General features: G+C 42.3%; 4 protein-coding genes and 1 long non-coding RNA gene across 8 annotated transcripts; 3 read left to right on the top strand and 2 right to left on the bottom strand.

Moving 5' to 3' along the window:
• Positions 1 to 27,347: 27,347 nt before the first annotated feature.
• Positions 27,348 to 37,099, bottom strand: LOC125692558 (uncharacterized). 2 transcript variants are annotated; one of them, XR_007376743.1, is made up of 3 exons: positions 37,046 to 37,099; positions 31,355 to 31,419; positions 27,348 to 29,861 (listed from the first exon to the last, which is right to left on the bottom strand). It is a non-coding gene; the product is annotated as an uncharacterized LOC125692558 (long non-coding RNA). The 2 variants fall into 2 exon arrangements; XR_007376744.1 differs by lacking the exon at positions 37,046 to 37,099 and adding an exon at positions 34,025 to 34,220.
• Positions 37,100 to 72,993: 35,894 nt separating this feature from the next.
• On the top strand, positions 72,994 to 78,231 carry DUSP4 (dual specificity phosphatase 4). Its single transcript, XM_048943229.1, has 4 exons — positions 72,994 to 73,510; positions 75,874 to 76,010; positions 76,119 to 76,338; positions 76,644 to 78,231. Exons 1-4 carry the CDS (start codon positions 73,126 to 73,128, stop codon positions 77,027 to 77,029), a joined length of 1,128 nt encoding a protein of 375 aa, XP_048799186.1. The 5' UTR covers positions 72,994 to 73,125; the 3' UTR covers positions 77,030 to 78,231.
• Positions 78,232 to 78,465: 234 nt separating this feature from the next.
• TNKS (tankyrase) lies at positions 78,466 to 183,954 on the bottom strand. Its single transcript, XM_048943227.1, has 27 exons — positions 183,465 to 183,954; positions 176,064 to 176,288; positions 159,680 to 159,775; positions 130,672 to 130,708; positions 129,711 to 129,786; positions 115,750 to 115,844; positions 113,453 to 113,519; positions 112,865 to 113,051; positions 110,741 to 110,862; positions 110,141 to 110,232; positions 109,985 to 110,063; positions 103,928 to 104,099; positions 102,111 to 102,190; positions 101,020 to 101,165; positions 99,735 to 99,900; positions 96,301 to 96,520; positions 95,668 to 95,777; positions 93,221 to 93,409; positions 91,872 to 92,109; positions 91,132 to 91,214; positions 88,634 to 88,754; positions 87,927 to 88,024; positions 86,573 to 86,647; positions 85,784 to 85,889; positions 84,742 to 84,928; positions 83,865 to 84,021; positions 78,466 to 82,993 (listed from the first exon to the last, which is right to left on the bottom strand). Exons 1-27 carry the CDS (start codon positions 183,952 to 183,954, stop codon positions 82,907 to 82,909), a joined length of 3,801 nt encoding a protein of 1,266 aa, XP_048799184.1. The 3' UTR covers positions 78,466 to 82,906.
• Positions 183,955 to 185,842: 1,888 nt separating this feature from the next.
• Positions 185,843 to 211,016, top strand: MFHAS1 (multifunctional ROCO family signaling regulator 1). The gene is made up of 4 exons (XM_048941797.1): positions 185,843 to 188,988; positions 205,462 to 205,588; positions 206,783 to 207,201; positions 207,963 to 211,016. Exons 1-3 carry the CDS (start codon positions 185,886 to 185,888, stop codon positions 206,784 to 206,786), a joined length of 3,234 nt encoding a protein of 1,077 aa, XP_048797754.1. The 5' UTR covers positions 185,843 to 185,885; the 3' UTR covers positions 206,787 to 207,201; positions 207,963 to 211,016.
• Positions 211,017 to 211,098: 82 nt separating this feature from the next.
• Positions 211,099 to 220,414, top strand: ERI1 (exoribonuclease 1). Of its 3 annotated transcripts, none has more exons than XM_048941799.1 (7): positions 211,099 to 211,231; positions 211,822 to 211,997; positions 213,592 to 213,802; positions 214,550 to 214,633; positions 215,278 to 215,387; positions 217,128 to 217,242; positions 219,013 to 220,414. In XM_048941799.1, the coding sequence occupies exons 1-7, from the start codon at positions 211,187 to 211,189 to the stop codon at positions 219,253 to 219,255; spliced, it is 984 nt and encodes a 327-aa protein (XP_048797756.1). In that variant the 5' UTR covers positions 211,099 to 211,186; the 3' UTR covers positions 219,256 to 220,414. The 3 variants fall into 3 exon arrangements, with proteins under 3 accessions (XP_048797756.1, XP_048797758.1, XP_048797757.1); XM_048941801.1 differs by lacking the exon at positions 211,099 to 211,231 and adding an exon at positions 211,328 to 211,599; XM_048941800.1 differs by lacking the exon at positions 211,099 to 211,231 and adding an exon at positions 211,636 to 211,738.
• Positions 220,415 to 221,421: the final 1,007 nt, after the last annotated feature.

Genomic DNA, 221,421 nt, shown 5'->3' on the forward strand with positions numbered 1-221,421 from the left:
ATTGCAGAAGGGAACACGGCTGTGTAATGATCACAGCTAGGAGTCATTTTTGGCTTGTTTGTTGGGAAGGCTCACAAACTGGAGTGGTACTGGGTGCAATTCTACTGTTCCTAGAGCTGGCCATTTGCTTGTGGTAATAATGAACTAAATCATCCTTGGCTGTCTGCTGTGAAGGCAAAAATGACTGCTGAGTCTTGGTACCCAGTTTCCAGAAATTGACTGGTCACCAGCTAGGGACCTCAGGAGTTGTCTTCACAACAGGAGTTGTCTTCAGCATGATGTAGACAAGAAATCCAGTTTTCAAAATACAGAAAACATAAGTTTTCCCTACAGACCAGGAAACCACACATTGGAACAAAAGCCAGTGAACACCTCCCTTATTGAAACATGACTTAAAGCTGCATGGTTAGATGCCCATTGCTAAGAGAATACAGCTCTTCTGAGAGCAGCTGAAATATTCCTTTCTCTTGAAAGAAACTCTCTAACATTCTTATTCTCCTCCTGCATTCTCCTGTGTTGTTTCTGTTTTGCATTTGTTTTAATTGAGTTATGGCTTTTTTTTTTTTTCCCTAGATATAGGAAACAGCCCTCATTAGAGGCTAATACAGTCAAGAATAAAGGATGCTCACAAACACCACTCTTGGCTGAAGACATTTCCTTCTGACACAACACACCCAAAGTTGGGCGGTATGTCTGCACAGACAGCTCTTTGCATTCCAGCAAAGTAGGAAGTGTGTCTTTTGGGTAAAAGCAGTGGGAGGTAGAGAACATTTTCAGGGCTTGCTGTTTCTGAACTCTTTTTGATGTTCCCAGTTCTGCGGCCTTAGCCAATCCTCAGCCTTTTCATTAAAGAGGAGCAGGCACTTAGTACTTGTGCAATGCATTAAGGAAAGAGGTAGTGGAAACAACCTTTTGAGTGATGAGCAATGAATTGGAAAGTAGACAAAGTAATCATGAATGTTGTTTACCAGAAGTCATTTTGATTTGGTGCAGAAAGTTCAGCATAGACCAAAGGATGGAGTCTAAGGAACTGGGAGTCAGAGGCTGAACATTTTGCTTTGGTCTCAAAATGAGCATACTCAAACTTGCTTCTAGTGTGAGCTCTTTGACTGTTATCCCACAGAACTCCTATCTTTCCTAGAGTAATTGTGATTAGAGAACACTCAGTAGTCCCTGTAGCACTGATCAAACTTTTATTCTGGTGAGCATGTGTATTCTGGATTCACTAGACCTTCAGAGAAGACTGTAAAAAGCAATGATTCACTATACATGTACATACATATACATAAATATAAATGACAGCAAGCTATATTAATATGGGTTTGGGGCTCTTAAATGCCTTTGTCAATTTGAGCTTTAGGTATTAGGAAGAATCACATGTTCATGGCCCATAGCTTGATGGAGTAGATCAAACCCATGTCTTCTTTATGGATTTTCCCAAAAGGAAAAAGGGAGCGAAGACGTGTCTATCAAGAATGTTACTAGGCATATTTCCTACCATTTCATGAAAGTAATTGAAGTGGAACAAAACAAGGATGAAAACTGAGGTCACAAGACTGAACTAAGAAATCATTACATTCAACAGTGTAATAGAGGAAAAAAATTGAACTGAATTATGAGTTTGGCATAAGAGAGAATTACTTTGTTTAGAAGAATACAGAGTAGACAAAGATCTGTTTAAACCAGAAAGTACAGCTTATTTCCTAATGGATTGGTTTTCTGGGGGGAACCTGACTGATACGGGCAGAAGTCTCTGAAGGATCCAGGCACCAGCTCTGTTCCTAGCCTTACACTAGATGGTGCTGCTTAGTTTAGCTTCTCTGCCCAATAAGCTTCACATAAGCAGGCAGCACGTTCAGAGCTCTTCCCTTTTAGCACGCTCTCCTTGAATATTTCTGTGCTTATATGTTATTATCTCAGTCCTTATTTCCCTCCTTCAGATCTGTACAAACGCAAAGAGCTTCTTTCACACTCTTCAAACAAAAGCAATCACCAAATCAAGCTAAATAGCAGTTTTAACTAATAGCCTTTGTAGTAGCCCCTATGTACTGACAAACTGAGAATTGCACACACTGAAGAGCAAGCCCTTTCATTAAAGCAAAGGTGAAGATAGACATACTTTGTCTCAGGGTTCCTTCTCTTGCGCTGTGATCAGATGGAGAAGTGCTCTCGTGTTCTCCTGTTGAGGACAGCTTCTTCAAATGTCACAAATCTTTCTCTGAGTAGCTTGCCTGGGGAAGGAAGAGAGGCAAATTCAGGTGTAGCCCATGCTTTACCTGTATCCCATTTACCCAGCAACATCCAAATTTAACCATAAAGGAATGGATAATGAAACTGCAACGTTTTCTTCCCACCTTTTCTCTATCACATGTAGAAGTCACCTTTATTGTCAATTCCTTCCACATTTAAAATTGGCAGAGTGAAGGTGGACAAAGGAGCAGAAGAAAGAAGAGACCACCAAAACCAGAGGAAATGAAAGCAAAAAGGAATGAAAAAGCAGAGGTAGCTATTTTTACTTTATGTGCTACCTGCTGGATAATAACATGCAAGGTCTCTCTTCTTGTGAAAGAAATTGGACTTCACGTAGAACCACTTATAAAGAGATGACTTTTGTGTTGCACACAAAGGCAGGCTCCAGAAAGCTTTCTCCAGCCTCCTCTCAGCAAGGCCTGCTCCTCTTTAATGAAAAATTTATTACACGACTTAGAAAAATCTCTCCACTTATATATCATAGAAATAAAGATGCTTTGTATTTCTTGAATTCAGCTGATTGTACTCTACAGTAGGCAAGGCAGAGGCATCACCTACAACTGTATACTCCATGCTGATAGAGTTTGTACTGAATTCTGCTATTTTCTCTTTATGGGCTCTTTAGAGAGTCCTCCAGCCCCAAGGGACACGACACTACCAGGCATGCATGAATCTGGCTTGACCAAGCAGAGTTGGTTTGAATCCTTCTACTGAAATCCTTTTCCCAGGCTTGGAGAATGCTTGCTTGGATGGCTCCAGCTCCATTTGGAGCATAGGAGCTTCTCATATGTACCTGCTTCTGAATTTCTCAGAAAGAACTACTGAGGGAGCTGACCCTTCCTTTCACAGCTGGTATTTTCTGCTATCAAGCAGCATTCATGTGTGCATATTTGTATATGTATTACCTTTTCTCCAAATAAAAATGTCAACACATAGTGAGAGACAAGCAGGGAGTGACCACGCTGCTGCTTCTTTATCCAACACTGCTCCCTTCATTGAGAGATCTTCAGGAATGACACTGCTGTAAGTTATTGTTCCAGAACACTTCAGATTATGCTCCAGCTGCTAATTTCATACTGAAATGATTGACAATTGAGTACTTCTATGAACTGGCAACTTTAAATGGGTCTGGGCTAAACAAGGGCATGGGACACAGTGCAGTGCTAACTCATGTGATGGCAAATAACTGCATGCCTTCTGATACATCAGCTAAACATAGTCCCATAAACAGCAAAAAATATTCAGCTTTCTGCTTTGATTAAGGAATTTGAGAATAAGTTTCAAGATTGCAAAAAAAAATTTTTTTTCATACACTTGTGGCTCCATTTTTAGTTGACATAAATACATCGCCTGCAAGTTTTCAAATGGAATGTATAGAGTTGCAATCAGATACTCAATTCTAAAAAACTGATAATGTCTCTTTGCCAGACTTTCATAAGTCCTCTTTTAGCAGAGAGAAATATCCCTTGCATCACAATTACACCTTATTCATGTCATTGCTTTTTGGCAATATATATGTTTGTGAGTAATTTTACATGATGAAGTACAGCAGGAGTAAAATTTCATTTAAAAAAATCTGTCAAACACTGAGAGCAGCCACTGCCATTGAACCAGCCTGTAGCATGAGTTTCACAAAATAAGGTCACATATCCCACTAATTTTATGCTTTGCTTCTTTTTTTTTTTTTAATGTATAAAAATAAATCTTTTATTAAAATAAGTTTTGTTCTTAATTATGTACATTAACTGTGTTATATATTTTATATGCAGCCCAAGACAATTCCTCTTTACTCACTGCAGCCCAGGCAAGACAACAGGTTGGACACCCCTGCCTTACTGCCATACCACCAACACCTGACATCATGGGCCAACATAACAAAACAGGGGGCATTACTTCTGGAGCGGCCCTCATATGGAACTCCTATAAAAAGCAGGCAGCAACATGTTGTTGAGGACAACTCTTGCCAATATGAAAGAGGTGAGAGGATGCAAAGCCTCTTCCCTTCTGGTGTTCAGAGCATTTTCCTGGATACGCAGCAGGTGCAGATGGGCAGCAGGAATCCAACAGTGTGGGTTCAGCAGTGCCTTTTCAAGGTTATGCTGCTACAGCAGAAAAGACAGTCATCAAAGAGAAACAAGGCACAAGAAATTAATGTGCTTTCACCCAACGTGTCCCCTGTTATCCACATAGAAAGGTTACAAAAAAAAAACCAATGCCTCACACGTGTGCTAGTGTGTGGCTCTTAATGGAGCCCTGGTCTCTTCCAGATAGAGGGAATTTAAAATAAACATGTTTACAAGGCAAGATCTGGGGAAAAACAAAGAGCAGCCTTGGCGTTTTTTGGACTGACTGTGTTGGAAAAGAAGCTTGCAGCACAATTGTCAGCCCTGTTAAATTACAGAGCTGCCCAGTGTTGATGCCATTGCTTCTAAAACCACTGCTCCGAAGCGGTCAGCAGTAGTGATTTATCAGGTTGCACAGAGAATTACTCTGATACTGCTAAATTCCATACCCAAACACACCTTCAGAGATACGTACTCATCAAGGGAAAAAAAGGAAAACTCTCTAAAATATTTGCAGATAATTATGTCTTACTCTTGGAAGATCTCAGACTTATTTGTAACTCTGAGAGACTGAAATGAACCACAACAACAAAAGAAGGCTACAAGATCTGGTGCTTTAAGAAAAAAGGGCACTGGGGTGAAATTGCAAGTGTCAGCAAAACTGTCAAGGAGCAGTGGAATCTGTAACGGGTATTGTGTTAAGTGGATGCTGATCTCAGCTCCAGCCCATAAATTGAAAGTAGCTCCTTTGATTTCAGCAGAGTTACAGAAGATTGCTCTAATTGCAATGAGATCATACACATGGAGAAGTAACAATATTTGTCATTTAGATGTATTACTAGAATGAGGGAGATTTCTGAAATAACATTGCCCAGAAGAAGAATACAAGGCATATGGTTTGGTGGTCATGAGTTGATCGCTGGACTAAATTATCTTAGTGATCTTTTCCAACCTTAATGATTCTGTGAATTTAAGAAACATCCAGACAATTTTAAGCTCAGGATTATACTTCCTCCGCAGGCAGATGTTCAAAAAAGTTTATAGGCAGTAAATGAACTACAAGAACATGCCACATTAATGCATCAAAACAGCACATCTACTCTTACGTCTAGGTTTTCATTAATCCATCAGCCAAACTCTATTCCTTAGTTCTATGTGCAGGCTGAGAGTCTTCCCTTTTAAAGAAAAGGCTGTCGGTCCCTCACCCATATAAATCACACTTCTCATAAAAAAAACAGGATAATGGTATCTATTTTACCAGTGGGGTTATAGGGACAGCTGGAGAAGTAAGGCAATTCAGGCACAGGTACACTATAATATGATGAAAAGTACTGCAATGATATCAAGGTAGCAAAGTCTTTAGCTACAGCGAAAGAGGACAAGTCCACACGCAACAGAAACAAAACAAAACAAAAAAATGCTTCTTATCTTTAGAAGGCCTCAAATAAGCAGGGATCTCCACCAAAATACCCTCACATCCACTGCCAACACTTAAATAAGGTCTGGGAAGGGGTGGATCCTGGCTGTACCCCTCCTGGTCATTGCACACACCTGAGCTCCCCTGGGTTGGCCCTGTCTTTCCATCAGGTGCTCAATCACTTCTTTAGGCTGTGATTCAGCATTTCCATTGCAGTGCTGTGTTAGGGAGCTAGTGGGTTTATTCTAGTGGTCTCCTCAATCAATAGGCTACAAAAAATGCTTGCATTTTTCTTGTCTGTTTGTCAAAATAGACTTGCTGTTAAGGGAGCCTAGGCACTACTTTGGGTATAAAATGAGACCAAGCCACTGCATTTAAGAGAAACATGGGAAAAATTGTTCAGCAGGCTCCACAATTTACAGTTGGTCTTAAAACCCTAATTCCAGCAGTCACACGATTATGCAAGGCTCTCTCCTTGTAATGAAGGGAAAAAAATGCACATTTGGGTTTTGAATTGTCTGAGGAAACACTAAGCACAGAAAAATGTAAGAAAACTTCTTTCAAGATATAAAAAAAACCAATTTGTATGTTGTTTGATCTTAGTAAAATTAAGAAGTAAGCAACAAAGAGCATAATCTCAGCAAGATTGCTAAGGAATTCCCAAATACACGTTACTTTACACAGCTTTATCTGTATTACTACAGTATCTGTAATATTTTCTGGAAATCGATGGAGATGAAAATGTTTAGAAGCTGATGTATCAGAGGTTCTGGATGAGTTCTGGAAGTAATGAGACCCCTAAAACTGTACGTTGACTGGGGAAATCAGAAAGTGAACACAATGCAAAGTCAGCTGGTGTGCAGAGTGCACTTAAGACTCAGCCATGTAGAACATTTGGGCAATTTTGATTTCTTTGAATGAACGTGATTATTCTGCCTGCTCATCATAAATAGTTAACCTTGCTGTGAGTCAAGAATGGTTGTTTCACTGTCTACCATCCTATTTCAATTTTGATCTCAATTCACTCAGCTCAGAAGGATAAGGCAGGAATATACAATTGATAGACCAGGCATTTGACAGATGGGGACCCATTTTAGTGCAATTCAGTGTTGTGAACTTTGTTTTATAGAGAAAGAAAATAAAGGGTTAAATTGTGAGAGAGCATGTTGCTTAACACCATGAGAAAGAGCACAGGAATGCGGATAGGAGTGATGTTCTTGAGAAAGTAATAGCTCAAGAGAAAAATATTGACGTGAAAAAGCTAGAGGAAGAGAAGCAGGGAGTTGAAAGATGACAACTCAGTAAGATGAATGCCTGCCCTAGGAGCAGGAGAGTCTATTGTCCGGGCAGCCAGCTCTGGGCTGGGGAGCATGTTAGCCCCCGCCATTTTGTGTGACAGTCAGCCATTTTGTGTGAGTGTATCAGCCAACGCGTAATTGCTGTGTACTCAAACTGGATACAGGCTGTCTTCAAGCTTCTGCTCATTTTTAAGAATACCCATCTAAAACAGGCCCTAAGAGCTGAGGGTTACAGAAAAAGTGGTGATTCTATTGGGCCATGTAGCGCTACTGCTAAACCTGTCTGCAGTTGGCTTGACAAAGGAAATTAAGAGCACTTACTCAGAGAAGAACTGTTATTTGCTTCTTACCAGATTTCACAGCTTGATGTGATTAGCTCTTCTCATTGCTTCACTTGCAGCACAAAACAGCAGGACATCACATCTCAGTAGCCAGCAGAGGAAGGCAGAACTTTGCTGCTAAGATTAGTCATGTCGCATATTCTCTTGTCCTGTCAGCACCGATTTACCCAAAATTCAGTGTCTGACCCTGTTTATGACCCTGCTGAAAAGGGTGGCCTTAAAGACCAATTCTTTGGAAAATGTTTGACAGTGTGAGAAAGTAGAACTGGTGCCCCTCAGCAGCTGGTGCAAGATATAGTCAGGTTTATGCAGCGGCATGGATGTGAATGAATTGTGGTGACCTGAATGGGAACTGCTTGTAGTGTGGAAAATGCATCTGCCTTGTTCTATCCAGCTGGCTTGGTGCTCGTCTGGACGAATGAGCATGTTTACCAGAATAAGTCCCTACAAGTACAGAGGTCCTCATGTTTCCATCCGATCTCACTGATTTGATACATGCTTTGTCCTTAGCAAGGAGACCTGGGTGCTTCTAGACTGAAATATTCCTTGGATAGATACCTGAAGCCACTAACAAGAAGTATTTTCTTCTGCCTGTGCTTGAGGGTGCTTTCAGCTCTGTGGGCTGAGATTTAGGTGAGTGGGATGCCTGTCCTTGTGATTTCTCTCAGTTGCCGTGAAAACATTTGGCAGTCTATTTGCTTTCTCTTTCTCATGGGACAAATGAGCTTGCAGACAAATAGTGCTAAAAATGAATATGTCCTGCAACAGATGGGTCGCTGCATTTCCATGATTCTGTTATCTAATATGAGCGTAAGACATCCTAGTGATGAGTGTGTATTGTATCTGCCTCCCTTGAGGAGCTAAAAGTAGGTAAGAGTGCAGACTAGTGGTGTGATGTGTTTTCAGCAGTATCATGGGGTATTTTCTTGCCTTACCAGAACAGTTAATCAAGTGACCTAATGCTCACCTCTAGTAGCATTTTTACTTTATTTATCTCATCTAGGGTATCTTTTATTTATCTTCCCTCTGTATGGAACAGCCCACATCTCCTTGGGGTGCCTTGCACATACCTGCCTCTCTGAGAACTCACTGTGCTTATCAGAATTTCTTTCACCCTGCAATGCCCATACAGCTGCTATGCTGCTGTCTGCTAGTGTGAAAGGAGAAATCCTCCAGTGTACCCCCTGCTTGGATGCTTATTTTCCATATCAGCTTCTGGAGGCTGAGGACACAGCAGGGAGGAAGACAACCAGCTCTGCCGCCTGCTAATGCATGCAGCCTGCGTTGGTGGCACGGGGCCAGCTGGGTTGCCCTTTGGTGGTGTGGGACTGTAGGATGGATGGGATGGTATGTGGTCGCCACGCTCGAGTGCCCAGGGTGCTGGCTCAGAGGCGATGGAGCACGCTCCAAGGCACGCGCTCTCCTCTCATTTATTCAGCAAGCTGCTCTCTCCCAACTGTCAGAGCTCTCAGGCTTCTTGAGGGCAGCCCCTGCCAAAGCAGGATGAATGAAACTCTGGTAATTACTACAACATGAATTCACTAGGACTCTGTTGGTAGGGTTCATCAGCAGCTCATTAATTAAATAGTTGCCATAGAGATGGTTGCCCTGGTAGCGTGAAATCCTTTCTCCTCCCCTTCCCCATCCTTCTCACCATTTCACAAGGTTTCTCATTCATAATCTTGTGCTTTACATGAATGAAGCCAGAGGGCTAGTGGAAAAGGTACCTGAGGAAATATAATGCCATTTTTCCCACTGTGACTATCCCATTGTGGGCCTGAATAATCACTCAGCTCTCATATTTTGCTTTCCAAATTAGAGAAAAATGGATTTGATGGATGGATCACTTGTTGGATAAGGAACTGGCTGGAAGTTTGCACTCAGAAAGTTGTGGTCAATGGCTCCGTGTGCAAATAGAGACTGGTCATGAGTGGTATTCCTCAGGAATCAGTGCTGGAACCAGTGTTATTTAACACTTATGTAGGTGACATGGACAGTGGGATCAGGTGCATACTCAGCAAGTTTGCAGATGGTACCAAGCTTAGTGATGCAGTTGACATGCTAGAATGAAGAGATGTGATACAGAGGCTTGAGAGGTGGGCCCGTGCAAATATCATGAAGTTCAACAAGGCCAAGTGCAAAGTCTTGCATTTGAGTGGGGCAATTGCAAGCACAGATACAGGTTGGGTGGAGAATGACTTGCAAGCAGCCCTGAAGAGAAGTATTTGGGAATTTCAGTTGATGAAAGATTCAACATGAGCCAACAATCTTGCAGCTCAGAAGGCCAACCACATCCTGGGTTGCATCAAGAGAAGTACTGACCTGCTAGTGGCCTTTCAATACCTAAAGGGGAGCCACAGGAAAGAAGGGGACAGACTCTTTGGCAGAGTCTGTGGTGATAGAACAAGGGAAATGGCTCAAAGAGAGTAAATTTAAGTTAGATATAGGGCAAAAATCTTTTACAGTGAGGGTGGTGAGGCACTGGAACAGGTTGCCTGGTGATGTGATTGATGCCCCATCCCTGGAGACTTTCAAGGTGAGGCTGGATAAGGCCCTGGGCAACCTAATCTACCTGTTGGTGTCCCTGTTCACTGCAGGGCATTTGGACTAGATGGCCTTCAGAGGTCCCTTCCAACTCTAAGGATTCTATGATTCTATAAGCATGAGCAGCAGGTCGAGGGAATCACTTCTGTCCCTCTGCTTTCATGAGACCCCACCTAGAGTACTGTGTTCAGATCTGGGGCCCCCAACAAAAGAAGGATGTGGAACTGTTGGAGTGGATCCAGAGGAGGGCCATAAAGATGATCAGAGGTCTGGAGGACCTCCCCTGTGAGGACAGGCTGAGAGAACTGGGTCTTTACAGCCTAGAGAAGAAAAGGATCTGGGAGGACCTTTCAGTACCTGAAGGGGGCCTACAGGAAAGTTGGGGAGGGGGTTTTTATAAGGGCAGATAGTGACAGGACAAGGGGAAATGATTTTTAACTAGAAAAAAAGTAGATTTAGACTAGATATTAGGAAAAAAATCTTTACTGTGAGAGTGGTGAGACACTGGAACAGGTTGCCCAGTGAGGCTGTGAATGCCTCCTCCCTGGAAGCATTCAAGGCTAGGCTGGATGGGGCTTTGAGCAACGTGGTCTAGAGGGTGGTGTCCCTCCCTATAGCAGGACTAGAACTAGATAATCTTAAAGATCTCTTACAACCCAAACCATTCTATGATTCTATGAAATCTGAAGTCTGTCTCATATACATCCTGTCTGTTTGCTTTGGTTGTTTACAGCTCGGATCCTGATTATCCTGAGCACCTGTATTAATTTGTTGTCTTGGAACTAGCTGCTATATTGCCAGTGGTGCAAGTAAGGGACTGTGTGCTCTGTCTGTAGGAGAGACTTAGCAGTTTTCAAAAGGTGAGCCTTTGCCCATATGGGTTTTCTCTGCTTGATTAAATCACAATATTTACTCTGAAGCCAGAAAGGACCATTAACATTCCCAGGCTGGCCACCTGCACAGCATGCAGCAGATTTCCCCACCCTCCTGCCACCCCATGCTTTCAGCTGTGTGCCTGAAAGCTTCTAGCTGAGCAGTGATTTCCTTGTCAGAAGATGCCTCATCTTTGTATTGATAATGAAGGAGAACACTGTGCCCATGGTGATCTGTTCAGGTGTTTAAGCACCCCTTGCTTCTAAGAATTCTTTAAGCACCCCTTGCTTCTAAGAATCAGCCTCTCCTGTCATGCATAGTGAGCCTTGTTTAACATCACTTCTCTCTTTTGGTAGTCTTTGCCTGTGGGTGCTTTCTCAGAACAGCCAGCAGCCCCCTCCTTCAGAGATGAGATCCATCAGATGGATGGTTGATGATTTACTCAAAGCCCACTGTTCTGGCTATGTGTGGTTGTAGACATTTGCAGAAGAAATGCCAGCATAGCAAGATGTGGCTGTATTCACTTTTTGTAAGGGTGTTTTTCTAGTTCAAATTATTTGAAGTAATGGAAGGACTGTGTTCCAGCATCCAAAAACAATGTTTTCATAGCACAAAATTGAGAGTGCATGGCTTGAAGGTGTGTGAGGAAGTACAGGATAGTGTCATAGAATCACAGAATTGCTCGATTGGACAAGACCTTAAAGACCATCGAGTCCAACCACAGCCTAACCATACTACCCTAACTCTAACAACCCTCTGCTAAATCATGTCCCTGAGCACCACATCCAAATGGATTTTAAACACATTGAGGGATGATGACTCAACCACCTCCCTGGGGAGCCTATTCCAGTGCTTAACAACTGTAAAAAAGTTTTTCCTGATATCCAACCTAAACTTACTCTGGTGCAACTTGAGGCCATTTTCCTTTGTCCTGTCACCAGTGAGAAGAGACCAACCCTGCTCTCACTGTAAGCACCTTTCAGATACTGGAAGAGAGCAATAAGGTCTCCCCTCAGCCTCCTCTTCCCCAGACTAAACAGCCCCAGATCCTTCAGTCTCTCCTTGTAGGGCATATTCTCCAAGCCCTTCACAAGCCTTGTTGCCCTTCTTTGGACCTGCTCCAGCACCTCAATGTCCTTTCTGTACTGAGGTGCCCAAAACTGAACACACTACTCAAGGTGAAGCCTCACCAATGCTGAGTACAGGGGCAGGATTACTTTCCTAGTCCTGCTCACCTCACCATTCCTGATACAAGCCAGGATGCCATTGGCCATCTTGGCTGCCTGGGCACACTGCTGGCATATGGATGTGGTCCATGAATCACACATGTGGTCAGTAAGTCAAACATGACCTTGCATTAAAATTGGGAATGAAATTCATCCCATGGGATGGATTATCCCTTGTCAATCTGCTAGCAGGTTTCCTCCAACTTTGTCCAGAGTGTCTGGCAGTGGCCCTCTGAGGGCATGCATGGGAGCACTGGTGTTGCTGTAAAGTATAATGAATGCAAGGAGAAGCAGAGAGAGACCAACTGCCCTTCACATTCTGTTGCCAAAATAATTTCAGCCCATATGAGGACAAAGGGAGAAGTGTGCCAGTTGCCTCATTGCCTCTGAATTACTACATAAATGACCAAGAAGTGCTTGGCTTTGTGTGGAAAAGCAGCCTATACTAGAAGTGGAAAACCCGGCATGGTTTTGGCATGACTCTTTGTGGGCTTCTTCTTGGCTTCTTGCTGTGGTTTTCTTTCCCCATGAGTTTTCTGCTCTAATTTTGTAATAATAGTTAGTACTGGGTTTCATAACAGAGGCATACAACATGCAATTAGAAATTGCTTTGTGCGAAATAAAATAGCTGTGAGTCATATCCAGACAAGTGAATTATCTGTGATTATTCAGCCAAGAAGGGAGACAGTGGTGAGCAGAGGAATGTGTGCATCGAGGGCTACGTATCATTACAATGATAGCGCTTTGTTACTGTTTGGTAGCATAATGAGGAAAGCAAAACTCTATACCATAGCAGTGATGGGCTCACTGGGGTGTCTGTATATAAACATCAATACAAAGGAGTTGTGGGGAAGGATGGGCAATGTCTCTCTGCTCCTAAGTCTTGTGCATCCAATGGATCAGAGCAGTAACCTGGCTGGGTCTTTCTGTTCCTATAAAGAAAGAAGGGGAGATACTTGGAAGGCACAATTATCTTTAGGAACCTGAAGTTATAGAATATGGTAGTAGGGAATCAGACAAAAGAGAACTAATGCTCCTTTGAGAGAAGATAGCAAAAAAAAAAACCCACAAAAACAGTTCTCAGTAAAACCTCAATTTTACTCCTTTTTGTCCTCGGGGAATTAAGAGACACTGTAGGAAGAGGCCTTGGGTTGCAGAAGCAGGTGGGAAGGCCGTGGAAGTGAGAAGCTGCCAGCTCAATGAAACGAGGTTGTTTCTAAAGCAGCCCCATGGTATATTTGTTATTTATTGCTCGACAGGCAACGTAGAGGCTGCAATTCTACAGTCAGGGAAGGAAGACATGCAAGCGATTTCCTGAGTGACTGTTAAGCAGTCAGGGAGAAACAATGGCAGGGCAGGGGTAATGTGCAGGGAGTGTGAAGAGCATCTTCACTGTCCCCACTGTGCAGCTTCAACTGCCCAGACAAGTTTGTTTTTCATCCAATGCAGGGAATCTGTTGACCCTTCCTTAGCCAGTCACAAACGTCTTCATCTGTAAAATGATGGTGAGAAATGCTTAATCTTCCAAGATGAATCTAACAGATGCTTCTCCCAGGAAATGAATGAAAGGTTGCAGCTTTGCTTGAGTGATTGTGAGTCAGGTATGAGTCATTTCTTCCCTTGAAGGGCATATGGATGTGCTTTGCTGATAAACACACAGAGAGCACAGTGTGGGGTTAAAGGTTATCACAGGAAGGAGAAACTTAATGACAACAACAAAAAAAAGCAACACAGAAAACAACACAAAAATTCCCTGGGATATATCAGTGTACCCTGAACCATATTATGCTGCCAGCACAATGCATTAGCTGGAAGTTTTAAAGACATTGTCTCTTTCATTGTAACTTAGAAAAGTGGGCAGGAGTTTTCTGTTCAAATGGTATTTGGGTATGTTTCTACCATATAGCTAGCTTCTGTTGCACCTGATCACTGCAATATGTCGTGAGGCCAGGAAATTGGTAGTTGAGGATGAAAGACAATGGCAATTGCACAGACTAATAAGCCACTGAGTGTGGCAGCACAGAGTATCCGAAACCTGAGTAATTGTTTAGTGTAAAGAAATAGCCATTTGCAGGGGATAACTTTGTGCTGGATGGCTTTCCAGCTAGCAGTGACTGTAAATGAGTGAAGCCAGTACAGAAAATGCTGGCCAAAATTACCTAGTCTTGTGCTATACCAATGAGAATAAGGGGTTGCAGTGATTGTACTGGGTGTAGAACTTATTCTTGGAGAACACCACAACTGTTTTTAGATGATCCTGTTTGCTCAGTAGTAATCCCTGCTCCTGTAGGATGTCAGAGAGGGAAAGCTGGCTGCAGCAATGAGTTAGAATCATATAATAGAACAGCTTGAGTTGTAAGGGACCTTAAAGCCCACTCAGTTTCAACCCCCTGCTGTGGCTGTTCCCCAACAACCAGCTCAGGGTGCCCAGAGCCCCATCCAGTCTGGCCTTGAGTGCCTCCAGAGATGGGGCATCCACAGCTTCTCTGGCAGCTTATGCCAGGGCCTCACTACCCTCTGAGTAAAATTATTTTTTCCTAATATCTAAGCTAAATCCCCACTCTTTTAAAACCCTTTTCCCTTGTCCTATCTCTATCAGACTGTGTAAAAAGCTCCTTTGAAGTACTGGAATGACACAAAGAAGTTTATCCACAGCCTTCTCTTCTCTAAGCTAAACAAGCCCAGCTCCCTTAACCTTTCTTCACAGTGGAGGTGCTCCAGCCCTCTGATCATCTTTGTGGCCCTTGTCTGGACCTTCTCCAACAGTTTCACATCCTTCTTGCACTGGGAGTTAGGGTTAGGATCCTCCAATTTAGAGATAGGGACGTGGTGTGGGACTGCGTCAAAGGCCTTGCACAAGTCCAGTTAAATGACATCAGTTTTCTTTCCTAGGTCCACGGATTCCATCACTCCATCACAGAAGACCACCAGATAAGTCAGGCATAATGTGCCATTGGTGGAGCCAATGCTGAGTGTCTTGAATCATCTGCTCGTGTCTCATGTGCCTTAACATGTTTTCTAGGAGGATCTGTTCCATGATTTTCCAGGCACAGACGTGAGGCTCACTGTCCTGTAGTTCCCTGGATCTTCTTTTTCTTGCTTTCTTAAAAATGGGAATGTTGTTCCCCTTTTTCCAGTCACCAGGGACTTCACCTGGCAGCCACAACCTCAAATATGATGCCGAGTGGCTCGGCAACCACTTCATCTAATTCCTTCAGAACCCTGGGATGCATGCCATTCAGCCCCATAGATTTGTACACATTCAGCCTTATGAGGTATTTTCAGATTTGCCCTGCTGTCAAAGGTCAAATTAGTGTTCATTGTGTCTCATCTGATGGAGCTAATCCTACCCGAGTGTGGCCAGCCACCAATTTTCACATACTGCCATTCTGACTGTTTTACTGCCAAGCAGTTTCTCAGTGACGTACATTCATTCATGGCAAAGGGCTTACAAAACACAACACAGCATTCTGCCTTAGGAGGCATTGCAATGAAGCCTGTAAAAAGAGTTCAAATGTTTCAGTAGCCTGACTGAAGAGATGGCACAGATTTGCTTGTTAGCACACAAGTCCATCCCCAGGTCAGGAACAATTACTCTGGGTTCAACTTAATTATGCTAATCAAGCAAGCAATTAGAAGAATAAGGGTGAGTGACTTGCAGAGATGAAGAAATAGCTATTGTTTTTGGTAGAAAAGATGACTTGTAATTAGTGTGAATGGAAAACTGAGAGCTTAGTTTGGTCTGAGAAAGGAAGAAGTGGAGGCAAAGATTAAAATAAAAACCTCCAACTGAGCCTATGGCCTTAGATATCTGAGGGGAGGTATGACTTTTAGATTTTGGACTCATAAAAAGCTTACACTTTGCCACGTGTAAGAGCCTTTTCTGGCTCAAACATCCCTTCCAGAAATGGTGACTGTGTTGAATGAGTCTTAAATTGGAGAGCTGAGGCATTTACTGTGTCTCTTGAAAGGCATTTTACTACGTCAATGACCTTGAGTAGAAAAACTGAAGGCAAGAGAGAGCACATCTTTCTTAGAGCAGTGGCTGTTCCTGGATAAAGGACATGTTTTTGGCCCTTCCTTTCCTTTCAGGACTGAAATAGAAACAACAGACTTTGAAGTAAGTCCTTTAAAGCAAAGTAAAAGCTGAGTTGAGAATAACTTCTCAATATTTAATTACATGAGTATCAGTGAGGTCGTCTTAGAAAAGAATCTGATACCTGTGAAATATAGGATGGAAGAAAGAGTGGAAGGAGATGTTTCTGATGGGAGCAGGGTTTCAGCATGTCCTTCCAATGAAGACTTGCTTTAGTGGCTGCAGCTTTCCCTGCCTTGAATGAAAAAGCATCAGTAGGCCATGCCTGAAGGCATCATCTGTTGTCCTGCTCTGTTTTCCCCTCCTAACTTTACTGTCATGAAATGGCTTTGACAAAGCAGCAGCAAGTCAGGCTGGAAAACTTCCTCAGAAATAGAAAAGTCAAGAAGTATTCTAGTCAAAAAGCAGCTTCCCAAGGCTGGTGAAGTATTTCAAGATGGTGAATAATCGATCTCAACAGCGGAAAGGGAAAAGAAACAACAAAACTATCTGCTCTTTCCTCTGGCAGGCTCCAGTGCCTTGGGAGATAGCTCCACTGACTCATTCAGAAAGCAGTTTTCAAAACACAACTCCTTCACTTGTATCCAGACAGCTCCTTTCCCTGGGAATTTCAGCCCACTTCTACTCAGTAAAGAAAGGGTAGGAAACCTGTCCTCTTCCTGGCAGCCAGCTCGGATCTCTTGGCAAAAGCACCACCAGATCCTTAGTCTCCAAATAATTCTGAGAATCTCAATTCCTATAAAAGCTGGGATCTGATGTTTGGAAGTCATTACAACGGAGCTTTCACCTACAGTAGTGAGCCACATAAAATAGTAAACAGATAACAAAATATCAGAAAAGTGAAACAGAAGAGCTTTCTGGTTGTTATTTTCTTCCCATGAAACATTTGGTTTCTCCCTTTGCATGCATCTTCTGCAGACAAACAAGGAAATGGGGAGCAAGCAGGAGCTGAGCCCTGTGCATCTGTCTGACAGGAGATTGGGTCAGATCTGCAGGGCTGGCACTGGCTCATCTGTGCTTCTGGCTGATGACAGCTGACAGCTGTAAAAGGCAGAGTGGGAGAGGAGGAGACAGGCTTACTGTGAAAAGAAAGGGAGCTGGGACTGCAAAAACACACTGATGATGGTTTTGCTAGTAGAATTCCAATTCCAAATCTACATGTGATGAATTAAAATCTGAAATGGTGTTTAGCAAACCCCACTTGAGAGGCCAAATTAGCAGCTTTGCTTGTTGCTGGTGGCAGCTCTTTAAAACGCTTAAAAAGGAGCTCTTTTTAAAAATGTGGCATCAATAGGATGTTTTCTCAACAGTAGCATTTTCTTGCTGGAGCACTGCAATAATTTTTGTACCCTTTGGTCTCCCACAGCTGGCATATCAGCAGAAAATGACAGCACAAAATGCAGCCAAGCTCCTTGGAAATGTAAATAGACCGGAACCACTGGTGTCCTCTTAACACAGCATCAATCACTGCTGGGTGCTGGAAGTGGCAGTGTGCTCATTATGGTCCATGCAACCAGCACAGGCAGCAGATGGAGCAGGTTTAAGACCTAATAGTGGAGTTTTGGCAGCATGCATGATTCTCTGTAGAAAATAGGGCACAGATGGGGTCTGCCTTGACCTCCTCACTCAGTAACTGCAAAATCCTTGTGTTTTCAGACCAGCTCTCTATTTACAATCAGTCTTTGTTACACAGTTTGGAGACCATACTAGTACTTAATACTTAGGTTGGTCACTGTTAGCTGAGCTTCCTGTGGATTTGCAGTGAAGTAGTAGACATGAAACCATTTCAACTACTGGTGGGCTCTCCTCAAGAAAAATTAACCCATTTACCTTTCCCAAGCAGACTGTTTCCAAAAACAGCTGTCTTTGGAGACTCTTCTGCAGGTTAACTGTTGCTTCTGGTGCTAACACCACATCCTTCAGCCACAAGAAAATAATCAGATCAGTCCATACTGGAAGATCCCTACATGCTACAGAGCCTTTTCCCAGAACAGGGAAACATCAGGAAATATGATGGGCAGAGCTGGGCTTTTTGTTTGAATGTAAGTGTTGTGAGACTCTTTGACCTGGTGATGAAGTGTAGGATGTATTTCAGCTGTTGTATATTTTGACCAATATGCTGCCTCTACCAACCAAAGAGACGAACTCTGCTGCTGATTGAGAAGCAAAGGCAGCGATTCTTTTAAAGAGAAAAACTGATAAATGGAAGGAGTTTAATGAACACCGTGGTGTACCTCTGGTTTCAGTCGAAGAGCCCTGCAGGACAGTCCTAATTAGGTAGTATGAGCAGCTGTAATTTCTTGGGTGTGACATCTCTTTCTGAGAAAAACAAGCAACAGTGGATGGATTTTCACATGACCTTTTCCAGAGGTCTGCCTCTCAGGGAGCTGTCACTTACCACCTCTTCTTCCCCACTGTCTATTGAGAGAGAACATGTCCAAGAAATGTCTGTTTTGCAAGTGTCTAAAGTGATGCAAGCTAAACCCCACCTATAGGGCCTTAATGGGACGCTGCCATGTATCCAAGCCTGGTGGACTTTGTGTGTCTTCAGCTATGACTATATGAGAATATTTCTCCCTTTACATCCAGAGGCTTCAGTGAAGGCTCTGGTGGATGTATACCTGGAAGACCTGCTCAATGGAAGCCATAAACCCAATAAACACAGTAATTCATACATCTGTAAATTTCAGTGGTTTTTTTTTTTCTTTTTCAGTAATTCATTACCAGTCTACATAGACACCGGACAGAACATCTTTCTTCAGTGTTCTTGTCCTTTGAATTCTGATTGTGATGTCCACATGGTCAGGCTCAGTAAGTACTTCTCAAGAGACACTGAGATCTGTAATTTTTTATTTCTCTTGGTCAGGTCTACATGGCACATGGCTGACTGCATTTCTGTGTTGATCAGTGAGTATGTAATCGTGATCCTAATGGACGCAGGAGGCCAGAAGTCTGTGTTGAAGGTTATGTTGTGGCTGTAGTTACATCAGCAACACTGCTTTTAGAGCTTGTTTTGCAGAGTAACTCAAGGGATGAAGTCTGAGCTGTGCTCAGAGGAATAAAACATTGCTATATTATTCTGATTGCTTGAAGTAAGAGCATGCCAATTCTTTGATGTCCTTGTGGGATGTTTGTTTCTCAGCCAATTTCTATTGCAAAGCTTGCTTTTTCCAAGTATGCCAGGTGGTTATGACAGTCACTGCTTTTCATGTTACTGCATCTTTCGTGCCAAGAAACAACAAGGGTTATGTGATATGGTTGCCCAGAGGAACTGCTGAAGAGTTAATGTCACTGAGAGCTAATACATGCTGGAATTGATTAATAGCTGTGCTGATGGTAATACAACAAGATTTCTTGCCAGTGTAGGAGGATATTAATGCCACCTTTGTCTTTTGAGATGCTTGTCACATGCTGCCTCCAGGAAGAGTAGTTGGTAGCCAAAACCTAGCCTGGGAGTTATGACACATCCTTTTCTTCTTCATTAACTGCAGGTGGAGCTGAGGGGCCACAAACATAGAGAACAGCATGACAGATTTCGCCACCAGAAGTGTTAAGACTTCCTTTTGCCCTGAGAATGCCCTTCTACTGCTCTTCATATTCCCTCAAGCACTGTTGTCTGGAAAAGTTATTCCACTTAAAATAAAGTTCTTTTTCCCCCACACTTTTTTTTTTCTTTTTTTCCTATCACTTCACTGATCCTGCTTATTGCATGATTTCACAAATAATCAGAGTAGAGGCAATGAAAGTGGTGGTCAGGATTAGGTCTCAGGGCAGTGGCCAAAAAAGCCAGGAGCTGAGCCAGGCCATAAATCCCTGAATGTTAAATGAGACAGGTTAGAGTTACCCTTACCCCAGAAATTAAGAAGGATGATAGTGAAAAAGAGAGGTATGGTTGCAGTGTTCAGTAACTAGTGGAAACTCTAAAGAATTGTAACATGGTGCTTAGCCAAGGGTAACAGTTGCTCTACATCAGTATGTGAGCCCTGCGAAGTTCTGGCACGTGTTCTGCAGATTCACAGCTACTTGCCATCAACAGCACCAGCACAATGGGTGGATGCAGTCTGTGCAAGAATAAAGAATAAATAAGCTCCAGCTTAAACAAGAAACAATCTTACTTGAAATTCAGAGGAGATTGAGGGCATTGCTCATTTTGTGCTCTGCAGGATGGTCTCCACAGAGACCAGCCATCAGTGTCCTTCAATATGGCTTCTGTGTGTGGGAATCCACCCCAATGGCAGGCAGAAGGCAGTACTGGGGAGGCTGTGTACTTCCATCTGACCTAGTTGCTATGTAAAATCCAGTGACAGTTTAGAAAAACAAGGTGTGTCCTTTATGACAGATAATTCAATTCCATGATCCCAGAGAAGAAAGCAGGTCGCAGCTGTGTTCAGGAGGACTCTGTCCCTGCAATTCAATTAGCACAAAGGGTAACACCATCACCACCACTGCCACCAAGGGACACACATGTGCATTTCATAATCTTAACCTCAAGTGAGGTTGAACGTTCTCTTGGCTCAGGGCACTATAGCCCAGCAGCTGGCAAGAGGCACTGGTTTCATAGAATCAGAATCATTAAGGTTGGAAAAGTCCATTAAGATCATCACGCCCAACCACCAACTCATCCTCACCATGCCCACTGACCATGTCTCTCAGTGCCACATCTCCATGATTCTTGAACATCTCCAGGGATGGTGATTCCAACCCCTCCCCTCCCCCCCGGCAGCCTGTGCCAGTGTGCAACCACTCTTTCTGAGAAGTTTTTCCTAATATCCAAGGAGCTGTAAGGTGGTGGTGACAACTGACTCAAACTGCCCCTTGCCCTCTAGCCCGTGGTGTGGAGCCCAAAGTCATTTCAGATTTCTGTATGTCAGGGACTAATACATTCTTCTGCATGAAGTGCAGAAAGTAGTAAAGCTGGGTAAGGTTACCCGACACTCTTCAGGGATTAACAACCCATGGAAGACACTGAGTTAGATCTGACTCAGATGCATCCTCTGCTGCAGTTTTCCTCAATATTTGTGTGTCAAGCTGCTTGCCTGTATGGCGGATGTCCTCCCAGTGCTCCTCTGTCATTGGGCAGAACAGCTCTCCCAGGTTTAGGATGGGAATACGGCAGAAAAGAGAACTTGGATACAATTTGTTGTAAAGGATGTAATCCAGCAGTACTGTGTACTTACTGCCCAGAGTAGAAAATACACTCTCTAACCTTCACCTTCCTATATACTGCTGCAGTTAGTCATTATTTTCCTCATTGTTGTTTTATGACAAAATTTTGCTGTTGTTTCTAATCTGCTAATTTTGGAGGTTTTGGATGCTACCTGTTTATTCTGTTTCAATTCAAATCATACCTTTTTTCTGGTATCATTCATACCACAGTAACAAGACCTCTCTTGAAAACAACAATGGTGAATTATGCATACTTTGGCTTCTCAGCTGATGTGAGATAAAATTATAAAGAGCGGAAGGTGAATCATCTGCACTGAAGCACTGAGGAACACACACGAGTCTTTCAAATCACAGCTCTGTGTAGTATGATGAGTGAGTGGAGAAATGAGAACAGTAAGAGATTCAGATAAATGCAGCAGAGCACAATGACCTTACGTGCTGGTAGAAGAGTGTCCTTTTCCATGCTTATGCTGGACTCTCTCTGGTAATACCAGAGCATTGTCACAGCAATTTCTCTATCCTCTCTACCAACTCGTTATTTCTCTCACTTCAAAGTTCAGGGAAATGTAGAATCACAGAATCATTAAGGTTGGAAAAGACCTCTAAGATCATTCAGTCCAACCACCGATCCACCCCTACCATGCCCACTAACCACATCCGTCAGTGCCACATCTTCATGTTGTTTGAACACCTCCAGGGTCAGTGATTCCAGCTCCTCTCTGGGCAGCCTGTGCCAACACATCACCAACTGTTTGCTTGGATATGTGACCCTGAAAAACTGAGAGGGTGGAAAGCTCTACAGCTCTTTATTTTCTTGGAGACACGTAAAAGACAAAAGAAGTGCTCTGAATGTTTGTTTTTCTGTTACTGTCCTTCAAGATGCCTCCTTCAAGTTTGTGAACAAGCATTTTTAAATTTAGGAAACAAATCTATGCTTTTCTGCATGCCAGATCTTATCTCTAAAGTGAGAATTCTGGATGATAGGAGAAACTTCTTTAGCAATAAATCAGTGACAGATTTGCCCAGTTGAGTGAGACGTCCAGAAACTGACCTAAATGTGGTTGTCTACATGTGTTGTCTGGCACATAAGGCACTGCATGCCAGAAGCTTCCTTCAGCTGACAGAGACATTCTCAATTAAAAAAAAAAATTAAAAAGAAGAAGAAGCTGAAAAGTAGCAGTGGGAAATTGCATTTGCATGCAATTTAGTAGCACAGGTAGTGAATTGTTGCCATGAGAAGAAATGAAAACATCCTTCTGATCTAAATCAGCTCATCTCAGCTTCCCAAAATTTTTACTACAGAGTATGAAGCAACTTGTTTTTAGGGAAAAAAAAAAGAGTGTCAATTGACATTGTGTGACATCAGATTTCACTGAATGGTGATGAACCACTTGCTGTGGAAGAAGTGTAACAGGTCTGCAACAAATGTGGAGACTAAGTTGTTTATAGGCACATAAATAAAGTGTTGTGAAGGAACTGGATGCATCAGAGCAAGTTCTTCTGACATTTGCATAGACAATGGACATAAATGACCTTCCTCCAGATGTAAAAGATACAGACAAAGGTGTAAAACTCTTCCTCTCTTCGTTGAAATGAAGTCCCAGAACAACTGATGCCACTTCCTTTGGAGCGGCTGTGATCTGCACATGTTGCACGTAGAGCTGTAATTCTGCTGAGTCACAGAGGCATACCGCACCCTGACTCTCCATAGTAATTTAATAACTCACATTTACTGCAGAACTGTTATTCATATCTCATTAGATTTTGTGGGCACTTCAACAGTAAGCAATGTACATTGTCATGGTTCACAAAGCTGTTGTGACACTTGCCAACCAAGAGGAAATTGCATTTTCCCCTGCTGTAAAACAGCTACAGGGATGGAAGTTATGAAATTAGTCAGCCTTAACATGCATTAATCAAGGAAGGAAACTTGAAAATGCCCTTGGAGAAAGACAGGCTTCCAGGCTGTGCCTAGAGGCTGTGCCTGCATTTTGCTGCTAGCACATGGTAGGGATGGCCTTGCCACATGGCAACAGGAGAGATTGGGATGGGCTAGGTGGCCACGCTGAAGAGACAATGCTGTCATGAAAGCAAATGAGACCAGGAGGCTGATGTGCATATCAGCACTGGGAGCAGGAGGAGGGGGAAATATGGAAATAGCAGATGTAACAGAAGTTCTCCTGAGCTTTGTGAGATTTCAGAGTATTTGGACTGTGCTTTGTGGGAGAAGTGGAATATAGAACCACAGAATCATTAAGGTTGGAAAAGATCTCTCAGATTATCTAGTCCAACCACTAGCCCACCCCCACCATGCCCACTGACCACATCCCTCAGTGCCACATCTGCATGTTTCCTGGACACCTCCAGGGATGGTGACTGCACCACCTCCCTGAGCAGCCTGTGCCACTGCATCACCACTCTTTCTGAGAAGAATTCTTCCTAATACCCATGCTGAGTCTCCCCTGGATCATAGTTTTGCTTCTTTTTCTCCTGTGTTTTAAGACTGTTTGAGTAAGATGCCTAGGTGGAGGATGCTTGTTTTTGGTGCTGAATACAGCCTTTTGGGGGTGATGCAAGACTGATTCTGTTTGTGAAACTTGAGGTGACTTCTTTGTTCTAGCAATATGAGATAGGAGTACAGCTCACCTTGCAGATGGTTGCCTAAAATATTAAACAGTGATTCACCATTACTCACTGTCTCATCAGCTCATAAATTTAAAATAACTGCCTTTTCCATCTTTTTACTTAAGGAAAAATAAAAGAAGTGAAGTTGTATTATACATAACTGCAAAACTGATCCTACAGAGAAGTCTGCTTAATAAACTCTTTACTGACTTCAGCCTATCGACATTAGTTGAGAAGTTTAGCAGAGGAGGGAAAGAAGTCTTACATTTATGTGCTTATAGGGGAAGCAGGAATATAACATCTCTGGTGAAACAAGGGAATGGAAATCTGAATAGAATTGTTCATCATGCTACTTAAGACGACGAAAATAACATCTAGACACTGTCATCATAGGCAACAGAAAATAGGAAGGTGTTGTGTTGTTTCTAGGGTACCTGTCAGCTACCATTAGCCATTGCTCAACTAACAAATTGTAACCACTAAAATCCTCTTTAAAAAAAAAAAATCCAAGCAGGTTCTTTTTTTGTTGTTTTTGTTTTTGTTTTTCCTACAGGAAGCCTCTTTCCACTACTCTTTCCACCCACTGCTTCTCTGGGCAACTGAGGAGCTCCGGCTCACAGGCACCAGCCCTACAGCTTTTCTTCCCCTTTTTTTTCCTTTGATCAGTTCTGCTTGCAAATCCCTGTTTCTGTAGTGAGGGAGTATGGGCTCCAAATGGGAAAGCAGAGGTGACTGACCCAGGATGCAGAATCTTGGACCAAGGGAATAGTGATGGGCTGGTTCCTTCTTTCTTCTTTTACTGATGTAACTAACTCTGAAGCCTTGTCGTCCTTAGGGAAATGGTAAATTTGATCAAAAGGCTCTTTAGAGACAAAGCCAAAAAGATTGTTCTTAGAGGCAGGATTTGACACACTGCAAAGTCTTGTTTGTGGAAGCCTGGGCCTTTCACGTAAATATATGACCATTTGAGAGGGAGAAAAACAGCACAGGACCAAAGCTCAGGCTTTCTTGGCGGTATCTCTCAATGGCAGAGGTGCTGGTCACATCACATGCAAGGTGCCCAGGAGTGTCACAATCATGCAGCCAGGGAGTTCAGGCAGCATTAAGTAGAAGAGGGCAGGTGGTGGTACCGCAAAGTTCCCTGCTTTTGACTTGCACAAGATTTTCTACCTATAAGATACTATAGATGCAAATTTGAGAACTATCATAGACATTGCCTGAAAGAAAACTTCATGGAGAACAGTGTATTTGTCACGTGAATGCTGAATATGATGAGAAAGACAATCTCACTTCTCCTTGCACTCTCCTCTACCCTTAGACACTGTGGCAACTCAGAAACAGTCTGGCTCTATTTTGATGTCTTGGCCTCTGTTGTCCTAATGAAAGCTGAGTCCTGTTAGATCTTGCTGTCCCTTCAGGGTTCCTGTAAAGATTTCCTGCTTATTCCTGTTAAGGGGGCCAAAAATCCTTAAGGAAATGGCTGTTTCCCAGGCAACTACAATCAACGATTTCATCAATTAGTCAGGGAGAAATGAAGGAAGAGAATGGGAAGCAGATGCTTGTTTCAGGACAGGACTATGAATGATTGATGCCATCTAAGAGACAGGAAGAATTTATGCCAGAGTGAGACCTCTGCCTCAGGCTGAAGTGATTTCCTGTGTGAGTGCTGGTTCCTGCAAAATGATGGCAGGGAGCCAGGAATGGCTTCCTAGGTGAGTGGCCAGTCCAGCATTTGGAAAACCACAAGGCATGCTGCAAAAGTAAAACAGGTTGACTTATGATGTCACTGTAAGAAGACTCAAGGAGAGGTGGAATAGGAGTTACATGCTGGTTTTCCCTACCACATGTGACAGTGCTCCTATGTAACCCAATAAAAATAGATTTCTGATGCTATCCAGCTGAAGTTAGGTGTAGATGTGGTTTCTTCTGGGCATCCTTGATGAAATTAAAGGCTATCTGGAACCTAACAGGATTTATAAGTGCTCCTATTCAAGCCTTGCTGAGAATCATAGAATCATTTAGTTTGGAAAAGACCTTGGAAAAGATCACTAAGTCCAACCATTAAACTGACCTTCTAAGCCCCACTACTAAACCATGTCCCTTAGTGCCATGTCCACATGTCTCTTAAATATTCCACCACTTCCCTGGGCAGCCTGTTCCAATGCTTAACCAACCTCTCTGTGAAGAAATTCTTCCTGATGTCCAATCTAGTTCTCCCTTGGTGAAATAGCAAGAGGAGGAAATCAGGCAGATTCTCCAGGTACTGATGTTCTCTTGCAATTCAGTCAGAATGAAAATGAAAATGTCTTGAAGAATCTTGTGAGAAAATGAAGTGAATTGCTTTGATAGAAGTTTGTTTCAGTAATTCTTAATTCATTCTTTTGATTTAAAACTTTTTTTAAAAATATATTTCATGGGGTTTTTCTTCATAAATTTTTATTCCTTCCATCTTCCTTCACACTTAGTAATCCATCTTTTATCTGCGGTGGGAGCAACTGGACCCAGTAATGAAGACTGCATTGTGAGAATTCCTTTTTCAATCTGCTTTTCTCTGTATGCACACATACGACAACGTATTTTTCCCTTGACACTTCTATTTAAGTCAGTGCTTGCAACAGAGCTTTTGTATAAATCAGCAAGAAAAAAACAAACCATTTCTTGCTGTAACAATTTGTTCCTTCTACCCTGATAATAAATCCTTGCTGGGAATGACTGGCTGATGTAATTTATCAGCTGCTCTTTGTAATGCACATTGTGGTAATGTATTTCACATGCCTGGAGAGCATCTTTTGATTAGAGCAGACCTCAGGCTTCTGTTTGCAAAAGTAAATCAAAAGATGCTCTCAATGGCAATGTTGAGATGAGTGTTAATTGCATAAGGAATCTGTAAGTAAAAGAGGAAGGTTCAAACAGTCAAAGTGTTCATAAGGAGAAAAGCTAATCAGAAATGTCAGGAATAGATTATGTCTGTCGTCTTTACTAGGATGAATTTGCTGGCTTCTTTTCTGATACATTCAATACCCATTGGATACACCTTCCAGCCTGCATTATGAGTACCTGAAATATATTTCAGCCTCAGATTTCTATTGGATAAGGCATCTCCTTTGGGAAAAGGGGGAAATGTTATTTTACACCAAACAAACTGGATTCAACAGCCTTTCCAAAGCAAGTAAGACACCAGTCCTGCCAGATGCATTTTTTAAACTTGAGTTTGCTCAGGAGATTTAATGTTTTTTTTCAGGCATTAAGGATAACCAGGGACATGCATCTTTCTCCTTCTATTAGGTCAGGATTGTTGTCCATAACAGCTGAACGATGCAGGTGTATTGGGTCCATAACAGAAAGAGAGAAAACTGTTGGGGCTGCCAGTGAACTGCAGCTCCAACCAATAAGATCCTGGGGTACCCTACCAGAACATGACGTGAGTTTACATGAAATATGTTCACCCCTGCCTGTAAATAGCTTCCAGAACGGTGACTGAAGCAGGATGGGCAGTGCTAATTATAAACTACCTCAGTGGGAGTGGAAGGAGGAGGAGGAGATGTGCTCTCTTTGGGACTGAAAGCCTTGTGGCTAGCTTAATTTGCACTTAGCAACAAAAATTTGAGACATCATTTCACACTGCAGAAGCTGAAGTTTCATTGTGCAGGGAGTCACATTAAGGGTCAGCTGGGATTAGCTTACAGATGGCAATAATAAAGGAAATGGTGTGCACATCTCAATGAGCTGCAGTCAGTTACACGTTCACGGTGATGGTTCTGCTGTCTCATGCTGGAAACTGGAGTGCCATGAGAAGGGGTGATGGAAGGGATGCTGCAGAAAATTAATGCGCTCTCTGCTGCTTACACAATGATTAGATTCTCAGAAGAAACTTCAGCCACCACAGCATAAGTTTAGAGCAATGGACTTGCTTGGATTAACCCTAGAGTAATTAAAGTCAGAAGTAGATCAGGGGATCCATGTACACACCTATCTTCTACTTGTGTGATCAGGAATACTGCCAGGAAGCTCTCAAACTGCTGAATTAAACACGCCTCAAGAATCTCTCTGATTTCCCAAGAAAAGTGATGTACCTTTATTTTTTCCTCTGTTACTCAGTGGACCTTATAAATACGCCTTCATTTGCTATGATCAGACATGAAATGGCTTTTTAAAATAAAGATCAGTGGCATTGTCCTTTTTTTTTTTTTTTTTTTTTAAATCATAGGTTCCTTGCCCTTGATGCATGCTAGATGGTATTTCCTTCTGAACAGTCGAACAGTCGGTAAGAGAAATTGCCTGAGAGAACAACAACAGAGGCTGTGCTTTGAGCGCACAGATGTGGATGCCATCTGGGGAAGCCTTTTGCTGTAGTTTTGCACGGTGCTAATGAGCTGGGTTGAAGTTTGTCTTCCTCATCCCTATTTCATACAGTATACTTCTAGATTCAGAGAGTCTGTATGATCCTATTGTCCGAACGGTATTGCCTAACAAAGAGTAAAATGTATAGAGCACGAGAAAAATAGAAAGAAAATGATTATTCTCAAGGGACAGAAAAGGGACATCCCTGTTCTCTCTTAGATTCTGTTAATTAGGATCCGCTATCTTCTTGCCCACTAGGCCACAAAGTGAGCCTTTGCCCATGTTATTCAGCTGCTGGGACTACCGTTGGGACCTACTGGAAATGTGATGCCTTTGAATCACACTGTGGAATCAGCACAGCATCACCTCCTCTGTCAAGAGAGCAGAAGCAACATTTGAGCATGCTGCAGATTCTGGGGAGGGATCTCTGGCAGCTGAGATGTGAAGAGCTGTGAGAGCTAGTGAGAAGAGTCCCATGTGCTATTCTCCAGAGGTCCACTTTGGTGTTTGAGTCAGTATGAATTTTCTCTCCCTTTCTGAGTCACTGCCACAGTCTATTTCTGGCTTGTGCTTTAGAAAGAGAGTGAGTTGACGGGCGTGTCTTAAAGAGGTCATAGCTGGCACTGAGGGGTACATACCAGGATGCTTCCTCTGAAGAAATTAGACCCACTGAGCTGGACACGATGACACTTTTGTATACACTGCTGGCAGTTGGGCTGAAGAAGTCCGCTTCCATTCACTGAGCCCAGAGGGTTGAGTTGGAGTTGAGTCTGCCACCACTGGTGCTCTGACAGTGGAGAGAAGTTGCCTGAGATAGTACCAGTGCCTAGCTATATAGTGGAGAAAGCCTGGGTGAACCCAATAAAGTTTTGTCCTCTAACCACTTGCCAGAAAACGACTGTGGAATGAGGTGACTGACTAATGTTAGGTCACTTCCTGAAGGGATGGAGTCTGCACATTAGGACAGGAATGAGAGGACACTTATTTCATCCAAATACATAATCTCCCGGACAGGTTCAATTCTTCCCTTCTAGATACCTGTTAGGGGGAAAGATTCCCTATCTGGAGTTTCCTGGCCCTGTTCAGAAACTTCATGATATGAAGCTTGAAGGAGATGTCAGAAATTACTTACATCCTGGAAAGCCAACGGCATCCTGGGCTCCACCAATAGAGGGGTGACGGCAGGGCAAGAGAGGTGATTGCCCCCCTCTGCCCTTCTGAGTCTCCATCTGGAGTACTGTGTCCAAACCTGGAGCCCCAGAAAAGGAAGCATGCAGAACTGTTGGAATGCATCCACAGAAGTCCACGTAGATGGACTGTTTCATGAAAGTAAGAAGATACAGCAAGTCAGGAAGGCGATGGCCACTGGCTGCGAGTGGCGTGATGAAGCCAAGGGTTCCTAGATCTCTCTAAATGTGGTAGAGACCAGCTGCAGTCAAGCACTGAAAGATCTTCGCCCAGCTGGAAAGATTTCTCCTGAGACAGATGTACCTTAACGCTGTGACTAATACAGCCTTCAATGTAGCAGTCATTGACTCTTCCACTCTGCTCCTCTAGGAGTTCAAAAGCATGAGCCATTGAAGTGATCCATCATTAAAAATGAAGTGATCTGTCTTCAGCTCTGAGGAAAGTAATATGTCATCAATAAAAAGAAGAAAAGAACCAGCCTTATGAGAGGCAAACCTCTGACTGAGATCTGCTAATATTCCCTAATACTGTGCTTAGTATCAGCTCTATGTTTCTGTATGTGTCCAGCTCTCCAGAAAAGTACTATAAGAAGCAGTATCAAAAGATCTGCTAAAACCAAAAATTGGCCCTTAGGAAGAAGGAAAAAAAAACATTTATGTTCATTGTCAAAGACATGCAATAGAAACTCAGCATTTCAAGGTAAAATCCCTGCCTCCAGAGCAAAATACTTATCTTTCTAATTAAATCTCCTGCAGCCTTTGACTTCCATACAGTCCCAACAGTTAGCTGCAGATGATGCACGAGATGAGCCATACCCAACCACCTACTCTACACATTCTCTGCTTGCTCAGTGCTGGTGGGCTGCTCAAAATAATAGCAAAGACAGATGTAGTGAGAAAAAAACAGAAGGAATTTGTTCCTCCACTGTTAAATTACTCACAAGATTATCTTTTGAGATCCACTCCCTCTCCTTTGCTTTGTGTTTCGTAAATATCAGAAAGATTTCTCATTCCACCCAGGACATTCCATGCTGGAAGATGGAGCCTCAGGGAAGACAATGTTTGTTTCACAATTGATTTCAAGGAAAAAAAAAAAAATCCAGCTCATGCTGAGGGTCAGGAAAGGGGGTCTGAGCCATCCACCTTCTTTATCAGAACTTATCAGTCTGATACCAAGGCTTTCACCTGCAAATTACCTTGCATTTTGGAGCACATTATGCATGCAAAGCCAGATAATCTGTCTTGAATTTAGGAAGCAACATTGCGTTTTACAAATCAACCATTTCATTTTAATGAGAAGCAATGGTTTGTTTGTTTGTTTTTGAGGAGGACATAGCATCCTGTATCCTGGAAAAGCCTGGAAACAGCTGAAGTCTCTTTTAATCAGTACTCAACCAAATAAATTCAATTTTTTTTTCTTCCCAGGGTGTTTGCTACAATTCATCCATGGTTTTGATTCTGTTTCCTCATTGTCTTCTGTAATTGTTTCTGCATTTTCTTCTGTCTCCTTCACGTGCTAGGAGCTTTTGCAATAAGCCCTGCAAAGCCCTCTATGCCATGCTCATCATGTTTTTGAAAGAGCTGACATGAGTATGAATTTTGGATGAAAGTTCCAGCCTATAGTTGATTTTGCAACATGTTTGTCTCTGATCCTTGTGTTCTTACTGGCACACAACTGACTCAAGTCCAGGAACATCTTCTAGCGTCAGACAATCTCATTCTATCCACAGTAATGATAATCAGATTCTTTTCATTATGCCCATTTGCTGTTATTTTAGGATCAAAGCTCCCGTAAACACCTGAAAACTTTGTTACTCTGAAATTCTGACTGTGCGTGCAGATGTATATTGTGGGGTGGTTTCACAAGACTAGGCTAAAGAGCTCACACTTGCAAAGTCTATTGATAAGTCCATGCAGATTTACTCACCTTCTCTACTCAGTTCCTAGTTGAAGATTCCTTCTTGCAGGATGTAAACTGCATACCAGTTGTTCCTGCAAATTTAAGGTGATTAATTGAGCCAATCACTCTGACTGCCCAAGTAATTTAACATAGTTCTTTGCTTTTGAAGGTGCCTGTTATTTTCTTGGACAAGCAAGTTTTTCTCTGTGGGAATGAAGGAAAAAAAATGCCACTCAGAGAAGGTTCTGGGGAAAGAAGATGAAAGAAATAAGCATTAGAAAGTTGCCCTAGTCTTCCCTTTTTGAGTTACTCAACTGCAACTTAACCCTGTCCATCTACAGTTCCCCATTTACACTAGCATTAAACTTCCATTTACTCATCTGCTTTTTGAGTGGCAGAAAGAATGTGGTGTAGCATACCTGCATCTTTTTGCTGCTAGGTACCCAGTTCCAAATCTTATGAGATTTGTTGCAATAAGACATCACTGTTTTCATAGTTGCTTATATCAAGCAGGTGCTGATTAACAACAAAGCACCATTTGTGAAAGTTATGGCACAGCTGTGAAGATCATAAAGACTGATACCTTACAGAGAATGAATCATCTCCCCATCTTATACATTCATCCTGAAAAGAGATTAATCCCATCTGCAAAGAGCTACACCAACTCACTGGGTTTGGATGCATATACGCCAGATGATCCATCAGACATGAGGTAAAGATTTTGTGAGTAAAACTAGTGTGACAGAATAATAGTTGTCACACTGGCACAGCAGCCTTGGCTTTGGTTTTCCTGCTTTCTTTTTGTTTTTGAGAACTCCACTGGCTGTAAATTTGAATTTCATTGGTGGGGGGAAAAATGAAGGGAGCTCATAGCCTAGGCAGAAATCAGTCTTCACTGGGAGACCTCCTCAAAGCACAAGTGACAGAGGAACATCACCTTTTCATGGAAGAAGGGGATTCTCTAGTGAGCTGAGAGCTGAAGAAGTATTAGAACCAAGACCTGATCTAGTTGGTGGTCCACAGTAGGAAGTTGGAACTTGAAGATCTTTACGGTCCCTTCCAGCCTAAGCCATTCTATGATTCTATCTTGAATATTTTTTAAAGCAGGTATTTTTTCTTATAAGAAAGCCATGCATTTGGTATACATATCCATAATGAAAATAATTCTCTTTACATCTTCAAGCAACAGATACAGACAGACAGTGACATCAAAGTCCTGCTTTGGCCTATGCTCACCTTGCATATTGCCAATAAAGATCCCCCAGCTCCTACCAGGCTGCAAGTAGTAAGAGTGCAACTCGCAGTGCCCAGCACAACTCTGATGGTGCTGACTTTTCCCCTGTGCCAAGGAGGCAAGATTTAATGAATCCATTTCCTGCACTTCTTGAACAACATATATGAAGTCTGCGACAAATTCTGAACAAGAATCCAACATAATACTAAATTGAGAACAGCCATGTGAGGGAGAACAATGCACCTGGTTGATTTTTCTGTTGATTCAGGCTTGTCTTGTACTGCAAGACAGTATGGTCCTGAGCAACTGGACCATATTTTTGAGTTAATAAACCAGTCGACTTGAAAATCAGTTGTGCTGAATTCCCATATTTATTGAAATGCAATATCTAATTAGATCTCCTTTATGTGTGTATGCACAAGTCTGGAGAGTGCATTATTTGAGAGGCATATGCTGACTGTTAAAAGCTACAAAGACTTGTGCAAAAAGAAGAGACTTGCAAAAAGACAGATGAATTTAGCTTTTCCCTTCATATAATTCTCAGAAGAAATAATCATAGCATCACACAGAGATTTAGGAGATCTCTCTCCAAAACCCATGCCAATCAGAGCTACCCTGGCAGCTATGTCAGGTTGCTCAGGGCAACTTGAGGTTAAGAACCTCATCTCTTCCATCCTCTGAAGACTTGTTCCCATTCTGACTTTTGAGATGGCTGTTCCAGTCAGCTGAAAAAGGAGCTGCGTTCAGCAACAGACCTGTTGTCAGTATACTTTGGGGTTATTTATTCCTCTGAAGAGCCAATTCTGTTACCAGGCCTTGTTACAATGCAGTTTAATACACAAGTCTGGTTCAATCTCATTTGTGATGGATATTCTCAGAAAATATTCTCCCCCCCCAACCCCCCCCCCTTTTTTTTTTTTTTTTGTTGTTGTTGATGTGATATGAGGGATGCAGCCTCATCCATATACCTGCCACATACCCTAGGAGGGCTCTGCAGCTTGCTCTGGACTCCACTTTGGTCTTTGGACTACACTTGTTTTGTTGCACCCACTTGAGATATGATTTCATCTCTGTTCATGCTGTGGTCTGTGCATTCTATAACCAGCCTTCTGAATCATAGAGTCCCCCTCATAGGTATAGAGTAATGGCAAAATCAGTGGTGAATAATCCAAGTTAATAATAATACTTGCCTAAGGTACTTGATGCACTTTGCTCCTGAATAACTGTTGAAGGAAAACACCCTATCTGCCAGGGACACGCAATAGCTCCACAGCAATGTGAGATTTAATTGCATCTGACAACAGCCAGCCCCCCCCCCCCAGCAAGCTGTGGGTTTCACCCAGCTATTGCTTAGCCCCATTTTTCTGTAAAAGTGCTGGAAGTCAGCTGAGTAATACCCTTTGAGCAAATGAATTCTCCCAGTGGCACGCAGACCAGAGTAGATCCATTCCCTGGGTACTCACCCAGGAAGTCATTAGCAGCTTGCAGGCAGAGGTCGATCCCATTACCAGGGTTTTGTAATGCTTTGTTAGAAAAAAAATAAACTGGTGTCACAGGGCTGGAGCTGACCTTGAATGGACAAGAAGGAAAAGGCATTGTGTCTGGAGCCTCTCTGTGGACTGAAATGTGCTTCTGTTTAGATGTTAATCAGGAGGACCATGATCTAGGGAAAGAAAGTAAGATAGAAGCAGTGCTTTGGAGCTGGGATGATTGTTTAACGACTGTATTAACTGCTCATAAGGAAGCTATTTCTGTGACTTCTTATATTCTCTGAAGTATGACTTAAAGACATCTGAAAAGGATCCAACTAAAGCCTTGTTCACTGGTACAGGTGTTCTGCCTATGAACACCAGTCTCAGCTGGTCAGCTTCCTTTTCACTGCTGGTAGATGAATCTCATTTTGGTGCCCTTCCGTGAGTGGAAAGGATCTTTCTGTCTACCAGTAGATGCAGTCTGGGTAGATTACAAAGTATGAAGCCAAAACTAATGGATCCTAATGTCGGTTAGATTGTCCAACTACACTAGTTGCATGCAAATCCACAGTCCTTCTCAGCCGCATGCTCCTGCTCTCTGCTGTTTCAGTTTTCAGAGTGCAAGTGCTGAGCAAGCAGGGAACTGGAGGTGATTATAGCAAAAGGGAAAGCTAGGACAGCCCATGTGCCCCTTTCTGTGGCTTGGGTGAATCAGATGGTGCTTCAGCCCATATAGCTACACGATATGCAAGAGGATTTGAAGGAAGACAAATGCTGTAGCTGATACTCACACAGCTTTAGAGGTGGCACTTAATGTCACTGGATGCCTTCTTATCCACATATGGACTTCCTATTTTCTACCCAGCAGTTTAGAGTCTGCGATGGCCTCTATTAGATGAGTCAAAGCATACCATTCACTTTGGTGCAATAAAGCAAGTATAAGCTACTTCCTGCTTAACGTGGGGTCTGTTTGCTTCAATTTATTATGAATTGATATTATCTTCTGTGCTGTGCTTGGTAGCACTAAGCATACAGCAGGTAGCTGCTAATTTGGTCAACAAAATTGCTTCGGGAGGAAAGTAAGAGTGAAAACAATGAATCACTGAAGAGAATAGCCAGCTCAGGCACTGCAATGTCATGACTGCAGTGTTGTCCATGCCCACTCATCCACTTGGCATGAAGTCCATTTGGACCTGCAGAGAGACGCTGTGGCTTGAAACTGACTTCCCTTTAAGCTTCCCAGCAGGCTCTGTGCTCAAGTGTTCTAGCAAATAGGTAGTGACCTCCAAACACTAGGAACCCACTTGCTTTTCTGGCCCTGTTTGATCCAGTTGACAGAGGCAGATATAACAGCTCAAATTGGATGCGAGACAAGTTAAGAAATGATAGGAGATACCTTGCTTTATTACCTGGAAAGGAAGTTAAATCCTGGAGTGGATTGTTCATTAGATTCTCTAAAGTCCATGAATCAAGAGCAGGTATCACTTTTGACATAATCCCATCAGAAATTTGTCTGAAGGAGCACTTTGTTATGGAAGGGGGGGAACAGTGGGATTTGAGCAATATAACAAAAATGGAAATAAAATAGAATAGTGTTATTTCATAGTTCTGGCTGATCAAGGGCTTCCGTAACAGGAAGGTAAATATGTTGCTATGGTAGAGTTCCTAGCATTTGACCTTAATGTGTTTTTGTATGACTACTGGTGAATATAGAGAGGACCCAGTAAACTGCTATATGAGGCATTCCAAATTTCATAGGAGCAACCTCACATTGCCATGGCCTCTGTGTAGAAGTTTCTAGAAAACAGAGAAGAATGCATTGCTCCAGGACAAACAAACCCTCCAGCTCAAACATGACCACTTAAAGATAACTGTACAACTTCACTCTTGTATACAAGAACTGGTAGTGCACCAAATCAAGCACAATGACTCCAAGTGCCTTTGCAAGATATTTTGGAATGCTGCAAAAGCGCAAAGTGATTGGACTTAATTTTAATTAAGCAACAGAAGAAGTCTCCCTTCAGTTTTCTTCCCCTTTCTCATCCACAAGAAAAAAGTTCCAGGAAGATAAAAAGAGCATCCTAAGGAGGAAGAGTTACCACATGCTGCTCGCAGTGTTAGGAAAACAGTATTGACTTACACAAATAATTTCAGATGATTCTAAACACACTGTGCTCTCTGCAGGCAGCCTTTCCAGATATGATCATGCCTGCTGCTCTTAATTCTGAGCACACAGTACATGTTGCAGTACATACTGTTTCTTCCCTCTATACAAATAAGTCAGAATTTATCTATGTCACTCACTTGAGACAAAAGGAGTTCACCAACTCAGTATCTGAACATTAATACACAGTCAGAGAATGCATTCTCTTGAGAAGGAGAATATGCAATTCCAAACAACAATAAAAACAAAGTACATTTATGATTTTCTATTGAAGTGCAACACTGAGGGAATTGTTTTGGCTTTGCTGGTGGGGGAGCTGCAGAGTCAAGAGTCAGGAAGCCAGGATGAGACTGGGAAATTTAGGAGAGATTTGAGAATTTCAAGACAAATCTATCATTCCCAACAGGGAAAAGACAGGAAACAAAATTCAGTTTTAGATCAAGTGATACATTTGTCCAACTCCCTGTTTTTATCAGATTAGAAGAGCTTAACTTTACCTTAGTTTTGTCTGTAGAAATTGGACAAATGAAAAATTTCCAGATTTTGTTTTCATTTGTTATTCTTCCCTCCTTCTCCATACATCATCTTTTTTTTTTAAAAAAAAACAAAAAACAAAAAAAAAACCAAACAAAAAAAAAACCTAAATAGAATCATAGATTTATAGGATAGCCTGAAGTGGAAGTGACCCACAAAGATCATTGAGTCCAACCCCTGGCTCCACATGGGACTTGTAATGCTGTAAGGTGATGGCAATTGCAACAAAGGTGACACAATCCTAGGCTGCAGCAAATGAGAATAAGCCCAAAGGCAGCAACCATAGATACAGTAACAAAGAAAAACTTGCTTACCTCAAATAGACAAGGATCTCCAGAGAATATTGTTACCTTCACTGCCAACCCTTAAATGATGTCTGGGAAGGGGTGGATGCTGGTTCCATCCTTTCTGGTCACTCAGGTTCATTGCACGCACCTGTGCTCCCTGGGTTGGCCCTGCCTTCCCTCCAGATGCTCAATCACTGCTTCAGGCCGTGACTCAGCATTTCTATGACACAACTACACAGAATTCAAACCATATGTCTGAGAGCACTGTCTAGCTGCTCCTTCAACTCCAGCAGCTCAGAGCCATGACCACTGCCCTGGGAGCCTGTTCCAGTGACAATAAATAGGAAGCACTCTTCAGAAAAGTAACTCAGGGGTTGTTCTTGTCATCAAATGTGGACTGATGAAATGGAAAGGAGAGCAGGTGAATACAGAAACACAGAAAGATCAAGAGGTCACCGAAGGAGACCGAAGTGTCTCTAAGATATCAAGAATAATTTACTATTGAAAGATGTTGAACTTACTCTAGAAATCCAAACTGCACTTACTAAATGAAACAGCATCCAAGCATCCTCAGGGGAATGACAGATGGTGGACAGACCCAATAGCTCCTGCAGGCAGGTGACACACTGTTGATGTCAAAGGCAATGATGAAAGAGCAGGTGATGAAGAAAGCAGTGCACCTGAAGGGAGAATGAGCTCCTTGAGTAGATGGCACACTGGATAGTGCGTGGCACCTGCTGGCAGAGATGCAAGATACACTTCCAGCAACTGTGCCCACAGTTTATACAAAGTAAACAGGAAAGTCCTAGTTGTGCGTGTACACAGGGAAGTGTTCAGTGCCAAACACCTTTTGTCTGCCATTGTGATGACTCATCCTTCCCACTGTCACAGGAACCATGACACCAGCATAGTGGGCTTTTAGGAAGCAGCATCAGTGACACTTTGAGTCATGGGGCTCATTCTGAATTCAGAAACCGCATGGACCCAGACCCTGCTCCCAGCTCTGTGGCCCTCTGTAGCCAAAGTCCAATTCTTCACTGTCTTTTTGGCTAGATCTCTGTGTAAAACTTGCTCATGAACACCTTTGGGCAGCACAAGCCCCTTGCTTTACAGCCTATGCTTGAGATCTCTTTATCCTTCCCAACTGCCCATGGAGGCAGAGATGTAGAGCTGTCACTTCAAGAAGAAGGGCAGTGATGCATGGTGGTTTGGAGGTGATCCCAGCTTGGCAATGAGGATGCAGTCGCAGAAAATTCCTGCCCTCCTCCCTGTTTTTTCCTGATTAGAGCTGTGGCAGCATGCAGAGGAAGAGAAGTATTAGTGGTAGATCAAAGTGTTACCTTGTGGGCTAGAATGCTGGCCAGTGGCTTGATCAGTCCTTGGCTTTGTTCTTGCAAACAGCTGGACATTTTTCATGAAAATTTCCAAAAATTTCTCCTAGACAGGTACCCAGTAAACAAAATGGCTATTCAAAGTCTAGCAAATCTATAAGCAAAAGAAGAGGAGGGCATTACAGCTTCTTTGTTCTTTGTGAGACTTGGGTATCAGATTCGATCAAGTTGAAATTACTTTTGTTTTAATTATCAGCATACAACAGCTTCATACAGCTCCCTTAATTTAGCAGAAAAAGGAAAAGACAAGTTCACAGAATAGAACTAAAAAGCATTTCCCTTCATTCTTTAGTTAATCCTGTGAAGATGGAAAGAACTTTTTAATTTCTGTTTTCTGAAAAGTGCTTTTTTGTGCAGTGAATGCATCTGTCTTAGCGTGGTTTTGTGCTTTATTAGGGCACTATCACTCACTAACAGATGGAAGGATGGGAATTATTTCCCTTTATAATGAGAAAAAAAAAAAGACACCTTGCCTTTGAAGGTTGCAGCAGGATGAAATACCCAAGCTTGCTTTATTTCAGGTGTATTTTTGTTGTGAGTTTTGATGTGAAATGTACAATTTTCTGTAGAGATATTCTCATTGGTGGCCTCTGAGATGGGGAACAAGAAGTGGATATCATATGGGTGACGAGTTGTTCTCTGCTTTCATCTTACCATATAATTTATGTATAAACTGAATGTGGCAAAAAACAAAAGCTATTCTTCCACCAAAATATTTTGTAAAAAAACAGCCTGATAAACAAGAGCCATCAACAGTGGATGTTGGATGAAACCAACAGTGACTGGAACATTTCAGTGCTGCAAATATTTAAATATTCAATTTATTTAACTGGTCTGGATTTATTCAAAAGGATATTAAGTCAATGTAACATTCTGCTGTGGCATGGCAACTGTCCTTGGGATGAGGGCAGAGTCATAAGTGTGATACACCTTGGCAGAAGATGTTTCAAGGTTGTTCCAGATGATAGTCTCAAAATCATAGTCAGGAATCATAGCACAGAATAGGCTCTTGTTAAAATGTCCTTTAAAAATTTTAAAAGAAAAAAAAAAATAGTTATCAGTGGTTTACTGTGAAACTGTCAAAATGTAAGGGCTGTACAGATGCATCTCCAAGGTGTTCATCCCAGGCCAATTGCAATTGGAAATTTCTAGTAATTGTTTGGACAAAGGACTCAAGGAGCTCGCAGTTTAGGAAACTAATATCTCCTATTTATTTGCATGGAAACTCAAAGAGCTACAAAGAGAACAATAACACTACTCGATAGAGCAAATTTTTTGCTACAAAACACTATTTTTCCAACACAGTCACTACCATAGCTGTGCATTTTCACTAGCAATGAACAAGAAACTGCATGCCTCCCACACAGGCACCACTTTAGAAGCAGTCTTCGTAATTTGCAGGGGCAGATTACAAGTGCTTTGACAGGAAGGATTAGAAGTTCAGCATGATTTGTCAATCTGGAGAGAAGGTTTGAAATCGACAAGGGTAAAATATGATAAAAGATAGGTGTAGCACTTTTCGTTAGAGAAGTCAAATTCCCCTTGCCAAGCTAGATGGATGGAATTAAAGATCTCGTGAGAATGAAGTCTATGATTTTTTTATGAATGGAAAATTATTGTCTGAGCAGTAGTGCAGAAAAGTATTGGGGGACTTGCAGAAGAACTCAGACCAAATGTGCGCTGTCAGTGTGATTTTATAAAAGTCATGGCAGGGCTTTGAAATGCACTGACAGCGTTGTTGTCTGTCTTATACCTTGCATTCCTGGAGAGGCAAAAGAAAAAGAAACTGTGATTCAAGAGGAAGAATGCAATATGCTGTGTGGATAATCTATCCTCTTGTCTCCATTAAATATTACATTTCTCCCCTCCCAAGATGAGATGCTGACAGAATTCCTATGGCTAACAGAGCCTGGACTAGGTAATGAAAGACTAAATAATGTAAGGATGTCATCAAATACCTCCAGTCCTGTGAAATAAAATCATATAAAATCCTATGAATTAGATTTACATTTTTATTAGTTAAATAAACCCAACTAATGTATATTGTATGATGTGATACATGAAATGGTTAATGTAAAGTAATATAGTGTAATATACAATATATATATATATATAATATATATATGTATATAATAAACAGCTAAGGCCTGTTTGCATCTGTTCTGTTTCAGTCCTTCAAGGTGGACCCAAGGGAACAGTATGAAGCTGTGTCAGGAGAGGGTCAGATTGAATATCAGGAAAATGTTTTTCACCAGAGGGTGGTAGGCATGGAACAGGACCTCCAGGGTCATGGTCCCAAGCTGCCACAGTTGAAGAAGCATTTGGACACTGCTCTCAGACATAGGGTCTGATTTTTGGATGATCCTGTGTGGAGCCAGGAGTTGGACTCCATAATCCTTATTGGTCCCTTCCAACTTGGGATGTTCTGTGATTCTATGAATAGAAACCGTTTTGAGTCTTGCATCAGGCAAACTGTGGCTTAAACACTTCTACTCTGGCTAAACAGACACATCTGCTGAGGTCAGCTCTGAGTTCAGACCTTGTTGTGCCATTGTAGCACGGCAAATCCCAGCCATGGCACCTCTCAGCATCCACTTCTCTTTTGGGAAGGCAAGAGCCTTCACATAGCTCTCCTTCATTGCCACCAGAGGGCTCTGGGAGAGCAAACCAACAGCCCTCAACAAGCAGAGTAGCCCTCAAATTTGGACCTTCAAGATAGAACTTTGAGTTACACAATCACCAAACCCTGCAGAACGGCAGCTGAAACTAGGTGAGCCCAGAGAATACATTGTTAAGGGTATGGAATAGCCCACCAGTTTTAAACCTGCTATGAATCTACCCAGATGTTGGTTTTCAAGACTGTAGGGGAATTTGAGTAGTTTGTGTGAGATATGGAGGTCAAAAGAGATGTTAGTGCCCGCAAGCAAGAGCTTTGCACAGAAAACCTAGCAGAGACAATCCAGAGTGAAGACACAGATGGCTACAAATGCAAGCCTAGAATGAGGTGTACTCACTGCTGATGTAGGCTGTAGGCGAGAAATTCTCCTCATAGTGGAAGTTCCTACAGACTCAAATTACTCTCAAAACTTGTTTACAGATGGACTTGGGGGAAAAATCAGTCAAATAGGGTGATGCGACCAAAGATGATTGGATGCAGAGCTGCATAAGAAAAGAATAGAACCATGGAGATGTGGTTCTTAGGGACATGATTTAGATGGCAATAGTGGTGGTAGGTGGACAGTCGGACAAGATGATCTTAGAGGCCTTTTCCAACATTAATGATTCTATGATTCTATATCATATCTTGAGTAAAGCCATGGGAAGGTGGCAGGAGGAAGAAGTCTATAGATCTGTCAAAGACATCAGAGGTTATTTGCAGAAGTAAAGGGACAGACTGTGTCTCAGCAGGGAGTGACATCTTAGCAAGATCAGCAACAGAATGAGGACTGTTTTAGTTGCTACGGAAGTTGATGGGAAACTTTCCATTGAGTAACTCTGCCTGTTTTTGTTGCCTATTGATTAAAACCTGCAAGGTGGAAGGGAACCAGACTCATGACTCAGAAAACTAACCCCAAAATCACCATCTGTCCTGGTACTGGGACCTTCCCCTTCAGAGAGGTGGCCTCCAGAATGCCTTGTTAAGGGGCAGGTTGGTGAGAAGGTTTAACTCTTCAGCGTTTTGGCATCCTGTGTCATTCTGAGAGCTGTGTTAAATTGCTCCCTTTTCACTCCTCAGAGGTTTTCCTGTGGCTAATTAATTATAGAGAACATTCAGAAGTCTGTGGGTAGTTTGTCAGCGTTGTTCTATGAGTCAAGAGGAGCGCACCTTAGCAAGGCCTGGAATTTGGGCTGGGCTCCATGAGGCATTGCCAAATTCAGCAGTTGAACAGGGTTTGTCTGGGACATTTTGCATGCTCTGTGTATGTCCAGTCCATCTTGCTTTCAAGGCAGTGCATGGCATGGAGTGCACAGCAAGAGAAGATAGTGATGACAGTCATAATGGAGCCCCAGGGACAATGAGTTGTTTCCATATTCACCAAATAGATGCAAGATTCTCAAGCCTTTCCTTTGGGCAGGGTGGGGTCAGGTGGATGTTAGGAAAAGGTTCCTCACCAGAAGGTAGTGGGCATGGAACAGGATGCCCAGGACAGTGGTCATGGTCTCAAGCTGCCGAAATTCAAGGAGCATTTGGACAGTGCTCTCAGATATAGAGTCTGATTTTTGGGTGGACCTGTGTGCAGCCAGGAGTTACACTGGATGGTCCTTGTGCCTCCCTTCCAACTCAGAATATTCTATGATTCTATACAATACCTTAGCCCCAGAAAAGGCTATGTGTTTTCAAATGAATTGAGCATTTTTTTGGCATGACCTGGAGTTCATCTTTTTATCGTCTGTTAGGCGTCCGCTTGTTTGGGAAGGATTTCTTCCTGCTTCTATTTATGATTCCAGTTCTGTTCAGTGTTTACTGTTGTGGAAATTCAAAACAGTCATTGTTTAGCTTGCAAAGGTTTGTTCATAACTTGTCAAATATCCTCTGGGTACAGGTTGCCTTGTTTAGAGAGCCTCAGGCCTGTGGGCAAGCACAGGTAGTTTCAACAGGAACTGGTCTTATTTGTGGTTTGTTATTATGGAGTGAGCTGGAAGAAATGATAGGTGACTTCAGTGACCAGTCATACAGCCTAAATAACAAATGCACTGACATTCAGATGAAGTTGGACATCCAGAGAAGCTGGAGAAAAAGGTTTGTCAGTGATTTGAAGGCAATAAATTGGTGAAATTATGCCAGAAAATTCAATTGTCTCCCTGACTACTTAAATGCTACAGTTTGTTACTTGTGATTCCCTTCTTCTGTGCTTTTACCACTGCATAAATCCAGCTATGTTAAAAAGTTTTATAAAAGAAAGGGAAAAGGTTCATAAGAAATCCAAATGAAACAATCCACCTGTGAATCAACGAAGCATTGTTGAGGACCAGAATTAAGATTTCTGGTGCAATTGTAATTTGGAGGCTTCTGTATTTTCAGTGTTCTGTGTTACAATTTTTACCATTTATAATCTGTGAGCCTTTTGGATATGTTCTTATATTACAGTTGTGAATCTTTGTTTTCAAAATCACAGCCAAGGAGAAGAGCTGAAAAGAGCTGATAATGGGAAGACCTTATAATCACAGGCTTAAAACAAGAAAGAAATTGAGCTTATTCACACCATCTGTCAGTTGCTATCAGTCACATAGATGCAGCTAAACCATGACTAGCTATTCTGAGTAGACTTCAGTTGACTCTCACACCTGATTTGAGCCAATTGCGGCTGTGCTGCTTGTACAATTGCTAGTACACAGCAGGGCTCCGATATAAAACCAGGTCTTTGTCCTCTTTGCCCTTTCTCTATGCCTGATCTTTCTCTTAGGAAGTTAGAACTTTTCTGTCTTTCCCAGACTTGACTCACGGTGTGATTCTGGAACCTGTAAGAAAGATTCCTGGGACTTTTAGCTCGAGAATGCAAACCTGACAGTCAGTGGAGGAACATGAGCACAAGACTTGGACTGCAACAGCAAGGGCTGCTGACACTGGTGCACTTGGGGTGGTGGCTGTTATTTGGCTGTACAACTAGAGAAGCTCATATCTGAACCTTGAACTTGCCACCAAATTTCCTTTCAAGGATTTTCAAAAGCCTTTGAATTAAATGGCATAGTCCCAGGAACATTTCAATGAGCAATGAGGCCCTGTATTTTAGATGTTTTTCCTAAGCTGCCAAGAATAATGAATTGGAACTTGAACCTGTAAACAACCCAGGTTGTGAACATGTGTTGTGCTTACTTTTCCTGGGGCATAATTATTACAGATACTTAAGTAGTAGAATGGTTGCACAATACCTTAATTACTATATTTAGATGAAGCCTGTTCATTGTAAGAGTCATATTCTGTGGCTCTACTTTCTCTTCAAGGTGTAATTTGAACAGTCATTGCAGAGATGCATGGGTGGTCAGCATGCACTCATGTTTCCTGCACGATCCTTTTCATTTATAAATGGAAACTCTTCATCCTCTCATTCAAGGAGCAGTTCTTTGTGAGCTTCTGGCTTGTTGAAACGGTCTGTTGTATAAAAAGTGCCAATTCTTTGATGTAGAAAAAAGGCAGACAAAGGTATTTGTGCAATGGAGAGGTGGTGATTCCTCTCACAGACATCTCTTGGTTGTTTCCTTTTTGGATCTGAAGCATACGCGCATCTGTACGCATTTGTACTACTAAAGCTGATTGACATCCAAATTGCTATGAGAGCAGAAGGAAATTTTCAGATGAATCAGATGAAGATTCTGGGATAGCGTACTAGAAATACATCTGGAAGCTGATGGTACACCTGAATCCCTGGTCCATTCATTCTATCTGGCTTCAGGAGGTCTGCGATCTAAGGCTGCATTTTGATGCCATCATAACTAATGGTAAGAAGGGGTCATTTTAGGAAGTGGTGTCTTCCCTCTGTCTGGAGGCATGCCTCACCCCAACAGCAGTTTGGAGATCTTTACAGACCTTGTCCTTTCTTATCACAGTCTTTGATAAAATTAAAGGTATAAACCAAAGTTCCTCACCCCTTTTTTCAATCTCCTAACTCAGAACTAAGTGTGAAGCCACATCTGAGGATTCTGGAAGAAGATATCTGAAAAAGGGAGATTGTCAGGTGGTTTCTCATTTAGCACTGTTGGAGAGAAACTGGCCAGAAGTAAGAAGAACTAAGGGAGGTAAGGAGATGAGAAATCTGGGGAAGGACACCAGCAGACAAAAGATAATTCAAATGGGTTGTGGCCAACACTTCTTAATATAAGTACCTATGGCTGAGATGCTTGTACTGTATATCAATGACTTAATGCAGTTTCCCTCAGTCATGTCAGTGCTGTCAGCCACAGACACCCTCAGCCATCTTTTAGCTCCTAGGCTCATTCAAAGTAGCTGAACATCTACAGGCTTTGTTGCTGTCTATGAGGCCTGTTTAGAGATCCCAAATGGGCCATTTCTTAGACCAGAGACGGGAATGCATCCTTTTTGTTCCCCCCTCACTAGGAACACATCTTCCGGATTCTACTGCATGGCATAGGCCTGAACCAAATGTTACTGTCTCACCTCCTCCTCTCATTCTATAAGCTTAGCTGGCTCTTCTCCAGATATTTTTTTCTGGCTCAATGAATAAACAAAGCCACCCAGTTTAAATGCCTGTGCTACAATTTTTATCTGAGCAAGAGAACATTTCCTAGTATGTATGGCCACGTGCATGAAGGTAGGACCTGTAGCAGTTAGCAAATGTAGGGAGAGAATATTGGGTCATGTTGAGGCAGGTTTTTCAGTAATTGTGCAGAGGTGACAATTAGAAGAGGCAGGAGACTCATTAGATACGCTAATCCTCTAGAGTAGGCAGTGATTGCAGAACAGCCATCCAGTCCAAGTGATTGCTCATAGCTCACAGTGTACCCAAAGTACAGGTAAAAACACCTCACCCTCTTTCTGAGTGATAGTTCTTATGGATGCACGTCAGTGATGGGGTGGGGGGGAGACAGTGTGGATTCTCTGCCTCCTGCAGTTATAACCCTCAACTTCTGCAAAGCAAAGAGATATTGATGCAAAGACTGCTGTCAGTGCTCTGCTGATTATTTAATTTGTTCCCCTTCCCTCTTTCCCCAGACCCCAGCTCTTTGCTTTCTGGTGGCATACACAACAGCAGAGCTGCCAGATCTCACAAGAATGACACACATAATCAGCTGAGATATGAGGAGAAGGACTTGGTGTACCAGGAGATTCTGTGGGAACTGGGTATGTCCAGCCTTGTGAAGAGAAAGGTGTGTGTATACAGGGGGGAATCTACAGGGGGGAAAGCCACTGTCTGTCTCTATCAAAAAGAATATTACGAGAAAGATAGAATCTAGCTGTTCTCCACAACGAATAAGCCTAGATCCTTCAGCATATCTCCTCACATGCCATGTGCTCCAGCCTTGATATTCTCTGGTGGGTTTGTTCCAGCTTACTGATAATTCTTTACATTGGTGATCTAAGAACTAAACACAGCCCTGCAAATGCAGCTCCAAATGCAGCCTCATCAGCGTGAAAAAGAGGGGAGTTGTCTTTTTTCTTATTCTGCTGGCTATGCTTGTCTGAATCCAAACCAGGATGTGGTTGGGTTTTATTGGCTTGAAGACATACTGCTGAGAACCATTTAAAGTTTTGTCTACCATGACCCTCAGGCTCTTTTCCTAGCCAGCCAGACTCCAGTCTGCCCTAGTGCATGGGACTGTTTCATCCCAGATACAAGGAGTCTGCACTTAACTTGGTTAAGCTTCTTAATACTCCTGCTGGCACAGCAGTCCAGCCCACTGCAATCCCTCCGAGGGACAGCCTTGCCCACCACTGTATCAGCTGCTTCCTCCAGTTTGGTGCAATCCATGACATTGATGAGGATGTGCTCTGTGTTATTGTCCAGCTGATGAAAAACATGGCTTATGTACTGCTAGCCCTCACAAAACCTAAAGAGGCAGTAAATGTCTTCAGAACAAAGCTGTCTTTGTCCACAAAGCAGAAGAGAAAATTCCATCTTCTGGATATATTTTAAATAAAATGCCATGATTTTCTCAGAACAGCAGTATTCTGGGACCTCAGTGTTTCAGAGATTACAACAAACACCATAAGATTTCACTGCATGTTAACACTTAGGCTTATGATTTAACTACATACGTTTTGGTGCTTGCTATCTCTGTAGTCACCTGCTCTTTGTGGGATCACTGCACACCTGTAATATATTGCAATGGGCTACTGTGATGTACAGTAGGGTCGTGGGGAGGTGAAAGTTGTTTCCTGTGACCTTGCCCTGCCCAAAACTGATTCCTGTAATTTCACAGGACAATCTGTAACACAGGACAGAGGAGCTCCCTGGGAAGAGTCAGTGCTGCTGTTTTTAAGCCTCAGTTTTCTGGAATCTTTGGTTTCTTTTTGTCCTGAATGGAGGCTGATACTCCAAAGGACTTGTTTGTATCTCTCTGCAAGAGCAAGAGGTTGGTTAATCATGAAGGGGTATAGTACAAAGGACAATCCAAAAGGAAGCATTTTTGCACGTCTTTATCAGTGTATGGAGCAGTGGCCATGATTAAGGGTGCCATTTGAAATAGATAAGCAGCACTAATGCTTGAAAGAAACATGCAAAGATCCTTGCTTGACACTCAGACTGACCACTGCTAAGTATTGAGGATGATGCTGCATCTATAGGTGCTTGAAAGCTTTCCAAGTGCTGGTGTGTCCTGTCCAGGAGTAGATCTGAAGCCAGGAAGAAATTTCAGGTTAAACTGGCTAGCAAAAGCAAGACTGGGGTAATTTCTGATTGACTTTCTGTAGTACGAGTGTGATCTATTTCTTAGGCACATATGGGAATTTCACTTACCAGAAGTAGGTATGCCACCAAGCTCCCTAACCAACTTTTCACAGGCTCTCTACACATCCTTGTTGCCACAGAAGAAGTGCAGATGCTTCTTTGAAAGGCAAGCAAGTATACAGCAGACTTCATTTTGTGTAATACCTAATAGAAAGTCTGAGCCACCTCCCAGAAGGTATGACACTCATGTCATAGCTCCCCACCTTTGATAAAACATTGTTGACAAATAGCAGGTTTGCCATAATTAGAAGCTTAATAGCTAGGAAGTGCAGCTCGGAACCAATTCAAGCATCTAACTCTCTCCAGCTGCTATTAAAGCTGATGTCTAAGCCAATCAGCTGCAAATGGGTATTATTTTCTAATTGAATCCACAGCTCCCTACATGTGAGATGTGAATGAATGAGGTAAACACACGTGCAGGCAGCAAAATTCACAGCTGGCTGTCATCCCTTCATTGCCTCTCCTAATATGGCTTTGATTCATTCTGGAAGCTGTAAGGACCTTGGTACAATTTTCCAGAGGCCTCAGGGTCCAACACAGTTAGCTAGAGAAATTGCATCTGCTTTGCTTCTGACGTTTTGATTAAGGGTCTACTTAATGCTGCTCAGATATTCTGCAGGCGCAGGGGACTTTCAAATATGCAGAGAGATTTACTGGGGAAATATCTGCAAGCTGTGTGAAAGAGCTGAGCTAGAAAATATGGAATAGTTATTCCAGCAAAATAAATTATTCTATATGCTTTATCTGGTCTTGTCAACAGCTGTGATTCTGATGGAGCCTGTCCAAACTTGCCAAAATGTGTGACAGTGTGAGAGTCCCAGTCCAGCTACTCTGGGGAAAGCAGAACTGGACCAACCGTTCATGGCTTAGGTGCCCTGAACATATCCCATGGAAAGTCTGGCAGTGTATTCTGTACATATGAATGGATGAAAGTGTTTCTCTTAGCTCCTGCTAGATTTGTGCTGCTTTTATTGAGGTTGGACTAAAGCCCACAAGTGCTTTCCCTTTTTGGTAGCTGCTCAGAACAAAGGTGCCACGTCTCTGGTACCCATCAGCATAATACAGGGATGTTTCACCAGAACATAAGAAAAGAATGGAGATTTCATTGTAAGCACATGGCAGGGGTGCTTCTAAGATTTCATATATTACGTCTTTCTTTTGACAATTGCTTGTTTGAGATGTTAAATGACGGAGGTCTCTCCATACTCTGTAGATACTTCACTACCTGTTTTAGAAAGTGTTCATGGCCTACCTTTTTTGTGTTTACCTATAAATTAGAAAACTCTACTGCCAGAAACCTTGCCTCTATATGGATGCTTGTAGAGGAACAAGGTCTCTTTCTAAATTAACCAAATGAGCCTCCTCCACCTCCCATTGGAAGACAGACTATCCAGAGTTCATCTTACTGTTCTTCCCATTTTTCACCAGAATGTTTTCTGTGAGTCAGCAAGCAAGCTGTATGACTCAGTGTAAGTACACATAGGGCTAAACAACCATGAACTAAAATCAGTTCTCGCTAAAGAATGTGTGGGTGTTATTCTGGAAATCAATAAACCTTCTAATGGTCTTTCATTAATGATCATGGCCAGAAAGGTGTAATATGCAGAAGGGTGTTGGAGGAGGGTCCGAAAGCAGTGCAGGATTTGGAAAGATGAGGTGACTCCATGGATGGTCAGCTTCACAAGATTGAGAGCAGAGGAACAAAAAGAGCTACAGAAGAGAACGGAAGGCTGTGGGTAACCCTAACTGGAGTGGCTGCATGCTGTGGGGGCTCCAAATAATACAGTAACATAACCCTCTGTGTTGCCCATTCCAGTTGAGGTATGAGGTGCTACCAACTCCCTGAAGCAGCCAGAGAAACTTAGAGGCAGGCCAGATCCCAAGGTAGGAGAAAGTTATGTGAAGTCAGAACACAAGGCACCCATGAGCCAGAAGAAGGGCTAGAGAAATCCAAAGGGAAACCCTCCTGATTTAAAGAGGAACAAGTCAGAGTAGAGAACTATATACTGAAATGGCTAGGATGGCGAGATACTGATGCAAAGGACCTGATGCAATCACCCCGGCACAGTTCCTGTTCCTTCTGGCTTGTGTGAGTGTTTCCTCAATGTATGAGACATCCACTCAGAGGGCGACACCACTCCTTTCTCTACCCTTCCCATGCCCAGGAGCACTTCTGACCGTGAGAAAGTTCTGACATGCAAAGAAGACTCCTGTAGCAACGCCTTGCTTGCTGTCAGTTGAAAGCAGGTGACACCCTTGCTAATGATTAGTTTCAGAAAGAAAGAAAGCAAATACACATGGATGTATTCACTTATCCCAGGTGATCACTGTTGTCTCCCACAGGTGGTATTCGTGGAGTTATTTGGCACATTCATTGGTAGCTCTATCACCAGGGTGATGACATCTCAAATATAGGGGGCTTAGGATCATTTATCCTGGCAGATGCTGTTCTGAACATTGTGCATCTGTGTACTGCTTGTGCAGCTAGGAGAGCAGGAGTACTTTGCAGAGACTTTCCAGTTCGCTGGTACTTCTCACATGCCTCTGGGTGCAAAGTCCCTCTGTGATCCACTGGGGACTGGAGCAAAAAGTAGCTCTAAACATTCCTTTCTCCATGGTTCTGTAAGTTAAACTAGAACCAATGCTCTTATTGAAGACCCTATTGACACCTTTTCTTCCTGTCTCCCCCTGTACCTGGCAAATCATATAATGTATTTAGTTGGAATGGGCCCACAAGGATTATGGAGTCCAACTCTTGGTTCCACACGGCCCCATCTAAAATTCAAACCCTACATCTGAGAGCAAACCAAGGGACATCAGCTGCACCTTCTACATTTTGCCTTCTGGACCCTTCAACACTTTCATTACCCTAGGGTTATGAATCCCATACATGGGAGACTCTGGTTTGCAGAAGGTAACAGGGAGCTGTGTTGATTACGTGAGGGTGGTTTGGAAGCCTGGCTGCAGCACTCAGAGGGAGTGTCTGCCTCCACTGGCAGTGTTTCCAAAGAAGGGAGCCAAAAGCCACCCACATGGGTCACGGAGACTAAGTCTTTCTGCCACACGTCCTCCCTTTTGCCCAGCCCCATCAGAGCCCTGTAGTTCCTCACGTGTTGTTCTGTGTGCCAAGGAGGCTGCCACGGCATACCAGGCTCTGTTGCCCAAAGTAACACCAGCCAATTCTTCTAAAGATTCACTTCTTGTCTCTTCAGGCCTCTTCCCTTGCCCAGCTCCCTGCCAGCAAGATCACCAGTCTCTGGATTTACCCAAACATGAACTATTTCCTTCCTTTTCTCTTAAACTGTACAGCTATAACTTGCTGATTATCATGTGCCTGCTGCCCTCTGTTTCTCCCTCCTCTGTTCTATGCATATGCAAGCACATGCATGCCCAGTGTGATTCATCTGGCTACCCTCCTTCCAATAACCCTTGCAAGAAACCCATTATGGCCATCTTGTGCACAGGATGCTGCAAACTCCCCGTGAACACAATGCAATTACAAATATCGTCCAAATAGATTCAGATGCCAACACATCTTTCCAATCTGGACATTACTGGGGAAGGATAGGGACTTGGACTTTGATATGGCTTGACAAGGAGAAGTAAAAATTGTAAGGTTAATTGGAAATCCATAAATCCCCATAATGAAATCAAGAGGCTATTTAAAAAAAAAAATACCAACAGCTTTGTAATTGATGGAGAGTGCAAGATAGAAGAGGGACTTCTGGTTCAATTCTTTGAAGTTTTTTCCCACCTCCACCTGCCCCCATTTGTTTCCCCATGACCAGAGCTTTGTGATTATGTGCAGAGGTAATGGCACTGTTATTACAGCATCCCCCCAAGATGTGTCAGCCTTTGCTCTAGCCTCAGGGATAAGTAGGTTCTGTAAGACACAGAGAGAACTCAGAGTGAATCCCAGGCAGACGGCTTCTGTTGTTTATTTTCTTTTTAAAACTTAAGGCTTTTAAAGAGATGTCTCTACAGCTCCGCTCAAGGCCAGTTGTTCTTCTGGAGGCCCCTCTGAGGCTTCCTCTTATTTTGGGTGTGAACCCCAAAGCCTTCTTTTAGGCAGGATGTGTGTGGTTTTGAAGCTAACCTAATAATTACCTGAAATGTTTAAAGTGCTTGTCTGCTCTCTGCAGAGGGGGTCACATGCATACAAAGGCAGTCAGGAGTACTGATAGTAACACAGACCATAAAACAGGCCAGGAAAAGCTACAGGGCTCTGCAGAGCAGATCTCTCCTTCAGAAATTTAGACCCCAATCCAGCTTTGTGCTGAAATGTGAGCTTAAATGTAAGCATCTGGATCAAGACAAGCCAGTGCCCTAATGAACTGTGAGATACAGCTCTTGGACTGGCATTTCACACTTTACAGAGAAAGAGGCATAGGACATGAGAAAACCTTCAGCATCACAACACAAAACTGAAAGATTTCAGCAGAAACATTTTTTTTGGCTTAAGTTTGTCGTATCAGTAAAGAGCGGAGGAGTGCTCAGACATGAGGTTCAGAGCCTTTGCCTGCTCAGTGTTTCTGATTCTTTGGAATAATAGTGCTTTCCCCATCTTCAGTACTTGTGCTATCATTGCAACTGGGAATAGTTCCTGAAGACTGGAACACAACAAGTGCCACTTCTGTCTTTGGGAATGAAAAAGGAAGACATGAGGAATGACAATGTGGGCAGCCTCACCTCAACTAGGAAATAATTTCCAGAAACATGAAGGACAGGAGGATGATCATTAGTAGTCACCATGGACTTTTGAAAGGGAAATCATGCTTAACTGACTCAATAGACTTCTACAAAGTGCAGCATAGCAAATTGTCACACCAGCCATGCTGTGCTGCTTGTTGGTGTGACTTGCTCATCCTTGTTCACTTCAGTGAACTAAAAATATTTCAGACTTCTCAGTGAATAGATGTTTTTCAAAGAAACCGAGCAGTCCTCTACGTATACCTGAAGTGTCATCAGCAAATGGAAACACACCCATGCACACAGACTATGCACTTGTATTCAGAATGTATTCATTAGACAGAGAGGATTTCAGATTCAGAGGCTTATTTGAACAATGTAAAACAAAATAAACAACTGTCAAGAGCAACTTCATATAGCCCTATTAACTCTGCAGGAAAGATTTGTCCTTTCTGACAAAAATTACACTTTAATTTTAGTGCTTAAACCAGTCTGTTAACACAATCATTTTGTTCCCACACTCATTTCCTTGATAATTTTAGGGCCTGAGATTTACTGCTTAGATTTCATTTTCTGGCCCACTCAAGTGGAAGCTTCTCCATCCTTTGGGGAAGATGTGGGCAGCTCACAGGTTTGCAAAATTACAGAAGGGTTCAGGTGGGAGGGGAGGTCTCAGAGTCTCTGTTCCTCCAACACTGTCCCACTCTTTATGGGCCGTCCTCACAGCCAGGTCAGGTTCACATCCAGGTGAAGGCTGGCATTCTCCAAGGACAGATATGCCTTTTGGGTTCTGATCTATTGGGTTCTGATCTAGGCTGCTCAACTCTCCTGAGGCAGCTTTGTTTCCCCTATGCCACCTGTGCATGCCTTACTTTCCATCCCTGCCCAGTTCTCAACAAGCCTGTTCCATCTTCGTCTAGATGGAGCAGATCTGGCTGGGCTTTCTCCTGTCTTTGGGAAGATGAGCTGTGGGATTATCTTAGCACAAAGTTAACTGCACTCAACTTTTGTCAGATAAAGGAGAAGTAAGCAACAGCAAAGAGATCACCATTGAAATCAGGTCATTGGTGGAAAGTTGAGCCCCAGATGCATTAAATCCTCTACTTGTATCCAGGCATGCTGCATTTTCCCATTTGGACAGTGCTGCATGTAGCCTGGTTTTTCTAATATGTGAATCATCTAGGTATGCTTGTTAAAAATGAGGTCATTTAATTGAAATGCTAAATACAGTCTCAGATTCCATTTCTATTTTTACCACAAATCACATTTCTCTCTCCTTTGCTGGTGAGCAGAAGCCTGCTCAGGGCAGGTGCTGTGTGGGGTTGTTTCTATCACTTAACAGAGTGAATGTTGATAGAAAACTCATCACTCCACATTTTTGCTAGCTCTCCATTACCACAATTTTTTTTTCCCCCTCAATACATCAAGACCAGATTTCACTTTCAGCTGTAAAAGAGACCAAATGGTATAAAAACAAGCAAGTAAACAAACAAACAAAAAAAAACAACGAGCAAACTGCATACAGTTCTGTACGTTCAAGTCTATCTGCTCCACTGGTCACAGCAGATCTGGCAGTTGCTCTAGAGGAAATGATGACTGAGAAGTCTGCAAAAACCATGTCAGGAAAGGAAGCTGAGTGAATGCTACCACTATTTTAGTATGACTACTTTCTTACTCACCCACTGAAAATACTGTGTCCTCTTTATGCAGAAAAGCTGCTTCACCATCGGAAATGGACGTGCACTGCTCACGTTGCACTTGGGACATGTCTGAAGGCGTCATGGTCCCCTGCACTGCTGCTCAGCCAAGCACAGAGCAGCGGTCAGATGGACTCAGCTCCCAGGGAGATTCCCTCGAGGGGTGAACAGTAGCCACACAAACGTCAGACATGCTTGTAGGCTGTGTGAAACAGGTGTCTGCAAAAAAAAAAAACAAACAGACCTGATGAAAAGAGTGGACAACTAACCCAAACATGAGATAAAAGGGGAGAGAAATTTCCTATTGAACATTTTAGCCCAGATCCTCAGCACTTCACTGAGACCTTTAGGCTCCTTGAGCAGGTAGAAAGACTAAAGTGTTGTAGATGTAAGCATAAAAGCAACGCATGGACACGCAGTTCTGTCACACCATACCTGAGGTCTTACACAGAGCCATAATAAGCCTACTTTATTATTATTATTATTATTATTATTATTATTTTTTAAAGAAGAGCCACCAAAACTTAGGATCCTGATGCACTGTTTTCCTTATCACCTGCTCTATGTATATTAGCCTCATATTTATATACCCTATATATAAATCCTGCTGCTGTGATCACAAGTGTCTGCCAACGTGCAGCTGCAGATGAGCATCAAACCCAGCCCTGCTGCAGGTAACAGGAATTTCCACCCCAGCAACAGCAGCTTGATTAATTCCCCAAATCACATTGGCTCAGGATTAATTACACCACCATGATAACATGTATGCCTCTATGAGATTGTTAGTGATTCATTTGCATTTTAGCCTCTGGGGAGAGAAAGAAAACAAAACAAAACAACAGGAGGGAGGAATGGTGCCTTCAGATGAAAGGGGCAGTTCTGGCAAAATGACATAGAGCTCTTCCCTTCCTCCTTGTGTTAGCAATAAATCTTACTGCTGAGGACTTCTCCACAGGGATCACAGGTATACCCTAAGATAAAAATAAAAGGTTCTTTTTGGAGGATGCGTAGCACTTGGGGGGTGTGAGGAGGGCATTTTTGTTTGCAGTATGACAACACTACTATTTGGAAAACTTCTTGATACCAAGAATGTCCTCTGTAGGTCTGTTGTTTCCAGGTCAACATCCCATGGCCACAGGCTGATGGGAGACCAACACTGCTCAGCCTATCCATGTTCTCTTTAGTAAGCACCAGAAGAAAAAAGCATAGGATGAAGTAAAAAGCATGAGGCTAGCATGTTCTGATACTATCAGAGACTACTGTTCTGGCCCCTAGGTGCGTGGCACTGAGAGAGTTACTGAAGCACAGATGCTGTCTTGGCAATTAATGGCTGCTGTTGACAGATTTTTCTGTCATGAATTTGACTAATTACTCTTTGAACATATTTGAGCTTTTAACATGCACAACATCCTGTGGTTCTGTATGTCCATGCTTTTACTATGCACTATGCAAAGATGTCCCTTTCTGAAAATTGTTACCTCACTTCATTTGCTGCTCTCAGTCCCTGTAGCATCCTGGAACATCAACATATGAGGCAAGGAGCCAGGTATGCTTATCTGTTATTCTCCTTCTACCTACTCTCCTTTAAGAAACTAGCCATAAGCACACACTTTGAGGCTCTTTTGGATCCAATCTTAACTTTACATGACAAGGAAGGCCAACATATTGCTAAGACTATTGATTAGTTTTGCCATTTTGGAGCTGAGCATTACTGCAGGTCCCATTCATCCAAGTACTACAAGTGTGCATAGCTCTGATTCTAAATTGTTTCCTTTTGTGATCCCACTGTCTAAGGCAGTTTCAGGAGCAGCAATCAGCTTGTAGAATGACCACATGTAGGACCAGATCACCAGAATACTTACAGATACGAGAGGAGACAGCCTTTGAGCCCCAAAGGCAATCAAATTGCAATGAAACATTTTATCAAGAACTATGCCTGAGTGCTGGACCCATACAGAGGGTCTTGTTAGGTCACTGCATTTGCAACCTCTCTAGCCATAACATCAGAGTCCTTACATACAATTCTTTGGTGAAAGTAGACTGAAAAGATGAATGGTAGGTGGACTGAAATCAGTGTCAAGGACTGTAGCTTAATCCTCAAGACAGGATTAAGGCTAAATCTCACTCCTTATCAGTGCCATCAGATACAAACTATCCCTGGACACAATGCATTGGGTAGTAGCACTAGACTAAGTATAAGGTTGAGCTGCTGCAATACTTGGTCCTACTCAGGTTAAGAGTAGTATCAAGCAAAGGACAAGACATACATTAGGAGGAGGTTTGTTAACAAGACTGTATTCCCATTCACAATAGAAAGGTGGCTTTCTAGTATAATTAAAATCAACCTGGAAGATCATTTTGTTTGCTTTTCTGATTATGATCACAGGTAGACTTCATTAAGTATATCGATGTCCTCCATGTCCCTTTCTGCCTCACCAGCTACCTTCCCCATCCTTTCAGTACCTCCTAAACTGTTGCACTGTTTTACAAAAATCAACCTCCAATCCCTTTACACAGCTTAGAAGAACTTTGTCACAGGAGTGAGAAGTGCTCTCACTCAGCACAGAGCAAATGATAATCCGTCTGCGAGAGCAACATTTGACCTCTGTGTTGCCTGAAGTCGGAGCCCTTGTTGAAGAGATGCATTCTGACTTACCTGAAACCAGTCAACAAACCAGACATCTGTTCTCAATCAAGCCAAGGCTTCTCATTTTAACCAACTGTGGTCATTTATATTGGTGACTGAGCCAAAGCAACACAGGTGGTAGCGATAACCCAGCTGTAACCAGTGAAGCCAGTTTAATTGAATTACTAGAGAAACTTCAAAGAAAACTTAAGTGGAAAGTAAAGCATTGGTTAAGTGAGTGTTTTCTATTTGTCTAAAGAATGCTAAATTAGCCATTTTTTCTTCTCCTGTCTTCGTTGGCAGGTCAATGTAGCTTGTCACTTGAGTAAGCTTTTCAGCCTGGGTCTTACTCACATAATTCTGACTGCATTGTAGTGGTGCTTAACTGCGAGGTGCTAAAGGCCACCTTCCAGCAAAGCTGCTCTGCTCCCAGAAATTGCTCCAGCCCAAGTCCTCTTTGAAACATCAAGTTGCAGTAGTTCCATGGATGCTTAGAAAATCTAGACCTGATATTGCTAAATGTCTCACATCAGATGAGTAATGCCAAAAATTCAGTGTCTCAAAGAAGGACAACTGAGCTCCTGCTGTGGCTGACGCAGAGGAGAAGATATCTCCATCAGATGGGATGATGATGATTCATCTGAACTGTCTTAGAAAGGAGGAATTGCTGTCTGGCAGTGATGACTTATTTCTGAGTACTGCCTTGAAGAGATCTCTGCCAGTGCTGAGTTTTCCATCTTAGGATATAGAAGGATAGCATGTGCCCAGGTTTGAAGTGGAAGCAGGATAAAATGAGAGATAAAGTGATCCCCACACTTCATGATTTGGAGTGGGTTCTCTGTCTTGCAGAAACTGCAAGAGCTTGAACATCTCTAGACAGTGCTGGCTGATTCTCCATCACATGCCAGTGACTTTTCTGGCCCTGTTGAGAAAAGAAGGAGTCCTGAGTGCTTGGAGTGAAGGATATACTTCTCAAAGTCCTCGTTATTTGTCAGCAGTGGGTACTGTCTAGCAACAGTTAGCATTTCATACTGAGGCTGAGCCACTGCCTGCTTAGGAAGAAAGGAGTTGAGATCCTGTGAGGTTATAGTGGTCCTTTCAATTTTATTTTCTTTAATTAAGTGGGCGACACATTTCCAATGCTTTTTTCCCAGATGTCTGAATTAATTATCTGCATGTGTGTAAAAAGTGTCCTGCTTGAGTTTGATGAGTGGCTGGATGCAAGGGATTATTGGAAGAAGTTCTATCTCAGGATCACATAATTGTATGGGCTGGAAGGGCCCTCCAGATATGATCAAATCCACCCTCCCAGCTAGAGAAGATCCCTGCAGCAGGTTGCACAGGAAGACATACAGACAGGTCTCAAATATCTCCAGAGAAGGAGACTCCACAACCTCTCTGGGCAGCCTGATATACTGTTCCAGTATTCTGTCATCCTCAAAGTAAAGTTCTTCAGCACGTTTTTTGGGAACTTCCTGTGTTTGTGGCCACTGTCCACTGTTCTGTTGCTGGTCACCACCAAAAAAGGGCCTGGCCCCATCCACTTGACAGCTGCCATTTAGATATTTATAAACATTAATGAGATTGCTTCTCACTCTTCATTTCTGCCAGCTGAAAAGTCCCAGGTCTCTCAGACTTTCCTCATGCAGGAGAAGCTCCAGGCCCCATTATCTTCGTGGTCTTCTTCTGGACCTTCTTCTCTCTAGGAAATCCCTATCCTTCTTGAACTAGGGAGCCCAAAACAAGACACAGTGTTCCAGATCTGGCCTCACAGGAACAGAATAGAGAAGGATTACCTCCCTCCATCTGCTGGCTGTGCTCTTTTTAATATACCCCAAGATGTCACTGCTCTTCTTGACTACAAGGGCACACTGCTGGCTCATGGCCAACCTGTCATCCACCAGGACACCCAGGTCCTTCTCTGCAGATCTCAATTCCGGCAGGTCATCCCCTAGCTTGTACTGTGGTTATTCATACCCAGGTGTGGAACTCTACACTTGCCCTCTGTTGAACCTCATCAGGTTCCTCTCTACCCAACTCTCAGCCTGTCCAGGTCTTGCTGAATGGTAGCACAGCCTTCCGGTATGTCAGCCACTCCTCCCACCTTTGTATCATCACCAAACTTGCTGAGGGTGCACTCTTTCCATTCATTCAGGCCACCAATGAAGATCAACAAGACTGGACTCATTGCCAGTCCCTGGAGAACACCACTAGCTACAGGCTTCCAACTAGATTCTGCACCACTAATCACACCTCTCTGAGCACTGCCAGTCAGCTCTTCACTCATCCAGCTTTGAGGCAACACCGTGCCAGGCTGTGAGTGGCCCTAGTCTGAATCAGCTCGTTTTGTTTTTCTTCATCACTTCTTTCTTTTCTCCTCTTTCATCTTCCTAGCATCACAGCTCCTCTGTGAAGGGCCATTCATTGTGTGGCTCTGTGCTACGTAAGGAGCTGGCAGATGCAATCCTGTTTAACTAGCCCTGCTATTTTATCATGGGATTCTTTTATGGTTTTTTGTCAGCTATTTTACAGAGAAGCAGCCCCATCATCTTGATTCCAACAACTGGCACATCAAATATATCTGTCACTACCATTCAATTATTTTCCATGGAGCAGGAAGAGATCTGGCAGCAAAGATCTCTGAAAGTTTTGTTTCCTCTCTGTGCACACATCTCTGTGCTTACAGGCACAACAGAACCTAGTTTTCTGCATGTAGGTCTGGTGCTGGCATGTTCAAGAGAGCTGTGAATACATCCCAGCAGGCATGAGTGCTGCAGTATCTCAGGATGCTGAAATCTTTGGTGCTTGTTGAAAGCCATGAGGACTCCAAGCCAAAGGAAAATTAAGCTTTGATATCATATAGAGGATCAGCAGTATAAGGAGAAGGAACACATGGAAAAAGTGAGTGTCATGTTGCACTTTGGACTGCAGTCCAGACTGCTGCTAGAAGAGAAAACAAGCTACATGCTATGGCACTCAGAAAGAAGTACTTATTTCACATCTTAAGTGATTTTTGAATAACAGTACCAGCAAATCAGTACAAAGAAAACTAGAAGCCACATCCAAGGACTGGCAGTGTGTTTGCATAATCTCTTGACGGTAAGTGTAGAATAGAGTGCTGCAACGTTTTGCAAACCCAGGTTACCTTCAACTGTCTCTCAATTCACCTTTGACTTGAGGTGGATCCTTTGGAAAAATAATCTAATTTGCATTGTTTTTCTGCATGCAAAAGACATATCTATCTCCTTGGGTCAGAATGGATACTTGCATATTGAGGGGTTAAGATTACAGAGACACCTTGTGCATCAAGATTTGAAAAGAGCAGGATGGCTCTGCCTGACATCAAAGAGGGGTTTACCTTTAAAGATGTTACATGGTACGGTTCCTTGGAAGAGTGCAGTGCACAAAGACACAGCATCATGCAGGAGTATGAGTGCCATTTAGGTCTTCTCAATTCTCCCCTCTTCCCTGAACCTTTAAGTTGTTTGCACATATCAGTTAAGTACACCTCACACACCCTATGAGACAACTAAGTGCTATTTTACTTATTTTATTATGGATGGGGAAACAAACGTGTAGAAAGACCTAATGACACGTGGCTTCAAAGCCTCTTGCAGAACACAGGGCTCATCTGTCTTTTATATGTTCCCTCAATCACATTCTGTCTCCAGGTGAGATAGGCTCACTGCAGGACCTGCCTGCTGCAGAACTGTCTATCTCTGGAGAATGCTCCAGGTCTTTATTACATGGCTTTGGCTGAGCTAAGAAAGAGCCCTGCAGGGGCCTCAGTCACCCCACACAGCCTGCTTTTCTCTCTCAAACTGCAAGTACTGGCTAAGCAGTCTGTTTGGAGTGCTGTAACTGACCACAGAGGGCTGGATGTACACCAGTGTTATAAGTAAGGGCAGAATCATCAGTTACACTGATTAATTTTGGGTCTAGTGGGGGTTACATATTAGCAATAAACAGAAAATGCCAATTAGGCTGTGTTCTAGCTTGGTTGATGTGGCATGATTTAATTAACCCAGGCTTACATTTCTGCATTGCCCATTAGCATCTAGTATTAAAAATTCTCTGAACTGTATGAGCCCTAGCAGCCACCTTAAGGAAGTCATTCAGTGTCTATTCAGGAGATTTAATTGTGCCATTATGTGCCTATGTACGGCACTGAGCGCCATTTAACAATTGGCCTTACTAACTGATTAATTATGAGGTCCCAGCGAATAAATCTTGGAGCTCACTGCCTTGCTCTCCACGGCTGAAGCAGAGCCAATCCCACATCCAACATGAAGGCAAACCTCGTTATGGCATGCAGCGGATAAGTTGGGATCTGCAGGCAAAACCTGTTTGTTTTACCAGAGAGGTAGAAAGCATTAGGAATTGGCATAAGACAGACAGGAGCAGCACATGAGGTAACCCAAGAAGCTTTCCAGCCCAAGGGCATTTTGCAGAAAGAGGCTGGCACTTAAAATAACTAACACTAATTTCAACACCAACAGACTATCCGCAAAGAGGGGGAACATTTCAAGCAATGTGTTTGAGACATCCATGAACCTAGACTGCCAGAATATTCTTCTCCCTTTGATCTTTAATGCTGGGCTCCTATCTGCCCAAAAGCTGGGTTTGTTCAGAGGGCAGTGCTCAGGCTGGAGATTCTCTCTGCAGGGGCACTGATGGACATCCATTTGGGAAGTCAGGCAGACACTCAGTGTGCACAAGCTTGGCAGAGGGGTCACCTGGCCTGCCAGCTGAAGCTGTTATTCCTGCAGGCAATCCTGCTCGCTGTATTTCACCGTGAGGTCATGCATCTGTAGGAGTCTTTTGAGGCGGTGGCCTCAGCAGTCTCCCAGCACTGCCAACTCATACCCAGGCTAGGCCCATTGACACCCAGCTGAGCGGGAGCAGACCCAGACCCTGCCCCAGGCACTCAGGGCAGCTCAGGCTGTGGGTGATGGAGGAGGCCATGGATGGCCATCAGTGCCTGGGGCTGCTGGAGGGGCTGGTGTGGTGACTGACAGCCTCCTTCTGGCAGCTTCAACCCAAGTTTTGTTCTGTCACTTTTGGGTCTCCTTTTGGCTTATCGCTCCATTCCTACTGCAGTCCAGAACATGCTGAGATGGGGGTTTCGGCCTGAGCTACTGATGTACAAAATGAGAAGTAGAGAAGCACGGAAATGGGCAAAGAGAAGAATTATGATCGTATTTTCAGATGAACCCTATTCTCTCCTGGCAGGTCCATATATCACTGAGTACCACTGACTTCCTCTCATTGCAGTTCCAGCAGCGATATTTAACAGTGAAGCTAAAAGTCATCTGCAAAAGGAGATTTAAGGGCTTGATGGGCTTCCTAAATTGAATACCAGGGAAAACCATACTCCTTGCTCACTTAATTGACTGTCAGTAGAAATTTTTGTTCCTCACCAGCAAAAATGATCACCTTTCTTTGACACCCAGTACATCTATTACATCTTGACTTCTTCTTCTTCTTCTTTTTTTTTTTTTTTAAATCAAAGCAAATTAATCAAACAGAAAAAAATTAATCAAAGAAAATTTTCTTCTCTTTTATTCTAGCGCAAATTCCAGCTCTATTACTGCTCTCAGACTTGGCTGAACAAAGCACCTTGTATGTCAGTGACTCTGGATGTGTCTAAACCCTCCTGCAAATACTTTGCTATGTACTTTCAGGGTCTGAAATGAGGAATGGGTTTTCTCTTTGCAAGTAGCCCAAAGAGCAGACTTGTTTTCCAGGTGTAAATATCAGCAATGGGGCACAGTTGGCCTGCAGCTGGCAGAGAGACCAATAGGATGAATGTGGCCAGAGTGCCCCAGATTGCTCTCAGGTCAGAGAAAAGGACCTGAAAAGACCCAACAATCTCTGTTTTACGAGGTTACTAGCAGCTGCAGTTTGTTAGAAGTATTATGGCTACAGATTCATATGAGCAAATTAAGGTATATATGAGAAAGACCAAGTTAGAAGCTATAGTTCCTATTAAAACAAAAATCAGAAAGTGAAAAAAAAAAAAAAGCTTTGCTAATTTGTCAGAGAATATCATGGGAAGAGTTGAGTAAACAAGCCCTCAATTTCTAAATGATTGTAGTGTCCCACTTTCTGTGGTGGAAATAATGGTTTTCATACCCAAAATCTTGATCTGGAGCAGGAGGGACCTAGAGAATGCCAAATATTGCAAGCATTTGTGGAGGAGTGCACCTTGTCCAGGGGATCCACCTCTTTGAATGGGAGCCAGGGTGCGGCTGACTCTGGCACAGTGGCAGCTGGGAGTGTTCATCCACAGCATGTGTCCATCCCAGGTAAAGCCCCTGCACCCTAACACATCCCAAATCCAGGAGATGGGGGCGGGCGTGATCCTTGTGGGGTAGGACTGCTCCGGTGAATGTCACACGTGGGACATGGGCACCTTGACATCCAGCCAGACCCTGCCAGCACTGGGCAGAGCAGCTGTGCCCAGCCTCACCCCCCATCTTGCTTGCAGAGCATGGATTAGTGCACAGGCTCCGGTAATTAGGGACATGTGCACTGAGAACATAAACAAGCCATTTCATCAGCACCCAGGCTGAGCCCTGCCATGATCAGATGCCCTGGGAGACGTTTGTTAAGACATGTGTCCTCCTTCTGCCATGTTTTGCAGATCGTGGGCAGGAACCACATTGCTCGTATGAGGGTGCAGACTGCTCTCAGTGTCTGCCTGAGTGCCTATAGAAAGCTGAAGGGCAGTGTGGCTGTCCTGCTGTGGGGGGCTGGGAGCACATTCGGGGCACATGGCCAGTTGTGTACATGGAGTTCTGCAGCTGCCAGCACCCAGCTAGGGAAGGTTTTTAAGGATAATATCAAATTGTTTCCATTCAGCAAAAGTGAAGCTGGAAGTTGGGCTTGGGATGACCAGAACATTGCCCTGTGTGGGACAGTCCTAAACTCCATTTAGGGCATGAACCTTTTGCAGCCAAATAAGCTGGGCTTACTGTTCCCAGAGAAAAATGCCCTGGCAGATGGCTGCAGAGCAAAGCTGGGGGCTGCCATAGCTGAGCCCAACCCAGAGTACAGCAGGTCCCTGGGCTTACCTTGTGCCGCAGACAGCCTGGGAAGGAGCTGAAGAGCAGACAACAAGTCCTGTGGGCCTGATGATAGCTGGAGACATAGGAACAGCCCCTATCTTACTGGCTAGCAAAGAGAGGTGATGGAAAGGTGAGATTTGGCGGCAAGACAAGTCCCTCGTGACATCTTCTGAGATGCAGTAGCTGGGAAAATAGGAAGTGCATGCCTTGAACATGGAAAATTGAATTTGGATGGGCAGTTAACCGCTGGGAATTTTCCTTAGGCAATGGAAAAAAACTCATGCCACCACCACGCAGAAGCAGAAAAAGCATGAGTCTATTTATACTGCTGCCCAGGGCTGTTCCTGTGCCTAGGATGCCATTTATTCTTTCTGCCACTAATCTATGCTCCCATTTTAAAACAGTTCAAAGCAGTGCTGCTCCTGGATTTGAAAAATGAGAGGCTCGCACCGGACATGGCATTGAGGAGGTGAACAGCCAGCTGGTGGGCACAGCCATCTGAGCATCTCTGAGCGATGTTTCTCCTCCGGGCTGCACGAATGCCCTGACTCGTGATGGTACCTTTCCAAAGACAGGAGCAGTGCAAATTAGGAGCAGCCTGCTGAAACCCATTAGCAGGAGTGCAGAATGAGTGGTCCCATCTGCTGTTTATTCCTTTCAATCTCCCCAGGGGGAAACCTAACTGTGGGGTAGCAGCTTTATAGCCCTGGACGCAGGGCTCATCTTGGGGCTGCCGACTGCAAACCTCATCTTCACAGCTGCACGGAGCTCAGGCAGCCCCTGGAACCTTCCCAATGCAGCCTGGGATGGTGTGGATGTGTCCTGGGGATGGATGGTCATTGCTTTCTGCCTTCAAGGGAAGCCCAGGGCTGAAAAGCTGCTCCTCTCTTTCTGGTTTATTTCACATAGGAGAAGCCCAAAGTGTAGTAGCTCCATGGCTGTGCGCTTGTGCATCCTAGAAACAAAAGCTCTGCAGTCAGCCCCGATGAACCAAAAGTGGGTCAGGTGGAAATGCAGGAGACCAGTGACTCATCGTTTGGTTGACTGGGCAATGTTGGGGGGAAGAATATTTTTCCGCCTATAGGAAATGTGTCCGCCTTTAGGAAACGGAGAACATTTCCAGCCCTTTCTTTCCTCTGACCCTTGTCCTAACATCTCATCCACCAACTAAATTATAATGCTAGAGACTCATCTTTAATGCTAAAGAGCTGCAGTAACCAGATGGAGCACTGAAGGTCCCAAATATACCAGCCAAGCTCAAAACATTGTTGGAGGATGGGTGGGTGGCTGCGCTCCAGCACATACACCTTTACATTGTCACTGTGCTGGAGATGCAACAGTGGTTTGGCCTGGAGGCTGTGGGACTGAGGAGAGGGCACTCCATCTGCCTTTGTGAATGGAAGGGGGGAGGGCACAGAGCCAGGAGATTGCAGCAGCTTGTTAATGATATTTTCTAATTGCATGGAGCAAGCAGCAGTATTCATGAAACTGGTCAGCCTTCCCTGCTGTGGCTTTGTTTCTTCCAGCCACAGTGACTGCCTCCTTTCCTCTGGCACCTGAGAACACAGCAGAAAGCTCCTGCTGAGCAATGGGTGATGCAAGCAAAAAAGGACAAGGAGAGGTTTGCCTGCCAGAGATATCAAACTGAGGCAGTGATGCTGTGGGAAGCAGCACTGCTGGACAGTGACAAAGCAGGAGGATGGATGCCTGAGGTTGTGAGATGAGGCTGAGCTGCATGCAGCGCTGACCCTGGGCGTTGGGATGGCAGGTTAAGGGCCGAGCCTGACGCGCTTCAAACGGATGCTGTGGTGAAGTGGCCTCCTCCTCTTCCCCCGCGTTGGCCCCAGGGCCCCTTCACTTATGGGGCAGCTTTCAGAGAAGGGGATGTGGCCACCACCCACTTCTTCCTTTCCAAGCGGGTAGGAAACAGCACGAATGCAAGACAAATTTCTCCTGAGTCGGAGAAGAGGAAATGGGCTAATACAAAGGCAAGCCGTGTGCCTTTGCTCACCATGCAGCAGCCACCAGTGGCACTGAGACGCGTGTGTGCCCAAAAATACTCTGAGCGTGAATCAGTGGGACTGTCTCAAAAATTGATGTATACCACAAGTTCATGTGTAGAACTATCAGCCACAGACCCTAATCCCACAAGACCCCGCCATGGGCACATGCACATCAGTGTTTGCTGTGTGTCCTGTTTGCAATTCCCTGGAGAGGAAGGATGCTCTGCCCTGACTGTTTCAGTGTTTCCAGACTCCTCACCGTCCCTCGTGATTTGTTTTATTCTAACAGGCTCACTCTAGGAAGTGCAGAAAAAAAGAGAGTGGTGCAAGTGGACTCTTCCCTTATTGTACATTTATGATGGATGGGACAGAATAGGATGAAGTAGGACATCTCTGTTCCTAATGGGCAGAATGGGATAGGAAGAGGTAGGATATTTCTGTGGTGCAGAGTGGAGTTCCCTCAGCCAACCATCAGCAAAGCAGGCTGGGGAGAACTTATGACACAGGGGGGGGAAAGGTGAGAAATGATCACAGCAGGTTTGACACGAATTGGAAAGCTCTGCTTCTTGCTGAGACCTTTGTGGATTTTCACAAGTACACAGAGGCAGGGAAGCCTGCACCCATGTAAGGAAGCAAAAGCCCATCCTTGTCAACTATTTGCTCTGCAAATATAGGGAGGGAAAGGCAGGCACATTTTCCCTCAGCCTCAGAAGTTCTTCAGGAATTAACAGTGTGACCCTCAAATTTTGCAAGGCCAAACAAACACAACAAACATCTCTGTTGGAAATTTCCTTTCCCTCTTCAGTCTTTAATCCCAGGAAAAATTTTGAGTGGAATTGAAACCAGTGTACCATGCAGGGACTGCTGTGGGTTGTAGTTCTCTCTCTGGCTTTGACGTCTGTGGGGATTGCAGGCACTTGTTCCAATTAATTAAGGGGCTCCCTTAGTGTGCTGGTAACTTAGCTGAGTCCCTTGCTGCTGGGTAAATCATCTCCAAGTTTCTCTTCTTTGAAAAAAAAACAAAACCCTGGGGACATCATGGTGCTGGTAGATGGACTTCTGTGACCCCTATTTCTGCTGGGATAGTCTCAAAGTCACCTCTGAGAAAGTGTTGGGCCATGGTTTTCAGGCACCATTCCAAAGCAGCGCGCTTGGGGGATGTGCACTTGCACACCTTGCCCAGAAGACCCCCAGCAGAGGGCTGGTTGTTCCTCATTTTTTCCTTCTACTTCCTCTTCCCTGCACTTCGTCACTGTTGCCCTGCCCTTTGGGGCCTCGCTGTCTGCATCCTTCCCCCTCCATTTTGCATTTTCCAATGTCATGGTGTTTCCTTGTACTCAGCATCACTGCTCACCACACCCTCCTTCAGCCACTGAGTAATGGTCACACCAAAGATGCTGAAAGGAGTAGAAGAAATCCTTCATTTTTCAAAGAGAAATGAGAACAAAATCCAACTGGGGAGAACAGCTCTAAGTAGTTTCTCCCTCCTAAGAGATGTGGGTGGAAGGGGATGTCTGGGGATTTTTCCCGCCCTACACCATGTTGCCTTGCACGGAAAGGTTTGGTGCAAGGCTGGGGGAGCCTGGTGCCATGCAGCATCTGACTGAGGCTGCATGTGAATTTCATCTAGTATGGTTCAAATCACCATTCTGGGCGAGTCTGGCAGTACACTGGGTCCAAAGCAGGCAGAGTCTTCATGCTGGCCTCTATCTGCCAGCTGTCGTGGCAAAACAGATGGCTGGAGCTGTGCACTGGGGACATATGGCAGTGATGCTGAAAATAGGTGAGAACCCCCTCCTGGACTGATATTTGCAGCGCATATGTGTCTGTGTGCGTACATAACTTGTCCCACACATATATATTGCCTTATATAGCTAGAAAGCTTGAAATTAGATGGAAATATTGCTAGAGTCTGTCTGTTCCTTCCTCTTTCCATCTGGAGGTGATCATTTTCCCTCTTCTCTCTTTACTACCAGCCACTGGTGGGCAAACAGCAGCCTATGAATGCTGAATACAAACCTGCATCCTTTGTATGATAAAACCAACAGGCTTCAAGAAAACACAGTATTTCCCTAGATCAGTTGGGCAGCATTAAACTTTGCTCTTATTACTTAGTCTAGATCAATATTGTCAGTGTCCCAAATAGAGCAGCAAGGTTTCTTTTCTTCCTAGGTTTCTCTCCTCTCCTCTCCTCTCCTCTCCTCTCCTCTCCTCTCCTCTCCTCTCCTCTCCTCTCCTCTCCTCTCCTCTCCTCTCCTCTCCTCTCCTCTCCAATTGCTGGAGGGACAGGAGTTTGAAGTGATTTGTCACTTCCAGGACAGAAACAAGGAGGAGCAGAAAGGCAAGGAAGTGGCAAGTTCAAAGTGAACCCAAGGAAGTGGCTCTTGCCCAACGAAGCATTGGAACTCCTTGCTGCAGGATGCTGGGGAAGCTGAACATTTGCATGAGTTTAAAAAGCAGCTGGGTCTATTCATGGAGGAAAAATCTCTTACAGGCTATTAGGGGTGAAGATCCTAGGATTGGCTCAGGAAGCCCTCAGGCACAAATGGCACAAGGCCATAAGATTCACCCATGGTGCCTGCTGCTGGCTGCACTCACAGGCAGGTAATCAGTTTGGGTGGGCTTTTTGCAGCCCTATAACATGGCTGGATTTCAAGTGCCCTTTAGGGCTCCCAGTGCTGTTCAACTGGCTAGGAGACCTACTACAGGCATAATTTAGCAGAACATCTTGCTGGAACAGTGAAGTGTGACAGACCAGAGCTGTGAATCCCCCCTGGATTTGTAGGAGCTGAGAGCACTCGTGATGTGGGGAAGGAGTGAGGCACAGAGGACCACCAGAACCCCAGGGCTTCTCCTTGCATCTTATTTAATAATTCTGTTAGCCTTGTGCCTGCCATCTTGGCCAAAGAACCAGGGCGGGTTCACCCCATGTATCTGTGTGACACTGCCAGACACCAAACCCACTGCCCCTCTGGACAGTACAGAGGGCAGTCCCAGTTCTCAATGGCACGGAATGACATGCATGGTCACTGCTGTTCCACAGCTCAGCTACAGACTGCTGTTATATTCATAGAAATTAGGGGAGGATTTGTCATTCATAGTCTGCCTGTGCGCCTGACACGATGTATAAATAGGTTATAGTCACACTTATATAACACTGTCTTATTCATAATCTTAAGCCCACGGGAAAAATGTCTCTTCCCTAACGCTTTCTTCTCAGCAAAAAGCATCATTCAAAGCCCAGCTTCAATCCTATCACAGAGGCACGATGCTTAACGAAACACCGAGAGGTTCCAGTAAGGCATTTCTCTTTCAGTTTACAAACAGCACTGTCCCCAAAGGAGGGATCTGCAGGGATCTGCATGCCTGTGAAGAAACACTGCACTGGGGCCAGGGAGCTTTCTGCAGCAGCCCCTGGGTTCTCCACCACGTGGGATGAATGTGTGCTAAAGGCAAAATACCACAGGTTGGGTTAAAGCACCACGTGCCTTCCTGACTTCCACCTGAATAACTCCCAAAGCTGATCCCTTGCACTGAGGAGGAGGGCATCAAACTGCTTCCAGCTAGCTCTGCTGTGCTGCCGAATTCAGCAGCCAAAAATACGAGTTTAATCCCCACAGCAAGCACTTGGAATTTTGGGATTAAGATCCCTTGCGCTTGTTCTCTCCACCACGCTTATACATCTGTTTTATAACCCATGCTAACCTCTCAGCGCTGCAGTTGGATCCCCCAGCACCTCTTCACCAAAGAAAAAGCACAGGGGCTTGTGGAGGCAGACCCTCTCCCACCCAGCTCTAATTAAGAGCCCGATCTAATCACCCAGAAGAAGCTATATCTTCTTCACACCCTGCTCACATTCACAGACCCTCCTGGCTTTCAGCTTGCATTTTCTCAATGCTTTGAGCTGCGTGGACTTTGGCAGGAAGGGAGGAGGCAGCAGCAAAAGGCAGCAAGGGAGAGAGGAAACCAAACCTGAAGCAGAAAATGGCCTGGGCCACTTTGCATCCAGCTCATTTGAGTGTGTCCTGCCCTGATCAGATTTGCATGGGCACAAACCAGCTGCAAACCCCACTGCTGTAGGAAGGGTTCCTTTGCTCTCAGCCATGAATGCTGCTTTGTCGATCTCCTCATCTATATCAGATCAGGAACACAGCAATTCATCTCCTCCCTGCTTGATTTACAGCTGATTTCTCTGTGAATATAAACCCTCCATCAGCTATTGCAGGGCAAACTTGAGGGTGCTTGTTCTTCCTGAGGTATTGTTTGTAGGGCAGTTTGCTGGAGTGGGGATTATAAACATCAGCATTGACAGAGAGCAGAGAAAGCAGACCTGATGTTTTCCAAGTGCTGTCAGAGGTTTTAGGGCTGTTACTTGGGGGCTGAGGCAACAAAGGTCATGGTACTTCAAGCAGCTCTTTGCAGCTCAGTGTGGAGGAGAAGGGATAGGAGGAGGGGGGATGATTTGTGACATCTGCAGATCTGCGTTTCAATAACAGCAGGGCCATGCAGCAGGCACAACCTGGGCTGGGCAGGTCCACCCAGTGCCAGCACAGAGGGGTGCAAGTGGGGCCGCATGGTGACCTGTGCTCAGGTGCTCCCTCAGACCCAGGTTATCCCGCTGGCAGCAAGGCTCAGGCAGCTTGGTTCTTTCGCAGCTGAGAGAGAGGAAAGCACTGGAACTGAGAATTATCCCCTCCTCCACCTCCTTGTCCAACCTTGCATCATTTTCCCTTTAGCCTCCCTAGACAGGTTCATTACAATTCCCCTCCATTAATATGCAAATATGCCCTAAAGAAAAAGAGTGCATGGATTTATGAACATGACTCCATTAACCCTTCCACTGCTGCACTGCCCTTTGCTGATGGGAGGAAGATTTCCCCACCTGGAAAAGTTGCAGGAAAGAGAGATGGCCTGAAATGAGCACAGCATAGTGCTGCATGAGGACCAAAGGGAGTTGAGACATGGGGCATGAAGTAGCAGGCTCCAGGACCCCACAGGCTCAGGAGCCTGGGGAGAGCCATGGAGCCTGGGGCCACCTGGGGAATCACATCTCTGCATCTCTCTGAGCAGGAAAAGCGCTGAGAAAGCCAAACAAATCGGTATCAATTGGCTGGCAAATTTACAGCCTGCCTCTAATTTGTTTTCTGCTGGCATGGTGAGACAAGGTGTAAATTCCTCATCCTTAATTCGAGGTACATATTGACATTTAATCATCCAAATATATGCCTCTTTGACAACTCATTTCCCTTGAGCCTCCTTCCACAATCCCTTCTGGCTGGGGCCCTGTAAAAGGTGATTCTTTGAATCTGCTGGGAAGGAAATGAAGGAATCCCTCCCCTTTTCCCTCTCTCCTCTCCCTTCTCTTTTCTCCCTCCTCCCTCCTCCTTTTCTCTCTCCCCTCTTTCCCCATCTCTCATTGTTTTCCAGCAGGGTATGTTTCAGTTTGCACCATATGGATGTCCTTTGCTAGGAATATGAGCTTTCACACTCCTCCAAGGTTGCAAAGTCAGGAAATGAAGCTGTGCGGACATTTCCCCTCCCTCCCTCCCCCTTTCCCCAAGCCCTCCCTTCCCCTTTCCTCAGGTAATTGCATTCCTTCTCTTTTACCGTGGTTTCTGCCTCGCAAGCTTTTCTGATGGTTCTTGCTCATCTCACTGCAGTGCCTCCACAGACAAAATTAATTAACTAGATTTCCTCTCAAGCTAATTGCGCCAAGGGAGATCCCTGCGACAGTGGATCTCCATCAGACACCCATGCACATGCACACATATCATTGCTCTGTTCTGAAACAGTACCTTCCATTGATGCTCACCTGAACATCCAGAGATGGACAGTCCCAATTCCCCCCTCCTGTACCAACGCTCCCTTTCTCTCTCAGAGTTGGGCTCAGCTGCATGGGATGTCAGGCTCTGGCTCCGAGGACATCTGCTCTGTACCCTTACTTAGGCAATGTTAGTATAAAGAAGAATGCCTGCTGAAGTGTCGGTAGGAAGAAGTTTCTTCTTTCCATGTGTCTGATGCAGGTTGGAACAGGAACAAACTGAGCTCCCATCCCTGCTCTATTAGATAGCAGGCTCCAATGGATTGGGGCAGCTTACTGGAGAAGGGCTGACACAGCACCTGAGAGCCATGGGAGGGCACACACAGAGGGGGAAACCTGGCAGAGGACACACTGTAAGTAAGAGGCAGCACCGGGCCATGGGGTTGGTACCAGTTTGAAGCTTCCAACACGTGCAGTTGGCTAGGTTCACCCCAGGTAGAGATGCACAGCACGGTGTCATCTGCCCTGCCCTAATAAACAGTCACTGGCACACTGAGGAGGAGCAGGCTGCCTCTGTCTGGGTGCTGCCCTCTATGGACCGGGGCAGATGGGCTTGGAGAAACTGCAGGCCCTTCATCTGGCTCACCCCATTTCTAAGGCTGTATATCAGTACACGGAGCAGACTCTGGAGCAGACTGCCGTGGCCTGGTAGTGTCTCCTTTCAGGAAGTGCCCCAACTACGGCTTGAAATTGGGTTTTGCAGCATTGCTTTGTGGGGTGAGCAGCCTCAAAGGGGTACTGAGAGCAAAATGGCTGCGCGGTGCTTGGGAGATCCCCTTAGGGTCACCTCAGCGCTGGAAATCTGCTTCTTTTTCCCTACAGTAGGGCTCCCCCATAAGGGAAATGGAACCTGAGAGTCCTCACAGCTGCGCTTCCTGGACGACTGCTCTTTCACCGGCACTTTCTGAAGGGGGTGGAGGGAAGCACGCTGGCGGCAGCGGTGTGCTCAGGGGGAGCCTTCAGCGGGAATCGTGCCTGAGAGCAACACGCGCCAACGGACAAAGGGAGAAGGCGCACGAGCGTGAGCGCGTGCCCTGAGGAGGTTGGTTGGTGCGTGTGTGTGCGCGCGCCACGTGAGAGTGACCCATCGAGGTGGGGGGACCCATGGGGTGACCCCCTTGCAAACCGGGGCCGCCTCCCGCTTCCAGCGCGGCTCCCCGCAACGCCCGCCCTCCCGCCGCCTTTCCCCATTCACAAAAACGCAGCGAAGATGGCGGGCCGGCGGCGAGCCCTTTTTTTTGTGAATGGAGGCGGTGACGTCGGTCGCACCCGCGCGCCGCCTTCCCTCCATTCATACCCGCGGCGCGAGCCGGAGGGGCGGGGCGGCGCGGCGGGGTAGTAAAGGTTGGGCGGCGCGGGGCTGCGAGCGGCGGCCGGAGCGCGGAGCGGGGAAAGGCGGCCCCGTCATGGTGGCCCCGGAGGGGCTGCGGGAGATGGAGGGCAGCGCGCTGCGGCGTCTGGTAGGACGGGAGGAGGCGAGCGGCGGACGCTGCCTGCTGCTGGACTGCCGGCCCTTCCTGGCGCACAGCGCCGGCCACATCCGCGGGGCTCTCAACGTGCGCTGCAACACCATCGTGAGGCGGCGGGCCAAGGGGGCGGTCAGCCTGGAGCAGATCCTGCCGGCCGAGGGCGAGGTGCGGGCTCGGCTGCGCGCCGGGCTCTACACCGCCGTGGTGCTGTACGACGAGCGCAGCCCACGCGCGGAGGCCCTGCGGGACGACAGCACCGTGGCCCTCGTGCTGCGCGCGCTCCGGCGCGACATGGCGCGCGCCGACATCCGGCTGCTGGCAGGTAAACGGGGAGGGGGGCGAACGAGGGGATCGGCGCGGAGGGGGAAGCCGCCCCCACCTCGTGCGGCTCTGTCCCCGGGACCAAACGGACGCTTTGCCGCGTCCCCTCGCCGTGGGGAAGGCCTCGGGAGGCCTGGTGCTTCTGCGGCGATAGTTGGTGCTGAGGGTCAGGGTGGGTGTTAGGAGAAATTCCTTCTTCCGAGGAGTGGTGACGCGTTGGCACTGGCTGCCCAGGGAGGTGGTGCGGTCACCGTCCCTGGAAGTGTTCAAGAAACGTGGAGATGTGGCACTGAGGAACGCGGTCAATGAGCATGGTGGGAATGGGCTGGGGGTTGGACTGGACGATCTTAGATATCTTTCTAACCTTAACGATTCTATTCTTCCGTGCTCTTTGCATGGGAGGCTGTGAGCAACCAGGGCTGCTGGGCTGGAGGATCCTTGTGAGGCTCTGTAGAAGAAAGGGTGCTCAGTGGTTTGGTTCTGACTCCCTAAGAGTGAGTCTGTTTCATGGTTTACTCACAGCAGCGGTGAGAACGCATGTGCGCAGAGCATCAAACCATTAGGAGGTTTTGATGGATGGAGCAGGAGCACAGTGAGGGCTCATTGAGAACCTGCTTTGGGTGTTCAGCCATGAGTTATCGCTTTGCTGGGAGCTGAAAGTGCTTGGGAGGGTCCTGGGCAGCCTGACCCAGAGAGTGGCAACCAACCCATGGCAGGGTGTTAGAACTGGATGGGCTCTGAGGTCCCTTGCAACCTAAGCCGTTCTGTGGTTCTATGATGCCCCTGTGGTTCTCAAGCAGGGTTGTTTGGGGTTAGTAATTCCTTATTTCTAAGAGTGAGATCTCAGTTATTTTGAGGTATGGGCCCTTAGAGTCTCAGCCCTAACCCTAGAAGCCTCCTGCTTGCTTACCACAGAAATGCTAAAAAGATCCTGCTTGCTCCAGTTTTCTAAGAGTTGCACAAATCTGGCACTGTGTGTGTCCAAAGGCAAATTTATTGGGTAGCACTTTGCTAAACGGCCCTTCAGTCTGATGAGGAGCACTGAAGAGAAATCTTCCCTGTTGGAAGGGTCCCTTTGCTTTTCCCAGGAGGAAGCTCATTTTTCTACATGACCCTGGGCAGCTTTTCCATCTTATAGAATCATAGAACAGCTTGGGTTGGAGGGGATCCTAGAGTTTCCAATCTGCTGCTGTAGGCTGGTTGCAGGACTGCAAAGGGCTTTCAGGTTCTGGAAATGCAGCCTCTGCAAACTGACCTTCTTATGTGAGAGAAGTGATGCACATTTACCGGTGTGTACATTTTCATGCAGAAGGGGCTGGAATCTTTCCCTGTGGAAGGGAAGAAAACCATAAAGGACATTGCTGAGGGACTCCTGAGGTGCTTTGTCAGATAAGCTTGCATCCACTTGAGAGCCAGAGTTCTCATTTCCATTGCTCTTGGGAACATCCAACATTGTTCTGTGTCAACCTAGAGCTACAGCTGGTATAAGGAATGTGTCCTGCAGCGTGTGCTCTGCCAGGTTCAGGTTGGTGAGCAGCAGTCCTGCACTTGGGATGAATCTTCAGCAGCTCTCCTGGGAGACAGGGCTCCATCTGGCTAGATTCATGGCAACATTGAAATCCCTGACTTCTGTTGGCTGTAAGGTTCTACATCAGCCAACAAGGATTTCAGCCTTGTTGATTTGATTTGCGTGAGGACAGGAAATTTGCCCAGAGGTGTTTATCTGCTGTCCTGGGAAGTCAACAGGTGGCAGCTCTGTTGGATCTTCCTCGTGGGGAGGCACAAGGTCACCTCCAATATCTCCTTGGCAGCTGCTCAAAGCAGTGAGCAGCTCTTCCACAGGCACTCACCTCTCTGTTCAGCCCACCCTGTGTCCTTGGGAGGCAGGGACAGCTCTCTACAGACTGGCTTTACTGTGGGTTAACTTCTACGGCCTCCTGCCTTTTGGGCTGTAGGTGCTGGGATTGAGGGAACCTCTCTGCATTTTGTATCTGAGAAAGTAGAGAATTGAAAAATATGTGGTGCAGGAGGGCAGTGGAGTTGCAGGTCTCTGGCAACATACCCTCTCTCCATTGTCTTGGACTACAACCTTGGCATCAACCCTTAGGTTTTGGCTGGCTGTGTCCTAGAGCGGAGGCTTCGGGCAGTTAGAAGCATTGGAGAGCTGAGGCCCATGGGAATGGCCCAGCCCAGGGGCTCCCTGCTTGCTGCCAGGAGCCTGGTTGCTCTCCTCAGGGCAGCAGGCTGCTCTCCATCCCTGTAGCATCATCTAGTGGCCAAGGGCACTCAGAATACATTGGCTCCTGCTGTCCCACAGCACTGTGAGCATGGCTGTAACGCTCCTCTGGGCCTCTCTTTTTACAGGGGGTTACGAGCGTTTTGCCTCAGAGTATCCTGAATTCTGTGCTAAAACCAAGACCCCGACCAGCGTTTCGCCCCCCAGCAGCACCGAGTCCCTGGATTTGGGCTTCAGTTCATGTGGGACCCCCCTTCATGACCAGGTACATCCACATTGCAACATGGCCTTCCTGCTGCCCCTCCTCAAGTCTTCCTTGGGCCTGTAAAGTTATCCAGTTCTGTGCTCATAATCTGTTTTTTCTCCATCACAGGGTGGCCCTGTGGAAATCCTTCCCTTCCTCTACCTTGGCAGCGCCTACCATGCGGCGCGACGGGACATGCTGGATGCACTGGGCATCACAGCCCTGCTGAACGTCTCATCTGACTGCCCCAACCACTTCGAGGGGCACTACCAGTATAAGTGCATCCCTGTGGAAGACAACCACAAAGCTGACATAAGCTCCTGGTTCATGGAGGCAATTGAGTACATCGGTAAGTGCCCATGTAGAAAAGCCAGGCTGTGGTTTGCATGCAGCCAGAGGACGCCACGAGGTAGGTGCCAAGGACTGGAGCTTTAGGCTCCATCCCTGGAGGTGCTCAAGGCCAGGTCAGATGAGCCCTGGGCTGCCTGATGTGGTGGGTGGCAACCAGCCCACGGCAGGGGGTTGGGCGCAGGCAGACTCTGAGGTCCCTTCCAAGTGTGGGTGTGATGTCAGCCATCATGTGGCGGGTTGGCCAGGGGCTGGGCCTCGTTGGAAGGGTGCAGGTCTCATGTGTCGCTCTCTGTTGCCCTCCAGACTCGGTGAAAGAGTGCTGTGGCCGAGTCCTTGTCCACTGCCAGGCCGGCATCTCCCGCTCAGCTACCATCTGCCTGGCCTACCTGATGATGAAGAAGCGCGTCAAGCTGGAAGAGGCCTTTGAGTTTGTCAAGCAGCGCCGGAGCATCATCTCTCCTAACTTCAGTTTCATGGGGCAGCTGCTGCAGTTCGAATCGCAGGTCTTGGCCACCTCATGCGCAGTGGAAGCTGCCAGCCCCTCAGGGACACTGCGGGAGCGGGGCAAGACCACTTCTACCCCTACCTCCCAGTTTGTCTTCAGCTTCCCCGTCTCCGTTGGTGTCCATGCCACCCCCAGCAGCCTCCCATACCTGCACAGCCCCATTACCACGTCACCCAGCTGTTAGCTTGGGGCTAAGGCCAGCCAGGCAGGTAGCACAGAGGGGCACAGAGCCCCGGGATGTTAAGCAATAGTGCCGGACACTGCCATTGACCCTGGACTCAATGTCTTTTTCGTAGAGCAATTTCTTACCTCATCTCGTACTCTTTTTTTTTTTTGCTTTTTATGTTGTGAAAACCACAAACCTTGATGTTGTCCAGGCTCTGTTTTGGGGGAGGAAAAAATAGTGTACCGGGTTTCCTGAAGTGCCTGGTCTGCATCTCTTCCCATCTCTACTTTATTACCTTGTTTTTCAGGAAGAAAAAAAAACAACAACAAAAAAAAAACCCTCCCTTTCCATCCTGTTTCTGCTCCCAGTTCATTTGGGTGTTGACTTGGGTTGTAAAGGGAGCATAAGCTATTTCTGTTGCACAGCACTTTCCCCCCCCTTTGTACAGAGGGACACTGGTGAGTGCGGTATGTGCTGCGTACCTGAGCCAGGCACAGTGACCAGCAATGCTGCAATAGGGCCTCAGGGTGATTGCAGGGAGCTTCAGGTCACCTGCTGTGCTGGCTTCTGGGGGACAGCAGCCTCTGGCTGGGAGGCAGCATGGATGGAGAGATGCAATCCTAAGTGACGCTTGTGTGTGTGTGTATATGTACCTGTGTCTTTAAGTCTCCCCAGTTCCCATAAAACTTGTGTCAAACCTGTAGTTTAAAGAAGAGAAAGAAGGGGTAAGGACAGCAATAGAGGCTGCTGATTACTCTTGACCTGTTCCCTCCCTACCATCCTATGGCTGCTCTTCCCAAAGAAGCAGTGTAGGACAGGGCTGGACTGTGATGTGGAGAGAAGCAGAGGGGGAAGAAGAGGTGCAGAGGTGTCCTCCATCTCACTTTCTGCACTCCAGGACCAGCATCTGCCACAGCCTGAGCTCTGCCAAGCATTCAGCAACCTGCACTGGGCTGCAAGGTCCCACACACCCAGAGGTACCTGCACTGCAGCCTTAGGCTCAAGCCCAGAAAATGCTTCATCCCCCAATCCCTATGTAGCTTTACCACTCTCCATCTTCCCAGCCCACACCAATACAAAATGCCTATGTGGCTGATGTACATATGTATGGTTTTGTTCCTTTTATTATTATTATTTTCTTTTTTAGAAATCAACTTTTTATTTATTGCCCAAGGGAGAAAAATTGTTTGGAGAAAATAATAATAAAACACTTTTCAACAGCTGTGGCTGAGATCAGGTTTGTCTGGGGGCTCAGAGAATCACAGGATGGCTTGGGTTGGAAGGAAACTGAAAGCCCACCTAATTTCAGCCCTCTCCTGTGGGCTGGTTGTCCCCCTGTCACATCAGGCTGCCCAGTGCCCCATCCAACCTAATCTTGAGCACCACCAGGGATGGGGTATCCACAGCCTTTCCTCCCAACAACAGGTGGAGCAAACACTCAGCTTTTACAGAGCAACTGTTAAAAATGTATTTATTGAGTTTTAAACTATTACAAGTATTGCAGATCAGACATTTAGCCAAGCACATTTATAGATCAAACTTGGTTGTTACAACAATGTTACCTAAAGTCCACCATGTAGACAGGCTGAGAACCTGCCCATCATCTTCTTTTACAGAGAGGGTAAAGGAAGAAATAAATAAATGCTATCCCAGCTCCAGGTGGTCAGCCACCAAGAGAGGAACAAAGGACTAGCTGTGAAGACAAAGTTATATAAAAGTCTAAAAACTCAACCCCAGATACATTGCTGTTTGGGGTGGCAGAGCAAGCGATCAGAAATGGAGGTGCACAAGCTCACGGGACTGTGGCACAGAAATCCCCACTTCGATTTCCAAAGCTGAAGCAAGTTCCACAGATGTTAAGAAGAAACAGTGCCAAAATTACCTTGTAATACAGTTACTCTAATCAAACTACATTAGTCATCAGCACAATGGAACCAACACTAAGAATTGCCACCAATAGGCTCGGTATGACAGAACTAGATAGATCAAAACCAGTCTGCTAATACAGCCTGATGGGCGCATGCGTTCATTTCACCGCAACGCATGGGCTCCTCTTGCTCCCTGCTGACTCACTCACTTTCCTTCAGCAGTGCTCACAAGCACTGCCCCAACCCCCACAGGTTGCAGGCAATGAGCTCTCCCCTGTTTCCAAAGCACCTCTGACCACCAGCAGGTTCCAGTCCATAGATTCCCACATCAGTTGGTACCCAGAGCTAAACTGAATCTGCATTCCCCCCTGTCCTACCCAAAAGTGTGTCAGCTTAGCTTGAAATGACTGAAACACACACCAGGCACACATCCTTTTTGATATCAGTTAGATTTTCTAGGGTCAGGAAGTATGGGAATGGTGAAATTCCTTTAAGAATAAATTCACACGCTCCCTGACTTTCTGCTTCTGAGAACAATCACAATATTCAAAACTCATCTGCCTACTTTGAGCTTGGAACCATTTCTTTTTCCCCATCTTTGGAAAAAAAATTGGTAGAAGAGTTTGCAGGTAAGGAAATTCCTGCTACACAACACGGTGGGATTTGATCATATCACTTGCAAACACTCAAAACAGAGGTTAGAAAAAACAATCCTGATTCCTTGACTACAGAACAGTAGTGGCTGGAAAACTACCAAACCAGTACAACAGTCTACAGCAGTTTTCACGGAGCTGGGATCAAAGATTGGTGGAGAGAAGTAAGGAAGAGAAAGAAAGATGTACCACGCTGAGATGCTGTACTCTGGTTTTAATTCTGACAAGTTTTGCTGACAGCGTTCAGACTGCAATGCCACCCTGTGTCATGGATACAACCTCAACCCTGGAGAGCCAGAACCTCCCGCTTCAGACTTGGTGAAGTGCCGCTGTCTGCCCACTGAGGCCCTATCACAGCTGTTTCAAAGCACTCCTCTAAGGGTAAAAGGCACCAGCTCAGGACAAGCACCATCCCCTCTGCAAGGCACCACATTAATCCCACAGGGAATGGCTCTGCCTGGAGCCACTGAGAGGTGCCAAGCTCCCAAACCTGGCTTAGCCCAGCACCTTCCTGCATCCTCGCTTCTATCATGCCTCTGTTGGTGATGTGGTGCTGCAAACAATCATCCCATCACCAGGGGACAGCCCTGCTCAGGACGAGGCACCCTGCCAAATCCTATTTCTGGAACTAGGAGCGATTACATCAACTCCCTCAGCTAAAGCAGCAGCAACCCTACTGCAAACCAAACAGTGTCAGCAGCAGCTCAACCACCGCCAGCTTTTCCATAGGTAACAGACACTGACGGGAAGATCCTCACCATGTTCTGAGCCACGAGACACACACACACACACACACGCACGCACAACTTTGGCCAGCAGAGGCACACGCTAGTCTGCACAGCCCACCAGACTGTGATGTCCCTCTGTGCTGGCTATGGATGGGCATGGGACCGTTATAAGACAAAAGCCACTGCAAAATCATTTCTTCACACAGCGCCTTTTACTCTGCACAGAACATCAGATACGTAACATGGGCAGTTTCCAGATACCGAACAGTGTATTTTTGTACTCCAGAACTTCACAGCTCTTGATGAAACCCAGATTTTGTTCAATTAGCACACAGGAAACAACAAGCAAGAACAAAATCTGGTGCGGGCCTGGTGGGGTTTTGTTTTTAGGTTTGTTCTTGTTTTTCAAAGATGTAAAGCTTTCACCTTCCACACGCACATTAACTATTTTGCTCATCTACGCAGCACAATTCATTTTTTTAATCACTATGTCTAATGGGGATGGCGAGCCACACTCACCCTCATCACTATCTTGAAACCCTAGTGTAGATAGGCACATCCCCTGCTCCATTCTTAACTAAATTAAAAACAAACCCCAAACTTAAATGATGAATACAAAGCTTCAAAGCCTAGTGGTGATCTCTGCAATTCTAACACTACTAAACAAGTAGCCAAAATACAACCACCCAACTGTATCAATGATGTCTGATTAAAAGGACAACTAGGCCAGAGCCTGGCTTGGACCGCGAAGCTGATTACTTCATCAGGTCACAAAATGAAGTGAAAACCATAGATCCAGTGCCAGCTCGAGAGAAATAAAACCCAAAGCTCAAGATCTGCTGCAGTATTGCTATTTCTAAGGTTTTCTTTATAGATATTACAGAGTGGATGTGCAGGCAGCCAGAATGCATCAGATGACTGATTTTACAGTGGGCGCAATTCCTCCAGGAGGATAACTTGCTTCAACACTACAGTTTTAATGCTAAAAATGAAAATTCTGTGTCTTAAAGCTGAAAGTGAAAACTCTGTTTTATCCAAACACCCCGAGCAAACCCCACTGGCAGGGAGTACACGTTTTTACAAACTGAAAGCATGGTATTCTGTCATTCCCTCACTTAAAGAGTGATGAAGCTGGAATGCATGAACTGGATCATCAGCTTTTCAGCAGTGCCGGTCGATAGGGAAATGGACAGCCTGTTCAAGGGAACATTTTACCTTCAGCCATGATGTGCTCGATGCTGGAAAACATCTCATATTGATGGTTTAAAAACAAAACCAAAACTACTAATAACGGCTTGACTTTCAACCTTCTCTGAAGTTGTAAAAACAACTCAAAAAAAAAAAACAAAAGAAATTGATTTATACTTTTGTTAAATCTGTATTGTTCATGAGGGAGACTTCCAAGTTGTCTGATGCTGTGCTATGCAACGCTGAAATATAACTTTCTCCTACCCAGCAAAATAAACCCAGGAACTTGCATGGAAGGGGGTTAGGGTGAGTACATCCCAGCTCTGTCCTCTGGTATACCTGCGAGCAAATTGACTTCCCAACTGATCTTTTTAAAAAAGTTTTCCAAATAAAGATGTAATACACGTATTTTAAAAAATTATTTTTGTAAACCACTTAAGCTGTTCAACAACCACAATGTCAAACAGATGTAACACGAAAACTGCTGTAACACATTCTCCCTTACCAGTCTGAGAACCATCCTCTGTGCCTCATATAGAGGGATGTGACCCAGATACATCCTTGCATGTGTGGTCTTCTGACTTGTCAACTATATCCCAACAAAACCCTATGCCACTGTAAGGGGAGAGTGTTTCACAAACTGCACACACTTGATAGCAGCCTATAAAATGTTCTTTTAGAGATATCAGCAGAGGACATTGACCTGCTGTATCAAGTCCTTTCAAGCACAAGAGTTGGTTTGACACTTCTGTTGGGTTTCCCCAGAAAATTCATGCAGACAACTCAGCAAACCAAAATGTGATTTGTCTCCACTCTAAAGTAACACTCACATATCAGTATCATTTGCTCAGAGGTGTGCAAAAAAACCCTTATCTTGAAGAACTGGACCTAGCCCCTTCTCAGATGAATTTGATATTGCATTGTTAATGGTTTTAGTCAACTTGACTTTGTGCAAAATACCTCTAAGTAGGTTCTGGCTCAACTCCAGAATACAAAAGGAAAATAAATAGCTGACTGAGACTTTCTGAAAACATAAAATGAATGCTGCATGCTGAAAGGAAAATTATGGACTTAATGCAGTTTATCTGCAAATAAAGTAAGTAGAACAGTAGTGTCTGAAATTTTAACATGTGAGATGGCCTTGATAAAGATTTCTGTTTGCACAATGTTCTCAAAGTCTAGATCAAAACAACATTATTTTGCACATGGTAATGGTAGAGACTAAGAGCCTGAGATGCATTATTAAAAGGCAGTCTCTTGTAAACCTTCCTCAAAAGGAACAATATAGCAGTTGAGTATGCAAGAGTTACTCTTATCATATTCATCAAGACAGCAATGCTTTATAAAAGACATACAGCTTATTTCCAGATTAAGAATTTTATATGATACTGATATCCTGAACACATATCCACCCAGTCCAAGATTGAAGTCGCATCCTTCTTCACTGTTCTGCAGCTACTAGGTCTTTTGCTCTGCTGCTGTTCCTGTCTGTGAAGGAGCTTCTGGTTTCACAATCTGGTATGTAATAAGATATTCTGGATATGCCTAAAAGTCAAGAAAAAAGACTGTTTTACAGAAGGGTACACTCAGTAACTTCCCATTTTGGATTTCAAATGATGACTAGGAAGGGCAATGCAAGAATCAGCTCTGTGTTAAAGAATGCAAAAGAAAATGAAGATTTCAGGCAGCTGAATGAAATTAACAAATCCAGGGAAGGTTCCTTAGGATACAAAGCACGTATTTTCTGCTCTGAGGATAATTAAGCAGAGGAACAAGCTACTCAGAGAAACTCTGAAGCATCATTCTCTTTCATGTCCTACCTGGTCAAAGCCTTCAGCAATCTGCTGTGCAAGAAAGGGTGAACAAGAGGTTGCTTTAGATGACTACCCAAGGTTTTTTCCAACTTGAATTTATTTTATAATCTTTGAATCATCCAAGGCAGTGAGCAAAACATTCTTCTAGGCTAAGAGCCTCTGCTGAGTTACTCAGAATAAAAATCAGCTCCTGAAGACCGCTGTGCTATTTCTGTTGCCATAAGGGGATACAGGGATATTGCCACAGCTGGGAATCCACAGGTAAAAACTCAGAATACTCACTATCTATAAAACCCCAGAAATGCAAATGTTCTTGTTACTGCAGTAATGTCACTTAAATGCAGTGGGAGAAACAGTATATACTCATGAAAACTACATCTCTTAATAGGCTCTGCTCAGTGCCACAGAGGAGGAATGAGGCCATTTTCCACAATGTGGATCAGAGAAGCTCAGTGGAAAGGAGCAGTACTTCCTGCCTCAATATAGTTTACTGTTTATTTTTACAATTAAGTGAAAAAATCCAAGAGAGCCCACCTGGAGTGGAAAATCATTTATAACCCTTCTGAAACTCCAAGCTCTGTTAGTCGTCACTAGCCACCTACCTGTTCTCCTCTATAGATAACGTATTCAGCGTATGCAAGTCCATTCACACTGGGCCTGCCAATAACTGAATGGTGTCCTGGAGGGGCGTGTGCCATCTTCATGGTACTGAACTGAAGAAAGGATTTTCCAAGGGTCACTCTGCAGAAAAGCATTTGTCTAAAACGAAAAGAGAAACACTGTGTTAACATTTCTGAGAGACGTAAGCTTCCAGAATGATTTCAGACTTCCATTTGCTACAGTTAATTTCTCAAAGGTTTTTGGAGAAGCAGTTTTAGAAACCAGTTCTAAAGCTGTGTCTAAAAATTCCTTCTTTTCTTGACATTCAGAAGGGAAAACACATGCTTTGTATAGCTTTTGCATGGAGGCCTGCTCTAGTTCATTTTCTATAAAGCTGTTGTACAAAACTGAAACTCTTCTAGTTCCAACCAGCAGGGTGAGTGCCAAAGCATGAAAAGCACACCGATCTACTTCAGTACAAAACAAAGCTGTGATTAAGTCCTGCTCACTACCTCCAAAATTATCTGATCTGTAGGACCAAACCATACTGCTGATCACCACTTAGCAGTGCAGTTTTGTTCTAAGATTGCCTGCAGTTTAATTGCTTTTTTTGTCTGACTCTTCATTTTCAAACTTGCTATTTCAAGTCTCATTCCTGAGTCACCACTCACTTTGATTTATACCCACTCTGACCTTTCTGTGGGACTCACATTTATGTCTGCTTCTGTTCAGCCCCAACCAATGGAAAAAGTGCATTTTCCCCACCATGACAGAACTCAACTGGCTATTCTTTCCCCACAATTCATCCTGTGCGAGGGTCATTAAAACCCTGGAGGACAGCTGGAGTTATACCTACAAGGAACTCTGCTGGAGACATACCTGTGGCAGATGTAACAGGACCTGTCTTTGTGTGTGGGACAGCCTGTTCCTCCTCCTATCCCATACACATATTGGTTGCTCTTTGAAGAGTTCTCTGCAAAATAAATTCCAGCTCCAAACATTCCTCCAATGTACGCGTGCCTTTCATCAAATCCTTTGTGAATGATAGCATTAATAAAAGGAGACCCTTAAAAAAAAAAACACAAAAAGAAGTGTTATCACACAGCTGTTAAGACCTGTAGTAATTCTGGGCTTTATGTCAAGAGGAGCTTTTTCTACCTCAGATAGATCATTAAATACCACAAAGTGTGCTCAGTCAGCTGGAAGGGGGCGATACCCAGCAGGATGCAGTGATGTGTGGGATTTATCATTCTAAACCAACAAAATCCCACGTGTGAGTCACATCTTACTCAGTTACAGATCTCATTAAGTGGCCTTCCCACTCCCTCCTCACATTTCAACACAATTTATCTTGTCAGTGCACACTTTCTTCAGCAGTCAGTACTGTCTAATAAAGGGCATATTTATCAGGACAATCACACCCTAAACCAATTTCCTACACAGAATCATAGAAGGTGCTATGGCAGGAGTCATTTGCACTAGACAGTTGTCATTTGTAGGCACTTCTGGATGCTCCTGGAGAACATCCTGCTTAAGCTCATGGTTAGTTTTGATTCCTTTCCCTCATGGTTACCTGAAGTGCCAGGGAAAAATGCTTTTTAGTATGTGCTGCTCCCCTTTTTCAGAAGATAACTTGCATTTCTCACAGCAGTGTACAGTCCCCCCAGTAGTTACCATCAGTTTTAATGGCAATGGCTGAGATACAGCATTTTATAAATGTATTTTGTACCTAGTGGAGCGTTATGGATTGCATAGAACACCTTCACCACCCCCACACCCATGCATTTTTAGCATAGAAAAACAACTATTGTACAGGATGGCAAAAACAGCCACACTAACAATGTCTATGGGTTCCTGTGTGCTTCTGGTTTCCTGTTTTTTTTTTAATACCAGTACACACAAACTGTTATCACTTCATTACCATGAAACAACATGCGCTCATTGTGATGGTTATGATTCTCTTCTGAGACCTCCTTCTGCCTGTGACAGAATCTCTCCCGCAACTTTTTATTCACAACCTTTTGAATCTGCAGTGGAACAACAAGCATTAAGCATGCAACTCAAAATAAGTGAAATATGGTTTCAAAAAAGTTTGCAGAAATTCTACAGAGAAGCACAGCAAGATGCACAAATGGTACAAAAAAACCCCACAAACCAAAGAAAACATGCTCCTTCTGAACATGCCCTTACAACCAAGTCAGGAACATACACTTAGATGTTCACATTTATTGTGAATTACAGCTTAAGTTCTCAGGTTCAAGGCAAGCTTTCAGGCTTCTCCCCTCAGACTAGGTAATACCATCACGAACTACAGACTGTCTGAAACTCGTTCCCTCCCTCCTTTGGCCTCTCTTGAACAGGCCTAGCTTTCTGAAGGTTTAGGTTTAATGTTCACTATCTGGTTGGTGGCAACCCTGCCCATGGCAGAGGATTGGAAGTGGATGGCCACTGAAGTCCCTCCCAACTCAAACCATTCCATGACTTCTTTAGACTTCTTTAAAAGCACAAGTGGATACTTCTTCCTCACTCCATATGCCAAGCACACAATCAGTATAAATTTAGTACTCAGTGCTTGCTTTAACTCTGTAATTGGTTATCATACCAACAAAGAGCTCTAAGCTTAAAAGGTTGATCTGTTAAATCAATTCTGTGTGATTGCATAAGTACCAACTTATTTTGCTACATTGAACTACAAGGCTTTGAAACTTACCCTGATGACATTGTACCTGTTGAAAATCCCACCAGCATTTCCACCATCCCTGTGCTCCCGGATTGTACTTTGCATCTACATTAATGAACACAACAGAATGCTCAGCACATAGAACTTGTTAGTAAGGAAAAGTAATCATGCAGCATCTGTCTTACTACATCACAGACAGCAACAGAATCTGGGTTGAAAATTAACTAAGAGGTGCCAAAAAAGTCAATTTTAAACAGAGATATACTTTTCTTCAGGCGCCCAACACACTATTCAAGCTTTATGGTACTGTTTGAGAAACTGAATGTCGCAATTATTCAATCTTATAGTAAAAACCTACATAGGGAAGAGGATTGGCACTTGCTATCAACATTACACTATTGGAAGACTTCAGATGAGAAAAAAATAACTCAAACAAAAAGATCATTTTGAAGTAATAACAAATGTATTTCTAATGACTATAGCTTGTATTTCTTAGTGATATGAACACTAAGTTTTCTCATGGCATTAGAAGGTTCTCAGAATTTCAACAATTTTACCATTTCTTTTTCCAGTGGTATTTATACCCACAGCACCAACGTTTAGTAACAACTCATCCCAATTTACTCTAGTAAACAAGTGACTTTCTGTCAGACATTGTACAAAAAATCCACACAAACTCCAGTTTGCAGAGTTACTGATAAAAAAATATTCCAGGGCACTGGAAGCAATCCTTCTGTGCTACAAAGTAACATCATTACACAAGCAGCTGAAAGAACAATGAAGTGTTTATTTCAAACATAACTCTTAAGAAAGTCTCTTTCCTCTTAAGCTTTTCCTTTCAAAATGGTAACTGCTTGTAGTTGACTCAAATAAAACAGCCTGTGTGTGGGAGGAAAAATTACAGTCATCTCTGCTTATCCAAGAGCAGCTTATCTAGGTTACAGATTAACTAAACCACTGAGACAAGAGAAAACAAGCTGGTTCACAAGCAGAAATGGCCTGAGCAAAAAGAATGCCTACAGACTTGCACGGCCTTAATCTCCCAGTCTCCACACACAGCCTTTGCCTTTCACAGGTGTGCCTTTCTCTGATAAGCTATGTAAGCCCGAGCTCTGAGACTACATCCAGAACAATGCCAGCAAGGCAAAATTAGGTTAGCAGGAAATGAGAAACAAAATCACATATTTAAAGAAAAAAACTGGCAGGAAACAGTAAAAGAAATCACCATCAGTATAAACTGAAACAAACTAAAGCTCTAAACTCCGCATCAGATCTGTGCAGTTCACCAAAGCACTTTTATCACTTTGAGCGTGTTGCAAGATTCAGCTCTAAGGATTAGGTGACGAAGGAAATGCACCACCACCAAAAAAGATAACTGCAATACCTCCTCTTCAACGGACTGATACTCCTTATCATCAGGTGCAAGGTCAAGGAGAATAGTGCCCTGACTCACGCAGTGGAAAGTTAAATACGGATTGGTACCTACAGAGGGAAGGAATTAGAGAAGTTAAAAAAAAAATAAAATCATCGGGGAAAATAAAGCCAGATTTATTCTTACAAAACATCGCAATTTTTCTGCTTATACAACCCCGGGAGGCAGGAAGCACAAAATAAACACAAGGACTAAAAATAACCTTAATAAATCACCTAAATAACCTTCAAAAGATGAAGTACTTTCATTGGCAGCAGGGTCTTCAGAGAGAGAAGGAAAATGCAGGTGTGACCATTACAGTTTGTGATTTGTGCTTTAAGAGAAGCACTCAAGTAGCACGGGGCAGCAAAGAGCTCCATCAAGTCTATGCATTAGGATACAGCTGGCCTATATGCAGGGCAAATCAACCCAAAAGCTCCCCTTCCTTGGTCAAACAGAACCCCTGCAAATGGGCACAGCTTCCACAGCTGCCTCAGGGTTGTCCATTCTCTGGAATGATGAGCAGCCACTCAGTCCTGTTTCAACCCAAATCAGCGAGCATGTTTTCCAAACAACCATGCTCTTTCAATTCCTGGTATCAATGTGTACATTTACAGCAGGGGACTTCTGGGAGCCTGTTCTGTGCTACTCAGACTAACCAGTAAAAACACTGTATTTACCTTGCTGGCCTCCTAGAAGCCTCTCCACACCTTTTATCAATTTGTGTCGGTGGCCATAGGCGTTAATCCCTATTTCTTTAAGCTCCTCATGTCCCATGTCTGCCAACACATCTAGGGTTATCTGGAAAGGTGGAAAATCACAAAAATCACCAGCCAAACCTGGCTTGACTCCCAAAGCCAAATATACATTAGTTCAGAAAATGGATTGTATTTGTGCTACAAACAAAAGAACACATTTTTACCATATCCTTAACTGCTGCCACCTTCTGGCACACCCCTCCCTCAAACAGGACCATGTCCAGCTGCTACAGCCCAAGCTGCACAAAACTTTAACTTCTCTTACAGCAATTGACAAGAGCTCATTCTCGCAGGAGGCTGTAAAAACCATTTCTTCTTATGTAGGAGGAGGATGCATGGAAAAGTTGGGACAAGTCAAAGCATGGAACATTTCTGAAGCATTCAAGGTCTCACCTTCTAGTTAATTCAGAATTTTCACTGAATTCTGAATTCAATTTCTGAATTTCTGAATCACAATTTTCAGAAAAACCAAAAAGGTATTTCACACTGGTATATTATGGTGTGTGCATACCCACACACGTGCCTGCACAGAGATGAAGCCAGCGAGTTGGCTAGGTTAAGTCAACTATCCCAACTATTCTTCACGCTCAATTTTGGGAAATAATTAGCATTGTGAGGACAGGCGTAACTAGTTATGTTATTGTAATATATAAATACATCCACAATCACCTGACATGATTTTAGACATCAAGCTCAAAGAGATAATTGGTGGAAATAGACAAATAATAAAACAAGCTGTCAAACTATTTTTGAAATTGAAAAAGAGAAGGATAGAGGTGCTGAAGGAAATTCATTGCTGTAAGGCAATTCTGTGCCAAGGTGTTTGTGTGAAACAAAGATTTAATGTAATGGAGGTAACTGTATAAAGCCTACTTCCAATTTTACATTAAATCAGAATTGGAAGCATAGCAAATAATAGGAACCCATACAACTTGCTTAAAAACCAGGTAGATCAATAGCACAACTGGACTTGCAGATATCAACACTGTCAACTACAGAGTACCACAAATCCAAGAGAAAGCAATTCCAGCAAGGAATTATAGAAAATTTGAACAACTGTGCAACTGAGCCCTAATGAGATTGCTGTGAAAAAGCCACTGAAGACATTCATCATGTGCACAGAAACGTTAAAAAAAAACAGAGAAAAGACAGATAACAGACAGCACCAGCACCGACCCAATATCATTATGAGATTAGAGCCGAGTAGAAAAAATGAACATGAAGGTAGGGGGATGATGAGCTTATTTTTAGACAAACCTACAAGAGCAGCTTAGTGATTTCAGAAATGATGAATCTGATTTAAATTGTTAAATCTTATTAGCAGGGAAAGACCTTAAAAACAGGTTAGAAGCTAAGGAAGCAAAAACTGGACAAAAGCAGCACAGCGAGTGGAAGGTGGGAAAACTAATAAAATAAGAACAAAAACTGAGTAGAATACAAACTCATTTGGGGTCAGTTTGCTTCTTACTAGAAGCAGTTCCAAGTTAAAGACTAGAGCCTATGCTTATGTGTAAGAAGGGAAAAAATATTATATAGCATGGCAACTTTGGGGAGGGAGATACCTCTGTAACGTTTCGTGGAAGAATTTGGAGGCTTTTCTGTAAGTAACAAATTACATTTAAAATATTTATTTCCTGATTCATCACAAAAGATTAACAGCAAAAATGTGAGGAAAGAACACCATCAAATCCATCCTCCTTGTACTTTTTACATCCACCACTGTCCACCTTATTCACACAAATAATTTTTTTTAACTGGTAAAATGTTAAATCTAAGAAAACAGTACATAAAAATAGGCCATAAATACCTTACAGAAATGTAAGCTTCTGGAATTGTATTGAGTTGTATTCTTTTCATACACTGCAAACTGTTGATAACTTTGCAGATTTCCCCATCTCTCAATTGTATTTAAAGCTTTTTAGCTCTGCAAATTCAATTAATGCTACAGTCCTAACCCACTAGGAAACCACACTTCTGCATTCTCTGGACTGATCACACTACTCAACTAGATTTCTAGTTCAGTTTAGGGGTCAAACTGGAGGAATTCCTACATCTAATTTAAGCTTCACATGTAGCACTATAGATGGTGAAAAGTTTCTTCAAATATCAAGATTGCTACAGGATAAGTGAAGGTGATGTTCCAACCTAAATTTTCTAATTGCCCCTTATGTTCAAAAGTTAATTAAAAGTTCATATGCAGTTCTCAGAATACAAACCAAATTAGCAATCACCATTTTTTAAGAAAGTGAAAACCACAGGCAGATATTTTTTGTCTCTACCTCACTGAAAAGCATTTGCCAATGCATTCATTACTGCACCTGTTTTTTTTTTCCTGCAGATGTGAAATCATCTTTTCGCTCTCTTTTAAAATCAGGGAATTGAAGTCTCTCTTCAAAACACAGAAAACACTTGACACTTACCTGTTCTGTCTCAAAGATGTCCCGAAGGTGCTCAAGACCAAGGCTTTTCAGGAACTGAGTAATGTTCATGTCAAGACCAGAAACTGTAAGAAGAAAAAAAATAATTTAATCTCACACACTCAATTCAAATAAGTAAATAAACCAACAAATACCACTTATCTTAAAATCCCAGTCACTTATTTTTCATACAAACAATTTGCCTTATAAGAAACAATCCACTTTCACTGTGTGAAACATCAGTGCAAATATCATCACTATTCCCCTCCTCAGTATCAAATAATGAAAAGCACAATCAGTCTGTGCCAGAGGCTCATATTGCAAGGGGAAGGAAATGAAGACTGGGTGTATTTTTGGTATGTAATCACCCAGATGCTGATATACAGCATGTATTCCAAATAAGAATCAAAAGATCTAAAAAGTCTTCGCTATCATAACATTGTCAAATTAATTCTCATTGGATCTTCTGGATAAAATCAACAACAAACATCTGGGCACATAATCAGATATGCTTTTGTAATCAGAACTAACTGTGAAAAGCAAAGATAAGTGAACAGCCAACAACATTCCTGCAGAGCACATCAGAACAGAGAAACATCAGACACTTCACAATGTGGACAACAGTTCAAACTGTGCAGTAATTTCTGCCTGGTCAGAAATGCTTTTCAGATAAAAACAAGAGCTGCTGTGAATCTAAACTACTGTACTTCTAGCAATGCAAACTCGTCCAGCAGCAAATGCACCTTCTCCCTCCTTCCTTTCAGTTCCCGCTGCTCCATCACCAGTATTTGATGCCCCTCCGACTGCTAGCTCTGCCAGCGGCCCGGTGAGGTTGTCTATACTGCTGGCAGCAGAAAGGCAGGATGGCGTAGATGCTGGCGAGATCAAGGAGGCACTAACAACAGTTGCTTGAGGCTTAAAGCATGTAGGTAAAGCTTCTGGAGGCATCGCATCTATCAGCAGAGCTCTGATATCATCAGCCTGAAAAACACAGAAACATTCAACATGAGGCTCATTTGTATCACAAGTCACTGATCTCTGTAAAGAGTTTTTTCTTGGAACCCTTTTTTTAATTAACCACCCTATTCTCCCAGTTAAAAGGAAAATCTCCTGTTTTTCTAACATGGGAATTTATGGCTGCTAGAGCATTCCAATACATTGCACAGAGACGTCACAGGTGTTTAAGGCAGGTACAGCAATATAAAAACATTATCCTCAGCAACTTAGGCCGCACAACACCATCTCAATTTGTGTCAGTTAATTCTGGTCAAGCATTTTGCACTGGATCAAAGTTTCAATGGAAAACTCTACCCTTCCCTTTGCCACAATAATCTCTTAGTATTTAAAACAAAAAACCAACAAGAACTTCAGGAAGACTATGAACTTAGCTAGCAACTGCACTGCAAAATGCCTTTATAGACTAAATTAAAAAGAACCCTCATCTTCAAGAATTTCCTCTTGACACGTCCTTCTGTGATTCTTGCACCAGAAATGGATATGGCATCCAATTTGAGTGTAGTTATCTATTTTAGCAAGAATGGTTAAGCTGACACATGCATGTTCACACAACCTTCTTAGGTTCCTTCACCATCTGCCACCATCACCACTAACAAGAAAGTGTGCAGTGCCAGTTTCAAAATAGATTAGACAGTCACTCACAAATTCTAGGATGTTGTTTTGGAGCTCGTCAAAAAAGAGCTGAGGTAATACGCAGGCACCAACCATAATCAACTACTAAGTGATTCCCTTCCAATAAAAGCTCATCTCATTTCTCTTCCAGGTTCAGTGAAATCATTACTGACAGCCCACACAGGCTGACTACCACTGGGGGCATTTTCAGATAGATTAGCTTCTGGCAATGAGAAGACTCATTCCAGGAGTGAATCCTTTAGCAGAGGGGATCCTTATATCACAAACCACGTTAAGATCTCAGCCAGAGGATATCCATGGGTAAAAGAAATTGCAAATGCACCCCAGAGACATTCATTTCCCTCTACTTTGACACAGAGAAAGCTGAAGGTGCAGAAAGTCATTTATATGCAGAGCAAACCTTCCAGAGCACTCAGTGGCTGGCACTCCAGCAAGAACTTACTGTTGCCAGGTCTAGTGGTGTCTGACCCTCTTGATTCTTCATGGTTGGATCTGCTCCATGAGCTAAGAGCAAAGCACACAGCTGCGTCCTTCCTTTTTGTGCCGCTTCATGCAATGGTGTGAATGCCCACTTATCTGTTGCATTTACACACGTATTGTATTTGATCAGCAACGCTGCAATGTCCACATGCTAGAAAACAAAAACATTTTAATGAACACAACACTGATAATAAAACATATTTCCCACTTTATGGTGAGGATTAATGATGCTTAGAGAACTTCATAATTTCTCTTTCCTTTTTTTTTTAACCTACTTATTTCCTCTTTATGCAGTAGTGCACTCATCAGGTGTGGCTCTACCCTGTAGCTCCACAGTCACTAAATCTGGATCAACCTCACCAGTCCATTTTTGATCAAGCACAGAATTACATTTCTGTCAAATCACTTGAACTACATGGTAAGTAGTCTGTGCTAGCTACAGGATCAGGCCTGATATATCTTCCAGCATAAAACACAAAGGCTTAGCTGTCAAAACATTTGCAGAACTGGAAACACAAATGTATGGTGCTGTGACATTTGTGACACGCGACTAGGAGATGTGAACTCCAATGCTACACTACTTAGACATCACTTAGATATCTGCATACAGAGCTTTGCCATGGAACCCAAGCCAACACAAATTTATTCTTCCTCCAATCATATTTTGAGACACGTAATTGATAAATCTCATTAAGAGTGTCATAAGAAGGCTACAAAAGTACTTAAACCTCCATGCTTCCATCAACTATGGAACTTCTATCTTGGAAGTCTTCCAGATTAAAATAACAGAAAATTGGTGAATGAAAACTCTCTTTGACCAATAAAATTACTTCTGGAATACAGCTTAGAAATAAAAAAAAAAGTAGGCAAGAGAATGAAATACAGAAAATAGTAAGCAGAAGAACAAAGACTTCTGCTAATGGATTTCATTTTTTTTCTTTCAACAGCAATTAAGTGACTCTTAACAGCTCTAGAAGCTTGCTCTGAATGGTTTGAAATTACTGCTGACCTTATTTTTCCTCTTCCAAACTTTTAAAGCAATTGCATTTCCTGCAGCTTCTCTGCCATGACACAAAACCCTACTGAGAGGCACACATAATGAAGCACTGGCTGAGAGAACTGAAAACGCTTCACGAGGAAAAGGTTGCATCTGTGGAACTTGCCAGCATCTGAACATCTGAAAGCAGTACTCATCTGCCTGCTCCCATTACAGAGATCTGACTGGGCTGATGACAGCTCAGAAGTACGGGCAATTACAGGAAAAGCACTGAAACACAGCCTCATTAACTTTTCCTAGAGAGAGCAAGATAACCAAATTAAACTGGCATTATGATTTTGAAGTGATTATCAGCTTGAACCAATCTCTTATGTTGCCATGTGACAATAAAGAATGCCTTATTGACATACAGAATGTGTGCTTTGGTTTGCTATGCTTTGAATGAGTGAGCACAACCTTTGTATCAGAATATATCTCTAGATCTAAGCAACGTGCCGAGCACTTAGTATTTATGATTGAAGCTGATGAATGGTATTGCTTGATATTAGGACCAGCAGTGAAAAACCACAGTGTTGCACTTCAATATCTTGAGCAGTATTCAGAGCTTCTTGCTCTCTAGGACATCAAATGCCCAGACTGACAGAGAACCAGTGCAAATGACGCAGGCTGTATTTCAGTGATACACTCACTAGAAAGAAGGTGAACACTGCACTTTTCCCCACGCCTTCCTCATTCAGATCTCAATAGAAAGCAAAACACGCGGATTCATTAAGAATGCCTCCCCTAGATTTTGCTCTTCTCATGCTATGGCCCTGCAGTAACAAAGCATTTAATTAGATTGTCAAATCCACCCGTTTTTGAGCTTATGTCCTCTGCCTAGCCTTAAGCATGCTGCTAGGATCTCCTCAAGCACCATCTCTGTACAACTGCTTGCAAAAGCTTTTTCTCAACTCATCTGCAATTAGCAGCTGCTTTTGAGGCATCTGTGCAAGTAGTATGCACAGAGACAGAGGAAAGAGGACCAGCCTCATCCAAAATAGTTTCAATCAACCATAGCAGCCCCACTGCAACAGACATGATCCCTTCTTACTTCCACACAAATCTTTCAGTACCAACCTGAGTTCCTTCCTCTTTCAGCAGTCACACACAATTTAAACATTGAAAGCTTTGCATCTGCTTGCTTGCAGAAAGGCAAAGTGATCTTTCCAAACTGCTACACCCAAATATGCCTCACCAAGCTACATCTGTGGGACTAGAAACAGGATGCACATCAGCAACTTGCTCAACAAATATTTCATGCCATCAGAGGCTAAGGTTGTTCACTGCGAGACAACTGCAAAATAACCAGCTTTGGATATGACTTCTAGGAGCTCCCTGTTGATGTGTCCACAAGCAAAAGAGCCTGTACCTACCCCATAAGATGCTGCATTATGTAGAGGTATTAATCCACCTTTGTCCTGGGCATTAACATCAGCACCATGCTCAAGAAGGTATTCAGCTACTTCCAAATTGTTGTAACCAGCTGTAGAAAATAAACAGGAAAAATAAATTGAGTATTAGGAGGGGTTCAGCAAACAGAAATTGTCAGGCAACGTAGCTAAAGCACTTTTTTCAACTGCAAAAGCTCTTTTTTTTTCCTAGTAACCATATTAACTCCTGAAATACAGGTGCCAGTTAACAATACTCTGTATGGTAAAGTTGTCCTTGAAGCTCTGCAACCCCTTCTTATTATATTATGGGAAGCAGACAAAACATACAGGCCCTTGACAGTGGTGTCCAGTGCCAATACAAGAAAGAATGGGCACAAATTGGGACACAAGGTTCCTGGTGAACATCAGGGAGCACTTAGCAAGTGATGAAGCAGTGGTACAGGTTGCCTAGAGAACCTATGGAGTCTCCCTCCTTGGAGATATTCAAAACTCACTTGGATGTGACTACAGACAACCAGGTCTAGGCTCCTTCTTGAGCTGAGGGGTTTACAGCAGATCACTTCCAAAGGTCCCTTTCAACTTCAATCATTCTGTGAAACACATTAAGTCGCTCACCTGCAAGATGTAGTGGTGTTGAATTTCTTCCCTGGGTGTCTCTGCAATTGATATTTTCTTGAGTACACAGCTTCTGCACTCGAGCCAGGCACCCTTTCTTGGCGGCATCTAGCAAAGCAGCATCTCCGCGCAGTAAGTCCTGGATATCTGTGTCTCCTTCTTTCACCAAATCTAGAGGAGTGTTCCCATCTCGATTCTTCTTTGTTGGATCAGCCCCATGCTGCAAAGACCAAAGTGCAATGCTGATGTCAAAACCATAAAGAGTGCACACAAATGTCACTATTTTGAAGCACAGGTGAAGCAAGGGATTTTGCCAGTGCAGCTGTATACAGTAAATAAATCCAGAAGGACAGTATGCCAATCTTGGCTAATGAAGCCAAGATCTCAGGTTCACTGAATATAGCCCTGCTGTTGAAAGACATTTCTTGGAGATATGATCTATAAAAATATTCATTTCTACACTTTCTATTATATAACAGCACAATCTTAAGTTGTTTACAAGTCCTGCCAAGCAGTAAGGAAAACATTCAGTGAGACAGCAGAAAAGTGGATTTAAAATGTTGCTGGAATATACCTGTGCTCATAAAACATGCAAATCAATCACAGAAAAGAACAAACTGCTGGAGTACAGGATAGACAGGGGAACAAACATCTACATCATAAAGCATGAGTTGTGTCCATAAACAATGTTGTGGGACAACAGCTCTTTCTCTGTACACTGCCAGCAGTCACGGAAAGATCAAACAGATAGGGCACAGGCAGCTGTAGGCATTTTAGTTCTTTGGTTGGCTCCTTCAGAACGATCAGCAATCTAATTCCTGCCAGCAAGTCTACCTTTGCATTTCTCACCAGTCACGCTGGCTACATGCTGTGCCAATGTGAGCCACAGAGAACGAAATGGGGATGGGAAGAGCAGAAGGAATGAACCATCTTGTACTCAGGAGCATTACAGAAACGTTCAAGGTGAAAAGAGTAAGCAGAAAGGGACAGAGCACTAATTACACAGAACCAGATCAGCATTTGTAGTACTCTCGAGAAAAGAGTTTTGGGTTTTTTTTTTGTTTGTTTTGGCAAAAAGCTTTTCAAAACCAGGAATGACTTTCCCAGATACAACCTTAGATTCCTTAAGTTTAAACTCACAAAAATCAAACTATTCAAAGCATTGTCAAGAATAAATATCTAAGTGAAGAGGTAGCTACTTCTCAGACTCCTTCAAAATCACAGAAACAAACAAAGGAGCCATTTTAAAGAAAGGCTTTGAAAGTTTCTCTAAAAGGTCTGTGTGTTTTTGTTTCATTCTTTACACAGAACAGGGTAGAAAGAGCACAAGTCAGGAGAAATGAATCTCAACATTTACAGCTCAGCAGAACTGACAGCACTGCCATTTGGCATGAGGCACACAGCAGGAGAAGCTCTGAGTAAACTGCAGTATGAGCATGTATCCATGGACACTCAAAATCTTTACAAAACCATGTCATCTTAAGGGTGCATTCAATTCTTGTGCAAGAATGAGTTCTAAAAGAAAGATTTCAACATTTCTGTATTTCCTGTGGCAAGACCCTTTGAAGTTGAACATGAAAGATGGCTATATTCCCACTTAAATGGTCAGAAAATTCCAGAGATCTCCAGTGCCTGTAAAGTAATGCTGTGCTTGAGCAATTACAAATGCTTTTAAAGCTTGAACTCCTGTATTCAGGTGGTACTAACATGGTCATCACTGTGTCTACTCCACAGCCATGTCTGCACACCTTGTGGTTTTTGCTGCTGCTGAGTTTTTAAAAGATGTGCTCTCTCTCTGAATCTGAATACTAATTTGGTAATCAAATGAAATAGTTGATGAGATAGGTGAGAAATATCACAGAACCACAGAATTGCATAGGTTGAAAGGGACCTCAGGAGATCATCAAGACCAACCCTCTGCTAAAGCAGGTTCCCTACAATAGGTTGCACATGTAGGCATCCAGATGGGCCTTAAAATATCTCCATGGAAGGAGACTCCAGAATCGATTTGGGCAACCTGTTCCTGTGCTCCGTCACCCTTATTGTAAAATTCTTCCACGTGCTTGTATGGAGCTTCCTATGTGCAAGTTTTAGGCCACTGATTCTTGTCCTGTCACTATGTACCACTGAGAAGAGCCTGGCCTCATCCATTTTCTTCCCAGCTCTCTTTAGATATGTATAAACATTATTCAGATCCCTCCTCAGTCTTCTTTGTCACAGGTTGAACAGAGCCACATTACTCAGCCTCTCCTCATACAGGATATGCTGCAGTACTTTTATCATCTTTGTGGCCCTCTGCCGGACACCTTCAAGGAGATCCCTGTGTTTTTTGAGCTGGGGAGCCCAGAAATGGACATAGTATTCTAAATGTGGCTTCATGTGGCAGAGAGCATGGCGTGCTGGCCATACTCCTTTTAATACACTCCAGGATACCAAAGATGATCTTGGCCACAAGGGCACACAGCTGGCTCATGGCCAACCTGCTGTGCACGAGAACACTCAGGTCCTTCTCTACAGATCCTCTCCAGCAGTCATCCCCTAACCTGTAGTGATTCATGTGCTTATTTCTCCCCATATGCAAGACTCTACACTTATTTTGTTATACTGGGCCTTTGCAGCTGCAAGAGCAAAAGAAGTGCGTGGGGAAGAACAATTTAATTTTAAGACAATCCACATTGTTACTTATTCATATTTTAAATACCGTGCTTCAAGAAATTTGAAGTCACAAGGCTATAATAGGAAATAGCATTGGTAAGAAATCCACTAGAACCCACTTCTAACATCCCTTAGAAGTGACCTTATGTTAAGAACTCCCAAACTCATGGAAACATGTTGGCATTACCTCACATCTTTTACAGCTTCTGCTGATAAGGAATATTTATTCCACAAGATACTAATACACATTCCCTCCAGGATCTTGATAGATTATACATTGATCTAACAATTTATTTTTTTTTACTTGTCAGACACACTAAATAAGTCCCCACCTACAGTTATTGAACTGTAACACACTCTTGCATGTATTTACAAAGATTTACTAAACCACATAAACTGTTCCAGAAGGGGATGAATAGGCAAGGACTTCTGGAGTTTTCTGTTCATTTGGTTGCTGTGGGCTTTTTTCTTTTTCCTCCTTTCCCAAACAAATTCTTTCTCCCCCCCTCCCACCCCCAAATAATTGAGAGTTTTGTCCTACTTGGTTAATAGCATTAACTGGTCATGCTGGACCAATCTAATAAACCTACTGGAAAAAACAACCATTTTAACAATTCTGTGTAAGTGAACAGACATTACACAATACGCTGACAACTGTAAGATGAAAATAGGTTGAATGGCACCATTAAGAATTCACAATGCAAATAAGTTTGAAAGCGATCTTACACAAAAACAAAGCATATATTCAAAAACACATTTAAAAATTCTAGATCACATACTTTTAATAGCAGTTTGCAGATTTCATATTTCCCTTTCGCTGCTGCTTCATGAAGAGGAGTGAATTTCCACAGGTCTGCTACATTGACAGAAGCACCATGCCTCACTAAGAGTTCAGCTACTTCGTAGTGTCCATAAGAACAGGCGTTGTGCAAGGGAACTAAGCCACTAATCAAAGATAAAGTTTTAACAGCTACAGAAAATGCAATCCAATATGCAATCACACAAAATTCCAACAGATAAAGCATTCACTGGACAGTAGTCCACATTTTTCAGACTTCTATGGCTTTATTTCCTTCCTATTATTAAATGAAACAAACATCATCCTTGTCCTTCAGATCTCATAGAGGAGGCTTCTAAATGCTTAACAAACATCAATGTTGCTTTTGCTAGAAGTGGCTTTAATGCTGTTAGCAGCAGCAAAAAACAGTTGCAAGAATCGCTACAATCTGACTATGCATAGTTGAATAAAAATTTCAGAAAAGGTATAAAACTAAGCAATGAATTTGAAGTACAGTTATTAACAACTGCACACCCACAGAAAGATGTCCAAATATTTCTTTCAAGGAGAAAATTGATAATTCAGAGCTGGAAACGAATTACCCCTCACCCTGAAGTCCAATATATTAGAATGAAAGATAAAAAAAAATCATACTACTCCAGTCAGTCACTTTGCAAGAAATCAGATAATAAGATTTGTAAAGGATTTATCTTATCTAACTGAATAAATAAGTTAATAATAAAATCTAACCAAACCAGAGAAATGGTTAGAGACAACCCTGGTATTTTACCTCATATAACTCCAAACTAATTTTAGATCACCTGAAATAACTGTGAGGCTGTTTTTAAACACTGTAAAATCTCTGAAATAGACAAAAGGGGAAAGAGAAGGATCATGTATTACATTGCCAGATGTGTGTCAGACTGTGGCTTTGCCAGAAAGTTATATTTAACTTAATCAATATTAAATATTAATAAACTTAATATTTAACACAACTTAATTATTGTCTCCACACAATTAATGACAAAAACAATGCAGAAGAATCATAGGATTATTTAAGATTGGGAAAGACCTCTAAGATCATCCAATCCAACCATTAACCATTACTGTCCACTGAACCATGTCCCTAAACACTAACCTCTACCTTCCTTCTAAGAAACAACATAAAATTTTAACAAGAAAAAAATATCACAATTGTGTTGAAATTCAAATCAAAACAAAGAGAGGAGGTTGAAATCTCACAGTAATAAAACTCAATACGAGTATATCACAGGATGAAAATATACCCTTTATCTTTGGCATGCACGTCTGCCCCATGGTGCAACAGATACTCCACCACTGACACGCGGTTATATCCTGCAGCAAAGTGCAGTGGTGTTGAATGGCGGCCTTCCAAATCTCTACAATTCACATTCTGAGGGCTGCAAAGTTGCTGTGAAAGGAAATCAAGACCTATTAAAAGACTGGAAAAAAACAAACCCACCCCAAGCAAGAAAATCCGCAAAGCAAACAAAAACCCTACCCCTCATCAATCATCACAATGCAAAATTTGGTTAATTTATTATTATATACCAATTTTTTGAAGTTAGATTTCAGGAAATTTTCCACAGAAGTAAAATCAAAAGTATAACTTATCTAAATTTATGTCTGAAAGCACTTTCTTAACAAACAGGACTTAAATGACAGAAGCAGTATGAAGATGATCCTAACACATCAAAAGGGCAAGCCTCTAAGTCATCGAGCACCAGGTTCAAGTTCATGTAAGTTTCTCCAGACAAGCTACCATTTCCAGCTCATGCTGTCTTCACAAATCTAGAAATATTGAGCTTAGCAGTCAAAGGAGTTGGTACACAAAACTGCTGCTGAGTGTTAATATATATTAATGTTAATATATTGAAGCTCAAGCTGTGACCATGCAGGATGGTCTACCTGCAGCCTATTTTACCTGAAATGTCATATGGTTGCATGAAAGCTAAGACCAAGCCTTCCTGCAATGCCAGCATTTCATGGCATAACTGTTCATTTCAGAAAAGGACAGCTTAAAATGCTACATCTCACCTTCTAACACTTGTCTGCTTGCCTTCTGATTGAATCATGCCTTGTTAAAGAATACGGCTGTATATGAAACAACACATCTGATTCCAACAAAGATATGGCTGTGTGAAGGACTCAGAGAATGAACAACCACAAACTCAGAGAAACACCGCAGCACATCCCAATGTCCAGCTTTCTAGAAAAAATATTAAGAAATTGTCCTTCACATTTTTTATGACTTACCATCCACCGGACACTACTTCCACAAACCTTAGGTGTAGTGGCTTCCATGAGGATTGCATAGCAATAAAGTGAAAAATTAATATGAAAAGCTCAAATTTACCTTCACAGTTTCCAAGTCTCCAGCTTTGGATGCTTCTAACAACCGGTAATCTACATCAGATGTACGCACAGGTGTACTTTCTACATACAGAAAAATATGTTTCAGGATTATTAATTACATTGTATCGTGCTCAACATTTTCCAAACTGGGAAGATACATCTGCTAGCATTTGTAAAAATGCCATGGAATTGTGATGTTCAAATACAAAGAGCCTAAACAGCTGAGTAAAGAATCAGTCAGACTGGGCTCTACAGCTGACATCACTCTGCCATTTCTGCCATTTCAAGGCTTTGCTAATTCTGCATATGGTAAGAATGACATTTCTATATTCAAGAAATCTGTGTGTTCTCTGAACTGGATTCTAACTCTCGCTGAAGTTCCAAAGCAAATTGAATGAGGCCCCAGTGTACACTTAAGAGTTAAATGTGCTCATTTCAGCATGAGTTACAACCTAAGGCTGTGTGAGGTTTCAGCTCACCTTCAAGTTTTTTTACTTTCCCCACAACAGCACTGCCACCTCAGCATCCTGAGGATGAGATGAGACTTAGTACTACACTGGATTCAAAGCTTCATTCCTCAGCTTTACTTTAATCTCCTTTCTGGACTCCTATCCTTGTCTTCACAAGACAGTCAAGATCAGAAACAATCTAATTACTAGAAGAAAGAGAAATTTGAATTCCACAAATGTACCAAAGGACTGCGTGAAGCAAAGAAACAAATCTCACTCATTAAAAGAAGCAGAACTAGCAGAATTTTCTAATAATTTTTTGGAAAAATAAAAAGATCTCTTGATGAGCTTTCTTACAGCTCTAACTCAATCTTACAAGAATGAATACATTGTAATTTTGTAAATAATTTCAGCATTTGCTTGTTAGCTTTGAATAACACAGAAAATGTCAACACTATGCTACTGACGCCAAAAACTTTTAATATGCTTTTTTAAGCTTTTGAATATTTCAGTCTTGAACAGCTTTACAGTTGTAAGAGAAAAGCTGCAGTCTTCCCAATGAAAAGATGTACAGTATAACACCTGAAGTGAGGTTTCATAGAGTAGACATTGTGAAAGTGAGTTTATAATTCAAACTGAAGTGAATATTTCCTGAATAATTCTAACCTTACAATTTAAAAATCTTCACAGGATGTGTTTACTTTTTAAAATTTATCTCTATCATTCTTCCCCTTCCGTACATATACACAGTCACGTGCACAATTTAATCAGGTAACACTATCCAAACAGCAAACTACGTCTCAAGAGTGGGTGGGTATACTTTAAAGTGCTGAAGGAAGTGAAGCTCCCAGGTACAGCAGGTTTTCTCATCAATCTGCCTTCTTAAGACTAAACGCAAATCCCACTGAAAGGTAATTGCTCTTTAGTAGCTACTGTTACAATTATTCTTCCTACTCTAACACATTAAAAAATGACATGGGTAAAATGATGCATATGCTCAAAACGTTGTTATCTAAGCAGTATCCAAAGCACTTTTACAGTAAAATCCTTCCCTGTTGGACAAGCAATAGATTGAAACGGTTATTAACTATCAATATTTTTCCGTTTGTGCACTCCAATCTCAGGTGAGTAACAGCAGTGCTTTTTTCAATTCTTGTTTTGCATGGAATCTCTGAATTGAGCAGCTATGGGTTTCTGTTTCCTAAAGAAATACCATACAGAACATACTGCAGATGTGTGCGCAGATGGCAGAAGGGAGGAATGAGCAAACTACACTAAGTCTCTTGCACTGAAAAAGAAATAAGATCCACAACGGTAAAAGATAGGGAGAAGCCAAAGTTCAAATACACAAGTTTTTATTTTTACCTACCACTTAGAATCTGTTGCACTGCTTCATTTCCTATCTGTGCAGCTGTGAATCCTTGTAAAGAGATGATGGAGGGATCAGAGCCATAATTCAGCAGGAGTCGGCAGGTTTGCAAGTGACCTGCTAAAGCAGCCCTATGTAATGCTGTTTGACCAAGTGTGTCCAGTGCGTTCATCTGAAAAATCAGCAGCAATGTAAAACAACATTTTTAGAATTAAAAGCCTGCACCTGTCCCTGCCCTTAATAGGAAGAGCAATATCAAGAAACTCCTGGCATACAAGTTTATCAATCCATCCTTCTATGAGGCAACTAAACAAAACCAAACGATAAAATATACATTCCAGTGTAAAAATCATTTACTACAGATGCTTTCTTGTCTTTAAAAAAAGGTAGATTACTTGCATGCATGGTTATCATAAAATACAGATCCCCAAAACCATACCTGAAATAACAATCAAGTTTTTGAAAATTTAACAAAGTGAATTTGCAAAAAGAAAAAACAACAACAACAAACAAAATTATCGTATAGAAAGAGGTAAATAATTAACAATTCAACTAAACTACCATACTCCATCTTCTGAAGAGGAATTAACATGACTCACAGTCAATAATTACAGTAAAGATGTCATATTAAGAACACTATGGGAGAAGGAGGAAGGGAAGAAGCCAGATACAAAGATACAAAATCCTCTTTTTTTGTAATTTTACAGAAATATTAACTTAAAGTAGATGTAAATCTATTCAACACAAGACTGCATAAGAAGGCAAAATCAAGCAAAATGATGAAAAGGTATTGCTTTCAAAGAGATATAATGGAAACCTATCTGTCTGTGAAGATCTAACAAAATCTGAACCACTGGAAGCATTGCCATGGGCTCACTATCAGAGAAAGGAAGAGAATAATAAAGAGCTCTAAAAAGAGGAGAAAAAAAACTATAGAAAATAAGCTTTCAAGAAGATACTTCGTACCTAGCAACCACTCATGACAAACTTTGAATGCAGATGTCCAACAGCTTTTTTTTTTAAATCACTATGAAATACATAACTACTAAGCGCTCTCTACAACTAACTCAGAATCTGCGATCTAATTCAAAGCCTATGGACAGTAGGCTGTGAACTGCATGTTACGGTAAAAACCAGCCTTTTTACATTACTAAAATCTTTGTGGTGGCAGCAAAGGTTTTACTAGGTTGTCTCACCAAAAACACAGCCTTCAAGCCCTACCACTTTTCTTTCCATGAAAACCAGTGAAAAATATTTTGGTTAAGACTAAAATTTGATTCGGAGTGAAGTAACTACATAGCAAGTATCTATCACCTGAGAGGGTTAAAAAATATACAAGTATCTGCAGTACATCAACATCAACACACCAGAAAGAACAACATAAGATAGACAGTTTTGACATTGTTTAAAAGCCTTTTACATCACTAACAATTCTACAGGCTGGTAAAGCAGGAATTTCTCACATCACAAACCTCTCTCCTAGGAAGATGTACAGAAGAACAGCTCTGCTTTCTTCTAACCACGCTCAGCTGATGACTCTCTCATGGGATTATCCTAAAAGTCTTGTTTTAAATAAAATCTTACTGCCTTCATAAATATTAACTAGATGCTGAATGTCCCAAATCCATAACTTTGTTCTGGTGATGACCCTCATCTGTTTCAGGACATCAGATACGTTTTACTACAGATAAGGACACAGACAGGAGCACAAGTCTCAAGCTACGTACAGTTAGTAGCAAAGACAGAACTAAGAGGCTTGTGGATTCCAGAAGTAGATGGTAATACTGTGCTAGCCAGGAAAGACAATCATAGTTAGCATTTTCTGTAACACTGGATTCCCATATTCAATACTCCTGTACGGAACAAACTGTGGAAGAACAGCAGCAAGGCATCCACACTGCACAAATTGATAGCAACTGTGACCTGGAAAAAATGCTAACATTCACTTGAAAGGAACACTGGCAAAGTCATCATATCCACCATATCACGTCTTATGCAGGTCTCCTTTCACCTCCAAATAACTATCTTTGTCAACAATCAACTCTTGTGGCAGAACTGCAGCCTCCTGAAGACACACATGCCCACTTCTGGGACAGAAAGGGCTGCAGCTGACCAAGAGGAATGCATACACCAAAGGAAACTATTCTTCCACAAATTGAGAATTATTTTACAGGGCAATTTTAAAGGGAATGTGTTCACTGTGAAACAGCTGCTCTCACCAATCACCCAGCATATGTCTAAAACAAACGCAAAAGAAACTCAAGAATGTATTCCACTAAGGTTGAAGGCAACAGAATTTATTTCAAAATGAAGAATCTGACAATCAAGAGATGCCACTGTAAATTTGTAATCCCTGAAATAAATACAAATAGAGGTTAATCTCTCAAAAATCAAACCTAGTAAAATACATATCTAGGTTAGCCACTCTTCAATATCAGGTCTAAAAACCTAACATATTCTGAGAAATTCAAAGCTGAAATTTAAGCTCTGTTCGACAAAATGTAAAATATTCAAGCTGTATTGTCTTATTTGTTTGCCAAGAAGATAAATAGTTCTAGTTGCCCTAAACAAATTAAAAGCATTCAACTGATCCTCCTTTTAAGTAATTTGGAATGAGTAGGTAGTAGTTCTTAATTACTATATCTCCTTGCAGATTTGTCAGTAAAAGTGACTGATTTGACAGCTTTTATTTCACATCATACTGTCTCTGAACCTGCCTTCTTCACCATTTAATATGCATATGGTCACTCCATCGCTCGAATTGCAACATGAAAGTGGAATGGTGTTATCAAATGAAAAGCAATTTCAAGTAAGACTTCTCATGGAAAGATACCACTGTGCACAGAATATCCCATATACAACTCCTTCTGTTATTTCATTTCTCATTCTACCTATATATTTGTTCAATAAATCAGTGTCTGATGATAGGAAACCATTTTCAAGAGACTTTTCCTCCCTGAACTATGGTGACTCAGAGCATCATCCAGAGAGCTACTCAATATTCCCTTTGCTGTCAAGCAGTTGTTGCAGCTCAGCAGTTCAGGAGCCTTTTCTGCAAGACATCATAAGTGTATCAGCTTTCCTTTGCTATCAAATGCCCTAAAACCTTTCATACTCCTTGACACTACAAGCAGCACAAAACATGACAGCTTCCAAGCTGCAGTTTTCTATGAGGTCTTTCTAAAAGATACAAATTCTAGGAATCTGGGATGGAACCCATGCTCAGACAGCACAGCACCCTTCCCTGCAATGGAAGAGATCTAACTGCTCTTCTTCTGCATTTAATTTGAAGACAATTTGTAATGTATTCCTTTTTATTTTTTCTCCCCTTTGTGTAGCATTATAAATTGGTGTGAATCTATGTCAAGGGGAGAAAAGGAAAAAGGTCCAGTTTCACACTGAAAGCTCATGAACAACCTAGACATCTGTTATACAGATGTCCATTTTGCATAAAAGCTTAATATTAGTGTTATTATGCTAGGTTACCTAATGAGTAAGAAAAGATGAACTACACAAAAGACCACACAGTTAGTTCTTTGTGTTGTTAGCTATCATGATCCAAAACGTACTCCATTTTTGAAAGCAAATTTATTTTTCCAGTGCTTACTATTCCCCGTAATAAGCACGTGTCTACCTAAAATCTGGAAAGCTAATCATGGAATTGTTTATGTTGGAAAAGACCCTCAAGATCAAGTGCACTTGAAGTAATACTACCAAGTCCATCACTAAACCACATCCCTAAGCATCACGTCCACAAATGTATTCTGCATCCAAGTTACTCAAAAGCATTTTGAGTTTGTCGTGTGCAACTTCTGCAAGCTCAACAAGCTAATGAAAGCATAGGCACTGAACTCGGAATGGACATTGTGTGGGGTATACCAGACTAATGTGCAAGTGATGTGAGAGACTTGTGTCCTCATTAAGGGCCAGCAAGGCACCAAAATAACATGATTTTGTGGGTATAAGTTGACTCCTGCAATAGTAGTGTTCTCAAATATTTCCACAAAATAAATCTAGATCAAGTGCATGTTATTCAAATGGTCCTTCACTTTTTATTGGTCTGACAAACTTCAAAAATCAAGTTAACATGATGAAAAAAAAAAATCAGGATAATTAAGTTCAGTTCTAGTTCATCAACATTTTCTTGTTCATTCCAAACAAAATCCCTAAAACAGTCTTTATTATGTTCTGTCTCACTTCCCAGAACAAAAGAGCATCTTCAAACACACGTATTTCACATTACCTCACTTCCGCTGTCTGACACAGCAACTCTTCAGCAAAACAACAGGATTTCCTCTACATTCCTGAAGCAACCTCAAATGATTCTCAAACCACAAAGCTTTACATGACTTTGCCTCCTAAGTCCACTGCTGGATGCTTTTCTGTGAATCAGTTCCATTTGCCTTTTGGTACCATATTTCAAGAGAAAAGTTCTGCTCTAATTATTCACCTTTTTCAAATTGTTAGTCTCTAAGTACTGTTTTCCAAAAGTATTTTTAAGGCAGCTCATCTAGTATCCTCCCTTTGACAGTATAAATGATTTCAAATTAAAGCAAATATGATAAGCCTCAACCATCTACAGTTCAGTGAGCACTTGTTACAGGATCAAACAAGAAAATCCTATGAAAATATGAAAAAATAAAAATTGGTTGAAGAACTGTAAGTACTGAAAGGGGAAAGCCTTTTCAGTGACTGGCTGCACAATAATTTTATTTAATATTTTCATTAATGACCTTGGCACAGAAGAACTGTGCTGCAGAGCATGAATACAAACACATAATAAAAAAAAAAAAAAATCAAGATTCTCTGTGTATTATAAGACCACAGGCAGGATCTGTGCACTGCTGTGTCAAATACATTAAAAAGGCAAACAATCCCAGTTTGTGCTGGGTATTTACACTGGAGATACGGAAGTGTCATCACACATGGTAGCAGGAAAGCAAATTCCATTTTTGCTGCCTGAGCTACAAGATTCACTCTGGTGCTAGTGATGAGAAGAGTTATAAGGATGATAATGACCATTCTCTTATGAAGGGAAGACCAAGAGTTGAGAGCATAACCCATCTGGGAACTTCACAGAGCTTCATAAACGTTAATGATCTATCTTCTGTTAAGAACCGTGACTGCATTTTACAGCTAAGCAACTTAGGACACAGAAAGAGAGACCGGATCCAGTGCAGTATGGAAGTATACATGTAACTTTAATTAGGAGTAGGCACCTGTCAAGTGTTTAAGTGCTCTGCTGATCACAAATGTGAATGGATTTACTGAGAATAACATAGGAAACACATAACACAATAGTAGGAAAGAATTAGTTTCAAAGCTAATAACTACACTTGTATTTGCATACTGTCAATTGAAAAAAAAAACAACACAGAAGAACAAAAAAACACAGGAAAATACCACTCAGAGCAATTCTTTAAATAACTGTAAATCCTTCATCAAGATCACTCAGTCCTCTACTGAATCAACTGAAACTCAAATAAAGATTAATTTTGAAATACTTCTGAAAGATGCAAGAAAACAAACTAAATAAAGAACTCTGTACTTTCCTCTACCTTTATCTAATAACTTGCTGCACATACTCTTCAACATAGGCTCACAAATTACATTGTTAAGCATCAGTCAAGGGCTAAATGGGATGCCAGAAGAATCAAGAAAGGCAGAAGGAAGCAAGTGCTAAACAATGACTGGCATTAGACTACCACATCCAGCATTAGCAAACTCCTGTATTTGATATTTTCGAGCTGTCAAGAGAAGGCAACAAAAGTCAACTACATGAGCACATTTATTACAACTGAACAATGAGATTCATTAAAAATGAGTTAGATGAACTCCTAAATCCTGTATTAAGTTATTTGGAGAAAAGACTTAGTTTCCATATGGGATTCCTGAACATGCTGTACTGACTTAAGATAAACATTGTTCAAGACTGGTATGAGAAGCACAAGACATACAGAATAAAAGGCAACAGCTATAATGCAAACTAACATTGTATTTAACTGATACAATCTCCCCTCTTGCCTTCTCCCATAAAATATATTTGGACATATTTACCTTTGCTCCATGCTTATGCAGAACTTCCATGACATCATTATGAGCTTTCTCGGCCGCTACATGCAAAGGTGTCATGAAACTAGACCAAGAAAGAGATATTATTTTTACACTCCTATGACAGAGTCCTTTGAAAAAGTAAAAATTTCAGAAACGTACTCTTTGTTTTTCTCATTAACGTTGGCTCCCTTCCTGAGCAATAGTTCTGTAACTTGCTTCCGCTTGGGATGCACAGCGGCCACAGCACAGTGCTGCAAAGAAGTAAATATAAAGCACTATTTCAACAACACAGATGGCAGAAAGCTTTGAGATCCATCATTTCATGTCCTAATTATTCTGCTAAACATCAGACTACACAATTTACAAACAAAATTTGTGGTATCTCTGCCTGAACAAGTAACATCCTGAGCCTTTTCTCCTGCTAGGAGAAAGACGCAGGTTTCATGTAGTACCTATCAAGTCTAGCAAAACAACTGACCAACAACAGAACATTCTTATGGGGAAAAACGCAGAAGAAAGTGAAAACAGGTGAGCCCTGGCCAGAAGGTTTCTATGATCAAATAGGAAAAAAGAAAAACGTGGTAAAAATCATATAGTATAATTTCTATAATTTGAGATTTATTTTTAAAATACAAAGGGTTTGATGGCAAATCCTCAATCTCAGATGATGAATAAATGTTCATAATGTAGAAATAATATCTCAACTAGCACCACCACCACATTTATCACAAAATAAATGGATTGTCCTTGTAATCTTACCAGAGCAGTCTCATGTGACTGTGGCTGCTTAAAATTGATGATCTCCAAAGCAAGCGTTTTTTTCACTTTGGCTAAATCCGCCTCTCTAGCTGCTTGCAGTAAAGAATGTCCTTTGAATTCATCTGTTGGAGAAAGTGATGCATTTAACATTCAGCACATCACCTTTACAGGTATTACTCAAAAAAGGCAGCCAGAACATATTAGGAAGCAGCAGGAATATTTCTGTGCATCTTCGTATGGTGGCTGTCCTGGGATACAGAATGGAAAGAGAACGTGGCTTACTGAAACCACAGTGGATTCTAAAGAAGGACAGAGATTCCCTGAATAAAATGCTTAACATTTTTCTCCCTCTTTTTCTTCAACCATTAGATATTAAGGGCATATATAGATCAGTTCAGTTGTCACATGTGCAAATGAGCATACAGCTCCTACATGGCTCTGCAGAGAGAAAGCATTATAGCTGCTTTTTCGAAACTTCACTGTATTTATAGCTATAAATAATTCAGCATAAAGCCTTAAAGTATCAGTTAAATAAAACTGTTTAACTACTCGTCTTAAAGAAAGCTACACCAGCTAAGTATTTGAAGCCAATCTGCCCCAAAGATTTTGAGTGCAGTCATATCCTTGTAAGTGCACGTAGGTAACTACTTTTTTTAAAAAAAACTTATTTTTTAGGTCACAACTTTTTCTGTTCAGCAACTAGCTTGTTTAAGTTGAAAATTATTTTTAAGAAGGATGAAAAGCATTTCTCTTCAAATATACAAATAAGAGGCAGGCTAACAACAACGAGGTCTGAACCTGGGAATGAGAAACAAAAAGCTTAGTCATCTCAGTGTAAATATTAGTTTTGCTTATATATTTCTTTTCATAAGCAGGCTTGAAATGCCTAACTTGCTAAGCAGGGCTTTCTTCTCCCAGTCGTCTTGACATCCAGTGCATATGCAGTTATAGAAAAGTTTTCATTTCAAATAGAATTCAAATTTCTTTCTAGAGACAGCATTACACAAAGTACAGCTAAAAAGAAACCCTGAAATAATTAATGTATTATATATATTCTTTGGTATGAAATCAAAGAATTCAAGAATATACTAAACGTGTTATTTCGGGTATGCAAAATAGCTTGTTCCATCAGAAAGATAGAAAATTTGCCATAAAGTTCAGATTTTTGTACACATTTCAGTGGTTACTGACAGATACGAATCTTTCCCTAGCCCCCTCTAATATCTATAAATACAGAAGTACAGAGTTTAAGTAGATGTAAATTTCTGCTTGTTAGTTTAAGCGATTGGTAAATCAACCTGCTTCAAAGTCAGAAGCATCATCTCCCAAGCCAGTCCAGAACAGAGAGATCAGAAGTAGCTGAAAGACATTAACCCCAACATCTTTTCCCCTTTAGGAAAGCACATTATCTCATTTTTTGCATTACCAGGCAAAGAACAGTGACAGACAGCAACCTGACAAGCTGTGATTTTGAGTCATGCAGGATCACATTCTTAGCGTATCAGGGGGCTCCTGCTATACTCAAAAGGTGACAGAAAATCAAAAGCTTACAAGTGAAACAATATAAAACTGAGTTCAGAATGTACTTCTCAAGGTCTTTTTTGTAACTCCATAATGTCTTGTTTCACTTGTCTCACTTTCACCGCATATAATGACAAGAAAACAAATTGCCAAAAGAGGGCAAATGAAGGTACACAAATTCAGATGAAAGGTGAAGCATATTATACAAACAGCATGAGGATTGCAAAGACTACAAAAGAAGCTGCTGGAATGTCTCCCTATTCAAGCCTGCACAGCAAAGCTATATACCTTCTGGAAGTTACTCTGAGTGTTCATAGATCCAACATAGAGGTTCCTATGTGGCTTGATGAGACTTTAAGTATAAAAATCACCAGCGGACACTTATTCAGCAGTATCTTCTGGCCTTAAACGTTAAGTGTGGGAAAAAAACCCACCAGACATTAAAGAAACATGGCATATTAGAGGTATCTACTTCAAAACAATAAACGCATCTACCATTTATTTGCTGCTTTGCATCTATCTGTGATTTATGAAGCAGTTGCTTTGAAAGAAAAGCACCCCTTTACATCCGCCAAGAACTGCTTCAAATCTGAACATACTTACAGGTCAGCCTCTCCCTGAGCTCAGGTGTCGGAGCCATATCCACCGCGCTCTTTCCGTGGCAGTTGACTAATGTGGGATCTGCACCGTGACTCAGCAAGAGGGAGCAGACTTCTACGCGGTTCTTGGAAGCAGCCTCGTGCAAGGGAGTAAATTGCCAGAGGTCCATTGCATTAACGCATGCGCCATGCTAGTGCAGGAAAGGAAGCCTTTTGTTAGTAGGAAGTCATCTTCAACTACTAAAAGTGCACACGTTTTCATTATAAAAACTAGTTCCATTCTTTCACATATGAACACACAAAAATGAATTATAGAAATCTGTGCGTATAAAAGCATGATGAATCCTGAAAAAAAAGGAATTTTTGTATCTTTTTTTCTAGAATAGCAGATTTTTTTTTTAAATTCATATTACTTAAACTCTACAATCTCTCTAAATAAATCAGGCAGAGAAAAACCACAGCTGTGAAGTCGCATGCTTTCAAAATTACAGGATGCTTAAAACCCAATAAGGAAGAGATCTTCCTTTTCAACTGTGGTATGAACAATTCAAACACATCTAAATTTACAATAATCACTTTCTGTCCTGCTTACCTTAAGTAGTAGCTCTGTAACTTCATAGTGTCCGTATGAACATGCGTTATGAAGAGGCACAAGACCACTGTATGAAAGAAGGCAAATGACAAATTTATTCAAGTGGCATTTTTGAAGAAAGTACTATTTAATCCTTAGTGAGAGATCAACTGAAATCAAATTAAACCTAAACATTAAGATATTTAAAAATTAAGATTGACAAATAACTGAAAATACCTGAAGTTCTCAAAAAATACATTATTTACGGGTTGCATTAAAGCATTTTTTCTTTTTTTATTTGCAAGCCACGGATATTTAATCTACCAGTAAGATTAGTATAAATTGTCTTCAAAATTATCTTTCATGAAGCTAAGCGGAGGGGGGAAAACCATTCCACATTAAATTTGCTTAGGAGAAGTCAACATTCTGTTCTAGCCTAAACATGCATTCCTGCTTATACAAAATGCCGTATGAAAGGCAGAACTCATCAGATAATGCTAGTGTAACTCCCGGGGATATTCTGACAATGTACAGATATCCATACTCAGCAGACTGAAATGCTGCTCCCAACCGTGGAATTACTTCATTTTACTGCATTTTTCACAGTCTTACCTATTTATCCCTGCAAGAGACTTATAAGAAGGTCCATGTGTTTTCTGTAGAGCTATACTATTGGAGCCATACTTAAAAATAACACTAGTGAAATAAATGAAAGTGATCTAGCTACAAGCACAAGATATGTAATAAAAAAAAAGCCATGCACTGGAAGGGAGATGCAGAGAGGACAGTTATTACAGAAAACCAGAAGAGTTTAATTCAAGCCAAGCAAGCTAAGCTAGTTATGGCTCAACAAATCAGAATGCATAATACACTGAAAACAACAATTAAACCTTCACCATTTATGAAAAATAGTGAGTGTTTCCCAGAATTGCAGTAAGCAAAAAGAACACTGGAAAAGCAAGCACTAGACTAGCTTGCTTACTTACAAATTATTTATTAATATGAAACAGTGGAAACCAACCTAACGACAAACAAAACCACCACCCCTCCCCAAACATTGCAATCACATGGTGTCACTAAAACAAAAAAAGAGAGGGAGCTCACAGGGCTGTTAAACATATCTTAGCATATTTGAATTGTTTAAAGGCATGTGCAACTGTTTTCTTTCCCTTTCTTATCCTCTTCTCAAGCTCAAGTTAATTACTTTTCACATGGCAATACTTTTCAAGTAGATCATTCCAGCCTCATTAAATCATCTATGTGGCAACGCTGTACAAAGTTGCACTCAAATTTCTGAATGGTGGGAAATACCTAAACTTGCTTAAAAATGTCTGGATCTACCAACAGGTATTACATGCATCTTTAGTGTGTTTTTGTGGCATACATAACGTGTCATGACGCATTCCAAGACAATTTTAATCAAAGCCATTAAGGGTAAATGCATAGATAAAGTGCTACAATAATTAACCTTCAAGAGCTTAAGTATGCTTAGGACTACTTTGGGGAGTTAATTTAAAGTCTTCTTTAATAGTAGGCTGGCTCAAGCCTGCTGATAGCTGGAGAGAACACTCATTAACACAGCCCTACAAACCCCAAATACGAAACATACGCCTGAAGTCTGTTTTCTGCTGTTAGGACTAAGCTTTCTCAGTCCTATCTGACCATTGTGAAAATTCACCTCATATTTTAGAATCAAATAGCTAACAATGTACCATATGTAGCTCCAGATTTCTGACTGCTGCATAATTTTTCTTGTAATTTACTTCATTAGAGTCCTCACTGCAAAAAGGGAAGTTTAGGTTCTAGTACATCTTGCTTTTTGCTTGCAGTGTTACTCAAGGTAGATCTCTAAGAACCTGTTGTTCTGAGTCCATGGGTATCACTGATGTGATTTGGAATTACATCCACATGTATATATGCAACAAGACATAAAGAAGTCTAAATTATGGAGAAATTTTTCAATGCACTTTTTTTTTTTTCCACTGAGCTCATGCATCCTCTCCCTGCTACTGTTGCCAAAATTAGGATACCAGTCCAGGACACCACAGCAAAGTCTTTGCAGGGATGCAAGGAAAAATGTCTTGAAAAAATTAAAGGTGTAATAGGAAACTTTAAAAGAAAGGCAGGCAAACCTATTCTATTATTTGAGAGTAAAAAAAGATTATTTGTCATGAAACACACACTTTTAAAGCAAACATCACATTCTCAGCCAAGTATCTGAGATTATGTTTCAACATTAAGCAGAGAAATAACTTGTCATCTTGGTTAATAGCAAACCACTGCTGCAAATGGATTATAAATCAAGTCACTTTACATACCCTTTGTCCTTTGCGTGAACATCTGCACCATGCTGAAGCAGAAGTTGGACTATTCGTACTCTGTTATAGCCTGCTGCTAGATGTAAAGGAGTGGACTGTAAAATAAGACAGAACAAGGTGAAGAATGGGAGCCACAGAGTTCTGTGCCTCATTTCCAAATATTTAAGCACTCTGTTTCCCTTACATATTGGATCAGGCTAAGTTGCACTTTTCTTCTGTCATCGACCAAGTCAACAAATACATAACACATACACGCCCTGCCTGTTGTCAAACCAAATCCATGTTCCTGGAGGTGGGAAGAATCTACATCTCTCTAATTTTAAATAATGGTCCAATGTCTTCTTTGTTGTGCTTTTATTTTGTTATTAATGCTAGAATTTTGTTTTATTTTTAAATGCCATAATTAAGTTGGTGTTTTTTAAAGCTTCATGAGCAAATTTATTCAGTTCAAGCTGCAGATTGTGAAACTGCTTATATGTGGTCTTCCTGCAGTAAGTGCACAAGAATCAGATTGCAGAACAAAATTATCCCATTGCAGGAGTGTTTATATTCAGCTCTGCACCAAACAAGTTGCAGCACCTTGCCAGTGTACTATGCTAAGACAGAGAGCAAACTGTATGCAGTTTTCTGCAGAATACACATCTTCAGTATTAATGCAACTTAGAGCATAATAACAGAATAACAGTAACATCCTTCTCCATAGGTAATTACTAACAATTGATAATGAAAGCTTTTTAAGTCGACAATAATAATTTCCAATGTTCTATTATTTTAAGTTTTCATTATGAAACAAGTTTTGTGTGCAGACTTAGTCTTAAGGAACTAATCACTTGCATGACCGGGTGACGCTGTTGCTGTTTGCTCCTTCCCAAGGTTGAGAAGCAGACAAGTTTAAAGGGATTTTTCTTACTATTTATTTGATTAAAACCCTGTGCTTAAATCAGCCTGAACACACAAAGACATATCTCACATTATTAAGCCAAGTACAGATTTACTGTAGGTACTAAAACATCATTATATGGTCTTACAGGTGAGATATCACATTCTCACTGTTATAGAGATGAAAACAAATGGTTTCATCTGTGGGAAGCAGCAGCAAGCACTATATATTCATAAATGAAAGGGATTTCCAGGAATTAACATGCATTTCACATGACCGTGCTTTGGAGCAGTCTGAACGTTTTATCTTGCTACTTTGCTTCAGAAAGAGCATCTAGTTGGACATATACCAAGTGTCCTGTATGCCAGAGTGATGACACAGCTTCTACTGTCAGCAATGACAGAACAGGGTGTCTCTAAGAAACACTTTGAGATAACTCAGTCTAGAAAGCAGTTATGCAAACTTCTATAATACTTAACTTCAGAATCATCTGTGCTATTTTCTACACACACTCAAAATGACTATCTCTAACATTTCTGACCTGAAGATCCTGAAAGTGTCTCCACAGTACAAAAAGCCACCACCAAAACTAATCAAGTCTGTAGCTGTTTGGCTTTTCAAGTTGTTAGGATCATTTACTCTGTTCTAGAAAGGTTTCTACTACTGAACTAACAGTCTGGAATGATCTAGAAGGTATTAAATTCTTTCACATCTGCTGCCATTATAAAATAGCTGGTTCCTGCATATCATAAACACTAATGAAAGTGTGAGTAAAACGTATGCCATTGTTAACGTTACAAAAATATCCCATGCACTGTTTAGTCTGACAATGGCTTTGGTTGTCACACAAAGCAAAGCAATGACATCCCACATCCCCGCCTTTCAGGAATGTGTGCTACTTCCTTTTCTTCCTTAGCAAGGTCCTACAGACACCAGAGATCCATGAACAAACCATGCCTTCCCCAACACACCAGGAGTTACTGAGCTGCAGCCAACCACCTTGGCTTGCTTGCTATCTGGCAAGAGGCTTAATAATAAGAATCCCCAGAGGGCATTTACCTTTAAGACTCACATTCACAATTACCAAACCAATCAAAGTCTCTTACATTCTAGTGTAATTAAAAAGAGTACAACTCCACTTTTATTAAGTAAAGTAGACTCTCATGTAATACGCTCACATTATTTTAAAGTTTTATGGCATCTGTAATTGAGTCAAAACAGGTACTGTGCATTTCAAGTAAGATCCCTGTACACAAGATAGCAATCACTGTCAGCTTGCATTGCTGCAATTTATACTCAAGCCATTTCTTGCCTGCGGTCTTTTTGAAAATGTATTGCCTGGGAATATGAGAAAAGCAATTTTAGATTTAAACAATGTATGTACAACAACCTGATATTATTCCCATTGAGCCTTAAATGCTTTTCACACTGCTTTCTTACCAACAGCTGGCTTGATGAGCTGCTCAAAGTCAGCTGCCTTTTGTCTTGCTGTCCCCTGCCCACCTGCATCAAACCAAAGGAGGCACCAAGGAATTGCCAAATCTGCAGGCTGCTGAGCAACTACCTTCACTAAAATCAGAAAATCAGTTTCAACAAATAAGCCACAGGCAACATGGTAATGCTGGCTCCAAGCACCACCAGCTTCCCTACCTATCTTGCAAAAGAGTTTTCAGTAGCTTTCAGATGGTAACGTGTCCCCCAGCCTCAGAGCAAAGCTGCATTTTCAGGTTCAGAGTGATTTTGGATATCTCAGTTCATGGGTAACTTTAAACTGAAGGACCTTAGGAAATGATGTTACATCACACATGATCAGTAACAGCTACAGAACTGTTTTAAGAACTAGTCATGTTTGTTCTTGCCTGCTCCATCTTTCTGCCAGCAGAATCTCTACATTACACTATCCAATAACAATCTTAACTAGTGTGATTCCCTCATTCACACGTTGTCATCCCAAACGCTACAAAAATCAACGATTTAGAATTCACTCTTTCTGAAATAACAGGAAACAACCTCTGAAAAAAAGTGTTCTACTGCATTGAGTTCACAAAAAAAAAAGTATATCTTCATTGTAAAGAAATTCTCCCTGAAACTGAACACCTTCAGAAACGTATTCGGGTGCTGTACCATCTGGGGCATGGTACAAAGCATGTATCATGAATGGCATACCTTCCCAAAGTATTCTGAAGTATTAGAATGTGTATGAGATAAGAATTGGTAAGTAAGAGGCAGAAGATTTATTAGCAGAGCTTTTTCAATTACACAGATTCCAGAGATAGTGGAAAGGAGAAAAGATGACAAGCATCGCCTTGTACAGGGGAAAACATAAGAAAGAATAACAATTCCTCTTCCTCTTAGAGGTTAACAGGAGTGAGAAATGGCTGCTTCCACTTTTCTGCTCAAAAACTCTACCTGCTAGCACAGAAACAGAGGCAGGTAAGGGGAAGATGTGCCCAGAAGCACAAGAGGGTAAAGAGCAAGGGCATCTTTCTTAAGAGGAGAGAAAGCATGTCAGCACTGCAGCACTACACAGCAGAAGAAATTTTCATCTGCAGAGAGCTTTACTAAATGTCACAAGTGAAGCACAGTCAACTTGCCCAGCAAGTTTCTCCATTGACATTTGACTTTCAAAATTATGGAGATTATTATCCTTGACAGCAGGATGACAAATCCTTACTCCAAGTAGCTTGGAAGCTACTCTCTTAACAGTAGCTATACAAAAGAGAAAACTCTTGTTTTTGATTACTTCAGAAAAAAGGAAAAAGTCAAACCTCAAGGATCATCACAACCTACACGAAAGGTAGCAGGACCAAATGAGCCAATGTAAGGCAGAAGGCAGTAATCATGTTCCAAATGAACTTTAAAAGCTAAACTCAATCTGACCCACGAGAAAAAGCAGATAAGGCAGAGAGATAAAAGACATCTCAGCTTTCTGAAGGTTAATTAGGAACCTCAGTTCCCTAACACCTCCATACTAAGTTGCTGCCATTACTTTCAGAGTGCATATTCAAAGATCTGACCTGGAAGCAGAGACCAAAGGGGTAATGCTAAATATCTGGGAGAAATTCTGAATGGGAACCACCACTCTGACTTCTGATCCTAGTGCACCACAAAAGGTGCATTAGTGACCCTTGAAGCCATTATTAATTAATTAAAAAACAAAAGCCCTCAATTCTTGAAACTGTCCTGTATTGCACATATGTGAATCCACTAAACATTTGCTAGACCAGTTCAACAGAAAAGCTAAGCAACATTCTTCAGAAACAATTCAGCAATATTCTCAGAAAACTGGTTTCTTAGGAGAATCTGTTCCATTTTCATGTGCAAATGAAGGTTTAAATTGGGAACAAAAATGTATTACGAGAAACAAATTTGGGAGCTTTTACAGTGAATCAGCATTTGCAGTTTTTCCCAGATTCAGAAGCTCAGAATATATCTCTGGCAGCAGTCAGTGACATAAACACAGCAAAAACATGGAGAGAGGAAATGGATTAGCAGAGAAGCATACACTTCTGCAGCAGACGCTGGCAGCTGAGGAAGCAGCAGCTTGCTGAGCTACAGAAGGATGAAACAACCACTCTCTTACTCTCTTCTGAAGGAAATGTTAATGTTATCACTGCTGACGACAATGAAAAGAATGTTATTTAACACTGAAAGGACACATACTCTGAGATAAGGTAGAACTCTATATGGGAATTACTTGCAGCATCACTGCATCCAGGAGGGCCATTTTTGTTCCTTCATTATTTGGAATCTGTTAAAAAGTTAAATGAAAAATGGATAAGTCTGAGGTGACACATTGCCTCTTGTGAAGGCAGAGACTAAAAGAAACTGCCTCTGCAAGGTCATTTACCCAAGTCATCAGAGGGTATTCAAACATCTAGCACTTGAAGGAGCAGCTAGAGAACAAATATCTGGACTTGTGGACCAGACACACAGACACCAGGCATGAAAGGTTCTCACCTCAACAGCTGGATCTGTTATTTATTATAAATAATCACACGATGGAGATGTGATTTAAGTTTAGTGCCCAAGGGAGAACAACAGCTACTTTTGCTGGTCTGAGTTACTGAGCGAAGACGGCCAAACTCCTGCAGTTTTTAAAAGCATCTTAGTGACAGCCAGTATAGCCCACAGCCTTAGCCTTCTGCCTGTAAAACTGCAAGAGCTTACCACTCCAAGAGAGTACAATAAGACAACTTTCTTCCTTCTTTCAGAACAAATACATACATTTTTACCTGCCTTGTCAGCCAATCAGAAGCTATATAATCTTGTTCTTTAGCTACTTGCTCACACTGTTGTTCTCTCTTTTTCAAGGAACACCTTGATGGCAGCACAACTGTTAATGAGAGCATCCTCTTCAAAAAGCCATACCACATGACTGCGGTAATCTTCATGCAGCATTAACAAAATGTGAAAGGGATGCACCCTGGAACATCCCAGAACCAATACTCTGCATTTTTTTGCTGTTTCAATCTCTTCTATTTCCACTTGCTATCAAAATCTTCCTACTGCAGTCAATTATTAATTCCATTTTCTTTCTACCTCTCATTGTTTTTACCACTTCTCCCACTCCATCTTCATGTATTTACTTTGCTTCTCTCTACCTCCAACTATAAACATTTCAGCTGCAAGTTCAGAAATAAGAAAGAAGAAATACCTCTAAGCAAATGTTGCCTTGATGGGACATCCTGCTGACAGGACATTCAGGCCAACACTTTTTATTCATTTTATTGAATGTGGGGTGAGAATGAACTCTGCTAAGAACAATATTTGCAAGTTGATTGCATTCCAGCTCTACTTCTGAGAGTGAAAAAAAATTATAATTCATATTTTGGAATCAAATTAAAACGAAGTCTAAAATAACTCACAAAATTAGATACAAAAAGAAGTTCTTTTCTCATTACTGTGATAATTAACAAGTTTTAGAGTTTAATGCATTTGTAATCTAGTCAAGTAGACTTCATTGTTCCCTTTCAGAACTCATATAGCCTTGCAAAATAGAGAATCTGCCTTGTACTTCATTTTAATACGCTTTGAAATTAAAAAGTTATGGTTATTAGAAAAAGAATATTCTAAAGAATTCCATCTGAAAGAATTTAGTATCTTTTATAAGTAGAAGTGTATTATACTACTCAGAAAAGACTAATCAAATTACCTCAATTTTCTTGTCCATCAGTGACATTCATCATTAAGTACAATGCCATATTTTGGCACTTTCCTCACCTTTTGCTGCTCGTCTCCTCCCTGTTCCACCAACTTATTCCACAGTTTTAGAAATGGTTATGTAAATACAATTCTCCTTGCACTTAAGTATTTGCAGTTCTTTTCATTTAGCATTAAACTGATGGCTAAACTCTCCACTTAAACTATGAAGTCAACGATGGGGTTATGCTAGCAACTGATAACTGATGAGCTGGGAGAAAACAGAGAGGCAAGGAAGGCATAAAACACAAGGGCTTTGGGAAAGATTGGTAAAATAATTGAGTGTGGCCACACAAATCTTCAGAAAGGAGAGCTATGAAATAATTAGGAAGCTTGGAAAAAATAACTAAAAGAGGTAGCTAAGAATGTTTTTGGTTTTGTTTCTTTTTTAAACAGACAGCATGAAGACTAACAGAGACCACAACATAAACACAGTGCTAATGCACTTTTTGCTAGGAAATACTTCAGAAAGAAGTCAGTGTGATTGAACAGCAAACTGAAAGAGATTACTACACTTAAGCAGGAATTATTCAAATAGCTGAATTTACAAGCTAAAGGGAAATCTCAAGGATCACAAAATCTTGTGGACTAAAATACAATTAGGCAGGCAAAAATAGTTTGTGCATTGAGTAGCTGAAGGAATTTAAGCAAGCAGCAAATCCTTCTTCAAATCTATCAGAATCACAAAATCCAGCGGACAACCTGGTGGGACAAGGCAATGGTAGGCTGAAAATTCAGACAGCAGAGAGGCCACGATGAATTCTAATATCACATTCAAAAGAGAAAAACAGCAAGAAAATGGAATGATTGACTTCTCAGCAATTCTCATGTGCAAGAATTTTGAGAGGGAAGCGACACAGAAGATAGAAATGGCATCTACAGCACTCCCTGGAGTCAACCATATGCAGAAATGAAATGAATGAAGTCCACAGACTGAGCCCCACATACAACATAAGTATAACCTCAGCAAGCACTTTGGAGGGAAGGAGTCAAAACTGTAATAGGAGAAACATCACTGCTCAAATCTCTGGATGCTCTGTGAACAGACAGCCAAATCCAGATCACAGCATTTAATTAATGTGCATAAAATATTAAATGGCTCTGCTCAAATCTACCAATCTGACTCGTTTTCTCAACAGAAGATGAACAGCATAAAGCAAGAAGCTGTCCCCTGTGGGAATCTAGTCATCAAGGGAATACAGATCAGGTATGGAAGGAAAAAAAGTTTATTTCCAATAAACTTGGAGGTATTCTGAAAAACACACCAAGACATAACAAATGAGACTTCCTGATTTTGAGAGATCAATACAGAGAGAATGACTACAGAGTCAATCTCCTCCCAATCTTCAAAAACACATTCTCTTCCTAGACACTTCAAATAGTATCTGAAAACAATATGAGAAGAGATACTTACTGAAATACACAAAATATTTGAGAGAAAGAATTTAAGAGCTCATAACAGAATCTGTGCAGGCCAATCAGTTTTACATCTTATGCAGAATATACCACCTTGGGCTATATGCAGGCTATTAGGTGACACCAGAGATAGCAATGAAGCCAAGTCATTCATACATATACAAATTCAAGGGACAATCATACTGTCCACTTTGCCATGTTTGACTGATGAAATAAGATGGGATCACAAGGCATAAGAAAGAGTACATAAGGATCACAGATTAACTGAGGCTGGAACAGATCTCTGGATAATGACTTGTAGCCCAACCCCAAGCTGCCCCCTTTTTTTGACTTGCTTTACCAAGGTACTGCAAATGACTTTATATCTGAGATGGAATAAAAGCATACAGAGTTGATTGGCATGGAGCCCTTACTGAGTACAGCAATACAATTTAAGACAACCTATACCTCTTAAATCTCCAAAGTAAGAAAAAAATGCTATAGGGAATTTTGACAATGACACATTTTTAAAACAATTAGCTTTCAGAATAGTATTTTTGTTTTCAACAGAAACAGATGTTCTTTCTACCCTCTCTCATTCCCCAGAAAATTATCTTGGAAAAACAGATGTGCTCTGGCTCATATTTATCCCTAGGCAATAACATACTACCTAGCCATACCTCTGAGATACACACACACATTTAAATGCACACAATGTACACACAGCTAAGTATATAAAAAGGGGTATAAAGATATATAATTATATAATTTAAAAATATATATGGAGATAAATGTGTATGTATTTATATACATTATACGGCCCTCCCACATTCCTTTCACATCCACAAACGTGTTTTGTGGTACTTCATCAAAATCAGACTGAAGTTTAACGTAGCAAATAAGCAGATGCAGCAAAGCCTGCAGAGTTATTCTGAAATACCTGTTTTGGATGCATTGTGTGAAACTGCCTTTTTCAAGAAATATTTTCTAGTTAGTGATTTTTTAAACCTGTTATTATTAAACTAAGAGAGCATCTGTCTGAATCACGCAAATACATACACTGTCAGGATGCCTGCTTTCAACAAAAATCCTATTATTTTTGCTCTCTGATTTCTATGTATGATTCCTTTGCTCCAATCCTCCAACACAAGTATTTGGTGTTGCAGAAAAGCCCTGGAAACTTCCGATTTATCTACAAACATGACATATAATTCATTTCAGCCGGAAAAAATTCATAAAAGTTTAGGGAATAATATGCGTGAATTGTGACTGCAAATATTTTATTATACATGATATATGTACGTGTAGAGTTCACATATATTCATAATTACTATTGTTTATGACAGAACTGCCTGGCGTCAGGTATCTGCTCCTAACTCTTTTGCTCAAATATGCATCCTTTATCTTTATAAAAGTGTCATTTTCACAATATTTAAACAATACTCTTGGTATTACATGTGAAATTTCAATAAATTATTCCAGAAGATATTCAACATTCATATGAATAAAGCCCGTATCATCTATAGTACAAACAGACCAATGCATTTATGTGGCATTAATTTTCATTTTTGCTGCCGTAGCAAAAGAAAAACACACTCAATTGTAAAGGCTTACAGTGTCACAACACAGTTTGACCACAAATCTTTCAATAGGTGGATTTTAATTCATCTCCCCAGATCCTAGAGACAAGTTGATTACCAGAGAACCTCAACCTCTGTCAAAGTTTCTAGGCTTAACAACTGCAAAGAAAAAGGTTGTGGAAACGTGGATTGATTGCTCCATACAGATTCAGAAACTGGAAAGCAAGCCAATTTTCTTTTGAACTGCACAATTTTTCTTGAAAATAGTTGAGAACAGTCAGAATATGAAACAGGGCTTGGCAAATCCATTTACCAGCAAGAGACTGGAAGACTCCGTGGTTAAGGAAGAGGTAACTTGCCTGGTTCTGGTAGGATTAATTTTCTGTTTCTCAGCTCCTGTTTCACAGGCTGATTAAGCTAGCTATGCATACAGAGGAAGTAGTAGAGGAGAGGCAAGAGAAGAAATATGGTGAGGGCGTGACATCCAGCACTGCATTGCAGACCTTCTCAGAGATGGATTTCTTATATCTGCGACCCTGCATCCATGAACTCCACACACTGCACACAAAAATGAGTGACTATGGCAAGAAGGAAAGAGCTAAAGACATGCTCTCTTATAATATATGCAAAAGTCAAGTTTTTGATTTATCAAAAGGGTTCATGCAAAGGTCTGCTACTGGCATTCTGGAGTCAGGGCTGTCTAAGGACATAGGAAAAAACACTGGATACGCACCATAATAAGTTATGAGAGCCTGGTGCTGGGAGCCAGAAGACTACAGTGAAATAAAATGAAGTAGGACATGCCCTCTCTAGCAATGACCTTTTATTAAATAAATCCATATATATATATATGTAATAATATAATAAATCCATATATATATATATATATATATATATATATATATATGTGTGTGTGTGTGTGTATATTTATTTCTTTATGGGATCATTGCCACATATACAGGATAGACCTTCACTGGCTAAGGATGGCACAGTCTCCTTACCACTAATAGCAGAAATTCTTAAGTTTCTGGTTTCAAAGAGGTGAGGCAAGAAGCAAAGCTATTGGAAGGTAAATGATGGAGCTGTGGAAGGATGGCTTTCTATACCACTTTTTGGTAAAAACCCCTGCCTTGTGCCAGACAATTTTATGTGAGACAAGCTGATGTTCACAGGTAAGACACTATGGCTGTCTCCTTTTTTCCCCACACGTGGTTCATACAAAATATAAACACAAAGAGTAGAAAAAACACACTGCCAAATTGCAGACATGCTTGTAAAACAACCAAGGCTTATATACTTGAATACTTCAGCGCCAGCATGATTCGAACATGTGGAATAGAGATCAGGAGATGGATATCATATCCAGCAAAAATCCAACTAAAAAAAAGATCCTTCCACTGCTAATAGCTACCATGTCAGCTGGATGTAGCTCACTTTGGAAAGCTGTCAAGAAACGATGTGGGAAGGAAGTCTGCCTTGTAAATAACATTTTTTATCTGAATTACTAAAACCAGAATGTCTTTACTAGTTCAGACAGTTCTGTATTTTAAGAAAATAACAGATGCAACATCAATTTCTTCCTGAGACACCTTTCAAGCTTCCATAACAGCTTCTCGAAGGAAATGAGCAGGCTGATAGATTGCTGTAACTCAACCTGCAACCCTGATAGATTTTAAACCTCTCTTTTGACACTAACTACCTGCTTAGGTAAGCTGTGACAGTTGTAACATCAGAAATATAGCTCTCACAGCAAAAATATACATATATATACACAGAGTTTTAGCTTCCAGCAGAACACAGGATCTTGCTGTTTTAGAATATTAGATAGTCAACATTCTTGGAAAATTCACCAAAGTTGGTCTTTAAAAGGTACTTCTGGACAAAAAAAAAAAATTTGAGGAACAGTAACAAAGACTTTAAAGCAAGTGTCCAAAGCCTACTTACCATACACAGTAGACACTTAAATACGTGGCTTGACTTTTTAACAGTGTGAAAGTTCAGTGCCACCCATTAACTTCAATTGCAGCCTATCTTGTAGAAACCATTATAACTATACATTATATAAACAGAGTTTGACAGAGCTCAGAATCTAGAGACAGTGAAATTTCAGACACACCAGGAGTACACATGTACCCAGGAGAATCCCGTCTAAATAAGTTCCAATTTGATTCACCAAATACTTTGCAAAGCATACTAAGTAGAAGTGATGTAAAATGGCAGTCACATGTTAAATATTAACACCACATCATAGAATCATAGAATTGCTCAGGTTGAAAAAGACCTGACAGACCATCAAGTCCAACCACAACCTAACCATACTACCCTAACTCTAACAACCCTCCGCTAAATCATGTCCCTGAGCACCACATCCAAATGGATTTTAAACACATTCAGGGATGGTGACTGAAGCACCTCCCTGGGGAGCCTATTCCAGTAACATTCCTAACATCTCTGTTATTTTTCAAGTGTTCTCCTGAAAAAAGAAAATCAAACCAAAACTAAATGGCATTGAAATGACTATTTTAACTCAAGCCTAGCTTTTAGAAAACAAATTAGATTGTTTAGAAAAGAAAACACCAACAACAAAACAGCAGTTCTTTTGACACCTTTCCTTTGTATAATACTTCAATTTACATACATTGCATTGTATAGTTTGATACTTGTGCAGTACTGTTTGTGCTCTTGTTCAACAGACACACAGGCCAATACTTTATCAAGCTATGTAATGGGCGATTTTGACTAAATAGTTGTTTATTTATGGCTGTTAGATGACGCCTTCTGGAAATTCACAGCCTTGAGTACGAAACATCAATACTGTGACTCACCTTAATTTCCTCACCCACAAAACTAAATTGTTCCCTTTGCAAAATAGTGCTGGATATTTCCAAAGTGTGCAAAGCAGATTAACACACAAAGCAGAGAAATGTGCAGGAGTTTCTACAGGCGTCTATGTTGCCCTCACACCCTACCGAGTCTGTTGCCTTACGCTGTGCTAAGTTTGAGACTTGAAAATCTTCAAGGATTGAAATCCACCAAGGAATGAAAAATGTATCTTCAGAAATGGAGAAATTTGCAGCTAGGGGAAATCACCATAGATCACCTGGAGGCAGCAACCCCATGAGAGACTTGGATTTACATGAAAGCTATGCTGTAGACTGACAAGCTCCCTTCACTTGCAGTAGAACTTTTGGAGATAAAATGCCCAGAACCTGAAAGTAATGTCTTAAAACATTTAACAGTTACATAGCACACTTGCTGTGGAGATTTACTTTACCTTAAAACAGTGTGCACATATATGATGAAAAGAATATCTGGTAAGCATCATTTTAAAAGCTTATTAATACAGATGGTAAGCCTTAATTCTCAAGGAGTTTTAATAACCAATACATTTGTTAACAACCAAACACACAAATCATTGAAGTGTCCAAATTGAATAATCTTAACTGCAGTAGGCTTGCTGAGTTTTGAGCATAAATTTCCAAACTAATTCAAAGGATGCAATAATACATGAATTTCTACTAAATTAATAAGAGCTTTTTCCCTTCATTTTAGAGTGAATTATTGCAGAAGACATATCCGCAGGGCCTGATACCTCTCCTCATCGAGAGAAATCACAACTCTACCTTTGGCCTTAAATCAATAGTTATGGTAACTCAATTATTCAGTAATGCATTGCTGCATATCACAGCACTTAATTATTATAGCGCAGTCCACTCTTCATATCCAAAAGCAGCCTCATTCGAACAGAAAAGTCTTTAAAGAAATGAAAGAGAGAAGCTAAGAACAACAGGCAGTATGTTTAATCTTAAAATATGTGGAGTATTCCATCCACTCCAATACAGATAAACTAAATAAAGCCCCTCTTTGACTGTTCCTAGGTCATAAAGTTAACTGATTTAAGCATCTAAAAGATTTGAAATTTTGATCAGTCCGAAATGTAAACAATCTGAAAACTGACTGGGTTTTCTTCCACATACTAGGCATTACAGGTGTCACAACTGAGAAAACAGTTTACAATTGTATTAAAAATTGGAGTTATTTTCACAAACATATCCTTAAAATCAGCAATGTCTTTTAATGAAAAGACACTGTAAACTGGTGCATCTCCACTGATTTCAGTGGGACCATGCAGTTTCATAAATGCTCTAAAAAGGGCAGAGGTCTACACTACACACCAACACACTACACAGGAAAAAACATTCCCATGCTTTCCTCTCCAAGGGTGAAATGCATGGTCGCATGGGAGACCTGATTAATAGATGCAGATTAGGAATGTTCTGGTACACTCAAAAATAAATAAATAAAAACCTCAATGTCTGAAAATCCAACAGTCTAGACAGACCAGTATCTTCATGTCTCAACCATCATAAATGGTACTATCTGCTTCTCACTGTGTTCTTCCCTCCTCCAGTTTCAGTCTAATCCTTAATTTAACTTGTTCAAATATCTCTGACAGAGGAAGTCAAAACAATAAGGCAAATTTTAAGAAAATGTAGAAGGTGTTAATCATATCAATACACTGCCAGTCTATGTGGCAGCACATTAGAGGCTAAGCTGAATACAAATCGCCTCACTCAGACAATGTTCACACACAATAACAGCTTCCCTCCCTCAGTTATTCAAGTGCAACAGTAGATTTTGGTTTTGTCCTAGGGTCTCACTTTACACATATGCCAGGGTCTGGCATTTAAAAGAAAAAAGACAAACAAAACCCACATCTACTGACTGCTGGTCTATCACAACTGCCAGTGTCAGGTGCAACAGCATTTAATTTGATGGTTAAAAAAATGCATCATTTAGGTTTCACCCAAATACATGGTCTGGATTTATACATCTAAGCTTCTCACTATGGTTAAATTGGACTTTCTCAAAAAATGGAAGTATAAAATAGGTATTTAACTTACCTTGCGCCCATCGCTTGCATGGCAGTTCACATTTAAAGGAGTCAATAAAGCCATCAGTTTTTCTTCATTACCACTCCTGTAAACCGAGAGGAGGGAATTAGGAAAAGGGGAAAAAAAAAACAGCTCTCTGCAAAAGATTTGTTAAGGAGCTGGACATCAAAGTATCATACATTGAAATCTGTACTCTGCCAGGGAGAATGTCAAATGGCCAAAGGATTTTTTGAACATTTCAAAACCAAGGGTAATTACAGGAAATAACATTATAATAGATGATGCAAAAACACACTTCATTTATTTCCTTAACCTCATCCTATATTTTCTTTTATCTAATTTTACAGATCCTTTGAAAGCCATTTGCTGAACTGCTTGTCCTGAATTAAATACCTTTATCTCGCATACGGCCCACAACATTTGGAATAATTACATACCAATATCCTGACATTTTTCAGAAGGATAAACAGACTATAAATATGGTCTTGTGCTATGAAAAGGAAGGATGAAAGCATCGTTGGAATATAAGACTGAACTTTACACCTTTTCTATAGGCTTCCATATGTTCTCTCTGGTAAAGCCTATTTTCAAAATAAATCCCAAGATAGTAGTAAAAAAAAAAAAACAAAAACAAAAAACCCCAACAACAACAAAAACCCCTAAAGGATTATTTATAATATTTAATTTGTCCCTGAAAAGAACAGTTACAAAATGATAAAGAGGATTTTAGCAGCTTAAAGCAAAAATCTCAATATTAACCTTATAATCACCACGATGGGGGATTTCAATTACATAAACAGGCTTTCCTGTTTGTACCGTACTGGAAAGTCCAAAGAGATTTATGCTAATTAAGTGGTTTGTTTGCATCATTTCATGGAAAAGCGATGATAAAACATCACTGTTCTGAAAATCTCTTCTCCTCTCCTCCTTCCACCCCCAAAATATGCTTTATATTCTAAGCAGCACTCACCTAGCAGCTTCCAGGAGTTCGTCCTTCTTGTATTCACCTAAATGATTGCAAAATATCATGCTGTTAGCATTTGGCAGAAGACAGATTAAGAAATGCAGGAGGAAGCAAATACAGAATTAAAACAGAGGAGAGGAGAAAAAAGCCCACACCCCGCTGGGTGATGGAGCTGTGACGTTAGCCAGCTTGTGGAGGCAGCATCAGCAGTACCTTGGAGACGGGCAGCAAACTGACGCATCGTCTTGTCCAATCCTCAGATGGAAAGGCTTTCTTCGGACGACCAATGACTGTGAAATCTCACGGCCAGAAACACAGTCCCGCTGATAGCGGTGTGTCAGCTGAAGACGATGTCCCCACCCCCTGCCCTATTCACTGTGTCACATTATACTTGGGAAGCATAATAAATTCTGAGACAAAAGCAAGGCAGTGCGGCTTTCTAAAAGGTACAAATTGCCGTGTTCCAAAGCCCTCGGTCTATTTCAATGGGAATATTCAACTTCACCTAGCTCTTGAGAAGAGCAACGATTAGAAAATCCCAAGCAGCCCATCATCTGCCAATTTCCAAGAAAATATGCATTTAAAATAGAAGGCACAGATGAAACTCTGTAGGAGATTTTGTTACATGACTTTGAGATAATGATATTAGAGGCAACCGTTAGTAACGTTAAAGCAGCATTCACATCTGAAATTCTGAATTAAAACAGACAGTCGGGAATGGTGTTGCAACACGCAGTAAAAATCATACACATACTTTAAGGAGAGCACAGTACCTGTGGAAGTGAGAGGATATTCTACTGAAACATGATGCGTAATAAAAGTTAAAAAGAACTGAAGTTCAGAATTTAGAAAAAGCAGCTTCATGAAGTCACAGAGCAAAGGGTATCGTTAGAGCCAAGAGACAGAGGGCTCAAAAAAAATATACCATATAACACCCGTCAGAGAATTAAAGCTTCGGATCACAGTGTCATAAGGAAAGCAGGAAGGTGAGGCCATCCTGCAAAAAGACAGAAAACCTTTGTGCTGTCTGATACGTATATTTGTAACATGACCCCAGTGAAACACACATTGCAGAGAAGGGAGGCAGCCAGGCCAAGGGAAACCCCACACCAGAGTCCAGCTACATTGCGAAGTATCCCAGGAGCAGGACTCCTCACAGTAAAAGCCCCTATGACAGCTTTGCTTGTCTGTCAACATACCATGAAAATCATATGTTAGCTTTCATAAGATTTTTTTATGCATTTCATATTGAAAACAGGCACACAAAGAGGTGAAATGCCACCAAGATGCGTGTGAGGCCAGCTGCTCACTGCCGCTCCCCAGCACCCTCTGGGGATCTGCAGCCCAACCCAGACATCAGCCCTATTTCTCCTTTTTATTTTTATGAAGATGCAATACTGGGCACAGTGAAGTGTTTCAAATCAGTGGTGAATGAAAAGCTCTGGCCAGCATGTGAACAGAAAAAAAAAAAAAAGACAGTATTACTTGTGCAACAATCTGAAGCAGCTGGATTTCCTGCAGGAGTTATTGGTCTGTATTGTATCAACACTTCAGAGACCTAATAGGATTAAAAGACCTGTTTACAGTGGTTTTGGCAGCGCATTTAGCAGCCCTAACCAGCCTTTGGAATACTACTACATTAGACATGTGTAATACCGTTCTTCCTTCCTTACCGCTCAGTAAGTTGTTACACAAAAGCCTGTTCTGCAAATACCATTATTATCAAAAGCATTACTGACCAAAAGGAATCACAGAATCATAGAATGGCCTGGGTTGAAAAGGACCACAATGATCATCTTGTTTCAACCCCCCTGCTATGCGCACGGTTGCCAACCACCAAACCAGGCTGCCCAGAGCATGGCCTTGAATGCCTTCAAGGTTGGAGCATCCACAGCCTCCTTGGGCAACCTGTTCCATTGCATCACCACCTTCTGAGTAAAAGACTTCTTCCTAATATCTAACCTAAACCTCCCCTGTCTTAGTTTAAAACCATTCCCCCTTGTTCTGTCACTATTAATTCATGTAAACAGTCGTTCCGCCTTCTGGCCATGGCTCTGGATTTCAAAATGTCCCACTGTACACTCAAGTAAATTAGTCACTTTTACTAAGTACTTCAAAAATAAAGTATCACAGGTAGTGTTGAAGTTCATGGAAGCTATTGTTGAAATTTGTCACAGCTCCCCACATTGTGATATGCGTTAAAAAAACTATACATTTTATTTGGCTGTTACTCTCCAAGAGCTGTCCCATTCTGCAAAGCAATATGTAACACTGCACAGATACCACACTGGCACATTTAATAAAAAAAAAAAAAAAAAAAAAAAGCCAAATGTATCACACAGGGTTCTCTGCTCTTCTGGAGCTCCTGGCACGTAACTGGATGTAGAAGCCCTTTGGCAACTTTCACAGACAGTAGGTGCAGAATGAGATGATGGTGGCATCTGAGAGAAGCTAACAAATGAAATATTTATTTGCAAAGCATTTAGAAATAAACCATGTGTGCTCATGGCAAAGACAAATTTCAAATTCTGAGCTGAAGTACAAGAATACTACCTACCAACCTCAAGCAATGCTTCTGTTCAAGAAATACTTGACTTGAACCAAACTAATAACATCTCTTAAAGAGCTCCGTTGGGCAGGTCAGGATTTATAGATTTGCAGAAGGGCATCTTCAGAACAAAGCGTAGGTAGCAGCCTGAGCTACTTTTTCAAATCTCTTAGTAATTGCTAGCTTTGAGAGAAAAACATCCTTGCAATCACAATATCAATACAGAGGACTTTCAGCAGCAATATTTTGTACGGCACAAAGTCTCTCTGCCAAAGATGTGAAAGTTAACATTGGTTTGCCCTTGTCACTAAAAAGATGGCCAAAACCATGATCCAACAAATACAATGAGGCAAGCAATTTTCAACTGCTTGCTCTCTGACTACCCTGGGCTGGGGATGTGTGCACAAATAAGAGCACTGGATACAGCAGAATGGAAGACAAGCATGCACCAACAGAAAGCTTTATGGGCTCCCAAGGTATTCCTTTTGTTTGTGCTTTCTGGCTTCATGATAGCAACTGCAAGTAAAGGAGCACCTCTAGTCTTTTGCAGCTAGACTGCATGAGCTTTTCTCTGCCAGACGGCTCCTCTTGCTTCTTTAATCTTAAAGATGCCATTATTCTATTTTTATGCCAATTGGTGATACATAATCATATGGTATTCCTACAGCTGGGTCCCACAGAAAATTTCAGTGCAGCAGAAACCAACTCCGCTGTTAGTTACAAGTAATAATCTATTCCAGTTTTAATTCACTAGAACCCTTTAAATTTACCATATGAGACTGAAATATCAGTCATATATGCATGCCTTGGAGACAGAAATTTTCTAGTTTCAGGAAAAACAGAATGAATCAGTCCTGAAGCATAATTTTGAAACAAGTAATCCTATTTCACTCTCTCTCCAAAGTGCTGAAATTTCATCTAACTACCGCAAGCTGAAAAAGCTGTCTGAATGGCACAGACAGTGCTTTTTACAAGGCAATTACACTAAGAAATAAGTTGAGGCTCTCTCTTTTTCTCCCTCTCCCACAACATTTCAGCTAACATAGAAACATGGTACAGAGCAGAAAGGGGAGATTCCCTACTTGGGATGCTACAAAGAACACAGAGACTGGAATGCAAACAGAGTTTAGTAAAGAAATAAATATCATGGAAATGAACTAAAGCATACGTTTCGTTTGATTCTCCAGGGCTTCTCAGATCTAGAACTGAAGAGTAAATGCACATCCACACAAGCTATGCTTTTCATTCTAAGTATTTAAACAAATAGTCAAGTCATAATTGGTATAAGAAGCTTTCAGTGCTTGTGATAGACCATTAGTTTTCTGTTTTGTTGGGTTTCTTCAACATGATTTTTCTAGGAAATTACAATGTTATTTTCAATGTCACTGCTTTTGGAAGGATCTGATCACTCCATTAAAATACTCATCAATACTGCCCTCTACAGTTAACTTTTCTTATATGTACAGTAACAATTGAGGCTAAAATGTGAAGTTAAATCAGAGCAAGGCATTTTTGCCATCCCAGAAGCACAAGGTTGTGGGAGTAACCACCTAAGAGCGTAGGGGGAAAAAAGGAGCTATGTTGAAAGATAATCCCTTGGGAAAAGGTACTTATAATTAAGTAGTATAAGAAACACATAAGAAAGATGAACAAGATAATTTTGGATTTTAGTATTACATTCCCTTCTCACTTGTCAAGGGTTAGTATCTTTACATCTCTTATGTATCTGTACTCAGCTACATCTCACAGGCAAGTCGTTTGATTTTATAAGGTGACAGGCTAAAAGACAGAACAGGAATGATCTTAACTTTAAGCTTGTCAGAGAGTAAACACACCAAAGACACAAGGAGGATATTTCCAAGGAGGAAAGGTGGCACCTTAACTTTGCCTGTGCTGGAGACCAGTGAGGAACTGTGGGCATGATTACAAGTTAGCAACTTGTAAGAAAAACTTTAAAAACTGACAACCCTCACCTGACAGTGAACACTTTTAGCAACACACCTCAAAGGGAAGTGGGAATTAGAACAAAAAATATCATTTGGCCTTGGCCACAACTCTACCAAATCACTTGGCTGGCAACATCTTACAGGGAGTAGCTTTCAGACAGGTGAACAAAGCTGGACACCAAAGCATTCCTGACTCAGCCTTATAGAAACACAATGCCTTCTAAGGACAGGCTGGAAGCAGCATTTCAAGAACTCTGCAGCTCTGTACAGTGCAGGTTGGTAAAACCTCTACTTCTGTCTTAAGCAATGAAAAAGGTTCTTGGCAATTAAACCAAAGCATGAATATCACCTAAACATACAAGAGGAATTGCAGTTGTTAGATGCAGTCCTATCTAAGAATAAACAGCACATTTATTCTTTGTGGGGTTTGGTCTCCAAGAAGAGTTAGATAGCATATCAAAAAGGTCTTAGGTACATCTGAAATCATAGCAGTACCATTAAGTTTATGTCTAGCACATAACAGACATCTGTTTCCCATAGAAACTCTTTCCAGAAGTGCTGTCCTATTTGTTAGAAATGTTATCTCTTCACACCTCAACAGCAGGAAGATGAAAACGTTCCTCTATCAAAGAGTTTCAAATTTTCTTGCTCTTAAATCACAGAATACAAAGATGAAGCTAAGGAAATAAAAGGAACTAAACAGAAGAATATTCCTGAATGGTAAAGGCACACTGCAGAGAAAGGACATAGCACATCACGCTGCAAGATCATAACTCACCTCTACTCCCAAAAAGCACACATGCAAAAACTCAGCACCAGCCACCATGTGCTAAGTCACGTAAATATCTTAACCTATCAGCTACTAGGAAGAAAATTAACTGTGTCCCACCCAAAACTAGGACAAATTTTAAAAACCTCTTAGCCCTCACTAAAAGAACATCTATTCAAATACCAAGTGGAGAAAACATATTTGTTATTTATAGCCAGGTGCTATTTGCTACTCATCTTGGAATAACATATCACAAGATGGAAATATTAGAGTAATAATTATATACAAATATGCAGGAAGTCTAGTTTGAATGACTGCATTCATTTTGTGTGCTTTTTTAAACCAACAGTTAAAGAATGAAATACTATATACAAATGAAATTTTGTAACATTTTCAGTACTTCATTTCAATCTCATTGTTTAAAATATCTTGTAGGTAATATGATTACACATATGGTTTCTTTAAAAAAGCAAACAACTCGTTACCATAAATGGCAATATAGCTCACTACAAAGTGCAGAAACAATAGCTTCACAGGAAAAGAAGGCTGGTAGGGAAAAGGAGATACTAACTCATTAATTAAAAACAAGAGCTTTAGTTCACCAGACTGCTGTCATTATGTTTCAGTTCTAAAGGAGAGCATTTGTTCTTCAACTGTTCATTTATGCATGAGAAGTTTCATGTGATGCAATCAATCCAAGGCTGCCTGTTCCACAGACACCTTACAGAAGATGAGCCAGCCACTGGTTACGTGCAGCTTGACGCTGCTGACAATCCATGCACTCTGTATTTATATTGCACTAGAAAACTATGGACTTTGTAGTCACAAGAAGACTCATGCATCAAGCACCATCCAAAGCAGATTTCTTCTCTTCACTGCAGGCTGGAAAGGAGATATGACTGCTTGTACCTTCTGCACAATACCTCTGCAGGTTTCTGAGCAAACCTGCAGCGCAAGTTAGTTTAATTATGTTTTGCAAGAAGGAGGAATAAATGCTGCTTTCCACTCTCAGTTATTTCCAGTAATTCTCAAAAGATTTAAAGACTCTACTTACCTCAAAAAATTGAAAATTTAATTGGCAAAAGAAGTACTGCTACATTCCTCATCCATCAGAACCATTAATGATATTAAATAATATTCCCAAGGAAATACATTATGACTATCCTATTACCTAATAGATTACCACTAGCTCCTAATGCAGCCGGTTTGGACAGTGGCTTTATTTTGAAGTCACTCTGGGATACATTTCATTCAGCTTCCAAAAAAGTGATATTTTAAACCTCTTTCTGACCTAAAATGAAAGAGAACCATGCAAGAGTTAATACAGGCCGTCTCTCCCATGCCCCAGGTGTGTATTTTTTCAGCATGAGCTAACTCAGCATTACTATTCCTTCTGCAGAGCATATGCCATCAGGAAGTAGTAATACTGTACCTTCCCCACCATGAGCTTAGAATCCTGTTTATCTCTCCATTAATTTCTAATTACCATCACACTCCTGATCTGCTCCTGGCCACTTTGTGTAACAAGTGAATCAAACTGGGACGAAGTACTACAGATCCTAAGATCAGCAAAAGGAATTCTGAGAGGAGAAGAACACTCAGCAGTCTGCATACAACTTTGGCTATGGCATTAATTGCTGAAGAAAATAGTATTTAACTACAGCAGTGATGACCCTTAATCCTCCAAGCAGAGTCTATTAGAGTAATAATTGTTATTACTATAATAGAGTAGCAGGAAGAATATGACCATCAAAATATGGTTTTTATACAAATATGAGTATAGGCTTGAATTTATTACAAAGTAATAGATTCAGATAAAATCAGCTATTCAGTGGTGTGGTCCCAAGGCTTATTCACTGCTGGCCTGAACAGAGCTCCTAAAGCAAAGCGCACATTTGACCAAGTTCAGCTCCCTGCATAAATCTACTCAAAAATAAAAATAATAAAAATAAAGAAATACCAGCAGCGAATAGCCCTATTTTCCTGGATTTAATACCACTCCATCTTGGGTTTTTGTTATTTGTTCCACATTAAAGTACCATACTCAAAAGCAGATTTTACATGGAAATGGCAGAAAATCAGTCATTTGTCATGGGAAGCAGCTGTTTTATGGCTGACAGTGGCAGGTATGAGGATTCAAGAAGCATTCAGAAGTACTGATATGCAACACAGTTTTTTTTCTGCTCTCTTTACAACAGCCATATTGACAAGTCCTGTACCTACTACCATACTGTGCTTCCTCCCAGGACAGCAGGCAGCCTCATCACCCGCTGATGTCATCTGGCTTGGCATACATAAAACACAGCCACAAAAAGAGGTAATTATTTTGGCTAATATTGCAATCAGACAAAAGGTACTGGTAATTCCATGACACCAAGTCTGCTGCTTGTGAAACTGTAGAGCTGCTTCCCTGCCCAAATTGAAAGAATTAACTGAATTCTAAATCTCTGCCAAAATATTCATAGCATTGCACAAAATAAAGTTCAAACAAACAGTAAGAACATCATTCTTAAAAGGAAAGCAAAAATGAATTGCAAAAACAAATTTGCAGAGCCCAGGAGGTGGACGATTATGCTCTATGGCTAATAAATAAATGAGTTTATGTGCTGTAAGTGGCAGTGAAATAGCAGAAAATACAAGAGGTTTAATTTCAAAACAGAAAGGAATGCCTTGAAAGGAGTAAATGCTCACTTAACCAAAAAAATGAAAATATAGAACTACTGAAAGCAATTGTGTCATTCAAAAACCTACATCCTGAAGAATAGGTGACTATTTCATAATATGTTGGAATGACATTTCAAAATGTACGCTTGAAAATGCTGTAGCTTTAGTCCTCTTATCTCATTGCAGTGCAGTACTGAGTTTATGTAACTTCTATTCAAAGAACAGATATCTGGCAAAAAGGAACAGTATCTATGAATAAGTCTCCTGGAGATTCTTTTGAGCATTCTTTATTTGTAAACATTTTCAGATAGTCCTTACACATTTCATTAGGAGTCCCTCTCACCATCCAAAAAGCCTCAAAGTATTGCTTTTACTCCTGTACAGAGTAAAATTCCATGCCTGTCTTTCCTGGACACCAGAGGACAATGCTGTCCCCTCTGGAGGATGAGTTTCTCCTTTTCCAGCTTCCCTTGGCTCACTCACTCACCCAAGATTGGAACCTCACAGTCTTAGCTCTGCTTTTGAAAGATGCTTCATCTGTGTACAACAGACATTTCATTGATAGAGACTACTAGCTGCAATTTACGATACTCTATCCACGTGGATACCTGGGGAAATATTAGTTCAGCTGGCAATTACTACAGGTTAGGAACATTAAAGAGCCTGAAGGGAAGATAAAACAAGTTATCCTAAAAAAAGGTAAACCACAAGGCTCAAAGGAGGCAGGCAACTCTCCCTGTGGCTTGAATGATTTATTCCTAATACCTTCAATTCATGCAGGGAGCTGTTACTACATTAGCCACAGCAATGCCAAGGATGCCATTAGTCTGAATTACAAACTGCAAAGGGAAAAATATTCATTATGAACCTGAACCACAGAACTGTGATATGATGGAGAAGACACAAGGCACCCAGAATGATCAACATTCATGTTGTCTGCCCTGTGGGAGGGACAACACCAGGGCAGAGAATTCTACTGTATAGGTCTCCACTCCATTATTCATTTTAATCCCAACAGGGCAGTGTGTCAGGAATCCTTCTACATCACGTTTCTTTATTAGTCTTCACATACTTTGCAAACTTATATTGAAGAGCCACCTTCTTTTTCCTTATTGGACTTTCATCATCAACAGCTCAGCTTACTGAAAGAACCCTATGCCATGAACTCTTGATTTAATAGAGAAGTGCAATATTCATAATATGCTTTAATGATTTCTGATGAATATTCAAGTTTAGATGACAAAGCAAAGCGTTTTGCGCATCCTGCTACTTTGATGCCAGGCTTTTTGTCTTTTCTTCACAGCACCATTTCAGTCTCCTTGTAAATCAGGGTAGAGTGACGAGGACAGGGAGATGTCTGTAAGCCAAATATCACTGCTGACACCGGGACTAATAGCTATAAAATGACTATGATTACCTTTGGGTTAGAAATTATTAGGTTCATAGTCACCACAGGACTGATTTCTGAGCTGAGTTCTCAGAAATTTTATCCTCAGTACCTGTATGCTACAGCACAATTAATTTATTAAATGGATTGTATGTTGTAAACTGCTAACTATACAGGTCTCAGACTTAATGCTAAAAAAGATTCCTTGGAGTTCAGCTTCCTCTGCTTCAATTTCAGGAATCATCCTCTGTTTCCTTGGTTTTTATAGATCTAATGCTCAAATACACAAGAAACAGTTTGCTCTGGCAGTGCAAAAGGGATCTGAACATCAGATGTGATGAACATTTATGCTAATGATGTAGCAACAGAACATTAAAATGAGTGAATTAAAGGATATTCACCACACTTTTACTTGCTCACACCATTTATTTTCAGTCCTTCAAGTTTAACTTAGCTCTTTTCCTCTGTACTTTTCCCATTTACTTTGTATCTATTACTCAGAATCTGAATAGATTACAAAATACTTATTCTGAGTCGCAGAAACTGTATGGCTAGAGTACTGAAGTGCACTTAAGTTTAGGCATGCATTGGAGCATCCCAACTGACCTTCATTTCTTATGTGTAATGGGCTTGGTTGAACTGGAGCTATGAAGAAGGATGATTACATTTCTCTGCTGCAAAACAACATCCTTGTCTCTTTGGCTCAAGATTGCGCTAGAATGAATTCTGGCCTGCTGCCACACTCCACTGCAGATACATACTTATTTCAATAAATATCAGATAATCATTGCTTTCAAGGAAGAGGGTAGCATCTGCCTATAATATCTCTAGACCTCTCTTTGCATTACTACGTCACCTTTTCCTGAACGCAGGAATCAACACTGCACACTGCTCTGTGAATCTAACTCATGCTCTAGCTCAGCTCGTTGCCCATTTTGTCTCTTCAGCAACCACAAAGCAGCATGAAGCCCAAGCACAACACACCTCTGCAGCCACATACCTGCTGCCATTATCACAGCCAATCTTCCTTCTTAGCATACTCAACACGTGCCTTGAATAACAGTGAAGTAGAACAATAATGAAGTTATCAGCCTATCTAATGCACTTAACCCTCTGTAGGAACAATAAGCAACAATGAGTACTAGGGAAGACACAGCCTAAGATGCTCAGTTATTTAAAAACAGAGCTGATGCTGTCTGCTCTGCCTCTTATTCCTGCTGTATCTTGCATCAAAGCACAGATCCTACACCTTAACACTCACAGACTTCTACTCTAGACCTGCTTCATCCCACCTCTACAAAGGTTTGGAGCTATCCACTGGCTACGACAGACAAAACCACAGAACTGAGCATAGGCTACCAGGACAACTTCAATTGTGGCACTGCTGACCATGTTTATGCCTAACTTTCAGTTTTCAGGTATTCCTGCAACTTTCTTGCTACCTATTCCCTTACGTGCTCCTCTAAGACTTTGACCTCGGTTTAACTAAACCAAAGCTACAGGCAAATTCTGAATTGTGTCCTTTCCCAGCAGCAGTATGCATTTGCCAGAGTTGAAGGAAGGAGTGGTATTGGATAAGCGCTGCTAAATCCTGCCACTGACCAAATGTCATTTGCAACAATTGGTATTTTTCTTCATGACTGATGAAACCAATAAACAGCAAGAGTGTCTCACAGTCTATCAAGGGACAAGCTGATGTCAGCTAAGCTGATGTCAGGAGAGAAACACAAAGTAAATGCATCTAAAACTCTGGCTGAGTCTACACAAAAGAAGAAACAGTAACTTCAAGTCAATTGCTTCCTTCATTTCAGCTGAACATCTCTCATATAACAATTCATTACAAATCATCCATGTTAACTGTTTCATTGCTCAAAGCAGTTATTTTGAATAGATATTTAACAAACTCATGACCAGATAAAGCATTCAAATTTAACTTGCTTTCAAAACTTGAGCAGTTATTATATATACTTAAAGCTTGTTGGTATATACTTTCATGGTTTCCTCAGTTTACCTCCATTTCCATGCATGGTATCATATTGTGCTGCTATGGACAACACTCTCAGACAAAGGGATTGGATTTTGGGTGGTGCTGTGTGGGGCCAGGAGCTGGATGCTGTGCATCCCCTTATAGCAAATGTAATCAGAGAATTTTAGAGGGAGCTAAAGCTAAAACCATTGAGGTTGTAGCAATCAGAAGTTTAGTTTTAGCTTCCTCAAAAAACATTAGTGGACCTCAACAATAGGTCCAGTTATCAGTATCATCAACTCATGACAACCCCAGCTCCCTAGGCATGAATGACCGGCTAAGTTCTCTAGATTGTATGAAATAAGCATGTGAGAAACACAGAAGGAAATGAGGGTCTTCCCTTTGAAAGGCTAATGTTTAATGCAACTTTAATCACTTTATAGAAAGGCCTCTCATCTTCAAGAATGAGAAATGCATGCCCTGGGTTAAGCCTTTTCATGTTTTTCAGAGTTTCTTACCTTGCAACTAGCAGAAGAAAACTGTACAAGCTTTCCCACTATTCCAAGCATTGATTTCATTTTACTGCTCCATTTAGGAACAGCATTAACCTGTGTAACTAGCCATTAAGGTGGGACTATCCCGCAAGAGACAAAAGGTACAATTACAGTGTCCACCGACAAGAAACCACTGGGCAACACTTTGGAAGGCCACACAACAGAGTACTTACCACCCCACTGAATGCAAATTCTGCAGTGGTGCTTGAACTCTCAGCAGAGCAAACTCTGCAGATGAAAACACCGCACTGATCCCCAGATAAACAATTAGATTCCAAAGGTCATGGCAATCTGGAGATCTTGAGAATCAGATAAAACAATCAACTCCCTCTTCAAAAAGAAAGGAAAAAGATTCAATGAACTATCAATCAGTGAGCCCCACTTCCATTGTGTTAAAAGGTACAGAGCAAATAACTCTGGAAGTTATTTTAGACACGTGAAGGACAAGGCGGCGATCGGGAGTTGTCAGCATGGAATTATGAGCAGCAAATCATGCCTGACACAACTGATAACCTTATACAATACAATGAATGGCTTCTAGGCTGACAGGGGAGTACTGGGCATTGTGAATTCTGACTTCAGTAAGGCTTCTGACACCTTCTCCAAGAACATCCTCACAAACTGATTAAGCGAAGGCTAGATAAGGAGATAGCGTGTAGGGCTGAAAATTGGATGAACTGCTCAGCTCAAAGAGCTGTGACCAGCAGCATGAAATCCAAGTGCATGCCAGTCATTATGGGATAACCCTGGGAGTCGATACTACAATCGATGTGATTTAATATCTTCATTTGTGACCTAAGCAACATGGCAAAGGGCAAATTAATAGGTGACAGAAGATTGGGAGGAGTCACAGATAAAACACACGGTAGCATTACCATTCAGATCTTGGGTCCAAAAAACAATTCTCTTTCAGCAGTTAGTAATCTTGATGGTACCTGAACTTCAGAGGAAAACTTGCTTCTCAACTCGGGACAGTTTTTGGTACATTGCAAATATCTCTGTTTCCAGCAATGTGGTTCTCTTAATGCACCAGAAAATGCCACAGGCCATTCTCTGCATGCCTTCTGCATCATAGCGTGCACACACTATGAACTGCCTTATTATAGAGACATTTCAAGATTCTTCCCCACTAACATTAAAGACCAAGCCAGCCATGGAAAAGTCAAAACAAAAGATGGGAGACTATGCACTTCCTAGTGATCTCCCATAGAGAATGAGAGGGTAGAAGAACATTTTAAAAACATATCAATAAGAGTCTAAAGGATTATATTGACTTGATGCAAGGATCCAGAAATTACTAGCTAAATCACTAACTTTGCTCTGAAGTCTCTGAAAAACATTAAAGAGATCTATTGGGGTAGGAAGGGTGCCAGGAAATAAAATCTCTAGTAAGTAGTTTGACAGCACAACATTTTCCTTATCCATTATATGTGATGCTTAATGTCCTCAGTTTTATTTATGCTTGTTCTATAAGAAAGAGTAGATGCTTTCCTTAAGGTAGAAAGCATTACATTAGAGGTATTTGTTTTGACAAATATTAGCTGTAACTATTGTTGCTGTGGCAAGGGAAATCTAAGTGTATTTTAAAAACACTCACCTGACTCTGGTTGGCATTGTAAAGAAAAATGCAATAGAACTAAAACTCATGCCAGTCAACTTACTGAAAATGATAGCTGTTCTCAGTGCACAATAACACATTACTATTATGTTTTGAATTTATATAATCTTCAAGAAGCTGAAAGATCACACTACTTATAACAGTGCTTTGGCTTTAACTATATGTAAAGCTCTCAGGAAAACATTATCAGTTACCAATAGTGGAAATATTGGAATTTCCTAGATTAGTATACATTCCTTTAAAGGAGAGGTACAACTTGAGAAAACAGTGCCATTACTCATGTTCAGCAGCAATTCTTTACATGGCACAAATAAATTATTTAGGCAATCTTTCAAGCCAAACTTCTGCACCGGCAAAATATTTTCCATGATAAATTACAATGTGAAATAGAAAATCCAATATCTTTATTTAAAAAATGCTTCCAAAAAAACCATATGGGATGGAAAACTGTGAAATGACTGTGCGGACACTAGGGTCAGGGAAGAAAAGACAAGTATAGTAGCTCTGGGTGCAGGACATTCCTTGCAGACTATGGAGAGGCCCATGGCAAACAGGCTGTTGCCATCCAGAAGCAGATGATCTGGCAGGAACTGCAGGCCAGGGGAATAGCACACAATAGATTGGATTAACCACCCCAAACTGAGTCTATTAAGTCTTTCTACCACCAAGCATTTTAATTTCATTTTCTCCCTCTGTCCCACTGAGGACAGGCAGCAAGTGTGGTTGCTGAGAGCCTGGCAGCCAACCCCACTGCACAGTCTCTCTTGAAAGAAGCGATTGAGACTTGCAAGTCCCCACACCTGACTCACAAGCCTTGGTCAATCTTTGAGATGTTCAAGAAACCCTGTCAATAAATATCACCATACCATGGCTTACATGTAAAGAAAGCTGAGTGCACTGGATCAAGTACTCCACCTAAAAAGGAGCAAGTCCAATTCTTCAGCTTAAGTATCTCAAGAGTTAGCTATCTACTAAAACTCCACTAAACAAAGGCAAGATGGATGCTTGAAACAACTGGCCATACAAAAAAAATGCACTCATCCACAGTTCTACAAAAAGGCTCAACTGCAGGGTCTGTAAATTTCCACTGAAAAATACTGTTCTTCTTTGATGAAAAACACAGCTCCCTTTGTCTGGCAGGAATAGAAATAGCATCATAGAAAATTGGTTTCTGATACCTGTTAAGAAGGTATGAAAGATAATAGCATAATATACATGCATTCATTCTTTATGGTTTGCTGTTACATTTAATTCTGGTTCTCTCGAGAGTTGCAACATAATTGACTATGATTTACCAACGCATTTCCAAAGCACCAAGTGTTTTGCTTAGATGTTACAGCTTGCCAGATACAAGTAAACTTCCCATTAATAATAGGGTAACAATTCAAAATTCTATTCCTTGGTGTAAGGCTGACAACAGACTAACTACTATGCTGAAATTAGCAACTGTTCAACACCACCAATGAAGTAAAACATTTAACCATATAGTTCTTTTAAGCCTAAGAACAGTCCCACTGTACTGCAGGAAAGAATTATAAAAGGTGATTAAATGTTACTAGATTAGGTACGAATCACAAAGAAAACCTTAATGTAAAAAAAATAATAATCTGAAGCACATTAGAAACAAACAGGTCTGTGAAACATGCAAGGATGAATCTTTTTTGGCAGAACTTCTCTTTCATATATTAAAGTAGTAACAATAGAAGAAAAACCACAGCTGACACATTTTCAATATAATCATACCTTTTAAAATTGTTAGTAAAACAATTAGAGATTTAAGCCTTAGTAAAACTAATTTTGACTGTATGACAGATTAAGCTTCCTCATCAGTTTGGCACTGGATGAACAGTATGTGGGGAATAAAAGAAAGTCTACTACCTAGAAGAACAAACTATAGTCATAAAATCAGAACTGTCAAACTAAGAAAAAAAAGATAACGTTCATTTCTACAAAAGGCAAACACAGATTGCTATGATTAGAAAAGGATACTGATCTTCATCTCCCTTGATTTGTGTACAGTAAAAGAAAAAAAAAATCAAAGTAGGACGATTTCTAAGGCTGGTTTTAATGTCCTTGAAATATCAGAGGTTGCTGTCAATGCCACCACGGAGAACAACACATCCAAAAGGACAGACTGCACATCAGTGACTGCAGAAGGCTGTGGGAGAAAGCCTGTGAGGAAAGACCCAGTGCTAGCGTCTGCACTGAAAGCTGCAGAACTGCAAGGCGCCATTTCTGCAGAGAGAACCAACACCGACATCTTGGAACAAGGAAGTAAATTGGACAGAGCAATCAAGGAGAGCTGACTCAGAGATTCAGGAGGCTTCAAGGGTAAGTTGAGTATTTACATATCTGAGCTCAACAGTTCCATAAATATCCATCAGGGATATAGTTTTCCCAAAGTTAGGAAAAGTGATTGCATTTAAGACATTATAGATACTGCTCAGAAGTATGACTTCAATTTTCAAACGGAAAATCCTACCTGCATTTCTTGGTCCACAGAGGCAATAAAAGTAGAAAATGCAAAGCAGATCTCTCTGCTCATTAACAAGGTGAGAAATACTGCTTTGACCTGTCTCCTTTTTTTCACCACCACATACTGCGCTTCTCCTAAAGTAACTAGGAGAAAAAAATACTTTAAACAAGTAACTTTTACTCTTTTTAAAAAAGGGTTTCTCTGCTCACGAGATGCAGACAACAGCCACTGCCCAAAGAAGTTACCTGCAGTACACAGAGCAGAAGAGCCCCAGTGAGCCCTTCATCTCAATGGTCCACGCTTTACCCCACGATGGTGAACACTGTAGCATCAGTTCAGTAACCAATCTTGAAATCTCTCAAAAACTTAAATATTCTACAAATTTCTTCTCTTACTCAAGGACACTGAACAGTAACAAAACACACCAAGCTTTCTGTACTCATAGAAAATGTCAAATTATTCTACAGACTAATACACTGTACCAATTATAGAGCTTTTTAATATCTTTAATTAAGTTTGCAAAACGTTCTGAAAAAGTTCCAAGGTAAATGCAGTCTAATTATCATACCTGAATAAAGCATACATATTTACAAACTCTTGTTGGACATTTTCACAAGAGTTGTTGACCACATTAATTCAAATGTTAGCTAATTTTAGGTGACAAGACAAAAAAAATCAAAGCTACAATGAAAAGGCAATAATAAGGAGGTCTCTTCACAGCAGAAGTTATCTAAGGAATGAAAAGCCTAATTCAGGACTCAAATAAAAGCTATAATCACTGCATGAAAATGATAGCAAGCTGACAAAATAAGTACTGGTGAATGGACACCTATCTCAAAAGAAAAAAAAACACTGTTTTCATGAAAGCACCCAGAAACCCAACACAAACATAATGCAAGTCATCTGCAATACTTACCATCATGAAAAAGGAGCTGTGCAATGACAGCTGTATTTGCTGCATGGCTTACTATTCATAACTCTACTACTTATCTTTACTGAATTTTTAATCTTAATAAATAGAAAGGCTATAAACATTGGTTTACTAATCCAAACAAGATTACCACTGAAAACAGCAGCAATTTCATTTCATTTCTATGCTATACTTATGAATCACTATATAAAAGCCTTCAGATAGCTGATCATCAGAAGGGGAAAAATATAAACTGAAAAAAAATCAAGAACAGTCATCAAGTTAACTTTAAAGTCCTTTAATTAATGACTATCAAACCTGCTCTGGAATTTTTCTGATCAATAAAGGAATTTCAGTCATACAGAAGAACGCTATCACTAAGCTCTTAAAAACTTTACTGCAAAGTCTTGAGGCTCTCACTTAGTTCAGTCTTGAGTTCCTTAGTCTCTTAAACCAGAGACAATTATCCAGCTTGGGCATTTGCAATAATCAGAGGTCAGAAAGTACTGTCATATGATTAAAACTGCATTAAGCTACCAAAGCTCAACAGAAAATGAGGAAAAACATTTTTTGTTGGTGAAGAGAAACACCCCACCTCCTGAACCTTTTTGAAAAAATGCATAGTGCAACAGTAGCATTCTTGCAATTTCAGCTGCATGCCTCTAGTTGCTTACACTACTACATGATACACAGCAACACCTCACCCACACAAGCCTATTTTCAAACATTAACGTATGCATATAGAAGGTTAAAAAAGTATTATAATTGTGGCTTTTTTTGTTGTTGTTGTAGACCTACAGCTCTACTCAACAGATTGTTGAGAACTAAGACCTTAAATTAACTGTCCAAGAATGGCACAGAATATGAACAGAGAAAACAGGTGATTTGGAAGACCAGCCAGATTGCAAATCAAATGCAAGTAAGACTTTTCATAACGATTAACTAAAAGTGTATCAGAATCTCAGAAATAAATTTGTCCCCCTGGCATACAAATAAAAAACCAGGCCTGTCAAACTCATGCCTCAAAACCAACATAAAAAAATTTGCAAAAATTGCCTAAATTCTTTCATGTTTACTGTCCACCCCCAGTAGCAAGAAGATACTCAGAATGGAGATACCCACTTTCATTGCCACACCTCTCTTGTGATGCACACACTTCAAATTAGGTATTGCTAGGGCCCCCAAGAGCACATCAACATTAAATAAAACTTCACAGAGGTATGAAAGGAGGCTGAGAGGACAGAAAAGTTTTAGCAATTGTTTTTCTATCACCAGAGCAATCCAATGATTAATGGAAATCACTGCCTCATGAAAAACTGGATCCTGTCAGACCATGTTGAGAAATATCTTTCACTGAAAAATAACTTCTAGGCACAAAACCGAATCAAGACTGAAAGCATAAGCAGGTCACCAGTCTCCACAGGCTAGCAAAAGCCTTGAGACAGACACCAATATTCAGACAGGTTTGTTCCATCTTAAACTAAGTTTCCCATATTCTTCAGCCATAAATCAAATTACTGTAACAACAGAATAAATTAAACTGAAATGCTTGGCTACTTAAACAAGTTTTTAGTTTTTTTCCTAGAGTTTTTCTAGTCCTACCCATTCATCATATTCTATGAAATTCAAGTTTGCGCATCAGATATTCATCAGAGGATCTGCTTGCTTTCCAACAGTAAATTCTGAAATGAGGCAAACACTAGATGGGTAGTTTTCCTCCTTCCTTACCTCAGCCTCCTGGGAGGATATACAATTTGGTTTGTTTGCGTTCCAGCACATCCAAGTTATGTTAAGCTTTAAATGCCTGCATTTTCCCCTTGAAAAGATCAGAAAAGCATAAGCTTATGAAACTAAAACCTGGAAGTTCTGAATCTTAGTAGTCATTTGTTACAGTATTTGTGATAACTTAAGTGAATTTCTCCTACTGAATCTTTTAAATACTTTATTTCATGACGTAACATTCAAGAAATACACACTACTTGCAACTGAGTGTCATGACAGGAGGCTATCAATTACATCCTTTTTCCGACATTTTTTTAGGTAGCCTCGTGCAATACATTGCTGAGAAATTTAATTATATGAGTCACCACTGAAGTGTCTACTTGATTAGTTTGTGTCAGATTGCCTTCCCTCAATCACTCCTCCTCAACAGATGGGTTGGACACCAGGTTGGGGTCATGGTGTGGAAGATGTGCACAGTGTGGAAGAAGTGGTGTTAGATGGACCCACACATATTGGCCCTGGTCTGGCAGCCCAAGCCACTCAAAGTGATGCTTTAGGTTACATGATGTTAAATGTAAGCTTCTTACATCTCCTCAGTCATCTCTGGAACGTTCGGTAGAGCACAAAGAACATACCCATGGTCACATGAAATGTAAACAGCAACCATGCCTCTCATTCACAGATGACCTCATTAAATAAATCCTATGAACTCAATTTCCATTATACGTTCTTTCATTTATAAAAATTCCCTGCACCCTGAAATTGATCTCAAAAAGACCTATCAAGGTGGGTTGTCTAAAAGCTGGGAAGAATGTGAAAGCAAAACAAGCTGCATCCAAGAAATATGACTCTACAGAATCCTAATTGTACATTGAGCTTGTAGTAATTCTGGTAGCTGCTAGGAAACTCTACATTATTTAACACTTGCGATTTAAAATCTAACTTCCATTGTAATTCTGTTTGATTCCTTTAGGCTGAAATTCTAATTGCATATCTCAATCTAAGTTTTAAAATCACACAAGAAGAATAGCACCTTTCTCTTGTAGACAAAGAATGCCTGTGCTATCTACAAAACACACATACTGCTCTATGCTTTAAAAAAAAATACAGAACTTCTTTGAGAAGAAACTAACATCTAGATATTTCTGATTAGAGACTCAAAGCATGACAGAACACACCTGGATCCTGCAAAGTTAGAAGAAATGCCCAGCATAGACAACTTGAAAAATCCAGCCCTATCTGTCTAAAATGGAGGTTTCTGAAAACTGCTGCTTGGATTAGACTGGCCAGGGGAAAAAAATAAAGGGGGGGGATAAAAGAGCCATTCAAATTATAGTCAAGAATAAAGAAGAATGTTGAAGTCTGAAGTAAATGATCATACTGGCTAGGGTACATTTACATTAAAACCCATTACCCTCTATTTCCATGCACATTTTGTTTGCATATACATGCGTTCTGCTATGATCATACCACTTCTCTTCCCATAGGATCCCTGACTTGCTCTCTGCAGAGGATAGCCAGCGTTCAGCATATCAATGAGGACTGCACAACAAACTAAATCTTACTGCTGGACACCTGCTTTATTTACTGCACAAACATAAAGGCATCTAAGAACTGTTAGAAGCAGCAAATGCCACAGCAGAGTCCAGCACACATCCCATTCCATTTACGACCCAGCATCCTAGAGTGAAATGGCGTATCAGAGATGGATATATATGCTGTATTTCAATCCCTGCAAGGAGAACAACAGCATCAGCAAAAGGGCAGAATAAAACCTGGAGCACTGAAGGTTCAAACTGCTGCAAATAAACCCACAGGAGACTGTCAGAGACTTAAGTATAAACTGTCTGATATAAGCTAGTTATATTAACTTTAGAATTTCTCTAACAGTTTTCAAAGGAAAAAGTCACCATCAGTAGGTGAAAACATTTTAAAGTAAGTTTGAAAAGAAATTATTTTAGACATTTAATGCCTCATAAGAAAAGGGAAGTAAAAGGCAATCCTCTTTCTCCTTTCGATACTTCGCCCTATGATCACTTGATCTTTTATATTAACAAAAATATAACTCAGGAGCCCAAAGGCCTTTAAATTTAAGAGCTTTTTTTGTTAACTATTTCTCAAACTCGTCCTTGAATTTGTTTCTACCATCTGTAGTAAAATGAAAAAAATGATTCTGACCAAGCCAGGTGCCCTGTCCAAACATATCTCTGAGCACAGCCCGGTGCCTGGCCAACCACGCAGAGCAGGAGCACCTCATCACTGGGGTTTCTGAGCTTGACAGAGCCTCTTACCAGCGGACTGCCACTGACTATAGCATTATAGCAGGTATTATATCAAACCTATGCCTCTTACTCAGATTATTCCAGTAGGACCTTTCAAGCCACAGCCACTAGCTAAATAAGACATTTTAAAAGAAGCAAGTCCACTAAAACCAAATAATTCCTAAATTTGCATTGTTTTCCAAACTCAAACAGCTCTTGGGAAAGCAAAGAAGCTCATGGCATACAAGAAGGAGGTTGCTTAGTTGTGGCTCTCCAATCTCAGCTGTAGCTCTGCTGTCTTATGTGCAGCATTATTTTAGTATCTGCACATTTATTAAAGATTCTTAAAGGTGTTATTTTGCCAGTTCAAGATCAGAAGAATGAAAATGACACTGGTAGATGAGGGGAGAGAAGAGAAAGGGAGGCAAGCTGGACAGAGAAGCTGAGGAGATCACAGACTCTGCATAAGGAATTTATATGACAACGGGATTAGAAGACAGGAGAAAGAAACAAAAATCATGTGGACCGGTCAGCAATGCTGACACAACAGCATGTAGGACCCTCCCTTACACTTCCAAAGTAAATATTTAGCTGCTTTAACCGTACGTGCAACCTTTTTCTTCCCATCTTGCACCATTCCCTGTTGCTTTCTACTTCTACAGCAAATGAAGCAGGAGTCGGATAACATTCTGCTTTACTGTGCAAGTTTGATTCCTCCTCAGAGCAAAGCCTTCCTTACAATTTCTGCTGAATGAGGCAGTGGGGAATAGTCAGCAGTCTTACAAGCAAAGTCTATATCCTAATAAGTGAATGAAAAGGTAAAATCAGATGTCTTTCACAATTCCTAGTCAGAATATTTTCCTTACACAACATTAATATTCTTTCAGATTCATCCATCTAGCTTGGAACAAAAGCCTTAAATATTTTACACACACAGACTCACAAGGTTTTGGTTATGAGTGTTCAGCTCTTTCAAAATTTTAGCATAGCCTCACTTGAGAAGAAAACAGCACAAACACCATACTGCTGTTGAAGTTATAGCATAAAAAATGAAAGCAATCGCAGCTTTTGTTTGTAGCTAGCTAATGAAAAAAAAAAATGGGAAAGTTTCATGCTAGATTAAAGTAATCAAAGACAGCACAAAAAGAAAATCCATTGAAATAGTTGGAATTGCAGTATGGCTATCGTACTCGGAACAGAAGCAAAAGTTCTATCACACCACTACCTTCTCCCACTCAGTAGAGTAGTACTTCACCTTGGTTTACTGTCCCATGCAGAATGGTATGCAGTGTGAAAAGGCCACTTTGGTACAATCACCCATGTATTGTGGGAAAAATGTAGTTAAGACCAAAACTGTACATGGCTGCCATAAGTTTTTGCCATAAGTTTGCTTCAGAAATTCACAGCATTGACTACAGAAAAAATAAAAAAATAAAAAACCCAAAAAACAGACTCAAAATGAACAAAAAGTAACTTACACTGAACAAATAAAATTATACAATCAACATTTACTCTTTTTTCTTCTTCAAAGGATAAGACTGGTCATTGCTCAAGGCAAAGAAACAAACAAGACGAGTGCTCTGATGCACTACAGAAATAGAAATGCTTCTTACACATTTCTGCAATCATTTTCCCTAGGGCACAGAAAATACATTTGAGGCTTTTATTTACAAGTTAGAGAAATCTTATTTGTTATTCTGTCAATTTGATACAGATTTTAGGAAAAAAAGTTTATTTTGAGTTTCATATTAAGTTTTACTGGGTATTACAGATTACATAAATAAGAGTACATCAGATTTCTGAAAGCTTTCAGACCATCCAAAAGCCTATGCAAAGAGCAGGGTTGAGAACAGAGCACTAAAAGACTGTACTGAGGTGCTTTGTGAACACTTTAAAAGAATTAATTTTCCAAAGGAACAAGTTAGAGTTTGACTCCACTGGAAGACCACTTATTAAAATGGTGCTACATGAACATCATGGTTAAAAAGAAAGTTGAAACACTGAAAAATCTAGAAAAGGAGATGGTGTAAATCAAAGCTATGCTTTTCATCAAAGCACTGATCCTGAATCACACAATGCCTCAGATCTGATCACCTACAGGCTCTACAGACTTTCAACTTCTTACCTAAATCAAGAACGCAAAAAGAACAAGTTGCCTGATCCAAGCAGATGGCCACATTCCAAAGAAGTCATTTCAAGACACACAACTTAACTGAAACACAGAATGAGGATGATAGTGCTTACCTCTAAAATAGGGAACAAAGAGATACAAAGGAGAGGCTGTCATTATTCAAAAACTAAATTCTCAAATATATCATCCAGAGATACAGTCACATTAGGAATAAATCCAAGCATATTAAGGCATGGAAACAGAAAATTTAGGCAGCAGAACGTATGCAATGGCTCACATAAATCCTTGAACAAAGTCCTTCAACATAAAATTAGAGAAATTACACAGTCATGGAATGAGAAGAGAAGCACTTCCAAGGGCTAGATGCTTCAAAGCATGATTAAAAGCCAGAGTTACTTGTTTGCACTATGACAACAAAAACATTTGAACTGCTGTTAAGTAATCTACAACGTGGAAGGAAACACTTAAATGAATGAATTACCAGATAAAACTAAAGAATTTAGAAAGACTTAAGACAAATTCGGGGAATGAGCAATAGTATAAAACAAATGAGTATCAGGAAATAAAGCCAATAAATACTACATGCATAATATAATCAGGAATTATACTCATGGGGAATCTAAACCATAAACTAAGGAGAAATTTAGAATTCCAGAGGTTTCCTGAAAACCCTTTGTTTTTTATTACTTCTGATTTTGTTACTTCTACTAAATAAAGCCTGGAACAAAGAAATGCCACTAACACTACTGTTTCATCACTACAGAATTAATTCAACTGGATGTCATACCAGAACATAATGCTCAAATCTAGATATATTATCTTGAAAGATAAATTTAGTGCTGGAAAGTGGACAAAGAATCACTGATAGAAGATACTAACACATGTGAAACTTCATTTTCACATTTTTTCAAGTAAAACTTTACATACAGACAGTATGTAAAAAACAAGGACTGCTCTTCTTGCAGAGGAAACAAGTACACAGAGTACCACACAGTAGCTAAAAGGAAATGTTCGCTCCTCTCTTCCTAAAGTGAAAAGAAACGTGAAATTAAATGGAAACACGGTGGCGTTTGAGAAAGGAAGATGTTTTCCTCCTAAACTCCGTAATTCCTTCAAAAGGGAAAGAGGGAACTGGAATCACACACAAAACAAGACTTTCTTAAACTTACGCTTTCTAATATAACAAGATAGTCACAATTATAATGTTACCTAAAAATAGGGGATTGTCCATTAATTCAAGGATATACACATCCACTTATCAGGAACTTACAGATGAGGGCTGTTTCTATGATAGACTTGACGTTACATAGATGCTACAAGCATATTTTGCTCACATCATTCTAAAGACAGGATGAGCTATGCACCTGCATTCCTGAAGGCAGGTCAATGGTTCTAATAAATCTCCAGAAAGTAAACCAATTATAGCCAAGGACTCCAAATGAACAGGCATCATACCATACCTGTAGCAGTTATGCAAATGGCCTCTTTCTTTCCCAGTAAAAACAAAGACAACAAACCTACTTGAATGCTAAACAAATAATTACCGAGGCCTTTTCCAGTACTGTTTAATACCACTTGCTTCAAGATATAAGCTGACAGCTCATCAGAAGGCAAGGATATTCCTCACATGGCTGGATTTCTCACACTTGTCTTTAAGGCTGCAGACTCTGGTCACTTGTCAGAAGATAATTTCAGAAAAATGGAGAGCTCAAACCATTCAAGCAATATCTGTCCTCCTTCCCTTTGCAAATGTTTCTCTTTTTCTCAGGGCTGTTTATGATGCTGCTTTTTTAAAGGCAGAAGCTACACGTTGTCCAAATGATTTGATTCTGGAGGAGGCAACATGTAAGAATTAGATCAATAAAAGGAAAGGAGGAGGAGGTTTGCAGGTGAAAAGATTATTCTAATGAAATCAAAAAGAAATGCTAGTATCCATCTAGTACAGATGGATCATTAAGTGCACCTGAAAAGAAATATTATCAAATCAGAAGGAAAGATTAGGGGATTTAAGACTGTCAAATAATAAAAGCCACACAAACAAAAACTATAGCCCTCTTCTCATCCCAATAATTCTAAAATTAATGAGTTGTGCCTAGCATCCATCTTCTGTTCTGCAATGTTCCATGAACTTTTTGGAATGAAACATCAGATTTTCCCCTTCCTGGCAGGCAGCTCACTTCAAAAAAATTCTGCAAATATATTTCAATACATGGACTATGCTCCCCACTTCAATTAAAAAGCTGACATGACAAGGAGACAGAAATATGAATCCTCATTAACACTTCTGATAACCTTAGCATGACTGTGCTTTCACTCAAGCTGTCCTTCACATCCAAAAAACCTGTGTGAGAAAAGCTTAATAGCACCTAACTACTTTCCTTATAAAAGACTTTTCCACAGCAAATAGGAAGATCAGAATCTTGTTCAACTTCAAAAATTGATTCTGTTAACAAACAAGACATCATTTTCCCCCTTTCCAAAAAATCTTTCCTCAATCTGGAGAGGCGGCAGTTAAGCTTTCTTCGTTTGGACCTCTTTCAAGAATGTAATGCCTTAAGCCAATCAAAGCCAACCTTGCAAAGCAGTGACGTGGAACAGTGAAGAATATATTACCCACCTAAGCATCCTCAGCCCCTGCTAACAGCTCAAGTACAGAAACAACTGTTCGCATACAGAAGGCAGTTCTAGACAGCAGACAATATGGGGAGGTGGCAAAAAAAGCATCAATATGTGAACATTCAAACTAAATCATTCTCATTAACAATATTGCTGGCTCTTCATATACTGCACAGGAAAGATATAAAAGGATATCAATGTTTAAAGAGGCAATAAGCAGTTGAAGAGAATAATGAAGACTAATAGGACTTGAACTGCAATAGCTCCCAAAGGCCCTCTTCTGGATGGGAGTCCCACAGTGCCAGGCACAGCCACCAACATGAGTCCCCAGCTCAGAAACCACACGTTCCAAATGAACAAAAATTAACTAGGATATTAATCTGAAGTAACGGCTCTGTTTATCAGATGAGATATTTTTAGAGCCTGTACTAGCACTTTAGCCTAGAGAAAAAGATGCTTACAATCTCTTTCTGATAACCCAATTCAGGAACAGTAAGAGAAGCTAGGGAAGAAAAAAAATCTTTGCACTCTAAGTCACGAAGTGCTTGGCTCACACAAATGGTGCTTATTCCGCAGAAAGGGAAAAAAGACTGCTTTCCTGCTTAAGTACTAAAATGCAGGTTCACCATCTCTATAAATATTTTTTAAGAAGCTGAAACTAGATGGTTATTGCAAATTACAATGAATTTGATGGAAAATAATTTTTTTTTTTTTAAGTCTATTTCCATCCAAATGTTAGCCTACCCTTTGCGTTGCATAACCTTTTCAATACATTTTAAGAGAATAGTCTAAGAAAATGGCTGGAAGTCATCCCAGAAACCAGTGCATTATATATCCTTTCTGCAAATGGGGAGAAAAAGATACTATACACTCTTCTAGACTGAGAAGCAGAAAAGAACGCATCACTGTGGATTCAGCACTTGCTGCCAGAACACCTAGAAATGTTCTTTATACACAGGAAGCATCCTTTTTGAAACCCATGCAGAAGTCTTTGTCAAACTGAAAAAAAGATTTTATCAGCTACCAACACATTTTCACTTTATTTCTAAGCTGCAAGCCAAACACTGACTATTAACATACTTCATTCACAAAGTGATTAACATCAATGCATGAATTTGATCAAAAAAGTGATAAAAGGAACCCTGCTCTCCCACAATCAATAGAGCAGCAGTGTGGAAAAGTCTATTAAGGTCAGACACTTGATAGAAAAGGCACTAAAAATAACATCTTCAGAACAGCCCTGACACACATACTGTTTAAAGACATGCAGTAACAACTACAGATTGTGCTTTCAGAAGCATTCCACTTTTAAAAGCTCTAAAAATCCCACTGTTCAACACTAAATACTGGAAATTAAGTTAACATCCTCCTGATTCTTAATCCAGTAATACCTTTAAAGTCTTGATGCACCTAATTACAAAGCATTGCTGTAGCTAAAGATTATCCCAAGCCAGATACAGCCTAAGAAATCCCTTAAGCCTCCTTCTTCCAGAGCGATGAAGACAGACATAAAGATGATAACATAGGGAAAATGAATGAGAAAGTAGCAGCCTAACAGGGCTGCTAGAAAGCAGGGCAGCATCCAGAAGAATTAAGCTCTTAGTAGAAAGTTTCCATTTAAATGGCATCCAAAAATCAGTTTCTTCAATGTACTGGAAGCATACAGCAGGTAAAGCAGGAATCAAACTGTTTACAGACTGGAGTTAAGGTGCACAACACAGAGAGAGCCCAGCACAGTCAAGAGCCACCTTGAGGACAAAGCTGATAAAACCAAAAACTGATTTTCTCACCCAGAAAAATAAAAAATCCAAATTTACCTCACCTTATTAACACTAAATATCTAAAGAGCAGCAGAATTGGATTTGTGTGCATGTGTTGATATGCACAACCTGGCTGCAACCATTCATTTCAGAAGCTTGGTTATTTGGGTGCCAATACACAAGTGTTAGGGTACAGATGCTGCATTCACATAGAGGGCTGCTTCTAACCCATCTCACTGGGCTGCAATGACACCTTGCCCTCCGCTATGCCTATAGCACAAGGCACTAATCCAGTGCCTAGAGAAGTCGACAGAGAAGTCATGTGAAGTCATCAGCAGAGACCCTGCATATTTTGCTATGCCCTCAAGCTCCCTCTGAGCAGTCTGAGGATACATCAAAAGCAGTACCCCCCAAACGGTACACATACCAAGCTCCCACAACCAGGTGTTAAACAACCCTTAAAACCATTTAGTTACTTTGACTCCCAGATGCCCTTTGCATTCTCAACACCTGTACAACTGCACTACTAAGAGCAAAAAAATCACATTAACCTGCTTAATACAGCTAACATAGAAATTAACGCTGTAGGAATGTGTTTAAATTTGACACTTAGTAATTAAACTAAACCATATGTATTTAAAGTGCATTGTTCCAGAAGCACCCTCGAATCACTGCAGAGCTTTAGATAATTATGTATAGCAGTCAGTGCGTACTGGAAAGAAAAGATGAATAAATGTTCCTGACAAAGTGGAAGGAACATCATCTGAAGAAAGAATTTGGGTATTGGATAGCACATAACCTATAAATTATGCTGTCAAAAAAAAAAAAAAAAAAGACAAAGAGATAGGGGAAATAAAGGTACAAAAACAGCTATTTCTTTAAGTGGAGCTTAGCTGCCGAATCCTTTTCTATAAATCTAATCGTACACATTTTTAAATCAAGGATTACTTTGTTTTAAACATTCTTCCCTACACGTCAAAATCTGCACATAGGAGCATGTATTTCTCAATATTTATTTGACAAGCAACTAAATTAAAATTGTAATGCTTACTAGTATGCTACAACAGTCAATTTATAAAAAAAAGCTGCATACAAAGTTGTATATTATTTACATGAAAAATACTATCTGGCAGCTAGTAGTCCCCAAAAAGAGAAGAAATCAATAGGTGACAGAATTCTATCAAAAACGACTAATGAAGAGGAAGAAGAATGAGGTACCATGTGGATCTGCAGCAAAATACGAGGTAACTGTTAGTCTCTGCAGTCAGTAGCAGGTTGTCTTTCAGATCACAGGTACTTTTATAGTTATACAATTGTCCTTGCTTGCTCAACACTGAAGGTCTTAAAACAACTGACCTGGTTATTATTATTTTTTGTAGGCTGGGGGCTCCTATTCAATCTCACATTGGATAGCAATTTCAGAAAGTAACACAGAAAGGCAGTGAATAACGAACAATGTTATGACAGACTATTGCAGTTTTAGCATAAGTAGAATAAGCAAACCTTTAGCAGCACAGCAGATTAATGACAGTTACAACAAAACGAAATCTGGTAAAAGGCACAGTTTCAAAATTATCAAACACAACAGATCATCCTAAAGGCAGAAGAAGGCTTTTAAGATACTGAACTTGCACACGCAAAATGAGCTACAGGGAACAATGCTGAGGATGGATGTAAGCATCTTACCCGTGAGTACAGCTTTTGCAGAGGGGTCTGCCAGATCCAGCGCAGATTTCCCATCGGTGTTCCGAATGTTTGGATCAGCTCCGTGCTGCAGCAGCACTGTGCAGGGAAAGCAGAAACAGTATCTTACCTCAGGGATACACAGATTATTTACAGTTAAGTGTCTCCTCGGCATGATGTAGGCACAAACACACATTGCACAATTTTATTTCCTCCTCTTTTTTTTTTTTCCTTTCCTCTTTCTCCCTTCTCCCCACCCCCCCCCCAAGCACTGCAGCAAAGAATCTCCTCCAGAGTAAGGCTAAGTTGGCAAGTTAAGATGTAGTAAGATCACATGACTCCTCCTGATAAACATGAACCCTGAATCTCTCACAGAGCTCAGGTCTGGGTCCCTCCTGTCAGCTGGGAAGCTGTGTGTTCCCTGACTCACACTGGTAGATCTCCTAACTGCGAAACCATCTCCTGCCTTCACCACCACTACTGCTGCTTGTTACCACTCCTGATCCTTTTTCTGCTCAATATCCAAAGGCAACCGTGCGTCCGTACAGCAGCAATGCTCCAGCCTTTTAGGGGCTCACCACTTAGGTGCAATATCTTAACCACAGCATAGCAGCTTGCCCTCAAGAAGCACAGTAAATAAGGTAAGGTGCGTCTTGGTACCTGCAGCCCGTATGTTTAGAAGCTATTATTCTCATTGTTTCCCCTGTGCATACACTAAACCTACACAAAAATCCAGTTACATTAAAAAACTCAGAGTGCAAAATGCAACTGTATGCCCAGGAAGGAATTAACAGTGAATAACCGCCTACAAAAGCTCATCCAGAAAAATGAAATTGACAAAGAAATCCAGAACAAAAGTAACAGAATTATATTGCAAGCACAATTTTAACTAGAAATAAACTTATTTGTAAATTAAAATCTAAACTGTCAGTACTGTCTTTATTCAAACCTCTCTTCTTACACAATTCCAGCTTTAAATGTTTATAGCACTGCCAAATGCCAGGTATTTCAGTTTAATGGGTGCTATGCTAGATAACTTGCCTTAGGCTGAATTTTTTGCAAAAGCATGGTTCTTTAATGAAGTAAACTGACTTGTTTTATGCTTTGCCAAGAAGCTGTGATTCCTCCATGGTTGTGAAGGAAGATAAAAAGAGGGAGACTGAGCTTTTACTAGGAGGGTTGTGTTTTGTTGGGTTTTTGTTGTTGTTGTTGTTGTTGTTCAAATTTGCCACATCAAGAGGAAGGCACAAAAATGAAAAAGTTCAGCAAGCACACGCTGAAAGAGCCTCGTTAGCACCTGGCACCCATGTTTTCTGAAGATGCTATTTGTGTTTAGAAATATTACAGGTAGAAATGACTCACAAGAGTCATTTCATGAGAAATATTACATCCAGAAATGACGTCACAAGTCAGTCAAGCACTCCAGCAGGAGGCGGTGAACAGGACCTTTTCCAGATTTTCTTAAATACAGACAATAGAGAATGTAAGTAAAATAAGTACAGGTAAGTATCTGCCTGGTGAAGTATCTATCTGGTGAAGAAAGTTATTTGTCCCAAAACACATCAGGGGAAGAGCAAGACCTAAAATGATGAAATAGCATGCCTGGATGAGAAGACAGGAGGATTCATGTGGAAAAGAGTGTGGAACAAAGAGCTAAAGAAAAATAATTGAACAAGATGTTGCTGAGTTCCTCTCCATCACATGTGAGAAGTTGTGGCAGTACAGTGAAGTTCCTGCTGAAAAGGGAATCACAACTTTATAAGCAGAAAGAAAAAAAAAACAGCCCAGAGAACTACAAACCAATCTTACTTCTGTGACCAGCAAGGTCATAGAGCAGATCCTCCTGGAAATCATGCACATGGAAAGCTGAGAGGTGATTGGTGACAGCCAAATGGTTTCACTAAGGCTAAATAGAGCCTGACAGATTTGGTGCTCTTCCATGACAGGGTTACAGCATTGGTAGATAACGGAAAAGCAACTGCTGTCATCTACCTGGACTTGTGCATAGCATTTGACACTGTCCCATATGATGTCACTGTCTCTAAAATGGAAAGAGATGGATGTGACAGATGAATCACTCTGTGGATAAGGAATTGGTTGGATGGTTGCATTTAAAAGTTGCAGTAAATGGCTCAACACCCAGATGGAGACTACTGGCGTTCCTTGGGGGTCTGGATTGGGACCAGGCTTATTTAACATCTTTGTCAGTGACTGGGACAACAAGTTTGTGAATGACAGCGAGCTGGGTAGTACAGTCAACACACTGGAGGGAAAGGGATGCCATCCAGAGGGACCCTGGACAGGCTCAAGAGATGCACCCACGAGAACCTCAAAGTTCACTATGGCCAAGGGCAAGGTCCTGCACCTTGTCCTGCCACTCCCAGACTCAAATACAGGCTGGGTAACGAGTAGATTAAGAGCAGCTGTGGGGATAAATACTTTGAGACACTGGTGAACAAAAAGCTGGACAGCTATGTATGCTTGCAGCCCAGAAAACCAACAGTAACCTGGGCTGCATCAAAGCAGAGGTAACAACAGGCCAAAGTAGGTGATTGATTCCCTCTACTCTGCCCTTGTGAGTCCCATCTGGAGCACTGTGTCCAGATTTTAGGCGTCCAGTATGATAGGGATGTGGAGCTGTTTGGGTCCAAAGGATGGCCGCAAAGACGATCAGAGTGCTAGAGTATCTCCCCTACAAAGGCAGGCTGAGGGAGGTGGGCTCGTTTAACTGGAATAGACAAGGCTTCAGGGAGAACTCATTGCAGCTTTCCAGTACTTCAAGAGAGCTTATACACATGCAGGAGACTGACTTTTTACATGGGCAGATAATGACAGGACAAGGGGGAATAGCTGTGGATGACCCACCCCCAGAGGTGCTCGAGGCCAGGTTGGATGGGGACCCAAGCAATTCTGCCCATAGCAGTAAGATTGGAACATCAGGCTTTTCAGAGAGGAACATCTGAGATTTGATCAGAGTTTGGAGGTTTGGATTGGCATACAAAGCAAAGCTGAGGCAGATTAAGGTACAAGAATGACAACCTCAATATGAGAGGTAATAAGGTTTAAGGGGAGCTACAATCTCCTGAGCCAGATGCTAAAACAAGCAGAGTTGCAAGTCTACCAATTCCTCTGTCCTGTGCAAGCCAACAAAAAAACATCTTCCTGCTACTTCTCCTGGCACAAAAAGATGATAACTTGCTGCTCCTTTCAGCTATTCTCTTGGCCCAAACAGCCAAGTAGTATAAATGCAGTATACTTAAAGAGTCTAGTCATGCCAATGAACTCCAGAGAGCTTTGGTGTGGCTTAACAATATTCAATTTTCACATCAGTTTTTAATGTTGTTTTTGTTTTTTTAAATCTAAACACATACATTAAAAATTGACTAAAGGTGTGTAAGCTGTATGCCTACAAAACCTCTGACTACCTGTGGAACAAGCACTTGAAAGGGCCAGACCGAGTTCAGAAAAAGAACTTGTCGCAACTCCTTTGCGGTAACCATGAGACTTAGCCTTCTGTCCCTGCAATCAGTTTTCCTGTTGGTCACAGCCCTTCTAACCTCTCTACCAGCCAAGAGTGTAGCCCTACTAACAGCTTCCTCATTCAATCCTACATACAGATCTACATAACGAATGAAATAGCAACTCAAAAAACTCAATTATATAAATAAGGACTGAATTAAAACACAGATTAATACAAAAAGCAAATGTGGATCAAAAGTAGTATTATTTCTATACTATTTGATTTGATCCTTTCCATACTTCCTCAGTACATAATCTCACAAGAAGATATCCGAGTGAGCAATATTGTCATCAACATGAATTAACAAAAGAAATGCAGCATTTGATGTTTAGCCTATTGGTGTAACAGCTGTACTTTTACAGTTGGCAAACCACAGGTGGCTTTTAATTGAATGTTCTGCTTGCAGAAAACCTTCAGCACTTCAGCCCAACGAAGTCTTTTCTAACCACAGAGTATTTGAGATCTAGACACAGTGTGTTTCTAAATTTCCTTTTCAATGCACCGGCACCATACAAAAAATGTCCAAGACAGATCTCCTGTTTGAGAAAAATATTCCCTTTATAATGAAACACAACAGAACAAGCCATTTTAGCCAAGCGTAACTATTTTGGACTTCAAATACTGCACACTGCTTTTAGAGGACGTTTTCTGAGTAGCGTTAAAAGGAAAAGTGGCAATAGTTTGAATCAAGAGCTCGCTGTTAACAGGCAAGCATTTGGATCGCATGTACACAAATTCACTCCCGGAACTTTGTTAATGAACAGATTTTGATATGCTGCTTTTATTTCCCTTGGACTGAGGATGCACTGGGGTTTGTTGTTTTTCTGCGCTGCATGCAGTGCCTTTAGTAATCTAACAATAGAACCTGACTATCATTGCCTTTTCTACAAATCAGATCATACAGTGTAAAGAAGCTGCTCAATCTATTGAATCTTCATGTTATATATTGATATCAAAGCTCTGTATGTCTAACTGTACAACATGATTCTGTAAAAAGGTGCTGCACAATCTATTTTTATCCTCATTATAACTGCTACAATACTTTTCCTGATTTCCAGTACCACCTGAAATGCTTTAATTACACTATTATTCCCAATCAGTACTACAGACAACAGACAGAGCCTTCCATCTAAAACAGAAAATTCTTCCAGTATTGCATAGATCATGAACTACAACCACAAATCATTTCAGATACTGCCAACTTGCTACAGCAGGATGAATCCTAAAATTACACACTTGGCCCCCAGCCTCCTGGCACAGCTATTTTGAACTGCGAAGCTAACTGACACTACCTCTCAAAAAAGTCCACCAAGAACAAACATTCCCATTTCTAGGCCATTTCAACTTCCACACTTTCACCAGGAAAGTACAGCAAAAGCTTCCATTGTTAACTATGCAGCAGCAAGAGAGCCTCACAAGAGGAAGAAAAACAAAAAAGGGAGCTTGTCTAAACACAAGACATCACTTAGTCAAATACCCTTCCTACTTCATATTGCCCGAGCTAAAAGCGCACCAAAGGAAAATATTTCTTACTGAAGGCAGGGACACAAATAGAATGGGAACAGAATGGGAACAAAAAAAATCCAATGGGTAGGCATGATCAAAGATCAGAATATTTCTGTTAGAGTTGCCCAGGGCCAGCATCCACAAAATTCCTTGAGTATACCCACTGGAATGCTGATGTAAAAGTTCACATTTTGTTTCCAATCGGATGCACGTAAGTACAAAAAAGGCACATCCAAACTGTTTGAGTGCTGGGAATGAAAAAGACAAGAATAGGCAGACCTTCCAGAAGCATCTGCACTTAAAACAGCCTAGTGTTTTTAACGGCACTGCCAAAGTCTTCAGCTCCTCACATTTCTGCCAAGGAAAACCTTAGTCCTGCCTCATACTGTCTCTTCCCTCCCACTGAACCACTTTATCCCACAGTGCTGTTCTCACAGTCTCTTCCAGATACCCTAGCTCTAACCTTCATCTTCTCCCTTTTCAACTTCACTTTCTGAAAAAGACCTCTAAAGGTCCTTTCTAAACTAAATTACAGTAGCTTTATGTACTTACTCCCAAAGTATCAAGGTACAGAGAAAACAAATGCCTTAAGAAAAAGCCCTCCTTTAGTCTCACAATATATTGCACAGAAAGAAAAAAAAAAAGGATACCCCCAAGTTACTCAGCTTTTTATAAATCTTAGTTCCCAGGAACATGAAGATGTCAGCACCAGCCCATACAGGTCACGTTTCCAAATTATACACAACAAGAAATGTCATGTCCTCATCTATAGCCAAGTTCTAAAAATATCTAGGCAACAACACTGGAATCCAATTTATTAATTTTTTACAACCAAGGCTAAATGCCTCATCTCCCCCAACTACTTCTATACGTAAATCAAAACTTTTCACATTACAAGAACATGTAATTTCTAGGCAAGAAATTACATTTCTGTGATTCAAACCTAATAATCCTATTTTGCTAAGCTAGCAGATACACGAGTGCTTTTGCAAAATTACCTAATACAAAACAAAAGCCCTAGCATCCCATCCTTAGCTTCATAAAGTTGGCTATAAAAGATAATCCTACTACAATATTCACCCCCACAGCTGCGTTACTGCTCAACTTCTACTTCTGTGAGCAATTCCAGCCTTGGCTGCATGATAAAAATGCAACTATTCACTAGTCATCAGAACTACAAGGTGAAAACATGATAGGCAATGTCACTACAGGCCACAGACAGCTCAAAAGGTAAGTGCTACAAGTGTCCACTTGATCTATCTATTCCCACAAGCCTGGAACACCACTGACAGCTTATCTACGAGGAATAAGAAGTAGTAAAGCAGTACCATGCTCTTGAACATCACTCTGTAATAAAAGCCATCAAGTGTGAATCAAGAGAGGATTACGGAGCAGAAAGCAATAAGAGTGATAAAGGATTTACTTAAATGTCACGGTACAGCAAAGGAGACAACTGGGCATATCTGGAAGTACTGCTGGTGGCTTTTTGGTAAGAGAAGATGCAAAGCAGGTTCAGAAGACAGGAAAGGAATGCATTTGGTAGGGAAGAAAAGGGCAAAAAAAAAAGCGCACAAGAAGCAAAAAGGAAGAACTAAAATATGGTAAACAATCAAACCTCCAAGGGAATTTGCAGAGAAATATAATAAAAGTCATCACAGGTGAAGGTAGGAGAATAAGAAAAAGCAGCATAAGACTGGACCTCCAGCAAAAAAGAAGTCTGTAAACAGTGAACTGCTGAAGACTTCAAAGACCTGCATTAGTGCAGCTGCTTTGCAGGGTTTTGCTGCTCAGATGGCAAACTGGAATGGACTTCTCTAGGCTGAGGGCTGCTCTCTGAGACACAGACTTGCTAACCTGAGAAATTACATCCAGCTACTCTCAGCACCCTGGGAAAAATAGGCTGTGCAGAGCAGTACTTAATTTGAGATGGAAAAAGGACGGTGCCCACACCAAGCTTCAGAGGGATGAAGGTATATCTCTAGCAGGATAAGAACAGACAACATGCCAAGATGGGGGTAGGAAAGCCTTCAGCATCTCCTGTTGCACCTCTTTACAATGTAAAATTGTAAAGCAGTCTCCTGCAAAACAGTACTATCGCCAGTTACAGTTTCATGTGGCCTATGCTGCCCACACTCTCTGTTTGGGAGCTGCAAATGTTTGGCCTAGCAAAGAGGAATATTAGGAAAGTGATCAAGTGATCTCTTGCCCAGTCCAGTTCATTCTGCAATTACATGATGTAGTTTGGTTGGCAAAAGAAAGGACAGCAGAACACTAGTCAGTGACATGAGTTGAAAAGAATCATTTCCCTGTTAGCAACAATTCCTAGAGTATATCCAACATCAACAGACGAGGACCTGGTGGGCAATACTGGCTTCAATCACTTCAGCTGTCTGCTTTCCTTACTGCCCTTGGTCAGGGCATCCCACTTCCCCAGTACCCCAGACAACAGTTCTACAGCCAACGAATCACCTTGTTGACTTTGCTCTTTGTTGGAGTCAGAGAGAGCAAAATACAAATACGCAGGCTATGGTAGTACAAAGCAGATGAGCAGAATCTTACAAAGGCGACACCAGACACTGCTACACCAAAACAAAAAACTGAAAACAGAAATAGAAAAGTACTTTCCAATAATGTGGACAAAAACAAGAGGTCTGACAGCATGAGAATGCAGGAATTAAACCTGCAAGCCAGTTCCTGAAGAAACACAGCTTTAAAATACATAAAGACACATGGTCTTACATGATTGATTTTAAGTGACAATAAGCTTTCTAACGAAGGAAGTACAGTACCTCATATTGAGAGTGACCATGAAGGAACAGCAGAGGAAGCATTATAGATTAATCACAGTACCCACTTTCTCATGCTGCTGGGGGGGAGGGGAGAACAGAAGAGAGTGAATAAGAGGGAAGGTGTTTCTGTTTTGCTTTTAGTTCTCACTGCTCTAGTCTGTTAGCAATAGGCAATAGATTACATTAATCTCCCTATGCTGAATCTGTTTTTCTCATTAGAGGACTTGTCCGGGGATCTCCCTGTCCTTATCGCAACCCTTAATTTTTATTTTCCCCCTCCATCATATTTTCTCCCTGTTCATTTATGGTAGAGGAGTAAGAGAGACTGATGTGGTAGAGCTTCACCAATTGACAGTGTGAAACCATGCCTTGTCACTAGATTAGCAACAGGTGCAGCTGAGGACAGCATTAATATACACAAGGAGAATCAACAAGCAGACAGATTAAAACATAGCTCCTTGCAGAGATACTTCTTTCTTCACGGCCAAAACAACCATCCAGTCCATGAGGAACAAGAGCTAATCACACCTCACCTCCCTTTCTTGAGGAAAGCCTGCTCTTTAAAACGCAGTCTTCACATGTATGCATATGATGCAAAAATCGAATCAGTTCCTAAAGTAACAGGATGCAATTAGCAAACCTGCAGCTAACGAATGGAGCAGAGGCTCAGAGAAACCAAAGATATAAACAATGTCTAGAGGTCAGACTTCAGCTTTGATAAATACACCACAGCAGCGGGCTCCAAGGTAGCAACAAGAACAGCATCAACAATTGGCAGGAACAAGGTCTCCAAATACTTTTTTCATTTAACTTTTCTGCTTGTTTTAGACTGGGTTTTTGGTTTAATTTTTTTTTTGGAGGGGGAAGGGGGGGGAAGAGGATACCAAGGAAGAACCTATACAAAACTGAAAATATTAAAAAGCATCACTTGAAAAGGACTTGATCATATTTTTATGTAAGCTCTAATTTTCCACAAAGAGTTTGCCCCAATCTTTTTGTGGTTTTGTTTTGTGTTTCTCCCCCCCCCCCCCCCCCCCATTACTTTTAGACTCCCTGGTGCCATTTCAGTTTCTTAACCAGATTGCCTGACTCCTGCCCTGTATGTATATCATAAACTTCACCTCCCAAGGCATGAGAAAATACTCCAGTGTGTTCTACAATTGCTTGCACTAAAGACAAGATGGTTGGTTGCTTTTTTTTTTTTTTCCCCCATAGCATACACTGATTGATTGATCTGATCTCAGCACTTCAAAGAAAGGTGGGAGAAAAGGGATGTGAGCCAGAACAAAAACATTTTCTAAAAGCCATAATTGCAAGTTCGAGCCCCCCCCCAGCAGGAAAAGATGTCTTTAAAAGGTACCCTCTGTAAATGCTCACAACAGTCTCCCGGTAAGCAAGCATGTATTAACATAGATTAGTTTTCTGCACGTAGGAAGCACTACAAAATTGCTCACTGGAATGCAAGTTTTACCTACAAGTAATTAAATATGCATATAGAGAGAGAACAAGCAGAAAGTTCTAAGGGCTGTAGGCAGCACAGCAGGCTGATAATATCCTTCTGCCCTCAGAGAATGAGCCAGAGCTGGTAGATTGCTCAGCCCACGTGAACAGCAATTCAAAGCCTCGATCCTGCCTAGACTTAACGAAGTAAATATTCCCATTTCCTTTTCTGGGTTGAACACTTTGCAATTTAAAATTTTCCACCTCAGCTAACCAAATTAAGCAGAATACAGTCTTCTAAATAGTGACACCAATCTTAGCATCACTGCTGTTCTGGTTTCTGATATTTTGCATCATGTAAGAGATGGAGCCAGAAATCTTCCCTGAAGCATTCAAGTTGGGTAGTGTAAAGGAAGCTTTGGGATTACTATGGTGAACCTGCCAGAGTTCCAGGAGATCCATGTTAAAGATAATACGTCTTTGAGCTAATGAAGCAATGCAAGATCATACACTTATGGTCTTTCATTTATTTTTATTTATTTAGTCCAGCTTACTTGCACACACACAGCAATTGCTTTTCCACAGGATCAGAACGGTGAGATTGGTAGGGACCTCTGGGTCAATATGGTCCAACTCCCGCACCAGCACGGAGGGACACCGAGAGCAAAGTGCACAAGATCACATCCAGACATCTTCTGAACATCCTCAAGGATGGAGATTCTATAACCTCTCTGGGCAACCTGTGCCAGACGTTGGTCACAGTTAGACTTAGAAGCTGTTTCCGTATCTTCAGGAGAATCCTCCTACATTTCAATTTGTTCCACTGCACAGTGGGGTTTAGGAGTCACATTCAGGTGTGAATTTGAAACAGTTATGTTAATAAGCACATAAGATGGTATAGAAAACTCTTTAACCAAAAGAGCTTTTCAAAAATACATTTTTTTCTACATTAGTCTTTGCAAACATTTAGGATATTTATTTGATGGTAAAGGCTGAACCCTCAGTATGTCACAAAAAAGTTCAAGCTCCTTTCCTTGCAAACAATTCTTCTGCAGCTATGTAGGTTCTAAGCATTTCTTTTAATATAATACTTAATGAAAAGCTAGAAACCTTAACAGCTGCCCTGATGGCTGAGTAACTGATATATATATTTTTTAATCTATATCCCAAGCTTAAAGCCACTCTAAGGACAAACTTTCACTGGTTCGTCCCAATTTCACTTCCCTGAACAAATTCATCTTCCTGCTTCAAGTTTTATTCAAGTAAGTGTCAGCTGTAATCCCAATATCCTACTTGACAGATTGGGAACCCTGCTTTCACTGCCCTTGAAAAGCAAGAGCACCAGTGCAAATCAGGCCAACAAGTAGCATCACAGGAAGAAAAAGAAGAAAGGAGAGGTAAGAGAAGACAAAGACTAATTTAAATCTCCTTCTGCATATACTAAACATTTCTCTCATGCGAAGTTTTGAGGGGAAAAAAAGATCTTGGAAGTGATACACTGCATGTGGAGTTAGCTATGTGGCTATCAGAATTCATTATTTCCCAGTGTGGGAAATTGGAAAGCCACTTCATTCCTTCTTGGTTTTGAAAACCTGAAATAGTCCTATAGGACTGCTATCACATGAAACATAAAGGGTACATGCACAAACAAAATCAAGCTCTTTTAAGCATTTAAGGGATTCAAATCCTAGCAGTAGCTCAGAACCCACCCTTAAGTGAGGTGAAGTCCACGAGGAAAAAATAAGCTACCTTACTTCAAAAGTATTTCCTTTTCCACAATCCCCATCAAGGGTGATGCCAATAAGGCCTGAGCCTCAGAGTCTATCAAGCACAGAACTGAAAGATAAGCTTAATGCATAAGAAACCTTCCAAAACAGCTTTATGAGTAACCACAATGCTCTCTCTCAACCTTCAAAAGAGGAAGTTGTGTGCCAGAGGTATCTTGATCTAACAACTTGTACCAACCACACTGAACAACAAAGAACTTTATGTGAATTAACTGAGAATACTGTGCTGTGTGAACCAAAAGGCCAATTTAAGAGCAGGAGTACTGTCTCTTAACAACAGCCAGAACAGGATATCTAGCAAAAATGTATGTTAAGAACAGGGTAAGAATATGCAATGTCTTTACAGATATCACCCAAGTTTTCAACAGTGTTGTACTTGGGGATGATACTTTAATCAGACACCAACCACAGTAACATTTTGATATTGGGAGCTGAAACTCTTCTCAAGAAGCTCCAACTTCTGCATATTTTGCATAAAACCTGCACATTGTCTAATTTTGTTAAATTGGCATTAGTTATAGTGCAGTTATCAAATATTTAAGAAATGGAAGTACAAGAAATCTTAGGGAAACTGAACAGGTCAGTCCATGAAGTAGTGGCTAAAGTCACAAGCTGGCCAGAAGATTTAGCTAGTCTCAAAAAAAAAAAAAAAAAAAAAAAACACAACACAAACCACCACCACCAACAACAAAAAAACAACCTGTTTCTGAAGCAAACTTCAGAAAGTTAAGAATACACCAAGTTCAAACAGATGCTGAACAAGCGACTAGCAAGCAGTACTACGCACATCATTCCTAAAAACTTTTGCTTCCTACTCTCTTAGACCACATTATTATGTAAAACAGTTGCATCACTTTCTATTCTTAAAGGATAGAGAGTCTATATCCATTTGTCTTCCAATCCCAGAGCTGCTTTCCACCATGTCTTGTTACACAAGGCAGTTCTAATTTTTTTTCTTTTTAGCAATATGTTCATGTTGAAGACTTATTCCACACTGCACAAATCCCTTGGCCTATCACCTAAACATCACAGCCTCTGTGGATATCACTGCAAGAATCATCCATTTCGATCAGTCTGAGTGGATTCCTCTTTTGGGTTGCACCATCCTCACATCACTCCAACCAAGAAAATAAAAACAAATTTTTGCAGCCACTTCCTCTTTGCTCCCTCTCTTATCATTTGAAATTCTACCTTTTAACTTTGCTATTTGCAGTAGCAAAAGCAATACACTAACTGTAGGATCAGTGACTGTTCACTTTAAGGACGTCAAGAAGACAACTGACTAGCCTCATCTTAAATAATGAATATGGAAGTTCAGTACCCAGTGATCACAGTGAAGCCAAGGGCACACTGACTAAGCAAGACCAAAGAATAGCTCTGCCTGCTTAGACACTGTATCATACCAAACCATTAAGAATACACAGCAGCACAAACAGCAGGATTCAAGTCAGACACCTGACCCTTTCCCAGAAAGGAACAGCATAATCGAAGAAACATGGTGTGTTTGTGTAAGCATGGAAAAATAAGGATTTACTGCAGTACAGGAATCTACAGTCATCATGAGTATTACCTGCATGCAAGACTAAAGCAAAACACAGAACAAGAGGTAAGCACTCAGTATTTTCAGTAGGCTTCAATCACAGAAAATGCATTTTCTGAACTTGCTTCAATGCTGGGGAAAAGCATATCATTAAAGAGAGGCAGCTGCCATTGTTTATTATATGACAAGTATTTAACTGCCCACGCATTTTACAAGCAAAACCCTTTATGTTCTATAGTCATACTTTAATCCATGCTTTCCATTAGATCTGGAAGAGATCCAGGAGCTCTGTAGACCTGGCCACTTCTACGCCGTAACAACTGCACATTTATCTAGAGATTGTTTTCAAACCACATATGAACTGCATTAAGACTGCATGGTTCCTGAGAAGCTAAAAGCAGAGATTGCGACACTAATCTGAAGAATAATCCCACAAAATTAAGTATTTCTGCACAACATTTAAAAATTTGTCGTAAACTATTAGCAGACACATGAAAGCAAGCAGTTAGAGCCTGCAACAGTGGCATCTGCTCCATTACCTGATTCTAATACGAAGCTGCTTCTTCCTTTCTTCTACCTTCCTTTCCTCCCTGTTTGCTAAAAGTTAATATTAGAAGACATACATTACTGTATGTATTACTACAAATACATTACTGTAAGTTTCAGACATTATTGTACTGTAAATCCTTGATGCAAGTAATCAGACTCCAATTTAATCATCATTTGTAAAGAAATATCGCTAAATAAGTGCCTTATTGTTCCCCATAGATTGTTCTGTGCCCAGCAGACAAATAAGGAAGAGACTCATTTTCCTGATGCCTGAATTTTAGGAAAGAGGGGAAAAACAACTGGGAAAGTCTAAAACTCACAGTTAAGCTGCAACACATTAACAGTGACAGTGCACTACCAACTTGATGCCCACAATCCGTTGGTTTCAAGGATCCTCATAGTTCAAGATGGGCACAAAGCTACGCAAAAGGAGGTAAGGATTAAATATGAGGGAAAATGTTTTAATTATGAGTGATCAAATACTAGTACAGGCTCAGAACTCAAAAGGTATTTAGATAATGCCCTCAATAATAAGCTTCAGCTTTTGGTTAGCCCTGAAGAGCTCTCATGCAGTTGGACTGAATCTTTGTTGGTCCCTTCCAACTGAACAACTCTAGAAGTCATATTAAGATGTTTTTATAGCTCTGTAGCACTCTTGGTGTGACCTTCCCCCCAGTACCATCAACTCCACATTCTTAAAAAAAAAAATTAAAAAGATAAAAATACAAGACTTAAACAGGATAAAGGTTAAATTTTTCAGCTTGGAAAAAGAAACATCTGAGAAAAGAAAACAAAATCAAGAAAGATATGTGGAGGGCAAGTAGAAATGTGTGTTCTCAGAGAAGTCTAAAAGGGTTTGTGATAAATGTCAATCAGACAGTGTTTTTAAAAAAGGCAGTTTTGGTTTTTTAGCTGTAACACAATGAAATTGTAACATTACATTGCCAAAGAACACCTTTGAAGCCTAAAGCTTGGCAGTACTAAGTAGTTATTAGATGAATCTTTCCAAAATTGCCAATCAATGGCTGTGCAACATCATCTGGATTCAGTCTCTGCTTTCATAAGTTCCTAAAACGCTGTTCACCATGAGAAATAAGCGTACACTCAAGCTACAGTCCCTGAGCATCTGCTACACATCACTGGAGAAAGTGAGCCACATGAATCTTTGTTAAGAGCCCAGGACAGACTTTTAGATGAAGCGCATCATCTTTTCTCCCCTACCTGCCCCACACAACAGTCACAACCTTACTCTGCAAAGAACATTTGGAAAAATGCTGCAGAGTTCTCCATTTGTCAATTATTCTGTGAGTAAATGTTTCACTGAGGAACAAAACCACTATCTTATGGCTGTGGATATAGCAGTAGGGACATGGTTTAGTAGTGGACTTGACAGTGTTGGACTTTGTGATCTTAAGAGTCTTTTCTAAACTCAGTGACTCTATGAGTCTAATATTAAATCAGTAACAGAAGCACAAGAAACCACAGGTCACCATCATTTGCTCTCTTCCAGTGTACAGAATTCTCTAGAATCTAAATACTCCTAATTTTAATCAGCTTATGACATTTCCCATTACCACACAATCTTCCAAGTGGCAGCAGTCTAACCTCAGCTCGTAAAGCTGACCGTTAATAGTACTTTTAGCACAAACATATACATATTCTTTCAAGGCTAGTGCTAATCAAAAGCATATTCTATAGTCCTACTGCAGTCATGATCTAGTCTGCCAGCCTTCCCACTGCTTCAGTACCCTGAGTTTTCTTCTAAAGAATTGCCATTCGTGAACATACCACACCTCTGCACTCTGTTGAGTTTTCACTTTATCCCTTTTTGACCTGTAAAGTGGCCAAGAGAACAGTATTCTATGCTGGGGAATGATAAAGAACAGATGCAGACTGAGGTGGCACAGGAAAAGGAAAGGTGAGAAAATAAATGGCACAATTATCCCACTGCACCATTTGGAAGGTGCCAAAAGATAGACACAGATATGGCTAGATGATTAACTCCTATGCAGCCTACTGCTTTTCAGGCAGATACTTAAGTTCAGCAATAAATTGCACATTACACTGGGACTTCCAGAGAACATTCTTCAATTAAAGGCTTTTCAAAAAGCATACGACACTTCTTTAAAAAGGAACACTAAAAATGTGATTTTAACAGGCCAATTTCTTCCTTCGTATCAATTGTAAGAGTCTACATTTCACTGTACTGTACATTTCACTACTACTGCACAACATATTCCACAAAGCTATTCAAATATTCATTCCTAATATTCACGCCCTAAGCGATCATTGTTCATTAGCCTTGCATATACTCTGTTCCTTCACAGGGCCTTTTGAGATTAAGGCTGAAGACCTTAATATAAAAGTTATATACAAAGCCATTAAGGAGAAGCAGGATCACACCAACTAGCTGACCCACTAAATATAAATTATACGCAAACTCAATGCAAAAAAGAAATAGACTTGGAGGATGGTGAAGCACTAACTGTTCAAGAGATGCTGTGATAACCCATCCCTGGTGGCACTCAAGGCCAGGATGAATGGGGCCCTTGGAAGCCTGATCCACAGCAGGGGGTTGGAACTGGAAGGGAACTTAAGGCCCATACAACTTAAGCCATTTTATGAAAATAAAAATAGAGGTTTTGATTCATAAAAAAATGGAAGTAATACTAAACACATTGAGGGAAAAAAACACCATAAAAGTTAACAATATCTTGACTGAAAAGCCCTTTATATGGTCTAGATACATTTAGAATGATTGAAGTGTTCAATTTTTTTTTGAAATTGCTTTTGCCTCAGGCTACAGCACACACTGAAGATATATAACCACCGTAAGCAGTGGTGTCCTGCAACTTGTATTTGAAAGCTCCAAAGGACAAACATTTCTCCATATTGTACAGAATAAAAGGTTAATCATCTTTCTAACCACTAAGACAACATACAGAGCAGCCTGAAAAGCAAAGACATTTACCAAAACGCAGGGAGAATTTTACAGTCAGACTTTGAAGACCCTAATTTAGCAGTAGGAGACTTGACCAACCCTCTCAATATTCATTTTCCAGATGCAAGTTCAACAAAGGTCTAACTGTATAACACGAAAAAGTTAGTGCTAAATGACTACCACAATACCTACATTATGGTTTAAAAAAAAAACAAAAAAACACAACTGTCTTCCATCTCACATTCAGCATATTAACCGTTGTTAACCGTGCACAAAACATGCATCTGGTGAAGTTTCAATAAGTGACACACTTACCAATACACACATCTATCTTCCCCTTGATAGCAGCCTCGTGCAAAGGAGTGTAGTTCCAATTGTCTCTAGCATTAGGGTCTGCACCTTGGCACAGCAACAGACTAACCACTTCAGCATGACCAAAGGAGCAGGCGTTGTGAAGGGGTATCAGCCCTCCATCGTCACGAGCATGAACATTGGCTCCTGTCTGCAGCAAGTGCTCTACAACATCCTTCCTTCCAAACCCTGTAAGAAAACATATTGCTGTTCAATTGCTTTGCAAAAAGAAAAATGACAATATTTAAAACTCTTCCAGAAGAGAAATTAATACATAACACTTAAAGGATGCGAGGAAGAAGCTGTCAGCTCTCCCAAGTTGAACATACAACTCAGCTGCAGTATCATGCTGCTAAAGTGGCGACAAATGATTTCCAGCAGTCACCCTCTGTGACAGGCAGCACTTCTTGTATGAGGACTTTCCAAATGTTTTCCTTACATCAGAGAAGTAGCCCCTGGCCAGGAGTTCCATTTCAATGTGTTCAGCCCCTTTTTAGCCACAGCACGACACCAGATACAATTGTGCAGACTTCCAATGTAGAATTAACATGCTTTACCCCTGCCACAGTCCATATGGCAAGATGTCTGACACAGCTGCTTGCATCCACACTGGCTTAATCACTTATGGCTAATGCTATGACATGACACTGGGCCTTCAGCCAAGCTGCAGACTGGCTACTCTGCAGGGATTCGTACTGTCTCCTCACTGCAGCCCTTCAGTACATTCTCCTGGAGAAGTTTCCTAGGAGTTAACCAAGACTATGGTTAAGACAAAGGGCCAAATCTAAAAGACAGTTAAGAAACATCACATGCAAGTTCTCATGGCAGCTTAAATAGGTACAGCAGCAAAAAAAAGAGTGCCTGGTCCCACAGCAAAACTAGCAAAACCTGAGAGCATAAATACCAAGAAACAATCCCTCAAGTTTGCCACATTTATATTGTTTATCTTCAAACAAAAATTGGGCAAGGTGGGAATTAGAAAGGGATGCCTACCACTAAAAAGCCAAGTCAATTATTAGCCTTCAGTTTTTTTTATAGAGCCTCTGTAAACAAGGCTGGAACTGCACGAACATTTGCTTAACATGTTCCTGCCTCTAGAGGAAAAACATCCTGACTACCTGAAAACTTTTCAAACCACTCACTATCACAATTTTCAGGACTCCATGTAAACTTCAACATGCTGCTTGACATGGGTTTTGTGACAAAGCAGTCTCTGGAAATGGCAGTGCTAAACATCTGGTGAATAAATTCTTCTAATTCCACCTTCAAGAAAACACACTAAAGGTTTCTGCAGTTTTTATGCCATCAGACCACAAGGCCACTTTCAAAAAAAGAGTAATCAATTGGAGAAACAGCTTCCCACCAGCTCCACCATGAGCAAACCAGCAAAAACTTCAGTCAACAAAGAATCATTTAAATCTCTGTTTACAAGACAAATCTAAAAAATTACAACAGCAGTTGTAATTTAAAACAAAAAAGACAGACACATGCCATATCATTTAACAGATGACATCATTTTTGACACAATTCAGTTTATACTAGAGAAACCAATGTGATTTCACTTTAAAAATCTTCTGTATGTTACCGGTGAAAGTTCTATGTACAAAGTAAAAGAGCTTACAAGAAAGTACCTTAAATCAGAGGACCTCAAAGAAATCCAATCAAATGTTTGTGCAGAAAACATTCAATAATAAAGGCTGACCATAGAGGAGAATCTTTTCAGGAGGCCCATGTATACAAGCTTGCTCTGGTGAAATTCACCTACCAGCTTCTAAAGTACTAAGAACTCACCTCCTGTTCATCATCAGAACTCACTTTCAAAACGCTTAGTGAGAAAGAAGCAACTAAATACATGCATTTCTCACTAGAAGTAGAACAGTGCCTTCCCTAGTGAGCACAACACATCAAATAGGCAGCCTGAACTGCTAAGTGAAGTTTACTGTTTCACCTGCTGCCCAATTAATGTCACTTGATCACAGCACAGCATCAACTTCTCCAAATGTTAATTCTATCCCTTGCAAAGCTGTTGTTATGTGCAGAGTTTAATTCATGACAAGGAAGATTTCTACTTTCACGTGGCATTTTTCTCTTTCTTTCCCCTACTTGCTCTTAAGAATGCAGATTCCAAAAGGACTTCAAATCTAACTAACTAAGCATATGACAACAGGTTAAGCACGTCTGCAGGCCTCACTGTGACATTAAGCAAAGCAGCTCTCATTAAATGATTCCACTTTTTAGAGCACTAAACATAGCTCCTATTAGAACACAAGCCCTTGAAATAGAAAAGCACACATCTTAGAGACACACTGTCTTTCAAGAATTATTTTAAACTATAATCAAAGGGTTGAGAAAAGTTCCAGCTAAGCCACTACAATTTTGCTTCAGTACTGCACATTCTGGGGCCAGATTTTTCCCCAGAATACAGCTCTTCTGGAACCCAACAGCACTTCTACCAGTTCACAGTAGAGAACACATTTAAACAGATTTAACTAAGCAAGTTGAAGAGCCTTCGAGCTGTGGAAAAGGGTACCTGGTTCATTATTGCTGGACATCTGAGGCTTTGTATTTGTATTCTCTTGTAAACCCCTTCAATGAATTTCCACTAGTGATCTTTAGGATGGCCTTACAGCAAGTTACAAGTCAAAGAAAAACTTCCTAGAAAGCAATAAGCAAACATTTCACATAATACAAATACAACAAAAGCAAAAATGAAAGTTCCAGTCACCTAGGAATTGATGAACACTTCCTTTTACAAGCAAGAGTCCTAGCTTCACAGGCCCTAAGCCTTAAGGCTGCCAGGAGATTTTTTAATCAACAACACAATCTATACTTATCAGCACCATCTGCATGAATCCAGCTGCTAATAGTCATTAGCCCTACTTTAAATTGCACAAGGCAGAATTAATTAGCAACTCAGCTTTACAGACACCTGTCTGAGTAAGGGCAGAGACATCTCTTCTGTGGCACGGATATCCCAGACAACTGCTACAAAATCAGTAAGAGTAGTTTATGAATATAATGTTCAGGCAACCTTTATAAGTCCCTTTCCACTCTAAGGATTCTATGAAGATATCCAAAAGCAAGGCTTTCCATAGTAAATTAAGCTAGCTTCTTTTATCTTGTCCCACAGGTGATCAGTCCAGGTACCTCTGCATAGAGTGGAGGTGTGTAACAGACCACAGACTGCTTCTTGCCATTTTCTGTCTCCCTCTCTTGCAAGCAACACTCAGCAGCTAGTTGTATTACATCTGCCTTCCCCATTCCTCAACCGACTTCCACGTTGAAGCAGATTGTGTTCTTAAAGTTAGCAGCTTGCTAGCTGACAAAAAATCCGTGAGCATTAGTAGTTTACTCCAGAAATCTTCCAAAGAACAGTGACATCTGTTAGACTTCACAAAAAGACTGGACTTCCAACAGTGATAACTAGCAGTAGGCGTGCTTATTGAAAACTTCTTTCTGCACACAAGCTTTTACTGCCATTACCACAGACCAAAACTGAAAGAAAACAAGGAATATCACTGATGACATTCCTTGTCAAGTGATCAAGGAGTGATCTGAACAAGCTTATGACTGGCTGTATGTAGAAACTAGCAAGGACTCAGCTTCTTTCCATCAGGTTCATCCACCCAGTCACTGTTGAGAGCACTACTATTCCTGATGACGAACCACCAAGAACTACATCTAAGCACATGAATCAAGATGTCAGCAACAAATACATGCATTTTCTTTTGTAATGCTAACATTTTTTCCACGTGGAAGAAGCAAGTCCATTACCAAGAAGGCTCCTGATTATTCTTGCCAGCCCTGGGATTCACCATGAATTCTGTTATCTAAAAATCATTACGGAAGCTAGCATAATAATTTTACTGCTTCACAAGACAAGGCCTTTGTCATACCAAGAAACAGACCACTGATGGAGAAATAAACAGTAACAGCTGAGTTTTTCCTAGCAAGCCATTAAATACTGAGAAAGGAAGTCCCAAACAGCCAGGTAACAAATCACAGGAATACTTGCCTTCTGATTCTACAACTAGGTAAGTGTAATGTCAGTTCCTATACAAATGAACCCCACTTTTCCAGATGAGTGTCAGTATGTGCAATATATTTTACTTTTTTAAAGAGTGTGCACATCATCCTCGTAAATACACAATCAGAATCACAGCACAAATAAAGGTTGCTAACTTATAAATTGAATAACATGCTGCTCTCATCATATCTCTTTCCCTTTCTTCCCCCTTTTCCACCCTCTCCTCCCTCCCTTGATGCACTGAATAATCAAAGACAGTCTCAAACTCTGCAACTTCGCAGCTGTGTGTAAATATGCACCCAATTATTTAGACAATAACACGTATTAACAGGGCAAACTAGGCATCTGCTTTTAGCCAACAGTACAGATAAAGCCTTAAGCCAAACAAACCTCTGTTATGGCCTAGTGCAGTTGCTTCTTTTAAGTTGTTTTTATGTAGTTTGCATTGGAAAAGAAATGAATAAAAGAAACATACAAAACACACTTCCACTTCACCTCTTTTTTTTATTTTTAAGTCAATTATATGCAAGTCTTTAGAATCTGTTTTTCATTCATTATCCAGTCTTCCTAAGCACACCTCCTCAAGGAGGCTCAGAATTTCAAGACAGGCTGTGTGCCAACCAGTCAGAGAATGGAAAAAAAAAAAAAAAAAAAAAGGAAATTTTGGTCAAATCACCCTGATACAGCCTCAATATTAAGTCCAAAGCAGGGCAGTCTTAATCATCAGGCTAGACGTTTCACCACTAAGTTCAAGAACTCCCCATCGTTCAGATCAACTAACAACTCAAGACATTCCCAGATGAAGCTGTAGTATCATCCAGATTTTCTTTAACTTCATCTGACCATGCACATTCTATCCACACATAGATAATGGACTGATAACTCCAACTTCTCAAACCAGGTTTATGACCCTTTCTAGTTTTTTGGGGGTTTTTTTGGTTTTTTTTTTGTCTGTTTTTGTTGTTTGTTTAGTTTTTAAATTTCTGTAGTCACTTTCAGTTCTCACTTTTTCCTAAGTTTATGCATACACTAAGAACCCTGAATGTTCTCAAAGCCTCCCCTTTTACCTTCCTCCTGCCATAAGAAAGATTATATGTGCAATTCAGAAAATAGAACTCTTCAAAAGTTTAAGGAAACCTGGACTTAATCTTAAGCCAGCGCTAAACTGGAACTAAAGCATCCTGTCCTCTAACAGTAAAAGCAACTTAGCTGCCTCAAATTGTTGCCAAAAAGGGTATCTGAGAAAACAAGATTCCCCTCAAGTTCAGTTAAGTTCCCAGGGGAAAAAATAATAATGAAGAATCCAGCTGCTCTGAAAAAAACAACAAAAAAAATTTACTAGCTACTAAAATAACTATTCTGCCATAACTCACAGAAACAGAAGTGAAACTATTTTTGCCTGAAGAGTTTAGCTTCAAGAGCTCTGGAAGAAGCATATAGCACTGTTCAACTCCTTTTCCCTCATAAATGCCATGCAATTTCTATTTAGATACATCTCCTAAAACAGGAGCTACAATTCACAACATAGCTTAATATACACAGCAGACTCCTGTGCTCATAAGGCCATGGGAAATCAAATCAAAACTGCATCATGAGCAAATATGCACTGCCCAAGACAAGCTGCATTCAACAACATGTGTGCAGACTTGTCCAAAACAGAAGACCTCAAGATATCTATACTAAGAAACCTACCTAATGCTTTCTACGTGCCAAATCCTTTTGAATCAGATACACTCGTTTATTTGATGGGAAATATGTACTGCAGCTAAGGATGATCTCCAGATCTGGAGACAAAGACAACAGATGTCTGTCAGAGATAAGAACTTCACCTACTGCTTTCCTCATGTTGTATCTTTCATTACTGTTACAGTTACATCCTGTGGATACTGTCACTTTTCAAAACCTTACCTAAAGTTTTGTCTGCTTCTCATTTAATCAAAGTAGAAACTACTACTGCAACTTCAGCACTATAGTCTACCCTAGCCCTGAAGGTACAGCCTGAGACCCTGAAGTTTAAGGGGACACACCAAGGTGTTATTATAAGTTCAAATCCAAAATAAGCAGTGCAGACTCAAGATTAGTCTCGAAAACATCAAGCACTTCACGTGCACATGTGTGGCTATGCCAGCGTTACACCGCAGTGTCCACAGAAGTCTGTCTCCACACTTGAGACACTCTTCACAATTCAAGATTAGAGAATGAAAAGGAAAGAGCTCAGGGCCAAAAGTTTCCCTAGGGGGTATCAGGAAACACCACTAGGACTTCAGAAAGGACAATAAAACTACATAATCTCAAAGAGCAGTATCTGATTGACAGCTGAACATCAGCTCAAAGTTCTCAGCAACACTGCTAAGAAAACATTCATTTCTGTTAACAGCTTTGAAGTGCTGTTTTAAAGCCAAACACGCAACATAGATAGTGACCACTCACCAACCTTGTTAACTACTTTACTTGTGCATAATAGAGCACCACTTAAAACTCAGGCAAGGCAGCAACACTGTGGCACGTGTCACAAAGCCCTGCCGACCACAGACCTAGCATCTCCCATTTTACTTTTATCATGAAAATAACTCACCCCGTGCCCCCCTCCCATGAAGGCTAATCCCTGTAACATTTGTTCTCATTATAACCTGCAACTCACCTGTGACAGTTGTGCTTGCTAAGAGGCACTCATAGAATCATTACAGAACAGCTTAGGTTGGAAGGGACCTTAAAGCCCACCCACTCCCAACCATCTGTCATAGACTGGTTCTACCTGACCTGATGGAGGCTGCCCAGGGCCCCATACAGCCTAGCCTTCAGCACTTCTAGGGATAGAGCAATGGTTACTTCTTATTAAGGTCACCTGTTGAATCAGGTTGCTTCACAATATAATTTTTGATGTGCTATCACTTCCCTGCATTGATGCATAGCATCCCCTCAGCACATCTGTGACTTTCTAACCAAGTTCAATTGTTTCACTTCATCTTTTGGCACCTGTCCTGGTCTGAGTAAGGAGGGGAAAGATCAACTGGAAAGAAAAAAGTTACAAGCTGCGAGGTTCTGGCTTTGATTCTTGGTGTTACAGGTGTCTTTAGCTTTCAGGAGCTATCAGAAGTGAAATCCATCACTCCCAGGAAACTCCATCCTGAACTCCTTTCTCACTTCCAAAGCAAACGAGATAGTCTGAAGGCCACGTGAGGAACACAGAGAAATCTGTCGGTGCCTTTAGACTACCTCCACACACAGAAGCCTCGGCATGAGAAATACTGAGCTCAGATAGCTCCCCTCCCCCAGCACCTTCGAGCCCCGGCCCTCAAACCCCATAGGGAGCCGCCCCGGCCGCTCCGGGCACTGACCGGCGGCGAAGTGGAGCGGCGTGGACTTGCGGCCGGCCATGTCCTTGGCGTTGACGTTGCCAGCGTCCACCAGGCGCTTGACGCGCGTCACGTCTCCATTACGGCAAGCCTCCAGCAGCTCGCGGAAGGCCCCGCTCGGGCCCGCCGCCTCGGGGCTCTCCGCCGCCGGGCTCGACGCCACCGACGACGACGTGGACGATGAGGAAGAGGAGGAAGAGGCCGAGCTGCCGGAGCTGCTGCCCGAGCCCTGCGGCGGGCCCGGCGCGGCGCTCTCGGAGCACTCCGCGGCCGGAGGCCGCTCGGCGTCGGGGGGAGCCTCGCCCTCGGGCCCGGCCAGGCTGTGGCGCTGCGCGGCGGGGCCGAGCTCGGCCGGCGCGAGGCTGGGGCTGCGCGGCGGAGAGGCGGCGGCGGGCGGCGAGGCCGGCCCGGGCGGCGGTGGCGGCCCGTGATGGTGGTGGTGGTGCTGGGAGCGGCGCGGCGGCGCCGCCATCTTCGCCCTCCTCCCTCCCCCGCCTCCCTCTCGGCTCCCGTCACTGCGGCAACGGCAGCGGCTTCCGCCCGCCGACGGCCAGTAGCGAGCCGTTGCGACCGGACGTCACGCGGCGGAGGGGCGGGGCAAAGCGGAGGGGGCGTGGCCGCATCGCGTCCCGCCCTCCGTCGGGCAGCGGCTCGCAACTGCCCCCTGGCGGCCTCTCGTGCGATCCCTCTCTCTGAGAAGCACCGCCCCGCCCCGCCCCGCGCGGGACCGGAACGCCTCTCATCGGGAGCGGAGCCGCAGGTACGGCTGTGGGAGCTGGGCTCTATTGAGAAAAAGCTGCGATGCGGCGGCTGGCCGATGCCTGACGCGCTCTCCTAGCGCCAGAGCTGGGCTTTGTGCGTCGCTTCCCGCGGTGCTGGAGCTGGTGCCAGGCCCGCCTCCCGTCCCTGACGGAGAGGCGCTCAGTAGCGGGAAACCGGCCTCGTTTCTGCTGTGCTTCGTTTTGTGTGCTCTCAGCCCGGTCATCGCTCCGCCAGCAGGAGGAGCGCCTACTTCCCACAGCCTTCACCTTCCCCTGGCCTTTATTTATCAGCAGAGCACCAGAGTTGGGCTTTCCTCTTTCAATAAAATGCTTCAAAGCACTAATGCTAGCCACCTCACAGCCCCTCAGCCCCGGCTGGTGACAGGTCGTCTTGACTGAAACGTGTTATTTTGATAGCAGGAAACAAAGCCGTAGGCCTGGTATCACAAGAACAATTGGGCAAGGTAACGGAGAAGAGGATTGCTCTCTTCAGGAGGAACTGAATGAGCTATTTCTGATGTAAGGAAGCAGCTCCTGGTGTGCACAGAGGGGCTGCTTCCTCAGCGGTCTTCAGGAAAAACAGAGACAAAATCTTTGTTAGCCTAGATAAAAATACGCTGTCAGGATGTAAGGATGCTCTGAAAATCAACAAGGGCAAGCCTGGAAAACAGTTCTGACAGGGACAGTGCAGTGGGAGGCCACAAAGTACTGTGTCTCTCAGCAACAGGATCCGATACCAGCCCACCAGGAAGGATGGGAAGGGCCTCCCGGATCATGGTGTCCCTGCAGAGCTGTTCCTCCAAAGCCGAGTGGCAGTCCCAGGGCCAAAAGGCACTTCAGGATTGCCTCTGATGCTTTGGGCAGCTCCTGAAACCAGCCTGGTGCTAAGCCTTACCTGCCCGTATCCACACTTCCTCCCTGCCCCCAGGGACTTTCCTCCCCACCCTTTGCATCCTGTGTTTGGCTTTGCCAGCCAACATCACCAATTTTCCCTTCTCAGGGATGACTCCGTGCTCAGAACAGAGTTGAAATGAAACACGGCGATGGTTTGCTAGGGCTCAGAGCACCTGAAGAAAGGGCTTTACTCCAGCTTGTCACCGACGGGAAAGAAAGATGGCCACCGAGCCCGCAGCTTTGCGATGCGCAGATGTAGCAGCGGGTGAACACGGTGATTTAGCGCGGTGTTGAGGATCTGGCCAGATGCAGGCAGCGGAGGGAACAAAGCCCGGCAGGAAGGTGGCGGAGTCGCCGCGAGTAACCGCCACGCTGCCGGCTCTCCGCGGCACGTTGACGGGAGGGCAGGTTCACCCCGGCCGCTGGGCGGAACGGCCGCCCCCTGCTCACCGCGGGGGTGACGCACCGCTCAAGGTCGGGAGCTCAGCCCTACCACCGCCCCCCGGGAGGAGGTGGCACACGAGGCCCTCCTCGGCGCCGCTCTCGGTGGGGGCTGCCCTACGGGCGGGCCGTGCCCGTGTCCCGCCCCCGGCGGGGCGGTGGCGGCTACGTGCGCGGGGCGGTGCGGCGCGGCTGGCGGTGCCGGCGCGGAGCCGCGGTTCGCCCCGAGCCCCGGCCGCGCCCATGGCGAGCAGCAGCGGCGGCGGCAGGTAGGGCGGGCGGGCGGCGCGGGGCCCGCTCCCCGGCCATGGCTCAGACGGAGCCCCCGAAGGCGGTGCGGCTGTGGCGCGACGCCGCCCTGCGCGTTCGGAAGCTGCGGGGCGGCCCCGACGAGCCCGATCCGGAGCCGGACGAGGGGCCTCCGGGGGGGCCGCCGTCGCCCGCGGCCCGCCGCCCGCCGTTGGGAGAGCTGGAGGCGCTGAACCTGAGCGGGCGGGGGCTGGAGGAGCTGCCCGAGGAGGTGGGCGCCGCCCTGAGCGGGCTGCGGGTGCTCAGCCTGCGGCGCAACCGGCTGTGCCGCCTGCCCGCCGCCGCCCTGCGGCACCTGGGCCGCCTGGCAGAGCTGGACCTCAGCCACAACCGGCTGCGGGGCCTGGGCGACGGCAGGGCGCTGGCGGGGCTGCGGGGCCTGCGCAAGCTGAGCCTCAGCCACAACGAGCTGGGTGCCGAGAGCCCCGGCCTGCCGCCCCGCCTGGCCGAGCTGGCCCGCCTCGAGGAGCTCGACCTCAGCTTCAACCGCCTGCGCCGCCTGCCCGAGGGCTTGGGCTGCCTGCGGCACCTCCGTGCCCTCGACATCGACCACAATCTGCTGCCCTGCTTCCCCACCCCGCTGCTGGAGCTTGCCGCCTTGGAGGAGCTCGACTGCTCTGGCAACCGGCACCTGGGAGCCCTGCCCGAGGGCATCGCTGCCCTGCGCCACCTCAAGATCCTCTGGCTGAGCGGCACGGGCCTGTCGTCCCTACCTGAGGGCCTCTGCCAGCTGGGCGCCCTGGAGAGCCTTATGCTGGATGGCAACCAGCTGCGGACTCTGCCCGCCGGCTTCAGTGGCTTGCAGCGGCTCAAGATGCTGAACCTCTCCTCCAATTTGCTCGGTGAGTTCCCTGCTGCCATCCTGGCGCTGCCAGGGCTGGAGGAGCTCTACCTGAGCCGCAACCAGCTTGCTGTGCTGCCTTCTCACCTCTGCCAGCTCCGCCAGTTGCGCACCCTCTGGCTGGACAACAACCGTATCCGTTACCTGCCCGACTCCATCGTGCTCCTGCACAGCCTGGAGGAGTTGGTCCTGCAAGGCAACCAGATTGCCATCCTGCCCGAGGGCTTCGGGCAGCTCTCCCGTGTCACCCTGTGGAAGATCAAAGATAACCCCCTCATCCAGCCTCCCTATGAGGTCTGCATGAAAGGCATCCCCTACATTGCAGCCTACCAGCAGGAGCTGGCCCACTCCCAGCCTGCTCTCAAACCCCGCCTCAAGCTGGTCCTCATGGGTCTGAAGGACGCTGGCAAGACCCTGCTGAGACGATGCTTGATGGAGGAGGATGGGCAGAAGGAGGATGCAGGAAGCCTGGAAGCAGGGAGCACCCAGCCCCGAGGGTGCCCTGGGCAACAGCAGGATAGTGGGAGAGCAGTGGGATGCTGTGCTGTCCCTGAGGATGCTTCCGAGCGGCGGGGCATATGCTCTCACGTGCCATCCCACCAAGGGAAAGGAGAAAGGCCGTGCTCTGCGCCCTCACTGCCTCCAGATGCCTCCCAGGTTTCATCAGGACTGCGACTGTCGGGCAGCAAGGGCATTGAGGTGATGGACTGGACTGCAGACGCAGAGAGGGGTTTGACATTCATTGTGTATGAGCTGGCAGGGGACCCGACCTACGATGTGATCCAGTCCTTCTTCCTTTCTCCCGGAGCGCTCTATGTGCTGGTGGTAAATCTGAGTGCCTACGTCCCTCAGCACTTCTACCCCTCCGTGGGCTATTTCTTGCACTGGCTGGGTTCCAAGGTGCCCCACGCTGTGGTGTGCATGGTGGGAACCCATGCTGACCTCTGTGCTGAGCGGGAGTTGGAAGAGAAGTGCCTGGACATTCATCACCAGATTGCCCAGCAGGAAAAGAGGGATGCTGAGGGCCTCCAGAGTCTTGTCCAGCAGGTAGATGAGGCTCTGGGACAGGACTTTGACCTGCGCTGCTCCAGCCCTCACACTGCCTTTTATGGGGTCTCAGACAAGAACTTGAGGCGAAAAAAAGCCCAGTTTCAATATCTTCTCAACCACCGGCCTCAGATCCTCTCTCCTGTGCTGCCTTTCAGCTGTTGGGACCACTGCCAGGTGCGTCGCCTGCGGGACAAGCTCCTCTCAGTGGCTGAGCACCGTGATATCTTCCCGAACCTGCACCGGGTGTTGCCCAAGTCCTGGCAAGTGCTGGAAGAGCTGCACTTCCAGCCACAGGCTCAGCAACTGTGGCTGAGCTGGTGGGACTCTGCCCGGCTGGGCTTGCAGGCAGGCCTGACGGAGGACCGGCTCCAGAGCGCCCTGTCCTACCTGCACGAGAGCGGGAAGCTGCTGTACTTTGAGGAGCACCTCACACTGCGGGAGTACGTGTTCCACAACCTGCCGCGACTCATCGACATCCTCAATGTTTTCTGCCAGCGGGATGCCACTGTGCTGCTCCAGAAACTGCTCAGTGACACCCACGTTGATGAGCTGAGGGCCACTCAGCTCCATCATTACGTGGAGGGCTTCTTGCTGCACGGCCTCCTCCCTGCCCATGTTATCCGCCTCCTCCTCAAACCCCATATCCAGAGCCGGGAGGACCTGCAGCTCATCCTGGAGCTGCTGGAGAAGATGGGGCTCTGTTACTGTGTCAACAAACCCAAATCTAAGCCTCTAAATGGGGCGACCGCTTGGTACAAGTTTCCCTGCTACGTGAAGAATGAGGTGCCCCATGCGGAGGCATGGATCAATGGTGCCAATCTGAGTGGCCAGTCGTTTGTGGTGGAGCAGCTGCAGATTGAGTACAGCTTTCCCTTCATTTTCCCACCTGGCTTGTTTGCGCGCTACAGCGTCCAGATCAACAGCCATGTGGTTCAGCGCTCAGATGGCAAATACCAGATCTATGCCTACCGGGGGAAGGTGCCGGTGGGGGTGAGCTACCGGCCTGCCCGGGGAGCCCTGCAGCCAGATACACTGTCTATTGCTAGCCACGCATCCCTACCAAATATCTGGACAGCTTGGCAAGCTATTACTCCCTTAGTGGAAGAACTGAATGTCCTGCTCCAGGAATGGCCGGGCCTGTACTACACTGTGCACGTCCTCTGTTCAAAGTGCCTTAAAAGAGGGTCACCCAACCCACACAGTTTTCCAGGTAAGGCACGACCAAGCTTGCCTGTCACCCCTTCTGGGGCTTTGTGCCTTCTTTGAGGGGATTCTGCCACGTTTATGTGAGCTTGATCTTTACTTATCCCACCCTCCCCCCTCTCTGTCTCCCTTTCCTGATGACTTGAGTCATATAAGAAAATATTAGGGTAGCTCCAAGGAGATAGGCTTAAAATAACCCTATTCTGAGATAGGGGAATGCTATGCCTGCCTTTGCCCAGGCCTTTTTTCTCTGCTTTTTGGGTTCTTGTCCTAAGCAGTGGTCATCCATTGTTGGGAAGACCCTATCCTGTGCTGATACTGATTTCCTTGAATGGCTCAACATTTTTTCTTAAGTCCTTTATCCTGCAGCTTCACCTTCTTTGGAGCTGTTTGTAAACACAGAGATGGCTGATAGCACCTTGGTGTCCCCACTCCCATCCAAAAGCATTCCTCTGAGTGCAGGAAAGCTCCTGGTTGTACACAGTGGCCACGCTGATCTTTGTAGCCCCTTCTCATGCCCTCTTTTTTAGAAGAGCCTCTGACTCTAGGAAGAGGCATTTCTCTGTGCAAAGAGAAAGATGCTCCATCTTCTTTCTTTAGGTCTCTCACCTGAAAGCATTTCCCAGACTTTGCACTTGGGTGCTATTATTTCTTAATAAATACATATTTTTTTTCCTTCCCCTTTCTCCCTTCTTCTAATGAAAAAATCATAATCTGTCTCCTCTGTCATGTGACTAGCCGTGGTGCTTTTTAAATCTTTTGTCTATAAACTCATTATTTTATGAGCATTGTTTTCCAGCAGCATCTGTTTTACTTTGTGCATATGCTTCCTGACCTGCATCCTCCTGATCTTCTGGGTTTGCTTTGGGGTTTGCTGATGTTTGTATCTGTTTGAAATGAACATCCACTCTGAGCTGTAAGCAATGCTCCAGAAGCATACATTTTTATACACCTCCCCCCCCTACCCCCCCCTTCACCCCACTTTGGAAGCGTGTTGAAGCATTCCTTATTTACAGGTAACCTGAAATTGTGAGGGAACTGGAGTATGTGCTAAGTTAAAGCAAGCAGTGATGCTGGATGGGTTTGTAGGCAATGTGAATCATAGAGTCACAGAATCATTTGAGTCAGAATGGGCCTTTAAAGGTCATCTAGTCTAACTTCCGTATAATGAACAGGGACGTCTAGAGCTACATCACGATAGCAGGGTGTGTTTAGATATTTGTTTTATTAGCTGATTTCATCCCCTGAATATCTTTTTGTAAGGAGCATTGGACTCAGGGTGAGGGAAACCCTGACTATGTGAATAGGGAAGTGGCGCTTTCATGGTCTTGCTGCTGACATGCTCAAGGCAATGTGATCTGCCTTCAGAAAAAAAGAAAAAAAACCCTAAAAATAGCTAAGAGAGCAACCAGTATGTTTGGGTATTAGCATGGATATTGAAGATTCAGCTTTTGATGAAATCAGACCCGCAGTCACGCATCATTTCCATGAGTGTGTGTTTCACAACTGATCTTTTATGACCCCATGGAGCTGCAGTTAAATGAGAAACCTGCTTGTCTGCTTGGGTGTTATTTAAATGGAGCCTGGCTATGACTTGTGTTGAGAGAAAAATGCAACCCCCCAACCATTTGGAAGGGTATAGCCTGCATGCCTGCATTTGATCCAAAACAATATCTTTGCTGTAGATACGCTCTGCGAATAAGAGAGCGCTTAGCATCTCTGTGGGAATCGTGAAGCAGTGGGGCTTTTCCCCCCAACTTTGTTGAATGGGAGGTGTGAATATTTAAAGTCACAGTGCTCTCATGTGAGCGTGTCGTGGTTGGTGTCACTTGTGACAGCATGTGGGAAGGAGATGGTTCCAGTGTTACTTGTAGCGATGGAGATGTCTGTGTTTCTTTCCAAGCTCTTGCAGCAGAAATCCTGGCAATTGCAGTGCTGCTAATTCTGAAGTAGGGCTGTGGTCTTTTTAGGACTTCACTGAAGAAATGCTCTGCAGGCTGTTGACCTTAATAAGGGAAATATTTCTGAGAAGACGCTGCCAAATTTGTGCTCAGAATTGGAAGTGTAGTCTGGCTGTGTCTGCTTTGTGCAGTCTGTGTCGTCATTCGTGAAATCGATGGTGCATTTTTGCCATCCAACATTTTTGTTGGAATCCCCTTCCAAGAGGGGATTTGCCTGTTCAAGAGTTGAGGGTTAATCCTTGCTTCTGCTCTGAACCTGCTTGTGCATGTTTTCATTGTTTAATACACAGAAATCCTTCAAGTACAACATAGCGTGTGCAGTAACGGTTAATAAGAATTGAAATTCTGGGTTTGGTCTTCTGAAGGTTTATTGCAAACAAACTATGAATAAAAATGATCTAAAAAGGACCTGACAGAATCCTTTTAAGGAAGCTTTCTTGTTTGAAACGGCTTTGTAGTTGGGTGAATCAGTAACCGAATTGGCATCCGAGTTGGAATCTGTGTGCTTGGAGGCTGCAGTCATCTGCTCAACCAGTAAGTGCTGTGTTGAATGTTGGAGTGTTTTTTTTTTCCCTTTATGTTTGCACTATATATAAATAAAAGGATCTTTTCCAGGCTAAAGGAGACAAACCCTTGCACGTACTGACCAAAAAAAAAATTGTTTGCCATGTCAAGAAGATGAGACCTTTGTTGGATTGTCACAGACGCTGTGAAATGCTATGATTCTGTGTGTGATTCGATGTTCCTGGAACAAAGGTCTTGTGGATGGTGGTAGAGACAAAGGATGGACTGTGGACCTTACCTCAGGTTCTTCTGAGCTGTGCTACGCACGAGGCATTCGTAAGCCTTATGTGGCCCGCTGGGGAGGGATGCAGTTCTGTTTGTGGAATGACTTGCTTTTTTTTCCTGCCTGTATGAACATAGGTAAAAGAAAGCCAAGAGCTGTGTCTGCTTCAGGAAACTCACGAGATACTGTTTCAAACAGGACAGAATCATTTTCACAGATAAAAATGTGCCAGCAAGTGGAAAGCTATGGGCAGATAAACCGTGTGTGATGCTTTCTCAGCCTGTCCTAATAGGAGAGATGCTGCAGTCCCTTTATCATGGTTTGGCCCTTTGTTGTACTCCCTCCTGTGTGCCCACATCTCTCCTGTACTAAGGGCCTGGACTGGACCCAGTACTCAGGGCACAGCCTCACTAGTGCTGAGCAGAGGGGAAGGATTCTGTCCTGCTGGTAATGCTTTGCCTCATGCAACCTAGAGCACCATCAACCTTCTGAGTGACAGGACACAAAACTGACTTGCATCCAGCGTAGTGTCTTCCAGAACCCCAGGTCTTTTCTGGGGAGCTACTTCCAGCTTGTGTCCCCAGCTTGTCCTGAGGCCTGGGAGATCACAAGTCTCTATTCCATCCTTGCTTCAGAGTCAAAGGGAAGCGTGAATTCCCGTGGTGGCTGGGATGGAGTCATGAGATGGCAAGATTTCGCTTTGTCATATTATAGAGTCCTGCATAAAGTGGAAAAGGAACAGGTGGGACTGGTTTTCTCAACAAGGGTCAGAAGCTGCTCCCAAGTTTGAGCAAGCCTCCGAATGAAAGACTCATGTCAGGTGTCTAATTGTTCTTTTAATTAAATTATAAGCAGTTGGCTTTTTTTGCAAGGTGGAGCAATACCTCTTAGCTACAGAGCCTGATGTTAGCATGTGGCAGCGTTTTCTCATCCCTGTTTGAGGATGGAATTTATTTTTTTTCTCCTTATTTTCGAATTAGATGTTTCATCATTTTGAGGCTGTTACAACTCCTCTAAAAAGCGCCCAGCACAGTGTGAATATTGGGCACCAGTTGTCTGGATGGCAGGAGAATGTTGAGCAGGACCCCACCAGTCAGGAGTATAACAGGGCTGTAATGAAGGAAACAAGCTTACAAGCTGCAGTTGGGTTGTTACAATAATGATGTGCATAGTAGCCAGATTCTAATTTGTATCTCCTGCTCTCAAAGCCTGGGGAAATGAGTTGGTGGTTTTAATGGGCATCTCACTTAGCAAAGCTTCTCCCCAAGCTGTTTGTTCCTTAACTACACATCTGGACCTACTTCATTCCACGTGGAGAGTCACCTCTGGACTTGGACTTGGAGCTGCCATCAGTGACCCAGGGAAATGCTAGGTTTGGGTGTGTGCATCTTTGGTTTGGTTCGGTTAGTGAAGAAATGCTGATGTTTTGGCCTTCAATGCATTACTTTTTTTTTCCCCAATTTTTTTTTTTTTCAATTGCTGCTATTTCACTTTGCAGGAAATGACCTGTAAGAGAGGTGCTTAGTACTAAATGGTTTTTTGTGCCATTGCGAGAGAGCTGTTCAAAAATGGGTGACTGTAAGTGTTAGTGATTGCTCAGATCAAATGCTAGTGCAGGTTTTCTCCTTTCCAGAGTCATCTGCTTTGTGTTCCGTGCACAGGTATCCTGAAACATGCTTTAGTTCCTGCTATCTGCATGCACGTTTGGTAAAAACAAAACACTCAGAAGTGGGAACTTTTCCCATGTGAGTTTGGTCATGTCCTGTCATGTGTGTTTCACATGTGTGTTTCACATGCATGATAAAAATGCTGCAGAACATAATACATTTAAGAAAGGCTGTACTCTTGTTCTTGTGACAGGAATCCTCATGCTGATGTCAGCTTTCCATATTTAAGGAGCTACAGGAAGTCTATGCATCTTTGAGAGGAAAGCTCAAACGTGCAAGTATTTTGCAAGGTCCTTTCACCTATCAGGAGAAGATGATGGGAGTCTGCCAGTGTTGAATCCCTGTTGTTTGGTATTGTGCACCTTACTTGACACTGGGGTAGAGCTCTGGAAAAAAACAAGCATCACTTTAAATGTGGAACGTGGATAAATCTGTCTGGTAGTTAGTTCTGCACAGTGCCGTGTTTTGTCTTTGCAGTATTGAGCAGGTAGCTGTGGGCAGCCTTGCATGCTACTCACTAATTAGTGATCTGTTAATGGTAGCACAGGCCAGTTGTTTGGCTCCTAAAAGCAGTTTGCCTGGAGAGAAAATGTACTTAATGAAAAGCCCTGTGTCGGTTGTAAAATTACCAAAAGTAGAAACCCAGGCTGCCTGCTTGCAAAACCCAGCGGCAGCAATTGAATTTCATTTGGGATGTTCAGCTGCAGTGACTTTGAGGTTCTGCTGTAGCAAGTTGAGGTCATGCTGTACTTGTGGTATTTTCCTGGCCACAGCTCAGACCTGCATACTCTGGTCATGCCAAAGCTGTTGGTGGCATCGATGCACACTCACAAGCACATGGTCAGTGGCAACTTGCTGGTGGCCAGTGGATGGAGGCCAGGATTGCCCTGACCTGTTTGCACTGGTTGTGGTTTAATACATAAGCCTAACTGCAGATTATTTTTTTCTCCAGTTTATTCCCCAGTATTGCAGGGGCAAGTAACCTTCAGAGCAAGCAAACCTTCATCTCAAACCCTATTCTGACCCATGTGTTTTTTGCACATGGTGGACTTGGAGATGATGCTTGCCTGGTCCAGGAAGGAGCTTTGTTATCACTGATCATCTAACTAGGAATAGTGATCCATTTGGTAACACAGGCATCTCATTTTGACCATGAAAGTGTTCATGTTTTCCTGCCCTCCATGCTGTCTTCATGTCTTTAAATGCTGTGTGAAGCTCACTAGTTCCTAAGCACATCCTCCTTCTCTAGTACATTATAGGGAAAAATAGCTTCACTGTCTGTGACTGCTAAACATTGCAGGATTGTGTCCTCAACAGTGAAATGCAGCTGTACTTACTGCAGACTATAGAAGAGAATGATTCAAGGTATTGATGTCAGATGCATTTGTTTTTCCTTAAAAAGGGCTGAGCAGCTGGGAGTCTGTCTGAATGGGACTTGGGCAGTGACAACAATGATGTGTCTGCTTCCTTTTGTAATTCCTCATCCTCTTCTCTGTGAAGTGAAAAGTAGCAAATAGAATCCCTCCCTTAGCAGGGGTCTTTAGTCCTGACTGGGCCCAGAGGAACCAGAGCAGATGAGAAACTGAGGAGCCAATAGAGCTGCTGGCAGGTATGGATCTGTGGGGTGGAAGGTACCTTGCAGTTGGCAGACTCACCCAGGAGTTGCCCAGGGGAAAGGGGAATTGTGCATCCAGACCAACCTGGTTTCAGACTGAGCAGTGTTGTGGTGTGGTGCCGTCGCTCAACAGGGAACGCTTCCTAGACATAAACTGGTTTTAGAGAGCAATTTTGTGCTGGACAAGGGTGCTGGACATAGTCAGCCTTGCAGAGGATGCTTTGTGACTGGTTTCCAGAGAAGGGAGCCTGAAGCCAGCACCAGCCCTATTTCACCACGTTACACAACAAGGCAAGTTTCAGCTCCCTCTGCATTTCTCTGGATCTTCCTTCTGAATACATTTTCTTTGAGATTTTGACACTCTTGTTTCAGATAATGATGCGCCTGCTGGATATTGAAAACTCTTGTGGCCAAATGACTCAAGATTATCAAAGTGGCTAAATTTAGGAAGTTGATCAAAAAGAGCTTCCCTTTCTTGTGATCTGACGTTACATTTTTCAGTTACTGTTATTTTTACTGTGGAACTGCTTACATCTGCTTTGGTTGAGCGCTAAGGTGGTGACTTAAAAGAAATCCATCCCTGTAAAATAATGCAGGTGTGCTGCAGTGTCAAGTCTTTGCAGTTCTTTTAAGCTTCTTGTAGCCAGCTATGCAGAATATTCAGTGGAGTTGATACCAGCCTCCCTCTGGCACTTCAGGCATCCCAACTCTTTGACTGTGTGAGAGCATTGCTTGGGGAATTAAACTCATGTGCTTTGACCTCATGGACAGCTCCAGTTGGTTCTTTGCACCTGAATTTGTGAGCGTTGGACAAGGGCTCTCCCTCACGTTGGTGAAGCCTGTGGTCTTGCATTAATGGCATTTTTTTATACCAGAAAGTGAGAAGCTTGTCATTTCCCAGTGGAATATGCATGCACCCGAAGGGAGTCCTTCAGGCTCTAAGGTGATCATTATTGGATTTTGGGAAGATTTTCTCTGATGGTTGTGGAGGTGAATGTCTGCTGTGGTCAGCTTGGAGTCTCCTAGGAAAAGATGCTGAAATAAATCATAGAATCAAAGAATCATTTGAGTTGGAAGGGACCCTAAAAGGCCATCTAGTCCAACTCTTCTGCAGTGAGCAGGGCCACCTACAGCTACATCAGCTTGCTCAGAGCCTCGTCTAGCCTGAGCTTGAGTGTCTCCAGGGATGGGGCATCTACCACCTCTGTGGGCAACAAAAACTTTTCCCCTTGTCCTATTACAACGAACCTTGCTAAAGAGGCTGTCTCCTGCTTTCATAGGCCCTTATGGAAGCTGAAAGGCCGTTATCAGATCTCCATGGAGCCTTATCCAGGCTGAACAAATGATCAGGAATTGAGTCTTATGTAGGTCTCTTCTCATTTGTCCTTCTAAAGCATAACCAAAGAGTTTTCTGGATGAAAGGAAACTTTGAGAGCCTTCCTTTGGGTCTTGAAAAAAGTAGTTCTCACTTCTTTTTGTAGCAGAAAGCTACTATGAAGCTTTTGAAGCTGCTTGTTATTTTTAACTTGTTCCTTTTACTCCTTTTAAATAAATCACGTCTTTCATCTACAGCAAGAAGAGAACCTAGCGCATAATGTTCATGCACACATGCGCATTTTGGAGTGCCTGCAGTGAAGCTAAACACGACTTTAAGCAAAGGTTGCCAAACAAGGCAAGGCTATGCTGTGAATTTGTGTTTCACACAGGGAACTGATTTTTAAACAGTAAAAACCTTTGGGCTGAACCAGGTGTGATGAGAGCAGGTGTTTGATGCTCTGCTTTAGGTAACACGATGGGCTGGCAGTGGGGGCAGGGCTGGCATTTTTGGCACCGTGCCTCACATATGCTGAGATGTGCTCCCCTTCAAAAGCTGCGATATTGCTCTGAAACAGCACCTCTAATAGAAAGCTATGTCACAAAACAGCCTCTTGTCTGCGAGCCCTGCATGTGGTTCTGCTCCTGTGGCCATCCAAGCAGTGCAGGTGAGTGCTGGGCTGGGAGCTGGGAGCTGAGAGCTGCGGCACTTCTGCTTGCCTGTGTACTGCTTTATCCCCCATTGCATAACGCAGCGTGATGCAGTTAATCCGGTCATCATTACAAAAGGATTTAAAACTGATTTTTTTATTCAGCAGTCATCTTGAATAAAGCCTTGCCTCGCTTGAAGGGCTGTTCTCCTGGTTGTACGTTTAAGAAAAATGCAGGAGGCTGAGAGATGGACAGGAACGAGTCCATGGAGAAGGAGCACGGGCACCTCTGGCTGCCAGGAATGTGCTGGGGAAGCCCAAAAACATGGGGCACGTTTCCTTTAGCACCAAGCCTGAAAAATCTTTAGGTACACAAACAGGAACATCCAGTGTGACTGTATTTTGTTTGCATTTTTTTACTTACAAGCACACTTTTTTTCGGAGGAGAAAGAAAGGCTCTTTTGGATCTTGTCTGGCTTGCACTCTCTTGGCTTGAGCCAAGAGTGGTTGCTCCTTGTTTTTCTTAGAACAGTACATTGTGTGAGTTTGTATGTGGTAGATTTGCATTCTTAGCTGTGCTGCTGCTTTGTGGAAAGCGCTCTAAGGTAACTCATGGCTTCTGAGCAGCCCTGAAGTATGCTGAAGCCCTGTCCTGGAGCCGCACTGCAGAGCATGCAGTCCCTGGGGAGGTGCAGGATGATATAGTGAAATGTTTCCCTGGGAGACTGATGAGTTCCTTACAGCCCCCAAGGCTCCCTCCCTCCTGATTCAGTGGCAAATGTGGCTGCTATGGGAGAAGTGCTTTTTAAGCAGCAAAGAAGGATGCTGCACTTTATTTGGGAGCACTAAGAGCCTGAGACCAGATGGCATTTAGCAGGTGATGAACTCTGCAGGAGTTAAGCAGCAAAACTATTGTTTCTGAACTCGCATGACTTCTCATTTTGGAAGGCATTTCAGTGGAAGAATAAAAGGACCAAGAGTTGCATTCACCGGAGGTAGTAAAACAATCTATAATGTTGTCTGTAAATAAATGGTTTTCCATAGGGAAAATGTGTTTACAAGCAAAAGTGAGTTGCCACCTTGATTTATAATTGTTAGTTGTCACTCATTTGGGTATTAGGGAGCAAGAAGATTCAAAGAAAAGTGAGCAAATGATTGGAAATACTGGGGTTTCACCGAAAAAAAAAAAAAGAGAGAGAGAAAAAATAAATGTAAAAGATTATCCTCATCTCTTCTGGAAAAGAGGACAAGAAGAAAAGATTTTGTAAAGCTCTTACTAGAAAAAGGACAGACAGAGCTTTGTTCTTGACCACTGAGCAGTGCAAATCTAGCAGCTTACTCCAACTTCAAAACCAGCAACTTTGTTAATAATAGAAGTACTTTAAATCGAATGGCAACTACTCAGCTGAAGCCGTACCTGCCCTCTGTTTGCAGTGTGGTGTTATTTATTAACCAGGAGAAACTGGGTGGCTGTAGAAAAAGTAGAGAGAAGACATTGTGCTCAAGTTGAGCACACATCTAGAATAAATCCTGTGATGTACGTGCACAGATCAAATTCCAAGGTAAAGTGGCTTCTTAATAGATTGAAATGGGGCTTCCCTTTCATCTTTAAGGGATGAGTATGAGTTGGTTCAATTAACAGGTAAACCTGAATGGGAGTTAAGTTGATTAGACTGTGCTCCTTAAACCAGTTGAATGCTGGTGAAGGAATTCCCTCCTCTGCATAAGTGGGCTCCCTGTTTTTTTCTAAGGAATGGTATGCAGAGAGGGTTTAGAGTTTTGTGTGTATATCTCACCTTAAATGATCTGGAGGTGAATACTTGCCATGCAGGTTTGAAAAAGCAGCTCCGTGCTCCAATTCATTTTACTGTTCACAATGTAGCCTTGGAATGGCCCTAAGGCAAGAAGAGCAACCATTGGAGCCAAGTTACTTTTATCTGGGAGAAGTTTATTTAATCTCAGAAAAACTGTTGGGAAGAACAGGTACAGACACGTCTTGTGTGTGGGTTTTTTTTTTCTTTTTTCTATTTCTCCCAGCCCTTGGCTAGCTTCTGCCCAAATTAAGTGTCTTAATGCTTGCCTCATTCCCCTGTGTGTCTAGCAGGTGGTCAGACTGAGACTGTCTTATCACTGGCTAGCAGTCCATAGGACAGAATCTGGTAAGCCTCTCATCTCTTTCATCCCTTCCAGGAGCTGGCTTTTTATGTTGCCAGATTTTAACATGTTGTGACCCAAATCCATGGAGTTGGAGCTAGCAAGATGCTGACCAGTCCTGGTCACTCTGCAAACGTGGGAGAACGTTGCCTGTTTGCTTTGTTCATCGAAGTAATGGCTTTTAAAGCTTTTTTAGATTCCATTTTTCCCTTGAGTGGGACCTGCCACATTCTGAACATCTGGATGGAGGAGAAAGCTCAGCATGTCTTCTGTGCTGAGAATGTAATAGCGTTGAGCTTACTTTTCTTGAAAGGTAGGCTGATAGCTGATGGGAACTGTTCATTTGAACTGGCTGAAGCTGCAATGTCTGATATTCAGGTGGCTGCTCTTGTGTGCAGCTCTGCTATTACTGGATGAGAGGAGCCAGACTAGTGCAGTTGGCAGCTGTCTCTCCAGCTGGTCCCTGCCTTGGCAGGATGAGAAAGTGCCCAGATATGGTTGAAGGGATGGAATTAAAAATAACCAAAAGGTAGTTTCTGGGTTTGGTTACTCAGTAACAGACCTCTTTCTATTTTGGGATGAAGATAATTCGCACTGAGCTTGTTATACTGTGACTCGCCCTTAAAATGCCTTGACAGTCAATTTCATTCCAGCTAATAAGGTCCTAAAATGTTAATGAAGCAAATCAATTTTTCATGGCTTTGTATTGCAGTCATCTGAAAGAACTGTGTTGCAGCCTGCTGATTCCAGGATGCTTTTTAGGGCAGATATTAGAAGGGTGGTGAAATACTCAGCAATTTGGAGGATTTTTCATTTTCTGTTTCAGCTTTTTCCCAGCACCCACTCTTATTTTCCTGAGCCTTTTTTACTGTCCTATATATTTGTCCCCTTTGGCCTCCTCCTTTCTCCATTGTCTGCACTTATGAGCAGGGGCTGTTTGCTTCCACATGCCCCCTTGCACTGGGAAACACAAAGGTTGAGTGCCTGACAGAACAGGGGACAGTGAAGCTGGACAAGAGGGGCTTCTTATGCTGAAATACTATCTGAAATAGATGGAGGACAAAGCAGAGAAAAGGCATCACATTCATGTCAAAAATCAGTCTCCTCTCCTTCTGGCCCATCTGTTACTGAGATGGCAGTGCGGCTCCATGAAGTCTCTCTGTGAGCTGCAGAAAGAGGAGAGGGCTGTTGCACATTGATAGCTACCTGCACTGGCTTAGGCATTAGGTATTTCTGAGCTGCTTGTTTCATATCGTCAGAACAAGATAGAAGGGCTCAAACCTTCACGACTTCTTCTGAGACCTCCATCTGGATGGAGTTATTTTGATTATTTGCTTCTACTGTCTCTTTTCTGGTTTGTGAGTATGGAGATGGGAAGTGTGAAATTGTCTGGTTCTGGAAATGCTGCTTTTTTGTTTTAATTGAGTTTCAGTTTCAGCTGTAATTACGTGGCCCTGAGAAAAATGTTATAAAATGATGTTTTGAGACAAACATAATGTAGTCCAAATTTTATTAGCATTAGTAGGGGTGAGCTCAAATAATTCATGTCAGAGAGACCACTGAGATGTAAATGAGATGCAAATTTGCATTTTGAATAATTGCCCTCCTTTATCCACTGTGTTGAGCATCTGAAATGCCTCTTACCCAAGTTCTCCACCTGGAGGTACACTCAGTCCAGTGTCAGATGCTTCCCCAGAGCTTTTGCAACCATAGAGTAGTGACAGTGTCCTCTTCTGCTGTGACAGTGAGATGTTAAGTGCTAGCTGACTGTCATGAATTGGGAAAGGAGGAGAGTGTATGGTGTTCCTCTGACCAAGCTGGTATTTGTGTGATCAAGTTTATGGCTAAACTTGAAGGTTGCAGTATCCAGGAAGGACATCTCTCCAGGATGTGTCTCACCAGGCTGGCTTTCAAGGAGGCCTTCAGAGCACCTGCCCCTTGGCACAGCTTCCCTCTAGGGTGATGGTTACAGGGCTTCTTGGGCATGAGGGGCAGCGTGGGTGATATCAACAAGGGCAATGCTGGGGCCTGAGCTGAGCAGGGCACGGCCTCTGCAGTGGACCTAGGGCTCTCTAGTCTGGTGTGCTGTGGTTCTGTGTCCCAGCAGTCCTGGCTGGAAAGCAAATGAAAAGATAATTAAGTCCTCACTTGGAGGTCTCTATGCAACCCCCTTGCTACGAGCAGGGCCGTCCCAACAGATTGATAAGGTTGCTCAGGGCCGTGGAAATAAATGAAGGATACTGCAGAGTTGTAACTTTCTATTTTTGTGCTTCAGATGTAGACAGTGCTTTAAGACACAATTAAAAATTCATGCCAACAGAGAGTAGTGCTTTTTGGAGTGCAAACCTTGAGAATAAGTTTATGCGTACTGCACAGCATCATTTGCAGGAAGCAGCTTATTCGTTTCATCCATGCCAAGAGTGGTAAAGATGAGATTTAAATGGCATGGAACAGAGGCAGGCTTGCTATGAGACACCATCTCCTTCTCCTTCCTGCTGCCAAGATGCCATGGAGATTTCTTATCCTCTGTGGAGCTGCAGAGTCCCAGCATGTGAGTGTAATGCTTGGGCTTACAGCAGAGGGGAAATTATGCCTGCGTGCCTATCCTGTGTTAGATTTAGTCAAAATGCGTATTTCAGATGTTGAACCCCAAGCAGTAAGCAGAGAAGCTACAGCTTTTCCAGCATAACCTCTTTGTGGCTATGTGGACGAAGGAGATAGAACTGCATGTGGGACCAGAGCACACCTTGGGGTACCCTGGTACCTGGGACTCTCTTGTGAACCCCACTGTCTGGCTGCAGTAGGATGGGCTTTGGCCTGCAGAAAATGTTGGAGTGTTTTATTCTGTAGTTCTCTGAAGGGATGACCCAGAACCTCCTCCACCCTTGTGGCTTAAAGACTTCAGCAGAGGAGAGGAATTTGGGATATGAAAGCAAAAGAGCAGTAGGGCTAGAGAAGCAAGCATATGATTGCAGCAGTTTGGGGGCATGGGATGGAGTGAGGGGCAGTGATGAGGCACGGCAGGATATAGGAATAAGTTCTGTGTTCCTGTCGTGAAACATAGCTGGTATATCAAGATCCCAAGAGAGAGAAGGATGTGCGCAGCAGCATGCAGCCATGGCTAGGATCCTGCCTGTCCACTGCTTGCTTGTTGTCCCAGACCCTTACTGACACCGTGGAAATGCCATTGGGCTGTACTGTGCAAATGTATTCTCCTGACAGCTCCAAGAGAAAGGAGATGGCCTGGCAGAGTGCAGCAAAGTCCCTCAGCCCTATGCCCTTGATGTAGTTCACTGACACGTGGACAGGGAGCCTTGTTCCACCTAGCATACCTGTGGCAGCGGGAGCTGTGTAGAAAATGCAGCAGAAGGCAAAAGGCCTGGGTGGGATTTTCCTTCCTTCGTGCAAAACCCTTCTGTCTGTTATACAGCCAAGTAGGCTTACAGCTGGGCTTGTCTGTCTGCCAGCATGGAGCAAATGAACACTGCTGCAAGTGCTTTCCTTTCTTACTGTCAGCGTCTCTCTGAACCATCTGATCCGTCATGGGTATCTGGCATTTCACGGGTATTTCCTGCAGGCCAGCAAAGTGTGCTTTGCAGCATGCGTAGTCTGATTGATGGCAAGAGCTCTGAAGAAGTCATATCAACCCAAATCACAACTCAAAAACAGAAGGAATAATGGGCCTGACTCTGCATTTGACCAAAAGCTGTACACCAGGAACGCAGAAAGCAAATATGGCCAAAAAAGTATCTTCCTTGTGTGGCGATACACAACTGCTCTCTGGTGCAGGCAGTTATCATCACCTGTCTGCAGACATTGGCCTGGCCCAGGTATCCAGCACGAGTTTGTGTCCGTGCCGTTGCAGGACAACCTTTCAGAGCAGAGAGGCAGGACTGATGTTTGCAGCAAAATCTGTGATGTGCTTATGGAGGAGTGTGTAATCAAAATACAGACTGGCAGGTCTGTATGTAGGGGTAGAGCAAGTACTGCAGGCATACATTGCTCTAGGTACAGCTATACATAAGTTAAACCAAGTAAATACCACCACATGCCAAGGATTTAGCTTTTTCCTTTGTACCAGTGCAATACTTCATTTGGTCTCCTCAGGCTCACTGCTGAGGTTTGTGTGAGCATGAAGCCAAGCTTCATTCAGGTTCACGGTGGCCTCAGTGGCAATCTACAAGGGAAGGTAGCGCTGTGATGAAAGGAATACTTGATTGAAGAGCGTGGGGAGAGGGTTGCATGCAAACCAGGCATCTATTTTACCCTGCAGCAATCTGTTCTGCATTTCCCCCCCTAAGGATTCTTGAAGTGGGGAGACAAAAATGGGAACAAAGGCCTAAGCAGGCAGTCTTACTTCACTCCTCTGGTTTAAGATCTAATGGATATTAGCCCTGCCTTTAAAGTACATAATGGTGTGCCAATGCCAATGTCATGATTCATGTTTCAGAACTGGTGTTTTCAGTACTGTTAGCAAAACTGCATCTGGGAAGTCTACCTGGGGCTGGAAACCTGGGAGGCACCGGGACATGGAGCCCTGTGGTGTGCATAGTTGGTGAGACACATCACTGCTTTCAACCTGCGACAACTCACATAATTGAGGACGCTGCCTTGTAGGTTTAACTTAGAATTGCAAATACTGTCACGATTAATCTGTCTTGGTGGCTTAAAAGCTTCTCTGCCACCTCAGGTTTGAGTGTGGGTGTGAGAGGAAGGTAGGCAGTCAAACCAAATGTGATTTCAGCTTCCAGACTGGGGTTTAAACTGGATCTGCTGGTCCCGAAGGTGGGCTCTCCTTCTGGAGGAGCTGTGTTTGTTCCCTTCCAAACCCTTCTTGCTGCTTTGACGATACCAAGCAATGTCTTCTGAACCTGCTGAGTAAAACAAGGTTTTTCAGATGTGCTTTTTCACAAAAATAGGAAGAAAAGCATTCTGAGAAGTAAAGGAGAGTGGCATTTGGGGGGGCTTCAGGAATAGTGGGGCTGATTGCTTGTGTGCGATCCTGCTCAGGTTGGGCTGTTGTTCTTGGAAGCCTGACTTTTCTTCTGTTTTTCCTGGGACACCAGGCAATCAAGGCCAGATACTTGGAGCCATTTTTCTGCTGTTCTTTGTTTAACAGCAGAAGGGTTTATTGCAAGTGCATTTTACAGTGGGGAAGTCCAAGGACTTGTGTTCTGCCCTGCACTACATGCTGCAAGGGTGCCAGCTTGGCACTGGGACGGCAGAGCTGACGCAATTAATTCAGCAAAGGAATAACACATGCTGTGAGAAACCCCTGCTGTTCCTGACTCACAGGGCTGGTGTGGTCTCCATGAGGGAGCAGCTGACAGCTAGGAGCTGGGATTTACATGCTCAGCAGGGTATAGGGTGGCCCAGAGCCCTGGCAGGAAGTAATAGCAGTCCCACAGCAGCTGTGCCCAGGGAGAAGGGAATCCTATCGCCTATTTTGACTTTGGTTTTAAGTATTATTCTGGCAGCTGAAAGAGGCACACTGTGGCTGCTCAGCCATGGCAGGATAGCAGGATCACTCCAGCTCCTGGGTAGCTCCAAAAGGAACAGCTCAAAATTTTCAGAACTGGAGCCAACAATTGGATAGGCACAGTGACTAGGGTTGTTTGGGAATAAAGCAGGAGATACATAAGGGTCTAAAAAAGGTCAAGCATGTTGGTTTGAGGTCCCCCTTAGAATTTATTAGAGACAAAACACCAAAGTGATGCAAAAAACAATGTCTGTGGGTGCTCCTAAGCCATCTGCTTTCTGGCTTGTACCAAAGACGGTGGTCTTGGCATGGTCCTTGTAGCAACCTTCTGCTTGAACTGAGGGACAGATGCATTTTTGTGGGTGTGGATGGCTGTAGTACGCAGAGATGAACAATAAGACTTGTATCTGTAGCTTCATCTGTCTACTAATTATCCTGCTGATGCTTCTTCACGTCAGCTTCTTCCCTTGCGTGCAGATTGAAGGTAGACTTCTGGATCCCATCTGCCCCCAAAGCCTAATTAAAACACCTACTCCTAAAAACGTCCCTCTCATTAGGCTCCACGTAGATGCTATGAATCCCTGAGGAGCTCTCAGATCTGTGTAGTGATTTAAAGCAGACACAGGAAAGATGGCAGATGTTACTTTTCTGAGGAGCAGTATGTCTGCAGGCTGTAATCATCAGGACGTTCACCATGGTTACGTGGATGAGACGTGCTGGGTTTGCAGGAGCAGGGAGCCCTCATATAGTGCTTACTTGCATTGATTGTGGATGTTTGTTTGGGGGGAAGGGCACGCTAAAAGGATGTCTAGCAAATACTTGCCTTACTCTTACTCTCTTCCTTTATTCACAGGAGAATTGCTGAGTCAGCCAAGACCAGAGGGACTGACGGAGATCATCTGTCCTAAGAATGGCAGCGAGCGAGTTAATGTTGCCTTGGTTTACCCCCCCACTCCTACTGTGATCAGCCCTTGTTCCAAGTAAGCCCTGAAAGCAGCCCCCACTCCTCTCAGTACACACCAGAAAGCCTATGTAAAATATGTCCTCACTAAGCATTTTCTGGAAGGTAGCGGTTCCGTAGCTCAGGGACAGTTCTAATTACTTGTGGTTGTAGGCAGACTGCTCAAAGGAGGAGAGTCAAAGCAAAGTGGGTCGAGGTGTTCCCTGAGCCGTGTTGTGACAGATCAGGACATAATACCATCATGCATAAGTTTAGATAGAAAGGAATCTCTGGAGGTCTCTATTCACCTTGTACTCCAAGCAGAGCCACCCTCACACCTAGGTCAGATTGCTCATGATCTTGTATGGGTGAGAGGTGATGATGATTGCTAAGAATGAGGGTACCACCATTGTGTTGTGCTGTTCTCTTTGGGTAGAGTTTATTCCTTTTGTCACACCAGTTTCCTCTGTTTCAGCTTAGCCTTTCACCATGATGAAGATGCAGTGCTCGCTTGTGTTGGAATCTGGTGGAGAACCTGTTAAAGACAGGTGGCCCAAGCTTGTGGTGGTGCACAGGGCTGCCTGTTCTAGGTGCAGGGCTATGCACTGGTTGTTAATTGTGGTACAAGAGAATTTAGCAGGTAGCGCTGAGGAGTGAGCTAGATATCCTGCAGGTAATTGGCACTGTGCTGCATGTGGATGTCAGTTGCTTTCACTTCAGCATCTGAAAGTAGCTTTGAATGGTGTTCTCTCTCCTCAGTAGCTCAAAATAAGCTCATCTTGCTGGAGAGCAGCTTGGGTGATAGATGACTGTTAAACTCTGTGTTAAGGAACCCTGAATACCTGGTTGGAGCAGGAAAGAAGGTAGCTGCTCTGATCCTGAGCCACAGGCCACAACAGCTCATGCTGCTGGTCCTCCTGTGTGTGTACTTGGCAAAGCATGTTTCTAATCCCAGGTTGCAGTGTTTGTTATACTGTGCTGTCATCTTCATGCCTGTGTGCTTGTCCCTCCGTCCTCCATGCTGACCTCCGTAGTGTCTTAGCAGCCATGTCCTAGTTTCAGTCAGTCTGCTGGCAGAAAACTTGTGTTCTCAAAAAGGCCTGCTTTATTTTTAAAGTGCTCTCCCTCCTTATTTAGCAGTGAGAGAAAATTGTGTCTTAAGTTATTAATCACAAGGATTATGAACCGTGCTGCTCTTGCTTCATCACTGTTTCTCTCTCCTTTCCTTTTCCAGATAAATCATCAGTACTGGTGCCAAAGGTTTTCCACCGGAGAGGAATGTGGCTGATGCTCTACAGTGCTCCCATCTCCAGTTGTGGAGTTGCATGCTGACAGGGATTGGTGGTAATTTGGGACTCAGATGCCACAGGGCAGTTCGCAGGCGGAGGCTTCATGGCTGAAGTGGACACGGTCACCTGCAAGCTGGGGATGACAACGAGACATGAAGCAAAGCAATTGCAGATGGCAGGGCTGCCGGCCAGAAGAAAAGCACTGGGGATAGGATTCTGTGGACCCATTGATTGCGTATTGAAACTCATTGGGATCTCATGATGAATGTAAAATTGTTCTTAGTACCATTTAATTCAGACCTGCTTGGAGGAAAATCTCTTGAAATGAGCTGTAGCAGAATTCCCTGGATTTGTTCCTGAACAAGTGAGTTTTGTGGCAGTTGGCCAAAGCTTTGTGGGAAAGGGGGGTTGGTTTTGTGAAGCCTTTAAAATTATTTCAGTTCAAAACACTGGGCTGCAGTGCAGGGGGAGAAGCATCTTAGGAAATGTTTCCTGCCTTATGCGGTCGTGTATGCTCTGCTACATAGTGGTAAGGATGTGTTGGAGGAGCAGGCAAGATGGGACCTGCTGTGACATTCTCCTGAATTCTGGTCCTTCGAATATCAGCCTGGCTGTAAATAGCACCTTTGTCAGGAGCTTAACATTGCGAAATGCAGAGCAGAATTCGTTCTAGTGGGAAATTGTGGGGCTCAGGTGTAAAGAAGAAAGCCGTTGTTCCTAACTTCAGCATGGAAAGCAGCCAGATAAAAGCTTGCAGCTCAGTCAACTTGCTATCTTTTTGGAGTATCATTCCAGCCAGGAGGGAACCTAGGCTCAGCCTTCATGTGTCAACCTGCCACCTCCGGCAATGGGGTTTGAAACGTTTCTCGTACCAGTGAGAAGCATTAGTGATTGTGCTTCTATACACTTACTTCTATAAACTCGGAATTGCCTGTGGTGGCAGGAGGGAGGTGAGATCTCTCCAAATGGTTCTCAGAATAGCTCTAGAAAACTTCCATGTCCCAAATTTTGCTGTCCAGTATAGTTAGAAGCTATGTTAGAGCATTGTCTACAGTCATCTCCTATCCTGGGAGGTTTTCTCTTCCTGTCTCTGCTGCTACTCACCTCTCTTTCCATCCTCTGTAGGAAGAAAATAGTGATTTATTGCTGAGCTGTTGCGTGAAATCCACGTTGCAAAGATATCACCAACTGGAATCCTTCTCCAGACAGGAGATCAGCTTCCCAGTGCGCCCAGCTGGTGTGGGATTCAGGAGTGCTAAAGGAGCAAGAGGACAGAGCAGACACCTTACAGCCTGCTCCGTGGGACTGCAGCCCTGCTGCCACCTCATCAGGAGCTCAGCGTCACCTGGCCTTTGCAGGCAGCAGGCATCTAGCCTGTTCCATGTACTGAAGCCATAAAGCTGGGAGTATGGCAGTCGAGTTATTTAATATGAAATTGGGATCACTCATCCGCCCACTGTTTAGTAACTGGTGTAACTGTTTTCATCTGTATTTTTTTATATGCTAAAGCCATTTAATTTTCTATGCAGCTCAGAAATGCCTCCCCTTTGCAACTGCCAAGTGAGAGATCTGTGCAGGAAAACCACGCCAAGTGGCTGCCAGCCCTTTTGGTTTTGCTGCTTCTCTCTTTTAAGGATGTGTCCTGGAATCTTCTGCATACAGCATCCCTTTGCTGAGCTCCTGTCTCCTAGACTCTAAACAGCATCACTGAGCCCCAGGGATGAGTGCCCTGTATGTTTGAAGGAACTTTCATTTTTCTTGAGTCAAGCCTAAAGGAAAGAGGGCTTGAAGATGGTGCTCTAAGAACAGAGATATCCAGTTCAGAGCATGCATTCCTACTCTGCTCTTGTCCTTGCTCTGAGAGTTATTGAACTGTTAGAAAAGGACCAAGGCTGCTGCAGAGCACCCTGCAGACTTTACAGCAAGCATACAATGAAGAAAGAGGGCAGATAGGACTGGGGCATCAGTTGTCCTCCCTGTGGAACTGATGGTGACTGTAACTCCTTTGGAAGAGGAGAGGAATCTCCTGATACTTGATCCTCACTTCACTCAAGAGGGCCTTGCACTGGTTTTGGTCATTGGTTTGCAGACCTCTTGCTTGCTAACCAGTTGATTTCATGATGCAACTGGTGCACATGGACTTGGAAGCAGAGTTGTAGGGCTTTCAGCGCTCATACTAGAGCTCATACTGGAGTATCTTGTGTTACACTTGGAAGCAAACACGGGATTCAAACATGCATCCGTCCAAATGAAACTCTCACTATAGGAATTTTGTTTTCTGCTGAGTCTGTGTAACACTGAAGAAGCTGCATGTCCCAAAGCAGCATCCAAATATGTTGAGGTAGAGCCCAAAGGTTGATATTGTATATCTAGCTCATCTTGGGGCTTGCAGGAGTTCTTGGAGGCCTCTGACAACTGCAAAGGATCCTAGGGGTGGGGTCACTCTATTTTAACTCTGATGAAGGCAAAAAGGTCATAGAAATAAGATGGGTTCAGTCTGCTACACTGCCAAGATGGATTTGACTAGTCCCCTTTCTGCATTCTGTCTCTGCTCTGAGTTTGGTACACTCAGCTTTAAAGCAGAATGGAAAAAAACATCAGACTGGGGGTTATCCTGCCTTGTGGCATCTGAAATCAAAGGGATGAGGCTGGGGGCTGTGGAGGTACACGTTCTCACCCTTGCAGCATCCTCAGCTCAGCTGTCCAGCAGCACCGGAGCTTAAATGTGGTCCCTGTCCTGTTCCCATTTCTCCTTTGTTCCTCTGACCTGGTTAAAGTTTGTCAGAGCAGCAGGGGTCTCTTGCTGTGAAAAGCAGATGTGGCTTTGTTAAAGGGAACTGCAGATGTTATTTAGGAGTTCACTAAGTGATGTGGAAACCCTCTAGCTCACTCCTACAGAGCCAGATGCTGGAGCTCAGCTTCACTCTTTGGTTGGGATCTTGGGCTGCCATCCTTGGAAGGGCAGTGGGGAGATGGAGATGCTGCACTGCAGTAAGCACAAGAAGAGTCAAGGCCTCAGTGTAGCACTTACCATGCACTTCACGGCTCAGTTAATGAACTGTAATTGCAGGTATTCACATCATCTGCATACCTGGGCAGGACTCTGCACACACACACACATGCATGCCCAGACATACACGGACCGCACCGACACATCCTCGCCAAAACAACAAAATAAAAGTGATCTAAATCTCAAGGAGAAGCTTAGCTGTTTGGTTTGTTTTCCAATTCCAGTGCTTGAGTCCTGCCTCTGGGGTGGTCGGTCTGGGACTAATTGCAGCCTTGCTTTTTTTGAACGTGGAACAGAGCTACTCACGAGAGTGCTGGAATGGGCTTTTACAGGAAGTGGCACACAGGAACTGTTCCTGTGCTTTCCTGCAGGCTTCTGGCAGTAGATTTGTTGCTGTAAATGGTGTTTAGGAGCTATTGGCTTGCTGGGTGAATGTGCCCAGGCCTGCCTGAGGTGGAGCCTGGCTGCAGCTCGGAAGAAATGATGTGGCTAATGCAGGGAAACATCCTGGGTGGCATTTCTGCCTGGGTGGCTTTCTTTGGAGCTGGAGAAGTGGATTTTCCTCCCTGTTTCACATTCTTTTGTAGGTTTTAGTCGGAAGTGGGGGGACAAGATGCCACCCAGCATGCCCTCCTTATGACTCTGGGATTCCCCTTGAAAGGTGACAGGGTTTGAAAAGATGTTTGTGCCTGTCATGGTCCTTGGTTCCTGTAGGGTAGACCAGGCTGTATACAGTCTGGCCAACATCTGTCCCCATCAGCGTGATGCCTCACTTCTTCCATGCTTAGGTTTCCCTGGGAGTTACCGAGTGTGCTTTGAAGTGGGGCTAATAGGAAAGGGATGTAGGGATGGTGCCATCCTGCCTCCTGCTGCACAGGGACCTAGATGCCCTACCCGCTGTTCAGATTTGGAATTTATCCCAAGGATCTATACACACTTTTTCCCAAACTCTTCCTGTCTCCTCAAACAGTGACCGCATAGAATCTACTCGTGTTCTTCGCTGTTAAGTGTTGATTAAGGGAGGAGCGGCACGAGCAGAGAGCAGCAGTGAGTGCCAGCATGCTCAATAACCGGAGGTTCTCCCCTATCGCTGGCATCTCATCTTATCTCAGCTTCCAGGGACACCCGAGGTGCTGCCGGTGTCCGTACCCGGCCCGGAGCAGCCGCAGGGTCGGCACCCCTCCACGCGCACCACTTCCATTTCCGCAAGCGCAGGCGCACACGACCCGCCCCGCCCGGCACCAACGGCCCGACGGGAGGAGGCGGTTTGTTCAGCCCGGCCCCGAGGCGGGCCCGCCGCTCTCCCCGCCTCCAGCGGGCCGCCGTTCGCGCCGCGGCCATGGAGGAGCAGAAGGAGAACCGCCCGCAGGCCGCCCGCCCGCCGGTGAGTGCCGGGCATGCGCCGAGCGGCGCCCGCCCCGGGCCTGCCCCGTCCCTGCCGCGTCCCGGGCCTCCGGAGCCCTGCTCGCCCTGCCGGCCCCGTCCGGCTGCGGAGCGGATCTCCGGAGCGTCTCCGGCGCCGGGCCGGGGTGGGCGGGGCAGGCGCCGGGCCTTCGCGGGGCCTCGTGATGCTCTTCCCGTGTCGTGCGCCCGGCTGCGCGGGGAAAGCAGCGTGGACGGGGCTTAATAAGATGATGAGCGAGCTCTCCCGCTCCCGTCGAGGTTTTGGTAGCTCGTACCCGAGAAACGAGCTTTTCTCTTGAGCTCTGACTGTCTGTCCGGCTTCGTCCCTTAGATTTGACGTTACTTCGGGCACGTACTCTCAGCCCTTTCGACTTCTGCCCCTTGTTTTTCTGTGGAAATGTGCAGGCCGGAGGTGCTCTGAGCAGGCTTGGATGCTGAGTTGACTTCCTGTCCCTAAGGGAGCTCGTGCAGTCCAACCATGAGTACAGTGGTGTGAGGTTTTAATGCGTTTGGGCATAAATGTTAGCGATCTAGCAAATGCCTTGACCTTCAGGCTTTTCTTCCTTGCAGGGTAAGCTGCAGTGCAGGGTCAGCGATCAAGAAACCAATGGGAAAAACACAGCTTCCAATCCGAATGACTTCAGCGATCCCGTTTACAAAGAAATTGCTATGACCAATGGCTGCATCAACAGAATGACCAGAGATGAGCTTAGAAGTAAACTTGCGGAGTTCAAACTTGACACCAGGTTAGGCTGAGCTGTGAACCTTCAGGTTTATCTTTGAGCATGGTAGAGCCAGAAGGAAAGGTTATTTTAAGGCTTAAACACACAGCGCAAAGTGAAGAGGAGGCGTGCCGTGCCATCTCACACTGGTTTATGTGGTTTGGTTTATGTGCAATCTTGTTGGAGCTTTTGTTGCAGGATTAATGCGCATGGCAATGCTTCATGTGGTTTCAGAAATGCGTGCTGTCTCACCTGGTGATGCAAACAAGTGAAAGTTACCATTTTTTGATACAAACATAACCTGTTTAACCATAATTTGCACAGCTATCCAGCAGTTATTCTGCCTTCAATTTAAGCAGAAATCAAATAGCAGATGCCGTATTTGTGACTTCCTCCAAGGTTATGAATCTTCTTTTTTTGTTTTATTCAGTTGTAGAAACTCTGAAATGTGTTTTTTATTTTTCTCTTAGACTGAGTAGTTTGGGTTTGTTTATATTTGTCACTGTGTTCAACTAATTAAGTTGATCAGAATAAGTCTCACATGTAAGCAAATGGGACATCATCTCTGATGCAGGGGATTGAGCAGATAGCCATACACCATCCTTTCCTCTGAGATAATTTAAATCAAAAAAACACCTTGTCTCTTAACTTCTTTTATAAGTTGGTTAGGGACAAAAAGTAATTTTTCCCTCTGTCAGATTTCATATTATCACTGAATTAAACCAGAAGAATAAATCACAATGAAAAAGGCAGTTCAGTGTTTGTAGAAGAGGCTGATGTTTTCAACATCAGGTTTAATAGTCCAGTTCCATTTTTTCTTTGTAAATCAGTGGGCTGCTTTTCTAACAGTATCACTTACTACAAGTCACAGTTTCACTTACTTTCATTTGAAATACGTGATTTCAAAAATATCTTCCAGAAATAATTTGTCCTTGTCTGTTTAACTCTGGTTCAACATGTAGCAATTCTGGCACCTGTACTTCGGTATTGCAATATTGGTGCTAAAAAGAAACATTAACTACATTCACTTGTCAGACCTAAAACCAGAAGTTTTTCTGACAACTGAAAGAAATTGTAGGGTATTTCAATCAAGTTAATCAACTCAATTTAAAATCTAAACTGACACAAATTTACAATGTGGGCATTCCAGCTGGGTTCTGAATTAACTGTGCCACTGATACAGAAATACCTGAAGTTCAAGTCCTTCATGCAGGGGACGCAAGGAGAAGTAATGAAGCAGTACTGCTTCCTAGACCAAACGTTACTAATGAGCAATTTACAAAGACTTGGGCTGCACAATAGCAGAGACTGCTGAGGTTTGCTGAACTGGAGGTGACTCTGCAAAGATACTGGGCGTCTGCACCGTGCTTCTGAGCCTCTCTCAGAATAAAGATATTATCTAGGCACATCAGTTGTCTGGGATATTGCAGCCTCTACATTATCACAGAAAATTGAGTGTTAACAGTATGATATTGAATGTAGTCTTCATAAGTGCTAATGCTCAAAATGAGGCTTTAAATGATAAGCATTTGAATGCTGAGTATAGCTGTGGTTGTACAACAGTGCAAGAATTGATTAAATGAGAGCGTAACCCTAGTTACTTTCCTTATCTCTTTAGAGGAGTGAAGGATGTGCTGAAGAAGAGACTGAAGAACTATTATAAGAAACAGAAGCTGATGCAGAAAGAATCTGTTAATGGAGACAGCTACTATGACTACATCTGCATTGTTGACTTTGAAGCAACATGTGAAGAAGGAAACCCACCTGAATTTATACACGAAATAATTGAGTTTCCTGTTGTCTTATTAAACACACATACCTTGGAGATAGTAAGTGACCTAATAATGAGTCAGTATGCTGTTCTTTGTTATAACTTCTTTGCTTCAGAAAGTCTAGATTATTTCCTAGATAGACGTTGAACTTCATTAAAAATTGCAGCTTTGTTTTTCCCCCCTCCAGGACCTCTGTGCCTCTTACACACAAACAAAGCTAACTTCCTGGTCTGAAAGAAGCTGTCCCTGCTGTTGTCTCTCTCTACTGATAACAAGCAAACTTTCTCAGTCTCTCCCTCTTTTTTTTCCCCCTCTTCCTTCTCTCTGCTTTTAGATCCACAAAGCTATTTCTGGGACTTTAGGGATTTATCATTTACAAGAATTAAGATGTTCCATGGTCTCCTCTGAAGCAGTGAGCAAGGAGAAATGCAGAGTTCTAGAAGGGGGTTCAGAGAAGCTCTGCTTCTCAGTGGATTAGGCCTTCTCTTCTTACAGACTGAGAGCTGTCTAGTCTAGTTTTAAAACTATCTCATAGAGATTTGCTGTTCTAAGTGCTGTGTACCAGCGCATGTTGCTCGTAGGAGAAACTTACCTGCTATCTAACTGAAATTGTGAGACACTGAAATTGCAGATGCTTCTGACTAATGGTGCAATTAAATACCTGGAAGTTTTAACTGGAGAATTTCCAGTAATCTGTGATGCTACGTTAGATTGTAGCCACTAATTATTGTCTTTTGAGCAAGCAGAAGAAGTTGCCTTTCAGGCTCCATAGCATGCTGCTGCTGACTGATTCTCTTACCACAGGAGGATACATTCCAGCAATATGTGAAGCCAGAGATCAATCCCAAGCTTTCCGAATTTTGTGTTGGTCTGACAGGGATCACTCAGGTAATTTGTGCTTGTTTTTACTTGGGGAAAAATTGAGGAAAATGTGATGTGGTGTTGGTATTTTCAGACTTGTTTTGTAATTCTTCTGGAAGAATTTTTTTGTAGCCCTGGTTTTTTCCCCTTTCAGCTACTTCCCCAGAACTGATAGTCAGTTTACTAAGTTGGTCATCCAGGCGTAATTAGGAGCTGTAGGGAAGAAAATTCCTTTTCTAATAATATGTAGATATGTAAGCATCAGTGTGGGAATGCATCTTTTGAATTGCAGCGGTTCCTTTTCTGAGACTTTTCTTCTGAAGAGTTAAGGAGTCCTAGGATAACAATAACTTACAATCAAGTAACATGAGAGGGAGTCTGAGATATAAGCCCAAAGACTTTAATCCAAGTTCAGTGGGCAACCAGCCTGGTTACTTTTATAAGTACCATTTGGGGTCTGGATTTTCAGTGGTGTTTTTATGATGCTTTTTTTTTCAGTTTAGAAAAATCTGCCTACTTTCCTGCTTATTTTAATGTATAGTCTTCTTCCAGTTATTGCAAAGGCACTGTACTGACTTGGCAAGTGCCTGTATACCAGTACAGTTCTTACCTTCACACTGTGTTTTCCTGAAAATAAATGTTCCTCACCTCTCCTGTGCTTGTTCTCTTAGGACATTGTTGATAAAGCTGATACATTTCCTCAAGTTCTGCAGAATGTTGTAGACTGGATGAGGCAGCGAGAACTGGGAACAAAGTACAGCTATTGCATGTTGACAGATGGGTATGTCCTTATGTAACTTCCAACATGCTCTAAAGCTTCAAAATGATGTTTAATCTTTGTAACAATATTGTTAAAGATAGACTACCACACTTCTGTTTTGCTTTTATTCCAGTTTTAAGTAAGTCAGAAAAGCTGAACAGTTTGAAATGAAGCTTCAAGTCCACTAGGTGGCACAGTTTCCTTTCCAAGTTTCTGCATGCAACTAGATGATGTTCAGTAGGCTTCTTGTCCTTTTGATTTGTAATTCTCTGTTTCCACCTGATTTTCATACTGCACTTAGTTCTAACCAGGTCCTGTTCTCTGCTGAATCTGAAGGTGGTGCTGTGATTGTGTTGCATCCTGTGTATCTTAGCACTTGACTAGGTTAGCAAAATACAGTGCTGTGCTGAACTAAAGAGCATGGGAAGGAGTCTTGCTATAGCTCCCTGAGACTATTCTCAAGTAAAACACAGAGAAATGTTCTAGTCCATCGCATGAGCAGTTTGAGAAGTATCATAGAATCATAACATGGCCTGGGTTGAAAAGGGCCTCAAAAATCATCTAGGTTTCAACCCCCTGCTATGTGCAGGGTCGCCAACCACCAGACCAGGATACTCAGAGCCACATCCAGCCTGGCCTCGAATGCCTCCAGGGATGGGGCATCCACAGCCTCCTTGGGCAACCTGTTCCAGTGTGTAGTGTCACAGCAGTATCACAGTAGATGAATTAAAGCACAACAAAACACTTAATTCATCCAATTTACCAAGTGGGAAAATTATTTTGTCTGCTGGCCTTTTTTTTCCTCAGAATTCCTGAGGGTTTGGATAATGTCTATAAATCACACACCTCTTCTGGTGAAGAGCCTTTACGGCTGAAATGTGGTTGTGCCTGGTGTGAACAGTAAGGCCATTTAAAAGCTGTCACATGAGACTTGATTTTTACAATGGAGTTCTGTGTACACCTTAAAACTAAGGAGTGAATTAAAGATTGAATGCCATTACTATTATTTGGATAATTGACAGCTAATTGTATTTGACTGACTTTCCCTGTGATTGGGTTAGTATCTTTGAGAGCAATAGAAGATTTTTAAAGAGGCAGTATGGAGACAAAACTGGTATAAAACTAGTTACACTAGCTTAGTTGGGCTTAAAATATGTCTGGAATTCTTCAGGGAAATCCCCTCAGTGATGCTCCTCAAGGAAAATAGGTGCAGTGATTGTGTAGACAGCTGCAGGAGAGGAAAAAATGGCTTTATAAGCTTCAAGCTATAGTAAACTTGTTGGAGTGGTTCCCTTTAGAAAGGAAGGATGGAAGTGTGTGGGGTCTGGCTCTCCTAAAACTAAGCACAGTCTTGATTGAATAACATTAGTTAAGGAGAGAGAGATGCATACTGAGTGATCAGGAACATTTAAAGTATCATTTGCTCTGCAGGAACTGTTTATGCCTCTGGTGTACAAGCCTTTGGCTGTGTTAGAGTTGATGTGTAGGCTGGGAAGTTGGCAGGCTACTTCTTTGTTTCAACTATGCCAGATCTGAAACCATCATAGTAAAAATGTTCCTTCTATTTATTTTCTCTATCATTAACAATGGAATACTAAAAAACTCTGCGTCCGTAGGCAGCTTTTCCTAATCTGAGCTGTTTTCCTCCTCCTGACACCAAAGACAGGCATCTTTTTGTGCTTCAGCTTGGCAGTAGTTAAAATTGAGACTATATAAATCATTCATTATTGATGGTTTTTCTTTTCTCTATGATGTATTAAGGTCTTGGGATATGAGTAAATTTTTGAGTATCCAGTGCCGTGTCAGCCGTATCAAACACCCTTCATTTGCCAAGAGGTGGATCAATATTCGCAAATCGTATGGCAACTTCTATAAGGTGTGCATCCACTGTTGTTTCTCTTGCAGGAAAATGCAGTTTGTCTCATGTCTTCTTGTACCTGTGATTGTTGCCTGTGTCATATGAAATTATAGTACTTAATCTGATTGCCTGATGCCTAATTTTCAGTGTTCTTCATGCTCACATCTCACTGAAAACAAAGCTTAGCTTAGCTGGAAAAAATCTGTATTGATTTTGCAGTTGTTGTTTCCTGTTCTTAAGTAATACATCACTGCCCTTGGATATCTCCATGGTGATGGGAACAGGAAAAGATGAGGACGTATCTAGCTGCATCAAATTATCAAGAGGGAAATAATACCTGGTTCAGCACTGGGGTTATCTCTTATCACTGCTTTCTTGCACTGTCAAATAACCATAAAATAAGTTATTAGAGATTCTAGTGAATTGCAAGTCAATGTAGCAAAACCATTGGTTTGAATATGATTTGAACCTGGCTGACAGTCTCCTCTTTAGGGGATTGTGGTATCAAATGTAAACTCAAAAAAAAAAAAAAAAGCATTTAATAAGATCTTTACTTTGTGCTGGGCAAATATGACATGGTTACTGAGTTCACTCCTCGAATATTACACTATTTCTACGTGACTTTTTCAACTGGAAGCACATTAGAACACAGAACTGTCCTGTTAATCCCATGGGATTCAAGCCAGACAAACCCTTTTCTTTATCTGTATAGCAGTGGGAGTGTTACACTTTCAAAGCCAATGAAGATTATAACTTGGAATTAATCAGTTTCTTTTAATTCCTGGCATTTATGCAAACACTTGCAGAACTTACAGTTGTTCACTGCTTGTGTTTAGCTGTTCTGCAATTGAGTCTCTCGCTAAATAATCCCGACAGACAAAATCAATGACAAAGACTCTGTTGTGGCTTTTCCTGTGGAGTACCCACAACTTGCAGGTGTGTCTCCCCTGTCCAGTTTGTGGGTGTTACAACAGGAGTTGTGTGTTGCTGGGTTTTGTTAACTGTGTTATCTCTGTTCTGCCTAGCTGTTAAATCTAGTAGTAGTATTGTGCAAGGTCTGAAAACTGTTTATGTCCCATGCCCATGTAATCATAATCCTAGGTTGGAAGGGACGTGTAAGGACTATCGAGCCCAACTCCTGGCTCCACACAGCAGCCCTCTCCCCCACCCCAAATGCCACCACCAAGAAAGCAAACCAAAGTTTTTATATCTCTTTGTTTTTTCTTTGACCTTTGTGGAGGACAAATGCTTATTTAATAGTTAATGAGGAGAGAAGTTGGGCATTTCCTGGTGTAGCACTTTGCATGGGCAAGTCAGCTAAGTCTCCTTGTCTACACAAACATGGGCAGCTGTAGGCGTTGCCGCTGTTTCCTGTGGTATTTGGAGACATTCATAAACTTGAGGCCAGCCAAAATCAAGATCCTGATACTTCTAAATCCCTTAGCACTGAGAAGAAAAAAAGAAAGAAAACCTGATTCCCTCTGCTGTGCCATTTTGGTAATTCCTTTTTTATAAGGGTTGTTAAGCATAGCTGGACCATGACCTCTGCCTTTGCCAGTGGTGGCACCTCTTGAGCTGATGATGGTGAGAGGTTCTTGAGATGGTCCTGAGTCTAGACAAGCTCAGAAAAATGAATGCCTGCCTCAGCGAGTTGCTTTGAAGTTGAAGCATTAATGGTCCAACAACAGGCAACATGAAAGCAGCATGTGGTATTTAAAATCTGCATCTGTTTATATTGCAGTGCATTATAGAGCCTAATTCTTAAATATGGTTCATTTTTTCCATCAGGTTCCCAGGAACCAGACCAAGCTGATGATCATGCTCGAAAAGCTGGGCATGAGCTATGATGGGAGACCTCACAGTGGACTCGATGACTCTAAAAACATTGCAAGGATTGCTATAAGGATGCTGCAGGATGGCTGTCAGCTGCGGGTGAATGAGAAAATGCATGCAGGACAGCTTATGACAGTCTCCTCCTCTGCTCCCTTAGAGGGAGCCCCAGCTCCACAGATGCCCCGCTACAGAAACTAACAGCTCAGGGGTTCAGCTCCAGGAACCCCTTGCAGATACCCATACAGACTGTGAACAGCTTATCGAACAGCCAGCTCTGCAAACCTGTCTGCAGTGCAGGATCTGAAAGCACTTTAACCAACAGTCTTTGCTGAAATATAGAGGAGCATGGAAGCTTTTTGCTCTTTAAACTTTGTTTTACGTCTTTCCTTTGAATATGTACTGATGGTCTTGTTGTTTGCACCTTTTCTTACTCCTTCTCGTAAGATTGACATAGGGAATCCAGGCAAAGTGGTAATTTTTTAAGGACAAATGATTTATACATATGCATAAGTTGGCTGGGCCTGCGTGCTGCTGCTCCTCACCAGCCTGTGGGTGGTATTTATTCTTTATGCCATACTATAATGATATCTAGCATCTGATTATTCATTGCATACAAACTAGACGTTGTTGGAAGAACTGAAATGCAGATTGTCTGGGCTGGCCTCTCCTTGTAAGGCATTCTCATTGGGGTTCCTGCTGATAAATGTATTTCTTTTTTTAACAAGTCTAAGAGAAATAGAAGCATGCTCATCGGTCCTAGAGCAGTAAATTAAAACTGCAGTTGTTATTTTTATTTTAAATTTAAGGGATATGCTTTTCTGTGTCCCCATCAAATTAAAAGATCTGTGTATTGAATAAAAATTTCATTCCTACAGTATGACAGTAAGTTTTTTAACTTGTATTTAAAAAGAGGAGTTGCTTTGGGACTGAACTTTGAGGATCATCTCTCCTATGCCTGCTACACTCAAGTAGGACAGCCTATTTAGACATTTGTCAACTATTTTGACTTAAAAGTGAAACAAAAAGTTCAAAACAAGTTCAAAATTCTGTGTTACGTGCTGTTAGGAAATAGAAGCTTGTTTTGTTTTAGATACTTCAGAGACTTGCTCGACTATTTTTGATACCTTTTCCTACCTCTGTTACCATGAAACTATGCCTTTATCTGAAAACCTAGTCTTGGAAGACTAATGTAGTTGTTACCAGTGAAGGCCACATCTAATAACAACTTCTGCTTTCCTCTTAGGTCAAATGTGACCGAAGTGTTCATTTACTTTTCTCAGTGGATCCTTACTAAGTGATGTATTTTGATTGCTCTTAATAATAATAATAAAAAAACAGAGAGTTTAGTATCCCCGTATCATGACTTCATTCGTTATTTCTGCCACTTCACATTCAGGAAACAGAACTGGTAATTCAGAAGGAATTTTGCTTGTTAAGAACACTCACTGCGAGTCTAACCATCTCTTAGCACCACTTCTGAATTGGTTCAGCAGCACCTGCAAACTTTATTTTAAACTCTTACTAGAGAGAGAATACTGAATGAGTCTCCACTGCTTCATTTGTAGGAAGAAAGCAGTTTTCTTTCCAATCAGAGACACGGGCACCATTGGAGACAGCTGCTTTAAAATGATGTTTGTTTTACTCTGACAGTAAATATTTGTTCTACTTATTGCCTGTTATCAAAATTTACATTTTTTTTTCCCTGCAGTAACACTAAATGTATTTTCATTAAGGTAGAACTCTGATATGCTTGCTCTTACAGTACCACTTAATTGTCATCCTGTATTTTATACAAATTGTTAATTATCTGTTTGCTATTCACCATAGAGCTGGTTCTTCACATGATTCCAGAAGGGAGAACGCCATGGTAACTTCTTTTGTCTCTGGATTGCCATGGTGAAGGTTTTTATGATAAAACAGAGTCCAGCTCATCAAATTTCCTTTCAGGATACTGACAGTGTCATAGACTTTGTCACTGATCTTATTTACAGGTCTGTAACCAGGCTCGCAGCCCAGAGAAAAGGTGATTTTTACAGATTATGGCTTAGGAATTAAAAGTGAAGAACTGTTGTAATTTTATGTCATTTAGGTACAGAGTCGTTTATTTTTGTAAAATAATTTCAAAATGGTATTTTGAGATAGGGGTTAAATATCAATGGTGGTTTTCTGTTTACTGCTGGAGTAGCTTTTTATCAGAAAGTTGCAGAAATCAGTCATTCCTGGCACTTCATTGAACTAATCAGACTTCAAATGTAATTATTTCCACAGAATCATAGAATACTTGATTCTGTGACTTTAAGATGAAATGAAGTTTGTTAATTTACTTGAAATAGAAACAGTGTTATTTTAATAAGTTGGTGTCTT

The sequence above is a fragment of the Lagopus muta genome, chromosome 4 (assembly GCF_023343835.1).
Source record: "Lagopus muta isolate bLagMut1 chromosome 4, bLagMut1 primary, whole genome shotgun sequence".
Taxonomy (NCBI): Eukaryota; Metazoa; Chordata; class Aves; order Galliformes; family Phasianidae; genus Lagopus; species Lagopus muta.

Bases quoted from the DNA above. Each gene is read 5' to 3' on its own strand.
- MFHAS1 (XM_048941797.1), top strand. From the start codon at position 185,886: ATGGCTCAGACGGAGCCCCCGAAGGCGGTGCGGCTGTGGCGCGACGCC. The intron at 188,989-205,461 runs GTAAGGCACGAC...CTTTATTCACAG, and splicing joins CAACCCACACAGTTTTCCAG to GAGAATTGCTGAGTCAGCCA.
- DUSP4 (XM_048943229.1), top strand. From the start codon at position 73,126: ATGGTGGCCCCGGAGGGGCTGCGGGAGATGGAGGGCAGCGCGCTGCGG. The intron at 73,511-75,873 runs GTAAACGGGGAG...CTCTTTTTACAG, and splicing joins CGACATCCGGCTGCTGGCAG to GGGGTTACGAGCGTTTTGCC. The intron at 76,011-76,118 runs GTACATCCACAT...TCTCCATCACAG, and splicing joins GGACCCCCCTTCATGACCAG to GGTGGCCCTGTGGAAATCCT.
- TNKS (XM_048943227.1), bottom strand. From the start codon at position 183,954: ATGGCGGCGCCGCCGCGCCGCTCCCAGCACCACCACCACCATCACGGG. The intron at 96,521-99,734 runs GTATGTGATCTA...TGGTCTTTGCAG, and splicing joins TCTGCAAACTGCTATTAAAA to CATGGGGCTGATCCAACAAA. The intron at 93,410-95,667 runs GTAGGTACAGGC...TTTGTTTTCTAG, and splicing joins ATAATGCAGCATCTTATGGG to CATGTGGACATTGCAGCGTT.
- ERI1 (XM_048941799.1), top strand. From the start codon at position 211,187: ATGGAGGAGCAGAAGGAGAACCGCCCGCAGGCCGCCCGCCCGCCG. The intron at 211,998-213,591 runs GTTAGGCTGAGC...TTATCTCTTTAG, and splicing joins GAGTTCAAACTTGACACCAG to AGGAGTGAAGGATGTGCTGA. The intron at 213,803-214,549 runs GTAAGTGACCTA...CTCTTACCACAG, and splicing joins ACACACATACCTTGGAGATA to GAGGATACATTCCAGCAATA.